General features: G+C 46.7%; 4 protein-coding genes across 4 annotated transcripts in view; 1 reads left to right on the top strand and 3 right to left on the bottom strand.

Moving 5' to 3' along the window:
- Positions 1–56481, bottom strand: part of CFAP299 (cilia and flagella associated protein 299) — a 202595-nt gene extending 146114 nt beyond the window's left edge. The window contains exons 1-2 of the mRNA XM_074147785.1: positions 56389–56481; positions 54775–54899 (exon numbers count right to left, since the gene is read on the bottom strand). Of these exons, the coding sequence (XP_074003886.1) occupies positions 54775–54899; positions 56389–56481 (218 nt within the window). The remainder of the gene's footprint in view (positions 1–54774; positions 54900–56388) is intronic.
- A 5951-nt stretch (positions 56482–62432) lies between these two features.
- FGF5 (fibroblast growth factor 5) lies at positions 62433–69968 on the bottom strand. The gene is made up of 3 exons (XM_074147915.1): positions 69680–69968; positions 67040–67143; positions 62433–62777 (listed from the first exon to the last, which is right to left on the bottom strand). The coding sequence occupies exons 1-3, from the start codon at positions 69966–69968 to the stop codon at positions 62433–62435; spliced, it is 738 nt and encodes a 245-aa protein (XP_074004016.1).
- A 9144-nt stretch (positions 69969–79112) lies between these two features.
- Positions 79113–81509, bottom strand: PRDM8 (PR/SET domain 8). Its single transcript, XM_074148148.1, is given in 4 exon segments — positions 79113–79491; positions 79493–80531; positions 80750–80981; positions 81291–81509. Coding segments are annotated over 4 exon segments (1869 nt in total).
- Positions 81510–111929: 30420 nt separating this feature from the next.
- Positions 111930–219052, top strand: ANTXR2 (ANTXR cell adhesion molecule 2). Its single transcript, XM_074147234.1, has 17 exons — positions 111930–112057; positions 112742–112813; positions 115722–115793; positions 123056–123137; positions 124171–124278; positions 124376–124444; positions 125254–125334; positions 141212–141272; positions 142409–142504; positions 146922–146991; positions 166797–166875; positions 170329–170424; positions 176451–176492; positions 177528–177623; positions 181696–181863; positions 182859–182939; positions 217230–219052. The coding sequence occupies exons 1-17, from the start codon at positions 111930–111932 to the stop codon at positions 217266–217268; spliced, it is 1440 nt and encodes a 479-aa protein (XP_074003335.1). The 3' UTR covers positions 217269–219052.
- The last annotated feature ends 69306 nt before the right edge of the window (positions 219053–288358 follow it).

Below are 288358 nucleotides of genomic sequence, written 5' to 3'. Positions count from 1 at the left end.
TTCTCTGGGCACTCAGGAGAGCAGGCAGCTCCGCTCGGTTACAGAGCCATAGGGTGATTGTCTCAGTGCTGATACCAGGGCAGAGTTTAGATGGACACGTATTCCTTTCTCTACTTGCTGACATTCCTCTAGCTGTTTGTTTTCCTTTCAGCTTCCTTAAATAAACTTTTTGTTTCTGGAAGAATTCTTACCTCTAAATTACTAATATGCTGACTCAGCTTTTACCCATGTGCAATTGTTCGGCTGTGAATCCGATGATCGGGAGATTTCTTTAAATCTAGCAATGGAAAAGGAGACAAAGAGGTCTCTGGAGAGAGCGAGAAAGAAATGAGCTTTAACCCAAACTTAAGTAAACCTTCACTAACATCAGGAAGCGTCTCCTAAGCAAGGCCAGGCTGAGCATTGACCAAGTGTTGTGAACATTTCACAGGACCTTAGTTACTTGCAGATTCCACCTTCCATTGCTCTGAAAAATTTTATTTCTTAGGAGCTTGCTGATGCTTTTATCAAGGCTACTTCCTCTCATAACCATTTCAGTGGAGAAGATTTAAGCTGGCAACACTAAATAATATTATACAAACTGTTGCACCAATTTACTGGTGAATTGATATTTTGTTATTGGTACAATTGCAAAAAAAGAAACCACTAACATATGGAATAAAAAGTAAACACAGTAATGAAACACTGCTGTGTACTGGAAAACCAAAAAGCCTGACCTTTTAATGAAAGCTCCCCCACCTCCTCTTCACTTCCCATTTGCCAAGGAAAGCAAACAGTTTCTAGACCGGGAAAAGTCACTGGCTCAAGTCAAACTTAGGTCCTTGATGCACAGAAACTACCTCGCCAGCACCTAGGGATTTATAAATCTGATATTAAATGTACCAGTGAAGTTGTTAGGAAGTTTATTGTCTGGAGAGCTGGAAGCCATCCCTTTCTCTTGTCTTCTGCTCTTTTTCATATAATAGATTTTTTTTTCAATGTTTCTGCCAAAAATAATACTCCATGAAACTGCAATTACTATGTTTTAGGTATGGGAATTGGGAGGGAATATTGTATCATCATGTTTATGATAGGAAAAAACAAATGAAAAATTCAAATTGGTCATAATAACAGATCTTGATTCTCTTTTTCTTCCTCTCTTCCAACACAAACACTTTCACAGCTATTCTAACTCTCAGCAAAAGGAACTAGCAAGAGCTGGCTGAAACCAAATCCTTTGTAGACAGGTGCCACACAAAATTTCCTACTGACCTCTGTTCCGTGTTTCATAGGTAATGCCCAAACACTTTTGCTGTTTCACTCTTTGGCCTTTCTTTTGTGGACAACTGCTAATACTGGCAAAACAGATAAAGCTGAAGGGTATTTCCATGCCAAGGGTTTGCAGTCACAGCTTCCTTGCAGCACTGCTCAAAACATTAGCTGCAACACCATGGACACGGCCCCTTCCCCAGGGACACTGAGGCCCTGTCACCTCCGCTGAAGGCTGGTGGCTGCGGTGGTGCTGGTGGAGACGCTGGCCCCACGTGCCTCTGGTCTCCGGCCAGTCCCCCACCCTCAGTACCCACCACCCCGTGGCAGGCCGTTGGGGCACAGCCTGGGCACGCCAGCAGAGGATGGGTGGCTCCAAGGAATTAGATGATCTCCGCTGACACCTCACCTTGGCACACAACCCATGCTGAAAATGGCACGTGCCACTGGTTACTCATGTGCTCTGCAGGAAATGACAGGAAATTGTTTGGAATCCACCTTGGTAAGCCAAAATGAGGTTGCAAGGCAATAGCAAAGCCTCTCTTGTCCTAACATGTACGCAGGATCACAGCCCAAGCGTTAGGTGGGAGCGTAACTAACACCAAGGGACAGCGATGAACAGAACATACACTGGCATTTAACCACCAATATTTAACACCCAAAGAAATTACCACTAATGCAGCACGTGATAGCAACAGGTTGAAATGCAACTGCCTAACTACCGAGTCAAGCCCAGACCACAGTGATGCCGAGGTAAGCAAGTTGTTCCCTAGAGAACAGTGTGTTTGTTTGCAAACATCCCTCCAGTTGTTTATCTGAAAAATACCTGACAGGCTGACTTGAAGCTGGATAAAGGCACTGGTGTGTTTCATTATGAGTAGTGTAGAACAAAATAATTTTTAATGGACTTACTAGCTGATGAAAAAGACAGACTATCCAGGGCATCAGAGGAGGAAAAAAAATAAAAAATCGCAGGGGAGCCAGTCAGGAGAGGAGAAAACAGCCAAGGATTAAATCACTCAAACTTTGACTGCTGACTGTAAGCGACGCAGTCACCTGCACTGCCAGTGTCCTGCATTTGAGGGCAGACGGGACCAGCAGTACCTGCGCTGTGCCTAAGGCTCCTCATCCTTCTGGTAACGCAGGATTATCCCCGATTCCTGCACTTATCCTCGTGCCTCACTCAACCTTAGCTGCCTATCACAGACAGAAACCCTTTTCCTTCAGACAGTGTTCTCCATTTCTTGTACAGATTGTAACGAATAAAGGGCGATGCTGGAACCAGCCGACTGCAGGCTCTCTCCACTATTACACCACCAAGTTTTCCAGTGACACTCTTGGGAAAAAAATGCTTTTAAGGTAGTGATATAATTACATTTTTATCAGCACTCTTACACCAGTAAGTGAGAAAACCAAGCACCTTCTGCATGTATCTGACTAAAAGTAAAGCAGTCTGGGGATCTCCTCTCGCTATAGCTCACCCCAGGAGCCCGCCTCCATCCTGACCTAACATATAAAGCCACCACCCCGTTCATCCATGGCTGCTGCAAGATTTCAAACCATGATGCCTGAAGCAGTAACAAACCTTGACAGAATTTGCTTTCAGCTCTCTGCAAACTCTGACAGGACTCTCTTATAACCACTGAAAACGTAACACTGAGAAAGGGCCACTGAGATGTTTATCTGGAAGCCTAAAAGATGTAGGGAAGTCACCTGTGCAAGAGCGTCCTTATCCATTCGTCCTTATCCATTCGTCCTTATCCATCCGTCCTTATCCGTCTCTCTTGGTCCAGGACACCCCTCTGCATTGCCACAGCCGGCAGGTTGGTGGGCACCGTGTCCCCAAGAGCACCAGCAGCACTTGCCAGCCCCCCACTGGAGGGTACACCGTCCCTGGGGTGAACCTCATATGCGTGGACCTTCCACAGGAATTAATAGTGTGAAACACTGTTCTGCAGCGCTTAAAGCATGCATATGTACACACCCCTCCCCAAGCCACATCCCCAAGATAACAGACAAAAGTGGAAACAATAATCAATCAAATTAATTTCCCCTATGTTATCGACTTACATCATGTTTTGCTCAGGATTTTCAAAGATGCACGTGTTTATTATGTGTTTATTATATGAATTGGCCTGTGGTTTTCTTAGGAGTGAAATCATCCTGACAGAGATGAAAGGGGGTGTGTGGGGGTGTCCATTCTGGAGTGGAGCTAGCAGCTGGGGTGGAATTTACCCCTGAGTAAAAGAAGATTCATTTTGAAATGCTGATACTCATGTTAATTAAACAAAAATAAGTTCTATGAAAATATTCATACTTATTACCTCACTGTAGGTATCTATAGCAAGTGTAATTTACAGAAGTAAAAATAAACAACAACAGAAATAACACCGTTATATGGACCTGCACAAAGCGAGGCAAGTAAAGGTAAGCAAACCCCCGGTGTTCTGGGGACTGAAGGCACTCTGAAACACTTCTGTTGGATGACACTGACACAGGCAACTACTTGTAAACTCTTAGCAAGTATACCATTAAAAAGAGACTGAAAAAGAAGTCTAACAGCGGGATATTCCATGCATATAATTTTCTACAATGATAACTGATACAACTATGATTCATTTGGCTAAAATTCCATTTATTTAAATCCAGTGGGATTTGCAATGAAACTACAGGCTCTTACCTAATTGATAATACTTCTGCTATTTTTACTACCTTGCTTCATAACCATTAGCATATGCCATTCTTTTTTTTTTTTTTCCCCAGTATTATGCTGTACTATTATTTTTATTATGAAAGATCTAGGTAACCTTTTCACACAGCTCTAAACTGGATTTATTTTGTGATCCTCTCAGAGACTTACTTGCCTCCAAGAAAAATGACCACAGAAACTGTCACAGTCAATTAATAAGCTAATTTTGTACATTCTTGACAAATCTGCAAGCTATTCCTTAAGCAAAGGTTAAAAATAAACACTCCCAGAGGCTACAGGCTAAAGGAGGCACTTTTAACAGCCATCATTTCTGACCTAACAATAGGTAATAACAGAAAAGCAAGAGCAGAAATCTCACTTTAAGACACCAGCCATCAGCGGGCTGCACGCCTGAAGCAAAATCCATTATTTTGCTTCGGATAATCCAGCCTTTGTTTCAGCCCCTTGCAACTCAGTGATGACTCAAAGACCCAATTACAGGAAGCCCCTCTGGGCCAGCAGAGAGATGTTCCTGATAACAGCAATTGGGAAAATGGAAAGCACTGTGCACAAGAAGATGTTTTCATATCACACGTCTGCCGTGCAGCAGGCTTGTGAGCCCTGAACAAGTGTTACTCATAACATTACATAAGCTGGCTTTAAAACCCTAAATAACACTGCACTTAAAAACAACAAATCCAGTTATCTTTGGGCAACATGCTTGGATTTAAAGCTACAACAGACAACTTAGCAGCATATATTTCTCAAAGTTGCTACAGATTGTTAACCCAGGTTGTTTCTGTTCAAGTGCCCCTGATTTTCAACAAGTGCTGAGCATCCACCATGCAAAAAATCAAAACCCATGGCCCAAGCTATAAAAAAATTTTTGGTCACTTTTAGAAGAATTTAGATTGTCAAGCCTGTTCACAAAATTGCATTTAACACATCCATCTCCATGGCTTCTCAAGGCCAACTTCCACACGGCGTAGCCAAAAAGATAACACAGAGCTGCTAATTTCTTCCAAACAGCACCAGGCATGTCAATCCTCATTATTTCACAAAATGAGTATCTAGAAAGGGGGTTGTGCAGATCACTAGGTTTTCTCTGGACTTGAGCACTGAAACCCTGTGCCGTCTGCGGTCTTCTTTCTGTAATCCATCAACATTGCAAGAAATCTGTCTTACACACTCAAAACGGTCAGAAGACATCAGATCTCCTTTGCACCACATTGAAATAATTTGCTATTTGGAAACTGCTTCTCCACCAAAGTGACAGAAAAAAAAAAATCTGATCTTTTATTATTTGGATAAGTAACCAACATATTTGCTAATGATTTAGCAATAAAATACAGCTCTCGGGACTGTTCCTTCCACCTCCCATGGAGAAGCGTTCAGTGAGTCTGCTTCCCAACATCAGTAGCCTTGTCCATATAAGCAAAACAAGAGACTGCTGACAACACACAACAGAGCTGCAGCCACTCCTATCTTCTCCCCCTTCTTCCCAACATGGTTGGTTATTTTTCCTCTTGGAAAAAGACAAGCCTTCAGATTCCAAAAAAAGTTCACGTTTTCATCCTGAGCCCCTAAGGCAGATGGAAAGTGCAATGGCCTAGTCACCAAGAGGCTTATCTACAGCAGTTGTGACCCAAGGAGACATTGAGATGAGAGAGGCTCAAGCACGGCAAGAAGCTATGACGAAAGCAAGCAAGCCAAAAGCACAACACGAGGAGCTGGACAGCAGCGTGCTGGGACACCAGCAGGAAACGTCCCCCTTGTCTGGAGTTCTCACCCCAGGGGAGGGAGGAAAAAAGGAAAAAAGACCAAAAAGTGATGTCTGTAGCAGTAAACAAAATGGTTCCAGCAGTCAACTGGCACAGTGACACATACCAGCACCGAATCCGTGTGGCTTTAAGGAGTGGGTCGTTGCATCCAAGCTGCCCACTGGGACTTTTCCAGGATCAGGTGAACTCCAGAACTGCAACCGACAGGTCTTTGGGCCAAGGACCAAATTACCAGTACCCAGGATCGATCTAACATTTCCATGATGAGATGACCACATTTCTGAGCCAGCACACAGGCTTTGCATGATGGCCTAGCACAGAGATAACCAGAGACTGGGCCCGAGGGACTATCGCGAGGCACCAGGATACTAACACAAATTTGGGCTGCCACAATGAGCTGAGCCAGACCAAAGCAGAAGGATCTGCTCCCGTTGTCAAAAGGTCTCAGCTCCCCAAAATACACCACAACCCCTCTAATGAGCTGGCATCAGCTCAAAATGCCACGGCTGCTCAGAGAGTCCCAAAGCTGCCTGAAAGCCTTGGCTTCCTATTCAGATACTTTTAGGGACAAGAGTTTATTTGATGAATTCTGGCCTATCCGAACTTCTTCCAAGGGCAGCAGACACGCTGACACTGATAAGTTATGGCAGTCAGCTGGTGGCAAGGAAAAGCTTCTGGAGCTTGTCTAGAAATGCTCAGGACCACTACACAGGGTGGGATGTGTGCCGGAGACTTCTGAAAGAAAATTGTACAGGTATTTGCAATCTGCCAAAGGGGAAAAACACAGACGCCCTCAGCACACGGACTTAAAAGCAAAATACCAGCAAAATAGATTATTTATTTCAGATAGCGGGCTGGATCCTGACCCCATATACAAGTAATTCCATAATATGCTCACATTTTAGGTCTATGAGCAACAAGAGATTTTTCAAGCAGCACATCAGTTAACAGCTAAAGAAAGGAAAAAAAGAGAGGAGAAGAAAAAAAAAAGCAGTTGAGACCTTTTCTGCTGGGAGAGTGGACTGAACAGGAATTGAAAATTGCGAGCTACAACTTGATACAGTTACCACCGCTACTCGAGGCTCACAGCTGCTGCCCAAAGTGTTCCAGAAATTTCTGAAAGTTTTGAGACTGCTGCCAAAGCAAATGCCATGCACTGCAAGGCTCAAGAGTGGATTTCTAGGCAGGATACCTATCATTACAAGGGAACAAGAGCAGCTTGAGGGGTTTTTTGTTAATCTTTTTGTTTAGATCTGAATTCCAAGATACAAAAGAAAAAGCTTTTGGCACAAATTGACTGAAGAAAATATTTCTGTGTGTGTATTTGAGGCAGTAAGGTTTTTCTCAATTATAGTCACTGAGCTATTGCAGAAAGTTTTCGTCCGACTGCCAAAGAATGCTTTGCTTACAGTAAAATAAGACTTTGTATTTTCTCTCCTGCTGATCTATGGAATCACTTCTTTCAGTTAAGGCCACCATGTTCCCAAGGGGTAAAAATCTCATTACCTGAAAAGCACACTGCAGTTGGACCAAGTCAGAATCGTGCACTACAGCTTTGTACAAGCAATTGACCTGTCAAAGCTAACGAACGAGCAGGCATCCCACTCATATGAGAGCCCACAGAAGTTACCTTCCTTGAGATACGAAAGCCACTGAATTCTTCATTGAATTTAAGTTTTCAGGGTGAAGAAAGACTGGTTTTTTCTTTTATACTCCATGATTCCTGAACTGACAGGGTAGGAAGACAAGGTAAACGTCGCTACGGCCGTATTTGAGGAAATACGGATGAATAGTTTTTGAAAACATGTCCACACATACTGGAGAAGATTTTTAGTAGCTAACAGAGAAAGGTGGAGGCTGTGAGTATAATCTTTTAAATAAACTACCAGTGTTCTCTTAAATACGATAATATCTTTACCCTGGGATAATCAACTCTTTAACCTTTGGCACTTGAGTTTATTTAACTCAAGATACAGTAATTATTTCATTAACAAAAAAAAAAAACATGTTGCAACTTAAAATTATTAAAATGCTTTTAGTCTTAACCATGCACACACGGAAGAATGTGAGCTGCACTTATCAGGAGGAGGAAGTGAACCACTTTTTCAGCTCTCACACAGGTACATAGAGACATCATGCATCTCAGTAAAGCTTCATTAACTTCAGCAGAGCTACAGAGCTACACAGATGACAACAGTTGTGGGTCTGGCCCAACATCTTAAATATATAACAATAAAAAAAGAAGACATTAAACTAAAATTCTGTTATTAGGGGTTTACATGCTGCTACATATGTGCTTGCAAGTATAAAATAGTAGTTTTATTATGTTTGATGAAAGGTAGCACAGTACTCAGCTTCCATACAGATCCCCAAACAAGCTCACTGGCAACTGGTTAATCCACAAAACTGAAATTTTGCCAAGAACTAAATCTTGCCCTAATATAACGCCTCATACCTCATCCATCTTACTATGACCATAGTTCTGAATTGCTAAATAGTAGTGAGAAGTGCTCTGTAATTTAGAAAACCTGCAGTATTTTTAAAAAGGAAAATAGAAGTTATAAGCCAAGGTTTTGTAGCATATGGTTTGTGTTTACAGTTCTTCAGCCTTCCTGGGCCCATTTACAAGAACCATAATGAGGGTAAAATGTTTAAGCAGAAAACAAACAAACAAGCATTGCCCAGACAGGCACTGTTCTGCTTTGTTTTACTCTTAGGTTACTCCTTCTTTCAAAACCTAACCTAATACTGGAAATTGCACAATTTTATGATGAAATCAGGGAAATGCATGCTCTGGAGCCATACAAATCCAAACGCAGTCACTGTCTGTTCGTTCATGTAATTTCCATGAGCTTCTCAAGGGCTGGCTGAAAAGGAACGCAGGGTTTCCCCTGTGACAGAGCTACTGGAGGAACCAAAGGAGGAACCCAGTCTGGCCCAGGGCTGCAGAGCCAGAGAGACGCTCTCCCAGCACGACCCAGCTCCCAGGAGCAGTGTCTGCGCACACCAACATCTCCTCCGGGCACCGGGGCACTGCCTGGGGATTTTTAAAAACGGAGAGCGAACTGTCTTACAAAGCCCAAAAAACAGTAGCTGGAAGTAGGATTTGGGGTTAGGAGCTCCAGCTTTAGCTGGGCCCATGAGAGGACAAGTTGAACAATTGCTTTATGCCTTCCCATGCTGAAAAATCAGTTATATATGACAGCTACTTGTAACAGTCTGATTAATTAGCCCTTCAAAGCAGGATACCGATGTGTGCACTGGACCTTGATATTGACAAATAAATAATTCCTGGATTACCTGTCGAAAACAGGCTCAAATCCTGCTCATTACTTTACCAAATACCTGAAAACTGGCAGTCCTCCTATACAGAACAGCATTAGATTATTTTTTCTCTAAGAAAAATAAAGTGAAAATATAGACATTAGCTTGTTATTTTACAGGTGGTTTGGGCTGGAAAGTTTCACACTAGATCTCAATGTATCTTAGAAACTCTCCTTCCCTTTTAAGTTGAAAAACTGTCCACAGAAATCACCTAAATAAAAGACGTAATTTGAAGGCAAAAAAGTAATTTCTTACATCTTGCTGATATAATTGTGTGCAGTTTGTACTTCCTAAACTACTTTTTAAAATTATATCAAAATCAATTCAATTGTTTTGTTTACTTTCATTATGTCATTAGTTATGAGAAAAAGATTAATGATTTTGGAAGCTTCTAAGTAATTCAGTTAGGATTTTTCTTTGAAGAGCTTTTGAAATAAACCTCCTATTTGCTTTTCATAAGCGCTTAAGTGTTTCGGTAATGCACTGCTTTTTTTCCTGTGTATTTTACAGTAAGCTTGAGTTTACCATAAGAGGTAAATATGAAGACTTATTGAGAATCTGGAAAATACAGACAGAAGAGAGAAAAGATTTATTTGATAGTGAAATAATTTTTTTAAACAAGCAATACCACAACTAATGTTGCAAAGTCATATCCATTAATGCATTTAGTTATATGAGAGTTAAGGCCACAGAGATTTGCAAGTATTTTATTTATAAAATGTGTTATAGAGCTAGAAGTGCATGACTACAAAGAGTCTGCATTTCAATTGGAGTTGCTAACATAATTCAAGTTGTGAACCTTGACCCTTGAGTGTGAGTATCGGTTCAGAAAACAGTTCATCAGGTCATAAATAATTGGGAGGGACATTTAATTCTATGAGGAATAATATTAATTACATTCCTTAGAGAAGTACTGTTGCAGATGTTAATATCAGCAAATCAGCTACAGAACACTCCAAATATTTTGAAGGAAATTAAAAAAACCCTGCCTGTTCTAGCATGTACAGTTTGTTTACTTTACGACAGAAGATGGCTTGAAATCAGAACTAAATTAAACCCCCACAAATTCCAGGACCTTACCAAGTTTTGTTAATTTGTCTATAAAATTATGAGCTGGATACAAATTTGGATTTTAATATTGCCCTGATGCCGAACATCAGAGAGTGAGAGTATCCGTTAATGTGTCTGTAGCCCATCTTTACCTTTCACACTCCGCCCTAAGCTTACACTGCAGAAAGGACTGCTTCACAAAAATAGCTTTAACAGTTTCATGTGTCAGCACAAGGGGGTTTGTGCATGCAATTACCCCTCCCCTTTTTTTTCTTTAAATCATGTGGGTTATATTATATCTTGCACAATTAAGAAAAAGCTTTAAGCTTTACAAGAGTAAGATCTCTTAACTGTACAGCATCATTAGATCCATAAATCAAGCTTTATAGATCTAAACAAAAAAAAAAGAATACCGATACTTCCCAATGGCTCCTAACATTTTGATACATTCAGGTATTTTGAAGTGCTGTAGTGACTGCTTAAGAGTATTTAGTTATGCCTAACACTTTGTAATGTGTGCCTTCTTTTCAGCAGCATAAACATTTCACAAACAACATTGATAGCTGTGTATGTTTTGTCCCTCAAGGTTAATTTTTGAGCATTTCTGATTTGAAGAGATTCAGTTGTTTTCAAGACAGGAGTTAGTGAAAAAGACAAAAGCTTTTCTTGGTTGGGGTTTTGCTTATTTAAAACAATCAAAAGTGGAGGGGGTAACACTATCAGAATAATTGCTTTGTACAGTATTCAGCATTCAGATAATTATCACTTTGAGGTGTATTGCACTTACAAGAGTATGAGATGTCCTAGAGTAAGGTTCTCAAAGGGAAGTTCCGGCCTAAGCCCTTTAATCCCTGCAATTTAAGAGAAAATGACAAATATGCAAATATTAAAAAGCTGCACCACAAAAGGAACAGAGAGAGCTCACTGCTGTGAAATGCACGTGTACTCAGCATTTATGTATCTCCAGTGCAAAAAGTGTTGGAAGCATGTCTAGATTGTGCAGACCCATGTATGTGGTCAGAGAGAGGAATCCCTCCCCTCCTAACCTGCTATGGTGTTCAGAAGCTCTGTCTTGTAATTGAACGAGCAAAAAAGAAGCACTTGATATTAATATAGCCACTGAATGATGGACGTGACAATTTGTCATCATTACTGAGAAACTGTTTTCTTCCTATGGACCAGCAAGCGGGAATTTTTGGGTTGGCATTTCCTCAAGGACTAATGACACTAGGTGTGTGCAGGCGAGCAATGTCACGTCTGAGTTACCTTCTTACTGCTCCCACTGGTTGCTCTCCCCCTTAGCACATGCACTTGCACCGTCTGGATGCATCTTATGGTCAAGCCTCACACCAGCATATTTTTTGCAGGGCACAGCAGCAAACCCTCCCCACCGAGGAACCCAGAGCCAGTTCAGCACGGGGTGTTCCCCAGCTCCGTGGGAAGGTGCTTGCGCTAGCCATTCCCCCCAGGTATACAACTGTTCAGGTCACTCCCAGGGGGAGGTCTTACATGAGGAAGCATGAAATGGACTACAGGAGCCAGAACCAGCACAAGGACATTGTCAACCTGGACTGCAATAAGCAGCAGCTCCCGCACAGATAGATGCGATGGGAATGGGTCCACCAGCAAAAACCTCAGCACATCTCGAGGTGAAGAACAGTTCATCTCCCACAACAGCTCCACTAAGTGCCTTTACTGAGCAGGGACTGCCAACTGTATCACGCTCTGCCAAGCCACGCACAATGGTTTTGGGACGACTTCTAGAGATGGTGAAGACCACGTTCTGGCTGAATTATATTTAGACTAAAATTGCAGCAATTTTGTTCTGCATCACATTCTGAAATTTCATGTAATGAGACGTATAAAATAGAAAGCCTGAAAACCATGAAGAAACTACTCAGATTTTTATCCTGAGACTGCTATCAGCAACCCAGCTCAGGAAAGTTTTTGGCTTGAAGTGCATGCTAAATTAACTGCTTTCCTAAAGGGAAACCACACCACTGGAAATGCCATAATGGAACACATGACAGCACACAGCTTTGGTGGGGAAGAACGTAATTCAGTTTCTATTTTGCTCACTTGACCAAAAAGCAGTGCTTCTGGACCAGATTCACTCGCCCTGGCTGAACAACCTTAATTCCCCTCTAAGTGCTCTCTGTTCACTGTTTTTTACACAATGTTTTCTACATAAAACTATTTGGAACTATTAGTCACCATACAAGTGAAAACCATTTCTGAAAAATAAGATAAAAATACAGTTCTGAGATAAATAAGACACTGGATCTAAAGTCTCTTACGTTTTCAGTACTCAAAACATTTTCAAATTCTGAGCAGGAGTTAAAAAAACAACATCAGAAAAGCACAAAACAAGGCAGAAATCCTCTTCCCCCAATATCTTCATTCAGTAACTCAACAAAACTCATCAGTTCTATCTGAAGGCAAAAATCCATGTAGAGTTTTAGCAAGTGTATAGGAATAGCTTTTTCTTCCCACTTTTTGGAAAATGCTACATAAAGAGTAGATAGGCTACATCAGCCAAATCACCTTAATTTGCAGTTTTCTTTAAATAACTCTGACAAACGTGTGGGGCAGGATTTCCCAGTACAAACGCCACAGTGCTGGTTGCCCGGCACACCACACTTTGCCAAACCCTCTGATCCCGTTCTCCAGTACCATTTCTAACAATGTGCCTTGCACAAATGTCACAGCCTCACTCCTGAATAGTTTACTGACTCTCCCCTAGAATATGTTTTTAACACTGACATCATATTTGACACTTTTGAGTCCTCAGGTACTAAGATAGTTTAAGCAAAAACATTCACAGCGAGATAAGAAAGCTAATGGTTTTGTTAAGTATTTCCTTGAAAATTCTGGGAGAATATAATTTTCAACTGTTTAACACACAAAACCAAAATTAAACAAACCAGTTCTGGGAAATCCAACAACATCTATCACTTTTTTTTTTTAATGTGGTTGGACTCGATGATCTCAAAGGTCCCTTCCAACCACTAAGATTCTGTGATTCTGTAAAAGTACATTGGAAGTCGCATTTAGGCTAAGCCTAAATCATTTGTGCCTCCATAGATTAAAAGAAAAAAAATAATTTAAAAATCCCTACCTCTAATAATAAAAGAAGAACAAAGACAGACAAGACAGCATCAACTGCAAATATTTGTGGTAATGTGTCTCTGAAGTTGCCACATTCCAAACCAATTTCAGTGTAAGATTAAAATGTAAGCCCACAAGTAGAATTTTTATCTGAAACTTACAGAAGAAATTACCACAGTAGCCTCAAATGCACCAGAAAGAAAAACACACAATGTCCTGAAACAGAGAAAATAGAGGAAAACTGCTCTGGTCTCTGCTTTACCAACTCCTCCAACAGTAGGTGAGAGTCATCTCAAAATCAGGAGGCTTGTTAAGGGGCAAACGTCTTCACCTGTACCCAACTGGTGACCAGAGACGTGATACAGACTTAATGAACCCAAGTATCACCTTCAGATACTTGGAACAAGAACCACCATTTTAATAACAAATCTAGCATCCTACTTAGCATGGGTAGTAAGAAATTACTCCTAAATACATGTTGATGGTTTATGCAAAGTTCATATATCATTAAGACAGTCAGGCTTGATTTAAATTATGAAAGTTAATTGCATATACATTATTAAGCCCCTAAAGGTCAATTATCCTCGTTAAAAGCTTGTCCACATTAAAATTGCTTCCTTCAGCATTCTAGTCACTGAGATTCAATGCACAGAAGCACATCGATAACTGTTACATATAATATGCTCTACATAAGCATATTGTCATCTACCATTTAGATTGAAGTGAACTTTTATTAAACTTCTTCAATCTGTTCCATACAGTAGCAAATTTACAGAGACTGTCCTATTTCTCAGCAACTGAAGAAGCAGTAACCTCCAAAGGGCATTTTCCACTGTTTCTGTTTACCCTCTTTTTGCCATCTTTCCAGAAGTCTTACGATCACACACAGCTATGTCCTACGTGTAGTCAAGGGGCTAAAAAGTCAAGGCTGACAAGTCAAATAAAGCTGTCAGAGAAGCTAAAAATAAAAGCCTACCCTAGACAGGATGGAGGAGGCTGTGAAGCTTCTGTATTACATTAGCGACAGACACAATCACTGCTTCTATCAGCCAAGTTGCATCCTGTCCTATCACAAAAGGAACTAATTATGATCACTGCTCCAATATCATCAGTCATGCTGCGATTGCAGGGATCCATGAATCTCAGGCATGACAAAAAAGAAAGTCAACTAGGGTCCATGTCTGTAAGTTACAGAGGGGGGTAAAAAACCAAACACAACAAAGCTTTGGCACTTGAGACATCATGAGGATATCAACATATGTATCTTTTCACCAACACTTCTCTGAGCAGGAACTTAGAAGAAAATTCCAGGGCAGGAATTTTATAAATGAAGAGTCATGTGTTAAGAAATACTCCATGAACTGGTTCAAGACCCCCAAACCCGTCAGAGTCGTGGGGGTACACCAAGCAGCTGGCATTTACTTGCAGAATGCTGCTACCCTCCATGTAAGAAGCTGTTCTCACCTTTGTGCAGCACATGGGAGATGACAAAACCCTCTCTTCAGTTCCCTACTGCTAAAAAGAGTCAGGGATTAGGTAATACGAACCATCAGCAACCCCTGGCAGCCAGCAGTGTGGGACCAAAAAACTCTTTTCTCGTATAACTGTATCACTGACGTTTCCAAAAGCAGGCAATTACGGTAAAATCTGCAAAAGCAGGGGTGGTAGCTTCAAGGGTGTTGGCTACTGGAAGTTACAGTTCATCACCTTCACAGAGCAAACATAAGGAACCAAGGGAGAAAAAAACCAAACTGAGTAAGGGCTGGCAAACGTCCTTCTTCAAGAAATGCTTCCTGCAAGTTCAACAACCAAGTCACCACCTTGGAGGAAAGAGAACAGGACTGCCTTTCTGACAGCAGGATTGCCACCTGGGGGCTGGGTAACACTGATGCGATGACGATACCGTTGATGACATGCTTACAAACCAAGCAAGGATAAAGTGACAGCCTCACGAGCAATACTGTGGTGAAATTCAGCATTCCTAAAATGTTTCTGGGACTCGGTGCTGAACATGCCACTGAATGGCCTTTTGTCTCCTCCCTGCCCTCCAAAGGCCAGCTGGGATCGGGTTCAGCTGCACAGCGCATCAAAGCACGGGCCAGGTGCACTGAACGGACACAGCTGGTGCATCTGAAGCAGAACCCAGAGTTCATCAGGAGGAAGGAAACCATCTTCAGCTACATCAGGGCTCTGAGCAACCTGGTCTAGTTGAAGATGTCCCTGCTCATTGCAGCATTGCAGGGTGTTGGACCAGATGGCCTTTAAAGGTCCCTTCCAACCCAAACTATTCCATGATTCTATTCTATGAAATAATTTATATCAGTATCCAAAAAAGCATTAAAGGACTTAACAAAAAAAACACCCTCCCAGGAAGTGAGTGACTTTTATCACACTGCACAAAACATTAGTAACAGGCGTTAAAATGTTAGGGGTTGATGTTAAATAAGGAACCCAAGTCCTAACAATAATTCATAAAAAATTACCATCCTTTCTTGAAAATGAGGACTGAGTAAGCAAACCTCATCTTACAGGTAATTCTCTGCCAGATGTGAGTAAATTCTCCAGTGTTAAGTTCCACAGAAGCTTTACTTCATCATTTAAAAAGGGAATGATGTTATTGACAGTGACAAAAAACTGGTTCACATTTTTCACCACACATAATGAAACTGATTGTCAGCTTGTTGTCCAAAAAAACTATAGAAAATTTACAATATGTTTTCTAAGTTCTTCACAGACAGCAATAAAAGAGCCAAGTGTATCAGCTTCCTTCTATTTCAGCCTACTCCAGCCAAAGGAATTCCCAACAAACCTTTAACTCGGGGAACTCTATTTGCTAGAGAGGACCATCTAGTAGAAAGATGCTGATCATCCAAACACACATAAAACACGTAGCCAGTGACAGCCTGAATGCCTTAAGATTATGAAAGTTTGACAAAATAATTTGCAATTCCCAAAAGCTGCCTCTACTTCCCCTTAACTACTATTAAGGACTTGACTCTGACTTTCATGGAAATTTTACCATTGAACTTGCATAAATCACCCAAGAAGATAAACCTCAATGTTTTTGGGGGGGGGGGGGGTGTGGTTCTGCTATTTTTGCAAGTTAAAGGTTAATGAGTAGCTTCAGCATAAAGCACAGGCCAGCTGCTTTGTGATATCATTCACTCAACTCTTTGGCACAATGAAATACACGTTTCTGATCCAATTTACTCTGCAATTGCTGACAGCTAAAAATTTACTATCTAAATATTTTTACTCCTAAAAAAATTATTAGTACCTCTATCAGAGTATTTGTGCGTATATACTTTAGCCCATATGGTTATAATGTGAAACTCCTTTTGACTACATGGAATGATTACTGAAAGAGATCTAATTTTATCATAAATAAATTAAGTTAGTCATTCTAGATTCTGCCCAGCTGACAGTCAGTTTCATGTTTTGACTGGTAACGCTCGGTGGCTTTGCAAGGCTCAGTTTTTTTAGCAAGGAAGGATTCCACAGCTGATCTTGCATCATTTAACTCCAGACTCCAGGATCTTAATGCTGAATACCCACATGCACAACACACAGTGCCCCATTTTACTAAATAAAGGGTAACACTTGCTAAAGCACTACAAATCAAAACCAAGGTTTAGAAATTATTTTACAATTACAACTATGTCACAGAAAAGAATAAATGTTGTCAAAGTGTGTATTCTGGGTTTAACAACACCTCTGTTCTTACCTGGAAGTACAAACTACCCATCTTTCATCTCAGTGTTTCTATCCAAACCCTGATACCCATCACTGCAACACGTGAATACTTCAGACGTGAGGCTTCTGGGCACCACAGACACTCTGGCAGACCCCGCGGTCTCGGGCTGCCTTGCTGCACTAACAGTTTACTGTTCAACTGCAACTGTAAACTGCCTTACTGTCTCATCCTGTGAAATCCGATTACACCTGAACGCAGGCGTACAGTGCCATCCTAGATATCCTGGAGCATTTAAGAGACACGAAGCTGTGAGATGTGACACAAACCTCCCACAAACTTGAACCTGCCTGGAGCAGCAGCTGGAATCCAGAATCCAGGCAGGGACTACTCCGTCAGTGGAGAGAGTGATGGGAACTTGCTGCATCCAACTTCAAAGCATCGGGCAAAATACTGCCTGAATTCTTCACAGAGCAATCCAAGTATTTGTAGGATAATAACAAATTACCATTTCTTTAACATGTGGGAATTATGCAAAGCTGCTGGAACCCCAGGAAGTTCTGAGCATCCCCGTGGCAGCGAGGAGCTTACAGGTGAGGCAGCACTTTGTCACTAACCGGGAGCAGCCCGGCTGAGTTTGTAAAAAACAACCTTCTCCACTGGCTTCACATTAGAAGCATTCCCTACAATAACTATCAGTACGCAATAACTAAGACAGCCAAGCAGCCACTGAAGACAACAGAGAACCACTGTGGAAGTTAACGGCTGTTATTTCTATGCCAGCAACAAACGTGAGTTCTGCCTACCTGACCGACTCCATGAGCGACACCGTTCCAGGCCCAATGAGAAAGGCACTGAATAGAAAAGGGGCTGATCTTAGGAAATAAGTCATTATTTAATCTTCAGTGATGATCGCTATAGGGGGTGCTAACATTTTTGTAGAACTGCTGTGAAGCACTTACTCTGTGCTTTTTTTAACTCTTGGGAGCCTTTACTTGAAACACGCTCGACAGATCCTTGGCGCTGCAGAGAGGGTCAGGTTTTCCTCGAGACTGGGGGGGGGGGACACACGACGACTTTCCACAAAGCAGGAGGTCCAAGGAGAGCACAGGACCCAGTGCACCAGGAGATCTTGGAGACCAGGTCTCTCCGAAGCCACTGCTCCATGTTCAAGCTGCGTTCCCTCAATGGGGCAAAAGCTGCTAGCGCCCTACTTAACTCTGCCGCTGTTCCAAGCCTTTCACCTCTGCTTTCCGCATTTTTGTGGGCTAAATGTCTACATTTCTTCGGCAGACCACTTTCAATGCTCCCATGTGTACTGTAAACAGAACTGGACAGCTGCAGTATCATTAGCAATTTTCCTGTTTTCTTTAAAGCCACTGTGATCCATTTTCATTTGGTTTTTCAGGAAAATTAAAGGCGGCTTTAAAAAAGAGCTCCAAAACTTGATGCACCTCAATGACCATGTGGGCGGGTTGGCGGGAAAAATAATGGGGGGTAAGGAGGGGGCTCAATTGCTTCCTGTGGTTAAGATATTAAAATCCATTCCAGAAGAGCCTGGCTTGGTACTGTGGGTTTCACTGGTATCTTATTTATGAACATCGGAAATAAACTTGCATGTGTGCCCCACTTTCGGTAGAAAGCACGTGTTAAACAGATGCAACCCGGTTATATTTCCATCAAATACAATTGAAGACGCGTATTGAAGATGCTGCCAGATGCCACAAAAACTAAACAGTTTCCAGAAGAACAGAATTTGCTGTTGCAGTGACAGCACTTTCCAACAAAATAACAGGCTACGCTAACAAACTGAAGGAATTCAGCTCCTCCACAGAGATATTTCTCTTACTCAAGTCATTTATAACTTCTTTTTACAATCAGACGTCCATTTTTTCCAACTAATTTAGGTCAGATATATTAATAATTAGGTATCTACTAAGCCAGATTTAAGGCTTCTTTAAACACTTCCACAAATTCTTTCTTTAAAGAACAGTCAGAAAGAGAACACACTCAAACTCAGATGGTCTGAGATTCACGCTGACTCTGTACTGTGTTCCTGTTACCTGGGCACACACCCACCAGTGTTACTGTCACAGTCCAGTATTTCACATCGGGCCTTATGATGCAATAAACACCTTTATCTTGGCTTTTTTCATTTCTCATTCTTGATCCAACACTGTCTCATTGTTTTGTATGCTGTTCACATCTTTCCTCATTCCTACTACCTGACACCAATGAAAACAGTCAAATATAATGCAATTTGCACTGAAAAGTAAGATTTTTAGCCATTTCTTATAAATACAAACAGAGCAAAATCAACCCTCATTGAAAGGAGCTGGAGAAGACAAAGGTTATTCCTTAATTATAAATGCTTCATGAGATAAAATGCAATGAGATATTAACGAGAGATGTGGAAAAAAAAGTAAAACAAACTTTTTTTGTGGCACTAATTTAAATCCATAGTAGTAATCACATTACTGCAGTGAAAAAAAAAAAAAAAACACCAAACAAAAAACGCCTGCTGCTTGTGAAAAGAAAAAACCCCATTCTTCCATGTTAACCATAACCATAGATGGGTATCTCATCAGGTCCCCACTGTGGTGCTCAGGCAGGGATAAGCCTGACTTAGGGAACCTGGTGTGCAGCAAGGGAGACTCTGCTGGCAGCATCCTCTGAGTGACAGCACCCCTGTCTGCTGGAACCCAGCTTCCTAAACGTGCTGTAAACACCGCTTCGTTCAGGTTTTGACATGGAGGATACAACTGGAGACAAGAATATAACACCACAATACAAGAAAGAGTCATATACCATTACAATGGGCAGATACTGTCATACATATCAGGATTAGCCTTTTGTTCCACATCTTGTAAATATTCGACGACTATTTCAGATTGTAAAAACACCTGGACTGAAGGAGGTAAGTGGTCCTTTATAAGCATATGAGATAGCAGAGGAACTCATTATTAATTACACAACCCCAGTGAGTACTGGATGAGTGCTGAAGGACCCTGATAGCCCCACGCTTCCTCCCTCTGTATAAAACTCACTGACAAGTTAGCCATGGTCAGGAGTATTTCACTGCCAAACGAGGAAGCATGTGCCTCGAAGATGTACTTCAAAGCCTGGTACACGGGTATGGTTGGAATCGCTTATCAAAAAGATGAAGAGGTGATGGAGTTATAAATATCTTCATGTGGAGAGAATACCGGATATTACCAAGCTCATTAATTTAGCAGGGAAGGACCGAGACAAAACCAATGGCTAGCAGCTGAAGCCAGACAAAGCCAAAAGAGTTTCAACAGCACAGCACAACATCTCAATCCAAAGCCACTTACGAATTTAGAGGCAGAATCAGTTGTGTTAGTGCAGTGTATTTAGCTATGTTTTTTAAAAGGTAAACTGACATTTTCCCATAGAAAAAAATCACATTTTCTTCTATGAAGGACAGGGTTCAAATGCACCAAAACAGCAGACAGTTGATCCTCAGAAGACTCAGGCTATTTTTCACCAATAGAGAAAAGAATTCCTGAACTTATCAAGTAGAAAGAGATTCAACTTCTTCAGGCTTAATGAATATGTCATTCATTACAGACATCAGTGTTCAGTTCATACTGCATTTGATAAACAATAACTGAACTCTTTATGAGAAAGACAATTATCACATAACAGCATTGATATTAAGTGACAAATTACTCAGGCTGATGAGTGAATAATAATTATTCTTTTTACTTTGGCAGGTATGAATCCAAATTTATGTTTGTCAGCCTTTAAAATACTAGTACCCTCCAGGCTGTGAATGCAACTGAAAACTTTAAAAAGCAACTTGCTGAATCACTGAAAAAGCAAAATGCATTCCTAATGCAAAAAAAAGGTAAATGCTGAAAATCCATGTGTCCAAACATCCCTCAGTCTTACAGCTTGTCTATAAATCAGTTCTCCCTCACTCTGCTGGAGTGACACATCAGACAGAAGGAAACCATGTATCAAGTCTAATTAAAAAACAAGTTTACTGACAGGAGGTCTACATGAAAATAAACCTGTTTATTTTGTTGCTATTTTGTTTATAATTCTAGCTGAAATGTTTATGCAAAAAAGAAAAAGCTTTCTTAATATATTTTCAGTGGGACTCTTTTTTCCATGCAGAAAGAGCCGCAAAAGGCACATATTTCCTTCAAGATTTCTTTCTTTTTTTTACCTAATTATTTCCTCCTAGTAAAAGAATGGGAAAAAGTTGAAAATTCAAACTAACACTTTATGAAGTGTTATTTTTCACTTTTTAAAAGTAACTTTTCACCTTTAAGTGCTAACCCAAATCTTGAAAGCTAAATGAATACATCTCCCCATGGCACTTGCAGCACAACAACGTGGACTGCTGTTAAAAAAGTAAGACTCCTGTGGCCAAGTCGTGAAGGAAAAGCAGTCACCTCGAGTAACCCAAATTGTCCGTTGGGAAATCCTCACAAACAGGGCACCAGGAGTTGATTGAGGACTTTTCCTAAGTGTGCAAGGGTAAAAATTGAAATCCAAACCTCTGTCACTTGCAAATGCTCAAAGATTTCTTGCAAAATTTAAGATGACGTTTATTTAGATGGCTAATTCAGAACCAAGGAAAGATTTTATCACAACCTGAATGAAAGCAAATAATACAGTCACCTGCTCATATCAGACGACAGCATTGAGGAAGGGAAGAAGAAACACTAGACTGTAAGGGTAACGTAGCTTGTTTGGCGCTCTCACCCTTCTCCTCACTGCAAGCGGTCTCTACCTCCATTTTCTTTGCGTCTCATAGACATAGGTCCCAAAACACTGAATTCAGAAGGAGCCCTCAGAGGAATCCCCAAGGCCTGGCCCATGAGGAGGGGTTTCGGAAGAGCCTGGCACAAGGACAGTGACTGTTACCCCAGGCACCTCAGTCATTATGTGCTGGTGCCTTCTGCCACGGACCGAAGGTCTCACTCCACCTACACGAGCCGTGCATGGACAGAACCTTGTACCAGACGCACCGAGGAACCAGCGTGAAAAGCCTGCAGAGCCCCAAGATGCTGTCTATAATTAAAATAACCTTATCAACATGTTGGCTGTTCCTAGATGTAACGGTCCTTCAAGAAGGACCATTAGAGATTTAAGTCACTTCCCGCACAGAGTGCAGGTTTCGCGTAACGCATACCTTTGCAGGTATCATTCCGCCATTAAAACTGAACTTGGAAAAAGCACATGGAACATCTTAATTCAGCTTTGTACAAAAGTTGTCTATGTGTTATGTTACAGCCTGCTTAGAAAAAACAGGCCAAACCCAATAATACAAACACTTTAAATAAGGTATCAGGTGTTGTGGTCATGAAATAAGACTTCTTGGTAGAGAAGAACTTTTGATCAGAGCTGAAACTTATTAAAAGCAAATGTTAGAATGTGAATAAAAATTTAATATTTTTACATTGCCTTTAAGCTTCTATGAAGGGAAGAGTGAAACCTCTGATAAAGTGAAGCCATTTGGGAGATTACACTGCAACACTGAGTGGCTATAGTTACACACAGTATACTGTATCTCTCCAGTTTTGGAGATTTGCCACCACAAGAATTCAAATCCAAGCCACCTGGCCATAAAGTGCAAAGCTCTTGAAATTCAAATCTTTAATCTTTGTCTCCTAATAAATACAACAGAAATGCTTAAGGAATGTACAACCATCATTTTGTCTCTTATTACTGTGAAATTTTCAGATAAAAGATTTGATTTTCAATGTAACTGGTCTCTTGACTTCCCACAGTCAGCTAGCTACACACACAGTGCGACATAACTGAGGAATGAGGAAGGGACTTATCCAGCAGCTCCCTAGAGCTAAGCAGCAAATGGGAAGATTGACCTTGATGATAAAGACAGTTGTATATCTGACATTATCAGGCATCACACTCAATTCCAACAGGAGACGGGAGCGAGCAGCAAAGGGGCAGATGCTGACCCCTCACTGACTAGTCAGTAACAGGAGGAAAAAGTTTCCTCAGCAAAGGAAAATCCTTCACCTTCTTCAGTGGTCAAATCCTTTGCTGGGCCTATGACTAGCACAAGAAGAAATGAAAGATACTTCTGATGCCTGTGGCCAGCTCAGCAGAAAAAAACCCTGATCCCAAGTTTGTATGAGCTGTAGCAGCGCTCACAGACTCACATCTTCACCAGTAAGTGTGTGTCACACTGGTCTCTCATGGCTGACAAAGTGAAATCGTGCATGTACAGAATATTTCATGGCTATATTGTATCTCATTTTTACTGACAGAGATGACTGAGGGCCAGGAGGTGACAGCAGGACAGGATGTCTGCTGGCCAACCTCTGCCTTCCGAAGCGTAGTGCCTGGTGCTCAGTGGTGCCTCTTCACCCTGTCAGCAGTAGCCATCCTGCTCCCAGTGCAGCAGGAACTTCCCATTCCGGACGTAGGACAGTCACAAATGCATTTTATGACCAACTCCATCCCCAAATAAAGCTCCAAATCCTCATCTTCCCATAGACACATCTCACTAAATCTTGCCCTCTGCCTTGCAAATGGCATCCTCCTCAACCTTTGCCAAAGGAATACAAATTAAAAGAGATCAAGATCCCAGGTCTCAACACTGCACCTCACTACTCTTCTTTATGGCTGCATCTTAGTAATTTGTACTTAGTAAGGGCTTACAGTATTTCTGTCATTCTCATAAACATTCTCAAAAGTTTTCTTATGAAGACAAGGCAACTTCTAGAAGAAAACTGTTCCTTAAGTTATTAAATCTTTAAGTCAAGGGGTAGAACTGTCTTCAGATAGCTTTGTTTGCACGTCATATGCTCTTCTCACGCAGATGGTCGGTCCTAAATGTAATTGCAGTCAGCAACCACCTCCAAGGATTCCAGGTGACCATACCATCAACTTCTGATGCATTACAACATCATCTATGTCATTTTCTTTCAACAAGCGTGCACATCAGAAAGCAGGAGCTGCAGACCAATGACCCACTCAATCTTACATCCTCCTCACAGTTGCATTTCATGCTAGGCCCTATGCTCTAAAACCCTGCCAAAGTCTAACTATAATCCACTCACTGTGCCTCACACCTACTTACTGGTTTGCAGCTTACACTCATTTTTATAGTACTTCTTGATTGTGTCTGAAAGGCTGTAAAGCTAATGATTTCCAACTGCACATTAGTCAATTTTTCAAAAGAGAAAAGAAGGTGATGTCCTCTTCAAAGACGCAATGATAGGAATTTTTGTGGTTTGCTTACTACTAATATATGGATTTCTGCCACAGAAACCAAGGCAATCATAAAATCAAACCACCAGGTAATATTGGGAATTCAGGGGGGGAAAAAAATTATATATCTATATATATAAATTATCATATAGGAAATGCCGTTGAAACACTCTCCCGACCATACGCAACTGCTTCCATTTCACTAACAGTTAATTTGTAAGAGTACTTAATCCTTACAGACACTGGAAATAAAATCCTGGGCTCACGTCTGTTCACAGATATCATAGCTTATAAAAACTCTATATATTTTTCCATACATATGCGGAATTCAAAATGGCAACATTTCTGCTACTACCTTCCTGCTCCTATATGATGAATCATAGTTTTCTGATGATTTTAAACCAAACAGCTACAGTGCCAGAGTTTTCACTTTTCGATTTACATTAATATACAACAGAAGTGTGTTGGTCTTTGTTTTCCAGCTGATGGCCTGCAACAAACTCCAGAACACGATCAGAAATGTTCCTTTGGTGACATCCATTAGATTTTAAGTGAAATTCAAGTTTAGGCTTTTGCAAGGTCCCAAGCAGACTGCCCAATCCTGGGCTTTTTTGCATAAGCTTCTCAGGAAGCTGGTGTTCCTGGGGTTTCTGTGGAGCTTCTGTCTGCAAATGAAATTCATAAAATCTCCCGTTGAACACTGACTGCATCCTCCTCTTCACAGGATCCAGTCTCAGAGGAAAACCCCTTGTGTCCGCATTTATAATTTCATCCTTCTTTGATGAGTTTGCTTTCTCACTACATCACTTCTCCATGACTGTTCCTGACACTCACCTTAGCAGGATCACTTCACTACGCTGGGACATTTCCATACACATTGTCATTGAACTTGCACACTTTTAGTACTACCCCATGTCAATAAAACAATCCTGGGCTAGTCTTACTCCAAAGGAAACCTGCTCAGTGCAGCACAGACATACAGATTTTATGTCTCTCAACTACAGCTGTTTTTCCAACTTCCAGCACAAGCCAGGAACAAATCTACAGCCAGAGGATGTAAGTGAAATCTGCAGATCACACCTCAGCTGCGGTACCTGGTGTAGCCAACTTCAGTGCAAGTCTACCTCAACTGAAAATCCAGCCACCCACACTTAGGACCCAAAATGTTCTCAACTTAGTTGTGCGAAAACCTCTGCAGGACTGTCTGTGAACAGTGGTGGCCACAGCTCCAGAAATCCAGAAAGGATAAAAAGGAAAGAGAGGATGGAGAGGCTCAGACAAGAGAAGAAAAAAAAAACACCATAAAACACACAGACACAACCACAGAACATGGGACAGACTTCACATCGCTTACTTGCTTTGTCTCACCTGCTCAACTCTGAGTTCTTCAAAGCAGCTACCAAATCCTGCTAAATTTTAATACATTATCCAGCCCAGCTGTGATACTAACAGGATGTAAAAATGCACTTAGCAGGAACTTGGAGTTATCAGGCTTAACCAGTTTGTCACGATAAGCTGAGCACCATTTCCAAAGTGAGTGCTGTAACAAAGTCTTGCAGGTATGAACTCACTTATTGCTGCCCCAGGACATCACGCAACAGAAACCACACTTGGCCCGAATTCACCAAAATTGCTATCAGAAGCAACTGTGACAGGCCAGAGAGCATCATCTCTGTCCAAGAAGCAGAGGCAAGAACAGCTCCAGGGCAGGCAGAACAGTGAAAATACAGTTCAGAGAAAGGGTTAATGAAGTGAACAAGATACTTGAACAAACAGGAGCTACTCGATCTTTATGTTTTCTTCAGTTGCTCGCTCTACTGTATCAGCTATTTCAGCTTCAAACAGAACAATTAAAACACATCTGAGAAGCATTACAGAATTCTGGTGCCCCACACAATTATCTCCACAGCAAAATTTGGGGCTAATGTGTTGCAATATGCTATTCAAACACCAAACACTTCCTTTCCTATGATAGAAGATAATCCAGGAATTTAATTTGTGAACTCCCAGGTGGCTGTCTTCCACATTACACATGCCTGAGGGCAATGAATCCTTTAATGCTTTTTGCACCCTCAGGTGAATGTTCCAGACATGTTCCAAAAGGAGCTCCCATTCATGTAACCACATCACACAACAAGAAGCAAGAATTCTTCCTGAAGCCAAACTAAGATTATATTAAGAGTTACCTAAACACATTATTGTTTCAATATTTTACGTGCATTTGGTACTTCCTCAATTTCATCTGAGTATGTCTGAAAAAATAAAATGAGCAAATTCTGCAATCTGCTCCTACAAAAAGGATGCCACTGCAAACAGCGAAGCTGCACTTCAAAAATGCAACAGGACCAACACTTGGTGCCGGAGAAGAGACAGCTCAGTGGAACAAACATCTTGACGCGTAGAAGAGATTTTGTGCCTCTCAGGTCAGCATCGTTTGCGGTACTGTAATAAGCCAGGTCTCATGTAACACCACAAGTGCAGAGGATGCTCTTAGGTTTATCACCTAGCTTTTAAGAAAATCATCAAGTCCAGTCTGGCCTAAAAGTTTTAATATTGGTATAAAAAGAAGCAAAAAGTGAAAAAGCAGCTTGAGCAACGAAGTATACTGAAGTGCAGAGTAATGTTTTCACAAGGGATCAAAAGGTTCCTTAAATCATTAAGGCACACTCAAAGAACCATCAAATGTTAAAAAAGTTGGTGGAAGTAAAAACATCGCAATTTTTAAAATAATCCTTTATAATTGATTGACAGAAGTCCGAGTCATCATTTCACTCCAGAAGCTGAAAACTGGTTCCAGGATTCATTCCTGAAAGCTGTGTCAGGGTCACGCGAGGGGAACGTTTGTGAGGACTACAATAAAAATAATGAGACAGACCTCAGGAAATAATGTGGACACTAAAAAGTAACAAAAATGCTCACTTACTGCAGAAAAAAGGACTGCTTACTAAACTGTCACATCTTTTATTCTCAGGATCTTACTGTACAGCTGGGGGGGAATAAAAAAAATCAAGTAATCAAGTATAATTTGTGATTGCTTTTCTAAAGAGGATGCAAGTAGTTTATAAACTCAAAGAATCTGTTGACTTTGCATGTGACAAGTGCTCAAACCTATACGTTTTTTCCTAGAAAGGGATTTAGGGCCTTTGAAAAAAATCATTTTCCTATTTCAAATTTTATCCGAAGACTAGGCAAGAAGCTTATTTTTACTGACCTGAAAAGATCTTGAACAATGACATCCATAAGAATGAACCTTGCTCTTTGAGTTAGACTAAGCACCAACTACTTTAACAATTGCTGAATTAGTAAATCGAGAAGAAACAGGTCAATTCTAACAAATTATGAACGAGTCATATACAAAACTCATCTTTGTCACGCATGCAAACTGAAATATGACTTTTTCTGTAAAGTTCTGTGGAGAAAATAGACTCATCTTACAAGTCCTTCAGGTGAGAATTACTATGCTCTGTTAAGGCCGCAGGGTGAAACACTTCTTCGGATTGTAAAAGGGAAATAACTAGACTTGCAAAGAGTTTTGCAGATATCGAAAACCCTTTCCCGTAGACGTGTGACTGCAATTAAGCAGCAAAAAGAAGATTCTCTTCCATTTTCCTTATTTAGAGCAATATATCAACCACACCACTCTTCTATAATTCATACAGTCCAACAGCTCATAAAGCCGCAATACCACCATCTGTGTCCTCAGAAAGGATGTTTGCACTATTTTTGGAAACTACACAAGAGCCAAGAGCTGGATCCGTAATAGCTCATTCCATGTAACCATAGGATGACTGGGACACTGTTTTGTGTTCCTGTCCGGACTTTCTGTACCCACAGGAGCTACATTTGGTGGCCACCACAGCATGCGATGATGCTTTTGGCTCTCGGTATTCACATGCAGGCATACGCCTGGCACTGTTCACCAGAAACGAGTTAAGCAGTGGCTGCTTGGTTTGCTGCAGGCTGGTGCAGACTCGCCACCTGCTTAGCAGCTCAGCACATGTGTTTCTGGAATTAAAAAAAAAGAAAAAAATTTAAAAAAAAAAAAAAAATCATTCTCAGTATTGCAAATCTGCCAGAGCCCTTCCTGACACCACAGCAGGATCCAGCTAAGGTTAAGCAAGGATGACCACATACAAGTTCATCTAAAGACTAATTAAATTTCAGGTTGATAAAGAAATCGTTTGCTTCTCTTGAGAGTAAGAGAAACCTAGAAATTTGCAAGACAGAACAGGGAAAACATTACACATGACCATCCTCTGTGTTCTTTTTGCCTGCAGCTTGTCCCTAAGTGGCAATAGTTGGAAAAAATCAAGTGGTTTCCATCTGTGGGTAGACCACAAATACAAATAGACTGGCATTGCTGGCTGGGGCTGCCATAGGAAAGAACCTGAAAATGACCGCTGACAGATGGCTGGCACGGACCCACAGCCCACACAGGCTCCTGCCGACCGGCTGCTAAACTGGCCGTGGCCCTTCCCAGTTTGCTCACATCCATAGTGTGCATGTTGCTGACAGTCCAACTGAGGGGCTGCCTTCTACTGGAACGACAGCCGGTTGCTGCAATGATGAGCTGTGCACCTCAATTCTCCCCCATTCTGCCCAAACATCTGCAGAGACCCCAGACTGCCCACTACACAACACCCTGCAGCAACACCAAATCAGTGCCATGGCAACACGTTCAAGGTCACTTGTGGCACAGTATTTGGGAGGGAAGGGTGCAGATAGATTGTTAAATTCTTAAACCCCTACTCTGTTGGTGACCAAGAAAAAAGCTATGCAGCTGACAGAAGAGCTATACACATCAAATTAATCTTCATATGGTTTGTCTTATCTATCAAGCTCAATGTGGCAGCAACACAAACACAGGAACTAAGAACATGAAAACCTCAGAGCCAGACAGTCAAGTCAAAAAGACAAACATGGGTGTCCTGCCCAAAGACCTTGGAATGCTGAAGGAATAACCCTGACATAATACAAACAGTAAAAATATTGGTTATGGAAGATTAGGATAGATATGGCCATGACTTGTTTTACCTATGGGTAGTTTCTTTTTTCATGTCAGGCAGCCGTGCCTCATCGATGCTAGAGAAACAGGGACTTTTAACCCATGCCTTCCAATCCCCCTTCCCATGGAGTAACAGAGCCTGTGGTGTGGCAGGAGCCAGAGGCAGCTGCATCCTTCAGTCCTCAAGCGAGCTCAAGTGCAGCTTCCTTTCTTCCAGAGCCTCACAGCCTGCTCAGCAACTCAGGACAGTCAGCTCTTCTTTCTTTTCTTTATTTCCCTCTTTTTTTTTTTGACTGATAAGGAGGAAGATTTGACCCATCTGTATTTCTCTTACTGCCTTTTTATAACAGCTTTCAAATTTTATCTTTCTCTCCACATAAACCTGACAAAGGCTGTCGAAAGGCCTTAACAGACAGAAAGTCCCATTCAAAAAGAAGGAAAAGTTTAATGCTAGTCCTAAGGCATGTTTGAGTCCAGGTCATGATTTCAGGAGACAGTTACAACACACTTCCAGTATAAGTGAGTATTCAGGAAGTTAATTTATGTTACCTGCCAAACTGAAAACTCCTTAATGACTAGTTTAACTGTGTTTGTTCACTAGTAAAAACATGGGAAGAGTGATTCTTGCAATGGCTGAAAGCAGACCAAGCAGTCTGTGTGAAGGATGGCTGCAAGGGTGTCAGAGGAAGGAGCGCACCGGCTCTACTCCCCTGCCGCTAACTTAGGACAGGCAAAATGTGCTTTTTATATTCACCTAGAAGGAGGAAGACCAAGGGAGCAGGGGGAAACACTGGTAAAAATTCGTGTTTTCATATACATTCAATATAAATCATTTAATGATCTTTTATCTTAATAGCAGTTTGTTTGCATTCTGTATCTCACTTTCTGAGTGTTCATGAAGAGAAAGAAGAGGCAAGAGGTATGGTCAGGAAAAAAGAAAGTAAGTTAAAGGTCTCTCTTCCACAGACTGCTTTTCATGTAGCTACTACCTGTCAATCAGTGGAATTTAATAAGGACCCATTTCCTCTGGGAGGGGAAACTAATATTTGTGTCTCCTTAATGTTCCGCAACCAATTTTCCCTATATATTAGAAGACTTTCAAAGGCATATTTTAAATACATATATACAGACCTCACACTTGTAACTTGCAAGAACCTGTGGGGCATATTCTACACGCCCTAACCAATTAAAACAACATTAATGAACAGTTGTCAATTTTATTATTGGTATGCACGCATGGATTGTGGTTTATGGGTTTTACTCTGAAGTATTCCAGACTTTCAGCAAATCTGTGTCACTGGATCAAAGTTTTTGGGGTCATCGTGACCCACTGACTGCCCCTGTCCCCACACAGCAAGGGCCAGCTACAACTTGGCAAGCCAGGACGAGGAACACAGCCCTGCTCACCCTGTGGGCAAAAGGGTGACGGAACTCTCTCTGATCCACAAGGATAAGGATCAGGTCTTAGGGAAATGCGGTACCGTTCAGTAAGGAAATACAGCTGAAATGGGCACCAGCTAAGAGCTACAGCCAATCCTCATTTCTTTGCATTGGAAGATAAGGTTATGCAGGCAAAAGCTTGCATCCTTATTAGCTTGAAAAGACAGTCTGCAAATTCAAAAAAAAAAAAAGGATGTGATCCAAAGATCAAAAATAAAAACTGGGAAAACTTGTGGTTTGGGGGTTTTTTTTGTGTCCAGAATGTCAACAGTGACCCTCCCTTTCCCATGGCAGATGTCTCTGACTGGATTCAAATGAAGTCCTGAACCATAAAAACAAGCCATGTTCCACTGATATATTTCGGAATGGATTTCACTAAAAGGAAACTGCACAGAGGAATGGAGAAGAAAAAAGGTGGTCTATTTAGTACACCTGCACTTTGAACAACTATTTTATTTCTCCTTTTGCATCCAGAGTTAGAAGCAGTGGACTATTCTGGTTGCTTTAGTATTTGAACAGAGCTTTGATTAGGTTACAAACATTTAAACCCTATTCCATTAACAGATAGAGATATCTAAGAAAGTACAGGCTTTATTTTACGCAACTGATCTAAAAAAAAAAAAAAAACAACCCCACATTAAGAGCAACACTATTCTTTAATTAGAAAGGCACACAAAATAAGAACCTAGTTCCAGTGAGATTACCGTTGATTTCAGCTGCCTTCATATCACAAGCAAATTGATTCTGACATGACTCTAATACATCTGTGCAAGAGAATTTGTGTGTGTTTTTATGTGTATGATCACTAAGGCCTGAAAATACATGCCAAGCTGGAGGATTAAGCAAATTTTAATGGCCCAGATCTAAGTCCCCAGAAAAGCCCATTTACAAGGTCGAACTGACATGATGTTTACTCCATTCTGCTGTCACTTGTTTTCTTGTTGGCCCTATGAGATGCAGCAGAGAGTAACCAGCTGCATAAACTTTGGAGGTGAAGGGTGAATGTTTTTTATTCATTAGCTCTTTTATCTATGAGTGATTAAAAAGTGGAATAGATAGAAGAAACATCATAACGGGTAATGTCAAAACGAGAGAGAAAAGCTGGACCTAACTGTAATATTGTGACATATTTAAGACAAAGATTAAGAGCCAGTTTGACTCCATCTCCTTGTTTGTTGTGTAAGCTCCTATGGCATAATGGACCTTATTCCTAATGCTGCCACTTTGGTGTGAAAAAAGAGGAATGCTGAAGTAGCTACCTCAACAGGAGAAGGAATCAATGCAGCAGTGCTTACTGTTATAACACCTTTTCAATTTTATTTTACATACAAACAGAATCTTCATTAAAGTTCCTTCATTTCAGTCATCACACCAGCTTTATTCAGCCACAAATACAGTCTATTCCTATCACAAAAAGATTGCATTATGAAGGTACAAAGCTACAGGGAGTCATGAAGAGTGGCTGAGCCTTCAGTATTGGATATGTAACACAGAAAGAACATCCTTGCCTCAAGGAAGACAGATTTCAGTAGTCTTAAATACGAAATCCCTGGAAGCGCTCTGGAAAGTTTTTTCAGTACCAGCAACACTGGCAGTACAGGGTGCATGGGGAAGTGCTGCCCAGTACGGCCCTCGGGAGCCAGTGCTATTCATCTTCCCAGTACACTGAAACTCTCCACACAGAGCTAGGGCAAAATCCAAACCAACCTGGCCAAAAGGCTTTTTTATTACTTTTTTTTTTTATTCTCCAGTTATGTTTCTGAAGATGATGTTTCTCAGTTCACTTACTACACTAATGTAATTGTGAAATAAATATAAAAACAAAACCATAAAGAAACCTGAAGACCTGGGAGTTTTCATCAAGTATTGTTGCATTTCTTGATGCAAAATTAACTGGCACCTTCATGCTATAAGGGAATGTATGCTTGGTCCTGCTTTACTATTACATAGTTTTGCTTTTAACCCACAGATTGATTTGTAAACCTGAGAAAATTGGCATCTTTTCCATATATGTGAATTTCTTTTCCTGTTCAAATATTAACTAATCACTACAGAAATTCTGCACATACTTCCTTTCCCTGTGTGCCCCCAAAGACTCCTGCTTTTCAAGGTAACATACTAGTTCTACACCTTCTGTGTCTAAACCTGTGACTCTCGTTCCACATATCATAATGCAAGGATTACATTTTTTATAAAGGTAACTATAGTACTGTGACATACACTGGGGAGGCAAGGGGAGACAATTCATTATATTACTGTTTTATAGTGACAGGAGTCAGAAACACACTTCCAACTTGCTGGTTTCTACAGGAACTATTCCCTTAGGAGTCAAATCTAATCCTGCATTTTCAAATGTCAAGTCCTACAGCCTGATGAGGCAATGCAGTCTCTGAACACGTCTTATGAGAAGTCACATACATTTATAAAGGCAGCAAGCAAGCTGCAAGCACTAATGCCTCATGGATATGTTTATCAATACTCCCTACTGAAGAAAATTTATCTTCTTGGTCTTACAGACTCCTACACAATCTCACGCTGCAGTCTCTACATCACCCATCTGAGCCTTTCACAGACTCTTCCACAAGCTTCTAAACTTAGAAGCTGGGAAACCCTTTCCTTTTCCCCTTAATTTTGGAATAAAGAGGTGGGTAGGGGGAAGCTGCTGGAGTCTCATATTTTGCCCACACTCCTTTTACATCTTCAGCGATCAGCAAACACCTTCCTGAGGGACAACTGCCTCCTGCAGCCTTTTTTTGCTACTGCACATGAGAACTGTCATCTTATTACAAAAAGCTTTACCTGTCCATTTCCTATCTCCGTGACTGCTTTTGTGCTACTCTTAGCAATAAGCAATATATATTTCACACAGAACTGCCCTGAAGCCTCCTATTAGCTCAACCGCTCGTAGGTGTGCTGGCCTGTCATTCAGGGGCCAGAGTCCTTACCTGCACCGCTAGCCATTTCTGAGATCATTTTCCGAAACAGCACAGGACTGCAGATATCACACACTTGATTCATTGTATACAGTTAAAAAAAAAAAACCAACACACAAAACAAAAGCCTGTGCTATTGCTAAAGACTTCAGCTCACATTAACTCTAAATTTTACCCACAGCTCCATGTGCCATTGCTAGCAAATACCAGTTTCACATATAAGAGCAATTTTTCCACAGTTGTATTCTCTAATGATGTTATTTCTAGACAGAAGACACAACCACCCCAAACCAACAAGCATGTCCTTTCAGCATATCTGGAATAAAGTTTCTCTAACTGCCTGACAACCTCCAACTTGTCAAGTTTCACAATCCTGGGTTATTTTCCTCTGCTGTGTTTTTTCACGACCAAAATAAATCAGTAAGTCACTTTCTGCATACGCCAGTTCCTAGGGACCTTCATGGAAATAGTTTCACACCGCTTGCTTCAAAAGCTACAGGAATAACAGATTTTGCTACTTGCTTCAATTCAGCTCAAGAAAGGACACCTACTACTCTCTTTTCCAGGTATGTATTTGGAGACTGTATGTCCCCATCATCTTTCAGTTTGCTAGCCGAACTGACCACAACATCGTCTTTTTTCTCTACCAACACTTGTGATGTGCTCCAATTTATCCTGCAGCTTGGCTAGTACTCTTTTTTCCCCCTTCTTGAGTTTTTGAGGGCTTTTTTGTTTGTTTGTTTGCTTTTTTTAAGTATCTACCAATGGTCTTTCCTACCCTTGGGACTTGGAAATGTAATTCCTAATGGGAGTCTGCTCTTTCATTAGGAATCCAGAGGCCTAGATAACATTGTGTTTGACGCAGCTGGACTGATATCCTTCTGCAGAAACTGTTCAACAGCTTCTCATGCTCCCCATTCTTATCCAAGTTGGCTTTTTTCAAAAGCTTTGCACCTCTTCAGAATGCAAAACACTTCACATTCATTACCATTTCTGGTAATGACTTGCTCTTTCTCACTTAATTCCATACTTTAAACAAGTAGAGTGTTTCTATTCCTGCAGTAGTCAAAACAGCTGTTTTGTGTTCATGCTCTACCTTGCTTCCCGTCATGAAGAGATCAAGTTCATATTTCAGTTCCCCCAGGTGTTCCCAGCTAGACTTGTTAGTTTCTTCAGGATATTATTCCTTTACTGCTTCTTCCTTACTCTGCAACTGTGGTACTGCTGTACAGTGTTCACTGGCATCCTTAGAGAAGAGCACTATACCAATTTATTAACTGTCTGGAAATGACGACATTGCTGATGCAAAGCTCAGAATACAAGCGAGAGATTCTCAGTGAGATGACCCACTTCACACGTTTCTTTGTTTCTCAGGTCAGATACAATACTTACTTTAGAAAATGAAAAAACTTTTTTTTTTCCCTCTCCCTGCAGAGTTTGATACCATTGTTCTTGTTCAACCTTCAACCACATATCTGTCCAAGCAAGCATCCAAGTAGCATTTTCAGTGTTAAAATTCAAAGAAAAGTAGTTCAAGATGATTCCTACTAGCTCTTTTCTTTTTAGTCCTACTTAAAACATTCAACTCTTTCACATGGTTATTTAAATCAGAATCTTTAAATTAGAAAAGCGATGCTTTCTTTCTATCCAAGAGAAGGAGCTGTCTTCCTCAAAGGACGAAAACAATGGAGAACACTAGCATGACATACCCTGAAAAGTAATTAAAAATATAATTCCATTAATACTTTGTTAGGACACCAAGTTTAAATTCTGTGATTTAGAAAAATGTACCTCTAAGAATATATGACAAAGTTTGTCCTCGCTAATCTCATGCTCTTAGAAATTCATTCATAGCTCTTTTTGTATTAAAAAAGGTTTTAGGAAAGACCAGAATTTACCAGTATCACACCAGGCTTTTCTAATTGCAAATCCATCTGAGAACAAGTCACTTGCAATCCAGGGAAATAGTCCTGTCTACAAACTTTGTCTGAAGTGACTGAATCACAAAAACCCCAGAGCTATCACACTGGAGGTGATGTGAAACATACTTGGCAGAAATCTACTACAAGTGTACTAAGAATTTTATTTTCAAAGAAAACAAAATTCTTAGTACATCTGGCTACATGATTAAAATAAATACATGTATTGACAATCCTTGGGGGAAAGCTTTTTAGGGGAGAAAACAGCAATTTTAGTAGCTCAATTTGATACACCTTCAGAAAAAGCAAAATTATCACAAACTTCGAAGACGACTCCTTATGAAGAATCAGGTCCTCCTATAGTGACACCTAATGCAGCAGTCATTTGAAAAAGAAGAGAAGAAATACTTGTGTTTAAGGCCAGGCTGGATGGGGCTTTGAGCAACCTGGTCTAGTAGGAGGTGTCCCTGCCCATGGCAGGGGGGTTGGAACTGGATTATCTTTAAGGTCCCTTCCAGCTCTAACCATTCTATGATTCTATGAAAAAAACCCCAAGCTTGTAGTGGACAAATAGGACAACATAAATACATAATCGTTTAAAAATCCATCACATCCCAAAAGCGGGAAAACAGTGCAATTATTGTTTGGGGATTTTATGATTACATAAAAATTAAGTAAAAGCTAACTAAACAATCTATTGAATACAGAGCTAAGATTTTACAGGTCTTAGTTTTGGAGGTTTTAATGAAAAATATTTGTTCCCATATTGACACCCACCACAGTTTAAATCAGTACTTATTATTACTCTTATTCACCTCCCACCTCCCATTTTCCACAACTCTTTTCAGGACTTTGCACCTAACGCTATTTTCCTATTGCAGTGATATCGCATCATAACACATTGAGATTTTGGCTTGAACTAATGGTCTCAAGGCAGATTTTATAAGAAACTGTTCTGCTTTTCAGTGCATTAGCCACGACAACATTTTCTCACTAAAATAAATATTTTCCACAGTGAAATGCAGGTGCAAGGGGAAAAGTACAGCACAGAACAGGAATATTTTTCAGGCTAAGGACAAATATAAATCTTTTAAGGTTTAGATCATATTCTAGCACATCAGAAATGCTTTTGGGCTGTGCAACTGAAGATGCTTTATCTCTTTGACAAGCCTGTCTTTGTCATAAAAGTTAGGGCTATAAACCTGCAAACCCAGTCTGTCTGTTTTGGCTCTGCGCTGGCACAGCAGCCACGTACAAACCAAGCTGGCAGGGTGAAATCTCACTGTTTCCCCTCGGAAGGAGAAGGCAGGCTCCTTTCCATGACACAGTGTTGCACCTGTGCAGACAAGGCGCAGATTGTCCTCTCTTTGCACAAACACCCAGACTTCGGGTAGCTCGGTCATAAGCCACCACCAGAGGACATCAGCCTTCTCCCTCGGAAGCTCCAGGGCCATCCTGCACTAACACACAGTCTTGTGCTTCCTCTGAAAACCAACTCCTCTGCCTCATAACACACATCAACAAGCAAGGGCTATGCATTTGGAGATAAGTCAGTTTATAACTCTGAGCTTGTAGGTCCACAAGCCATTTCACCAAGAGACAGATGGAGTTCTCAGAAGTACACAAACTCCCCTTGATACACATCAGTTCACTACGTGTGAGATTTCCATAGACTTTTTTTCTGAAGTCCCACAAGTTTCTGTCTCATTGGGCATTAAGCTGCTTTTAAATCTTAGGGTTCCCACAGCACACAAAGCGAAACTTCACCTTGCCCTCTCCACTCAGACTCAAGATGAACACGAAATCTTCCCACAGCACACCACTCCAGAAGCGAGAAGGACCACAGAAAGAACCTGTCTGCAGCCACTGTGGGTGAGTTAACGTGGCAAACACTGGAAGAAAATAGTTTTGTTCCACTCAAAGGTGGCAGCGCCCTGAGCAACACAGGCAATGTAGCTATACAGCTCTCTGGCTAGAAGTGCTCCAAATGGTATCAGCCACTGCTCCTCAGACACGGCTTTATTATGTCCTACACTACAACACCACAGATTTGTCTGCACAGCAGGATTCATCCATAAGAACTGTCACACTGCTACCCTTGATTATTCCAACTTTAATGCAAACATTGTATTAACCTCCTTGACTTCTTTCTGTATGTAGTTCAGTGACACGACAAATTGTCTAACCACCCTGTATATTTATAAAACAGAGGGCAAAGTTTCAAACAAACCTCCTGGTTTGTCTTTGTGAGTAATACAAAGAGTAACTTTGTGCCCATGAATGAAAAACAGATGCATGGACTGTTGTCAGCTTGTCATGTCTGGCGCTATATTAACATAGCAATCAAAAAATTTGGCCTGAAGCTCTCATTAGAAGAGTGCAAAATCCATTTAACACTGTTTCTAGAAGGCTTCAGTATGGTTATTTAAAGGTGTGGCTCAAATAAAAAGCAAAACCAATGAAGTGCACAGATAAAAAGCTTGGGAGTTGGTTTGGGTTTTTTTTTTCTTTAAAAACACTCAGCTATCTGAAATACGTTTCTGCAATTCAGGTGAGTTCAATCTGCCAGTTTCTCTGGAAAATGAATCAAGTAAGTCTATGTTCTATGATATAAAGAGCAATATATTAAGGAGATGGGACACAGAATATAATTTTCAGAATAGGTTTCAGGCAGAAGATCAGCAAAATTTTAAAACGAAACCAAGAAGTCATTCCAAGTGCTGCTTCAAAATAATTGCTGACCAGAACCTTCAATCACGTAAATGCCAAGTACTAGCGCAGTAATCAACAGCTTAGCTAGCTTAAATCTCCCACACGTAGATCCACTTTTGGTTTGGACTTGAGAGCACTGGAGTACTCGAGGCTGCACTATGAAACCTGTGGAAGCACAGGGCAATGCCCGGCCTCGCCGCAGTACCCTGACCTGTCCAGCTCTGCTGCTGCGCTTCTTCTAGCTAAACAGAAAAAGCAGTTTTAAATCCAAAATACTTTAATTACTTCTAGATAACAGATTTGTAAAAGTAAATTTGATATAAGATCTATTTTGTCATTCAGAAGTATTTAATTAATTTTTAAGAATGCTAAAGGGTCCAATCAAAAGCAAACCTTACTTAATCTATTTGCAAGTAATAACCCTGCACTTTGCCTTCATTCTTCTACACTGACAACGTACGGCTTTGATGCCCTGACTGCAAAATTAGGCAACTCCCTCTAACTTCTGTTGAAATCTTTAACCTTTAATGTGGTAAACCCACTGTGTTTTAATTTTAACTAAAAAAGAAAAAACAAAACTAAAAAAAAAACCTACCCCAAACCAAAACAACAAAAACCTCGCAGGTCAAAAATTATGAAAGATACTCAAAGTCATATGAGGAACGACAATGAACATTTGAAGTTTTAAGCAAATGCCAAATAATCACATGGCTGTTTGCACTGTTTTCCCCCTCTGCACAGAAGCTAGTGATGAATGCCTCGTGGTGGCTCTTCTACACAGCATCTTCCCAAAGACCTGCTCCTGTCACCTCTGCCACTTTCCAGACCTCAGCCACGGACAGACTGGATACCACTGTACCATCACTGCCCTCCCAAACGAAAGCGTTTAAGCCATGACCCACCACCATTCCAAGAACTACAGCTGTAGATTTTTGAGGCTAGCAATGCAAAATGTGGTAGCTAAAGTGTCATCTGCCTTGTACCACTCAGACAAGACCCTCTTCTCTCCAAAAACAGTGACTCAGCATGCAATACTGCTACTTCTCAGACACATACTTAATTTAAGTACTTAATTAACTCGTAAGCACTTAATTAAGTCTGTGGGAGTACTTACAGGGCTTGAAGTCTAATGCTATGATGTGGCACACATACAGTATCTCACTTTGTGTCTACAGAAACCATTATGCTACTATGGAATGTTTTCTTCTAGAAAACCCGCCTGTTACACTAGTTACACATCTGACAAAAATGCAGCAAGTTACCTCAAATCACATTAATTATCTACTTTCTCTCACCACATCCTTAACCTTTTCAGAAAAAGAGAAAAAAAAAAAAAAAGGAGTCTATAGCTGTTGGAGTAGTTCTTGGAAACACAATAAAACAACCTTCCCTTGGAACACAGGAGGGGCGTACCGAGGGCACAGGGCAGCTCCTGCCCAAACCCATACATCGCAGCCCTAAAAAGAGCACAGTGTTCGAACCAGGTAAAAATAGGCAATGCCATCTCCGCCAACGACCGCACATAGCAAGGGGCTGGCACCAGCAGCGAGGTGTGACTCACCACGAGCTTCCCTCTAACACACCCCAGCACAGCCTGGCCAGGCCAGAAACCTTCGGCACCTCCAGTGTTGACATGACTCCAGCCACGCTCACCTGGGGGACCGGTCTCTTTGCACGCAGGGTATTGCTGTGGCTCTGGCCCATCTCCACAACAAGAACTTCCACATGCCAGTCAGCAAGATGCTTGCAAAATAATCAGCTTTAATGCAAGACTTCTGCTCTCTCTTCATTAAGGAGAATTGCATGATCACTACAATTAACACAGCCCCTCAACCTCGCTGCTGTGGAAGCTTATCTGTAAATATCCTTTAAATATCTTCAATACCTGCACCTGGGGTTAACAATCAAGTTGTTTTAAGAATTGTTTGTACCCTTCTGCAATATTTCCCCTAAGCAAGTGATTAATTTATAATGTCTGCTCACTCAGAGCCTCTTCCTTGATTCTTCTCTCTGGCATCCTCTATTTACACGCAGGATCTTTTGTGAGTGCAGGTGTATAAACACAATAGCTTCAATTAATTGCATTGTTGGCTATAGCATGTCTCTGATCAGTGGCTTTTGTGCACCTGCAGTAATAAAATACCAAGAGAGATAATGTACTCAATTTTAATCACATGTTGCTGTGTTACATATTACACTGTTTAAAAACATTTCCTTTACTCCTGAGCTGTTTGTAAAAGGGTGTTACCAATTAAGCACAAATAGCCTGGGGAGTGATATTATAGTTCACGCAATTTGGTTATAGTGACTAAGTGGAGAAAAGCAGTTTGATAGCAGCTGGTATTTTTCTTAAATGGCTAATATAACAGGACATTCTTTCAGGAGCCCCTGCAAGGGGAAGGGACTGGGGTGGTTTAAAAACTCTTGCTGCGTTGTAATGTGATATTATTGTGTAGCCCAAAGTGTTTTATAATTCCATACAGAAGCTGAAATGACAACAATCAGTGTGTGGGGAAAACAAAATTAAAAGGCACATTACTGGCAACATGTTCCCGGAAAAGCAATGAGAAATTTCAGTCCTGCTTCTTTTTATATTCAGGGAGAGTGCCCACACCACTGCGCACAGACACCTAACCTGAAAGAACACGTCAGGGGGAAAGCTACACGCTGGCTGTAAAGGTTTTTCTTCTAAAATACTGCCCCATTTCCACTAAACACTTTTTTCCCCTAAAAACACCAAGTACCTGGACTGAATTTAAGGAGATTTGAGTGTGCGCTAAAGGCCTTCACTGAAAATGAACTACAGAAGGAGAAAAGTGACCCAACCTTTTCACCCAAATGTGACCCAATCTTTTCACACACCCCTACTGCTCCGTTGGCTACTACAGACAGGTACCCTTCCCTTCCTGCAAAAGGCTTCATGTTCTGCACACACCCTTTAGACCGAAGTACACTCTAGAAGCTTTAAGGTTAACTTCGACACAGGGTAGCAAAGCTAACTCAGTTTACCAACAAAGGCTGTAACTTTTTATTATCATCGTTATTTTTAATCAACAACCTAGAACTTACTCCTTTTAAGGGCAGGTAAAGTATGGCCCGTCACATGACTCCATAATATGGAAAATCATCATCTCAAGAGCACAAACACCCCCCCAAACAATGTCTTTTTATTCCTGTCATTTGCGTGGAAACATCACATCATTCATTGACTTCAGTCAGTGCCTGGACCCCATATTAAGGAACTTAAATCTGTAAATACTATCTGTACCTCACGCAATATAGTTAGTTGCACCATCCAGTAGATCTAATGACAACTTGCTCCTTCAGCAAGGGCTAATTGATACGTACGGCAGCCAAGGGTATCTTCAACATTCCTAGCCTTCTCCTTTGGTCTTTCTTTTAGGACTTCAGAAATATTTCTGCTGCTGCCTGCAACTTGGCATTTTTCAGGACTGAATTTCACCAGCCAACTCCATACAGTCTAGTTAAATTCCTCAGAAGTATTTTAACATTCTCAGGAATTAACAGATGTAAATAACATTGATCTGAGCAAGGTCTGAGCCACCATGCTGTTTATCTTTTGCCAAGATGAAAGATTCTTACACCTTTGGCTTTTTTAAGCTGGTTTAATGCATATCAAGACAGTCTCTTACTTTCCTAACCTTGGGGAGAATTACTGTCAAAGGCATGTGGAAAGTTTGAGCGCATTGTGTCAGACCGTTTCTCTTCTTGCCCTCTTAGCAAAGTGTATGAAGAGTGGCAAGAGATTAAGGACACACAACTTGTCCTTTGCCAAAACCATGTTATCATGATTTTCCAGGTGTTTTACTACTTATTCTGTGACCAATTAAACACATGCCTATGTAAACACTCACTAATCTGCAATTCTCTGCCTCTCCCTTAAACTATTCCTAAAAAATGCAATATTTACTACTATTCCCCCATGGAAGCAGGATAGAAGCAGCTTTTAACGATGGATGCCATAAGCTCCATCACTTCATTATGGACTACTCTTGGACTCCGGAGAGTACATGGACTTCATGATACTGCTTGGGAACATTCGTCACTTGTTTCCAGCACGTTTTCCAGTACCATTGCCCATCTTCACTGCCAGAAAAAGAACACATCTTTCCCACTGTAATCTGTAGTGAAACAACAATGGAAAAACATCACCTGACACCTGAAAATCACTAGTTTACGTTGTTATTCAAGGTGTACTCTTCTGTATACTCCATATACTAATAAAACACAGTTTTCATCTTTGCCTTTGATTATTCTCTTTTAAGCTGTAACGGCCTTCCTTTGACATACCAACTACTACAATTAAAGCTTCTATTCACCACCTTCACATGTCCGAATTCGGATGATTCTCCCTATAATGAAAAAAGCCCTCAGACAACAAAATAAGCCAATTTTGCAACCACTTCAAGCCAGAACACTGCAAGAGGCTCCAGCCAAGTCCAGGGTCTTCTCTAGCTGCTACCTGTACTACAGACAATCCCCTGGATCCCCAAGTGAGAGCACAGAGCATTTCCAATTATTCCCCAGGCTTCTCCTCACTTTCAAGCACATTCCAAAGGCAGGTTATTGCAGGTAACCGGAGCAGTAGATTTCTCCTTGGCAAAACAGCTGCTGTGAGGGGAATCCTGCCTTATAAACCTCAGAGTTCTCTGAAGCAGCAACAAACATGGGCATAAAGATGAGCTGGTTGACACAGGCTACGTGGATTTTTGAAAGCTTATGACTGAAGCCTTCTAAGGAAACAAACTGCTAGTGGAGTACACTGAAAGGCCCTTTCTAGGATAACTGTGTCAAAAATTGATCATTTACTTCTACCCTCTTTTTTTTATCTTTTAAACAAAGGGACAACAGTAGGTTGCTGGCTGGAGTTGTGCTGTTAAACCTGGGGAAAAGGGGAGGAGCAATTAGGAGAGAAAGCCTGATGATAATTGGAAATTATTCAGTGTAGGGATGACACTAACAACAAGGTAGAATGACCTCATGAAACTTTGTGGCTGGATAATACAAGGCCAAAGGACAATCAATGCAGAAAAATATAAACAGACGTTTATGGTGGAAAAAAAAATAATTTCTACCTTCACAGATGAAACAATAAGCTTCAAACTGACCATCACCATTCAGGAGAGAGCTCTCTATATTATGATACACAGTCTGGGCTGTTGCATCTACTTCCAAGTCAGTCATGTTTGTTTGTTTTAATTGTTTTCATACAAGTTTTAGATTGTTATTTCAAAGCTAACCTAAAACAAAGAACTGGCTGGCCGCTGCGTACCAGATCCTTAAGAGTCCAAAGAATGTGCAACTCAGCTGTTTACAAATTTATTATCCTGATGTAACATGGACATTCATGCCTCATTGCTTTCCAGTTACCAAACTGAACTGCAATTCAAAAAAATGTACAATTATATCCTGCAAATACCATAACTAAAAAAATATTATGAACACAGAAGAAATAAGCTACAAACGTTTTGGAATTTTAGTAGTCATTAATAGCACAGACAGCTGCTTCTCTTTATTTAGGAAAAAAGGTAGCAAGGAATGTGGCTTTTCTATAGCAATCTTTAGTGACATGATTCAAAGAAAAATGTAAAGTGTTTGGAAATGACAGATTTATTCCCTAAACCCTAAAGACTTAAATCCCTCAATTACCTCCTGTCTTCATTGAAAAGGGCACACTGAGATCCCTGGCCTTTAACACACCACCAGACAGAAACTACCTTTATAACACAATCCTTGCCTGGGTTCAAAAGGAAGAACAACAATAGTGACAAGACAATAGAAAGCAACATGACTAGGCAAAATTCCGTGGAATGTGTGGGGAGGAAGAATCCAGCTGTAACAAACCCCCTCTCCCTTGGCTCGGGAGGAAGCCAATGCTGTTCCACTCTTCAGCAAGAGATGGTAGGTGTGCTAGCGCTCAAAAAGCAGCACATGCCCTGCAAGAGCATTACAGAGAGTCTCTATACAGCACAATTTAAAAAGCAGGGGAAAATCTAGCCCCCAAAGCACTAGAGGAAAATTCTCATGCTGTTCCATGTGGAAAACCACACAAAACTTAAGACCATTAGTGCTCTTAAACCACCTACTACCAGCTCTTGTCTACTACAGCTCAAGGTTCTACATGTCCCAGCTGCTGTTTTCCTGCTTGTTTTTATTCCAAACAGCTTTAACAGCAAGTTTTGTGTTTCATTTTAAAATCGTTCATCGCAGTGCCCTTGTTCTTTCACTGAGCTTAAAGGTAAGAATCCACATGCTGGTGCCAAACCTGATGCTGGCTTAAGAGAAGCTCACACACAGCTAAATCTTGGATAAGCAGACAATTATAATTTGCCTTTTATAAACTAACATACTGAATTCTGTGATGATTCAGATACTTCAGCTGGACTGTAGAGAACAATACTACGTGAAAATAGAGTGTATTTGTGCGGCATGGTGTGTCTTAAGTTCCTACAGAGACTAATACAAATAGTCTCCATTTTGATGTTACTGTATATTTTGGTACACGGATCTTCCACACGCAAACCAGTCCCAGCTGACAGTTCATGCTGTTCCCACGAGCTCCACAATCCTCTACAGGGGTGTAAGCCAGAGAAAAATGTGGCCTTGTTAGCATCCACTCACACACATACGGTTCAAAGAAACACACCAGAGCACCTCGGAGCAGAATCAGATCCTAGAAGATGAACAGGACAAACACACTGCAAAGGTTTGCTGCATTAAGAGATGTTATCTATGTCTGGAAGACACATGAAAATACGATGCAATTCCTCTTCCAGTAGGCAGCACTAACCTACAGACTGAATTCTCAGGTGAGGAAGCTGTTCAGTAGGAAACTGGTGATGCTGGTTACTACTGCTTCACGAGGATGTGCCCCAAGTGGGTGCCAGCTCCCGCACAAGAAGAGTGTAAACACACCGTCAAGCTTTATGCATCAAAACTCAACATGAACCGCTGAGGTCCCTGCTATCCTTAAGCAGACTTGCACTCCAAAGAAATTCAGGGCTTGTGCAGCCAAGACAGCCAGACATTGAAACATTTAAGCAAGTAGGCTTGGCAGATCTTTAGCTTCTGTACATGTACTTATGAAAGCTGCTTCCTTACCACAACAGAGCTCCCGACGAGACCTTTTTCACCACTTGCCATTCACTGTGTTGGAGGTGGCCAGGCAGAAAGTTCTGCCTAGTCCTAAGTGTGGGACTGTGGTTCTCACTTTACTTTGTTGCAGAGAAATATTTCAGCCCAGAACTCCTGTTTTGCAAAAGATTGCAATCCTTGATATACTTCAGAGGAGGAAAGCTGCTTTGTTTTTCCCTTAATACAGAACACCCAAATTTCAGCGCTTTGAAGATGTGTGTTCATATGGCATATTAGTGGGAAGAAGCTGGAAGAAGGTGCAGACGTTTGAGCATCCCTGCCTTAGGCAAAGTTATACCAAAGGGAAATAGATATCAAGTTCTTTTTAAAACATTTCTCTTTTCTAGGTATTTAGCTCACCTTAGGTAGAGTTTGCACTTTTTTAATATCTATCTTGTCCAAAGGAAATCTGAACCAGCAGATTATGAACTGCAGGAATCCACAGGCAAATCCATTTCCCGGACTCTGGTTTCATTTACTTGAAGATTACTAGTTAAACAACAAACCATCACTCTAGAAAGGAAATACTTTTCAGCACCTACTTAAACACATTTCATTTATTTATTCCAAATATTTTCCCCAAACTATCCACAATTTGTAAAAAAAAAAAAAAAAAAAAAAAGCTGAGGACCAATTTATTCTTAAGTAAAGAATGTTGATTATTGCAACACACTTCCAGGTGAAAAAACATTTCTACTAGTGTAACAAATTCACCGCCCAGAGTAGAAAGCTACCCAAACACACCTGGACCTCTTCAAAAAAACATTTAATATCATATTAAGAACATCAAGGACGTAACACTTGGAAACACTTGGAATTATCAAAAACTGCTCTGTTTTTTTCTGTGCTACTTGGGGGACAACTTAGCACACAGTGAACTGAATGGTCCCCAAGATATAAATATATAACGGCTCAAAATTTGTATTAGGTATTTCTTCAGCTACTCAGCTTTTTCAGAAGCCTATATAGTCAAGGCTGCACATCCTTCCTTTTTCTTTCCACGTCGTATTTTGAGTTGCTGAAAAGCACATACATACAATTATTGCTGTGAAATATCAGTCAGAAATCATGTGACCTATCAAATTGTTCTTCACCGTACCACTTAAAAATAAATTTAAAAAACAGAAAAAAAACCAAACCACAAAATAACGAACTTATTGCAGTTCCATCTTAAAATTTTGCCCAGTGACGGATAAAAGACAGAGAAACCTTGTTCTTCCAGTTTTGCGAATTCTAGACTAGACAATTTAAAACAGACAATGTATTGTCCTTGCCTGCAGCCATGGAAGCTTCTCTCCTTCCTTCGGCCTCACCACCTGACTGCTGAAGGACCAAAGGCAGTAAACAACCCAAAACTTTCAGTACTCACATGCTCAGTATTAGTATACCTTAATGTATGTATACCTAAATGTTATGTCTTCAGCCAAACATATCCCTGTAGATGTTTTTGTCTCCCTGCCAAGTTTAGGAAGTTTCACATACATTTCTCACGGCATCTGACTTCATACATCGAACACAACCAGAAGTCTGTCAAGGGAAACAAAGATCCATCATTTTCTTACTTGTGATGACCCAAATGTCTCCTAGGCCACCCTCAAGAAAGGAAGTTTTTGGTTTATCTGTTCAAGAGGTTTATGCTGAAGACCCTACTTGGCCCACCGATTTCCTATGGTATTAGACACGCAAGGGAAATGGTCACTGAACTGATCTCTACAGTCTCAGATTGCCTTCTATGTCTTTTTCATTTGAGTATGTAGCCATCACAAGTTTGGGGAAAGCCCAGAAATACCAACTGGAGCTAATCTAAGTGGCCACTTATGTCTATGGAATCCCCAAGAAGCTTACAGCTGCCTGCCCTATCCCACTCAACTTGGGGCTAATTAAACCAAAGTAAGGATTGTCAATAAAGTGTCAGCAATTATCTATTTCCTCATCAGAACATACAAGGAAAGAAAAAAGTGGCATTATGGTTACATGACCATCTACAGATTTAGAGTTGCTATTCACACAAAAACGAAGACTGGAGGTAGGTGAAAGAGGTTTTATTTTCCTAAAGAGAGACTTAGTTGCTAAGAGCGTGGAAAATGCTAGCCAAGAGACAGGTGTAGGTGGCAAGATATAACAGAAAATGCAGAAAAGTTTTAAATATCAGAAGGGGAAGAGTCCAGGATTATCAGCACCTAGCGCTGATGATACAAATTAGTACAATTTTAAAACTTAACCAACTAATTCACCTCCTAGCATTTTCTACAAAATCACTTTGTGGGTAAGACGCAATTCTCAAGCCCACTCCTTTCTATGGCTGGATCTCAGGAGTTTGAAATCATGACAGAAGCAGAAAGAACTACCAGATCTCTATATCATCAGCAAACTGTCAATGCATCTGTCTTCCAACAAGAGTGGGAGTTGCATTTGTCTCTTCCCTTCATTAGTCTGAGAAAGTGCCACTTCATACTGAACTGTTGAGAAAAATATGCTGCTATTTTAACAGTAGAACAAGGAATAAAAATTCGGAGAGGGGGAAAAACCTGGTCTCAATCCTGCTATTAGGTTTAGGGTCAGGAATGGGTCATCCTCCCCTTCCCACTAAGGTACTGGTTTAAAAGACTCCAAGGGAGGGTGTGGAGACAGAGGAGAGAAACACAGAGAGAACAGGAAGATGTCCAAAAAAGCTATTTTCCTGGGCTAGAAGGGCCACCACAAAACATTCTTACGGCTGTTCCAGTTTGCTCTGTTTACCCAATCTTGAATTACTGAGACATGTGCAAACGTCAAAAAATTCAGCTGAGAGAAGCCTTCCAACATTGGTATCAATCTAAATGTTATCTATACATTATGGGCTTATAAAAAGGGGAAGAAAAGAAAAGTTTTGAGATATTCCTGCCATGGATTTTCTTCCACGTTCTCTAATTCTTACTCATTCTGGTTGAGCCAAAAAGCAGACTGTCAGCCATATGACTCAAGCTGTTTGGCCTCTAGTCCCAGCAAGCACTAAAGGCGCAGAGGCACATTGATATGAAATATAATTAACCATACTTTTTCCATAACATCACAGAAAAAAATTCTATCAGAGCTTAGTAATAGCTCTGGGGGGAGATTTGACAGGGGACAAAACCAGGAGTGGCTCTACTGCATCCGCAGGGACTTGGTTCTTCAAAGCCTCAGAGGAAATTAGCAGGTTAATTCACTGGAAACAGGGCACCCAGCTGCCTTCAGCGCCTTTCAGCATTTCAGCCTAGAAACAAGTAGGTTCACTCCGTATTTTTAATGCTACCTAAAAAGCCACATGTGTTTAGAACGGCTATCCCTCAAATCTAACCTTGGCTGTAAAACACTGGCCCACCCAGCAAACCAAGGGCATCACACACTCCCCACATGCTTCCAACGAAGCAGTCTGATGCACTCGCAACTACAGACTGTACATTTCCCCCTTCTCTCCTCAGCAAGGGTACAGTCCATGCCAAAGTCAAAATTCATTTATGAGCTACAATGAAAAAGGCAGGGACTAAAATCATGCCACTTTCCTCCAAGATCCTTACGTATATTAAGATGTCCCTTCCTACACTCCTTCCAGAATGAACAGATTCATCCCTTCCCGCATCCTCCCTCTGAAGGAGGATCCGTGTAACACTCAGCCACAACCTGATTCATACAAAGAAAGTACTCTCAAAGAAATTTCAACCCACAGGTTACTGTTTAACTGTTGAGAGTCTTCCCTGCAGTCCCAGCAGAGTCCATGAGCCCTGCGCTGGGTACAGAGCCACTCTAGCACAAGAACCAGAGGAGATCTGAAGGAATAATCAAACTGCAAATTCATATCCTAGATACTGAACAAAGGCTTGCTTTCGGCAGATTTCTTTTTTTCTTTCTGTACACAAGAAAAGCCTTTAGACCATATGCACACACATGTGAAAACCCCTAGCCAATTATTTTGTTTTAAAGATGTTGCATTTAACATTATAGACAGATAATTGCTTTGGGATTTGGCATTTCCTGCATCTCCAATCATTGAAATACATTAAAGGAATTAGGCTACCATTAAGTGCAGAGTCCTGAAGTTTAGTTCTTTCCATTATATTTCCATGGGATCACCTGCAATACCAAAATCCAAAGCAATAATTGAAAAACAAAACAAAAAAAAAACCCACCCAACATTCCCTCCCTCACTTTCCATGGTTCTTTTTAGTCACCTGCTTAAGAGCATGTTAAAGAAAACGAGGACAGCCAAAGACCTACTATTGACCCATGTACCAAAACACCTGTTTTCTATATGGTTTGTAAAAGGAATACATTTTAATTAGACCTGATTGCTTTTCTAAGAGAAACATTTGTACACATAAAAACAGGTCCAGTAGACAGAGGTGTTTCTGAGCCCACACCTCCTGGGTAAAGGATCAGAGGAGCAGCAGCAAAAAGATATCAGGTGCCAAAGAGAGACAGGTTCAAGTTAACTGTGCTTGGCAGGACACCCACAGAACATTTGGAAGCAAACTGCTCTGCAACTGGCTCCAGCCTAGAGTTTGTAGAAATGAATTGAGCTCCCCCTTCTGCTTCATTTTCTGCTCCCTCTGGTAAAGGGGCAGTCTGTAAGGTACCTCCCGAATCACGCTATGCAAGAGATAAAAAGGAGAAGATGCTAACACCTGACAAAGGCTTAACCCACGCTCCCAGGGTGGCTGGCACCAGGGTTTCATTCCCTCCTCTGGCTGATGAAACTTAAATCCAGGTTTTCTACCACCCAGGAGCACAGCCCAGCTTTTCCATTTGCTGTTCTGCTCCCAGCCGCATTTGCGCAGAAGAATTATTTCTGGGTTCCTGTCACTCCAAATGCCAGTGCTGGTGGCTTAAGCCACAGAAAATAAGCCCTGGGAGTGATGCTGTATACCCTCCCCTTCTCAGGCACGCATCCTGGCTGACAGGCTAACTCCTCACTCTCATGCTCCTCCTAAGCCAAAAAACCCCAAACCAATGGGTATTTTACACATGAAATGGACCGATTTCAGAGGACAAATATTCAGCACTCCATTGCAGAGCAGCTAGTAGCTGGACATTATTCCTGCATTTCCCATGACACAGTTGTAAATATCCCTGCATAGAGGTAGCTCCGCAGCATTTCTAACCCCTGCCTGAGAGACACAGGCCTGGTACTTTGCGTGGAAGCAGCAGCCCTTCCTCCAGAGGAAAGCCTTAATGGATGGTTCCAGTTCTTTTGTTTGGGGTGGGTTTTTTTCCCCCCCTTATCATAGTCTACTCCTACCAGTAAGCAGTCAGACCGAGACCTCAAGGGCTGTGAATCTTAAGTAGAGGGAGGCCTCTCCTGGTGCCATCAGGTAATGCACCAAACCCCTCAGATACAAGATCCCTACCCGAAGCATCCTCCCTATTGCAGCCACTGCTTCTCTGGGCTGCAGGCTCTAGCGATTCCCTGCACGGGGGGCAGAGACAGCCCACAGCTACAGGAACCGGGCAGTACCAGAGACAACTGTCCAGCGTGGGCATCAGCACAGCAGAAGGAGAAATGGAAGTGATTTACAGCCTCATTGGTGTTGCTTAGTGCTAATTCTTGTGGGTAGGGAATAGTCATGTGCCATTCAGAGGTCACTTCACATCCACGTGAACGCAGTGTAGTTCCCTGACAAGCAGAGGCCACAGTAATCGTACAGTAAAACGTGGGCATCAGTGCTGTAAAGACGTCAGGAAATCCACACAGCCCAGATCCAGGCTTTGAAATACAGAAGCAGTTACAAACCTTTCTGCCTCAGATTGTTCTAAAAGAGGAGCTTAAAGCATCAGAAGGCTGTATTTCCAGCTGAGACAACTGACAGTAAGTTGTTTCCTGTCTTGATGTCAACCAGGGTTTTATTTATTCTGTGCAAGCTCACCTGAAAAAAACACAGCTCTTCTTAAACAACAATACTATGCTAATTACAGGACACTTTTGAGGAATGTGAGATTTTTCCACCTCTGTCACTCTGGACAACAGAAAGACTAAACAATCTTGCACTCATTTAGAGATGACCTAATACCAAAAAACCAAAAATAACTTTATTTCCAATTTTCTTCTGTTAAAGAAAATAAAAAATAACCCTGGACTCAAGCCCCTTCATTTCAGATCCCAAAGAAACACACAGGCATCCTTGTCATAAAGTAGCACAATATGCCATCTGTTCTATCTGCCTCTCAAAGTCTGAGGTTCACTGTTTTTTATTATCCAGTTTCTTTGTTCTTACCAAAAAAAAAAAGCCCAAACCCAACCCTCTGACAGTGCCCCTTTTTTTTGTGGAAAAGCACAAAGTATTTTAAAGGAACTAGTTTTACTTCTATTTACTTTCCCCTATCAATTTTCACTTGACTTCAGATGTGATGCTAAGACCAGAAAAGTTTAAGTGCTTCACAAAGAGAGTTAATAAATGCACTGCCTCCTGCCCACCCAAATCCATTTTCTGCAACATGTACTCAACTTATTTTTACCATTTGTAAAAGAAGTCCTACCAATCCTACCAAGTACATGCCTGAACTGATAATGTTATTTAACTAAGCAAGAGACATTCAGAAGGCAAAGGTAAGGATTCAGAGGAAAACTACACCACCATTCTGGACATTTGCAGGAAAATATTGGCCTTTCTGATCAGAAGCAGCTTTGCAATGTGGTGTAGTATGTAGCTACTCTGAAGCTAATTTTTCAAATATTAGTCAAGGTGAGCCTTCCTAAACATGAAGAACACCACGTAGTTCTTGAGCAAACCCTGATCATTACATTTAAGCAACAACTACAGAAACAGAGAAGTATCCTAAGAGTGACCACCTTCTTTGTGCTCACCTTGGCTACTGCTCTAAATTATCTACTGAATTTTCTCTTGCTGATTTGCTGCTACACAGGAACTATCCTTACAAGTATTTTGTTGCAGCTAAGAGGACACTTCCCAGTTACTAATCTTCGTGTAAGCCTTTACATTTCCAATAAATTACAGGTTTCTGTGATTGTTCTGTGATACAGTTGCAGCAGTAAAAGGCATGGCAGCAGAAGGTTGCCAACTACTACAGCCTGGGTAAATTAAGTGTTTTTGACGACTGACAGACAAACCCTAAAAATAAAACAGGAATTATGGAAGCCTTCAGCAAACACAGCAGCTATGTGTAATAACCCAGTGGCACACCATGGAGCTGAAATGCAACAGAGGCAATACATATTATCACTGTTGGCTTATTTTAGTACTTTTTAGCAACTGGAGCTTGAAGCTGTTGTTGTGCAATACAAATGGTGTAGACCATTTCTTACAGCTTAGTGTGTTTATATCAGTAAGGCACACGGGAAGCATTCTGGCTGTGGGAATCCCACTGCTATGAATATCAGCCACTTGCAGAGATTTCCAAAACCGTTAAACGCAAGTTTGTTTCCCAAAGAGAACACAAGAAGTCACTTACCAGCTAACTCCTCTGTGTTTTGATCCAAATAACCCCTCACTGTATGAACCCCAGCCATGTATCCCAGCTTTGACTTAAAAGACTCCCATTTGTTTTTCTTTGATGGGGGAGATGATTGTGGATGGGAAATAACCTTGTCAACCCTTTTGTAAGGAACAGCAGTGCCACGGCAGTAGGCGCAGGACAGAGAGGAGCATCAAAGCAGAAATCCTGAAGGCACCTGCCTAAGGAGTTTGCTCTCATATGCAAAAATCATCTGGACAGTCAAAATTAATAGTGGCAGTTCCTGAGACCTGTGCAGCCAAGTCCAAATCATGGAAAGTTTTTTCTGCTCAGAGAAAACCACAGATATATTTCTGCAAGCAGACAATTCAGAACCCCTGACAACAGAAACTCCTGACAGACTTTTGAATAATCTGCTCAACCAAACGTAGTTATAATAGGCCCGGTGAGCCAGCCCTGACATCTCCGCCTACAAACTAATGGGAAACTAAACAAAGAATAACCAAATAAAAAAGGACAGTAGGACGGAGTACCCACTCAAGACATCAAGGAGAGAGAACTGCACTGAGAGCTCTGGCTTTAGTTCATTTTCACTCATCTCCGCACACGACATCACTAGAGTAAATAATAATTACCAATGGTTTAGAAACATACCTTACAAGAACACTACAAGATCAACCAGTCAGCCATTTAAGTTCAGTTCTTACTCTCCTGATGTCATCAGCACTGTCACCATCAGCTGCATCTGGCCGCAGAGTATGCCTGGGCATGAGCCGCAGAATGTTACAAGTCTAAACATGAATGAAAGAAATCAATCCTTTTTGTCTTTATGCAAATAATTAAGCCTTTGGTTTTGCAAAACCAGTTTCTCCATATAGTGACATGAACAGTTAATTCTTTAGATAAAAAAAAAAGTCACCTTATGCCTGGAACAGAAGTTTGATATAGGATTGTACATGAAGTATGGCAATAGCTTCACTAGACAGCACACGTTCTCAGCCCACAAATGCTACGAAAGGCATTTGATACATGATGTTAAATTATTAAACGATAGTTTCACCATGGCACAAAAAGGGAAAAGCACCACAGGAGAATAAGACTGCTCAGTAGCTCTACTGTTCACCAACCATGTTGACAAAATAAGTATTGCAATTATTTATCTTCTTGTAGCAAGGCACCAACAGAAGTTCACTATTTCATTTATTGTTCATTTATTTTTCTCAAGAGGCAAAGAAAAGAAGAAACCAGAAAAGTAAACAGCTACATGTTTTAAGATTTGCAGGCTGGTTAAACAGAGTGGAGAAGGTGCAAAAATAAAAAGGTAGGGGGAACCAGCCACAAGATACAACAAAGCTTTATTGCAAAGCACTGAATTCCCAGTGCAGCATGAGTTTTGGTGGAAGTGAATGCTGTAGCTATACAAGCTGTAACAAGCATGAGACAGCAGAAGTGAAAACAAAGCCAAACAAAAGCCTAAAAAAAACCCTGCATAGGCACTGCTTGAACTTCCTTTGTCAGAGACTACTGGAGAATAAACCAGCTCTCCCCTCAAAGGCTTACTAGAAATGGAAGCAAAATAGTCCACCTAAAAGAGCAGTGACCTTGTCACAATATCCAAAGAGACCGTCATCCAGTCTGAGCTATTTATATCTCTTCCCAAGTGCTAGTTCTTGCAGACTTTTGCATGATTTGCTGCAGCTACCCTATGCAATGAGAGAGCACTCCAGGTCTCCCTGGCCCAGGGAAACACTCACAAGGGACCCAGAGGAGCTTGGTCAACTATTGCTGTTGACAAGAAAGGAACTCCAGACTACGTTACTCAATAAACTCAGTCCTCAAAGCCTAACAACTGATCAGCAAAGAAAGGATATTTTCCCTTCTCATACACCAGCCCTTTTCCATCGGTATGTTCCCTGTCTTGTAACCATCAATCCCAGAAGTCCAAAGCATTAGAAAACACACATTTCTTGGCTACAGCTTTGAAAGTATGATCCAGGTATTAAAGTGCATTATTTCATAACCAAGCAGCAGTACTTAGGTGTCCAGAGGGCCCCGGACAGGCAGGCAGACACTTACTTCTGGGGGGATGCCGCTGCTAGCGCTTCCGCCGCTGCCACCTGGGCCTCGAACTCCTCCCGCTGCAGCACATCCCCGGAGCCACAGAAGCCCAGCTCCACCAGCTGCTGTGCCACCTCCTCGCTCTGTGAGGAGAGAACAGGCAGGGAGCCTGGTTAGTGCTGGAACAGCGGGGACACCCCCTGGACTCCCGCCTCCCCCACCACCAGGACCCACCAGAGAAGGTAACTCAGGAGAAGGGAATCTGCACAACACCCCCCAAAACCAGCGGTGCTGGGGAGCCAGGAGTTGCCCCTCAGGAGAGGCTGCAGGCACCAGTAGGCTCTGCCTTGCTCCCATCTAACAAGGGCTCATGATGGAGGAACACCAGAGGAGCTGGAGTACTCGGGGCGGTTAGCGCCACCACAGCCTGAGCAGCAGCAAACAAATCTCAGCAGCTGAAGCCCTACAGTTTCTTGCCCAGCCTCCTATGCCTGCATCACACCTAAACCCCAGAAAAGGGCCTGCACTCCTCTTTTTATACCCCCAGCTGGAAAACAATTCCCCAATTTAAAACAACATCCCTAAAGGAGAGCAGCACTGATGAGTTGAGCTCTGGGGCAGGAGGCTGGGGATGAGATATTTCCTCCAGCTGAAGCTGGGGCACCTGAGGAGCCCTGACAGCCAAAGCACCCCAGGAACACCCCCTGCCACTCCCACCCCACCTGCGCTGCCAGACTCAGTCCTAATTTCTTAAAGCCAAACAGGGATTGCTGCTTTCTGAGAGCAAACTCGTAATCAATACCACCTGCCTTCTAACTGCGAGACAGAAAACCTTTTGTGACCTTCCACCAAGCAACGTGCACTATCATTTTTAGAGGTCAAAATTTCAGCAGTCAGCACCTTTTGAATATCACTGTGATGTGACTTGTTCAACCAGACACATTCCTTGGTATGATTCAGCCTAAAAATTATGCTTTGTAAGCACTGGACACTATCTTCTTCCCAGTTTTGGTTAAGAACCAGGCCAGCACTAGCTCGTAGCTGCTTCTGCACACCAAAGCCAGCCCCACTGTCTTCATCTCACCTCACGCCTCCAGAGAGAGGGGGTGTTTGTTTCTCTGGGTGGATATAAACAGCAAACACTGCAACACAAACAGCTGCTCACGTGAAAGGCGTTCTGGTCCAGACCTGCACTCGGAAGCTGCCTTGTGAGCAGACCCCTGTTTTGGCTGGCCCCACTGCACTTCTCAGGCCCCCCAGAACACCGCCGGCATTTCCCTTCCCTGCTTCACAGCCGCCCCGCTGCTGACTTCATCCCGGGGCGGGGGGTTTGTACACGGCAGCTGTGCCACCTCCCTGCTCGGGGGGCGGCAGGGCGGTTCGTTCCCTGAGGGTGGTGGGTTTCACTAACGAGACCCTCGCACCTAACGGGCACCAGAAGCTTCGCAAGCCCACAACGTGCCTGACTCTCCTCGGGAGCCTCACCTGCCTCCGCGGCCCCTCGGTAGCTGGCGCCTCTCAGAGGACAGGCTCGAGGGCCACCGCGGGAGCTCCCGCGCAGCCTACCCCGCCGCCCTGGGCCGGGCCCTCCCGGGGCGCCCCGGGGGGGTGAGCCGCCCCCCTCCCACTGACCTCCAGGTAGTGCAGGTCCCGCGCCGTCACCTGTGCCTGCAGGTACTCCTCGTAGGAGCCGGGGTGCGGCGGGGCGGGGGCGCCGGCCGCCATCCCCACCCACCGACCGACCGAGGGACCCACCGCCTCGGGGCGGCGGCGGCGCGCGCCAGGCGCAACGGCAGCGCCCGCACGTGCCGACCCCGCCCGCCCAATCAGCGGCCGCGCGCGCGGGGGGAGAGGGGGAGCGGGGAGGGGGCGCTGCTGCGCGCTTCAGTTTTGGGGAGGTTTTGGTTGCTTTGAGGGTTATTTTTTAGGGGCCGAGCGGGCGTGGGGGCGCGGTGACAGTCCCCGGCCCCCCGGGGGGAGGCCGGCCGTGCCCGCACGGGGCCAACATCCGAGTGGGGACAGCAGCCCCCCCTGCACCCCCTTAACCCCCCGGTAACGCAGACACCTGGAAACCGCCACAGGCCCAGCACAGGCCTCACGCACTGAGTTTTTTAAGATATTTCGCCTGATTTTTGTGCACTTGCCCCAGCGCGGGTGGTTTTGCCCCTCCCTCCCCTTCCCCCCCTACCCCTTCCCCCCGCGGGAGCAGCGAGGTCTCCGTGGGGAGCGGGGGACAGGGGGGCGCAGGGTGGGGGGGCGTGAGCCCCAGCATCCCACCATAGAATCACAGAATCACAGAATCTTAGTGGTTGGAAGGGACCTTTGAGATCGTCGAGTCCAACCACATTAAAAAAAAAAAAAAAAAAAAAAAAAAACAAGCAAGCAGCATCCATCAACTAAACCCCACACACAACACCCCACCACAAACCAACAATCCCAGGCACTAGAGCACGCCCTGAAGAGCCACGTCTACACGTTTCTTAAATACCTCCAGGGATGGTGACTCCACCACCTCCCTGGGCAGGCTGTGCCAGTGCCTGACCACTCTCTCAGTAAAGTAATTCTTCCTAATATCTAATCTAAACCTCCCCTGCCCCAACTTCAGACCATTTCCTCTGGTCCTGTCGTTATTCCCTTGGGAGAAGAGGCCAACCCCCGCCTCTCTACAGTTTCCTTTCAGGGAGCTGTAGAGGGCAATGAGGTCTCCCCTCAGCCTCCTCTTCTCCAAACTAAACATGCCCAGTTCCCTCAGCCTCTCCTCATAGGACTTGTTCTCCAGACCCCTCACCAGCTTGGTGGCTCTCCTCTGGACACGCTCCAGCACTTCAATGTCTTTCCTGTAGTGAGGGGCCCAAAACTGAACACAGTACTCGAGGTGAGGCCTCACCAGTGCCGAGTACAGAGGCACGATGACTTCCCTGCTCCTGCTGGCCACGCTATTCCTGATACAGGCCGGGATGCCGTTGGCCTTCTTGGCCACCTGGGCACACTGCTGGCTCATGTTAAGCCGGCTGTCCACTAACACTCCCAGGTCCTTTTCTGCCAGGCAGCTTTCCATCTGGCAGTGCAGGACTCCGGCGAGTATTCCTGGGGTTTTGGAAAGTGATGAACCTCCACAGGGGCTAAAAACGAGATGTGACGGGGAGAGGGGGAATGGGGGGGCCCTTTTTCATGTCAGAATTTTAACAAGTGCACCCAACAACACGGAGCCGGGGCATGGCCGGCGGCTCAGCGTGCTCCCCCCCCGTGCTCCCCGCAGCCCCTTTCCCTGCTCCACGTGGATTCATGCCTCCTTTGAAGGCGGCAGTTGTTTGGAAAGGAATTTGGGAATCCCCTTCATTGGTTTGGTTTCCAGCTTTTTCTCCCTGGCACCACAGTGGTGAGTCGGAGATGGTAGAAGAGAAAGAAGAAAAACCCACAAACCAAAAAAATAACATGCCATGCCAACCCCTAACTTCTCAAACTATTTCAGCCAATGTTTGCCCCACTGGGTGGCAAGTTCAGTTTGGAGGTATTCCCTTGGTGGGGGGGACACACCAACAGTGCGGCTTGTGGTGCCATCAGCCTGGCCTGCCCAGCCAGCTCATGGCGAAGCAAGCTGGCTGGGGCAAAACACCAGCTTTGCAGGGCAAAAAGGAAGTCAGGTGCTCCCGTGAGACTTCACATTTGTTCCAGCACTTGCCGATGTCATGCTTTGAGCAGAGCTTGCAGAGGCACCGTGTCTCTCCCCATGCAGTGCTTTGCCTAATCAACATCTGAGACTTTCTATATCCACAAAGCCTGCAGGAAAAGATGACTCAGAAAGCAAATGGGAGAGGAAAAAAGGGTGAATTTTAGTTATTGGTCCACAATGGCACATTTTCAGAAAGCCGTTTTTTCAGAAAGAATGTGCCATTTTTAGCCTTGCTGATAAAGAGCTCAAAGGCATTGTGCTGGTGTCTTGGAACAATTAACTTCATACATCCGTGTTATCTTCCTGGCTCCCTGGATGCCACTCACTGCCGGGCCTGTACCAGCCCTGTGCCCAGCCTGCTCCCTGATTAAAATTGCCCAAGGGGCTGCTGGTCCCTCACCGAAGGCCACCCAGCCGGGTGATGCACAGCCCTCCTCCCTGCTTGCTTTCAGCAGCCAGACCTCCCGCTGGTCCCCAAACACAGAACCCCTTCTCCAGCATGCCCCCCTGCCCTCAGCACCCCAAAAAGAGGGGTAGGAAAGCTCTCCCACCCCCGCCCTTGATTTTCCCATGTGGCCGTTTCTCTGTGTGCAACAAGATTTAAAGGCAATATAAAGGGCTTTTATGTAAAATAAGTACACAAATCTGCTTAAGAGTCCAGCAATTAGTGCTGTTGAAGCCAAAGTGATAAATCCACTGGGATGAAACCAGAGTGGCTGACAGGATAGTTTATGTCAGCATCAGAGTTCCGAAGCTGGAGCTCTTCTTTTCCCAGACTGTCACAGCAATTTTCCCTCCCCCAAGTTACAGCACCGAGAGTACTCTTGCTCCTGTTGGTTCTGCAGGGGCAATACTCCCACCAGCACGGAAGACTGAGTGCTGCCAACAAGCAGGAAAGAAGAGGAGAAGCTTTATGGTCTTGCATCCTTTCCTGCAGTAAATCCCCACCTGCAGAAGGGCAGGAGGTTTCCCCTCACCTTGAGAGCAGGACCGCAGGATGCTCTGGGCTTCTGCTGCAGGATTTGGGCTACTCATCCTGCCCAGGGAGTAGCTGGCCAGTGCAACATTGCTTCTGCTCCACTGGCAAGAGCAGTAGCCAGAAAGGTTTAAATGCAATCAGCAGCTGTAAATAAAAGTAAGCCAAAACTACTTTTGAAATGCAAGAAACATAACACACTGAAAAAGTTACCTTTATTCCTTAAAAGTCTTTCAAGTTGTCCACAGGCTATTTTTAAATTTAACAGAAATATTTACGCATTTTTTAAAATGCCTTCGGTCTCCTCCTGATAAGCAAACCTGTTTAATTTCCTTGTGGCCAGAGAGGAACAGGAGGAGTTTGTCAGTCCATACCACTTATATTAACTTGTGTTGGGCTCTCTACTGAGGTTGCTAGCGCGCTGCTCTCTGCCGTGGCACAGATCTCTTCACTACCATGGCGTGGCATATTATAGCCCCAGCCTGTGCTTCCCGTGAGCTGTGGGGGTCCTGGCTGCCAGAAACCCCACATGAAACCTCGGTGTTTGGCAGCCACCCTCAACATGCAGAAACGGGGTGCGAGAGAAGAGAGCGCAGGTTTCACCGGACCCCAGAGGCAGGAGGCGCCCAGGCTGTTGCCTCAGCCAAATTTCACCTGACAGCTCTGAAACGTAATAAATGCTCCTCTTCTCCTCAGTGGAAACAGCGAGGGGCGTCAGGATAAGTATGGTTCAACCAGAGCCACAAGCAGGAGGTGACAGCAGTGCTCATCCCCTGCAGGTCAGGGAGACCCCACCGCCGGTAGCACCGCTCCTTCCTGGGGTAAGCCCCAAGGACAACGGCTCCTGTCCCTCCCGGCAGCCCCAGCAGAGCAAGCGGCAGCACTTCCCAGCAGTTGCTATGGCAAACACGGGGTGCTGCCATTGCGGGTCAGTTCAGGACCCAGTTTTTGCCCAGAAACACAAGGATCAAAGCATTGTTTTGTCATACAGGCTAGTTATCGACAAGAATTTTCCTTAAAATAAGATTAAAAAAACACCTTTTCCCTCTGAGAGAAAGCAGGGACCAGCACATTCACTCCTCTCTTACCTGCCCGGGGAGCTCCAGGCACCCACCCCAGGCTGAGGACGGCACCCTCCTATGTGGCTCCTGCACATGTTTTCATTCTATTAGTTCATTTAGGTGGCCCTATGCTTCACTGAGCATTAATTATACCTAATTGTGCCTGGCTGCTGAATGGCAGATAAGCAGCATTACTTGACTTTTGTAAATTTGGGCTGTCTTGCTGGAAACGTCCGTGGAGCACAGCATGCCCATGTTTGGATTGCCGTCCCTTGCTGTGACTCAAGACCAAAAGCAGCCCCAGAGGAGCTGTCGGGAGGTTTGTCTCAGCACACAAGATGTGGAGCACGGCATACAAAGGATGCACATGCACCGATTTTGCCCCCCTCCACCTGCCGCTGGTACCATGCCAGCCAAACCCTCTGACAAATATGCAGAGCGGCTAATTTAGCAACACTCATTTTTCTCCTTTGGGGGAAGAAAAGGAAAAAAAACCACATGGATAGGAGACAGACAAGAGATTACACAACCAGGTTATAAAATGAAACACAATTATACTTTATTCCATCATCCCCATCCATCCCCACACATGGAGCACGCGCCCTTGTGCCAAAGCATTTGCTGCCACGTGGAGCGGGTGCATCCAGACAGGGGCTACCCAGAAGGACAAATGGCAAAGAACCACGATTTCAATGGAAATAACCATTTGTACCATGACCAGATCAGGAGAAAAGACTCGGCAGTGCCACCTGCCCTGGTTATTGCTGCTGGACACTAAGCAGGGCTCAGGGCAAGGGGAGTTTTGCTAGCGCGAGCCCACCTGGGCTCCTATTAAGGCTTAACTGGTGAGGTTCAATGCTACTGTTTTCTGTATGTACGCAACACAGCTAAATGCTGATTAAAAACTCCATACACACAATTACTCCACAGATAACACCACAAGGGAGAAACAATTTGACAGTTGGGGCCGTAAGGCAACCTGGGTGGGAAAAAACACTTCCAAAGGTACGAGTAGCTATAACAGCGTTTATTGCCACATCGCCACGCTCGCTATAAAATAAAACCCTTTCCCCCACCTCTGTAAGTGTATTGTGAATGATAAAATAAATCAGCAGCGCAAATTGTTGGAAGAAACCAGTGGGCACCCGGGGGCCAAGCGCACCCCATCCTGGGGAGCAGGGGTGTGGAGGCGCTCCCCCAGCCACGGGTCTGAGCGCAGGTCCCTTCCTGTGCAAGCAGGAGCGCCACGGGGCCAGGGCAGAGGTATTTTAAACACGGACATCGAAGCCATACTTTGATGGACAGGAGGAGACTCGCTCCTCCAGCTGTCCTGGGAAGAACGGGAGAGAGCACCAGGAGCAGGGCTGCAAACGGCCGCCCTCCTCAAGCCTGCAACCCTTAAAAAAAAAAAAATATATATATATATTATTGCCAACAAAGAGTTTTAAGACCCCTCGCACCACAGATTAGGTGGATGAATTTGTTGGTCTTGGTCTTGTTACAGAAGGGAGGTGCTGGTTTGTAAAAGAAGGGGAAGGGGCAGTCCTGGATATGTGGTGTCTGAGGTATGGTCAAAGGAAAAAAGTGCAGCAAAAAGGAGATGGGAAAAAAAAAAAGGAAAAAAAAAAAGCACTTAATTGGTTGGCTCTGAACATATCTCCTGCATGAAAATGATTGTCAGAAGAGTCACTAGTGAAAATAAGGTAAGAAAATATGTTCGCCGTAGAGGTACCTTTCTGCTTCTTTCACCAACAGAAAATTAACCCCAGGTCCATCAAGCGTTTTCAGCTCACCACAGGAATAGTCTTTGGGAAGACCAAGTTATGTCATCCCAGCGCACGCTTCCGAGGATGCCATTCAGTTTGCAGGGTGAAGAGAAGACCCAAAGCCTCCCTGCATCTGTCCAGGGTCCCCCACAGGGTCACCCCAAAAGCTGCCCAGACACCGGCATCCCTGCCATGGTGCACTACCCAAAGCGAAACTTCAGCTGGTACTTGACAGGGCCAGGGTTTTTCCGAGGCGGGGATGGGGGGACCTTTGGTTTCGGCGGTGGCGGGGGCTTCTTTTCAGGGAGGGTGACGGTGAAGGCGAGCTCAGGGGGCTGTGGCTGCCGAAAGCGGGGTAGGAAGTGCGTGGAGACATGCTGGGGCCGAGCACGGGGGCTGCAGCCCCGCTTGGCTTTGCCCCGCTTGTTGAGTGCCACGTACCACTGCCGTCCCGAGCGGGGGCTGCGGTGCACGGCCGAGGCGTAGGTGTTGTAGCTGTTCTCCTGGAACCGCTCCCGAAAGTGGCAGTCTGCTGTGAACCGGGCCTGCGGGGACAGAGATGGGGGGCACTGTTAGCAAAGGGCTGGTTTTACCCCTCCCCTGCCCAACGATGCTCACTGGGTTTTAAAGTCTCCCAAAAAACAGGTACAAAGGGGCAAGCAGCAACACAGGGCACTTGGGAAACCCACTCCGAGGCCACCGGGCACCCAGCAGTTTGGAAAACCCACAACACAGTGGCTACTTTCAATAGCCACTTGCCACCCAGATTTGGACTTCATTGGAAAAAAGAGGCTTTGTCTGCCCCAGCAGCATCCTCCCCTCCCGCCCCAGCTCTCCTCCTGCCCTTCCCACCAACCAGAGGGAGAAGTGGCTCCACACCCCCAAGCTGCAGCCCCACCAAGGACCCTGGGGTTGAGCCCCCGCTCCATCTCCCTGCCCACCCTCACACCTCTCGCTCGGGCACTGAATCATCACTTAATAATCTGGAAAGGCAATTTGCATGCAGATTTTCATTGCTTCACTGAACATGGCTTCGATTGTATTGGTGGGGTTTTTTTCCTCCTCTTCTTCGTCTCAAATGAACTCGGGGCATTTTGTCCCTTGATAACCTGAAATTACTTGCAGCCCAAGAGCATCGCCTCTTATAAACAAGGTGGCCGCACTGGCTCCTGGACAGCTGGGGGGAAAGGCTTCCCATTGCCCAAGAGGAGAGGCTGAATGCTGCCCATGACAGCTCCTTCTTGTTGTCAGGGAGGAGGAGGGGAAAAAAGCATGCAGAAATACAAAAATAGAGCCGTAACACCCCAGCTATGTACCCACAACCCTGAGACACCCAGCTGCAGCCTCCAGTGACCCCTCTGAAATCCTCCCCTGTGCTTTAATCTGACCATGGACATGGTAGCTGATGCCCAACAGCTCCTCCAGCCACGCACAGGCACCGCAGTCCCGTTGCAAAGACACACTTCAAAACGATTGACATGAAAAGGGATGCTGAGCTCCCCAGCCTCGAAACCCCCAGCAATGGAAAGCAAGACAAAACCCCCAAGCAGTGATTTATAACCACACAGAAGGCCCAGCTGGCTGGGATCCTTTTTAAATTCCTAATTTAACCAGAGAAGTTGAGTCCTACAGTACAAGTAACAGAGTCCTCAGCCTGCCAAGCGTGTTTTCCCTCATAGCACTTTGAATTAAGTCTCCTTTTGCTCTTCACTTGAAAGGAACATCACCTCGATGACTCATTCTTGCTTTCCCTGTCTGTTATGCATCCTCGATGCTGTATCGCCCATGCACGAGTATTCACCCTCCTGAGGCAAGGCTTTGCTGACCCCTCACTGCTTTCTGAAGCCCCAACACTTGCAGTGGTGCTCAGGCGAGACACCCCAGCATCGGCCATTGCATGGGAGATTTAGGACTGACCGAGGCAGCAATGCACACCTGAAAGGGTCCTCAGCACAAATGGCCCCAAAACAGGCCCTGCATTTCCCAGTGGGATCTGGGCAAATAGCAAGAGCAGGTTTTTTTAGTGCAGGAGATGAAGTTGGCTGCCCTGTCCCAGGCATCGAAGCTGGCCGCAGTGGGGGTCCGATACTGAATCCAGCTCCAGCAGGCTTTGCAAGAGCCAATGCGACCAGAAGAAGATGCTTGTGCCCCTGCACATACGTACCCCTGCACAGACGGGTGAGCTTGCTGCTGCTTTGCTCACGGGTAAGCCAAACCAGCATGTCCAATCTGGCGCAGCATTTCTGGGGTAATGTCACCCTCCCCGTCTGGAGCATCACAGGAAAAGTTCCTGTTTAAAGTGGTTCAGGGGAAACGCTCCCTAAGATTTGGAGTAGGGTCCCCTCCAGAGTGGGATTTGGGGACTGGGGCAGGGCTGGGGGGGTGTCCCCAGCCCTGGACACAGGGATGTGGTGGGCTGCTCACAGCGCAGAAGGAAGGGACCTGCAGTCAGCGTTTGCAGACAGCAAATTGCCCTGGAAGCACATCAGCTGCTGCTTTGCCATCCCTCTGACAGGCTTCCCCATGTCCCAGCCCCTCAGCGAGCAACCGCACCGTCTCAGCCTGGGAAAAGGCACTTTTCCCAGCACGGGGCAGGCGGCACGGCCACGGCTCTGGCTGGCTGTCGGGTTTGCTCTGCAGCAGCTCTGGAGACCATCACAGAGAGCAATCCTGAAGTCAAATTTCAAATTTCAGTTCAACAGAGATTTGCCTCAGCGAGGACCATGGCATTCCGTCGACTCGGAACAACTCCTGAGAAAGGAGAATTACCTGAGACCCCCGTGGGCAAACCTCTTCGTGGGGGTTCATGCCGGCCCCTGCCAAGACTGACACCAAACCCCCTCCTGCCCGTTCCATGCTAAAAATGTACGAACAGGGGACTGAGGATTTAACAACGAGGAAAAAGCCATCTGTGCACGCAACTGATAATTGCCGGGATTACTGTCATTTTCTGAAGCTGGTGCCTCTAAAAATGAACCACTTGGTAATTTAATTAAGTTGCCATCAAAAAAAAAAAAAAAAAAAAAAAAAAAGAGGGCTGCTGTAAAGCATCAAGCTGGGATAAAGCCGGGCCCCGAGAGCCGGTTTCGAAGGAGCCTGAATCCCTGCAGGAATGACTTTTATCTGTGGTTCAGCACAAAGTCACCGGCGTGACTCCCATATCAAAGCGCTGCCCTGAGTGACGGGCGCAGGACGCGCTTTGTACTGCTCAAAACTCATTAGGCCATGAAATAACTTTATCCTGCCAAGGCAGGAAAGAACAACAGATGCTGGGTTTGCATTATCGGCCTTATTTAGTCCAGCAATCTTTAGACATTTGGGTCAAGTTTCTACAAATTTGCAGCTTTCATCCGAGTGGGGCATCGTGTGTCCTCACCCCCTGCTCTGACCCGCCTAATTGAGGTCCCTCTCCAGCACTGCCCTTTGTGTGCCGACAATTAACCATACACCAACGAGGTTTGATTTAATTTCTGACTGCGCCAGGGTATAAATCAAGGCTTCAGCTCAAATAAGGGGCCCATTGTATGCCATGAGGGAGGGGAGGCCCTGGAGGGTCCGGGGATCACGCTCTGCCTGCTTCCCTCTCCTCTTCCTTTACCTTCCCACCACTTTCCTCCTGTTATGCCCATTTCCTGCCCCATCTCCATCCCTCACGTTTTCCTCTACGCAGCCATTCCCCCTTTCCCCTAGATGCCATTCCCACTCCTACTTTGTTTCCTAAAATAAGCAACCACATGCTCACCCTTTAAGCATCATTAGGTTTCAAGAGCAACACTCCAATAAGACTCAAGGGAGAGAGAGGCGAGTTCGTAAATCTCACTGGGAGGCAATCTGCGGGCTCAGGCACCACAAGCACATCAGTAACATCCACTCCATGAGCGTGAGGTTTGGCTCACGCCGTGGGGCAGGCAACTGGCTTTTCCCTCTCCCAGGCTACCAGCCCTGAACACTACCCCTGGGAACCACCTTGGGTGACAGGTCATCCAAGGTGCTGCTTTAAAAATGCCCTTCTTTGGGTGTTGCATTTATACACACCTTTAAAACACAAAGACTTTCAGTAACTATTTTCAGTAGTTACTTTCATTTGTTTAAATGATCTCTAGAACTAACAGGAAAAAATCAGGAAGCAGCATCTTGAAGTTGAAAAAGGAAGTTAAATCAACTTAGAGGATTCATTCAATGCAAAAATCCTGGAAAAAGCACAATTAGACCTGCAGGAAACCCCAACCTTCAGGAAAACAGCCTGTAGAAACGGGTTACCTGGATTTTTCCTCTCTAGCTGCCACAATCCCGCACAGGCTGGACCTCCCTTGCCCGACACCCTGCGTGCAGCCGCACACTCCCACCGGGGGACATGTCTCCCCCATGGGCAAACCCAGCCAAAACCGGGGGCCACAGCCCCTTCCCCACGCCTGCAGGCGGGCTCACGGAGCCACGCGTGCCGCTCCCCAGCAGATATTTGGCTAAAACCGTCTGCACGATCTGCTGCAGAAATTGCTAAAAATAAACCACCAATGCTCAAAGAATGAGTCCTTTTGATGCAAATACCCAACTGAAAAAAAAAAAAAAAAAAAAAAAGAAAAAAAGCGCTTTTCTCGGTTAAATGCAGTAAGGAGGGCTATGGGCGCCGGGGGTTTGGCTCCACCTGTCCTCTATCTGTCTGTGCAGTGACGATGCCACCCAGCGCGGAGCCGAAGGGGCTCGGCACAGCGGGGCCCTGCCCGGGAGCATCACTGCTGCGTGCACGTGAAGGTGTCACAAGGCCTTTAATAAACAATAGATACTGATAAGCAGGGGGGTTACTTACACTTGCATGGAGTTTTCCTTTTTTTGACATCGCTAAAAATTTGTTGCTGAAAACTCCTCGTATTCCTACAATCCCCTGAGACACAGCAAATATTTCCAAAATACCTAGGATGACAGAAATCCCAAAATAAATCACAGTTCTTTTCACATCAGTGTGACAAAGAAAATAATAATAAAAAAATCAGTCTCATAGCTTCGCATTTCTTCTCCACACAACCCTGCTCCTTGGCTGCCTGGCTCCTGACAGCATTCCTGCTCCATCCCTCCTCCCCACAGAGGGACCCAAATCGATTCTGGGACGGCAACAAGGTGGTGGGTTTGGTTTTTTTTTCCAAAAGCTGTGTTTTAGAGGACAATTTCTGACTTGGCTGCAACAAAGCAATCTCACCCCTGGGGAATCCCTCTCGAGGGTGGAAAAAGGCCCTTGTACCTACAGCCAGCCTGCTGAGATCAGCCTTGCCCGTCATCCCAAACACACCGGACTCTGGAAATAAAGGTGTCACACACACCATTTGGGGCAAGAAGTACAAGTAATGGTTTCTTAGGCTGCTCTTTGCAGCAGGACTCACCAAGCGGGGCACTACGCAGACCAGACATGAGAAAACAGGCTGGTTTCCCCTCAAACAGGTATTTTCTGAGCAGGATTGGGCTCTGGCCCCCCTGTGGGGCGTGCGTGACCTATAACTTATTTTATAGAAGAGCTTCAACCTCCAAGCATCATTCAGCAACAGCACCGACACGTTTTCCTTCCCCACAGAGCGCGGTGTCGCCCCGAGTAGAGGAAGGGAGGCAGCAGGGGTCAGGAGTCCCCCTGACACCCTGCTGTCAGGGGGGAGCTGGGGTAAGCACCACGTCCCCAGCGTGCCCTTCCCACCCTGGAAGAAAAGCATTGCTACCCCTGGCTGCAGCCCTGGGGTGGCCCTGGGGGGGGTCTCGGTGGCCCCGGCTCCGGAGGAGGGAGCCTGTAAGAGCATCTCACCCGGCCCCAGTGAAGGGCCGTGTGGATTAACGTGCCAAGAGCAAACATGAAGCCGCTGTTAAATCCCCGAGGCCAGGGGATCGGATCACCACTTCCCATGTTTATTTTAAGGAGGAAGCGCATCCCCCAGAGGCACCCGGGTCCCGGCACCAAGGGCCTGGGGGGCGCTTTGAGGGGGGCTGGTGGGCCGCCCCTCCTCACCCCACATGCCCCAGACTGCCAAGAGGCATGGGGCTGTGCAGCCCCACTGCAACAAGGCACATGCCCTCTTCAGCATGCTCCCTGTCCTCCAGGGCACCCCAAAACCCGCTGGCCATGCTGGCTGGGAAACATACTCCTGGTTATTGGGGTGCCCTGGCTCAAGCCCAGTTTCCCAAGGGCCAAAGCTGGCGTTTCCCTGCCAAAAGGTGACTTCTCCCTCACGGGGAATGGCTCCTTGGGGCAGCACCCCAGCACAGCATCCCCCCTGCCACCACTATGTGCCCCCGGCCAGGGCTGGCTCCTCTCCGAAGTACGGAGGTGATGCCGCTGTCACCTTTCTGGGGAGAAAATCTCAGATGAAAGAGGAAGGAACTTCACATAATCCACAACTCTGTGAGACAGCTGTGGCATCAACGGCTGCACATGTCTCACAGGGGAGGCCTTCTCTGCCATGCTGCTGTGAGACAGGATCTGGGAGGCACGGCGCAGGCAGCCCCTCCAAACTCACATCTTCCGACACAGCCCCAGAGTGGAAGCCCCATTTTCCCCTCCATCCCCTTTGCACCCTGGCCACACGCCTGCAGTTCTCCTCAAAACCCCAAGCAGGGTTTCTGGCCCCCAGCATCCCTGCCCACAGGCTGCTCCTTCACAGGGCCACAGCACAGACCAGAGCCCAAATTATTCAGTCCAGGCCAGATGTGGCCATTCTTCTGTGAGCACAGCCAACAGCTCAAGCCACGTGTGCTGCCAGGGTCACCTCAGGCCCAAGCCCTCAGGCTCTTTAAGAGATTTTTCATCCCCGCCTGCCATTTCATTCCCTCTAACAGGATATCACGGCAACTCCGACCCGAAGGATAAGCCATGAGTTAGCACAGCTTTCTCCCAGGGGAACGTCAGCCTCAGTCCTATTTTTAAACTGAATATATCCTATCGCTGTGCTGGAAGAATGAGAATGCAGAGGGAAGGATGGAAAAGTTACACAGGGAAAGGACGGACAAGGGGCGCAAGGGAGAGCCCAGTGCAGCATCCTCCCCCTTGGGTACCCTGGCGAGGTGCAGTGGGGGAGCACAAACCTCATGCCCTCACATCGATCCCTCTGGACTCGCTTCCTCAAAGCTGGCGAACCCCATGGGGTGGCACTTCCCAAAGCGAGCAGGGCAGAGCTCCCTCTGCTCCCCGGGGCAGCATCCCACCCAAGCCCATGGGGAGCAGCATTCCCAGCAACCCCAGCTCCAGCCTCACAGGGCAGCCAGCACCACAAATTCACCCTTCCCGAGCCCACCTGGGCTGCAGCTCACCCCGGGTGAAGGCAGCGGGGAGCAAGGGGCTCCGTCACCCCAGAGGAGACACCTCCAGGGATGGGGATGCCGCAGCCCCGGGAGGGAGTGTCCCGCAGCCCCCCGCTCTGGGGCACGGCCAGACGCCCCCCGGCCCCCCAGATTCCCCCTCCCGGGCACTCACTGAGCGGGCTGGCGTCGTGGGCACCGTCCACCCGTCCGTCGGGGTGCAGCTGGAGGTGGAAGCCGATGCCCACCCGGCAGTACAGCCGGCCCCGCCGCCGCCCCGGGCGGCTCCGCGGGAAGCGGCTCGGCCCCGCCGCCGCCGCCGAGGAGGAGGAAGAGGAGGAGGAGGAAGGCGCGGGGGCGTTGCGGGCCGCCGGGGCCGGCTGTGCCCCGCCGGGCACCTGCTCCCGCCGGGCGCGGGCGGGCAGGGCGAGGAGGAGGAGGAGGAGGAGGAAGGACGGGCTCATGCTGCCGGCGGGAGGGAGGGCGCCGCGCCGCATCCCGCTCCGCCGCCGAGCCCCGGCGGGGGGGACCGGGCACGGGGCGGGGGGGGGGGGGAGACCGGGACGCCCCTCCCCGCCGCCACCGGGGTATTTATAAGCGGGCGGCGGCCCCGCACCTGTGCCCGGCCCCGGCAGCGCCGAGCACCCCCCACACCGCCCCCCCTCCCCCCCCATCCCGCAGCAGATGCTGGGGCTCGGGGGGCGCATAAATCTGGGGAATTAACTTGTCCGCCCCGCCGAGACGGAGGCGCTGGGGCTGCGCCTCGGGTTACCGCCGAGAAATACCTTGTCAGCGGCTTCGCCCGCGGCCGGGCGAGGGGGCTCGGCAGAACCCTTGGGATGGGGAAGGGATTGGGTTGCAGCCCCCCAGGCTGGGGGCGCAGGGGGATGACAGCCGGCAGCTGCACAGCCAGCCCAGCCCCAGCCCCGGGCCAGGGGCACGGGAGTGGATTTGGGGCTGGAGGCAGCACCCTGAGTGGGAAAGACACCTTCCATCCTGCACAGGGTGGCCATGCAGTGCCCATCCCTGGAGAACAGCCCTTGGGGGTCAGGGGCACTCCCAGCACTGCCACCACCACAAATCCCCCGACAGCATCTTGAGGCGTGTGGGGAAGCACTGGCCCTTGTCTATGCATGATATCCCCCACGGCTCCCAGGCAGGGGGGATGGCGGCCCCACGGCCTCCCGCTGCCAGCACGGTAACCCTGACACGTGCCCAGTGCCCTGCCAGCACCGGCGGCTGTATTTCTTCCCAATTACAAAGACAACTGCCACACAGCACCACAGCGCAGGAGGAGACCCTGCAGCGATAGCCCATCCATCACCCCAGCGCGGCACCAAGCGTATTCTGCTTTTTTTGGCTGCTGGGGCTGCTCAAGGCTCCCTGCACATCCCGCAATGCCACCAGGAAAACCTCACTTCCAACATCGGCCAAACTCACCCTGCTCAGCACACAGCCGTGCACATACACACCCTTACCACTCTTGCAAATCCATGTTTTCCCCCCTAAACCCTACCCAGAAAACACCCTGCAGCCATCACCAGGGTCGGCCGGGCTGTGCGCCCAGGGATCGGGTTCCGCAGGAAGGAGGCAGAGCGGGTGGCACGCCAGAGGGTGACCTTCGTCTTCAGAGGAAGCTGAAGGTCGGGAGCACAGGGAGGGACATGTACTTAAGGGCCCATATCCAGCCTGACTGACACCTGGCACAGTCTGGTGTGAAAAGAAATGATCTCACAACAACATTACTGCAATTTTAAACTATTTATCAACACACATATATATACACACACACAGAGATATATGCACACACGTGTTTATATATAAATGTGTATATATAGACAGCCCTATATATAGATACACATACCTGTCAGGATCAGGGCACTCAAAGTCTTGTTTACTTCTTCCAGCTGTAGTGGTTGGCCTGGTAAAATCTGTGACTTCCACTTACCCAGCTCATCTTGTTTATTTAATTGCATGCACACACTGACTCTAAATCCATGAGCAGGGCAAGGACCTAAAGGGAGTATGAACCTCTTCCATGATGTTTGCACTGGGCCTTATATATCAGCACAGCTGAGGCACACGCAAAGGCACAGCCATCTCACTGGAGGAGGATTTCTCCTTTTGCATCTTGCTTTAAAAGCTGCAGCTGCCAAAGGATCAGCCCCTGGGAAATTTCTGTTCTCCATCCAGGTCAAAAAGGCCATAAACCATTTCTGCCACTGTAAGTTTAGGTGAAAGTAAAAACATTTAAAGTCTTCATCGTGGGGGTGACTGGGCATAGCAGCAGCCCAGGAGTGGGAAGGAAGCACATGCAAGTCCCCGGGGGAGATGCTTACCCAAAGCCGCCATGCCCGGAGGTTCACCAGCAAGCACAGCCTCTCAAATTTTGACCCTAGTATCCATCTCCATAGTTTCCACCAGCTTTTCTGGTGCCATGTCACACACGGTTCTGGAACAATTTTCCCCCTTCCCCCAATGAAGAAATCCCCAAAACCCCAAATTCCTGTGGAGTGAGGCCATTGAAAAGGCTACCAAAAAGGTGACACCTGCTGGGTGGGCTTGCCCAAGCTGGTCCTCTAGATCTGCTGTCAGTGGCAACCCTACTGTGCTGTATAGTCACAACCCTTTCTGGGGGGGCACTGTGAGACAGACAAGCCCTTTTGGGTCTCATCCACAGCACTCCCCACTTTTCCCTGCTGTGGGATAGGACATGGATACCCTGCCTGAGATGAGGGCTCCTGCCCATCTGCAGAATACCATCACCCTCCTCTGGGGACTCCCCTGCCCCCATCAGGGCTATAGCCCCAACAGCCACACTAGCCACATACATTGGGAAAGATGTTGTTCTTATGGCACATCACACATTTTCATCCTCACGATGAAACCCTAAGAAAGAAAACTCCCAAACCGTCCTCTCGGCATGAACTACATTCTCGTGGGTTGTTTTCATTTGAACCTATTCATTAACAGAAAGCATTAACTTTAATTTCAAATATGCCAAGTCCCTATGTAGCGTAACTCAGTTAAAAGGAAAAAAAAAAAAAAGATAAGGCTTAAATCTAAATAAATAAGTAGATATAATAGTCCATTTCCTGGAATAATCCAGTATAATTGCCTTTGGCAGTAGCAGCCCTTACATACACACTAGCAGCTTCTGAAGCCTAATGCTCATGTTATGTTACCTAAATTATTCAAGGCTTGGTTACAGAGAAAACTTTTAGCAAATGGAGAGGATAAGTTGGGTTTCAAGTGTAAAATTTCTTGTTTGGAGAGGAGAAGGGCTTTTCTGATCCTCTGCTTGATCTGCTGCATAACACAGGGCCACGGCAGGAACACTCCCCCCTCCAAATGCCAGCCCAGCACTGTTTTAATTGCCCCTCAAAAATATGCAAAGCAAAACGTGACAAGACATAAAACAAACCAGCAGAGCTCTGTTCAGCGAGCTTGCGTGTGAAGCTGCAGCCCTGGCCGTGCCCAAGCTGCTGTCAGCCCTGTGTTTACAGGAACCCCCCCCCTCTGGATCCTGTGGGATGGACGTGTATGGGAATGACGGCCCCGAGCCGAGCCAGGCTACAGCAGCACCCTACCAGTCGGCCTCGCGGGGGAAAGCATGCCAGGCTTTCCACATCACTTGTTCTTTCACTCACAAGGAGGGTTATTTCACCATATAGCAGAGTAATAGCACACTGGATTCAACCTCTCAGGGGACTGAGGAGTGACACCCTGTCCCTGTGCTCATCCCCAGCAGCTCTCTGGGGAAATACAACCCCTGCCACCCCAGAGCCTACAAGAAAGCCTTCACAATGAGGATTTGTGTCCTGAAGGAGACCCACCTGCAGCAGGAGGGGGTTGGCTGCACCCCAGGTCATACTGCTAGGGCAGCCCCATGCATCCCTCCGGGAGGTGTTCCTGCTTTGGGGGGGGGAAGGTGTGAGCCTCAGCTGCCAGAGCAGCTCTGCACCAAGCTGAAAGCAGAATATGTTATTACATGCATTAAATCAGCTTAATTTAATTAAGATAACCCAGGTGCTGTGGGGAACCCAGGTGCTGCTGGGTAACATGCACCCCTTCCCCACGGGCACAGAAGCCAACAGGATACACTGAATGCCATAGGCGGTGGGTACGGGATGGTCCCAGGTGTACCACAGCCCTCGCACACCACCTTGAGCAACTCTCCCACACTTAACCATCAGCACAGGACACACCGGTGCACCCCCAGGCACGTGCAGTCACCCCTGACACTAGTGGAGACCCCCTTAAAAGAAGGCAAACCCACAGCCCTCCCTAAAGCAACGCAGAGGGAATTCTGACGGGCAGCTGGTAAACCCAAGGGGAACCTGCGCCAGAGGCACCGGTGTATTTGCACATCAGTGCACGCCCATACACACCCAGCACCTCCTTTGCACAGCAAGGCCTCTCAGGATCTTTCAGAATGCCCGTGCCCAGGGCTGCAGCACGACCCCAGGGTGGGCAAAGCTCTAAAGCCATCGCTGCAGACAAGGGCTATGCCAAGGCGAGGAAGGGGGGACAGGCAATGCCATGGTCCTGGGGGGCTGTGCCCTCTTCCTGCCTGGGAGACAGGCAGAGGAACTTAACCTTAGCTTAAACCTTGATGGGCACAATGTCCAGCTCTTGCAAAGGAAAATAGGTAAGGAAATAAAAGAAATATTAACAAGTGAAAAAGCACCTCTCTTTAAAAAAAGTCCAAATCAAGCCAGGCATTTTCCAGCATTTTGCAGAACAGCACCATATTTGACAGAAACTTCCCCCATGTGTATTTGTTTCAAACCCACCACCAATACCTTCTGTACGGGGTAAGATCTTTTCCCCCTCCAAATAAAACCTTAGCAGCAGGGTCTGGTTTTGGCTCCAAACTAGAGCTCATATTATTTTCAAAACAAGTAAACTACTTCAGCCTTTTCTCAGATATCCACAACCAGACAACTCAGTTGTAAGAGCAGGGTATTACAATGGAATCTTAATAGCTGCTTTTTCAATTTTAACAGCTTGCCCAATTACAGGTTAACTAGTGATACACACCTTGCAAAGAGGAGCCCAGCCTATTCAGGAGCAGCCGCAGCAAATGGTGTCGCTGACTGGGCAGCAGATCCATCCCTCCAGCACACTGCTTCACATCTTCATGCTTGGCAGAAAATCCAGCAGAGAGATTTTTGGGCAGCCTCTGCAGGCTGTGATGCAGCTTGCGGGCACCACACCGAGCGCTTGCTGTGAGGATGCTCTGGGGAGCTGGGAGGTGGCTGACCCCCACAAAAACCTCGCTCAGACACCTCTGTCCAGACCTAAAACAAAAATCTGGGAAGCAGCTCTGTTCAGCCCGTGCCATGCAGCCGGGGATTCAGCTGCCCGTGTCCAACCAGAAGGGTGATAACCCACAGCTGAACCTACTGCTGCCTGGAGCCAGAGGCAAAGCTCCCACCGGCTTCAGTAGGGGCAGGATCAGGCCCCAGGGCCGGCAGCTGCTCTTGGCTTTGCCCCGGGGATGTGGAGCTGTGGGTCTGCTGCCCGTGGCCGCCTGACCACCGCGTGTTGTATTAAAAGCAAACAGAATACCCTCAAATGGCAGTTTTGCCCATGCATATCACTGACACGTATTAGAATAACCACAATTCAAATCTACTTTCAAATAGTGGCTATTGTGGGTGCAAGCCTGCCCACTACATCCTGGTAACAGCATTAATATCGGCATTTATTGGAATTATTATTATTATTTGCAGTGTGGCCCAGCCACAGACGGAGCAGCCTTACCTTGAGCACTGCAGGGTCTCCCCTGGCAGCACTGGGGCAGGCCGAGGCTGAAGGCTGCCCTTCTTCACTCCCAAGCACACTGACGATGCACCCCACAGGGCAGGTTTCAGAGGCAGAAGCAGCCACATGCTCTGGCATGGGCTCGCAGGGGCAGCTCTCTCCCAAGGAAACACCCGAGTCGTGTCTCAGCGCTGCCTTTTCTGGGCTGTGATGCTGGGAGAGGATCCCGCGCCAGGGAAAGCCACAGCCCAGCCAGGCTCTGCCCTGCCACAGGCGGCAGCGGCTGCTCACACTCGCTGCCACACAGAGATGTAGCACAGCATAGTCAGCCCACAGACAGGGAAAGATAGTGAAAAAAAAAAAAAGAAAGGGGGGGAGATTCCCTTCCTTCCTATATCACATGCAGCAATACTGTTAATTGACAAAACAGCAATATTTGGGTGGTGACACTAACTCTGACCCTAAGCATGGCTCTGGGGAGTGAAGGACCTGCTGTGGCCAAGCCTGCAGCTCCTGTGGCCTGAGGGAAGCTCTCAGCACCCTCCTTCCTACAATGGCCAACTGTAACAGGACCAAGCATGCTGCCCTTGCTATGCCATGTCCTGCTTGTGCCGATAGCATCAGTCGGGGTTTGGGTTTTATTTATCCCTTCTGATCCTGAGATCAGAATTTGCCAAAGTCAAGTCTAGCATCTTAGATTAAATTTCCTGCCCACAAGTCCTGTATGTTTTTGGTGCTTACGTAGAGGAAGAGTGCGAGTTTCATATATCAGTAATGCTGCTGGGTACCGACTACACCCTACGTATGGTGTGTGACGGTATCTTTAAGGTGCAGACAGGGACCCCTTAGCCCAGACAGACCCCCTGCCTGCAGACAGGGGAGAAATGAAAGAGTAAAAAAGCAGGGTGCTGCCAGGGCCGGACAGGGCCCCAGCAGCTCACGCAGCCGCTTGGCCACAAGAGGCCATAAAGTATTTGGACTTACTTTGAGAGAGCTGTACGCGCCGAGGTGCCCCAGACCCCACTGATGTGAGCTGGCTCCTGCAACACTCACCCGTGGGCAAAGCCCAGGGGGCCAGAGGAGGTGAAGCAGCAGCTCCCCAGCCGCACCAGGACCCGAGAACCAGACTGAGTGCACAAAGCCGGGGGGACACGCTCATTTGTCCCTCCTTCCTAAGCCTCTCCGGGCGCCAGGGCGGCGCTGAGCCCCGAGAGCGGTGCCGGGGCCGCTAGAGAAGCGGAGCCGCTCCCGGGAGGAGCCCGAATCACCGCACACCCCCGGGGAAAAGCCCAGGGAGGCCGGCGAGCATCACCCGCTCTCCCCGGCGGCGGCCCCGCTAGATGGCGATGGCCGCCCGCCCCCGGCATCCCTGCTCCCCGCGGGGGTCCGCCCGCCTACCGGCAAAGAGCGTGGTACACGGGCACGCCCGGAGCCCCCAAACGCTCCCCCCCCCCAGCGGGAAGCCGTAGGGCTGTCACCGCCTTTAAGGAAAACTCCCGGGGAGTAATTATGGCCTCGTTCCCGCCATTAATTGCAGGCAGGTGGAGCCACGCCTGTTCCCGGCTGCAGTGCGTGGCAGTCAGGGGGTGCCGGTTTAGCACCTCCTGTGGTTTGGGGGTTATTCGTACAGTCCCGGGGGACGGGCAAATTTGGGCGTTCAAGGGCAAGTGCGCTGATGGAGCGAACAGCATCCGAGGGCAGCTGGGGGAGCGATTCCAGCACAGACTACAACTGCAGGGGGAGAGTAATCAGAACGGAAAACGTATTTATGGGGGGAAAACCTCCGGACGCCGACACCAGTTTCCTATCAGGGCCCCGCCCGTGCCCTTCCGACGTAGGGGAGGGCCGGTGCCGGTCATCATCAGCCTCAGCTCTTCTCAGAAAGAGAGAAGGCGGCTCAAAGCGCGCAGAGTTTTTAAGCGTGTCCTACCCGAAGCTCCAGCCAACTTCCCTCGGAGCCGTGAAAGCTTTTCAGCAGGTCCGCGTGCTTCATGGCAAACTCCAAAACAGAGGCAGCAGATGCTGGTGGTGCCCCGAACCCAGTCTGCACGAAGCCGTGGAACTCCCGAGCCGCGGCTGGGACTCCTGCCTGTCACACCTCCTGCCTTGGGGTGTTCTCCCCAGCCCCACGCCGCCTCGTCCCTGCGTCTCCCGGCCCTCCATCACGCCAGCCTGGGCGTGGGAGTGGGTTTCCTACACACCACCGAGCTGCCGCGTCGCCTCGTGCTCGCCCTTGCACCCAAAAATATGTGGGTCTGACACAAAATGCACCCATTGCAGGCGGTGCCTGTGGGACCGGGCTGTCCCCCCTTGCCCAGGGACGATCCCACTTCCCCGAGCCGTCCTGCGTGTCCCCGGTTGTGGTCCCGTCGCCCTAATAATGCACCAGGGCAGAGGGGACCCACCCCCGTCCCCCCAAGCGCTCCCTGCCCCGGGACACCCCGGGCAGGGGGCTCCTCTGGGCAGCCACCTCAAGCCCTGTGCAACCCCCCGGGGTCTCTGCCCAGGGTCGGTCGGTGCCGGGGCTCCCCCCACCCTGCAAGCCAGGGGCCGGCAGCCCCACGAGGGCCCCGGTAAGGGCAGGGGGCAATGAAGGCTCCTGGCCAGGGTGAGGTGGTGGGTGGCATGGAGCAAAGGTAAAGGTGTGCTGGGGAGCAAGGAGGGGCCCGAGAGGGGCTGGGAAGGAAAAGGGAAAAGGAAAAACGAAAAAAAGGAAAATGGAAAAGGGAAAGGGAAAAAAGGAGAGGGGAAAAGGAAAGGGAAAAGGAAATAGGGAGAAGGAGAAATAGAAATATACGAAAGGTGAAAGAGAGGAAGAGACAGAAAAAGACTAAAAAAAAAGAAAAAAGAACAGACAGAAAGGCAAAAATAAAGAAATGAAAAAACACTAAAAACATGAAGACAAGAGGAAGGGAAGGACAGGATGAAAGAAAGAGAGAAAAATAAAGGTCGAATAAAATGCAAGGCGAAACCAGAGACGAATGAACAGAAGGACGGATGGATGTAAGAGCGGCCGAAGGAAGGAAGGCGAGAAGGGAATAAGAGCAGAGAGGAAACGCGGGGGGGGTCTCCCCTTCCTTTCCCCGGCCCGGCCGGGGTCGCCACTCCCGGCCCCCAGCCGTGGGGCCACCCCGCTCCCCGCCGCCCGCCCCCCGGCATCGATTAACGTCACGGCGCTTTGAAGAAAATAAAGTCATTTATTGTCAAAGCATCCAACATACCCAGATAAACTATAAAGTTTAATAAATCTTTTCGAGAGAGGGCAGGGAAAAAAAAAAACCGAAAAGGAAAGGTAACACGGAACTATCGAGACTTCATTTCACGGGCACCAAGTGACACTCTGTAGTAAAAGGGACGCGGGCGGCGGGGGCCGGGCGTGCGGGAGGCGCCCGGTGCATGCAGGACCCCGGCCCGCCGCCCCCGCCGGCCCCGCCGCGCTCCTCCCCGCCTTTAGCTTTATATCTAAAATAAAAATTTACCCTGACATATAATTATTATTACATCTAAACCATAAGTGCTTAATAATTTAAGTAGAAACGTATGACAAATGCATCAATATGTTGCAATATATGACATTTTAAAAAATGTATTTTTAAGTCATTTTTTTTCCTCCTTCTTTTTGTTTTCCGGTGCTTTTATTCTTTTTTTTTTCTTCCTCCTCCTTTTTTCTTCTTCTTCTTTTTCTTCTCCTCTTCTCCCCTGCTGCCCTCCCCGCCCCTCCCCGGAAAGTGAAAATGCGTGCATCGAAAGGAAAGGAAAAAACGCGGCGGGCGGCGGCTGCCCTCCGCGGGGGGGCGGGCGGGGGTGCGCGGGACGGGCTGGGGGTGGGGGGGTCCCCGCTAGTTGTGCGAGGTCATGTGGCGGGAGAGGTGGTGGCGCTCGCGGAAGGACTCGTTGCAGATAGGGCACTTGAGCTTCTCCTCGCGGCGGCGCTTGACCAGGGGCTCCAGCGCGTACTCCTTCTTGTGGTGGGAGCGCATGTGGTAGACCAGGTCCGAGGTCATGCGGAAGGAGGCGTTGCACTTGGCGCACCAGTTCTGGGCCGGCAGGCACAGCGAGGTGAACGACGGCGGCAGCAGCGTCAGCGCCGACGGCAGCTGCAGCTGCAGCGGCCCCGCCGCCGCCGCCGCCACCGCCGCCGCCGCCGAGCTCTTGGGCCAGAAGGCGGTGGCGTAGAGGAAGGGGCTCTGCTTGGGCAGCCCCCCGCCGCCGCCCCCCCCCCCCGCCGCCGCCGCCGCCGCCCGCCGCCTCCCCGCCGCCGCCCGGCAGCTTGACGGCCAGCGCCTCGGCGGCGTAGAGGCGGGCGGGGGCGGCGGCGCCGTCGGGGCAGGGCTCGCCCAGCCCGCCCAGCTTCTGGCCCAGGACCAGCGGCGGGACGTGGGGGAAGGAGCGGGTGGGCTGGGAGAAGGCGCTTTTCCGCTCCTCCGCCCCGCCGCCCGGTCCGCCGGGGCCGCCCCCTCCGAGCTGCGGCACGCTGGTGAAGGCGCTGCCCCTCGCCGGGCTGCCCCCCTCCAGCCGGGCGGTCAGCGGGCCCCCGGGACCGCCGCGGGGGCACAGCCCCGGTTCCCCGCCGCCCGACCCCGGTGCGGCGGGCGAGGCGCGCTCCTGGCCCTCGTCGGGGCCGCCGCCGTCGGGCTCAGGGCCGCGGGCCGCCTTCTTCACCTCCACGAAGGCGCTGCGCTTGGCCTCCCCCGTCTCCGGGCTGGGGGGCGCGAAGAGGCGGCCGCCCTCCTCCAAGCCGCAGTAGGAGCCGGCCGCCCGGTACTGCTGCTGCGGGGCGCACACCGGCTCCTCCTTGGGGGCGGCGGGCAGCCCCGGCCGCTCCGTCGGGAAGCGGCCCCGCGCCGCAGCCCCCGGACCCCGTTCCTCTTCCTCGGGGTACCGCCGCTTGGCCTTGCCGGCCGCCCCCTCCGGGCCGCCCTCGGGGGGCGCCGGCCGCCCTGGGGACCCGCCGTGGCCGCCGCGGGAGTTTTCCAGCTCCCGCGCCAGGTTGTGGAAGTCCGTGGAGGGCTTGGTGCTGGCGGCGGGGCTGCCCCCGTCGGCCCCGGCGAAGGGGTGGTGGAGCGGCCCGCCGGGCTTGCAGTACTTGCCGGCCTCCTGCTCCTTGCCGGCGCCGTCCTTGCCGCCGGGGGCCTCGGCGGCGGGGCCGGTGTCGGGGCCGTGCAGCCTCTTGGGGCAGCGGAACCGGAGGTGCGCGGCGAAGGGCAGCTCGAACTGGAAGCGCTGGCTGCACTCGGGGCAGGCGAAGGGCGGCGAGCCTGCGGCCGGGGACACGCACAGCCGGGAGGGGACACACAGAGACGGGGACACCGGTCAGCCGGGGCCGGCGACGGGACTCCCCCGGGGGACGAAGGAAAGGAGGCGGGGGAGTCCCGCCGCCGGCCGCCTCCCCCCCACCACCGCGGGCCCGGGATCCCCGCCCCGCCGCTCCCCTCCACCCCCGGGTCCCGCGGGGCTGGGGGCGCGGGGCACCCACCGTTGGTGCGGGCGGGGGCCCGGGCGGGGCTGAGCAGCAGCAGCTCCGTCAGCTCCTTGCCGTACCACACCAGCAGCTCCTCGTCCTTGGCGATGCGGCGCAGGGAGCGGTAGAAGAGCTGCCCGCTCTTGATGTAGGCCTCCAGGTTCTGCTCCTCCCGCTCCCGCGCAGACTGCACCAGCCGCAGCCACATCAGCCCCTCCGACGAGCCGTTGGCTGCCGACGTGTCCACCTGCCAACCCCGCTGTCATTAACGCGCACGGACGGACCGACCGACGGACGGACGGACGGGAGGGGGTCGGGCAGCCGGCAGGAGCGGCGGGGGAGCAGCTCTGCCCTCGCCGGCGGCGGGGCAAAGCATCCCTGCCCGGTGGCGGAAAAGGATCCCGGCCCGGCGGGGAAAAAGTATCCCGGCGGGGGAAAGCATCCCGGCGGCGGGGAAAACGCATCCCGGCCCGGCGGGGCTGCACCCGGGCACCGGCCGTCGGGGCGAGCGGCGGCGGCGGGCCGGCTCCCCGGCTGCGGCGTGAGCGGCTCTTACCCGGAATATGTAGGGGACGGTGCGCTTGTCGGTGGACTTGAGTGCGATGAAGGCGATGCTGTCGTACAGGGACGTGTGGCTCAGGACGCACGGGCCGAAAATGGCATTTTCCGGAATGTCGCAGGTGGTGTAAACGCTGGTGAAAATGTCAGTCAAGCACTGCTGGACCGTCTTGGCGTCCCCGTCCCATATTCCCCTCTGGACGCCGGCGTCCTCCATGCCTGCGGGCGGAGAGAGGGGCAGAGCGGGGACGTTACAGCGCGGCGGGGACCCGCTGCAGCGGGGCGCAGAGATGCGGCCGCCACCCGCCGCGGGAAACAAAATACAATAATTAAAAAAAAAAATATAACAAAAAATTTAAAATTAAATAAAAATAAGAGGCGGGCGAGCACTTTCACGGGTCTGGAAAAAAAATAAGGCGAGGAGCTCCGCGAGCGGGCGGCGAGGTGCGGGGAAGCTGTCGCGATGATTTATTCATCAGCGAGCGCGGCGGGAGCCGGCTTCGGGCAGCGGCCGGGCAGGCGCGGGGCGGCGGGGAAAGCCAGCGGCCGGAGCCGGCCACGGGCGGGAGCCCAACGAAAAGGGGCCGCGGTCCGCGGGCCCCCGCCCGGGGAGGGGAGCGGGGCTGCCGGCGTGTCCCCCCGGGCTCCGGGGCCCCTGCGAGAGAGGCGCCGGGCCGGTCTGCGGGCTGTGACAGAGGAGCAGAGCGAATGGGTTTCAAGTGGCTTGTCATTGTCGCTGATTGCATGTCAGCTCACCTCCCGCTCCGCTCGACAAGAGGGAACGTATGTCTGCTCATTACCATAATCCAGCACTTTCCCTCCGAGACTTTAATTAAAAGCAGCAAGCAGAGGTAATTATTTTTACCTCGACACGCTTATTTATGCAGGAGGGTGAGCCCCGGCTGCCGCGCTGTACGAGGGGACGGATGCGGCGGAGGCGCGGCGAGCAGCGGGACGGCGGCCGCCGGTCTCCCGGGGCCGGGCAGGGCTGCGGGTGCCCCGACCCCTTCCCCCCCGATCCATGCAAGGCTGCTTCCCCCCCCCCCCCCGCCCCATCTGGCATCGAAATCATCCATTCGGGGTGCGCTCGGGAACAAATCCGTGTTTCTCTCGGTGCGCCGGTCGATACCCGAAGCCGCTCGCACCGGGCACGGCCCCACCGAGTCGCCTTTGCCTCCCCCCCCCCCGCTTCTGGGAGACAACCGGGGCTCCGGCGCCCCCGGGAGCTTCGCCCCCCGGAGCGGCGACGGGGGCGGCGGGGGGTCCCAGCCCCCCCGCGGGAACGGGAGCCGCGGGGAGGGCGCGTTCACTGCCTCCCCGCCGCCCTCCCCGTTACGGCGCATCCCTTCCCCGAAGGGATTATTTCGCTAAACGAAACAAACGGCGGCGAGCGGCCCCCGCCAAACTTTCCACCTGCCCTCTCCGGGCCCCGCGCGGCTCCCCACGGCCCCGCATCCCCCCATCTCCCCATGTCCCCCCCGGCCCCGCGGCGTTGCCTCCCCCCGACCGCCCTTTGTCCGGGCCGGGCGGCGCCGGGGCCGCTCCCGGAGCCTCCGCCGCCGGGCACAGCATCCCGGGCAGGGCCTCCGCGCCCCGGCCCCCCGCACGGCCATCCCCCGGCATTGTTCCCTCCTCCGGTCTCCCCCCCGCCGGCGCGGCGCGGCTCCCCTCGGCCCGGCGGCGGAGGCGCTGGGGGATGGCGCGGCTCCTCCGCGGTACTCACCAGGGAAAGTGGGAATATAATCCTGGCCCCGACAAGTGGCACAAAGCCGGGCTCCTGCCTCCGCTGCCCCCGGCGCTATTGTATCAGTGCCGTTCCATGGCCGGGGAGGCGGCGGGCCGGGGCGCGGGTGGCGGCGGGGAGCGGGCGGGCGAGGCGGGGAGGGAGGCGAGCGGTGCAGATGGACCCGATGCAGTGAGTGACTGGCACACAGACACACACTTTTTGTTTGCTGCACATAATCTGCCCAATGACGCGTGACAGCCCACGTCCCCTCCCTTTAACCCCTTCGGGGGCTGCCCGCTCGCTGCCTGCCCGCCCGCACGCCCCTCACCTGGCCCCGCCGCCACCGGGCACCTGCGGGGATGGGGGGGTGGAAGCTGGGGCGGGACGGGCCGCATCCCCCCCACCGACCCGCTCCGCGCGGGTTTGGGGTCCGCCGCTCCGGCCCGGCCTGGCAGGGGGTGCGGGGCGGGGAGCCGGCGGGAGAGGGGAGGGGGGCGACGGCCGCTCCGCCCGGGATCTTCCCTCTCTGCCCTCTCACCTGCCGGGATAAAGACAAGTAGGGATGCGGGAGAAGGGGGGATTAAATGCCCGCCTTGGTCCTCCCCAGACCCGGCCCTTATCGGCTGCCCGAGGCGGGGAAGGCGCCCGGCGGAGCCCCGACGGAGCGGCCGGACCGCGGGAGCGGGCAGTCCGGCGGAGCCTTCCCCGGGAAAGGCGAGGTGCAACCGGGCTGCCTCCGCCCGCCGCAGACCTCGCCTTTCCCGGAGCTCGCAGCCCCGCACACGCGGAGCTCGTGTATTTACGGACACGCAGATTTGGTAAGCAAAAGTACCCGCAGATGCTCTGTGCCAAAATAAGGGTTTTACCGCACGAAAAAATGTTTACCGGCTCCTCCCTTAACGCCGTCATTTCAGACACAAAACAGATTAAAAAAAAAAAATTAAAAATATAATTTAAAGCCCCCTAAACTAAACAAAAGAAGAGACAAAGCGTTTTCCAGAGGCGATCGGAGTGTTGTTTGCAATCAGAGAGTGGGCTGATGTTTGGCTTTCAAATTCACTTATCCTCTACATAATTACGATTTTCCTTGCATTAGGATTAAAGGCTGCATATAATATGCTTTCAACATTTATCTTATTAATTCGACAAAACACAGCGTCTCCTAAAAAGGAGATTGTCATAACATTAAAAATATGTGAGTCTGTAAAAATTTGGATCTCAATTCCTGCTTCAAAGGGGAATTTTTCCCCTTTTCCTGTTTTTTTTTTAATCCATATACATATATATATATATATAAAACCCCACAAACCAAAACAAAAAACCTGCAGCTCTCGCTGTGTCATATAAATTGTCCGAATGATTGTCATTAGTAGGGGGGAAAGAAAACCTACGCGTTATTTTTATTCGCGAGAATTTTAAGGGACACCACGGTACATAAACTATCTGAAATTGCTTCGACATTATCTCAGCTACCGAATTTCCCCGATACTAAAAAGGACCGTAGCGGCATTTATGAGCATTTATTCAGCCTCGGATGCTACCGTAAAAATGAATCCCAGGCAACGGCGTCGCCTCAGCCCCTCAGAACAAGACTTTTATGTCCGCGAACCCTTTCATTTTAAGTTTATGCTTCTGAGACCCACGACCGGGCAGCGCCTGGAGCAAACCCCAGCCCACCCCTGCTCCCCGGAGGAGCCCGGTGCCGGGGCTCCGGGCAGCCCACCGTGCCAAGCGGGCGGCATCCTAGTCCTCGGGCTGGGGAGGCAACCGCTTGCCTGGGCTGAGCGAAAAGCCGCACCAGGATTTTTTTTGGGGGGGAAACGGTGAAGGCGCTCCCGGGCCCGATCTGGCTCCGCCCGGCCCTGCCCGGGGAGGGAGCGCATCCCCGGCTCCAGCTCCGTCCCCAGCCCGGCGAGGTGCCCCGCCAGCCCTGCGGGGCCCTGCGAACTCTGCCTGCCGCCTCCTGAAAACCACACACAAAATACCGCCTTAGATATATGTTTATTCTTCCAGAAAACCTCTCGCGAAAAGCCGAGGGCGACCAGGGCTGAAGAGCTCCAGCCTCCTTCCCACGGAGCCCCAGCAGCTGGCTCCCAACGCCGCCTCCCTCCAGCCCCCCGAAAGAGCAACCCCGGCGCCGCCCCCGCGACGGCACCGGCCCGGTACGGAGGCACCCACCGACAACCGGCTCCTGAGAAACGGGAGTGTCCAGCAGCAGCCGGGGCAGAACCGGGACTGGGGCTCGGAGGGAGCCGGGCAGGCAAGCCCGAGTCCCACGGGCACGAGGGGGCCGACGGCCATCCAGCCTCAGGGAGGGTGGCCCGACCTCTGCCACCCCCTGGCCAGGACCCCGATAGGGAGCTGGGACCCCGATATGGGGATAGGGCAGCTGCAGGGGCAAGGGGCCGGCGGGGTGGTGACACTTGGCCACCAATATCCCTTAACCTCTCAGAGGGAAGTGCCAGTTTTCTGCCCTTGATGAGTTACCATGGGGATGGCTGCAAAGGACGGAGGATCTGCGTCTCCGGGGATGTCGGGGCACCATCCCGGCTGCGCTGGAGGAGCCTTCTCTTTCCTCCCTGGATTTCACCCAGGAAGGCGAGGGGGAAAGGGGACAGGTAAGGCTGCGCAACCTGTGCTCAGAAACACTCCTCCATCCCTTGGGAATTGCTGCCTCAAAGTTGTGACACACGCCAGGCCTGCAGATGTATGATTGCTCCTCTGATGAGACATATACACGGCCGAGAGTCAGCTCACAGGTGACTCCGCCATAAAGTCACGGGAGAAATAAAATCACTGTGAAAATACGCAAGTTCCCAGAAGCGCACAAGCCCAGCCACGATCGTTCAGGCGGTGCCGGGGGACCGCAGGGAGGAGGGACGAAGGGATGCCCAAAGCTGCTTTGCTCCCATCTCTATCCGCCACTGTCAGAGGCAGGGCTGGCCTGAGACCCTTGGTGGGGGGCACATGAGGTGGAACGGAAAAGCGACTCGAAACGAAATGTGGAGCCACAAGCTTTCCCGGTGCCTGAAGAAATGCAGGCAGAATGGTTCCCTTCCCCTGAGACAAACACGGCAGCTAGGCCTCGGTACTGGAAATAAATCAGGGCCTCAGCTGAATGACAAATCTTCCTTCCTGCGTTTGACTGTTACCAGGCTTGTGGACGGTGCCTTCCCTCCAGAGGTCCTGTACCGGGCGCCAGCAGCATCACTGCCACGCTGCAGACCAGCAAACGGCAGCGCAGAGAAGTGGCATTTCTCCCACTGGTAACCCTTCCAAGCAGGCACAGGGATCCTTCTGGGGTGACTCAGCCCCACAACCAGCCCCTCGCCAGGGCTGAGGCACACCAGCAAACCCTGCCTTATCTCTTTTCCAGCTCAACTCCCAAACAAGCCCGCAGTCCCCATCCCTTCCTATTTCTGTTGACCCTTCGGCCGCCCCTCACTGATGCTTGCAACAGTGCCTGGGAATCCCAGGTCAAGTCACCACCACACTACAAAGCTGTAATGCCCTTTTTGCCAGACACAGGCTTTGGCTGTGGTTCACCTCAAAAAGGAGGAAACATTCCTGCTTCCCCAGGAGCCTCAGGCAGCCACAGCGGGACTCGGTGTCCCTTCCCTACCTGTTTTCTCACAACTCAGAGACACCATAAGCACCTCTGCTATTTCTTCAGCCCCTGATGGTGCTCGAACTTCCCCTGTACTTCTTTCTGAGCAAACACAGAAACTCATTAGAAATATTAATTTGTGTATTCACCAATGGGTCACAGAAATGTTTTTTATAACTGATCAGAAAACAGACCACTGAATGTAATATAGGGTGATTGGTTAAATGGTTAATGTATAGCCCCAAATCAATTCTGACTTTCTCTCTCAAAATTATTTTTATCAACCACGGCTTTCTGTTTCTCCTCCTTAGTTGACCTCGTAGGAGCACCAAGGTTTAAAAACCAGAAAGCTTTCACTTAGCTTTAGCTTCTAGCAGCCTGATAGAGGATGTTATTGACTATACAGGACAGGAAAGAGAAAGTAACAAAATATGGAAACCCCTCCAGGACTGAAATCTGCTTCTGCCTCATGTACGTCCTTGAACTTTTCCATCCTTGTGTGCCACCGCCAGCATCCCACGCTGGGGCTGGAGCCCACCCCACTGCATGGCCCTTGGTCATGCCCCAGATTTGGCACGAGAACGTGCAGAATCCGAGACCGGACAAACACCACCCTGTGGCTGGTGGCGAGCACCGAGCCTCCGTGGGGGTGACCGAGGGATTTGCAGAGAGCTATTCTCTGGGGATTTGGTCCCACAGCCCTCAGCCCTGGGGCTGCCCAGCGTGGGGTGCAGTGGAGTTGGGCAGTGCTGGGCTCCCTCTCCTCCGGGAGATCTGGGCTCTGCAGAGTGGCCCAACTGGGGCGTCTCTGGCGGCCACACAGCCTCGGTGTTGTCCCATTTATGAGGGTGTCACTCAAAACTCCCCACCGAGACCCTGGGTGACCGCTGTCTGGGTTACACGTGGACAAGCCTTGGCAGGAGCCGACTGTCCAGCATATTCCTGTCAGGCAGATGATCCACATCAAGGGATGGTCTTTTCCCTCCCTGCGGGGCTGTGAAGGCCTCCGCCACTCCAGTGAGTGACAGTCCCTAAAGTTTGCAGAGGGTTGCTAAACCCTGGCGGGGAGGGGGTTGGGAGAGCAGTGAAAGGACAGACAGACAGAGGGGGAGGGAGGGAAGAAGAGAGAAAAAAAGATGCAGAGGATTTCAGCCCGGCTCTGCTACAGCGACTTGATGTGGGGTGTGTGAAGGAGCCTGAAACTTAAAAAGATTTATTTTCTCTAGTCATAAATCTCATCCCGTTGTTCCTCTGACCAACCAAGCATGATAAAGTCCTTTTCCATAAAGTATTCAGTATTAAAGCCACAAAGCTCACCCAATCAGTAGCCATCTGCTTCTCCCATAACTGCTGCTCCAGAAGCAGGGAAAAGCAGCCAGAAGAGAAAGGGCACCACTGTTACGGCTCCAGGACAAATGAGGAGGCACTGAATAGCAGTCGAAACCTTTAGTTTGCCTTGTATATCTGTATCTATAGAGACAGAGAAAGAAAGGAAGCATTATATTGATACAACAATTGTAAAACAAAAAAAGGAAGAGGCATCTAAAGGGCAATACAGCAGGCATCAGAGGGCCCCACGTAAAAGGGATCCTAACAGATTTATAGAAACCTTTAATTGGTTTTCAATTGAAAGATAAAGAGGTCGAGGAAAGAAACGGGAAGAGCGGCAAAGTGATCTGCGTTACATCCGTGCATCGGCGCCCGGTCTCACGCAACCAGAGCATTTCTTACTTTGGCACAATATCCCCGGTACCGACCCCCCCCAAAGCATCCCGCCCTTGAACTTGACTTTCAGCCGGCTGGGAGGGACCCCCCCGGCCGCTCGGAGCTGAACGCGTCTGCGGGACACGTCCCTGAAGTCACCCGGTGCAGGCAGCAGCCCCGGGACACCGGGTCCAGCCGGCGGCAAGGGCCCGGGGGGGCAGGGCTGCCCCGACGGGTGTTTTGGGGACAGCCCTCCTCCTCCGGGGAGGGAAACTCACCTCTTCCCCCCCCCCCCGTTTCCTTAGCTACAGACATAAAAAGCAACGGTACGGGTGATAGTTACGAGGGGGGTGGAAGCCGTTCCCGAATGAAGCCGCAGAAGCGGGAACAAGGCGGCAGGCGGGTGGGCGACTTGGTCGGGGGGTGCACAAACCCCGGCCGGGCCAGCATCCCCCGGCCCCGCCAGAGCACGGCTCCCCCCCCCCGCCTCTGCCTGTGCCGCCTCCTCCCCCGCACGCACCGCCGGGTAATTAGAGGGTTAACGAGCGAGCGAACTGTTTGGCCGAAAATCCCCACCGCATCACGCCGATGGCCTCGCCCCCCCGCGGGGACATCTCCCCCGGGACCGGGGGGACCCGCACCTCCGGTGCGGCGACAGGGGGATTCGCCACCGCCCGCTCCAATGCCGCTTTTCGGGATGATTCCCGGGATGAGGCGGCGGGGGGCGGCGGGGCGGTCCCGTCTCCCGCCCGCTCCGGGGACCGCTCCCCGGGCGCCGCCGTGGCGGGGAGGCGTTGGGTGGGGGGATGAGGGGGGAAGCCCCGAGGAGTTTGGAGGAGTTTGGGGGCGCCCCGGGGTGCCGGGTGCCCCCTACCCCCCCCTTACGGGTAGCTGCTCCGCAGGGTAAATGCTGCCTTCCCTCCGATGGAGGGCAGGAGAGGAAAGACGAAGCCGGAGATGTTGCCGACGGCCAGATTCAGGTCCCAGGCACCTTCCTGCAGCAGACCCGGCTCCCGGGGGGTGCTCGGACCCCCCATCCCCGCCGGCAGCAGCGCCTGGTCCGGTCCCGGTCACGGCGGGGAGCCGGAGGGCTGGAGGGACCAGCTGGAGCCGGCACTGAAAACACAGGAAAAAAGGGTGGGTTGGTTTTTTTTGTTGCTTTTTTTTTTGGTCCCCTGGCACGTGAGGGAAACCAGCACAAACATGATTTATACACTGATTAAAAACGCGGGTGAGGAGCAGGAGACACCGATGCATCACCCTCCCTCACGCAGATTTTGTTCTTCTCTTGCAAAACCTTGAGCGAGATTGAACCCTGCGCTGAAGGCGTAAGTTGCGCCATGGATTTTCCTAAGCACTATCGTGTCCAGCAGCACTGTATTATGTCAAAAATCTGGCATGGCAGCCAGTGGCACATCTGCTAGGTGTGGATGACATTCATTAGCCAAGGTTCTCTGCTAAACGGCCTGCCAGAGTCTCAGCAGTAATGCCCAATGCCAATCACTCGTCTGCTGCCAGCTCAAAGGCAATCCTGCTGCAAGGATGGCTTCTTTCCATGCTGGCAGGAGAAACAGAGGAAACAATGCATTTAGATGTTTGGGATGTGAGCAAGGTTGCACATGGGAGCGGCAAGCAGATGTAGCAGAAGAGGAGATGAAGTTGTGAAGTGTCATGTAATAATTGCAGCACACGGGAGATGTACCGGCAAGTCGAGGTTTAGGAAGGGAAAGCGTTAACCCCTTGCCGAACCACAGGGCAGACAGCAGTGGATGCTTTTTGAAGGGAAAGGTAATGAGACTAGTCCAGCAAATCACCTGTTTGTGCCCATAATGGATACCCAGCATCTTCAGCATGGTGAGACTGCATGTCAAGACAGCCCAGAAAGCAACTGAGGCCCATGGATGTGTCAGTCACACCTCTTGGCATCCAGGAGCACGGGTTTGAAATCCAACAGTGAAGCATCCAGGGTGGGCTTTGAGAGGCCATTGTAACTGAGTAGTTTGGAGACTTTCTTCCTTGTTTTAGTGGTTTTTTTGGGGGGGGTGGAAATAAACCCAAGCAACTTGGAAGAAGATTCCCCATGTGTCAGCTCTTCTAAACACTGTGAAAGGGGAGGGAGGACAGGTCTACAGCCCCCACCTCTCCGCTTCCTGGGTGCCCTCTCCTGCCCAGCCACCTCAGGCACGACCTGCTGCCTGCCCAGGGGAACCAGCTGCATTGACCTGCTCAATAGCCATCCTGACTCAGGTTGTCCCTCTTTTCCTGAGGTCTACCTGCTGCAATCTGGACAACCTCCCCGCTCGTGACTTAGTGGGCTCAGTGCTGGTTTTGACATTTTGGTTCGCAGCCTAGAAAGGGCAGCTGTGTAACTGGGGCAGGCTGGGCACTCACCGCGCTCTCCTCGGAGTGGTGTGGAGGCCAGAGACGGAGGGAAGGAGTACCTGCTCGGTGCTGCTGCCACCATCTTTCTCCGGGAAGAGGGGCTCTGCTTCCCGCTGCTCATAGGCCCTGTAAAGGTTCTTGTTCCTACAAAGGAAATAAAACATCTTGGGATGAGATGGATGTAAAGATGTTAATCTTCCCCTCTTATTACTTTCATAAAATTACCACCACCTAATGAGGTTTGAATTTGAGCCAGTATTTGGTTTTCAGTGAACCCAGGAAGCAACCTCAAATAGGTACTCAATGAAAGCTTCCCTCATCCCTCTGCCTTCCTTCCTTCCCTCAGCTTCCAGTCCTACTTCTATTTTTTACATCCATTCATTTAAGTAGTAGTTCATGAAATGTGTAAAATGCTACCTACACACAAGAGCATAAAGTCCTTGCCTCACAGATGAATTTATATGACAGTTTCAGTATCTTAAATCTTCCACGACTTTTGCTCATGCTGTGGAAGACCACTGGTAGCTCGCAGGGCCTTTCCTACTTCTTTCAGCCAGTCAAGTAATTATGGGCTTTTCCCCCCAGTGTTGGCCTCTCTACAATTACCCGTGCTATTAAATCTCCACATACACCTTTCGGCAGCCTCCCAACAGCCCCACATCCATGCTTCCACCACCAAGCTAGCACACTGCAGCGTGGTGGTGCCCATCTCTAACATCACGCATGCTCTGCCCAAGGCTTACCGGACAACTCTTCCCATAGCCCCTGGTTGTGGCTTCCCCCATTTCCCCTGCCCAGCCATCTGCGATGCAGGCTCAGCTGTAAGCCCTTGTCCTTTTAGCCTTCTGCTCCCCCCTCCCTGGGAAGTCGCTCAGCTCCGGCTGTTTGGGGTCCAGCCTTATCCTCCTTCTGTTTCTGCACTGGGTTTGTCTCTGTTCTGGTTAGCTGGTGGCCTCAACCAACTAAGTGTCTACAAGTTAGAAGGTATTTCTCCAGTTTCCCACTTTCCATGGTTTAACACTTGCTGTACCACACCAACATGCTTCTGGCACAGGCTGTGTGAATCCTGTAACATACCGTCCTCAGGCACTGTGTGTGTTTAAGAGCAGGAATCAAATCAAGAGGTAGAGATGTGATGCTTCTCCATCCGTTTCCAAACATTATACCTTTGCATAAGTATGTGAGTAATCCCCTCTGATCCTCTGTGGTGCTTAAAGTTAAGCCTATATAAGTGTTCGCAGGGCAGCAGTGTCCAGGCAGAGGAGTGAGAAGAGAGGGCAAGGGGAGAGCAGGGCACTGCTCCCAAGGGGGAAACATCGCCCTACTCTCCTTCCCCCCAGGGAGATGTTTTGCTTCAGCTGCTCCTGGTGCTCCACAGCACCGGCACCCGGCTCCCTTGGGGTTCAGGGTTCACACTGACATCAGCTACGTGAACACAGTAATCATTGGGGCTGTCAGGACAGAAGGGAGAAAATGTATTTTAAAAACTCTTGTCAAAACAAAAGCCTGATTTTATTTTTTAATGCCAGGTTGGACGTGGTGGACATTGTGTTTGAAACCATATTCCATTTTGTTTTCAAGGTGTTTCTCACTTGACTCATTAAAATTGTGTTCATTGTCACTATTTTCAGCCAACTATGTGGGAGAGAACAGAGTTATTGCTACTCTTACAATGAGGACTCTGTGCAGAGAAGCATTCACACACGTGTTTCCTTCACTCTCAAAGGATTTTAAGCATGTTCTTAAATTTAAGCCTAAGTACTTTTTGGAACAGGGAACGTCTCTTAGAACTGGGACTCGATTCAAAATCTGTACGTCCACAGAGCTCTGCCTCTTAACTTTAAGCACTGGAAAAATCTCTGCCTCAGCCGTACAAAACCATGTCACGCTGTTTGATACGTTTCTTGGCACGTGCACATTCTAATTCACGATACTACCGTTTCTTCCCCTTTTTATAGTTTGCTTTTCTTTGGGTGCAACGTATTATGTTTTACTGTATGTACAACTACATACTGCTTGCACAATGTTTTGCATGATCTAATATTCTTTGTTCAAAACTGCAAAAAAATCTAAATAAAGACTATAGTGTGTCGCATCAGTATAGGCATCAGCTAACGTTTTCTACGGCATATGGTACTTCAGAAGCCATATGTACCACTGTTTAGTGATTCTGGCAAAGAGGCACAGAATGGTGAAATCCAACTGCCAGGATTTCTGAAAACAAATATGTAAATGCTCCAGTGCTTTTGTTATTCATAACATACCTCTAACACAGCACATACAATATGCTGTTCATTCTGTAACTAGTATACTACTAAACTATATTTGCTTCAGTTCTCATTTCAGAAGATTTTTCTTCTATGTATGATTCCTCCATCCTTTCTGTCAAAATAATTTTAAATTGCAATTTAGAAAAAGCATTTTTTCTATTTTAAAGGATGCGTTGCGGGGGGGGGGGATTGTGTATCTACACAAGGGTCTCATATCAGAACAAAGACAGACATTATTTCAGCAGTCTGAGAATGCCCGTTACAACTCGTGGAATGAAAATGAGAAAGGAAACCGCCTTTAACAAGATCAGTTGTGCAGAGTGAAGTCTGTTCAACCAGGAATAACCTCCCAGGGAAAACTGGTCGGCTGGCCCTGCTCATGGGCTGATGCAGAGCAAGTAGGACGAAAAATCCTCTGGGAATATCCTCCAGGAAACAATAGTTGTGAAGGAAACAGATGATTTCAGACACGTGGTCAGAGGTAGATGGCAGCTGCCAAACCCTGACCTGGGCTTGGATCGGTCCTGGGAAAGCTGGGGCTCCCTCACCGCCAAGGAACAAAAGAGATGCTCCATGGCAGTGGGTTTCTCCCCAGAAAGGCCAACAGCACCGACACCGGCATCTTCTGTGCAGCAGCTCGGGAAGTCAGAGCACAGGCGTCAGAGCACAAGCATCAGAGCAGCACTGAGCTGCAAGGTCTCTCTCTCATTTGGGTGAGCATCACTTGCCAAGTCCATCCCAGCACTCACATAGAGCATCTGTCCACCAGTAAAGGCCCTTCAGACCCCACCAGTGAAGGCAGGAGCACTCCTTCCAAAGCCAGCGTGGGCAGGTAAACAGGAATCAAGAGGATTCCCATTAACCAGCTCTGGCAGCACCGCTTTTGGTGCCCCTCATCTGCAGAGCGCCTGTCGTCTTCACCTGAGATTTTGCTATATTTGACATTCAGCCTCACTATTCACAACAAACACTTTAAAATTCCCTGTCACCACGATTGCCTCTGTCTTTCGATTTATCAGTGTACATGGAGACTGAAATTATGGGAGTGATCAAACATGTTCGCAAGTTGTTCCGTAGCTCGCTCCCGCCTCGTCTGCAGCAAATCACTGTCACAGCCAGGGCTCGGTACCCCAGCAGCTCCGGGCAACACCAGAGAACCAGGCACACCTCCAGAGAATTAGAGGGGAAAACCAGCAATGCCTCTGGGAAACACTTGCCTTTTCTGTCATTGCTTTTGTTATTGACATTGTTAAAACCAAACAGCAAAACAATGACTCCCCTGCACACCTTTTCAGCAAAACATTGTCACTCTACAAGTTCTTGAAAAATTGTTGCCATCTCCAGACATGACAACATCACTCAAGACACACAGATGCCTTTCTCCCAAGAGACCAAGGGCTGCTTTCCCTTTCTGTGCCAGTCTTGAGCTATCGCATCCCATTTCAGCAAGCGCAACCTCCCTCACTGGGATCTCGCGCTCACCACCATCACTGCTAAAGTTTCTTTCTACGCACATAACAGACCTGTTCATCATCTGAAATCGCCTGTTGAGTCCCTGCTATATTATCCTGAACTGCAAATAGTATGGGTGCCCAAGCAATTCTTTTTTGGTAGGATTTCCCCCCCTTTCCTCCTCTGAAGTTAAAAGAAATACTCTGTTACCAAGCTTAAGCTAGAGCTCTCTGTGCAGCCAGGTCTTTCACCACCAAACCCTCACTTTTTTTCCTGTTCTGCCGCTGAAGAAAACCTTAAAATTAGTCTTTATGTTTTCCTACTTTCAGAGATCCTTAAGCCTGAACCTGTTTTTTTCTATTCTGTTCTAGCCAGCAGGTAAAACTAGCCATGAAAATTTTTGGCTTTGAACATAAGAAGTGCCTGGATTAGAAAAAAAGAGACAATTAGAAAGTGAAAAGTGGCAAAAAGCTCCTAAGAAGCCAAAAATAAAAGAACAAACAAACATACAATCTGGCTATCAAAAAAGCCACATTTTTCCCTTACTGCAGTCAAAGCCAGCAATGCAGCATATTTTGAAAGATAAGAAGTCTACAAGGAGAGGAAAAAATCAACAATCCAATGCAGTCAAAGAGCTAAAGCTACGGACACCCCTGAGAAAACCACAGGAAGAAGCGAGAGGGCTGCGCTGACACAAAAAGCAAAGCTGCTCACACCGTGCCATGGCCTGATAAGACATTGCACTAATCACACAGCCCCACGGTAAGACAAATTGCAAAAGAGAAGGGAGCCAAAAAAAAAGAGCACGTTGATTGAACTGGTTCATGTACACTGGCATTTATGGCAGAGCAAAGGTCAGTCTTGTATTACCTCTTGTGAATCCCTCTTGAATGAGCAGGCCGGTGATTTAACAGGCTAAGAATGAAGATTTATCAACATACCACGGGTTGCTGGCCCTAACTCTTAACCCACTGGCAGAAGCTTTATTTTTTATTAAGGGGGGGCATATATGTAATAGTTGCTTGTGTACTTTAAGAGTAAATGTGATCTCATCCCACAGAGCTTGCTGCTGCCTATCAGACAACAGATTATTTTTTTCTTTAAGCACAAAATTCAGCAGAAAGCTTCCTCACTTGAAACCACCTGAACAGTTAAGGGCATGGAGGGGAGGGTGAGGGGAAAGCTGGAAGGTGTATCATGTAGCTGCTGGCACATCTGCATCGTTTGCTTTATCACTTCTGGGAGCTCAAGATCAGAGGAAACATGAAGAACATGGCAGGTACTCCCTTTCTCCAAGGGCACCCTATTTCTCGAGCCAGGTTGAGCATCGCACAGCCGATGGCAAGACAGATGCCTCCAGAGGGCGATTCAGAGCTCACATCTTCAGTCTTCCTATCACCACCACCAAAGCTGGCCTGTTTTTAAGGGAGAAGAGTCCTTATGTGGGATTATAAACCCATCATCAGACTTGCTCCCTCTCCTAAATCACCATCCCTGACTGCACAGCAACAGTGGCTTAAAATGGAAAGAGCAATCTGAACAGTCCTGTAGTTACAAAAACCATCCTTGCAACTCTTCTACCAACAATTTCCATTGAAGTCCTCATCTCTATGCTTCTGGTCCCTTCATCTGGAGCATTGCCTCTGGCAGTCTGTACGTGAACTCCTGGCTTATTTCCCCCTCCTCTCGTTATTCTTAGGAGGTTCCTACAGACCCTGCTGTATCCAGCATACTTTTGTGCTGCAAGATCCAGCTCAACTTTAAATCCCCCTTAGACCCTGTGCTTTCTTTCAGTGGCAGCTAAGAAAAAAAAAAAGGGGGGGGGGGGGGGGGGGGGCTCTGCATCCTGTTTTTACACTTAAGATCTTGCACACTTCCTACTTGTTTTTACCTTTTTCTGTTCCTGTTGCAAACCAAATTCCCCGTAGTGCTGGATGGGAGCATGGGGGAACTACATTCACACCCCCCCCTTTCCTTCCTGCTGTCTCAGGCAAACCACACAGCCGTCCTCTACTTCCTTCTCCTTTTTGTGAAAGGGGTGAGACCTTTTACCCGGCAGAAGAAACTTCCCTGCCTGTTTGGGGCGCTCACACACCCAAACCCCTTTGGCTGCCTGGGCTGCAGCGAGCACGGCTGGGAGAGGGATTCCCAATGTGTGCTCCTGCAGAAGGAATGAATAATTTCTCTTCTGCAGCTAGTGCCAGCACTTGCTCTTTGCCAGTTGGCAGAGGGTACCGCTTCCTTTTCCGAGGAAGGCTTCACATCCACCTTTCCCCCCACCGAGGGGTGCCCCAGAGGCTGGTGCGAGTCCCTCTGAGCAGCCAGGCGCTGGCAGGAGCTGCGGGCTTGGGGAAGGAGGGGGAATCCAGGGAGGAGGAGATGGTTCCTGCTTCAGGTGCTCCTTTGAGCTGAAGCGGAGCTGCTGGCACATCTCTCCCCCTTACCTGAGAGTTCCCATGGGAACACAGAAGGGCTCTGTAACAGCAAATTTTGGAACAGGCATGCATGTGAAAAACTTCTGATATAATATTTGAGTCCTCAGATGTTCAACCATTTGCACATACTGCGCGAATGCCTTATTTGCATAGGATTTGTATTTGTTGGTATTCACATTTGTAGGAGAAGGCATACATTAGATTAATGTCATCACAGTTTATGGAGATCATCTGTGCCATAGCCCCAGCTCGAGGCTCTGGCTGCCTTCAGTGCTCCATGGCACCCCACAGCCCCTCCTGCCCCCCCAAGAAGGGCCAGGCAGGGCTACCAAGAGCCACAGTGGCTGGCACCAGGCAACAGACCTGGAAACGGCCACACTGAGCCTGGCCCTGGCGGGCTATGTGGTTTATGAGGCTGTGCTAACTTTTCAAAACAGGGAAAATTAGGAGCTACTGGCCAAAATTGCTTAGCCCACATTTCCAAAGGTGAAGTTAATTGAACGATTTGGATTTATTCTCTTATATTTGCTTATATGACCTTATATCACGCTCCTTGCTCACATCTTTTGTGCCTATGTAGGTATGTTCAGCTGTGAAACAGTCTGTCTAGGTGGTCCCTTTCCATCTTGCAACAGCATCCTGCCCTCCATAAAATGGGAAGAGTTATTATTCACTCCCTGGTTTACCACGGCACCTGGGTGCTCTCGTCTGCTAGACAGCTGGAAACTGTCACTAGAGATGCTGTTCTCACAGAAGCGTTGCTAGGCTCAGTCAGATATTGTTTGTAAAGCAGATGGAAAACCTCAGAAGAACAGCACTGCAGCAACAGAAAGCTCATTTTCTGCTAGGAGATTTTTGTTATTGGGCAATGTTTTCATCAGGTGACTTCACATCCTAGCGAGCCCACATGCCAGGACAGTCTAATAATGGTTTTGTTAACCAACTTCCAGTATTGAAACCCTGAAGCTTTACTTCCCACGGCTGTCCGACTGCCCCAGGTCATTTCACAATCACTGAACTCGGCAGTTGCATGGCACAGAGAGCACCCGAGAGCAGCAGAGATCAGGGCTCACCCCTCCAGTGACAGCCAAAGCACTCAGGCTCTGTCCCCTAGACAGCCTTCCTACAGACAACTGCTCTGTGCCTGAGCAACCGCTCACACACCAGCCTCTCATCTCTGCTTTCAAACCCTAGTTGCTCTCCATGGGCAGCATCTGCTGGATTTCCCTCGGAAAACCCACACCCTGAGAGTGACGGCTGGCAGAGCTGCCTGGGGAACGGGATGCTGCGCTTCCCGGTGTGCAAGGACATGGTGGGACCAGCCTTTGGAGGACGCTCAAACAGTCTGAGCAAAACCAGATCATCCTAGTGCCCATTTCGGAGAAATCTGCACAGGTCAGTTAGCAGGAGAGTTTGATTCTCGGTGAAAAGCTGATGGTTTTACCCTGCTCAGTCACAGCCACCACTGTGCACGGTGTTACAACGGACTGAAGGGCTTCACGCTGGTTTTGAGACTCCCACATAGCTGTTCACACTGCAACACTGCTCCTCTTCCTTCTCTCTCAAGCTGTGCGTGACATATATTGAGGATATCCCCCCCAAACACAGTCGTCATCATCATCTGCTGTGTGAGGGAGAGGGGCGGTAACCAGCCAAGAGCCAAATCCTGCACGGGAAATGCGTTTCTGTGAAATCTGTCTCCATCTTGATGATGCAACCAAAAGAAAGTGGGTAACACAAAGGAAGGCTGTACATCTCCAAACCTATCTTTTAATGATTTTACACTTACTCCGGTAACTGGCCAAATAACATCATTTTGGCAGTCATTAGAAGTTCTGCTATTAAGAACACGTGCCACCAACCTACAGTCAAGCCAAGTGCACATTGAGTTGCTCCAGTTTCTCTTCCAGCTCTCCCACCGCACAGCAAAGGTCCCATCCCCACTGCATTCGACGCACAGGGTTACTATGTTATGAATAACTCGCTTAGGATAAAGGCATGCCCAATTTTAACATGTTTTAGCAGACATGATTTGAAATTATGCCCGTTACAAGAGTAATTTCTTGAAAAGGCCTTTCCATATTGGGGTGCTTCAGTCCTATTTCCCAAGTGATTTAAGCACCAAGAAACCTAAATAGAAGCTTCCAAGTGATAAACTAAATCATTAGTTATTTCAGAAATTTTTGTCCCCAAATCTTTTTGTAACTAACATCCTTGTGACAAATTGCCCCCTATTCTTCTTTTTGTTGGTTCCTACTTCTCATCAACATCTGTCACTGTGATTATGATCTCTAATGAGCTTCTAAATTATATCACGGCATTCTGCATTGATGAGCTGCATTCAGTAACTAAGTGTTTCATCCTGCAAGACATGAAACACCTTCTACAAGATGCTGAATGCTCTCAATTCCCACAGCACAAAAGGTGAGGAACTGGCTGTGGTTTGGTGTGTGTTTGGTTTTGGTTGGGTTGTTGTTGGTTTTTTTTTTTTTTTTTTTTTTTTTTTTTAACACATCTTATTCAAGGAAACCTGGGAACTTTAAGAACAAGAGACAGAGATTTGAGCTTACTTGCTTCACACACTGAAAATCTTTACACAAAGATGGGGGGCTTTCTCCTGACACACAGCAGCAGAGAGATGTCTTGCATTACTGTAAGGTGGTGGGACAGTGGAAAAAAGTATGAGACAAGACCCCAGAGAAACTTACCATCATTTTTGTGTTGATTTCAAGTTAAAAATGAAGGCTAGTTTGGGTGATTTACCGAAGCACTCGGGATGCTGCGCTGACTCAGTTCCCTCGTGCTGCCAGGATCCAGCATTATGGTCCACACCTACGCACGTGCACATGCACCCTCCTTCCCTAATGACCACATTGGGAGACTTCAGTATTAGTGAAGCTGGGAAAGTTAATATTAACAAGCAAGGCCTGGTACCTTGGCTATAAGGAACTAGTTTCACAGCTGTGACCACACAGCCCTGCCTACCCCAGCTGGCAATCTCCAGATGACTTGGATCTCTCAGATCCTTCTTCCTGTTGGTTTGTGAGACAAACTGTAGTACAACAGCAGCCCCGCTCAGCTTCCTTACTAAAACTGGCTCCTGACATGTGCATACAGAGTGACATCCCACATTTCTGTCACTTACCCTGTCTGGAAAAGGGGCTACTGTGTGCTCAGCCAGTCCTGTCTTGGGAAAACAAGGAGGAAGACAGCTGTTTGTATGCCCTGGCAGAAAAATCAACTTCCCATGAGGTAGGCAGCAAGGTGAGGGCTCCTTGCTGATGACTCAGCTGTGTCTTTCACTGCTGTTCATCAAGGTTCCTGTGACATGGCTCATGAGAGGAGAGATCGGTAGGGTTTGATTTATAGGACATGATTTACGGGGGTTATTCCTCACTTCCTGTAGATAAGGACGGGCAGAGCTGATAAGCGGCTCCCACATTTCAAGCTGTGCTTTCCTTGCAACTTCTCTCTACGGCCAGCCTTCTGCTTTCTGTCTGCAAAGTGACTTCAAACCTACCAGGATGGCATATGCTGTGCACAGCAAACATGGAATAACCCACTGTGCCACACTGGGTACGGCTGGGCTCCGAGACACCACACTGGAGCGGCTTTGCAGACAGAAATGCTGCAGTGGGACACAAAGTCTGAATTTGTGGCTGCCAGGACCAATGACAAGCTGTATGGTTTCTACCAGTGGCACTCATCCCACTGAGCACAGATCTCTCTTTCGCTGATGCCTAAGCACAAGCTCTGCATCTTCTGATGCAGAAGCAACTCAATCCGTCCAAAATCTGAGACCTACATTTGGCCAGGTGAACTGCGTCTCCATCTTTTCCATCACCCAGGACAACTGACTCACTGTGGATGTTTATCATCTAGGACAAGTCAAGCTCAACAAGATGACGCCCTAAGCCACACTTCAGTCTCCTCTGCATACACATGGGTATGCACGATTCACCTCTCCTAGCCAAACTCGGGATAACTGGCCATCTTTTAACACGGCTTTAGCCTCAGCAAGTGCTCGAGTGCCCGGCAGGTAACAAGATGCTGAAAACCTGTGCAGGGACTGCAGTGCATTGCTGGGTGGGAGAAACACTGCTGGCACAAATTAACTGGGAATGAGTTCCCACAGAAACTGCATTTCTAAGGGCACAGCTGGAAAAAAACCAAGGGGATGACAGTAATCGCAGAGCAGCAGACTGGTCCCAAATGAACCCCGTTCGACTGAAACATCTGCCTGCCCTTGCCCCAGTGACAGCATCCCCCATTTCTTTTCCTCTGTGCGCACCAAGTACCTCTCCAAGCCCACGATGACTCTGACTCACTCCCTGAGGTACAGCTGGTTCCAATGGTCAAGAGCACAAAAGCCTAAATGAGCAATTAGAAAAACAAATAAATGTTACTGAGCAGAGAGAGATGGGACAGCACTGCCAGGGAACTGCTAAGGGGCATATGCACCATAGCTGGTCCATGCCACACAGCATCTTTGCTTGTGCTTAGGTGAGGTGTCTGTGAGTTGTCCAGGTGAACACACTCTGACTCATCGCTGTCTCTGGCTCAGGAAATGAGTTGGCCAGTGAATTAAACCATATCTTATTTGCACATCCTCAGCAGCAACTGAAGTACCTCCCACTCCGAACATGCTTCACAACAGGTATCTTCTGCTATGATGGTCTTGTAACCGAGAGAAAAAAGCTGCTTCCGTGCAGAAACTGAGGAGCACTTCTCAACCAAGTCAGGGGAAATGCAGATGGGTACAAGCAGCGTGAGCCTCCCCTTGCACTGGGAGCCTGCTGACTCTGCTGCCAGAAGAGAGCTGGGCAGGGGCCTGCTGGGGTCCGTACCAGAAGGGATGCTTGTGCCGAGGTGCTGCAGAGCCATCACAGCAGGAGTTCTGCAGAAGGCACAAATCCACACAGTAATTGTGTGCGGGACATCACCAAGGACACACAGGTACAATAACAAAGGTGTCCATCCCCTACAAGGGGCACATTGCTACCAGCGCTACAGAAAAGCCTGGAGAGATCAGTTTTTCTAAACATCACGGGTAGCAAAGGAATAGCAGAAACCAAGTCACCGTCTCACAGACTGAAAGCTGAAAATCAGGCAATCCGGTGCTTTCTGGGTACTATGCAGGAAATCGTGGTGGGTTTCACATTATCAAGTCTTCCCCTGCAATCAGCTTTTGAGCCTTAACCACAAGGTCAGCCGTAGTTTCCAAAAGCACTGGAGAGGCACACTGAGAGGAAAAATCCCTGGTACCATGAGCTATTTTGCTTTTTGTTTAGCTTTGCTGAATAAAACTTTTACTTTATAATGTTCTTTTCAGCCAAGAGACCACAATAATTCAACATTAATACTAAAACGCTGCCACATCAGGATGACAGTTAGCAAACCTAGCTCTTTTCCTGTGACTGCCACTGTATGGCAACCGTAACCCATCCCCAAAACCATTGCTAACTGTGCTGATTCTGGCTGAGATAGAGGTGGCTTCTTCACAGTAGCTGGTATGGGGCTTTGTTTTCGACTTGTGCTGAAAATAACGTTGATAGCAGAGGAACGTTCTAGTTACCGCTGAGCAGTGCCTACACAGTGCCAAAGCCTTTGCTGCTTCTCACCCCACCAGCAAGGAGCCTGGGGGTACAAGGAGCTGGGAGGGGACACAGCCGGGACAGTTGACCCCAACTGACCACAGGGATATTCCATGCCATATGACATCATGCTCAGTGTGTAAACTTGGGGAAGGAGGAAGGTGGGGGGACATTTGGAGTGTGGGCATGTGTCTCCCCAAGTCACCCTTACACCGGTGGAGCCCAGCTTTCCTGGGGATGGCTGAACACCTGCCTGTGATTGGGAAGTGGTGAATGAATTCCTTGTTTTGCTTTGCTTGCATGTGTGGCTTTTGCTCTACCTATTAAACAGTCTTTATCTCAACCCATAAGTTTCCTCACGTTTACTCTTCCAATTCTCTCCCCTGTCCCACCGGGGGTAAATTCAGGGGGCAGCTGCCTGGGCTTAAACCACCACACTAAGTATGCCACCTTCTGCGTCCTGATAAATCGCATCAGCTCTAGGCTTGGTTAACAGAGTTATCTCCAAGACACCAAAACCATGAAACCCTTGCAAAGATGCTTCATCTGCTGATCTCTGGGTGAAGAGACACTACCCTTCCTGTTCATGGTAGATAATTGCATTTACTGCTCTGCCAACACCACTGCTTGAAATGAAATCTGGAATCGCAGACAACACTGCTCCACCTCTATTTACCATAACTATCTAAGCATAGGAAGAAATAAAAGGGTAATCTCTTGAATTACAGAAAACAGGACATGAGTACTGCTCGCTATATAGTACAAGTTTAACTTTTTTTTTCAGGTATTGAGAAATTGAGGAAAGGGTAATGCAGAGTCATGCAAATTTAAATACCAGGCAGTTAAGATACATCACTACTATCTCACTCCTGTCTGAAGGTTGGTACAGTCACACCAATGCACAAGAAATGACTTATCACCCAGGCAGCTGTGGAACTGCTCACACAAACAGGGCGAGTAGGGCTGACGCACACCCATGCTGCCAGCAGGCTCGGCTGGCAAGTAACCTGGCAGGGCTGTGACTCGGCTGGCAAACACTCCCACAAGCTCCCTTCCTGCCCAGCAGTCTCTGACAGCAGACAGAACAAGAAGACAGACTGACTGTGGTAGAAATACCAGTCTATTTAGTAAAATTTGGGTTTTCACCAAGCACATCCTCTAGAAGGTTCGACTGGAGTTTGCATTTTGATTGAAAATTTTTCAGTAACCTGAAATTAAGCAAGGCAGCAAAAGACAGTACTGCAACCCAGTTTACAGTCTGCGTCTCCAAAGCACATCATCTCTTTAGGCTAAAGAGGTAAAATCCCCCAGTAAACCAGGTTGGAAAGTGCCTCAGATGGTCCAACCTCCTGCCCAAAACATGGCAAACACCAAGCCCAGACCAAAGCTCAGGGCTTTCACTAGTCAGGTCCTAAAACTCTTCAAAGGGTGCAGACTGCACCTCTCTGTGTTGCTCTGCCCCAGAGCTCAGCTGGCTTTGTGGCGACAGGGTTTCCCTATGTCCTGCTGCCACCGCCCAGCACGGTGCTACCCTCCCATCCCAGCCTCAGACCAGCCGGTCACCCAGTCCCCGGAGGAACTCCACACCTCGCAGCCACTCCTGCATGTGGAAGGCAATCCCTCTCCCTGACCCTCTCCTGGAGGGCCCAATCCATCCACCAGCACTCCCTCCACCTCTCAGGTACCCACACAGCAACCTGGACCAATGTGGAGGCTCTGCTCCTCCCACACTTGCTGTGCCACGAGGATCTGCTCAAAGCCTTTAAGGCGAGCATCCACCTGAGCTGTTTCATTCCTCCCGAGTCCTCCCTAGCAGACATCACCCTGCCCTGTATGGTCAGCACCCAGAGCCTCACTCTGCGGTGCTTCTCCCCTCCCTCACTCTCAGCGCAGTGGCCAGAAAGCAGAGAAGGAGCCCTTCCCCAGCTGTCAGATGGCACAAGCTGCCCCAGGTTGGAGCCTCCATCCACCTCTCATGGCAGCACCACCTCCACCCATCCCTCCTCCCACGTGCCCTGGCTCTTGCCTGCAGGCAGGTCTCCACAAGACCTCCACAAGAGGTCTGGCATCTCCTCCTCTGCCCCTCTTGGTGGTACACAGCCCCATTCCCACCTCCTCCAGCTCTTTCCTCCATGAGGCTCCTGCAGGACAGACCACAACCACCCCCTGTGTCTTCTTCAGGGCAGCTGGGGCCCCTCTAGAAGTGGGGGCAGCCAGGTACCGGCTGGCCACCGAGCCCCATACAGCCCCACTGCACAGCCCTGATCTGCTGGAAGCAGAATTTCTACCTCTCCCAGCTCTGCAAAACTCCAAACTCTCTCTGTGCTGAGCTGCAGGAGCATGACTCCCTCTGCCCAACAGCAGCATGTCCCCCAGGTGACACCCAGCAAAAGAAAAGAGCCCTCAGGTTTCAGCCTTTATAATCACAGACCACAACCAGGGAACACCCAACAGCTGCTGGGGCTGTAGGTGGCCCCAGAAGTAACCCATAGCCATGGCCCCGGCCTACAGAAAGAAGAACCCACAGGAAAGGATAAATGACCAAATCCCACAAAAGAAGGGAAGAGAAGATTTTAAAAAAAAAAAGTCGATAAAGCACGATGCTTCCTCAAAATGTCACGCAAGAAAGAAGCTGGGAAAAAACCAAGCAACCCACTCTAAAAGCTTCTCCAAAACTTATAAAAGTCCCTATCTGAATAAATAAAATAAATAAATGCTCCACTGGCAAACTCCAAAACTGGGGAACACCTCAAATTATGGATGGAAAGAAAAAGAGGAAAAAGGGGAAAAAAAATCCAAATAAACTGGCAAAAAACATGGAAAGGAATGAGACCACCCTCCAAGAAAGATAGGGGAATCATGAAAAGTTGTTGAAAAAAGCACCAGCGACAATGCCACCAAGGAAAATTCCCCTGCTGAAAAAACACAGCGGAAAATCTCCCCCCCCCAACTAACAGCCTCTCTGAGTGGTGGTCTCTGCCGAGCTGGATTGTCCCCCAGCAGACACTGTCGGTAGCACTCTGTCCTACAAGAGGTAAAGAAAGCTGAGGAACAGACCCAAATCCCAGTGGGCTCTGGTCGGACCATAAATGAGTTATGTTTGGTCAGAGCATGGGCAAGGTGTTTCAGCACGCTGTATTCCAGCACGGGGCCGCAGGCAACTGGCTGCAGGTGGGATGTACCCCTGGCTATTGGGCCGGAAAAAGCTTACATTCCACTGAACTGTACTTTTAAGGAGAAACACAGGACTTGGGCAGCGAGTACAGCTGGTAGGGGAACGAATTTCTCACTCTGCCATGAGTATGCTGGCGATGGGGAAGGGTCCGGACGCTGCTGCTGCTCAGCGCCCAGCCCTTCGTGACTGTCGCTCGACCACGATCGCACGCCGGAAGAGCCTTGCACAGATGACTTCATGAAACAAAATTAAGAGTCATACATAAGAAAGGACATTGCCACAGCTCTGGCGCAATTAGGACCCATCATCATCAAATACAGGAAATTGGCACATCTGCTCTTCAGGCTGTGGATCCAACGGTGGCTCATGCACGCTGTCAGGGGGAGTCCTGCTGCAGCTCACTGTCCTTGCATAAATATTTGTGCAATTTTCCCCAAATAGCCGTATAAGCACTTGTCTTGTCATTTATTCTCCCAATTGTTCTTTTTCCGTTTCTCTCCTAGGCCTAGGAAGACAAAACTGAGTTCCCAGCATAATGTTCTCTTTCTCCTTTCTGGCCCCAAAGAGGTCAGGCGAGGTAGATAAACATTAGTCACTTTTTAACCAGTATAACCCCAAATAGAACAACAGTCACATTTCTGTTTGGATGCGCCCTAGGAGGGGTTCAATCCTTTTCCCCTAGAGTCAGTGATAAAACTGTGGGAAACTGGGGGGCTGCAGGATCACAGCCTGTTTCATACCTGCTTATGTTTTTTTTTTTTCCTCCTCTGTATACTACTCAGAAATGCATTTCCCTTGTTATGGGATGTCCTGCTCTTCAGGGAGAGTTCCTGCCTGCTTCATTCCTCTGCCTCCTCTAGTGGGGCCGGTGTTTCCCGAGAAGACCAAAAAGGGTCACTACAACTCTAGAGTTGTGCTAAGATCCCAGCCTGAGTTATCCCTCAGCGCTGCCCTGCGCCAGCGGCGGCTCCCGAGGCAGGGAGGGACCTCAATGTTTTCTATCGCGCTTTTTTCTGCTCTTCCGGGCAAGATGGATTTATTTTTATTCTGTGAGGGTTTGCACCAGGACAGCCCATCCTTCCTTCTTTGTTTTCATTCCTGCTGCTCATCTGAGCATAGTGGAAACAAACTGCTCTGAAAAAGTGGAAACAAACTGCTCTGTGCCCTGGCAGATAATCACCCCAACAAATAATGGAGCCTTCTCCACCTTTGCCAAGACCAGGAATGAGTACTAATTATCATCCCTGGCTTGTCTGGGCAACTAGTGGTCCGATGTGCACATACTACTGACATCACCCTGTATTCTCACATTTATAGCTTCTCTCATCCAACATACCGCTAATATTTATTATGTTTCCTAATTTTCAGAGGTTTGTGGGGTTATTTTTTCCTGTGTTTTTGTGTGTATTTTTAGTGGGTATTGCAAACTGTTTAATGATGTCGGAAAGGAATGGTTATTCAAGAATTCTGAGCTTGCATAATTCCCAGATTTGTCTAGACAGATACTTTCCATCTGGATGATATATGTAACACCACACTAACATGAGAGTTCCTGTGTTACTTAATGCTATCCTTTTTATTTATTCATTTATACACTGGTTTACAGAATGGGTACAGACCGCGAGGCTACATCTGTAAAGGGAAAAAAGGATTTGTACCACTAATCCTCCAGGAGGCAGCTCCTGAAAAACTACCGCATGTTGTGTTACTTCTGGAGTCACTCTGGTTTCTCTTTCCTTTTGCAAAGCATGAGACTTCCACGTGTTGTTTATATCCTGTGATGGGAGAAGAAAAATATTTTCCTGTGAGCTGCCTTGAGTCAAATTCTGTTTTAAGCTGGAACAGCTCAAGGGTTTCCATGAGCATCACCCCTGTCCACCGGTTCATACAGCTCAGAGCATCTCAAAGCGCTGGCATCGCTGGAGCTGGGAAAAGGACCAGGACACCTTCAGCTTTCCCATTTCACTCTGCTCCTGTTGCGTGTGGCAGAATGACAAATCCGGACCTTAATCAGAAAGTGTATTTAATTAATCAGAACTGCAGCTGCACACACACACACACGTTTAATTTTTCCCAGACAAAATTTTGGCAATCGTTGAGCATCTTGTAGAAAGCAGCCTGTCTCATGGTTGTTGTACAGAGGTATCCTGGACCAGAACTGAGTTTAACCAGCAACAAAGACCTACCAACCCTTTGTAGCCCATAGAGAAGGCAGCCTGTGTGGTTACGGACCCACTGTTTGACTTTGGTTAAGGTAAGCCTGAATGTCCTTTCTCCTCCCTCTGAAGTCACCTCACCCCAGCAACAAAGTACTTCCCACCACCAAGCACCATGAACTCCTGCCTGGTATCTCCATGCCCATCTCTCTCTCATCTGCATCATCACCTCATTGTTTCATGCTCCTGGCCAGCACAGATCCCCATCTGACAGGGGCAGCTCTTTCCAAACACAGTCTCATGTGCTGAAAGTACAATTTCCAACAGCTGGATGACAGGACACGGTCTCCTCCCGGGGCTGGCCCAGGCAGCCTGTTTTGGAACCCCTCAGAAAGCCTGCCCTGTACTGCACGCCTCTGCGGGGAAGGGAGAGGCCGGCACTGCGCAGCACTTCTGAGATGGAATGGGTTATCAGCCTTTGCTTTTCTTGGGTCCCAGGCAAACCACAGGCTGCTCGGCCCTTAATCTTCCGTGTTTTGTGCATCCACAGGGACTGTAAAATACCGCTTAGTTATCCTTTAGCATTGCTAGCTTGAAGACATTAAGAACTTCATGAGCCAGATCTTTGGTTGTCATAAATCACTGTTGGTCCATGGACTTTTGTGAAATTTCCAACTTGCATCATCCTGAGGCTTGGCTTTGCCTTCGGGCCAGCAGGGAGGAGGCATTCTGACATGGATGTGCCGGGTCAGAGCACCATGCCCGCAGGAAACCATCCAAAGATGGCAGGAAACGGGATGAAATGAAAGATCTCCGGCCTTTGACTGTGACTTTCCCAGCTCCTCTTGCAGAGGGGAGAGGCCCAAGATCCCTTTTGGAGCAGCTGATGTGTCTGATTCACCTACATGGCCTGTGAGAGCCACATGATCCTTGTTAGGTCATTATCTTGGTTAAAAACCAATTCTGTCTTGTTTGTGCAGATGCAGCTTTCAGTCACTGGTAGATGAAGATGTGCAGATATGGTACAGCTTAAGATGGAATTCTAACTGCATGTAATTTTAATTTTGTGTATTTATTTCACATACTTTGTTTTGTAAAGCTCTTTTCAGTCCTCCCATTCGAATGTCCTGACAGAGCCACTTCATCTGACTGTTTTATTTGCACTGACAGCAAAAGGAAATGATATAGAAAAAAATAAAATATTGTAACACCAGTGCATATTCAACATTAAATTTTTCCGGGGCTTAATCTATGACACATGCCTGCACACGGGAATGCTGACAGCAATCTGCAATCCTCAAGTCATTCTCCCTATAAGAAATAGCACTTGTTTAAAGTGTTGTTCAGAAGTCCACAGCAGGGAAAACAGAAATAATTTGTTTGATCTCAGAGCGTCAGGACTGTGTTGTGACCCAATTTAACAAGAAAATACTTGAGAATTCTGCGTGGAGTCCTGTCATTCCAACGAGCAATTCAGCATGGGAAACCTGTCTGTTAGCAGTGACAGGGAGAAGATGGATGTTAAAGATATCAACTTTGCCAGCTTACCGCTGGCGTGACTGATGCGGGCTTCTTCTTGTATTTTATCATGCGTGAACAAGAAAGATGTTGACTGAGAGACGGAGGCACAATGAGGATAACAAATATCATTCCCCATTCCATACTGTGTATTTTTCTCACCCACCAATGACGCTCAGGCTGCCTGGATCTCCTGAGCAGTGTGCCAGCCTTTATGACCCCAGTAGAACAGGGATCCCGTTAGGCAGTAAGCCATGCTTTTCCCACAGCCTCATCGCTTCAGTTCTTGCCAGAAACACAAACAGTGTGTTTCTCCTTTAAACTTTTCTTCAGTGACCCCTCTAGAATCAAAGACGCGCCTCGTTTCTCCTCCTGGTGTGGAGGACTACTTGCTGTAAGGCATGGCATTGCGGTTTGGTGGCTGGGGCGCTGGCAAATTGGCATTCTTACTAAATAAATCCCGAGAGGCTCATTGCCCTCCTCTTCGCCTGTGTGCCCCGCGATGCCCATGCCAAGAGAGTTCCTCCCAGGGAGGTTCTGACGCACCCGTACCTCTGTGTAGCGCCAGCAGGACGCATAGCAGCTCTCGTCAAATTAAAAACCGACAGCAGAGCAGTGACCGTTGAAAGGGAAATGTAAATAAGATGGTCAGCCTAAGAAATGAGATCGTTACTGTGAGGAAGAGAAAAAAAAAAGAGCATCTTGGGAACAAATGGTAGGGTTCCAGGTAATATCCTCTATGCAGCCCCATAAAACACTAATTTAATAAAAGCCACAAGGCCATGACAAGCTTACTGCCAGTCACAAACTCATACTCACTCATGAATAATTTATTTGGCAGGTGATGGGGGAAATCACTAATTTCTGGGGGATTTTTGTCTTGGTAAATTGCTCACCCTCTGACCACTTCCATCGCCAGCCAGAACTGTCAGATTCTGGAGGAAACATGTTTTTTTGTCATAAGGCACGGGGCACCTCTGAACTGTGTTTTATCTTTCCACAGTTGGACAGCCTTATTGACTCATTGCTCCTGTGATTGATGTTATGATGGGAGACAGGCTTCTGAGAGCTCTAGCACATTACTTGGCTACTAAAATGTAACTTAACACGTTACAAGAGAGAATCCCGAGTCTGGTCCTAATTTGAAGTCTCCTGAGGTCACTGGTGCTTGAGAGCCTGGCATCACAGCGGCTTCCATGCGTTGAAGCGGGGAATGCAGTCCACTGTAAATTAAAGCTGCTCAAAGTAGATGCTATTAAAACAAAACACTAGGCACACAAGTGGTGAAAAAAAGAATAACGAATTTTATTTCAAGTCCTCTTAGTTGCTTGTCACATAGCACTCGTGGAGAAAACTCCAGAAAGCAAACAAAGAAATAGAGCCTAGACATTTATTTTTAACTTAGGAGATAATTTTGGTTTATGCAGCTTGTCACATGACTAGCATTTTTCTTCACAGAAAATTCACGCATCTTTTTAGCCTTCAGACAGTATTTTAAGATTATTAAGCATCTTTGAACTTCCTGTGAAAATCTGAAACCACAGATGGAAAAATCTGAAAGATAATATTCCTGCAGCATAAAGTGATGCTTTCTTCAGTGCCTCATGTTCGCCGCGAAGGATCCAGCTTGTGCTTCAAACCAAATGTCTGCTCTATATTTAGTTTTGCACAGTCTATTGTAAATCACTACATTTTGGTGGTTACCACGTGCGTGGTCCCGGAGCAACAGTTTGGATCCGTTGCAGCCGGTTTCTAACACAGAAAATGGCTAACGCAGGGCTGCAAGGGGGACGGCAGCAGCTTTGAGCTGGCTGCGGATGGAGAAAAAGGTTCGACACTCAGCACCCCGGCAAAGAACCCCAAGATTTACCAAAAAACATCAAAAGGGACCCCATGAGGCTCCCGACGGAGCCCCTCGGGGGGCGGCTGGCCCTGGCTGTGCCAGACCCGGGGAGGCTCCGGGGAAGGCGGGGCGGGGGAGCCGCTCGCCCTCCCCAAGCCCGAGCAGCTCAGGGAGCCGCGCGGGTTGTTTTAATTACGCGCTTTCATTGTTACCGTGGAATAACACATCCCCCGCGTGTCGCAATCGGCTCGGTGGGCTCTTGCGGGCTTTCAAGCCTTGCGCAAGCCGAGCCGAACCCGGGCCGGGCCGGGCCGGGGACGCTGCCGCTCCCCCGCCGACCGTCCCGCGGGTGGGCCGCGCCACCCCCCCGCTGTCCCCGGCCGCTCCTCGCCGCTGCCCTCCGGAGCGGGGCGGGCCCTGCCGGCCGTGGCGGAGGGCGGGGGGGAGGCAGGCCGGGCCCGGCCGCCGAGGAGGCGCAGCGGGGGGAGCGGCGGCCCCGTCGGGGAGGCGTCCGGGGCGGGGAGCGGGGCGGGGGGCACGGCTCGGGGCGGCGGGGGGCGGGCCGCGCCACACAGGCGCAGAGGGGCGCGCCCGGCCCCGGCCCCCGCCTCAGGCAGCGCCGCTGACGGGCGGGGAGGGCCGGGCCGGGCCGGGCTGGGCTAGCCGCGGCGGCGGGCGAGGGGCGGCCACTTCAGCAGCGCCCGCGCCCGCTCGGCGGCAGGACGGCAGCGCCGGGCCCCCGCGTCCCTCCGCCACCGCCGCCTGCCGCCGCCCCATGGCGGGGCCCGCGCCTCGGGGGCTGCCGGCCCTGCTGCTGCTGTTGCCGCTGCTGCCCGCCGCCGCCCCGGCCCCCGCGGGGCCGTCGTGCCACGGCGCCTTCGATATGTACTTCGTGCTGGACAAGTAAGGGCCGCCGGGGACCGGGACGGGGAGCGAGGGGCCCGGCTTTTGTTCCGGCCGCGCGCGCCCGTCGGGGCCGCCGCGGGGCTGAGGGGGCCGCGCGCGCCGTGCCGGCCGTTAGGGGCTAACGGTCGCCGCGAGCGAAGGGCCGTTACGGGCCAACCGTCGCCGCGGGGGGCTCGCAGGAAGTTTAGATCCGTCGCCGCGGGCCTGGCCGCGATCGGGTGGGATGGATCCCCCCGACCCTCCGTGTCCGTGGAGAGGGTGAAGCCGGCAGAAGGAGGGCTTCGGGGGGGGGTGTGAGGGGTGGCGGGGGGGGCGCGTTCCCTGGGGGGGAACATTTTTGAGGGACACCTCCCCCCCCCTCCGGAGCTGTCGATCACCCTGTTTTTGGGGTGAAGGTGGCGAGCAACAGATCGCCGCAGCCCGGCCTGCCGTCCCGGGGGGCACGGAGCGGTGTGTTCCTCACTACGGGGCGCCGTGTGATGTATGCGTTTCGCCATGCCGTGGGCTTCACAAATCGTGACAGAAATGGCACGCAAGTAGCGCTGAGCCGGGAGTGCTGCTAACTTGAAATATTTCAGAAAGCAAATGGTCCTGTATGGTCTAATTGTTCACCGATTGTCACCCTTCCTTGCCTGGTTTCCTTAAATAAGGCCTACTAATGTGCTTTTGTTTTCTTTCCAGATCTGGGAGTGTAGCGCAGAACTGGCACGAAATATTTGATTTTGTACAGCAGCTGACAGAAAGATTTGTGAGGTGGGTTTTGCTCCTTGTGACATCTGTACTACTGGGATATGCTGAAAAAAGGGCCATGCTTTTATACGCTCAGTAGATGTGTTTCACAAACATGTTAAAGAGTTTGGCTTCTAGTGCTCAAATTGATGAAAAATATTGGAAACTTTTACTTTGTTTTCTCATGTTTGGAATTCAATTAAAAGGTGGCAATATACATCTTTACTTAATCTCTAAAATTACTCTCAGATGTGATTTGACGATTTTTTAAAACCTTTTTTTTTCCAGAAGCCACATGCCTCATTTCTGATAGAGTATTTGTATATTGCTTTTAGAGATCTATGGAAAGAAGACAATCTGAATACATATCTCTATATGTGTAAAAGGAAGGGAGTATCTTTCAAGATCAAACGTACAGGAAGTTTATGCCATGTTAAGGGTGTATTTGTTGTACATACATGTAATCAACTTTGTAACTGGCTAGCAGTATTGTCTGGCAAGTACTGCTGCCACAGAAACGGCTGTTGTAAATACTGGCTAACTGTACAAAGAGCTGAGGATTTTGCTTTTAAAGGAAAACAGGCTAAAACAAAGGGAGCCCCCCCAGCCACTCAGACATAGATGTTGTGGTAGTTTTTGCTAAGGAAAATGAAGTGTAGTGGGCAATTATAATCTTGGCTTGCTAATAAAGGGATGCAATTAGGCTTGCATAATTAAATATTGCTTACCTTCATCTTGTAAAAAGCAAATCTTCTGTAAACCAAGTGGGCGACACAAGCTTTTAAAAGTTATTTTGTAAGCTCTAGAATAAAAAAAAAAAAAGAGCCCGAGGATACCAAAGCAGCACTTCACTTCTTTTTGGTGAGAGGTAAAAAAATACATTTGCCCCACAGAAAGGGTGGGGCTTGTTCAGTGTAAGTCTTTCAGGTCATCATCTTTTACAGCCAAACGACACTCCTTCTTGCAGCAGTTGTTGTGTAGCGGTCTGGCTGCATTATCTGAAATAAAGCTATGGAGTTGGCAAGGTACTGTGCTGAGCTTTCCCACCAAGGGAGGATCAATCATGGTGCAGAGCCAGACAGTCCAACCTGTGAGCATCTTGCTCGGTGCTGAGCGCTCAGCCTTATGTGGGGCAAACCCTTCACAGCATGAGGGCTGCTGGGCTCCTGAGCAAGGACATCCCTAATGGGGCTGGAGCGCCCCTGAAGGATGGTGAGGCTTTGTCCTGCCTTTGGCCTCAGTACAGTTTCAGAATAGGGCATGGAGTTCTTCAACCTTGCCCTTTCTTAGATGGAAAAGAGTAGTTGTGGGAAGAAGGCAAAGAACCAATTTGTAGCAGTTTCCTTCAGTCCTCACCTGAAGAATTGATTCCCGGCAGTGCATCTGCTCTCGGGTTTGACTGTCTGTAACATGCACGTTTGCAGTAATAGCACTGTGTGCTCATGATCTTGGTTCTCAAGGGCCTGCGCCTGGCGGGGCCATCAGGTGCATTCCCATGATCCTCCTCCATCGTCTGAGTGCTGGGAGAGTGGAACAGAAATGGCATGTCTTGTGAAGAGCACAGTTTTGTGGCTGTCCTAAAGAGAAGTTAGGTAAACCATAACGTTGAGGTTATCACGCACTGAGAGTTGCATCGCAAATAGGGAAGTCTCACGTTACTTGGACGAGGCAGGGATTTAATTACCAGAGATGGGGATTGCAAGTACTTGTTTTTTGTTTGGCAACTGCTCATGGCAACTAAGAAGATGGATAATGCCAAGGTTTAGATCACAAAAAATAATTTAGAGCATCTGATTTTTCTAATCAGAGCCTTAACAGATAGACTGCAAGACGGGATCTTAAATCCAAGATCTGTGCAGGTTGTGCAAAGACTTGCCCAGTGCTTATATTTCCATGGTGTCAATAATTTTAAGTTGCATCATTGACATAAGTGAACTGAAAAAGTATGGTCATTCATCTTTACAATGTAGTGTTATGTCTTTACTAATATTAACTTGATTAATATTGATACAGCTATGCAGTGAATTATAAAATTAATGAATATATTGAAATTGTCATGAATGAAATTTAAAAGCAGGTAAGAGAGATGTTGTTACAACTTACCTTCGGAAAGTTACTGTCTTGGGCTTCCAGAGTATCAGTTCTTACACATTTTCCACTGATAGTTAGATGAATTCCTCATAATCTTGTCGGAAGAGACAGGTGGGACTCTTCAAAAAAAGACTGAATTCCTTAATAAAATAAATTCATACAATATTGCTTTTTATGAAGGCATCTCCCTGGATACTTTTGTGAAAGTTGATCTTAAACATCACAACTCTGTTACTGAAACAAAAACATGCTCATTCTGAAAGAGTTTGTTTTGCTCCTCTTTTAGAGATTCATCAGTTGGAGGGCACTGTTTCTTTGACCCTGGTCATTTTATGAACAAAAAGCACAGTTTGAAATTTACATTGTGTCAAGATCAACCTTTAAAAAGGGGAAACTGACTTTTGAATGTGTCCATGTTTAATACCCCGAAGCAAGAGCATACCCTGAGTCTATGACCCTGACTTATTTTGACACCCCTGACCACAAAAATATAAAAGGATGTGTTACCTTCTGTACATTGGTAGATCACAACCTATGAAGTTCACTTTCAGTTGGGTCACGTGAGATCTGAGCTGTTAAGCTCAGCATGTCTTTATCTGGAGTCTAGTCAGGCAAGAAAAAATAATAATTCCGCTACTTCATTCTCAAAGCATCTGAGTAAGGAGAAGATGGGCAGAAATCCATTAATTTCTCTCTCATTCTGGGTTTGTAGTTCAAAAGTACGTTCTTTGGAAGCTGGAGGATAAAGATTATACTAATGAAGCATAAGTGAAATGCTGTGCATCTGTACATTTCATTTGTCTAAAATGTACTTTTTTTTCCTCTTTCCTTTTTCTAAAAGCCCCAAGATGAGATTATCATTTATCGTGTTTTCCACCCAGGCACACGTCATTCTGCCATTAACTGGAGACAGGTTAGTGCGCTGCTTTTTTAATTCTCCCTCTCCCTCCTCCCCGCCAAGGGCTCTTATTAAATCAGAGGAACAGTAACAGATACCAAACAATAACTGATACCTTTAAGTGGTGGCCAGTCATGAAGCCTCCATGCAGAGCTGGATTTAATTTTGTGAACATCTCAATGGATAGCCTAGTAAAAAAGGAAGGAGAAGAATAATGGGAAATAAATTTTCAATGTGGACTCTGCCACTGCTTTGCAGAACAACTGCAAGTAACGTTTTAATCTCTAGATGACTGCAACTTCCTTGGCACAGCAGAAGAAATCATTCTTGCTTTTACTTTTGTAAAACAATGTCTGTAAATAAGCCTTCAGTGTTTTTTCATGCCTTGGTAAAGCATACAATGGTAAATTAATGTTTCCCATAATCATAGAATCATAGAATCATCTGGGCCAGAAGGGACCTTCAAAGGTCATCTAGTCTAACCCCCCCCGCAGTCAGCGGGGACACCCCCAACTAGACCAGGTTGCCCAGGGCCTCGTCAAGCCTTACCTTGAATGTCTCCAGGGAAGGGGCCTCAACCACCTCCCTTGGCAACCTATTCCAGTGCTCCACCACCCTCATGGTAAAGAACTTATTCCTAATGTCTAATCTAAATCTGCTTTTTTCCAGTTTAAAGCCATTACCCCTTGTTCTGTCATTGCCGGCCTTTGTAAACAGACTGTCTCCAGCCTTCCTGTAGGCCCCCCTCAGGTACTGGAAGGCTGCTATTAGGTCTCCCCGGAGCCTCCTCTTCTCCAGCCTGAACAACCCCAGCTCCCTCAGTCTGTCCTCATAGCAGACGGCTCCAACCCCCTGATCGTTTTTGTGGCCCTCCTCTGGACCCTCTCTATCAGGTCCATGTCCTTCTATATTGAGGGCTCCAGACCTGCACACAGTACTCCAGGTGAGGTCTCACCAGAGCAGTGTAAAGTGGCAGAATCACCTCTGTGGATCTGCTGGCAACACATCTCTTGATGCAGCCCAGGATGGGATTGGCCTTCTGGGCTGCAAGTGCACACTGCCTGCTCATGTCCAGCTTTTCATCCATCAGCACCCCCAAGTCCCTTTCCTCAGGGCTGCTTTCTAATACCTCATCCCCTAGTCTGTAGTCTGTATTGATAGCGATACCTCATCCCCTAGTCTGTATTGATAGCGATAATCTCACAGAAGGTAGGTATTTAATTTTGTATTTTCAAATCACGACTTCAAAATCGGTTTTAGACAGTGGAGTTGGTGCCACTGCAAAGGTGTGAGATCTTTCTGGCATAGTGATGGTGTACGGATGTGCCTGAACTCTTCCTTCCGGTCGATGTTTTCAGAAGCAATGAAATTCAGGGCTGCTCACTCTGATTTCTAAAGCAAACAAGGATTAGGAGCTAGGATGGGTCAGGGGAAACAGAAGCAGAAAAACAGGTAGAGAAGAGGTGGTTACAAAATTTACTACCAAAATCACAGGAATTGGAAATCGGTATTGTGGAATCAGTGCTTTCAGCAGAGGACAGTTGTGCTGTCGCCAGAGTCCTTCAGTATCCTTTCAGCCTTGTCAAAACCAACATGACTTCGTCTCTCTCTCCCTTCTGTCCAGAAGCTAACCGCACTGCACAGCTGTTGGGATTTTGAATGTGTGGGTAAGCCACTCTGGAATCATTTTAACAATCATTTTAAATAATACATAATAGCAAGTACAAGACTTACTGAAGAGACCTGTCATTGGCAGCAGACAAATGTGTCACACTACAGAAATGCATCCTGACATCCTAGAAGTAGGATGTTTAAAGACCCAATTATAAGCCCTCCTGTTTTAGCATTTAAAAGAGTGGTCTGACTTGAGAATGGCCAAGTTTTCACTTTCCCCCCACCCGGAACTTGGATACTGCATCTGCTCTCTGCAGGGAGAGACAAGGTCATGAGCCATTTTTCCAGATGGCTTAAGAGAGGTCAGGAGAGGACACTTAAGCCTGTTCCAAGGACTACTGAAGTCAATGAGATCCTTTCTCTCGATTTCAATAGGCCCTTAAATCCCTGTCAGTGGCCTATTCCTTATCAAGCATGCAGAGTCGGCCTGATAGCATACAGACCACTTGGAATGCTTGGCCAGAACTCTGGAACCCCGCCACGGAAACACAAGCGCCTTTTTCATTGCATGGCTGTGGCACTCTGTAAGCCGTAGAAAGAACCACATTTTTTTTTGGAAGCCTCATTTAAAGCATAGGAAGAACCCTTTTGAGTTCTAGTGAGTTCCTTTGTGGGACTTTTCTTTAATGCAAGGTTTGCTGATGCTTTTATGAGTGTGGTAGGGGAAAGGAAATTACTACTGTTATTGTTTAGGAGGAATTAAAAGGAGAATGAAGAAGAAGACATTAGTAACTGTGACCATATGTACATAGGTAAGAGTGGATAGATACAGTTGGAACAGCTGTCCCTTTAAATATTAAAGAAGTCAACAGAGGAAAATGACTTAGGATGCCTAACTCTCATTGTTGCAAACAGAAGATGAGGTTGCTAAGTACAGTGCAGTTTTGGGGATGGGTGTGTATGTGTGTGTGTCTATGAGTTACGGTTTTGGTTTTTTTATGTGCATTTGGGACTTCTAGGGATGTTTTTCCCCTTGCTTACTTGCTAATTCGCAAACGTCAGGAAACCACAATACAATCCCAGCAATTAGTTCAAAGTAGGGAAGTCTTTTTTGTTTTGAAAGCCTTAGGCTTCTAATTGTACAAAGTTTTTGCTGATTTTTACTGCATAATAAAGCTGTGTATATAAAGAAACCCACACCATAGCACCAAAGCCCCCAGATTACCAAATATTTTGTGACTATGAGCAGTGCTATTTGAATATCTATGAAAACAGAAGTCACTGTTAACCACAGTATACACAATGCTATAATAAATACTTAGAATAAAAATAACACCCAGATGGAAAAGACTTCTCACAATGGTTATATCCCATTTTCGAGATACATGTTTCGCCTGTGAAGTTTAGCTGGAAACTATATACTAAGTGGTAAACAAAGATTTATGCATTCACATTTGGGGCTCAGTTTTGCTGTGAGAGAGAGCAACGAGTTGTTTGGAAAAGTGGATAAGCTTACGGATATCATCCAGATGGCAGAATATCTTCTGCATTCTCTTTTGGCCAACTGTGTGCTGGCCAGCAGAATTTCAGGTTTCTGTAAACCTGCTTCTGCAGCATTTGACCAGTGTACGTGGCCAGGACTAGCCCTGCTGACTCTGCTTGGGTGAAAATCCTGTTGAAGCTAAAGAAAGATTACATTAGTTAAGGTGGAAAGATAGGACACTTAAGTACTTGGTACCTGACCAACAGTACCTTACTGTCCTTGTCCGTAGTCTGGTGGAGTTCACTGACTATTCCTTTATTGCACAGAGACATGTAGTCTAACAAGACATTTATGCATTTTGAGCCTCGGTCACATGAGCTGACCCTGTGCTTTGGTTCAAGAAGCTTGCCAAAATAGAGCCATCTGCAGAGACCCTGTTCTGCTGCGTGTATAAAGTACAGCAAAGTCAGCTACTTATGTGTTTTCCGTCCGGAGCCCCTGCAGGAGGCCTAAAGTTTGAAACCCAATTAAAATTGTACTGAGCCCTCTGTAGTATTTGAGAGGTGTAGAAGGCAGGAACCTCCTCCAAATTATGCCCTGGGGGAGACTATGTGCAGGATTTACTTTCACCAGTATGACAGTTCTGTTTGTTAGGGATGTAACAATTTTTGTTAAAGAACACTTCCCCCCCCCCCCCTTTGTTTCACTACCACTTTGTGTGTTTTCTTGTTTATTATACTTCCTTCTTAGCAGCAAAACCAAAGTACCTGTTTTGTTTGCCTTTTTTGTTAGAGATGAAGTACATTGCCTCACAGAAGCATAGCCTCCTTCCTGATGATAAATACATGCTCATTGGGAAGCACAATTTCCCTGCCAGTGCTCATACTCTCAACACACTGAAAAACTATTCAAGATTCCAGCACTTCAGTAGGTAGAATGCAACATGGAAAAGAAAGATAAGATACTATGCCCCATCCAGAAGATCTAAGAACACTAGTACTTAAAACTGCATAGATTCTAACGGAGACTCAGTGCTGGTTGTGGCCCTGTCTACGCAAGGAAACAAGGCGATGCCTTAACAACTGAGCACTTGGCTGCTGACAACACTGTTTTTAGCATTGTGTCAATTAAACTTACTTCAAGAGATAATACTAAACAGTGATGAAAACAGTGTCTGTTGAGTCACCTAGATAAAAGCTTGCTGCTTGGTGCCACAGAGCATGTACAGAGAAACCTCTCCTGTGAACTGGTGATGCCTTGGCGTAACTCAGACTTGGAAAGCACATAGTTATATTTAGACCTGAAAGTACATCTGAACTGCAGAGCATGCTCAGGTAAGGAGAGGTTGCTACGTTTTAGTTTATGTTAAATTGATTTCTTCAGTTGTTTGCCAAGCTGGGCTGCTTTGTAGTCTCTCTTTACTAAATGTTTTCAATTCTAAATTTAGTTCTGCAGTGCCCTGCCTTGGGGAGGCACTGAAAGTTCAAGACAAGCTCAGTGTAAGACTTTGGCCCGTGCAGGGAGCAGTGTTTGTAGATAAGCCTGTAGGTCTCATGGAGTTGGCACAGCCTCCCTGATGACAAACAAGCCCTCTGCAGCTGAGGTGTCCGGAGCTGCTGCCAGGTCCTGCTCCCCGAGACAGAGCACAGTGGAGCTCCCCAGAGAGGTGGGAGCAGTGGGTGCTGCTCAAGCTGCCACCAGAACCGCCCCCCACCTCAGCCAGGCTGTGATTATGCCTGCAGCCCCTTGCTCATGGACTAGCCGAAAAGAACCCACCGAGCAAAATGACAGAGAGCTGGTAGCCATGGTTGTGTTTGCCTGGCTGCTTCTGGAAGAATTATCTGAAGTAGTTACAAATCTTAAAAGAGAGAACAGACAGGGTAGCTATTAAAATTTAGATGTGCCTTTTCTGAAAAACAGAGGGCTGATGCAGCACATATGCTGAATAGAGAAGAGATATTAAATTTGTACTCATTCAGCCCAAACACAGGCTGCAAGTTGCTGATTTTGTTTTGCTTTTTCCACCTCCCTCCCTTGTCTGACTTAAACCATGAAGCCCCTGGCCCTTCAGCCTTTATCATCGTTAGTGAACTGTACCATGGCAGTGTCCAGACACCCAGACTGAGGTCATGGCTCTGTTATTACAGCATGGATGAGGGATAAGGTTTTTAAGCCAGACCTTCTCTGTGGATTTTTGTGGCTACAAAAAATTATTACAGAAACTAGAGAAAGAAGAGTTTTGAGAGTGCTGAAGACCATGAATGAGGGCTTCAGAGTGCTATGACTGGTAGACTAAAGAGAGTCCCCCGTATCAAAATGGTTCAGGGCTCCTGTGCCCTCCAAACTGGCTGTGTGCAAGTTTTAGCGTGACTGAACTAACCTCTCCTGCTGGCCAGTGGGGCTTGTTTGCTGGGGCCCAAAGTCCTGCACCCACATTGGCCTTGGGACGTCCAGACCAGGAGGTGCTTGTACCTGACCAGCTTGGAGCACGGGTGGAGCTTGTTTGCATCTGGCTGGGCCTGTCTCCTACAGATGTGTCCAGAGGGATAGAAAAAAGCTCATGCTGCTGAAGATTTTCCCGGAACCCCTTGTAGGCCTGGAAAAACTAGAGATTTCTGTGCAACCAGGTCGCAAGACATTTTAGATAAATAAAACTGAACTGATTGTACAAAAGCTATTTTTGCAAAATGAAATCTGTTTCAGAAAACTGGGACTTCAGTTGCTGCTTGTTTCTTGGCAGCAGAACACTAACGCCTGTGATGTGCTGCCACTCATTTCTGGCAAGCACTAAGTATGTGGTTTATAATCTGCACTCATACATAATCAGTTTCAAGTTGTTTCTATAGATGCTGAATGTAAAATATTTGGATCAAACAGATTGTATTATCTTACATAACTTGTTCTCTTCCATATATTGGGTGCCACATTATGCTCTTCTCTTAATTCCTCCCCTTCCCCAATTGTATCGGTTGATCCTGTGATTGGGAGCTTATTACAGCTATGGATTGTATGTTGGAACAGAGCTTCTAAACATAGAGGAAGCCCATCAGTGGAACAAATGATTAGTGGGTGGCATTCAGGCAGAGTGGCATATGCATTCTTTCTCATTTGGTTTGCCCTAAGGAAAGCTTTCATGCAGCCTCCAATGTATTTTCCCTCCGTCTCCTCACCCCTGCTGGTTTCCTCCTTGTCACCTATATTTGTTAAAGTGTTCTATATATTCTGGCCCAAATTTTGTCCCTACTTAGTTTTCACTTGTCTTTTCCTAGCACAGCTTTCCATAGGCTTCACTGGAGCTTTACTTGCCTAAGAATTAACAAATTCCAGATCTGATTATTTCAGTAAAGTCTCTCTGCCTTTTTTCCCTCCCCGCTCATACTGATTTCACTGGAAATAATTCCTTTTGTGCTACCTACCAGGTTCCCCAGTCTTACCATCATAGTTAAGTGAGCATCTTGCAATCAAAGATAGATTTGTTTAAAGGCCTATGAGAAATCATGGCACAAATTTATATCATCTTGTTAAATACAAATGAACTGTGACCTGTGTAAGTGTGATGTCTTGCCAAAGGCCACACAGCAAGGTAGTGACAGCCAAAAATTTTAAAAACTGTCCTTAATAATCCTAGTCCCTTTCCCTGGGTGTCTTGCAAATGCTGCATTTGCCTATTGATACTTATTTTTTAACGGAGAAGACTTTAATTGTTGCAATTCTGTCATACCACATTAAATACCTGCATATTGACCTGGAAGATTTCTCTAGAAATAGAACTGCTGTTTTAGGGGATTTCTTTTTTAATTGAAGTGTGATTGGAAGTAAAGTTGGTTTAATTTAGCAAAGTAGACTTAATACAACAGAATTTCCACTGGGCTATTTAATGCTGAAGTTTTGCCACTTTTTTTTTTGCAGTATTTGCTCCGTCTGAAACATTTTACTTGATGCTAGCTCTTTGACTCACTGAGGCATATTGTGTTATTTAGGTCTAAAATATCTGTTACCACAGTGCTGCTTCCGTTGTGAATACAAAATCTGCCTCCACATGGTATCTCAGCTAAATGCTATATTTTACAGATTTTAATTTCAGATCTCCTTTATGACAAACATTAGTTTCTCTATCAATAAACTAACCCCTTGTCCCATCTCAAATCATGCTAACAGTCTTCTACCTTTTTGGTTTCAGAGAGAAAATCAAGAAAGGTCTTAAGGATTTGGAGGAGGTAAAACCAGCAGGTGACACATATATACATGAAGGATTAAAACAGGTAGATTTTACTCATCTCTTGCAGTGAAGATATCCTCTGATCTCACCCTTTGGATAACAACAACCACCTGTAACATACATGGATTGATTGCATGCCCCAGTCTGTTACACTCAAATCTTTCTGGTTTCCTAAGTGGTCCCAAGATTGCCCAGATACTATGCAAACACCATGCAGAAGATTAGCCATCACAGAAAATTGCCATATGGAATTTCTTTGACTCAATCATTTGCAGTAGAGGGCGGTTCTTTGTTGTGAATTTAACAGCTAACACAGCATACCAATTACATGGTAAATAGTTACACGTGGCTTAGTAGGGCTCCAAGTGTAACAGTGCCTTCTAGAGCATGTGCTTATGGAGAGTTTAGTGCACAGATCACCATTTTCAAGACAAATGGTCTTAATTTTGGACTATGGTAATTATTAAGTTCCCAACTGCTTGTATTGTCTTGAGATGTACAGTTAAAGTATACTTTGTGATTGTGCTGAAAGACTCAGGCCTTGAAGATGAGGGATAAATTGAGGATCTGCACTTTCACTGTTAGGGATAGAAACTAAGTTTTTTCCTTTCTGTCTATGGAACCAGGTTTGCAATTGCGATCTGTGGGCTGAAAAGCTAGGCAAACGGAATTTTGTTGCCATTAAAAAAATACTTTAGTTTCAAGCCATTCTTACTATATCTTGGAACTTACTGACTGGCATTTGAAATCTGGGGGGTAGCAAAGGAAACCTTATGGTGGATCTAAAGAGAAGCGAGCTTCACAACTCAGAGAGAATTTGTCCTGAAAGAATCAAGTGTTTCCAAGGGTCGATCAGTTAATGACCCCAGCGCTTCGGAGATGGGCTTACTGGTGACTGGAAAATACTGATGAATGATTTCCTTGTTAGTAGTGAGTTAAAGGGGGGCAGAGGATTGTCACAAGAGATGGGTTTGAAGATGAGGCTGTTATTTCAGATGCTATATTCACTTAGAGGATGCATCTTGGTTAAAAGTTCAGGTGTAATTTTAAGCTGGATAAATATTTTCTGTTTTCAGGCCAACATGCAAATTGCGAATCAAGGAGCTTCAAGATTTTCTAGTATCATCATTGCATTGACAGATGGCAAGCTAGATGGTCAGGTTCCCTTGTACGCAGAGAAAGAGGTGAGCTCTAGGTGAAAATGCATGTTACATTCTGCAGAATTTGGGTGTTGTCTGTTGAGTGAAAAAATGCTTATTCCTCTGTTCTATTCTGGGGCAGGCAAAAAAATCCAGAGAGCTGGGAGCTAGAGTTTACTGTGTTGGCGTCCTTGATTTTGTACAAGAACAGGTAAGAACATTACCGTTTTAGATTACTAGGGAGTACCTTGTCACGGGGTTCTATACAGTTAAGTAATATAGAAGTTAATTTTACTTACATTAGACATCATAATGTCTCCTTTGTCTCAGGAAGCAGACACTCAGATGTGTACGTAGACATAAATAGAATGTGTGGGTGTCACTTCCATTACTGAGAAGACCCCTCGGAAATACCCTTGCTAACTGGTAGCTGCCAGCAGGAAAGGAAAATCCCTTTCATTAAGATGACAACCGGGTTAGGCTACAGGTCGCATCAGAGTAGTTATAGACAAGCTTCAAGCAGCATGTGTAACAGCCTTGGGATAAGAAAAAGAAAGAAGGATCCGTGTCCTTCATTGACTGAAAGCTCTTCTAGAGTTGCTACATCTTAATGAAGGCTGTAGCTACCCTTGTACTGTGAAAGTGACTGAAAGGGAGAAGTATGGAAAAGACTCTTTACTACAGAAGGCACTGCGCTTTAATGGAAGGCAGAACAAACAGGGAAGGTAATTCTGAAACAAGTTACAAAATTGCTGCCAAGATACAGGCCCTAAAAGGTTTACTTAGTGTGGTGGTTTGACAGGATGGCTAGCCACTGTACCATTTATTGCAGTAGGTTGTAGGACGTCCTCCCATTCAGAAAAGTCATAGTTAGGTGCGAGGGAAATAAAAATTTTCCTTCACTTTGCAGAGTTGATGGGAGTTGTTTTTAGACATCCATTTACATTTTAAGGGTGAAAAGCAATGTGTTGAATTTAGTTTGCCAAACGATTCACGTTTGCACGTGTTTTCTCTCCAAAGCTTGAAAAAATTGCTGACACAAAAGAGCAAGTCTTCCCTGTCACTGGAGGATTCCAAGCACTTAAAGGGATAATAAATTCTGTGAGTATCAGGCAATAAGCTTAACATTTCCTCAAGATTACAGCATACTCTCCACTCCCACTTACTTTTCCAGGCAAAATTGGTTCCTAAATCAGTAATGGCAATATATTAAGTTCTCTCCTCCTTCTCTTAAAGATGTAGTTCTGTAAATTTATGTTGCCTGCCACTCCTGCAATTATTCATGCTCAGACCCTGTGTGGAGTTTGAGGACTCCATACAAGTGTGGCAAGTTTTAGGGGGTTTCATTGAGAAATAGCTGCTATAGATCTAGTCTGAAAAAAAGTCTGTTACTGTGGGAGAGTTGAGAACAACTGGTTAAAATCATTAGGAATGAGTGCAATTTAGGAATTGCCCAAATCTTCATACACAGAAAAGCATTCTAAATACATAGTTTAGCTTTGACTTTCACCACTTGTTTTCTCAGTAAGACTTCCAGTGCCTTTTTTTCAGCATGCCATGAGAATCTCCCATTGGTGAGGTGAGGCCATTTAACTGATTACTGTGACTTGCAAGAAAGCAAAGCAAGAGAAGCATTTTGGTTGGGATCAGTGGCTTGACAGTATTTTATCTGTGCATCAAGAAGACACCTTTGGTTGTGGGGACCTAATTTATTTGCCTCATCCTAAACTAAAGGCTTTGTGTTCTATGCAAGGTTAACAGTGCTGCTGCTGCATGTAGGCAGGACAATGGAAAAAAGCTTACTGTCAAAAGTCAAGTCAAAACCAATGATGAAATGCTTTTTCTGAGAGAGACCCCACTATAATCCATTTCCCTTTCCGTCTTTTTTTTTTTTTAATAAAGGATACTACTCACATACAGGATATTATGCAGCCATGAATTTATCACTTCCCTTGAATAGTGTGTTTTTTGTGGAAATTAATGTCATAATGAAACAACTTATTTTTCTTCTTGTTGCTTAAAATAAATGTAATTTCAGAATCTTCCTTGAGCATTCTAAAGAGATATAATTAATCTTTTCATGCAGTGACATTTATTTTCCTGAAAAGGCAGTACACCCCATGTGGTACTTCTTTTTTAAAATCTTACTCTATGCCGTTTTAAAGACTTAACAGAATCAGTTATTCTGCTAGTGTGAAATGATGCAACATTGAAGCCACTAGTGATAGACTTACTTACAAGAGCTGAATGTTTAACCCCGGTTGATTACATTAAGTTTCCAAGGATACTGCATTTCAAAATGTGTATGTCAAGATAGAACTAGATGAAGGGGTAAAGACATTTGCATTGGGAGTTTCCCCTCCAACAAGGGTCACTGACCTGCAGATCGGACGCTTCCAGGGAGTCAGGTTTCTGCACTCTTCTTGCTCTTCGGGGAAGCAGCCCGAGTATGATTCCTTGCGATTTCAGAAGAGCTCAGCTTGAAGAGTCTGTAATTTAAACATGCAGAAGATTGGCATAACTTGTACCTCTGTTCTCAGCCAGGGTATTTTGAGGCAGTCTTTGGCTAGTAGTAGTGCCAGTCTGCCTCTTTTATACCTCCCAGCAGCTTTCAAGCACCTTCACTTTTTTTGTGGACAGAGCAAGGGAAGCTTTTTGGAAGAGATTTGGCAGATGGTGTTTGCATGAGCCTCAATCCAGCTTCTTCTGGCACTTGTGAAAAACCTGAGCGTAAAAATCCCAGATTTGTGCATACCATAGCTGTAGAGCAAGAAAAGATGCACGTAATGGCAACACCTTGTTTGAAGATAACAGCTTAGCGCTGACAGGGACCGTACAAAGCAAACTCCCAGTACAATGTTCTATGGTTCAAATGCATTGTCTGCTCCTTTAAACTGTGACTGAACTCTTGAATTGTTTAGGGCTTTATTTAACAGACTGCAGCTGGAATAGATGTTTCAACACTTGGCTTACTATGTATGGCCATCAGGGCAGTGGAAAATGTTTTTGCTGATAAAAAAAGAAAGAATGAGAAGATCTTTCTGATACAAAACACATCAACTAATTTCAGTCTTACCTGCATCAATCTCATCTTTTGGGATAAGAGATCAAAGAAAACCAGTGAACGCTAGAAGCCTGAATATTGCTTACAGCTTTCTGAAAAGCACTGAATCCAACTGGAGTTTCATTTGGCTGTCAAGGCATTTGAAACTCTCCTTTTCGCTTCTCTAATAAGCACACTAAATATATTTGTTGGAAGCAGTGGGAGAGCAATACCCTGCCACTGTCCCTGTTTCACCACAGAGAGTGAATGGAAGCATCCATAGATAGTTGTGGTTCTTTTGGTTGGCTTTTTTTTTTTTTTAAATGCATGTGTGGTGGCTATATTAACATGATTTTTTGCTAAGCTATAACTCAATTGTCTTTGAAGGGGTTTTGACTGATTGTGACAATTCATTGTCAATGCATTATAAAATTGATAAGCAGATCTAATTGCACATGAAATAGTCACAGTTTTTCTTTTTAGTCACAACTATAAATCCATTTTGGTTTGCAAGTTAGCTAGAGAATACAAGCTCAAAGAGACACTGTCATAAATGGGAAACCTGATTTCAAAACAGATGAAAATGAAATACCCACATCACAAGCATGCAGAAGTATTGCTCAAAGTGTGGTGTCAAAGGTGCAATTGTGAAACCCTCTACGAACATTGTTGAACGCTTCTTGTTCAGGAAAAAATATGTTTACAGAAATGGCAGCGACCCAGCAATGAAAACTCTCAAGCAAAACTGTTCAGTAGGAATGGTTGGAGACCTGCTCAAAGCCTCTGCTACATTTGTCTCTACTGGAATCAGCTGTGAAATTTTTTAGCTTATATGTTGTTATACTTCTAGCAAATTCTGGGAGAGATGAGCAGTTACTCTGCATTTGTTCATTTAAAAAAAACTCTATGATAAAGCTCATCACAGTTATCTGTTAGTACCTGCTTCTGCGGTTGTTTGAGGTCTAAGCAATTATTCCAATTGATTTTCTTTGGACAGATACACAAAATATCTTTAATTGTGGCTGATGATTAACATTCAAGACAGCTGACATCAACATTTAGAGACAGACGTAACTCAGGTGTTGAAAAGCTTGCACTGTGTTTTGACCTTCTTAGTACAGATAAAATCCCAGTGAAGTGATTAAGGATTTAGGCACCACTATGTGTTCTTTTGTGTTTTTGTTGAATAATATCAACTAATAATTCAAAACTCTGTGTAGACTTCTGTGAAGAGGCAACTGTTTTGTGAAGTTTCCAGCTCCTCTGGCATTGCTAATATCTAATTTTACAAAGTAGTAACTCAACAGCATTGTCAGGGTACATAAATCTAAGCAGAAGTCTAGAGCTTAAAATAAAAATGCTGAAGGCAAGTTACTGTGCTATCAGGAACAGTTTACTGATGTAGTTTGGCTGATAATTACATGGAGTATGGCCTTATGAGCAAGCCATAGCAGTGTGAACTTTAAGGGTTTGGGAGTGCACAATTTTATATCGCCATGTGACAGTACTGTACAAGAAAGTGAAACCCATAATTCTTTCCCTCCCTATATATGATTTTTTTGTGTACATGTGTATATCCATTTCCTAAAGAACTGTTGGGAATTTATCATTTACATTGTTAGATCCAAATCAGTCTGCTGTAACCAAAACAGCACCTTCTACCTGGCTTTGGGGGAGCATTGGGGAGGCTGCACAGCTCTTGATACGGGGGTGCTGAGCTGTAAGTATGCAGTCTGTGAGCAAGCTAACTCAAAAGTGCCTCACTTGCATCCAACCAGATACGGTCCTGAACCAGCGCTTTCATTGGGAGAAACCGTGGAAACTTTGTGCTTATTAAATAGCTCAGTCACACTCACAGTTTCCCCAAGGGCTCTGTTTCTGCAAAGTGACTAGAGGCTGTGGGCCTGGCAGGCTCGAGTGCTGGATAATACCTCAGGGAAACTCTTCTCTGTAATGCAAAAACCAGTATTGGTCTCCCTGTCAAGGAAGGCAGCAGAAGATGTTTGTATTGATAGAAGCAGGAAACGTTGCTTTTTTGAACACTGCTCATTTTAACTGTTTGGTCACTTATGAAGTGATGAATGGAGGAATAATGAGATAAAGCAATCAAATGAAGGAGCTGGGAGCCAAGGCATTGCTACCACTTGAATCGAACACAGAGTCTTTAGGCAAGACAGTATCTTTCCTAAGGCTGAAGTTTCTGTAATGTTCCCATAACACTCCGCTGTAAATCATTCTGATGTTTTGTTTCCAATTTTTCCTATGATTTTTTCATGTGTTGCCCGCTTTCATGGCATGTTTCTGTGCATGTGCTTTGCACGGCTCAGCAAATCTGAATCGCTTTTATGTGCCATATACTGAAAAAGAAAAGCAGTGCAAGATCCCTGCTTCCCTTTTCGCCTAAACAAACACAAGTCCTACCGATTTGTGAGTGAAAGTTGTCTGGTTGTGTCTGCAGGCAGAATTGGACAAGGCTCGTTGCTTTAAAAGTTATATTAATGGAACTCACTTTAGTAACGTTATTAGAGTGTGTGACAGTTCTAAGTAGACTTAAACACATTTTTATACTAAAGTGAGTTGGCAGCACTTAGTACAGGAAGTTAAAATATATCTTGTACTTAAAAAACCCCACCAAAACTTATCAGATAAGAATACAGGAACTGATACATGCAGAACTTCAGAGGAAGTAGTCAGTTGGAAAAAAGTTCAGTCTAGAATAATTTTAATTGTTAAAAAATTTCCTGAGAATCATTTATGAGGATTAGAAATAGAATTGTTAAGCTTACTTTTTGTGTATTGATTTTGCAGATGCTCACTTTTTAATTGGTCATTTTATGTGGGAAAACCACCCTTGAGCAACAAAAAAAAATTGATCAAGACATGTAAGCTGAGCAGTTGCATCACCTAGAACATCTTACATTGAAACTAAATTGTCTCCAAGTTGCCTGAGCCGCTCAGGAAAAACCCCGCCCTTAGCACAGAGTTGTAAGTTTGTCCAGGAAAAGTTGCTAATTCATAGATATTATTGCAGCAAACTAAGAGATTGGTTAAGTGTTGAACAGTGCAGGTCTGGAGAGACAGGATGGGGTAGGGCAAGCGGCTCATGGCCTGCGGACAGCCCCTGGGGCTGTACCTGGGCTGCTGCCCTCAGCCCTACACATCTCGGGGCAGGAGCTGTACTGACAGACACGGGGAGAAGCTGTTAGCGTGCCTGGGAGGGGACAGGACAGTGTGGTGGGAAGGGATGATTCTTGGAAGCACAGAGGAATACATACAGCAGTAGTTCTTTTCACAGGTGGAGCTTTTTCGTGTTAACGCCTGCACTGAAACGAGCAGCACCACTTGCTGTGTGGTACCTTACCCCATGTGATGAGATTTCTCAGTACCTACTCAAGTATCCACCTCTTGGTGAAAGGGTAACCTGGGGGAGAGGAGACAGTGTTTGGAGGATGTAAACACCAATGTTGAAATGGAGTTACGTAGAACCATCAAGTGAGTGTACCCAGGAACAGTAAAATTGAGCAAAGAATTAAATGCTTCCAGGGTCCTTTAAAAAAAATAAAAATTCATAAAATACCCAGTGGCAGACTCTTGCTAAAGCGGTATAAGCAGGTAGTATAAAAAACTTACTGCCTAATTGTAAAAACTCCTTCCAGTGAAGCTCTTGTGGATGACAGACAGAAGTCTGCTCCAGTTGTAAAGAACAGCATAATCTCTCCAGCATTCAGATTCATTTGAGCAACAGTGATGGATATCTATCGTATATCTGGGGTTTTCATGTCAGTTAGATGGTTCCTGTATCAATCACTGTGCATGACAACGCATTCCTGCCTTCTAAGTTACACGGATCAGTGAGAGCCAGATCAGCCGGAGCCAGATCAGCGGGGCCAAAGGGCATAAAAAGTACCTGGCAGCGGCACACTCAACAGCTCTCCGTACCTGACAAGTCAGCTCTCGTCTTGGATGTGGCAACAGTCACTGTCACTGCACTTGCACCCCAGTACCTCAACAGAGAGAGGGGCGGCACAGGCCTTTGACAGGGCCTGGTGACAAGCACACTGGTACGCCTTACAGTCTAACGAGGGAGTCAGGAGGGAGAGAGGCAGAGGGAGACAAGTAAGCCACTTGCGTTGGGCAGCGAGTTGGTGCCAGAGGAGGTAAAAGAACCGAGTCCAGAAATGGTAGTCAGTTCAGGTGAGGTAGGCAAGAGCTGTTTCCCGTGAAGAACAATTTTAAACCTTTAAGTTGGTAAAACTTCCTGCAATGACTTTACAAAAACGTGCTCTAGCCTCTCTCTGTGAATCGCTGAGGCCTTCTGCACTAGATGTGCTATCAGCAGCACCTGCTTGGTCTAACCTGGCTTTGCACTGGGGTGATAGTGAGTTATTAAACTCATAGGAGTCAATCAGCATCAACCGCTGGTACTTGCTCTAAGGCAATGGGACAGGTTGGCAGAGTCCATATTCATGGAGAGCAGGAAACTTAACAACTGCACCAGTTAGTGCTCCAAGGTTAGACGTTCTGGTAAATGTGCAGTATCCCTAATGTGAATGGTTACTGAGCCTCTTCTGGCTAAACTGCTTGTGTCTTGGTGGCCAAGATGCAAGCAACTTGGTTATTCAGTAGTAATCAGGGACTACGTTATTTTGAAGTAGTTGATACTTCTGCCCTGAGCCAGGTCAGCTCACTAGAGCTGAAATTCCTATCCAGTCTTACCTTGCTTTGAGTATGCTGAGTCCGCTCCCCTCTTTTTCCTTAAATGATGTCCCTCAGCTGCAGATGAGGGGAGGAGGGTCAGCCAACTGACTGCATGCTGTTAAGATTTTTCAAGAGCAAAATCAGCTTAAACAGTTCATTATCAATTATACATCAACTTAATTGGATCATTTCCTGTAGGAAGAAAATATGCTCAGTTTATGCACTGGGAATCCAGGAAGCGAACTATTAAACATTTAAGGAGGTGGGGGGGAGGAGAAATGCAACAAGTTATCATTAAAAGAATTATTCTGATTAAATCAGTCATCTTCTTTAATCCCCTTGGATGGTCTAATGTTCAAGCTGTACTGAGTGCAAGGTTTAGAACTAACGCTGTGCTGTTTTCCATGTGATTGAGACTGAGTAGATAGTTTTGGGAATTACTGTATGTAGTTGTTAAAAGGAATCAATGGCCTGGAATAGAATGTTTTCTGCGCTACCCTTCGCTGCTGTGCAGCCCTTAATTTGACAGTCTCTGACATATTACGAACCATATAATGTTCTCCAGGAGAACAGAGAGCTTGATAAGCCAGCAACATAACTGACATGGTTCCAGTTCGGGTGAGTGTGCCTGTGCCTTGTGATTTGGATCTGACTTGTCAGCTCTCCCTGCATGGCTATCACTTCTGTTACATAAGGGATGCTGTAAAACTTGCTTAAAGTGAAGCACTCGCAAGTCCAAATGAAATCTCATGTTTCCTTAGTGATAAGTTTCTTCTTTGAGACAGATTTTCCTTACTAATTAAAAAAAAGCCCAAACAACTTTTTTCCTGTTTTGGAAAGTAACAGTTTGTCTTGATTCTTATTTACATTCCTTGATAAGTAATGGGCTTAGGGTTGTTTTTAGTAATTTGGGGGTAAAGGTTCTGATGCTGTTAAGATACGCATCTCTTATGACCCACAGTTTTGTCATCTACATTTGGTTTACTCAGTGACTGCAAATGAGGTACTGCTTAGACATTGTATAATTAGAATATTCTCACTAACCTGACACTGCACCAGGCTTCTCTCTGATGGTTATTTTATGCAAGACCATATGTCTCAGGGATTTATTTTTTTTTCATTTAGATAGGGGACAGGATAGCAACTTCCCCCCTCCTCCCCTTACCCTGGCTCTTTGTCTGAGGCATTGCTGAGCAGTGTCAGGAAGCAGGCTGCAATTGGCAGTGAGCTGTAGTTAAGAGCACAGATGTTTGGCAGCAGATAGAGGTAGATCTCATTAGGTATTAACTGCTGTAGTTCCTTTGCCCTGACTTTGTTGGAGAGAAGCATCAAAATGGTGTTTCCTATGAAAGCATGTGTTTAATTCCAAGTTATCTTGAACTGATTTTCTTTCATGTCATGTGAGGTGGTCCTGTTGCCTCACTGCTTTCTGCACAGATTAGTGCTGGGAAAAAAAGCGGGAAGTGGTACGGCTTGCTTTAACCCAGTAGAGACACATTACGTGAGACTGACCCATAAATATAGTATGGAATTCCATTCTGCATATGGATCCCATGTTTTGGGCTTGGGATTTTTTAATAGTCTTTTTTCACTAAGCTCAGATTATAATGACACGGACCTTGTGACACTGTCTGAAAGAATGGAGAATCTCGCTTTGAAAACAAGCGACCAATTTCAGGGAGTTTAAACACAAGTTGCCCTATGGAGAACCCAGCCTGTCTACAGCCTAAGGTGTGCTGCGAAGGTGCTTCTGACCTAGAGATCCTGAGTGTGATTAAGGTTACTCAAGTATAATCACTGAAATCAAGGGCTCTACTTACATTCCAGACCCATTCCAGGTCTTTATCTTTAAAGCCTAACTCTACTACAATGTAAGGGGGCACAACTCTTACGCAGGTAAAAAAACCCCAAACAACTCATGAAGGAGGGAAAGCTGTAGTGATACCAGCGTATGTACAGCCTATGTTCTTCACCACCCTGATTTCACACGTGTTCACTCTTACATACTGTAAGGTTCAGTGAATTCAGTATGAAAAATACTGACCAATGGATAGTCAGAATTTCATTCTCTAGAACAAAAATAGCAAATGAGTCCATTCCACCAATTAAACACCTCCTGCTTTACTTTCATTTCCTTTTTACTGCCTCAGCAATAGTGAAAAAAAAAAAAGCTTTAAGTTACAGGGGAAAAAAAAAAAGAGGAATAAAGCTTCCAGTAGTACTTCTAAATGACTCACGGAAAAATAAAAACACATGGAAACATGGGTTAAGCACAGTCCTAATTCAGCCAATCAGCACAAGTAAAGAAAAGTAGTTTTAGGAAGTAAAGTAAGCATCTGTGTGAACTCAGCTTTGATAGGTTCTGCCTGACTCACTCCAGCCAGCCAGGCTGCTGGCCCAGCCTACCCTGAAACGGCTAAAGCAAACAACAGAATAACCCTGTTTTCACTACACATCTTTCTGAGCAGCTTCACAGCTCCAAGCTGGGATGAAGCTCAGGAAGGTATTAACTTACCAGAGAAGGGACTCACTCCAGAGCATTGTTCCAGAGGCTCAGACGGCTTCAAGCAGCTCCAACCCAGAACTTTTAGACTCCACTTAGACACACTGCTATGCCCGTATCCCTAAGCAGCTCTGTTCCTGCCTACCACTGAAAGAGCTGCTCCCCAGCCCCAGGCATGGGGTGTTTCTGATCAGCATTTAGTGGGAGCCCAAAGGTGTAGGCAATCCCTAATCAGGAAAAGGCCAACAGAACTTGAGTGTTACAGCTGACAATCAACAGAGGCTTTGCCTGTGCGCACAGATCCAACCGAGACTAGTAATGCTAAGGGTAGTTTGAAATGCACTTATGTTATCAGGGCCCTCAGATGCTGTTTCGTGAGTTAGCTGTAGTGTGTGTGCCCTTTTCCCTTCCTGCCCCGCTTCATTCAGTACATTTTATGGAATGAAGTATCTGTGTTTTGCAATAACAATTACAAGGTTGTAGGTAGCTAACTTGAGCATGTTTACCACTGTATCTTTGTGGAGGGCAGAACTAAAGGAGATGCAGCTCTGTGCTGCTGGTTTCAAGTTTAACTGAGAAAGGCAGTTGGCACAGCATGTGAGGAAAAGCACATCCTCTCTGCGTGTCACACTATGGACACAGCTTATGCAGTTTTAATTATGTTTGCACTTTACCATAGTTCCCAGATCTGCTTTCCTCATGGTTGGTTATATCTTGCTCACTAGGTGTTGTGTTTATAGCATCCCTAGAGAAAATGATGAACCCCACATTTGGAAGGGAGAGAGGAGAGAAAAGGGGGTAGAAACCTACACAGAAAAGCCACTATCTTGAGTTTGCTGTTAGACTAGCATTTAAGGGTTTTTTAGTGCTGTTTTGCCATCTTTCCGAGTTGTGCAGCACACAGTTTGCTGTGAGCCTACACACGACTGGCTGGCGGCATACCAATAGGCAGAGCTCCAGGCGCCAGCCCAGAGTGCAGTGAGCAGCAGCTAATACTGCTATAAGTATATTTTTGCGCACAGAGCATGGAAGTGATTATATTGCACTGTCAGCACGTTTTGCACATGTCTTGCTATACATGAGTGTAGCAAATGATAATTTTTTAAAGGTGAAGATTTTTTTCCTCTTTAAAATTTGGTGCTGGAAATAGTAAGTTAGATACATTTGTCTATTACAGTACATACACTTTTGTTCATGGAACCATTTCGTCTTCCCCTGTAAAGATTCAAGCCAGCCTGATTGGGGATCAAGCCTCCAGTGAGCAATGATGTAAATACAGGGTTGCGTGTTTAGAATTGAACTGTAGGGAGTAAAGGCCACCAGTCCTTAGTTCAAAATTATTAGTGTGCCAAGTCTGATCAAAATGTGGTAATGAGCTCTCTTCCTCCAGCACTTCACTGTTATACTAATCTTTTTACAAGGAAGCAAACACACATCCACAGACCATTTTCCAGTTTCAGAACAGTAGAGTTAAAAATCCTTGTGGTGGTTCAATAAAGAATCCAGCTGTGCTGATGACCTACCCCAAATCCTGAACTCAGGGCACACTTCCGGGGAAGAACAGATGCCGTGCAAGTTATGATTTATGGTTCTGACTGCTGCCAAAAACTTTTGAACTGCATACTGGGGCTAAGCAAAATCAAATGGTGCTGTGAAATAAATTGACACTTAACGTATTTTGTTAATTGTCGATGTACAGTTGGGTTGCTCATGGCTCGTTACTACTGCATTGTTCTCACAATTTCTTGGAACATGAAATTCATTAAAGTGCTGGAAGGGAAAGTTGTTGTTTTAGCCTGCATGTAACACTGTACCGCATGGTACAGCTCTGTTTGGCAGTATGTTCTGAGTGGATGGTAGTCAAAATACTTAAAAGGCTGCAGGAGCCATGCTGCTGCACAGTTTAAACTCCGAGAACTTACAAGAGGCAAAAAGTGAGGGTGAAAAGTGAGTCAGAGCAGAGCTGGGCCCCGTCTGTGCCAAGTCAAAGAGGTACTGGAAGATGCAGAAGGCATGTTTTCCACAGGAAGAAATGTTTGCAGAAAGCACAGGCAAGATCTATGACAAGGCAAAATTTATAAACAGAGGTGAAGTTTGCAAAGACTACAAGCACTAGAGAGTCTTATGCCATCTTGTTATTTGGCTGCATTTTTGCAATTTATTGCAGGGACATCTGCCTTTTCTATGCTAATGTAATTGTTTGCGTAGGTGTATTGTTTCTGCAGCTTAAATCTAACAAAACATGATTTTGTTTTTCAATTCAGACACCTACAGGTCAGAAACTGACAATATTTCTGTAAAACATCTCTAATTGAATTAAATGTTTTATTAATGACTAAAATGCTAAACCACTCATTTAGGAAGTGGGCTGTGAAGTTTATGTGAGGCTTCGGGAACCTTCTAGTGGGAAATGCCTAGAAATCCATGCCACTGATGATAAGGATTGATAAGGATTTTAAGTACTGATTAACAATCAGGTTGTTCAGAAAAAAAATTTTGCTAGGTAGAAAGCAGTCCCAAACTGAAAAGTTGATAAAGTAGATGGTCCTTCTACAACTGTTTTCTGAAAAGATTAAATGTGTACTTGTTTGTGCCTGAGGAAGATTAAACTTACATGGAACACAAAACTCTGTGGCTTATAAGCCTCTGAAAGAGCTTGAGAGATGGAGATAGGTGACAGACAATGCAGGACTTGCAGAGAAAACCTGAACTCCAGTTAGCTGTTCAGGAGCTAAACAGTTCAGTGCTGATTGCTGCACACCTGGCTGTTGCTGAGCTAATAGAAAGGGTTTGACAGCAAGAGTTGAGTACATAGAGACTCCTCTAAAGGACAGAGCCTCCGAGAGCTGTGTTTCTGCAGGGCTGTTGTGGAAAGAAGCAGAATCTAATTTTCTGTGTGGGACATCAAAGCCTTGATCCAGCAAGAGACACCTTTAACTGTAAGCCAGGATCTCATCCCACTGCATTGAACAGAAGATTCATATGCTTAAAGTTACATGTGCAGATAAGGAACGCAATAGCTGGCTCACAGACAGAACTGAGCAATCCAGCAGCTGGTTTATGAGTGACCCTTTTGGAAAAGAAAAGCTTGTTTGCACAAACAGAATCTCAGTATATGTTGGTGAGTTTACACCAAGGGTGAGTTTGCTTTTGAGTGTCCATGGGATTTTTTGGATGCCTTCATCCTGATAACTTCTGCTCTTGAACATGATTAGCTTGCATTACTGAGAAGTGCTACGGAAACTGTACATTAGCCAGACACTTAATAGCTGTAAGATGTGATTTCACCAAGAGCCCCAGAAGCTCTTCTGCTTCAGCTGACCCTCAGAAGCTATGCCGTGTGTTTTTTCAGCACTGAGCATAAGCTGCCTTCATGCAGCTTGTTATCGAGGTAGCTGTTATAATAATTGTTTGTAGAAAACATCATAACAACATTTTTTTTAATCTTTCTTTAATCATTGCTGCTGCAGTATGGCAATGATGTAAAAAATTCTGTATATGGGGGAGCTACAGAACAGAGTTTCCTCAGCAGTCCGTTGTTGAACAAGAGAATGTTCGGGGCCTCCATTTCATGTCTCATTTTCTTTAAGGACAAGAGAGTGACTAGCTTGAAGAGCAGAACTCTACTGCCTTCTCTTTTTCCAGCAGCCACATATGCTTCCTAACAAGCGTTAAAATGGCAAGCCCCCACCTGTGGTTTTGAGGTGATCCTCTCCACTTTGATTAGCCTCTGGGTGGTTCCAGCTGTTTCCCATAGCACAGACTGTCCCAGACTTGGAGGAACCCCATTTCTGAAGCTGTAAGACAACAGGACAGAGGCTGACAGGTTTCCACTCTATTTTGCACTTTGGTTTGTAGGGCGGTGTTTTTTTCTGGGACACTAGCATTCAGGGAGGGGGCTAGGAGGAAAGCTTGGCAAGCCTGGGAGAAGAGAGCCCTATATTTGGTGTGGCACTCTGGAGATGAAATGGATGACATCAACTCTCAATCTCTCCCTGCTTGCTGTTAAACTAAGGCAATTTATAGTCTTATTTGAATTTATGTCAGCAGAGTGTTTAACTACCCTATCCAAAGATGGCCTTATATAGTAATTATTTCAACTTTTCTTGTGGGCAGTAGGTTTCTAAATAATGAAGCAGCAATGCCAGATCATTCTCTGATCATCCTGAACTGGCAAAGAGGGAGTGTAGTACAGATTTTTGTAGAGTTCATTTCAATCTTGCTGACTTTGCAGCCCAGGTTTCCACAGCAAGGTACTTTAAAGTTAGTTTTAAATGTTTAAAAGGGGGCAGAGGAAGGGAGAAGAGGGGTGAAGTTATATGCATGCTTTGGTTTGTACATTGCCATTGTTATGGCCCAGTTTATTCTTAAATCTATAGGTTCTTTTCCTGTTTTATATTGCATTTGGAAATACAGTGCTAGAAAAATCACTATCAGATCCAATGCAATTACAGAATTGCTACTTTCCAAGACAAGACAGATTACATGCCATCATCTTCTCCTCTCCCCATCCCCCAATTCATAATGTGGCCCTGCTTCATCAGACACTGGGCAAATGGGGACAGGATAGGAGTTGGAAAGTTTCTCCCTGTCTATATTGTGCTGCTTTAAAATAAAAAAAAAAAGTGAATTCAGCAGGCTTTGTTACTGCCAGTTGCTAGATCTGCACTTCATATTAAAGGAAGTCTATAGTCTCATTGACTTAAATTGGACTCTTTATGTGACTCATTCTCTTCAGAGGAAAAAAAACCCCGAACAGAACATGTTTTTACAGTAAAGGAATAGAATGCTTTAGTCTTTCTGTATTTTATTTTGCACAAAATATCCCTTCCCCCAATAAACTAAGTAACAGTTCCTCTCTCTACACTGAAATAGGAATCAAAACCTAAGTCCTTTTTTGGAAGTGAGAACCTCAGCTAATATAAACCAGTCAACTTGCACTGAACTTCAAACTACATTCTTTCCAAAGATCTCTATTGCTGTATCTCATCCAAATGTATGCACCTGCAAGGTCTCTATTTTTAAAATACTACTTAATGTTTACAAATGGGTTTTGAAGCACTAAAAGGTAATTCGTGCACAACAGTTTGTGGGGAGACAGGTGATACAGAAAGTGTTAAACAAGGCAGGTTATTCTTTTTCTTGGCATGGTTTTTAGTATGTACAGTGACAAGTATGTTATTGTTTCTGCTGTCTCTGAATATATAGCAACAGAAATCACTAGCAAGTAGACAGTTAAAAAAAAAAAAAGGACTTAAAGAAAGGAAAAAGGAGCTAAGATTAAGACAGAGTTAGCATTTACTGACAGTTAGGCCAGCTCAGGAGCAGGCACAGATTTGGCACATGGAGGCAGAGATGGGACAATAACAGGACTTTCTACTAGGCATGTGATTACAAGGACCTGAACTGATTCCATGTAGTATTATATAGGAATGCCTGCTAAAAATACACCACTTATTACAGGGGTAGCTATATAAAAATATAGTAAAAGTTTTCAGAGAGGAAAATTGAAAAACATTGGGGAAAAAAATAATCACAGAATCTTCATGGTTGGAAGGGATCTTTGAGATTGAGTCCAACTACAAAAAAAACCTCAAAAAACAAAAAACCATGAACAATTACACATTATTATTCACATTATCATGCAAAGATAGAAGGAATTTAAATTGTGGATTGTTTTGTGTGTTTAACCCTCTAAGCTTCAAGAGACTCATTTCCACTGAGTTAGCAGAAATGCCATTACCTGTTTAGAGAATGGCATTTCAGTAATAGGTATTCACATCTCTTTCCTGGACAACAATAACAAGTAGAGCTGGGGCCCTGCTGCAGGACTGAGACCCTAGCAGTGGGAGGAAAGTATGGTCTCATGCTTGGATTAGCAGCAGTTGTAGTCAGACAAGCTTGACCCATTCCTTCTGGAATACGCTGGTTGTGAATGGAAAATGAAGTGGTCTGCAGTAATCAACACTTGGGTACTGTTTACGCCTCTGCTTAAGTGACTGTGGATAACTTGATCACTTCATGTATTTGTAAATGGTAAAATGTGTCTTGGCTGAAACAAAGGGGAGTGTCTGAGACCTAAGTACAAATTGGTCAAAGGTGTCCAGTTCCTCCTTACGTTCCATCCCTTGTATTTCTAAAGTCACCTGTAGGAGTATTGTTTTGTCCCAGCCTCTTGGAAGAATATTCTCTGCCTGGTTGGAAAGGCTGACTGGTACAGCAGTCAAAAAACCTGATGGGACAGAAGGCAGTGTAGTCAAGAGCACCGTGCGTTCTTGCTCTGCTTTACATAGGGCAGGGTGCCAGCACTTGGAATAATGTGCTTGGCTTGACCCACAGATTGTTGGAAGACTGCTTTCGACTGGATTAGATTTTGGATCAGGCTCCTTGTGACTAATTTTTGGCTTAAACGTTAGGATTGGAGTTCATGGAAAATTAGGTTAGGGATCTGGACAGAAATTTCTAGACCAAAATCAAACATCATTATGTTTTAAAGACTGACCCGGATTTAACAAACTAATCCAAGTCTTATGAACTTCTAGTAGACTTGACTGCACAGGCATGCAGAAGTTTTACATGGTTGAGGCAATGTCCTACAAAGCCAGGCTTGTGCAAATCAAACCTGTAGCTGTGCATGTGTATCTACTAGGGACAAGCGTTTGTTTTAAAATAATATTTCTCACTGAAATAGTGCACTGAAACCTATTTATAACTAGTTTCCTCCTTTGCAATAGGTTTTGAAGCAATCCTGCACTGAGATTTTATATTTGGAGCCATCCAGTGTCTGTGTGGGAGGTAAGTTTTTATATAAAATTCTAAAATAATATTCAGTTGTTATAGGACTCTGATTTCCCTGTTTGACCCAAAGGAAAACCACACAGGTCTCTAGAATAAAACATGTCTTATGTCTAGAACATGTCTAGAAACATGTCTAGAATAAAACATGTCAAGTCCTTAAGGAGTTTAAGAAAGATCAGATCCTTCTCTGTTGACTCATTTTTCTCTTCAGAGGAGCTGTCTTCCAGGGCCTACTTCATAACTTAGGTAGTGCGTATGAAAGTTTGAGATGCATTTATCTGCCCCTCTCCCATCAGTCATGCTCTGCACTTCCCCCCGTATTCAAAGCGGTGTTACTTATTCTGTGACACCCACATACTGTTTTACCTATGGACACGGAGCAAAGTTCTGGGAATCATGATAATGAATGTTCATATAAATTCATGACAATATTTCTAGTGCCCTGCCCCAAATCTGTGAAGTGTAAGCAGTAAAGCATTTGACTGCATTTTTGTGATGTTTATTAATTAGAAGAGTTGCACAAAATCTAAAGGGCTTGTCTTCTTTCTGGGTTTTGCAATCCACAGTTTGAGACCTATCAAAATAAGGTAGTTGCAAAACCTTCTTTTGATATTTTTGTAAAAACATGGATTGTCTCAATGAAGTAGTGGCCTCGGTAAATAAGCCATTTTCACTCCTCCTCTGCGAAATTCACAAGTAGTGTGGCCCTTACGCAACTTCCAGAGGAAACAGTACTAAGGAGAAATGTTTTCTTCATCTGGCACTTTAAGTGGGCCCGATCAAGGTTTGGGAGTCTTCTTATGAGACCCAGATTTCCCATTTATCAGAGTATGCACTGAGAAACTCCTTCTTACTGTGCAGCTGAGCCCCAGATCCTGTTGATAGTCAGAATCAACTTCCATTTTAATAGAGCTGCCACAGTGATAGAGATTTGGGAAGAAATCTTTATCTTTCCTGTAGTGACCTAGCTGAAGAATGCAGTAACATGTGTCAATGAAAAAGGAGACCGGAGTAAGTTAGAAGCATTACTGTGTTGCACTTCATTTATTGTGGTCTCTATTGAAATTCTGCTTGCCTAACTTAGTGCAGTGCACTAAAGATTGGTGATTTTGGGTTTTTGCTTTCCTCTCCAGAGGAATTTCAAGTTGTTCTTCGAGGAAGCGGCTTAACCCTTGGTGGGAAAACCGACAGCGTTACTTGTACCTATCAAGTGAACGGAACTACACTTCGTAAGTATTGAAGTTTGAGATGATCTGCCTTTGTATTTCCTAATAAATTATTTATTTTGCTTCTTGTTACCTCATTTAATTAAAATCAAAAGAGAAAAATATCAAAGAGGAGGAAAACAGGAAAATACGGAGGATTAGTAAGAGAATGCAAGTTATTTCACATCTTGCTCAGTGGTTTGGATTTGCTAACAATTGCCACTAGCTGTAAACGGTGACTGCTGTTTGGCAGCCTGGCTGGCTGTGTGAATGAACATGGTGAATGAACATCTGGCTCCTGATGTTCACCTGAGCAGATGTTACCCAATAAAAAAAAAAAGTGAACAGAGTGACCAAGTGCCCCTTAGTGCAAGAAGGCCCGGGCCAAGACACAGGCTCTCATCATGATTTTCCAAGGTGCACTTACCTTGTCTGGAAGCGTCATCTCTGCCATTCTGTCTGGGGTACTAGATGTGGAGCCATCATGCTGTTAGTTTCAGGGGCTTGGCAGGGCCTGGATGCCTGTCCATGACATGGAATGAGTCCTCTTCCTGGAGCTTGTACAACAGCATAGAATAAGGCCAGGTCAGAACAGTTGGTACTATTTTATCCCTGTATTTTGACATGGTTCATCAGCTTAGTGTCCCAAGCAGCACACTCCTTCTGGTCGCACATCTTGCTGCAACCAGATCCCAAGCAGGACTGTAGTTTCCTGACCTGTGGGAAGGAATTCTGCTTCAGACAGAGTGACAGTGGCATCTTTTATAGTCATTTTCCCTGTAGTGTTACCTGGGTTTTTGAGGGGGGCAAGGGGAGTACAGATGGGTGTTGGTTTTCATTTTTTTTTATTAGTACTCACCATTGGCCAGATGTTACAATCCTTAGTTATTCCTTTGTCAAACTAGAGGTACACAGGGGAAATCTGAGTGGAATGCTGCATAAGTTAAAGCTCTAAAAGTAATTGAGAGGTAGTGCAGACTATTATTGTCTTGCTATCTGATAAGTATGCTCATGGAGAATTGAATTTTCAGCAAAATATTCAGGACTTGGTCTTCTCTTGCTCAGTGCATTAACTTGCAGCAGGGCAGATGAAAAGTCATGCCAGAATCTGGATTAGTCTCCATGTGCTGCTCTGTTCCCTGAACTGGCACAAGGTACATGATGGTGGAAAGAATGCCATTAATGGAAACCTCTGCCATTTTTTTTTTTTTATATCCAGAAACTGAAGAGGAGGGCTAGTATAACTACATCCAACTTCTTGCTCTAAACAGTATTCCTTAGAAGCAAGCCAGGCTGGAAAATGACCAAAATGGACCTGTAGAAAAAAAACAACTAATTTTTTCCCTACCTACTGTCTGATTTTTATATTAGCCTGTCTTAAATTCTTACCCAATTGAACATGTGTTTCCAGTACATTTTCTTTCTTACTCTGGATATCATATATACTTGAATGGGCTTGCCAGTCTCTCCTGCCTGTTACATATCTGCAAAAAATTGGAAGAATAAGAGAAGAGCACAGTAGTTCTGGATAAAGGCAACCTGTGTAAATAAATTCTGCTTGTATAAATTTCCTTTCAGTTTCAATTAAAATCGTCACCTTTGTTTCTTTCATTGAACTGTAGCTTGCTTATTTACACTTGTTGCATAAATTAGTGTCACAGAGCTAGAATTTGGAATGCGACAAAATTATTTCTGCAGTTGTCTATTTACTAACATGGTATATCTTTCTTATTTGGAGAAGTGGGAAACAGACTAGTTTAGTTCCAGGTGAATAAAATTAATTTAACACTATCTAGGGGAAACAGTTGAGACATCAGTTACAGGACCTGAATTCTGTTCCTGCTTTGCTTCTGACTTGTTTACCACGAGCAGTCACTTCTCTACACTCCAGTCTGCCCATTTGAGCAATTAAAACAATAGCACATACCTTCTTCACAGGAGTGTTTTCAGACTTGCATCAGTATGGTTATGTTCATGGTGACATTCATACCATTCGGGATCTTCTGATGGAGCGCATTAAGGTACTGGTAGCATTAAGGGCCTACAGAATACGAGATAAAGAAGGATGTAACCATTTTCCATAAGCATCCATAAGCCTCCTCTGTCCTGCTGGTGGGCGCTACCATCATAGTAAAAGTTTTAGCATGATTTAGTAGCAACGCTGGCAGCATACGCCAAATAGGCTTATGGTACTTGGTGGCTGGTAGGTTGCGGTGCTGCGCTGCCAACGATAGCCCCTAGGAAACTGGATTTTTATGTGCTCTGTGCTGCAAGTGTGGGATGAACCCACTGTGGAGAGTGTCCACTGCTGGAAAGGATGGGCAGGAGTCCAGAACACAAGCTGTAAGGAGGGACAGAAAAGGTCAGTTTGGTACATCTACAGGAAAGGAAGAATGGCCAAAGTAATTGTTAAATATGGGCTGCTGCAGGGCTGAAAAGAATAAGCTGGGTGCTCCAAATCCACTGAGAAGAGAACAAGAAGCAACAGCCTTCAAATTCTGCAGCAGATCTAGATCTAGGTATTAGGAGAATGGTTCTCATTGTAAACATTTTTCAGGCCTGGAATAGCTTACCTAGAAAGCCTTTTAACAGCTTAGATGAGTGTCATTGAAGAATGTCTGAAGAACATTGCCTTTCAATAACGTTTTGAAATGTTTTGTGACTCTGGTTTCTGTGTCTTTGATTGTGCAGTCTTTTATAGCAGTATGGCATGTGTATGTCCGCTTTGCCATGGTGAAATAACTATACTTGGACAGGATGAAGCCCCCAAATACTTGCTAGCATCTGATGTGAGAATTTCCAACTAGATCTCTGGGCTGCCTTTTTTTTTTCTTGGCTTCAGGAAAGGGTGTGCTAAAGCCCACAAAGGGAGGGGAATGGCATAGTGATGTATTTATTATACGTTGCAGCATAAAAACACAATCTGCTGCATGGGATCTTGCCAGAGGCCTGCTACAACCCACCCAGGGTCTTGTCTTCAGCAATGGACAACAGCAAATGTTTAGGGAATAGTATAGGAAGGAAACTGGGAAATTTAATGTGATCCTTCCCCTGATACTCAAGCTCATTCTCTGCAGCTCAGTGCTGGGCTCCAAGAGCTTTGTCTCAGAGGAAACAAACAAGAACAGTGGAGCTAGGATGGGCAAAAGGTAGGAAGGGCACTTTGAGCAGTAGCAGGAGGAAGTAGATGGTCCCAAGAAAAGTAAAATTGTTCCTGGCTCATTGCATTCTCCTCCACGAAAAACTGGCCGTCTCTCAGCGGAACCCTCACCATTTGAGGGTATAACAGAGGGTACCTGTGTGAGAATGTACTTTAATGTTAGTTCCCCTTACTGATAGCCTGGGCTCTGCTTTGGGACCAGCCTCAGAGCAAACCCTTATTTTGTCAGTTCCTTTGGTTTTAAAAGATGCATTTGGCAAGTTTCTCCTTTTGCATTTATAAAGAACCATTACCAAATGGTAGAACGGAAACCTGCCAAATGTAGCTGTGGGATAGAAAAATAATCTATGAAACATACCATTAAGACAAAAACATATGGCAATGTGCTAATCCCTCTTCCCCACCTCACAACTAGCCCCGAATCTAGGCCAAGCAGTCAGTGCAGATTATAGCAAATAAGAAAAGCTCATTTATGCTAACAGCTCCTCCTTCAGCTGCCCCTGAACTACTTCTATGCCTGCCTGTTCCCGAAATGCAGGACAGAGTCATCTCCAAGTTTATCTGGCAGATTGTTTATCTGCTCTCACCCCTAATTAGGAAATAGCCCATGCTTGCAGGAGCAGTTCCAGTACAGAAATTAAGTCCTACCACAGGGAAGTCTGGGAGGATGGTTCTGCACACAGGAGCAGAATTTCTCCCAGCTCACCAAAGGCATCAGGGAAAAGAGCTCCCTCCTCTCCTTTTCATAACTCCAGAAAAGGAATGCTGTGCTGGAGATATGCTCTGCAAATAGATGCTTTATGTTTGAGAGATTTGTGAAGAGATTCAAAAGCATGAGAAACACTGGAGCAATAGACACTCCAATCACAACTGATAGATAAGTCTTGAATGCAATGCACAGGGTTGGAGCTAATTAGAAACAAACCATCTTCCAAAAATTAGGAAATCCCTAATAATGTTTTCACTTCTTGCAAAAATAGTCTCAATTCTAGCAAGTTATTTCTCTGGAAGAACATGAGCTGACTTGAGTAAAAGTAAGCAACATAATGCGGGCTCACGCTCACATTTAAAGCCAACTCTTGATTTCTGTGTTCAAGGTGAGGCTTTAGAAAAGCAGCAGCTTTATTCCCTACCTTGGGCCTGCTTTGCTTGCAAGTTCCAGACACAACCAAATAGTAGCCAGCACACCGTGAGAGGGAAGGGACTGTAGAGCGTGTTCACACATCAGCTTCTCATTTAAGCAGCACGGTATATTAAGCTCATGTGATTTGTTTTTTGCAGATGAAAAACCAAAAACAGTGGAATCTGATTTTTTGCTCTGCCCTGCACCAATCCTATACAGAAGCGGCCAGTAAGTACTTGAAACCAATGTCATCCTATGTTTTGCTGGAATTGGACCCATTAGTGCTGATGTGCATCATGAGGGGTTTTGGCTAGAGGCAGTCTTTTGTTGGTTTTACGGGAGGTGGTTTGTTGTTGCATTCTCCCCCCCCCCATTCTTGTGTTATGTCCCTGGTGTGTTTGCCAGCTTTGGAATGGGCTTTAAATAGTCATCTGTGACCAAACCAATTTGGACACTGCCTTAAAAATGAATATTCAGCCAGTTTATTAAACACTGAAAAGGTCTGGCTTGTCATAAGTTTTATGCAGATTAGCTGTTTTAACAGGGCATAATATGCTCTCTTCTGGATAATCTTTAGGCTCATTGTTAAATAGATTACATTATCACTGACACTTACAAGCTATTATTAAAATTATGTGTCAAGATGCGTACCACTGCTCAACATGTAATGATAAAACGAGGCAGTAATTTAACAACAGCAGCAATCTCGTAACAGCACTGTGGCTAAACTGCAGTTCTAGCCTTATTCTAAGCGTCACTGGCCATGGCTGCACATTACTTCTGGCCCTTTGAGAACTAATCCTTCCCTCCTTCTCTCAAATTCAGACATGCCCTAGGCTTTTGAGATCACTTCAACTTCATTGTTCAGATTTGTGAAACTAAGATAATCAGAAGTCAGAAAACTGTATGTCAGATCTCAGCCCTGAGGAGGGCAAAGGCTTTCAGGCCATTGGCTTTCTCCCTGTTTTGCAAGTACTCCTTCTCAGAGTTATTTGGGATGAGGCTAATATTAATCCAGTGGGAAGCACAGCAGTTCCTTACAGCTCTGCATTGTCATTTTTCTGTGGCAATTCTTCACAGTTTAAGAATCGAGCATATTGCATATATGATTTTCAGTAGTTACTTCTCCGAGTTAAGCAACAATCAGCTGCCTCAGTTGTGCTGTAAGACCGATAGCAAAACCCCAAACACACATCTGTTTTGTGTATTAAATAGCAACTGGGAGGAGAACAGTTGGAAAGCAATAGAAGGAAAAAAAAAAAACTTCAGTGATTAACCCCAGTGGAAGAGCAGGGTGAATCACTGCGGAGGAGCTGCATCGCAGCCTCCGCGCAGCAGCCAGAGCTCCCCTCTGGGGAGCGGCAACACAGGGAAAACAAGCAGGGAGCAGAGCAAGGGGCTGAGCTTTTCATGCTGTTACATTTCCCTGACACTCCAGTTGCCTTTTACATAGCTATGTGAAACACTGATCTTGTCCTATGTGCAGCTGGAGTTTGTTAGACCCATGTGCCTTTACATTCAGGTTGAGCTAGGCTGTACGTGGTGATGTACCGATTATACATCAACACCACTGGACCAGACTGTGCTCAGCTAAAACAGGTCAGTACCATGCGCAGCTGTAAGAGAACTAACTTTGCCATCAGAACCATGTAAATTAGTCAGGTTAAGAACCCCTCCTCTCCATGCCAACTATTTCAGTGAAGATACCTTAGAACAGAAAAATGGCAGCAAATTAGGCCCCCAGTATTAAGCACCCCAAGACCTGAAACTGTAAATGCTTTGCCACACACTGGTAGTCTAAGAGTATGTAAACAGCCTATCCTGCCAAATAAATATGAAACACAGGGAATATTTATATAGATTAAAGCATGATGGAAGTTATTTGAACATGCTGCATTTTTTTCTTACTCTCATTTTGCCTGTGAAGCATTATTGAAACAGGCAACTCGCCACATAGTAATGGCAGTATAGATCAAGCACCTAATTAGAGCACATTTCTTCTCAGCAGTGTTTTTAAGAAAGAATGCATGAACAATATGTATGAAGTTGTACAGATTCACAGGAAAAAAATTTTTCAAAGGTTACTGTGTGAAATATACTTCCATAACCTGCTATTTGAAGTAGTTACAGCCTTGGCCCAGAGATAAACAGTTTGCTGTGCAGAAGACTGACAGCTATGAGAGATATTTACATACTTGAACTCTTGACTTTCCATTGGCACAGCTCAGACTATTGCTGGATAACTCCCAGTAATTCCTCATGTAGTGGAGCTAATATTAGTTGCTAGTGTAGCAACAACCAGTCTGCTCTTTTTCTAGTTCACTGTAGTGGAATTAAGAGCAACAGAAGCAAAGTTAGCTTTGTGACTCTGAAACCTGCAGCTTAGTTTCTGGGTAAATGGTAAAGACTCACTTACCAGGTTTCACTGTATTTTTCTAATTGGAGACACTTTTTGTTGACTGATGAATTTGCAGTTTTCACATGCAGAACAATAGAAACCCATGTGGAATAGATAAAATGCCAAAGTACCCGAGATGTTGGGTTGGTAAACCCCTGGTCTCCTGGACTTATGCCATTGTGTATTTCTACTTTCTTTCCAACTGCTGGCTGCATTTAGCTAGGAGCCTCCAAAATGCCAGCTGTAGTTTTAACCAAGCATTCTTTTCAAAGCCTATTTTTTCACAGTACCATGTAGCAGATGGATGCAGTATCCTTAGGTTATGTGGCAACATGACTGGGCTGCTTGTGCCATTTAAAATACCTTCTTGTCGTGCCACTTCTGGAGTGCAAAATTACATAGTCTGCTTACAAAACCAGCTCATTTTATAAAAGCCCTGATTAGCTAACAAATGAGAATTACTTGGGATTTCTACATGAGCAACTTATGCATTGTAAAAAATAATAAGAATACTGAAATAATCCAGAAAGGAAGAGTACTGTGTACACTCTGCAGGAAGAAGATCGGGAGACAAACCCAAGTTGAATTGCTTTGCTTGAGATACCAAGTATATAGTGTAAGGGCAAGTGTGACATTACACCTACGCTGGTTTAGTAAACAGGACTCAGATTCTACTATGCGGACCATTTAAAAGCCATAGATTTTTAGGGTCTTGAGAATATTTGAGAAAATTAGTTCCCCTTTTTAGCTCAGGCTTGAATTCGCTGCCCTGCCACAGCTCCATGGAATCAAACTGATTCAGAGATTTCTTTGACCTCTCCATTACTTTAGATGTTTCTGTAGTCATTGTACTTCGGAAAGAAAACAGAGCCCTTGTCTCTGCAAGACCAGTACAGGAAAAAGCGGTATATTTCTATAAGTCTACATTCTTGTGCTACCTTCACTTTTGTTCTTTTCATTTTGCTGCAAGTTCGAGTACACATTCAGAAAATACAACTGTAGGTTTGACTCCACAAACAGTTGGTTTCTGTTCTTCTAAGCCAGTGGTAAAATCTCCTCCCTCTGCCTTCAACGGAAAGACTATCAGAATAATATACATTTCTCTTACATCCCAAACATTTACAAGCTCTCAACTAAAGTTTAAACTAGCACAACACCACAATATTTTACTGAAATATTTGTAATTAATATTTACTTGTCTACTACTGAACTACCTCAGTTTGTTTGAACTCTAGTTTCTCATTGGATTATTACAGTAAGAGATTCTGGATTTGCTAGTGCCTACTGAAAACATCCAATTTGATCTTGTGAAGATACTTATCTAAGCAAAGCAAGAAAGGTTATACCTAGGCGAGGCAGTGAATTATTCAAAGTGAACCAACAGGCTGAGAAAAAAAGTCATTGTTCTTAAAATAGTTCAGAGAGCTACAAAAGTTTATTTTTTAATGCAGCTGCAGCATTTCTGGCCAGCTTCCACCTCTATACATCCTGCGCTTGAATTCATACAGTGCTTGCTCTAAGATTAGCTCATAAAATGAGATGAGCATTTACCCCTTGGTCCAACAAGACAGATAATCTCACAACTTTAAATACATTGACTAAGCGTATCTGAGCACATATACAAAAAAGTTGGTTATGTGGTTCAAAACACCAAAAAAGGGACAAACAGGTTAAGTGGGATCACTGCTTGAAGGATCCCATGGTTTCCATCTCTCAGTTGAGAGGCTTTGGCACCCTTGTGGTGAATGGCACTTGACTCTACCTATCTGGGAGGTTCCCTGGGACAGAAGTGGGCAGTATCTTTCTCCTTTGGCTTGTAAGCTTAAGCAATAATTAAGGCAAAAAGGACAAATCCAAACATAAACCTGAGTGCAAGTGAAACCTTGCTTGCAGTTACCTTGAATTTGTGATCAGGTGGGATGCAGAGGTGGTGCAGTCTGCACTACTGTTTTTTAATAACCTTACTTGCCCTCTATTCAAATCATGTTGGCTTCAGCTCACATATATCCCTTCCTACATCCTGTCCAACATGAGCAGCTGGTGGCACTTAAAAAGCAAGGATTAAATAGGAATTATTTTTTGTGTGGTAGGAAGGAAAATTACTACACTTGTATTCCCAAATTCTTAGTTGCCTCCAGTTTAAAAGTAGCTGACTTAAGTTTAGTCTCCAGCATGCAGCTCACTTAAAACAAAGCACACAATGCACAAGCTAGTCTGGTAGACATCAGAGCTTTTTTATGGATTGCTAGTGGTAAGAGGTCTTGGCAACACCACAAGTTCTCAAATTTAGTGGTAACTTTAAATGTATTTCCTATCCAGACATTCCAACGAGGAGTTACCAAGTGAAAAACTAACCTTATTGAGTAAGTCTTATAAGAGTGTGAATGTAATTGGAGACTAAATAGCTCACACTCTTACAACTGTAAAAAAAAAAAGTAAGAACTTTTGTCCTAGAAAGAAAATACAGTGGGAGATGGTCTTTAGGAGTAGGCACATTGCTTTATGCTTTACAGCTGCAAATGCTACCTTGAGACATGCTTTTATTTGGCTATTAACCAGATTTCTCACAGGAGGAGCCTGTGTCACTCAAGTCTTTGTTCTTCCTGTTGACAACAGCTGCTTTGCTTGTTTTGCACTCAGTTGTGAATGGGATGGCAGCTCCCAGGGAATTCAGAAACACCAACAGCATTGTGTTGTTTCTGCACTGTCACTGCTTGGGCCTTAACACTTTAATATTTTTCTGTTTCTGGTTTATTGCTGATTTCCTTTTGGTTCTGTCTTACAATTCTGATATTGTCCCTTAGCCCTTTGGAATGAAAAGGTGAGGGAAGAAAGAAGTAACCATCTCCTTAGTTTATGTCACACCTTCAGCCTTTAAGTAACCTGTTTCAGGAGCTAGCTTAACCACCTATTGCATCCATGTGTTCATGCACAAAAGCCTTTTTTTTTGTGTGTGTGTGTGTTCTGTCTCACTTTTGGAAAATCAATTGTTTTTTCCGCAGCAGGAAGTCAGTCCTGTAACGTTTAGTAACACTGTCTGGCTGTTCATGTTTGAGAGTTTACATTACCTGCCCTCTGTCTATTTTTGTTTGAGCTAGTGCTAAAACAAGCTCAATTTCTTTTCTTATTTTTACACCGTTTTTCATATCCTGTGATAGCCTGAATGCAGGCAAGAATTTTCTCTCTCCCTAGCCAAAGTTTCAGTAATATGATTTTAATCTCTGAAGTACAAACTTAGGGCAGAATTAGCAGCTCTGCTTTTTGCTGTGGATCACGTGCAGGGCTGAGAACAATGGGAATTAACCACCAGCTTCAAATGAAACATGGCTTTAAGAGCATCTTTCGATTGGGGCTTAAGGGGAGCCAAGATTCTGTCTTCTGGAGGAGCTTGTAGCTCTGTGCAATTGCAGAAGCAGACTTGTGAATCCAGTGCATTTCTTCCTCTGGGTTTCTGACAACTTAATGTAAAAACAGTTTAAAGTAAAACAGTACTGTGGGAGTCTATTTGAAACATATTCATTGTGGTTTACAGGATGCACCAAGAAGTTCCTGCTCACTACTTTAGGGGCCCTGAACATTCTTTACAGCAGCTATGCAGACTAAAACTAAAACTAGCTAAAAGCCTGGGAATTCATGCCCAAGCTGTCACTGGCACTCTTGCCTTCGGTTTCTGCCTCCCTAGGAAACAATCTCTCAATATAAAAAGGAAGGACATGCTTCCTATTTAATTCTAGGTGCTTTGAGTGAAAGATGTTTCCTTGACAGTAGAACAGTGGTACTTTGGGTCTTGCTTTCTGGTTTTGAAGTGTCGTTTTTATTAATACCAGCACCAGATTTAAGAGGAAGAGCATGGACACATGAAATCAAACACAGTGAAAATGAATGAATTTCTGGCTCCATCCTGCAAATTACCTTGTTTGCTTTGTGGACAGCTGCTCTCATTCCAGAGCAGCTGAAAGGTGTGCTACAAAATAGTTGTCACAGCAGGCTTCTAACAAAGGATCCTAACTCTTCCCCCTCCTGCCCATACTAGGCTAAAGCCAGACCATATTATGCCTTTACTCCATCAACTGCTTCTTGTGGCATGAACCTGGGAGCCAGGAACTTAAAAATCACTATAGAATTGCATCTCCTGGGGAACAAGACCAGCCAGCAATATTTCTGAGTTCATTATGCAGCCAGAATGCCATGCAAGTGCTTGCATCTTCGGGGAGATGTACAATACATGCAGAAGCAGTGAAGCAATCCTTTTTCAAGTTTCACTCGACTATACCAAGAAAAAACTTTTTCCACTGTTAATTCCCTTTTCTTCCCCAACACCTGTAGGTCCTTAAACAAGCCTTCCTGCTCCCTCCCATGTGCCTGCAGTATTAAGAGGCACATAGTTAAGACAATTACCTGGAGCACTGCAGTTATCATTCGTACACACTGATCAGATATCATACATCTATTTTTTACTGCATCTCCTTTATAGGATCTTTACTTTCTCCCTCCTTTTCCTGTGCTCGATAGTGGCTTTAAAGAGGTAAAAGCAGTGTTAAAGAAGTAATGCTTTGTAAGGTGACTGATGTTTAATATGTTTGCCTAATTAACTTCTGGCTAATAATTCTAACCCATTAAGTAGCTAGTTAGTACATATTTCGAATAAACACATCTGGTCCCCACAATGAATGAAGGTTCTGCCTGCATGTGGGTGACAGATGTGACGGTAGTTTCCCCAGTGCTCTCTTTTAAATAATTAACAGCACACTGGTGAAGCAGCCATAGACAGCCAGCCTCAAAGCCAGCTGCATGGTCTCAGAGCTGTGTCTGCGGACATGTGCCTCATCTCGTTAGTCTGCTCCAGCTATTACACTCCCTCTTCTCTAGTATTTTCAGAAGCTACGTGTAGCTCTAGGAAACACTTTTAAATAACTTCGGACTCTTGGCTTCTGGTCTGAAAGGCAGCAGGAGAAGTAGTAATAATATGTCAGGCCACCCAAGGGGCAAATAGTTTTGAATTCACAAGCCTTACAGATTGATCTCTCTTCCCAAACAAAGGGCGTTGGAAACAGTCCTGCCCTGCTGTTTCATTACTTGGTGTTGCTGGGCTAGGTTTGGAAACAACCTTCTTTTGAAGGAAACGTCATCTTGTGGTAGCCTACTTTTTTTATGTGGTCAATAGCTTCTTAGGCTGGAACAGCTGGTAATTCTTATCCATCGCAGAAGTGAGAAAAGCTAAGGTTAGTTACATGCGGAAGAGATCATTCCTTCCAACTCAGCTGTCATTTTGTTTTGCAGATTTTGGCTTTTTGTGGTGGGGCTGTTTAAAGTTATTTTTGTTTTCCTCCAGATGGAGGAAGGAATTATGTCAATAAATTAAGTAAACAGCAGGATATTTTGCAAAAGGCTAATTTGCACAAAAATTACTTCTTAAAAGTGAGATGTGAGTTCTTGTTTACCAAAGGGCAAGGTAAGATTTATTCCTACTTCTGAGGGTCTGTGAACCCTGATCATTCTGTGCCCATACCATAATGGTTAACATGCAGCTGTCATTAGTTCTAGTGATATGGGCTCAGTCTGTGACCTTTGTTTTGTAAGGCATCAACAATAGCACAGCTGCCCCTGCATAGTTGAGATCTCAAACCTGCAATTTGGCAAGAGGAACAGAACAAATTGGATAAATATATATAAACACATTGTGAAGGAAGGGAAAACAGAACAGAATGAACCAGAGCATCATCCTACAACTTGTTTGATAGGGATGATTTAAGTAGGCATATGGTATAGTTAAATGTGCTTTCAAAAACATTGGCCCGATTCTTCAAGCAAATATGAAATAAATATCTAAATAGAGAGCTGATAGAGTATCATTAGTTCTCTCGAAGGAGGCATATGAATGCCTTTGGAAATGTGTGCGAGTGGGGGCTGGGCGTGAATGATAAGCAGATTTACATTCCCACACACAAAGTGTCATTAACTTATTGTTAAGATTACACAGTTGTACTTCCTTCTAACACTGCAAGCATTAAAAAAAAAGCAGGCAATAAGCTAATGTTTAGACCTAACCCAGCACCAGTTTTCACATCTTATTAGTTCAGTGTTGGCATAACAGCCCACCACGGCCACTGTAGTACCTCACACACAGTTCCCATCCAACAGTCACACTGCCTACAATGCGTGTTTTCCAGAACTGGAAATCACTGCTGTGCTCATCCTACATCGCGACCTCTCAGTGCTGTCTTATCTAGTAACTCAGTAACAATGGTACATTAAAATTAGCCTTTGTCTTTCTGCATTCATTTTACCAGATGGAAAGAAAATACAAAGTAGATAAGCTAAGAAACTCTGAATGTGTTATTACAAAGTAAGTCTAAACATATATGTATATGATGCTCTTCATAAGTAATATCAGGTATATCTCCCACATAACCTGTGTGCAAATGCTCAAATATACAAAATCACATGATTTCCAGAGCGTGTAGATAAATATACAAGACAACCTGTTTATTCAGACAAGCCCATAACTTTATCAAGTTCATTAATTTGAGTAGAATCTTTGTTTGTCTGCCTTAAGGAGTATTGAGAAAAGTTGTGTGTAACTTAATTAAGTTTTCTTGTGACATGGAAGTGAGTAGCTGAAAAGCAGATGAAGGAGATAATTGCCGTTGTTTTCTATGGCTATGGCTGGAATCACTGTAACTATTTTTATTTTGCCATTTTTTCCTCCTTGGTGAGAAAGATAAAATTTTGGGAAACATTGGAAGCACGGAGAAGTGCCAAAGAAAGAAAGTTGTATGCAAGCTGCAGATTTGATTTAGAATCATAGAATTGTCTAGGTTGGAAGGGCCCTTTAAGATCTTCAGCCTAACTCTGACAAAAACAAAAAACCCACATCACTAAACCATGTCTCTAACCTCCATGTCAACCCATCTTTTAAATCCCTCCAGGGATGGTGCCTCAACCACTTCCCTGGGCAGCCCATTCCAAGACTTAATAACCCTTGCAGTGTAAACATTTTTGCTAATATCCAATCTGAACCTCCCCTGGCGCAACTTGAGGCCGTTTCCTCTTGTCCCATCGCCTGTTCCTTGGGAGAAGAGGCCGCCCCCCCCCAGCTACACCCTCCTTTCAGGGAGTTGGAGAGAGTGAGGAGGTCTCCCCTCAGCCTCCTTTTCTCCAGGCTGAACACCCCCAGCTCCCTCAGCCTCTCCTCATAAGACTTATTCTCCAGACCCCTCACCAGCTCCGTTGCCCTTCTCTGGGCCCGCTCCAGAGAAAGGATTAGTATTTCATGTGGTGTATTGAACATTTTCTGTTCCCTTTCTAACAAGTTACATTTACCTTCCTTTTGTGGTACTGTTAACTACATAGACTTAGCACAACCTTTGTGACAATTAAAGCAAAAAATTAATTTGGCTCCAGAACTAAATTACTTGTTAATGTAAGGGGCAATGCATGTGATGAGTACTTAGCCACCTGAAGCTTAGGGAACTGGTTTCAGCATTCAAGTGTGGGTTTAAGGACCCCTTTTCAAAATCTCTTCCCCAGGCTATAAACTACATTGCAACTATGTGTTGCTTGAAGAATTATCTTGTCCAGAGAAAGGAGGGGCAATTAAAATTAGGATTCGATAGGATTTCTCAGTTAAGAGACAGCTTGTTGACTAAGATATTTCACATTCTAGGTACTACCAGTCATTACTATAAAAAGGCAAAAGCACAATAAACCCCTATGATTCTTTACCTGTTGGTAATCAGTTATTCAGCTATACCTTAGGAAGCTCTGGATGAAGGAGAACAGGCAGTCGCTGCTGCAGAAGGAGGTACCAGCCATCAGAACAGACACTGGCCTTCCTGGGGCTCATCAGCCTTCCCACAGCGTTTCCACCTTCCCTGGGCAGAGCAGCCACCAAGAGTTCTCTAACACAGGAGAATAAGGAGAACCCACACCCAGAAAAGCAGAAGCAAGGACTGCTTGCCCCCTTTTAACTTCCTGCAGCCCTTCTCAGCCACGTGAGGTCCATGTGCTCACGGATTGGTAGGACTCCATCTCCACATGGGGTTGTTTTCACCTGTTCTCATTCCAGAGCCTCTGTGCTCAGGTGACTGGAATACTTCTCCATCAGAGATGTTCTCATGGCTAATTAGGCCCATTGATTTGATATTAACATCATCCTTCAATGTAATCAGCTGTTTTTCCCCAGTAGAACTGGGTAAAGAGAATTGATGTGAATCGGATCCTCTGCCACCCGGACTAATTCTTTTATTTCCCTGAGATTTAGCATTTATTTTCAGCACCAGCACTTAAGATTTTTTTATCCTATGCAGGCATTTTGTTCCAACAAAAATAAAAAGCATATGGTTACCAATCCCTGGTTATTCACATGGTACAATCTGCCTCCTCCAAAATAGCTAGAGAAATAGACTCAGGTAGGGGGAAACCAGAAATATGGCTGGATTAGGCTTAATGTCTGTTATAAATATTAACATCTGAAAATATTTTAGAAATACATTTAGTTTGACACAATTAGATTATAATGGGAACTATTCACAGATGGAAACATCCTCAATGAATTGTATAGGCTAACTGGCTCCTAAGACATATGGATCTGATGTTAAGATCAGTAGTAATTTCTAATGCAGTCCTTCACGTTCCTCAATAGGGCACACAGTGTTCCCAGAGCATTAAGAAAGAGTGCGTGAGCAGAACTAAGTGCTTAATATTATGCAGTGGACATAGTATCCTGAGCTGAATTAATAGACTAATTTAATGTAATAATGACATTTCATACCCTGTTACTGCAGGTTCCCATGATTCCATGAGATCAGAGCTAATTCATCACTGGCTTCCAGTTCTTTCAAATTCACTAGCATTTCCCAGCAGTGAAATACTTGTGTATCTCTGCACTTCTGTCCATTGCCCATGGAAAGCCATCCCCAAACAGACAGTGTATTGAACACTCTGCTGAGAAAGCTAGGTAATTCTAGGGTAACAAGAGGGGATCCTAAGAGAACTGTAATTTGTATTTAACTTAGTGCTAAGCTATGCCGGGGGGTGGGGTGGGTGGAGAGTTTATACTAATTCTTTACCCAAACTCCAACATTTGGCAGGTGAGGTTTGTACCCCTGCTCCAAGGGAACTTGCTGTGTCCTTATGCAGCTGGGGCTTATTGAGCTAGGAGGAGCAACACAACCAGAAATACCTTCCTCTGTGGCTTTGTGTTGTCTTCTCCTGCTGCAGGGATGTGTCCGGGAACACAGAGTCAGATTTGTGGTCCTGGACCCTTTGTTAATCGAGAACAGGGGAAAGGCTACTTTGTGCTCTGGTTGGTGAGAATGTGTGGGTAAATATTAGGTGTATCCGCAGCAAATAGTAGCCAACAATTTCAGACTCAGGTTGGTTCAAATGAAACTCCTGTGTCTATACAATATTGGAGCTGACCCCAGTGAGACCCCATCCCCTGTTGCTCAGAATCCCACGCTGTCTCCCCTGCCCCAGAGCTGAGTGTTAGCTGTGTCTCCCCGTGTGCACCACTGCCCCGCTCCTCACCCTTCAGGCAGAGAGTGAGGGCTGGCATGGCAGTGGCTGCCTCGCCTGGCTCTTAAAATCTCAGTCTGCCTCCTGAGGTGAGGTTGGCATTGTCTGACAGTGGCGCTTTTCCTGCAAACTCTAAGCCACGCAATACTTGCACTGAATGACACCTCGTATTTGCTCCAGTGGTGAATCATAGAATCATAGAATGGTTAGAGTTGGAAGGACCTTAAAGATCATCGAGTTCCAACCCCCCTGCCCTGGGCAGGGACACCTCCACTAGAGCAGGTTGCTCCAAGCCCCATCCAGCCTGGCCTTGAACACTTCCAGGGATGGGGCATCCACAGCTTCCCTGGGCAACCTGGGCCAAGGTCTCACCACCCTCACAGCAAAGAATTTCTTCCTAATATCTAGTCTGAATCTCCCCTCTTCCAATTTTAAACCGTTACCCCTTGTCCTGTCACTACATTTCCTGACAGAGAGTCCCTCGCCGGCTCTCCTGTAGGCTCCCTTCAGATGTTGGAAGGCTGCTAGAATATTTCTGTGCTAAAAACTTGAGCATGGCATTGTCAGTCACAGTGTGTTCCAATTTCTCCATCCTTCAGGTGACCATCCAAATAGAGTGTGGTCACAGTGCCACCCCTTTGTGCTGCCAGACTGCTGTGTAGGGGATGGTAAATTACATGGGGGTAAAGTGACAGGCACGCAAGAGATTATACTTCAGTCGGTAGTTCCACCAAACCCTTCTCCCACCACTGCTGCTGATTTTCCAGGGTGTGATTTCTGTATTCACATACTTATGTATGCAAACACACACAGATTCATATGTATGTGTAGATATATTTAGCACACATATACACATACATACATTGTGTAATAAAGCTATATATTAAACCATGGAGGTAGGTTTTTTTAAGGGAAAGCACCCCTTTAAATACATAGATGTGGTTTTTTTCCTTCCTACTATGTACAGCATTTTTGCTATTTTAAGGCTGGCACTTGATTCTAAAATACCTTTGTCACCATAATTTTAATAACTTTTTGAGCAGTTGCCAGTTTAATTTTCAGTGCGTGAAAATTGGAGGTAAATTATTTATTACTTCCAACAAATGTCTTTCACAATTTTATTTAATTTTTTCATCTTTTTTAATGGGTCATAAAATGGCAGTCTTTTATTGGGTACTCATAAAGTAAGGAGCAAATGAATACTTTGCAAATAGGTTACTGTGGATTGAAATGTCAGCTATATTTCACGGGGTGTGAAATTCTTTAGACCAGAGCTGTAGTGACATATGGCAGTGGGCCACGTTCCTCTTCTGTAACAATAAAACAGCAGTGGACATAAAGGAAAGAAAGAACTGCAATTGTTGGGGCTTCTCAAGTTATAAGTTTTTGGTAAATTATTTAGTAGGCCGGCCAGTGGGTCATGACTGATGCAGTTTAAAGTTGCAGAAGTCTTGTGCTTTGGTCATAAATAAGAGCATTTTCTAAAAGCTCTTTTCAGACCAGGTTTTCCACGATTGATTCCCATCCAAAAAGTCATACTTCACAGACTAAATACAGGAAAATCCCTTCCACATTGAGCAAAGGCTATGACCTGTAAATAAAAACCACAGTTTTCGTATTACAGTGAAATAGCTTTAGAAACTGGAAAATTGCACATTAGACCTGTGGTACATAAAAAGCCATAGAGTGTGTGAGTAGCTGCATGGCATGTTAATTACACATGGTTAATAGCTCAAGTTTGCCAGCTCTTTGACTGTGCTTTACTCCAGTGCTGTGTCAGAAGTGATCAGAGGACGGGAATGAGCATCCTGGCTAAAAGCTGTCCAAAGGTGCTGGGTTTGGGCACTGCTGTGCTGTTGCAGGACAGCATGAAGGGCAGCACTGGCCTTTCCCTAGAGGCTTCTGCCCATGGCTGTGTTTCTCCAGCTGGGCATAGAGAAGCTGGTGGACCCCATGTGTTTTAGGTGTAGCTGCCAAGAAGGCCAGGTATTTGTGCCTGACGTGAATGAGCCTTGATTATTGGCACCTCTGACTGTTGCCCTGAGGGTCTTCTTCCCCTTCCCCCTGCAGGGATGTAGCTTCACCCACGCAGAATGTGTCCCACTGCAGAGGGGAGGGTTCAGCTGGAGGACATCTTCCTGGGTTGCTACAGCAACATCAACATTGACACTTCCTCATTCTTTGTGGGTTTTCGTCGGGGTTGACCTGAGGAGACTCTATTCCGCAGCAGCTTTCAAGAGCTCAGCACTTGATTTTGTTCTGTGCTGGTACAATGCTAGTACTAATCTAAGCTTTCCCTGCAGAAGTAGGGTTGTGTCAGAAGGTCTGTTGGAGCTGAGGGACAGCCTGCCCTGGCATGCATGGTGGTGCTGGTTGGGTGCGAGCAGGTTCACAGAGACTCAGCGCAGACAGGGCTCAAACGTGGGCCTCATGCCAGCATGGCCCTTCTTGGGGGCTGGGGTGGGACACGGAGACCTTTTCTCTTTTCTCTTCTCTTCTCTTCTCTTCTCTTCTCTTCTCTTCTCTTCTCTTCTCTTCTCTTCTCTTCTCTTCTCTTCTCTTCTCTTCTCTTCTCTTCTCTTCTCTTCTCTTCTCCTCTCTTCTCTTCTCCTCTCTTCTCTCTTCTCTTCTCTTCTCTTCTCTTGCTGGCTCTACCTGCCGCAGCAGCAGGGGAGGCAATTTTCTTTAGTCTTGGAAAAGCAATTAAGATACTATGAGCATAGTCATGTAAATCTAATAATTGCTGGGAGATCTGGCCATACAGACTTATAAAATCAGGCACTTGGTGTCCATGGAGACATTTCTGATCACCTCCACCAGGAGACTGACCAAAATCTGTGCTGCTTCTGCCCTCGTGAGCTAAACCTGTCATGAAAAATCACTGCAGTCTCATAACCCTTTAAATTGTATTCCTCCAGTCTACAGAAAAAAAGTATCAGCATCAGCAGAGGCCCAACAATTTAGAAGTGTTGTTACCTGGTGGCATAGGCTGGTTCGGCTAGGAGCTGATTGGAGCTTTACTGAAGGAACCTGACACAAAATACTGACAATTGCCAGTGGGAAATGAAGGTGCCCAAAAAATAGAATCACTGCTGAATGTCATTTTATTTTCAAAATATTTTCAGTTTATGCAGAGTGCTGAGCTAAAAGTCTCACACATGTGGACAGTTATACATAAACACTGTATGTATTTATGTATATGTCCTTCTCTCGGCTGGTTGTGAATGAGTGAGTAGAAGAAATAGGGCACATAGCTTTTGGAACTCCGAATTTGAAGAGGTAGTTTATTTGACTCAGAAGTACACATAGCCCATCAAACAGGTGGATGCTAAAGAAATGGAAAAAATGCGTTTCTTATACCCTACAGACATGACAATTTCAGGAAAGAAGTGGTTTTATATGTTGACAGGTTCATCCTTTTGAAGATGAGATAATTATCTGTATGAGTTCACTCTGTGGCTTCCAGACCTGAGCGAGTATGATAACTCCTGTGAAGCTCTCACAGGGCTCATCCCTGCAGCTGTGTGTGGGAAGGGAGGGTGATAGGGAGGCGGGCTGTCCTCCTGCTCTGTATCTGCGCCAGAGCTGATGTGCTCACTGAGCCTGCTGCTGGGGATAGCTGTCAGACCGGCTGTCAGACAGCTAAAGGGTGGGGGGACGCGAAGCTCGCCAGCGGGGAGGTGGTACGTGGCACCAGGGACTGGAATCGTGCTGCTAATGCAGTGCCTGGGCTGGAGCCCAGCTCTTGTTAGACACATGTGCCATCGGTGCCCTGTTCCGCAGCCCTCTGCCCTGCCAGAACGGTGATGGAAGGGTGCTGTGCACAGGGATCAGACCCATAGACCTCACTGGCAGCAGAGCTCAGTCCCAGAGAGTGACAGGGGCTTGCTCAGTGGCACCTCCTGAAAATATGGGTAAGCTCCCCGCTTCAGTAACTGTCTGTAATAACTGGTCTGAGCAGACGTTGCAGTAGGATTCTGTTCAGCTAATGGCAAGTGTCTTCCTGGGGGTTTTTGCTGGACTGAGATTTTTGTGCCGCTTCTGAAGCAGCTCTGTTTGCACCAACTCAACGCACTCTAATAGGATTTGTTTAGTTGTCATTCACCTGGTGCCCGAGGGTGGCTGTGTTCTGAAGCCGCACACCTTAACAGTGCTGGAGTTGTGTCCTGGTGACCCTGCCTGCTCCACACACCACCCCTCTGGGACTTGGGCAGGTCGTGTAAGAGAATAGATTACAGACATCCCTACTCATCCTAAATAGCAGAAGTGTGGTGGCTACAGAACACAGCTAGGAAAAGACTAGTACAGATGTTCCATATGAAGGCAAGAGAGAACCGACCCTCTAAATTTAAGAAAATAGGTATTGCAGCAGGAGTGTGTGGTTTGCTGCACGACAGGGAAGGTAGAAGAAAAAAGGGTGACTTCAAGCTTTAATGTATAAGAGAAACGGAGTGAGAAGTTTAACAGGATCGACAGGTAAGTCTTCAAAGCTGGTCTTTTTCTAGGGAAGCCAAGAAAGCCCAGCATCAAAGTCGCAGGAATTCCTAAAGTATGCTGTCTCTCTCACACACTGAAACAGTTAGTGTGAAATGCAGTATTTCAGCAAGTTCAAGTATCGACATTCAGGATAAGCCAGGAGGGGCCCCTAGATTTTTTGCTGCCAAGTATCGGGGCGGGGAGGGGGCGGCCTGGAGGTTTGAGTGTAGGAGGCATTGCTGCAAAAGTAGTAATTTGTTTTCCAAAGAGCTAAGGGGTATGTGGAAGTTGACTTTAATGAAGATTGGTATGAAGTAATTTATATTATCATTTTAGTCGGCTTAGCAGTTTTTTTGTGTAGGCTTTCTTACACAGGCGAATGAAACTAAACACAAGTAGCAGTTAAAGGTACTGTTATAGAGTGAGAACGTGCCTCAACAGTACCCTGCTTCTCTTCTGAAGTCTCAAATGTGTTTTGTTTCCTAGTTGCTCAGCTGAAAAGCGTGTGAGCCCAAGTATATGACAGTTCAGATAGTGCCTGCTCCTGCTGGCAATGGTAGCCAGCCACCGATGCATCCTCCTGTTCAACCACGTAGGTTTGGGACTGGTAGTAGCACATCGTGTAAATCAACAAACTGCCAGAGGGTATAAAACATTGTGAAATGATGTTAGAAAATATTCCTGACTGATGAGAACACACACGGGTCAGAAGGGAGGATGATACTGCCAGGCAGCAAAGGGAATTGATTGAATAGCAGAAAAAACCCCATAGGAAATCAAGGATTTGCATTTACTCTTTTTAAAAAAAAAAAAAAGAAAAAAGGAAAAAAGGGAGCATCTGAAAGCATTTTGGAAATTCGACCCCAGTAGTTGGCAGCAACTGGAGTCAGATGTTACTGGCCAAATCCAGCAGTTCTTCACTAGTGCACAGGCAGAATTATTTTTGATCTCAGCGGGAGTTTTGCCCAACAAGAGACTTCAGAAATGGTTCCAACTAAAGATAAAAGAGCTCAGGAAAACCTACAATGTATTTAGATACAGTTAAAATATGATCGGAAATAGTCAATGCAGGAGGTATATAAGGATCTAGATTCTTAGAGAATGTGATACGTTAATTTAAAAATCAAAATTACTTGTACTACATTTGGATTTAGAGCAGTTGGAAGGGTTCTCACTGTGCTAGCAGGCTTTGAACCAAGCAGTATAATCCCAGTTACAGCATCAGCCAGTGGGAAGGCACCCACTGCTACTTAGGAAAGTTCAGAAAAGTAGAAAGGCTTGAACAGCTTTAATGTTCGGGAAACACGACCACAATGAATGCCCTTTCTTGGGCGCAACCAAGTTCAAAACTTGGTGCAGAGCCTGGGCCGTGTTTCTCTAAGTCATGTTTTAAAAAGACAGGGCTAATGGGGGAAAATGAAACATGTAAGAGATTAATCCTTCTTCTTTGAATTTGTACTTAACTGAAAAGTTGTCATCCAAAATACTTGTATGTGATTCTTCACTATTTATGGACTGAATTCAGTTACTCCCAACTGGAGATACTCCATGATTCCATGATTCAGTTACACCTGTACAGTCGCAGTTAGTGCGGTGGTATCACCAGGGTGCAAAAGGACACTAGGGAGAGTCAACTTAGTGTCACTGGACTGTGACAGGTTCATGCCTTGGACAGAAAAACGCTTCCTGTGCTGTGTTTATGAGGTGCAAATCTCCAAAAGGTTTAAGAGATTAAAGACACCCATTTCTTCGGGGGCACCTGTCAGGATCTGGGCTGTGTTTCAAGAGCACAGCGTGTACCCAGGTCCTGCTCCAAGCAGGAGAAGGCATGGCCTGAATCCTCTCGCACTGCAGTCGGTAGGATGCTTTGCCAGTCAGATGCGAGAATAATTGTCCTGCTGACATTTCCCACAGCATTTCTCACCAGAGTGGCAAAGCAAAATGTTGAAAATAAAATTAAAAAGCATCATGTTAAAAAAATTCATCACTGACAGCAGTTTTGGTATAGTTTACTTTATTTAGTGTGTTGGGAGGGAATTAATTTTTTATTTTTATCTGTTCTGGTTCACTTATTCCAGTAATAATTAGAAGTAAATGAGAGTTATTCTTTCTGTTAGATCAATTATTCATAACACAGATCATTTAAAAATTAGTTTAGTGGAAGCAACTTACTTCATTTTTGCTAAAACTGAAAAAGAAATTAGCCAAATTAGTTAAAATAGCTTTGAACTCCATATTGACTAAGGCATTTGTGCCAGAATAAAAATTCATGACATATAAGAACAGTATAAATGATTAATCATTTTAGTTCATGGATATCTATATTTTTATTTAATTACATCTATGCATAATATAAACCGTCTGAATCTTGGGAATCCAAGCCAGAGAAGCTGAAGAGTCTTCTTATGTTTAACATTCACCATGTGGTGTTTTCTTCTAGGGTTAATTTGTAAAATGTAAACCACATACTATTTGTATGCAGTGATTATGTACTATTTATAGAAAGTCTTGACCATTTATAATTATCCAACATTTTTATCCATAATGTCTGCATATGACTAAAGAGATGTTTATAGAACAGACAAAACAATGCTACTTTTACAGTTTAACTTCAATTTATGTAAAACTTTTTTGGAGTATTCTATGCTACATGGAACAGAGAAGGGATATTCTCTACTCAGACAGCTCTCTATTGAGAAGACTAAGATCATAGAATCATAGAATGGTTAGAGTTGGAAGGACCTTAAAGATCATCGAGTTCCAACCCCCCTGCCCTGGGCAGGGACACCTCCACTAGAGCAGGTTGCTCAAACCCCCATCCAGCCTGGCCTTAAACACTTCCAGGGATGGGGCATCCACAGCTTCTCTGGGCAACCTGTTCCAGTGTCTCACCACCCTCACAGGAAAGAATTTCCTCCTAATATCTAGTCTGAATCTCCCCTCTTCCAATTTAAAACCATTACCCCTTGTCCTGTCGCTACAGTTCCTGACAAAGAGTCCCTCTCCGGCTCTCCTGGAGGCTCCCTTCAGATATTGGAAGGCTGCTGTGAGGTCTCCCCGGAGCCTTCTCTTCTCCAGGCTGAACAACCCCAGCTCCCTCAGCCTGTCTTCACAGGGGAGGTGCTCCATCCCTCTGATCATCTTTGTGGCCCTCCGCTGGGCCCCTTCCAACAGGTCCATGTCCTTCCTGTGTTGAGGACTCCAAAGCTGGACACAGTATTCCAGGTGGGGTCTCACGAGCGCAGAGAGATTATTTCCACATAGTAATCAACACCATACGCATGGGAGACTGCGCTGTTCATTTTAAGCAGCATAAATTGAGGAAAAGAAAGCTCAGTCTGAAATGACCAAAAACTGGTTTCTGAAAGCCACAAGGTCCAACCCTGTAGCAGCTAAGTATCTTGATCACTTAAAAGTTGTCAGAGGCTTCTAGAAACAATAACACAAAGAAATCATGTTGGTTTTGCGATTTCTGTGAAGTCATTTCTGACGTTTGGTGCAGCTCAGAGCCCCGACTCCATCTTCCTCTCGTGGCACTCTCTGCTGAACAGTCTGTACCTGCAGGTGCCTCCAGAGCACCGACACGCTTTTATTGACTGGGTTATGGCTGCTGATATGTTTTTTTCCTCTTTCTTTCCAGAACTCTGGAAGTTTTGGTGAGTTTGAATGAAGGGCAGTCTTTCATGTCCAGCTCATTAACAATCACCGCTTCAGAGTGTGTAAGTAAATGGCTAACATCCTTCACTGTAAGATCCTGAAACCTCTCTGTGCAGAGAAGTGCAGCACGTGGCGAGTCCCGGTAGATGTCTGGAATGCACAGATCCACCTCACTGAAAAATACACCTGTGCAGACACATGCAGAATAGACAGAATTTAATGATACATGATTTCTTAATATGTAGATACATACACACACATATATATGTATGTCCTAACATACACACACATATATATATGTCCTAAGTAGCTTTGTCTGTATTTTGAGACATGCTTAGAATCTGTTTTATAGCACCACTACATGCGACAAAGAGTTTTATGCTGTTCTGAATTCCCTGATGAAGTGTGTGTGTGGGGGGGTTACAGACAAGATTTTTTTCTGCAGTTATATGAAACAAATCCCTTAATTCTTCCCATTAAGGTGGCAAACAGCTTTATTTTAGGAAGATCTTTTTTTGCAGGATTCTACTTAAGTGAAGTATTGCCACATGTATCATCCGAAACTTCCTAATAGCCCACAAAAGCCATCCCTTATGTGGCAGGCTTGGAGATTGCCCTTTGTTTTGTGACATGGGCTCTGCTACAGGCGTTTCTCCCTCCGCTGCTGCTGCCTGTCCTGCTGGCTGCCTCGGGGCTGCTGGTGTAGACCTTATGCAGGACTATATGGAAAGCCCTGGAATTCTCCTCTCCCAGGTCACCTCGGCTGGCTCTGCCTGACATGCTAGCAGTGTCTGTGTGTTCCTTGGCTATGCAGGGCTTCTTTTTTATATAGCTCATGAATTGTATTTTGCTAAATGTATCACAACAAATTACTTGAGCACAGTGTGCAGCTGTGGCTTTCAAAATATTGGGACACTTCCCTGCCATTAGGGACCTGCTTGCTATAAACTGAATCATGTCCCAAGAGCCAGGTGTGCCACAGTCACCCAGGGTCCCACTCCAGCCCAGTCCCACCCAGCAGATGGGTGGGAGCAGGCAGCACCTTGGCTCCAGCCTGTGTATGGTAGGTGGTTACAGCCCTACAGCAGGATACCAATGCTGCGCGACCTCAGGTACCCAACTGTGGTGCTTGAATAAGGGGTGCAGGCTTTCAGCCCTGTTAATTAGAGGAGAGTCTTTGTCAAACACAGGCTGGAGTACCTCAGGTAAGCCTAGGGTTAAGGTAGTGTGAACATCCTGCTGTGTTTCTATCAGAGGCTTACAGAAAAGAGAAAACCAGCTTCTAGCTTAAACCACATACTTAGCAGTCAGTGACTTTTCCAACTTAACATATAAAATTTCTAATCTCCCATTTCTGCTCTCCATTAATTTCTTCTCCCTTCTGTATTATGTAGGCATGGGCAGTTAAAATTTTTGCAATTAGACACAAGACCACTATGTAGGGATGGAGGTTTTGAAAACGTGCTGTGCATGGATACCGTGTTTCTTCAAATTTGTCTTAATTTAAAGTGTGACTTAGCACAGCTTTCCTGTCAGGCATAGAAGCATACAGAACAGTGCCTTCTGAGCATCAGCATGTATTTTTCCAACATTTCTTTTACGGCTCATAGGTAATTGACTTAAAAGAGCAAAAATGACACTTCTATTCATGTAAAAACTAAATACTTGGCTAACTGTAGAAATCAGAGTCATCTCAGTTCAGCCCCAGTTTCATGAAGAAAGCTTGAATAAATCGAGAGCTGAAGAGACACATTCCCCAAATCATGTTTCTGTGTTTCAGGGCCTCTATCATTGGGAAGCATTTCAGTCTCACACCAAAGCGCGCTGAGCACAGCACGGTAACGCAGGGACAGTGCAGTCACACTGCAGACAGTGCAGGAGGATGCTGGAGACTAACAGCAGACTGCTTTTCTTTTAGCTTAGTCCTTTCAGAGAAAGCAGCACATGTTAACTCTGTCCCTGTGTCCCCTTAAAAACTGCTAAGATTGCACACATAGGTAAAAACAAAGCACTGATGCAAAGCAAATCACACCAGATTGCTGGGTAGGGCTGTCTTCCCTCTGCTGTACTCGAACAGTGCTTCTCTGTGGTCAGAAGTTGTCACTAACAGGAAACAGAACGAGTACAGATGTGTATTGACAGGAAAAACTGTTGTACTTCTGATCATCCTTTTTTTTTTTTCTTTTTTTTTCCCTTTCATACATGTTGCAGCAGAGATGGCTCCATACAAGGAGAACTGCTGTTTCCATAGTAGCAGATGGGCAACTGCAAGAAATGGGTCACTGCTAGAATTGTTCCACTAATTGTGATAGCTGAGCAGCTAATGGCTACTCGGTATATGAGAGTTACAAGTTACAGCCTCCCCCAGCACACGCAGATTGCTGCAGTGAAAACAAACAAAAACCAGGCCGCATCGAGGCTCAGAGGCACGCATCCTACCTGTTTCTCGTAAATGCATATGCCTCACTGCACCTATAGGTGCATTTGCAATGCTGTATCTCCAGTACAGCTTGTCTCACTTTGACAGCATTACTTACGCTTTACTCCAGCCTCAGTGATTCCCTGGGTTTCCGTCCCTTCCATTCTCCCTGTCCGAAATCTCAATAACTTCTGTTCTCATAAGGTCACTGTGGCGTTTTTCTCAGTATTGCTCTAAACCAGCACAGCAGCACAAAAGATCAAGTGCAAGAATAAAAGCACCTACAGGATGTGGGTTTGAGGTGGTGGGAGATTAATTTCTTCATTAAAAGCAGTATTGCTGGAAGCAGCAACACTTGTTCAGAATTTCTAGGGATGGTGGCTTCAGGTTCAAATAGCAGAAGTGCAGGGATTTAGTGTGCTATAGTCTGTGAATGCCCCACATGTGGGGGTGATAAGCACAAGCACTTTATATATGTATTGTTAATAGAGATTCCTTAAAATCCCACCCAGCCACAGATCTGTACAGACCTGTGTCCTCATGGGAGGAGAAAGGCACCCCTCATCCACAGGCTTAGAAGGAGACTTCCCCTGTTTGTGTCCAACAGCTCATTTCTTAGCAGTCAATGTACTCTTTTCTTCAGGTTGGGCCTCGTTCTTATTTCAAGCACATCAGTTTTACATCAAAATGAACCCACTGACTGCAGCAGAATAAGCAGGGAATTCCCCCAGAATATGTAGGGAACGAGAAACATGAACAGCATCTTACCACCTCCTCCCTCATTTCAGTGTTGATACATCATTCACTGTGATAGGCAGCTCCCACTGAAGCATCCCAGCTTTCCTTCTATATAACTCATGGAACTGAGAAGCCTTCCAATGGAGGGTGTGACCGCACTTGTGCCGAATTCGGCTGAGACCCCCTTCCTCATCCTTTGCGAGGAATTTCTCCATTGGGAACAACAGGATCCAATAGATGGGAACAATTTGTTTGGGATCTGTATCGGTCAGTAGGAGGTTGGTTTGGGGTGAGTGGGGAAACCAGGCAGCAGTTATTTGCAACATCCACTGATGCTGTCTTTCTGCTTTCTCCGCAGTCGAGTGGAGTAGGGGCGCTTATCGCTGTTCTTGTGCTGCTGCTGTTGGCGGCACTCGGTCTGCTCTGGTGGTTCTGGCCCCTCTGCTGCAAAGTGGTGAGTAAAGACTTACTGGAAAAAGTCACCGAGTCTGTGACTCATGATTATAACTCATACCGTGTTGGGAAACACAGATACCATAGGAAACAGGTTGAGTAACAGGAGAGCTACATGTGACGTAAGTCATCTGTAGAGGGAATTTTCTTTCATTCGTGACATGCAACAAATGGAAGATGAGACCAGCTCCAGCAGCGTGGACTGCACTCTCAGCAGTGCTTCTGGCATTCTGAGACCTGCATGCTTAGGAACTGGCAGCAGCTTGCTGGTGTGCTGCTCATTGGCTTTCTACTGAGCGAGCACGTGTGATATTTCTGTGAAATCGTTGATAAAAGCCTTCTCTATTATTTGAAAGTTGTTGGCCATAATGGCATGCAGATGTTATCCTGAAATCCAGGACAATTTTAAAAGTACTATCAGTAAAATTGGTATTTGTAGTCCATTATGGGCTCTCAAGTTGGAAATCCCTTAGTGTCTTGATAATCCCTTGGACACATTGCATCTCTTTTCATCTGAGCGCACTATTTATCCTTCTAGCAGCACTCAGCAGGGCTGTGGCACTAACACTTCTTCCATCTCCTTGTGTGTTGGGGTTTCTAAATTGGTGAAGTTTGTTACTCATCCAGCTCAACAACAGCGCTGAGGATTCGGGAAGTGGAGATGGTTTCCAGGCTGTTAGTGTATTCCCTGTCTTGTCTCGGGCCTGTGGAACCCGGGGCAGCAGAGGAACTGCCCTTCTCGCCTGACTGTGCCCAAGCCCACGTAACCAGAAGTGTTTCTGTAGTCCCTCAGGCCCCAGGATGTCCTAGGGCAAGAGGTCCTCAGCCACCATCTGCATCTTGTGGTCTGGGGTTGCTGAGGCAAGAACTACGAGCTCTTCTCTAATAAGACTCTTCTCTCTCATTCTCCACAGTCCCATCAGAAATCCAGGGAGGTCGTCTGTTAGTCATTTTCCTTCAACTTTATTTTATATCATGAGACTTCCTGTGGAAAAGGAAAAGCTTCCTGTTTTCTTATTTTAAAATAATTGGCTAACCTTGATTCGTAGACTGTCTTCTCACTTCTTGGTTTCTACGCTTGCTGCCCGTAGAAGGCAGCTCCAGTGAGGCACTTCATGTAGAGCTGTCACTTGGGGCAAGCTGAGAGGAGGTGGAGGACATGAAGGAAATAATATTGCAGCAGACTTATGCTGGTAGAAAAGCAAACATTTTTTGTTTCAAAGTATAGTTATTTTAAAAATATGCATGTAAAATATGATTTAAATCCTTAAGTGAAGCCAAGTAACTTTTTTTTCAGTGTCTCAGCTAATTGCAGACATACTTTGGAGCGAGCTGTTTCACTACTTGTTCATAGCTGTTGAGACAGATCATCATATCCTTTCTCAAGAGCTGCTTTTCTGAAAGCAGCTTATTTTCTTTTGTCCTTTTCCTGACTTCGCAAGTTTTTCTTTATGTTTTTTTTCAAGACAAACACACTTCAAGTTGAGTGGTATCAGGAAACCTTATGTTCCTTCAGTTTGTCAGAGCTCTCAGAACAAGTTACCTCACTAAAACTCTGGTTTTTGTCACCAGCTGAATATGACTGTCAGAACATAATTCTGCATCTCTAATTTACCTTAGCCCAGAATCAGTCTTTTACAGTTGGAAGTGCAGTTGGTCACATCATACTCAGTTGCTCATGCAGTTTTAATAATTTGCCAAGCGGATGAGTTCTTTTTCAGCATCGGGTTTACAGGTATGAAAAAAATCAACATACTGTTCCCATTGGTCAGTGCAGTAAAGCTTCAGATACTATGCATTTTCCTCTCATTACAGTAAAGCATGATTGCAGTCTCTCAGTACCTTAAGAGCAGGAAATCTCTTTCCAGTGATTACAATCAATAAGGTCCTTTCTGGATGTTTTTAATGTCAAAGTCCTACATCAAGAAAAAGTCGAATATATAGTTCTATAGTATTAATTTCCAGCCCTTTTGGTACGTATGCCAGTATAATACATTAAAATATTAGCTGCACCAGCCTATGGCTGTTGTAAGTGAAAGGAGTTAGGTTTACATTACAGGCATACATCAGTGCACCGTGCAGAGCTGAGGAGGGATACCTGAGCTAGGACCCAATTAGCTAAAACAGATGCCCTTTGTAATGAATTGCAGAGCAAAGACATTGCCTTGAGTGCCAAAGGTGCACCATGGCGTTAAGGCAGGGTTGTGCCTGGGAGCTACATCTCCACCTGCAGCTGGACCAAGAGCTGCACCGAGCTGTGAGAAATTGTCCCTTGGTTCTCATTTACCTTGTGCTTAAGTCTGTTCCTCCCTGATGTTTATTTTGAGGGATAGTAACGTACTCTGCACATCTTTTCTGGATATCATGTTTGGTAGAGGAGTAATTGGCTATTTCTAGGGAAGTCTTGGCTGTAGACTGGCATCTTACTACTAAGAAGGAGCCTGACTTCAGTGGGAGCAATAAAACCACAACACTTTAAATGTTAGTGCCCTCTGTTGTTTCCTCCCACCTCTCATGGATATTATTTCTTTCCTGAAAAAGCAAAGGTAATTTTAGGACTCATTGCTACAATAATGAGTTCCCAAACCACATACCGTTGCATAGAACCTATCACCAAATTCTGACCCTTCTTTCTTTTCGTTTGGCTGTCCTCAGATCATTCCTTATACTGTGCCTCCATTCTTTTTCCTCTCTCCCGCACCCAAGGTTGCCACATTACACGTTATTGCCACTTGTGGCTGTGTCATTTTGGGCTGTGGTGCCACTGTCCTTCACAAGAGCGGCAGCATACTAGGGGACCTCCTCTTCCCTGACACTGAGTCTGCTCCACTGGAGGCTGGAGCGCCTGGTCTCATGGGACAAAGAACAGGAGCAAGGAAGAATGGAGCAGCCCTCAAACCACACTCCAGAGTTAGATGGACGAGAGAGAGAGGCAAAAGGTGTTGGGGACAGAACAGAACGAGCGTCTGGAGTCACGTGAGCGCATCATCCCGACCGCCTGCAAGCAGAGCGGTGAGCTTCAGGTGGCTCCTGCAGCTTCAGGTGGTTGGGGCACTCCATCCTTGCTAGGTGACAGCGCTCCTGGCTACGAGGTCCATATTCACTTACAGATTGGGGCAGGGGGACTCCTTTTTTGCTTTTCTTCCTCCCTCCACCCCCTTTTTTAAAAGCAGTTCACTGTTGACAGTTCTTTCACTCTTCCCTCAATATCAGAACATATGATCGCATCAAGCTGGCTTCAGGCTCTGGTGCTGACATTTCCTAATGCCCACATCACGCGAACATTTGAAAAGTGTTAATGAGCAGATCAAAGGGACTGTTGCCTGAAGCAACTAACTTTTTTTCTTTCTTTTTTTTTTTGGTAAGAAATCGGCTCTCCTCCAAACTCAAGTCTTCATCCTTTGCAACTAAATAAATAAGATGCAGCCTTGTCTGGGATGATGATAATAAAACAAAACAAAACAAGATTAGGAAGTAATCCATCTCTACATGCGGTTAATAAGACAGCAGGATTATTCAGAGTCTCCTGTATTGAAACAATCTGAATCTTAAGTTCAGGAAAAGTTAATTTGAGATATGATCTTCAGTATGTGCAGTTTCATGCTGCATTTGCACTGTTTTCTGCCAAAGGTGCATGGGTTCCTTGGATTTCTCTTTTTAAAAAATGGGTTTCTACTGATTTCACTTGAAATATCACACAAGACTGAAAATAATCTTTGTGTGTGTGCGTGCGTGAGAGAGAGTGTGAGTGTGAGGAGCCTGTGGAAACATAAGGATGCAGGCATTTACATTCCACTTCTGTCAGCAGGGGTGAGTATCTGCTACTCAAAGCAGATTATTTTCTCACACCACTGTCACATTTAAAACAAGCTTCATTTTCTGAAGCTAGTAGAAATAGCAGCTAATTAATGTATTGGTTAGCTTTAAATTGAGTTTACCCTACATCTTCAGGGAGTTTAGCAGCTGGCATAGGATTAGATCCTTTGCTGAGGGAGTCAAACAAAAACTGTCATTGACTTGTGACTTTTGAAGCCCACTGAGGTTCAAAAAGTAGTGTTTTTCTTGATTTACTGAGGTAGAAATTTTGATTCTGTATATAGGAATATAGATATATATTAGGAATATATATATAGGAGTATCAATAGGCATAGGGCTCAAGTGAACTTTAGTGTACATCACAAAGAAGTTTACTATGCAGAGATGTCTTTGCTCAGGAGAGATTGCAAGACCTAAGACTTGTAGAACTACAGAAAGTGGAGTAATGATACCGTTTAATATGTATTTATATAAATCCGTAACCTAGCTAGGCCTTTCCCCCCTGTACAGCTTGCAGTTTTGGCAGCAAACTACATTTTTTAGAGATAATCATTAGAGACAGGCAAAAGGAAAACAGGAACGGGGATTAAGTAAGATAAGGTGACCCTTAATATATTGAAAGTACTGTTTTACTATTTCCAGTCTTTTAATTGCTTTCAGTGAGAATGAAATATCTTCATGCCTTTGAAAATCTTGCTCAGCATCCAAGTATCTCTCAGAATCTGTCCCATGATCCCTCTGTGTTGTTGTTTTTTGTAATGACGCGCGGAAACAAACCTTAGTTAGGGCAGTAATTCCAAAGATTTACAGAAAAGTAATTTCTGGCATGTTTTTGCAACGTTATAGCAGCAAAGGGATGTCTGGTAACAATCCATAGTTGACATTCCAATCCACTTGAAGTACTCTGAGCTTGCTTGATGAACAGTTCAGGATCTTAAACCTGGAGGGCTGTGGAAAAATGTTTCCAAGGGTGCCATAATAATTTCTCTTATTTGATAGAATTCCTGTATCCATTGCTTGTTTAGGCAGTAACTAGTAACTACCTTTGTGGAACGGTGACTTGAAGTGTATACCAAGAAGGAAAACTCTTGATTATCGGTCAAGAAAAATACGTTTCTTTTATGTATGATGCTATACATTATTTATAGGTACAGAAAGAGTAAATGAAAGTACTATAAGGAATAGCAAGTAGTGAATAAAATAAGACCTATTTCAATCAAGGTACGTAATCCTGTATTAGGAGATGTAGACGTTTGTCATCACGGGCAGTTTTGGTTATACTAAGGCATAGCAGAAACAGACTCCTTTATATTCATGGGGTATTTTTTAGTCATTTGTATACAATATTCAAGCACAAAAAATGACTTGGTATCACTGAAGTACCTCTTTTTAGCTTACAAACCTGCATTTCTTGTGGAAGAACAGCCGTGCATTCAGTTTTCATCTTAGCCATTTATGAGGGTCGCTGCCTTCCTCTTCCCCTCCCTTTACTGTTCAGTGGATTCCCATCAGTACCAAGGAACTCCCTGAGATTTACAACGTGTATGTGAGAAAGGGAACAGGAAGAAACTGTAGGCAGAGGTTTAAATATAGGTGTTAGTGAATTATCCTAAGAGCGGGCCTTATCCAGAACCAGTTTAAGAGCCCTGTGAATGTAACTTCAGTGCAGGCACTGAACAGTCAAGGAGCTACATACTTAGATTATTAGATCTGAAATGTGAGATCTGTGGAAATGATCTGGACATCTAGAGGTGAAGCCTGAGCTACCAGAAGGCATTTCACACTTGTCATTGGGCCAGAAATTATCCAGCAGCATGGCACAAGGAAGCAGGCATCTTGGCCCAAGATTATGCAAGACCTCCCATAGACCTTGGGATGCTTTTCCTCCCGGGCTTGCTAATTAACTCCATAGGGTTTCATCACTGGCTATTACTTAGAATGACTGAGTCTTATCCGGTCAGGAAGCAAAGTGGCAGACACGTCTGCCCAAAGAGTGTCTGCCAGTCAATTGATGTTATTTTCTATTAGACGGATGGTGTTAATTTCCAGAAGGCCTTGATAATCGATACCCGAGGGACTTGGCAGCAGCAGTTGCCAGTTTGCAAGCAGATGTGGGGGGCTCAGATGGAAACAGTTCACTTAAAATTTTCTGTTGGCTTTTGGATGCTGCCAGTGCAATTCCTTATGCTTTTATATGTTTGGCTCTTTCAGGTCATCAAAGATCCCCCTCCGCCTCCAACAGCTCCCAAAGAGGTAGGGTACGATGGTGCTCCGCTCATGGCACTGGTTACACAATGCCACTCCTCTGCGCTTTCCTTGTTCTGTGAACCCGGCTCTTTGTCCCAGCTGCTGGGGAGAAGGAGCTGTCCCATGGGAAGCCTTCAGTTGAGAGCAGGATGGCCAAAGTCCAAATCTCTGTTCTGTCTCAGTCGTCTCAGCGTGGCATGAATTAAGCCCAAATCCACAGAAATACTTAGGGGCTTTATCCCAAGACAGCTGAATATTATTTTTCCCATTCTGCAGCAAAAGCAGAAAGACTGAGTAGCTCTTGTATAACAGCCTAAAGATTCATGTTTGACTGAAACAGCATTTTCCCACAGCTTCGGCATTCCAGACACTGAAGAACCCTTATAAGGGAATTTCTCTCCCTCTTATGGGTAAGAATGCACTAGAGGATCTTCTGGTGTCTTCAGTATTTTTGCCCCTTGGTCTTGATTGAACCAATTGCTCGAGCACACTCGTGTACTCTGACAGTTAAGCCCACGATAAGGCACACTTCATGGAGCTGAGGCTGCGAGTTTGACAAAGGTTGGCTTAGGAAACTGCGATCGGCTGTTTAACCTTTATCTGCAGATCTGCTGAACACCGTCTGCTGAATCCAAATGAGGAAGGGCTGATGATCTGGCTCTTTAAAGGCATTGTATTTTCTGTAGAAGACGCCACTGCAAATTCCTTTCTTTGTGTGTGTTTTATTTTTATTAGTGGAAAGGAAAAGGATGAGGCAAATAAATGATTGTCAGTAGAATCCACAGATTTCTCATTTGGACTTCCCTAATGGTTGCCACCAATGCTTATCCCATGCAAAACATTAAAAATATGTCCAAACATGACCAGATTTTGTTTGGAAATTGGTAAACACTTGGTACCTAAGTACCTGATCTTTCACACCTAACATGGGAAAACTCACTCCCTGTGAACTCTAGTGAAATATACTAAAAAGACACTTAGTGTGTGTGTGTGTGGGAAAAGTATCTTTTTAAAGTAAATGTTATTTGAATTTATTGACAGGAAGAAGAACAAGAGCCCTTGCCTACCAAGAAATGGCCCACGGTGGATGCTTCCTACTACGGTGGACGAGGAGTTGGAGGAATTAAAAGGATGGAGGTTTGTATGATACAGAGATGCCAATTCACTAAAACACAAGCTCTCTGAGGCTGGAAATGGTGGAAACAAAGACTTTTAAAGTCTTCTGAAAACACAAGGGCATAATGTGTGCTTCCTTCCCAGTGACATAAGCCTTGTAAAAATTTTTTACTGTATCGAACAATTTTGACCTTGGCTATGAAAGAACAGCTTTCAGTAGTTCCATTTAACTGGAACTTTAAATAGCTGCCTAAAGACATGCTCTTTCCATCAAGCTAATGAGAAAGAGAGAGTGAGAGCCTTTTCTGAATGTTTTGGAAGAAATTACAGTGAAACATAAGTCCTCCAACTGCGGGCCAGCCAAATGCGCTGACAATGGTGACGCTAAGGAGAGGCCTGATCCCAAAGGAACTCATGGCGACAACAGTGCCTGTCTTTGAAGAGACACGATAGCATCATGTTAATTAAAACAGAATGAAAAGCGTGCATCCTTATGGGCACGTCCTTATGTCAGATTTTGTAGTCACGTCAGCCTTTATGGAATTTGCAAAACAGTTTGCTGCAGTTTTTAACTTCAGTCTTGGAAACTGTCTCTGTCTGAAATACCCACCTAGGCCATATTGATGTATCTTGATAAAACTTTAAAGGTGTTGGCCTAAGAATCAGCTTTGCTTGAGTCCTTTTTAAATGCAGCAGTAGAACATGCAAGTTTAAAGCCGTGTTGCTTATATGTGCTTCCCTCAGCAGTTCAGAATTGCTAATTTAGAAGAGCTTCAGATTTTAGAAAAAGAAAACAGTTTGTGCAGTGTTTTTCAAAGGCAAACTAGAAAATACTTTCCAACATAAAGAAAGACAAGCCTTGTTTTCTGACGGGAGCCATGATGAGCCTCCAAGAGGAGATCCAGGAGGGGTTCCAAGGTTTAATCATTACAGTTTGTACACGGGCTCTTGCACAATGAAACAGAAAGCCGATCGATATCTCATGAACACAGGTAACAACAGTGCCGTAAGGAAATGCATGTTCATCGCATGGCAAAGATAAAGTATTTCCTCTTCAAAGAATAGAGCAGAAAGTAATAATTAGGTTAGAAAACTTTTTTATCTGTGCTAGGAATTTTGTGCAGGACTAAGTGCTAAAGATGCAAACCAAATGAGATTGCTGACAACACCATCACGGGCTCTTGAAAGGCACCTTGTTCCGTGGAGCTGTGTCTCTCTCTTTCCCTGGCAGCTGAGAGTACTAACAAAATTCGGGGTTGGGCGCCACGTTGTAAATGCCTCAGCGTTTGAATGTGGAGCTGTAAGAGTGGGTTCTGCTCGGACATAGTGGTGCCACACCTCATACCTCTCCCTGGCTTGTTTGGGGAATCAGGGCAGAGCAAGTGTGGAAAGGAGAGAGGAAACAAAACCAGTCTAACCTGATGATGAAGGTGAACCAGCCAGAGGGAGGTTATTCCTTACCTGACAGTTAAACGTGGTTTCTGTGCTGTGGCCAATGAAAAACTTGCTGGACTAGTCATTACATTTCTGCCCTGTTTTCAGTTCACGTGTTAATGCAGTTGTCTACTTTTTGTTGCTTCTCTGTGCTCTATTCTTCTGCCATTCTTCCGGCAACTTGATTCTTCTGGCAGCTTCCTTGCATAGAGCAAAGGAGAAAATGAACATCTTACTTCTCTTTGCTTATATATATATTCCCTTTTGGGGCAGTTAAATGTTCACTCCTGCCTTCCTCACCAGCTTCAGCCCTCTGTGACAGTCTAGAGTGATTTAGCCAGTGTTGTTCACTCTTCCTTGATCCGTCTTTGGCATTGCTTTAAAGTTTTACGATGTCATTTCCAGACCCCGCCCACTACAGGCAGTAAGTTTTTATGTCAAAGTTGTGTTGTTTGACTCCACAAATTCTGGTTTCTCCTGGGTGAAGTCGCTTTAATCTGAAGGAGAAGGTCATTTTATCAGTATGGAATCCACTATCTATCTCTAAATGGTTTTAACAGTGTTTAAAATACATTTTAACAGCCTCATAAAAAACACTGTAAAAGTACCATTGATCACAGTGAAAGATACAGATGCATTTTAATGACTCAGCAGGGCCTACTTGGACATGAAAGCCTGTTCTAATATTGTAGGGAGAGGCTTTCCCAGTGAGAAAAAAAATCACTAAGCAAGTCAAACAGTAAAGTTCAATATAACAGAAAGCTTCAAAACAATCCCCCTCCTAAGAAACGACGGTCTGTGTTTTACCAAGGTGAGTTACTAGTATTAAAGACCAAACTAAGCTCTGTCGTACTTCGTTGCTCTCATTATCTGCATTGAGATTGCAGCAGTAAAAAACACTTGGTGGTGGTGATAAAATGACAAGATTTTCCTCCAAGGTATTTAATTTTTCAGAAGGGGGCTAGCCTCTATTTCGCCTACGTGTTTTACTCAATTTCCGTATCCACACATTCTACATAGGGCGCTGATGAGAATGCAGGAGTCAGGCTGCTCCCTTCTCCCATCCTATGGCAGAGTTATCCCCGCACATCATAGAGTGTCCCCAGCAAGACCTGGAGCGGTTTTCTCCCTCCTCCAGGTAGCAGAAGACCAGGGCATGCCCTTTTCCTGGTGTGCGCTTTTGCAGTGGGAGAGTTGTTGCATCCCACTGCTTTTCTGCCTGCTTTTCAAGCACCTAAATTGGCAGGTAGCAAGACGGAACTGACATGTACCTACCGAGCAGTGTGCAGCAATGCTCTTAATTCTTTCCCTGGGGGGGAAGGTCAGTCTTCTCTGATTTTTCTTGGATTCTTCTCTTTTCATGACTGGCATCTCCAGTCAGGAGGTCCCTGAAAAAAACAAGTATGTTGGTGGAGGCCTGCAGTAACGGTTAGCTGTGTTCCAGTAACAGTGTCGTGACTCATCAGCGTGCCACATTTACTCAAGATGTAATGTCAGAATTTAATTTCCTGGGTTTAGGTGGATCAGGTCCTCCTTACAGGCCAGATTGTAGCAGATGGCATAATTTAGAAAGTCTTGCACTGAAAACAATCCAGGCCAGTTTTACTAAGAACTTTAAAGCTCCAGCCATACTTTTAGATGCTCTTTTCGGATGATAAAGTAACAGTCTTGCCTAGGTTTGTTGTCTTGTCTAGGTTTGTCTCTTTGTACAGTGCAGCAAACGTCCTTGCTCAAACTGCTGCACGGTGCTTCCAGTACGAGATGAAATAAAACTGCTGTAGCAGCACAAATCATTTCTCTTAGAAGGAAGGACTTTTCCTGTATTTCCTCTTTACAGCATAGTTAGTACAACCTTTTATGGAAGTGGAAATCTGTGATTGTCTCGCCAACAGCAATAATCCAGGTTTTTCTCTTTGAACCCTTTGTATATATTTTATATACTTGTGGCAGTGATAAAATACACACTGCTACATGTTCTACATTTACTTATTATGCTGGTTAGACTGCTTCATCTGTGTTTGCTCCAGTACATGTCTTCTTGCAGAACTACTTGAAAACCTGAGCAGTTTCAAGGAGCTTCTGCTAAAACTTCCTCAGGTGTCACCTTCTGTCTAAATTGGGGTTCTCTACAAACACGCTGTGTTAGGAAATCTGGGGTGACAAACATCTAGGCTTTCATCAGTGCCAGATTAAGGTCTGGTATTTTAGGATAAGTCAGAACTGGAAATAATATTTTTACATTGTTAATAAGAGAAGATTTCCAGATTTCCTGTCTCCTGTACAGCCTGTATGATTTTCACTGAATTTCACTGAATTTTTTAGAGTTGGAAGGGACGTTAAAGATCATCTAGTCCAACTCCCCTGCCGAAGCAGGATTGCCCAGAGCATGTTAGAGCATGTTACTCAGGACTGCAGAGTAGAATTTTCTCCCAGTATTTCTCTTGACTTTTCACTACTGAGAGACTCATGTTTACAAATGTATTTAACTAAGAATGCTTGTCATCAAAAACGAAGAGGGAATATTTTCCTCATTCCCTCCCCTCTTGTTTATACAGAACTTTTCTCAAGTTTAAACTTTTTTAGCTACTTCTGTTGTTTGCAGCAGTGTCCTTGTCCTTTGCATACAGTGCATTTACATCTGAACTCTGGCTTTGTTTAGGTTCGCTGGGGCGATAAAGGATCCACAGAAGAAGGGGCTAGGTTAGAAAAAGCAAAAAATGCTGTGGTGAAACTCCCAGAAGAACCAGAAGAACCTTTTCATCCTAAACCACATAAACCAAAGCCTACCTCACCAGCCATTCAGGAGAAGTGGTACACGCCAATTAAGGTAATCTTTTTATTGTCAATTTTGTATTGAAGGCTGGATTTTGCCTGCCTTACCAGTCTTACACATGCTGAACTGTACATTATTTTTCAGGCATTCCATTCAAGTGTAGTGCACTATTCTCAAACTGAACACCTACTCAGGATAAATAGCAGGAGCAGTTTATAGCCCTAAATGCAGTACTTCATCATTACTGCCACATTCTGCTATCCTTCCCCAAAAGGGACATATCATAGAGCAAGAATACTAAAATCTACAGGGGCTTTATTGGTATTTGGTCTATCCCTATGTATATCTAATTAAGCCTAAAATGATACAGTTTATACTAAGTTTTAAACATACATACGATTACCAACCAAGAAAAGCAAAAAATTATATAAAACAATATATGCAAAAAGTCTGATAAACAAGTGAAACATAATAAATGCCATAAAATAAAGACATTTACATAAATAAAGACACTCACAGCTGTGCAGGGTGGAATGCTCCTGACAGGCACCCGCGCTGCTGTGCCTGTTGTGCACTCGCCCTGTGCGGGAGGTACCGCGCAGCACCCACTGGCTGTGTACCACGTGCCCAGAGGTCCCAGGCTTCCTGACAGCCAGGAGCTTGCTGCACATGTGCTGTAAAAACAAACACGTTTATGTGGGAGAAATCCCAGAGGGACGTGTGGCAGTTCAGCCCAAAATTCTGGCAAATAGACATATTACCTCTAGATTGCTCAGAAGCAGACGTGGGTTGGGTCACAGCTGCTCTGCTCCCAGTGGAGGTGAGTGCGGTACCTGGCATTCGCTGACGGGAGCGAGCAGCACCACAGCTCTCTGGTGGGGGGACACAGCCCAGGCATACGCTTCGCTTGTCCAGCTGTAGGGAACTGATGCTCCATTCTGCCAGAACATCTCTCCATGGCTCTCCGTGGACAGTAACTCGGCAGGCGTGGTGTGCTCTCTCTTGACCGATTTTATTGTACTGAAAGTGCTTCTGCTCTGTCGCCGCAGGGTCGCCTCGATGCGCTGTGGGCACTGTTAAGAAGACAGTACGACCGAGTCTCATTGATGCGACCGCAGCAGGGAGATGAGGTTTGTGCATGCGCGTGTATCCGCTGTGGTCAGCAAAGGAGGGGCCTTAATTACCTGACCTTAACCAAAGCAAGCTCTGCAGCCAAAAGGGTGCCACAATGGGAAAAAAAATGTGTTGGGGAAACAAAGTGCATTGGAAGATGCATCACGCCAGCCAGCAAGGTTGCAGAAACACATATCTCCAGAAAACAGAATTAAGGATTCTGTATTTTGTGTGTGTTCAGCTGGAAAACAAAAACATAGCACACACTTGATGGAATGTAAACTCTAGGTAACAAATACCCAAATCTTTCTTATAACCAGCTATTTGTAAGAGTAGAGTCTGGCGCTCAGAATACCAAAACCACATCAAATTTAAGTGACCACCAGTAACTTTCGTGCAAGTTGCTTCATGTAGCTTTACACTTCCATGCCAAAGGTAACTTTCACAGAAAAAAAGGTGAGGAAACTCCTTTCTCCATCAGGCCTTTCTTCAAGTACACTCATGGCCCATGAACAAGTGGCCTCTGCTAGAGAGACTCTCAGAAACTGGCCCCAGATGGGTGTGACAGACCAGATTCTCTCAGACCACAAAATGGTAGTGTGTGAGAACACTGTTTTTGCAACATACACCGCAAAGGTGACATAAAAGAATTAGAGGGATTAAAGGGGGAGGGAGTTACCTTTGAGAGAATGAAAAGTAATCGGTATTCAGGTTATTTTCCTGGGATGAAGTCTGGTACTGTTCTAAAGGAAGGAAAGATGAGATTTAATTAAAACAAGGAAAAGTGTTGGAAGCATGACAAAGTGCAATGGTGGAAACAGGGAGCACAGTCAGATACTAGTGTCATCATTCCAGTTGTCCCATTGACAGGTTATTTACTGTTTGCGTGAATGATGCATCTTACATGTAGCAGAATTAACAATAACAAATCTATATACAAAATATACAGTACAATACAGTTTAACAGGTAAATTCAATGTAAATAGGAACGTAGAAGACATGGTGCCTGAACAGGCTAAAAAATTGTCAGTCAGGCCCTGTTTTGAGGATTTCTGACCATAAAGATGGGTAGTTACTGTAAAACTTGCCTGCCAGGGAAGGCTTTGCTGAGCCATTGTGAAGTCAGGCATCTGCCTTCTCTGGACTTGACAGGAAGACACTGACCAACATCTTGGTTTATGGAAAACAGAGAAGCACCCCACTAAACCTTCAGTATCCCCACTGAAAAAGGAGTAGAATTGTACTGGTGAATAAAATCTAAACCACTGGTTGTTAAGGTGTGACCTGTGACACTGTAGGACTGCAATTTCCATCTGGCATGTTATTTTATATCTTGGGGAAAAATATTACATCTTTTTAGTTGTTCATAACTTGCGATGTCGAGATGTCAGGCTGTACCCGACGGGTCTAAGCCGGTGCAGGGATGAGCCGGCACGTGTGCGTGCAGCGAGACAGGGGTGCCCGTACTTAGTGTTACGCTAAGCAGCAGCCACACGCTTGTTTTGCTTTGTCTTCTTTCTTGTATTGTTTAAGAACTTGGTAGTTCCCATTTGTAGAAGAATTCACTGCTGAATTCAAGTCCTTGATCAAGTACTTGAAATTTAGGCATGAAGTATCAAAGCCGAGCGAGCTTTTTCTTCCGTCCCTCTCTCCTCTCCCCTCCGCCAGGCAGTGCCGAGGGTGGCCCGGCCTGGGGCTGCACGCTGCAGCCCAGCAGCTTTGATGGTGGATGGGAGTCCTGGGAGTGATGAATTTTTCAGGCGGCGGGGGTGAGGCGGGAGGCTGTACAGGTGTGAGCTGGCAGGTTGGTGCCGACATCTGCTGCGGGCCGGGCGCGGGCAGCCTGCAGCGGGGCGGCTGCGCAGGCGGCAGATGCACCCGCAGCCGCAGAACAGGCCCGGTCTCACATTTGCCGCCTGGGGGCTGAAACACTAAAGGTAGAGTGGGGGTGGACACAGCTGCGCTCCCGAACACGCCTCGGGCACAAATAAAGAGATCTAATGTAGTTTGACTCTGTTGTGGTGGGGAGATGAGGACAGAGAGCCACTTCAGAGACAACTTAGCGCTGCAACATCTGCCGCCAAGTTTCCAGGGAGTGACAGGGGACAGCAGGTACAGATCGAAGTCCCCACATAAACAGCCTCCGTTAAGCCCTGAACTCTTTTGAAGGGCTCCCATCAAACATCGTGGAGTCCGCAGCAGGAGATTTTGTTTTCAAAGCCATGTTTTGTTTTCTGCACTAACAAGATAATTTATAAATGATGCATTACCCTGTGTTCATACTCCTATTTATACTTTCTTTCCTTTTTCTGTTAAAGGGGCAATGAAGAATGAACCACGGTGGTTTTGGGGTACTTTGATAAATTAGTTGACTGTCCGAGGGTTTTAGCCGAGGGTATGGCGCCGTTCAGCCCGCAGCGTTGGGCTCGGCCAGGGCGCAGAGCTGAATGCGCCTACAGCGGTGACCGTAAGGAGGAGGGAGTTAAAAGCACCTCTTGTTCTTAAATGTTTTCTGCCAATATTCCTGTGCTGGCAGCATGGGGATAATGCCTATTAAGAAAGGAAAAGTCAATCTTTTCTGTGTGGAGTAGAATTTGCTACAGCTGTCAGATACCTTTCTCTGCCACCCTAAAGAGCGTTACAGTTCTCCCCCTGTACTAAAAGAAGACATTTCACTTGGCAGGGCAGTTTTTGTTAGTAACTGTTGGTTTCATTGGGCATGATTCAAAAGGGGAAAAAACAAATTTGTTTTATTAATTCCTAAAAACATCCCTTTTATGGAGTGGACTGCAGTAAAAGCAGCTACATTTGCTCCCTCCCTGGCTGAGGAGAGGGCAGTGCGTGTCCCACCGGCCACAGCCCCCGGCCCGGGCACAGCCCTTGCCAGCCCTGCTGGTGCCCAGTGCCCGTCACCCAGCTCCCGAGTGCCCCGCTGCCCCCCAGCCGCAGCAAGGAGAAAGCTGGCAGGTTCCTCGGGTCGCAGGTCTCCGGGAGAGACCTGACAGCTTCCACTGTCTTGGGCCTCCAGATTTATGAACTAGTCCCGCACCCCTAACCAGATTAGTTCCCTTTCCATTAACCGCCGAAAGCGGGGCAGCTGTCCGAGCGGCTGGCTGCAAATTCCACAGTGTCTGCTGTGCTAATCGCCAGGCTTTTCAGATGAAGGAGGCAGCAGATAACAGGATTAAAGTTTCACGACCCAGGGTTTTCACAGCCCGAGACGCGGGCGTAGGGGGATAGAGAATGACTTCTGTCATTAATCTTAATTGATTGCCAAGAGGTTTTAATCTGGGTTATTAATTAGGAAGGTCCTTAACACACTGTCTACGTATCAACATCAGATGCTCTTTTGGGACTTTTGGGACATATGGCCTATCCTATATTTACATTCACACAATTTACACATACATAAATTTCTGTATGAAGAAATTCTTATATGTATATACGCATACAAATAGCTGTAGAAGCATTTGCATGCACAAAGGCATCACACACTCTTTGGCAAAATGCGATGAAAATGAACCACGTTGAACAAAGGTTAAATTTCCACACAATAAACATGTATTCCTCTATGTTGATAAAAGTATATTAACTTATTTCAACTATATATGCCATTTATCTAGATTATCTTTCAAATGGAAATCTTTGATTTGCAGAGTTAAGTCATGTTTAACTGAAGTGCAGCAACGTCTGTGTGTGCCTCTGGCCATTCAGAAGCATGCAGATTCCAAACAGAAACATTACCATTTTTATCTTTCACAGTTCTGATGAGTTAGCGTTCAGGCCTTCACTTTTCCTGTTTTTAAGCAAGTTCCTGTTGGACAGACAGAATGGATAGAGGTGCAACTGCCCATAGCTGCAGCTATGTAACTACCTGATAAATCCCAGTAATGCTGCTTCAGTGTTTACCAGTACTGTGTGCAGGAAGAAATATTAAACTAGGCAAGAAAAGGCTGTGACAGAGTCCTGGCATTTGAGTTTTGTGCAGATTCAAACTACGCTACAAATTTCTGCAGTCTGTCCTTTCTTTCTTTACACAATTAATCCCATGTATGGAAATGGAGTTGGGTCTGAGGAGCTCTTGTGTTTTAAGTTCTCTGTGAGCGACAGCAGAAGATTCCTGGTTCTTGCCAGGCTGTGCCGTGTCCTGCTTTCCAAAGCAAAATGCAAACATTGTAAGAACACAACCATTTAGTTACTCAGAAGCCAAAAAGTCTGCTCTTAGAGCGTTCACAACAAGTAAGAATGGTTTGATATACTTCAGACTAGAGAGAAGGGTGTAATTGCTGTTTTTTAGGAAGAGAAAAAAAAAGGCCTATAATCACGCAGGACTTACTGATGACCAAGTCCAAGAATTTCCCATTTTTCCCTGGGAAATGGAGATCGATCACTCGGCTCACCTAAAATGAGACTGTAGAAAGCAGCTGTAGTGCTGTAGGGACCTCCATCAATGGGGAAGCACACAGAACAATCTGGAAGCCCTTTCCTCATGTCCTCCTTGGAATTGTGTTGCCTCTTGAAACCGTTACACACAACTCTCACCCATTTTCTGCACATCATCTCTTCCACCTTGTCACAAATTTGAAGTCCAAGGATGAAATGACTTTAATGACCGTGGTTCCTTGACATAGCTCTACACCTGCCTTTTCCCTATGAGTCACAGATAAAGAAGAGGAACTAAAATAATCTGAAACCACGTTGTAGGCCAAACACCAAGAGTAGATGAGAAACCCTCCAACTGCTCACGCACAGTCAGCAAAGAATTTCCTTTTAACTGTGTATCCACACCCCTGAGAGTTTGCTTTTTGACAACACTGTAATGAAGAGATTTAATTTGGAGCAAAGATAATGCATTAGTCATTTAAGCTCCCATAGATTATTAGAAATGGTATAGTTTAACAGAGATGGGATTCTCCGTAGCTATAGATGCGAAAGGTCTCAGCGTTCTTCAACAGTGGTCTGGCATGGTTTAGAAGATTCAGACTGTGATTTCACTGCAATTTGGAGGAGATTGTACAAATACTTTATATTAGATAAATAGAGACGGGTGATGATGGAAGTCAACTGACCAGGATCTAGAGAGCCTCTGGGATGGGAAACTTGGTGACAGAATAAGGTGAAAAGAAATTAGGTAGTTTTCCTTTGACTTCACTGGGCTCTAATTCTCTAACCAACAGGAAAGTCTTGTGAAAGCATCTTGAAAAGACTATTTTTAGAAAGTGAGAGTTGATGTATCACCTAGAAGGTGTTAGTGTCACCTGCAGGTAGCTGTGGCAGCCCAGACCTCGAGGAGGTTTACTCACTTAGGATGGGTTTATTGTAAGCTTGTGCTAAATTGTAGCTAATTGAGTTCAGAGTATGCTCAAATATGCCCACCCAGGTACTCGTACTGCCGCAAGAGTCTCTAAAGCCTGAAAGCAGTTGCACATGTTAATAATTTCATGCATGCAAATTTTCTCATTAGCTTTAATACAACATTATCAAAAAGAAGGCGGGGTGAGGGAGCTGTTCCATTATCTTGACATTGATTGCATAGCTCTTGCAGAATCAAGGAAGGAAAAAGAAGATAAAAAGTAGGGAAGGACTACAGCACATGTGCTGCTGAATGTGACAAGCGTATGTTAGAGGCGGACAGTGGGGAGAAAAAGAAGAAAAATGATCAAAAATTATATTTTTTGCTTCTGATCTTTATATAGTATTCCCATAATTCAAAATTATTTTTGTTCTGAAATCAATTTTTGCATGTCTAAGTCCATTATGAACTATAGATCCATAAAGAATTAACAAAAAACCCTAAACGTTTTAGTCATTAGCATTTAAAAATCACTGAGTCTTCCCAAGCCATACTATTTTCTGAACAACCCAGCTGCGGTATCTCTATGGAGTGCCTTCAAGTAACAGGCGCCTATCATCTTCGTCTGTTTGTACGCTTTGTCTGAAGGGGAAATTGCTACCAGTAAAAGAAGTGACTGTGCCATACATTGTCAAAGCCCATTAGACTTTAAGGTTCAGGCTGACATCCGTCCATAAATTAGAACGCCTCCATACATTTGAGTTTTGTCCCTCAACAGTGTGACGTAATGGCACGCCCTCAGCCTTAACATTTAATTTTAATATTGAATGTGCTGCTTTTTGATGGCTTGTGTCATAGCCTTCATGTAATTTAAATACAGTCTTAAAAAAAGTTAATTCAATTACAAGTAATGGAGTTATTAATGCTGCTTCGTGTCACTAAGTATATATGAATGCATATGATTCTGTTCCTTTCAAGTCACTCTGAAATGAATTTTGCAATGACTGTGGGGGACAAACGCTAAATGAAAATCCATCACTGAAGTTTAAATGCACGAAGCTCACGTCTCTCCAGCAGGTCTGTGGGACAGCTAGCAGAGGATACATAACCGCTTTACTCGAGGGTGTGGGGTTCCTCATTCATAGATGAAGATTATTTTATTTTTGTTAGGCAGTTCTATCTCTGTGCTCTGTCTTTATTACTTAGTCTAGCAATCCAAACCCTGCAATTCAAATCTGTTTGCTCAAATTAAAAAGGATTAGATTTTCTTGGAATTCATTATCACTTTTTTCCACTGGAAACAACAGAGATTCTTTAATGGTCTGAAATATAAATTTCCTTGCTGGATGCAAAATATTACTGTCTGATGAGAGAGGGTAAATGCAGGTGGAAAGTACACGGTAGCTTGTAGCACATTTTATATCTTTCTGTGCCGAAGTAGATGGATGATATTTTATTTTACATTATAGTACAACATAAAACCTGCTAAAATTTGGAATGGTTGTAAAATGATGGACAGGTATGAGTATGATTCCAGAAGAAAGCTGATTATTTAGGGCTGAAAATTTTCAGAAGAGCCTGAGGGCTCTTTGGATGTTACTCAGTTCTGTGGAAGGACCTTCCCAGCAAATCCAAGCACAGCCCAGCGTTACAGACTGTAGCAGGTCTCTAAATGACATAGAAATCCTGGGTGTTGCCACTAGATTACCACTGCTCAGCCCAGGAGAGAGATGTCACGTTTTGGGGCACATCCTTGTGTCAGGGCTGCTTCCTCCTCTCTCCCAGTGCTGCCCTGGAGCCAGCAGGGGCTGCTCCGCCTGCCCTCCCCGCCGGTGGGCTTTGGGTGGCTATCTGAGACCTGGGGCATCCATCCCCTGAGCCACAACCAGTCGCAGCTCATGTATTTCATTTCATTAATAAAATAACAACATCCATAGACAAAGGCTTCTGCCCGCTAACAGCCAGTTTGAATCTTGGGCAGTTGCTGGGAATGCCCTTTTGTTTGTGGGGTCATTCTCATAGCGACACCCAGGGCCAGGCCTGAGGACCCATCTGCCAGGCGTTAGAACAGAGAGCCCTTCCTTTGGTACCACCACATGGAGGTACCCCGAGCAGCTAATGAACTCCAGGGGGCATTTTATTAAGATTATGATGACAACTAAGATTTTTTCCTCTGATCAACATTTATAACAGAAAGAAAAGAAACGTGTGTAAAGGAACAGGAGAACATAATGGATCAGGTTTCCTTTGGATCTAGTATTCTGTGAATTCTAGGGATTCTAGATCTAGGTTCTCAAATCACATTGCTTTGAAACTGGAGATCACCTGAAAAGGCCAGTTTGGCAGCAGCGAAACGACCAGCAGAAGGAAACACAGTAACTGTGTGCTCCGGAGAACTTCTGGGTTAGGATCTCTCTCCCCAGCTGTGGTTCACCATCCGTCCTGCTGCACTCAGAGACACCTTCCCGGGCAACCCAACACTCGTGACGCTGTTGCCTGTACGTGAACCTGTACGTGCAGCAGCGACAGCAACAGGAGATATTTCTATTGTCCTATTTGCAGCAGATTATATCATGTGTTAGGATGACATAACCCTCTCAGAGCGGTGGTGAGATCCCCTGAAGCAGACAAAGTTTGAGTAGCATTTCAGCTTGTACAAATTATATGAATTTTTGAAGTAAAAAACACAGTACTTCTAAAAAGTAGTTCTATGATTTTATAGTGTTTTTTAAAAAAAGGATGAGGGCGGAGAATGTATCTTCACTCCTTAGCTAGTAAGTTCTCTGAAACAAGCCTTATTCTCAGACTTCTAACACTTTCACTTACAGATACTCCTTCAGAGGAATTAACATAGTGTTAAAAAGGAGAAGTAACTGCTTTATTTTAAGGGTTACTTCTTTCTTATTCAGGATGCTTAATACATTGAGCAGTATGGAAGAGTAACTACTCATACTACAATCATTATAATAATTATATCACCTGAAGATTAAAAAAAATGCTGCAGAAGGAGAAAAAAGTTCTGAGTTTTACAATATTGCATTTCAAGGATTAGAAAGGGGGAAAAATATCTAAACAGGCAAATGTTTAGAGGGAACTGGGCATGTTTAGTTTGGAGAAGAGGAGGCTGAGGGGGGACCTCATTGCCCTCTACAACTCCCTGAAAGGAGGGTGTAGAGAGGTGGGTGTTGGCCTCTTCTCCCAAGGGAAAAATGGCAGGACCAGAGGAAATGGTCTGAAGTTGGGGCAGGGGAGGTTTAGATTAGATATTAGGAAGAATTACTTTACTGAGAGAGTGGTCAGGCACTGGAACAGCCTGCCCAGGGAGGTGGTGGAGTCGCCATCCCTGGAGGTATTTAAGGAGTGTGTAGATGTGGCACTTCAGGGCATGCTCTAGTGCCCGAGGTTATGGGGTTGGGTTTTGTTGGTGTATTTGGGGTTTTTTTGTGTGTATGGTTGGACTTGATGATCTCAAAGGTCCCTTCTAACCCTTCTGTAATTCTGTGATTCTGCTTAGATATATAACAGTCAAAATGATCCTCACACGCCCCATCTCCCTCATTTAGTCCCTGGTACGTGGGAAGGTGAAGTACTTTGGTGGGGTTTGCCCTTTAGCGAGTAGCAGGAGGGCAGTGAACTCAGGAAGACGGTTCACAGGACTGCTGGCAGACAGGACTCTGGCACAATGCATTTGCAGTTTAATTTCAATAGGCTGTTAAGCTATTAGACACATTAGGCATATCCACCGCTGCTGGCAAAACCCGTCATGTCTTCGACTCTGCCCCTGAGTGTTCCCCGGGCCCTGGTGGGACTGACCCCCAGGCTCTGCCCTTCAGTCCTCCCTTCCTTCCCTTAACGGCAAGTGCGGGTTTGTGTGTGCCCACCTGTGTCTGTGGAAACATTCAGCTACAAATAGCCAGCTTTTTCCTTTCTGAACTTTTACGATCATTCAGTGAATGCGTAACTTTGCAATTCTGGTCTTCTTGCTGTCCTTTAACCAGACAGAATTAACTGCTGTCGCTCATCTAGAGCTTTTTTGCATTACTGGCTCAAAAGCCATTTCAAAGCTCCCACTCTCCCACAGTGGTCTGTCTCCAGCAGGGGTATAATCTAGTGCTGGTTCTCGCTTTCGGCTGCCAGGCCAAGAAAACACCATGTTTTCTGCCTTCCCCGTTTCTGAGGTTCCCCTTTGTACCACGCGCAGGGACTCCTGCCATCCTGCAGACACCTCTGCAGAGCATGGCAGTAACAGGCTGCTGTAACGCTGCGCGGGTGAGGGACTGCTGAAGCACTGACTGTGAAGCCGTGATGTTTTTATTAAGTCATGAAAAGGCTAAGAAATGGGTTGTAGTGTGTTGAACAGGCACATGGAAAATGCAACTCAATTTTCCTGATCTGAGAATCGGGCACCTCACTCGAATGCCCTAGGCTCAGGTTTTAAAATCCAGGTTGAAAACCTTTAGCAGAAGTGAACAGAAATGAAGCCAAACACTTTTATCACCCAAGCAGTATTAACGGAAAAGGCTAAAGCTTTCCAGCTTCACCTTCCAGCTCCCACATTGTTCCTCTGACAACGCTAATTCTCGCACTGATCCTTGCCAGTGAGTGGCTGGACAATTAGGCCCCAAGTGGATGGTGACATTGACAACATTCTCAGATAAGATGCTTCCATAAAGAAAATGCTGTCCCTGAATAGTGACAGTGTTTTTTTAAATTGCATTTTTTTCTTTGGAATCAACCTAGCTGCAGTTTCAATCACACACTGTCAGCTGAATCACAAATCACAGTTGGCTGGGTTTTCCCCCCTTGTTGAAAGAAAGAAAAAAGAAGTCACAGCAGAAAGAGAAAAAAATAGCTAAATAAAAGCCAAGGATGGCCCGATGCCAGAGATGCTGGGAACTACCAGTTCCTCCTCTCTTACCGTACCCCCTGATGACTCCACTTCAATTTCCTCAAAAACAAGGAGTTCCACAAGAGAGAACTCAGCACAGCCTGGTTCTCTAGGGACTGGTACCTTGATACCACACCAGCGTGGATACCAAGCCAGTGCCACAGCTTGTCCTTCCAAGGAAACACCACACCACCTTTTCCTGGCCACATCTTCCATGGCGCTCACAGGCAGCGTGACGTCTGTCAAACCTCTGCTTCATCATAAGATGTCACCGCATGGGACCATCTCCTCCCTCTCGGCAGGAGGACCACGCTGAAGCGGGGACCCGGCGGGAGGTCCCAGCCCCAGCCCCACCAGCGTGGGGCGAGGGCCGGAACGGCACTGGGACCATGACACCCACCTCCCCTGGCAGGGACATTTCACCTGGTGCCACCCCGCAGCCTCGCTGGAGGACGGGGCGGAAACACCCGGGTGGCTTCAGAGGAAGCGTGGCTGTTTTAGCTAAGTGTGCAATTGCATTTTCAACATAATTAGGTGCCTAATTGTGCGCCTAGGCCTAGCTGATGTATTTGCACGTGTATCTAATTATGATTTATCTAAAAGCTCTCTGGCCATAATGCTTTGCTCTCCTATCTAACAGAGGCATTCGTAAAAGTGAGAGATGAGATTGAGTGGTTGCTTTTCCCTAGCTTTTATTTTAAACTGAATTCCTATTTATCTTGGGTTTTTTTGCACAATGCAAGCTGACTGAGCAATGGGAAAACTCCAAACAGCAGTATTCCTGGAAGACAAGCATAGTGCTGCACAACCAGCTGTGAAAAAAAGAAGAATTCCAGGGAAAAGGCCAGGGTGAGGTTAATAAATGAAATTTCCATGCAAGGCTTCCAAACAATGCTGATGTTGGACTTCTCCAGTGGTGCGGATGTCATGCAGTAAGAACTTGTACCAGCAATCACCAAGGTCAAAAGGGATCTTCTTTCAGCAAATGTTGAACAGGAGTCGCAAAGACAGCAGCTTTTGTTGTGAAACACAGAATGTCACCAACGCAGTACATCTGAGCATCACAGCCATGCAGTCTGTGAGCGATGCAACCACTTAAAATTTTCCCAGTCTTTTCAAACAGCAGCTGTGAAAGGTTACAGTGATGGGTTTTGTTCATTAGCTGTAAACCTCATTGAATAAGGCAAAACAAAAAAAAACCCCAAAGATTTTTCCTTTAAATTACATTTCCTTTTACTTAGATAAATTCTCCGTGTTGTCTCTTAGGATTATTCAGCTGCCTTTTAACTCAAAACCGGCTTAACTCGAACACCATCAGGTTCTCAGGACGAGCTACACAGCACACAGTCAGACCTCTTAATATAAACAGCACTGTGGAAATGTCTATTACTCTCCTTAAGTGAACCACTTTTTAACGTACAGCATCCAATCACTCTTTACAGTGTATGATGTCAAAAACACTTACTGCACAAGCAGAGATCTGTGTTTCTTTTGCCACAGACAATAAATCTTTAGTGTCTTCTCTTGATACGCATCACTCCACTTGATCTCAGGAGGCACCATACGTCTCTCTTTCCCTCTGCCTTTTCTAACAAGGTCACTTTCCAGTGATGAAACAACTTTTCCAGAAGGTGTAGCGTTCAATAATTAATACCTACTGATAATAGCTTCCCAAAGCAGTGCTTTAAAACCGTAATGCAGGCTCGTCGCAAACTTACAGTATGAAGAACCCTTAAAATAGCTTTGACTAGCACTTCTGAAAGTATCAGCCTCAAAAACTTAAAACACATATGACTAAACTCACGGCTGATACAAACAGATCCGTATCCACCTGTGCCACACAGGGAACCCCTGCGCTCCCTCCCACAGGTTGATTCAAACGTGGAAAGAAAGGATTTCTGCAGATTCTGGAGGAGAGGTTGCCTTGGCCTCACTGCCGTCCGTTTCCCCCCACTTGCAGTGACTAGGCCATACAGCCCAGAAGAGTTTGCGTTTCATTCCTATGTTCACAACCAGTATGAAAAGCTAAGGAAAGCCATTATTTAGCCTAGGAAAAAATCCAACGTTTCACATTTTCCCAGTTTTTCGCCTGCATTTCCAAAGAATGCCTCCATGTTCCAAAAACCCACTGCAAAGTCTAACAGTTCTTCTAGTTCTCATTAGCACTAGAGTTAGGAATTGTAATTGTATTTGAGAGCGCCAGTTTTTCTGCACTTTGACCCAGATTTTGTAGGTGTATACATAGGGTTACCCAAATTAGAGAAGCATCTGGAATAAATACTTAAGCTTTTGTTGGCTAGGTAGAGAAATGGTTGGACTTGCAGTAGAACACTTGGCCTGCTTTCGGTACCAGAACTACTGAGCACCGCCGCTGGGCACGACGTGCGGGAGAGCAGCAGGGCTGGGACTGGCCCCAGCAGCGCTCTGTGGGACCACCAGAAAGCTGGAGGGAGAGCAGCGCTCGTGTGGTCCAGCGCGCCTGGGACTCCTTCGGGACACGGCTGCAGCCTGGCAGCACCCGGTGCCAATCCGGGTGCAACGGGGGTGTCGCTTCCCGGTGCAGCGGGACTGTGCCGTCCCGGCACGGGGGGAGCCGGATGGTTAAACCATCCCCTGCGATGTCTGAGCTAACGAATGTGTCCGTTCTTACTGGCAGCTCCCCAGCTCTGCTTGCACGCAGCTGCGAAGCGTCTCGCAAAGCCCCCCCAAGGCTGCTGTGTTTGGTGCACGCTGGTACGTGTTGCCTTTAGAGCACCGTACGCCACCAGGAGAAGCTCACGTTCACTTCTGAGACAAGGTGCCAGTACAGCTGGCTGCTCAATGCCTTACAGAATTCATGCACATAGTACAGACCCATTACCTGCTCTTTCTTCCTTATTTCCCCCAAACAAAAGCTGGCCTCTTCCTCCTCCCATCCCTTGGCACGTGTCAGCCTCGGAGCAGCCAGCCCAGCGGAGGCAGAAGGGCAGGAGCCAGGAGGAGGTGGCTTTCACAGACCCTACCTTGGTGTGCCCAGGAGGGGACATGGGTCCCCACCCTGGGAGCACAGCTACCACAGCTACCACCGCATCCTGCCCGAGGGGCTCAGAACATGTCCTTCTCTCCTCTCCAGGATTCCTCGTCATTTGTTATCTCTATTATAGAGGAAGAATAGGCACCGAATTTTCTTATTGTCATGATCAAGTCTGCAGTGATTTATTCCTATAGTCTGTAACTGAATTAAAATCTTAATTAAGCCTATGCCACTTTTTTCTTCTTTTTAATTAGATATAGCCAAATCACTTGTCTGTGAGAAGTAAGAAAAAGATAAAGAGCACAAAGATTTTTTTTCTGATCTGTACTTGTAGTATTGAAGTTTTAGCGCGAATATCTTCTCAAAGAGATCTCAGAGGGTTTGTTTTCTTTTTTATTCTCCCGAAAACTGTAAGCCTGCTGTGCAGTTATATCCTATGGCTTCTACCCAGGGAATTCTTGATAAAGATTGGGTCGTGTCCCACTGAGCTGGACAGTGCCGGTGATCTGTACCTCAGGTGGAGAACACGCACAGGCAGAAATGTCACAGCAAAGGCTTTCCCTTCACAATGTCTGTCAGTGGCAGAGAGCTATCAGAGTGAAAAAAAGCTGTGCTTAAGAAAGACCGATGAACCAGTCCTGTACAGGGGGAGTTGCTATACTGGGCAGAGGAGTAACACAGTGCCAGTGCCCTTTCTTCACACAGACAGACACCTCCTTCCTCGCTTGCCCTCAGAACCTGCCCAGACCCCAGGGCATATTCCTGGGGAGGAGAAAACGGCCAGAGACCACCCTAACGCCAGAAGCTTCATTCACCAGAAGTTTAAGCCAGGGAGCGTGGACAAGCGCAGCTACAACTGCATATTGGATTTAGGTCCCGATAAGAAGGAGGAGTCACACGCACACAAAGTACCATCCCGGCTACTCTGACTTTAAAAGCTTGCCCCGCCGTGGTGTGGCTCTCAGGGAGGGGGTCAGCAGCCAGCGGAAAAGCCAACAGCCCTTTTCCAGCTGAACACATCGCCCACCATCAGCCTTCTACTGAGCTTCTCATCGGGCTCTTAACAGAGTAAAGATAACGCACCAAAGAGAGTGCTGTTGTGCAGGAAACCTCAATAATTCATGTAAATATTTTTCTTGAGTGTTTCCTGGTGTTAATTTCACACCTGGCTTCTACAGTTCTTATTTACTTTACTAAGACACCAGGAGATGACACATTGCAGCGATGGGTTTTTGATGCCTGTAATAAACACTGCTTCCATCTAAAACAATAAATCATAGTGCAGTGGAGAGTTAGTGGCTGATTTGGCCCTGGTACCCTACAGATGTCTGTCCTGGCTTTGCAGTGGAAAGGCTGAGCTGAGCCGCAACTCCCCGTGCTGCCCCTGAAAGCATCACTTCTCCTTCCTGCCCATGTCTCACCCGCAGCAAACGTTAAACCATCTCAGAGTTTTCCCCAAGCAAATTACAAGTGTGTACCAAGCTCTCCTAAAATATCAAATGCTGCCATCAGTGAAGTGTAAATCCCTAACTTTTAGCAGTGAAGGGATTTTTCTTTGGTCTTGTTTCAACATTACCCGTTCATTTTAGTCTTAACCAGCCTCTTCAAAGGCTACAATTTGTGGAAAAAGTGTGAGCTAGCTCTTTCTGGGGAGACTATGGTTGAGTGAACGTACTGATCTGCAGGGTGGAACCTTTCCTGACTTCCAGCCTTCCAAGTTCCGGATTCAGCCAAAGCTTTTTATCTGCTGTGTTGTGTGGGGTAGGATTTCAATCCAAGTTAAATTCCGACGTTTTCTCTGTAATGCAACTTCATAATTCCTATTTGTTGCAAAAGCCAACTTCTGCAGTTCCCTTAGTGTTTGTAAAATACGTTATTAATGAAGCCTTTATCAATGAGTCTTAGGAAGAAACCCTCAAACCTCCTAAGTGGCGCGTTCCATGTCTTGCCCCGTGGAAACATGGGGCATTCCTTTTGCTTGAATCGGCTGTTTACCGAGAAGCCTTTTTTAAAAAAGCCTGTGTCTTGTAGTCATAATGAAAACCACTTCTTTCCACATTAACCTCATCATTTGAGTTTAATCTGTGCTATCCTTCGGGAGAGGAGCTCTGGCATGTGATGGTTTAATGTCCAAGTGGCAGAGTTTCGAAGAGGCGAGCCCATCCCTGGTCTGACAGCTCGCTCCAGTTAGGGCTGACACGCTGTCCCTCGCTCATCCTCTCTGCAGAGGTTTGCGGCACGTACGCTCCGTCCCAGACCTCTGCGCTGCCTTCCCATCTCGGGGAAGGGAGTGATGCTGGTCCAGCTCCAGCCTGATGCTCTATCGGCGTGTGGGCTCCGTGGGCACACACTATCCACAGGCGTGCCTGGAAGAGATGCAGAATGTGCCTCCACTCGCAGATCTGGCTGTTTCACTGCAGCAGGACTGAGACTTTCAAAGGGGCTTAGGGGATGGGAAGCCTTTCAGTGGGACTTGGAGACTTCAAGTTCCTCTCTAAATCTCTTGCTTAACATTTGCGTGTTGACATTTTCTGCTTAAGGGGCCTTTTGGCATCTTTTGCATTAATTTATAATGCTGTGATAGTTGGGTTGCAAGAGCTGCAGGAAGACTGTTTATTTTAAAAAGACTTTGCTTTGAAATCAGATTTGATTCAATACAGAGATTGACCACGTTCCCACTTCTCATGTCAGTTTTTGTTTGGGGGAGGGATTTGCTGGTTTGGTTTGGGTTTTTGTTTCGTTTTGATAGATTTTACAGATGTACTTCCTAACTGAATTTTCCTGTATCTTTACATTTCACATGTTTTAATGAAGTGTTATGTGACACTGACAATATCTTGTACACCTCTCTGTGTCACGGTGTCTTAATTTTAACGGGATCAATCAAGGAAAAAACCCGCTTCATTGATGGCAGCTTCTGTTCTGTTTGGCTGCAGTACTTTGTTCCTACTGTTCTCAGAGCCTACACCTTTAGAGATGATGGGAGCAGAACCCCATGGCTGTTAATTTGCCCATTACAGCAATTAAGATGATATTCTGGGGCTCAGCTGCAATCAGAGCTGTGTGGTTCCCACCCAGGACGGAATGACACCGCAGTGCGCTTTCTTACTCGGCCTTCAGTAGCAGTCGTGGGTCTTGAATTGTTTGCACTTGTATGTGATATAATTCACCAATCGAGACACCTCAGCTGCTCTGCAAAGGTATCACCAGAAGCAAGGATTTTTAGACAAGCAACACGGGGCTTAATAGGGCTGTTTATTTCAGTAAGGCCTTACGTATGCAAATGATAGACTGGCTTGATTAAATTCTATTACAACTGGTGCAAGACCCCTTATCAACATGCCTAGGTCATTTTAAAATTTAAAAAATCATTTAGCTTAAATCAGCCCTTTACTAACTGCAGCTAAATATATGTAAGCCCTTTTAAGGTGGTTCACAAAGCTATCTTTAACTACACTTGTTTGAAAATATAATTTGAAATATGCAACTAATTACAGCAATTAAACCTATATTTTATTTTTGCAAGAGAATTTTTATTTATAAATTTATAATTTAACAGTGTAGGCTTTTGTTCTATTATGGTTTCAACCAGAAATAGCTGTCATCTTCATCAGATAGGATTTAAAAAAGGCAGCAATCTACCCGTATTATAATTAAATTCATGCTTAAGTATGTGTGTGTCTCCAGCTTTAGAAGGTAATTGTGCACACCTCATTGCTTTTTACTTCTAAATGTTGCTGTGGTCATTTACCAGGTAATTTCAGAGACAAGTTCTAAATTACCAGTGATTTCATCAAGTTTAAAATATTCATACCTAGCTAGAGGATGACTGGGCATTTCCTCCTCCCCTCCCAAACAGCAAATTAAACATTCATGAAAAAGATGTAAAACAATGGGGGGAAAAAAGTACATACTTTGAAGCGCTTTCAGGCAGCAAATTTTCACAGTTTACTCTGCTGTATAATAAACAAGGCGTCACCATAGCAACAGCCACATAACTTCATTTTTATACGACAAATAACAAACCCCATTTCCTTTCCTAAATTCACCAATTAGATTTATCACAGGATTTTTAAATCTTACCTCGATTTAAACATACTGTACCATTTCCCTACTCGTAAACAAGGATCTTTTTGTGGTGATTGTTAATTTTCTTTTTACCAATTAAAAAAAAAATCAATGCCTTAGGCAGCAATCTTGAAATAGACTATGAGGATGATTATCATTTCCTTCAAATCCCTTTAAACTTTTTTCTCCTCCTCCTGTTGACATTTCCAAGTGTCTTTTTGTGCAGGGAGAGAGGAGCAAGCTCAGAGCTGAGCCTGACCTGGCGATGCACCAAGGGGTCTGAGGAGAAGCCCCCGGCTCTCCCCAGGCTCTTATCAGCCCCCCTCCAGCCTTCTCCTCCTCTCGGAGCGAAGGAGCTGCAGGGACAGGGGAGCTGGCTCAGGGCATGGACGTGGCTGGATGCAGATGCTGATCTGGCTCATGATGAAGTTGTTGTCCTCATCCCCCATCCATCCCCCAACCACAGGCTGAGCTAATGTCAAGTAATATATAAACCAGCATATGTAAAATAAGGAGTAGCACATTGCTTCATACTTCAGTGCTGCAGAAAGGATCACCGTCTCGCTATGGCTGAGCTCTGGCTGTGCCCGACAGACGCCCGTCCAGCTGTGCCCTGCTGTGCCCTTACTGGGGAAGCGACAGCGACTCCCCGGTGGGAAACCCTGTGCCATCCCCAACAGGGAGAAAGGGAGAAGCTCTGGTAGGTCAGAAGCCGGGAACTGATGGGGATGTCAGAGACTGGCCATTTTTCATTTGTATCAGTGCAGTTCTTCAGCGGGGCCAGTTATCCCAGTGTTATCCCAGTATTCAAAGGCCAATTCCCAAATGAATCGGAGGGGTTCCTTCCTTAACTACAAAACTAACAGCTCGATCGGCACCTCTACACGGCACTGTATAGCTCTGAGCTATCACAAGACTTCTGTGTGCTGCAAATGAAGAACCAGATGCTCACTCTCTCCGCAGCTCTTAAAAGTTAGTTTCACATTCTGAAATTGTCCTCAAGGGTGTTCCCCCCCCCCCCCCCCCGTGTTAAAAAAAATACAAAAAACCAGAAGCTCTTGATAATGAAGCAAACATATTTTTGTGGTGTGGGCTATTTTTTTCAGTCTGCTGCTAGTTTTTAAATATAAAGTATAGCATATGTTTAACACAGAACATATGGAAAGAAAGAAAAAGCAAATCTTGAATTCCAAATATCATATTCTTAGTAGAAAAGATTCCACAGTGTGAAAGTGGTCATTCAGAACAAAACAAAAAAAATGTACTTATTATATATAAATATTTATAAAACTACCTCTAGCTCTTCTCATATGTCCTAATGCAAATCTGAAGTAAGAGTGTTCAGGATGGCACAAAGTGTAAACAGAATGCCAGAAAGCAGTTTTGGGGCATAGATGGGCTCAGCGTGTCCCTAAGAGCACGTCTGAAAAACTGACCTTCATGCCATAGAGCAAGAGCAGCCACTGCTGCTTTTATAGCTCCGGTGCCACCCGCGGCCGTGCTCCCCCGGGAGGTGCTCTGCAGGCACGGGCTGGACATTGCTCCCCGCTTCCCGCAGGGCCGGTGTCCCCCGGGTGGGCGAGAGCCCCAGGCACCACCGGCGTGGGTGGGAGCTGCTGGGAAGAGCCTGCTGCTGCAGACCACACAACGGCGGCAGCAAAAGGCAGCCCCTGCAAACTCTGATTATGCCATCAGTTTAACTACCAATTGCCTTCACCAAAGAGTGTCCCACCAGGACACCCACCCCTCGGACACAAAGCAGCCGAGCAGCAGGCAGTGGCGCTGGAGGCAGGCCCCTGAAGGAGGCAGACACGCTGTGTACGTGTAACCACGAGCTCGACTCTACAATGTCAGATCTCAATAAAAATACACTATCAATGGCCTGTGCATCAAACTGCACAAGTAAAACTACTGATTCTCCAACATCTGTTCTTCCTGAGAGGGTCTACTGTACGGTCACCCCGATTTGAGGGAACGCTTGTGTTAGAAGTAGGAGAGGTTTCCATCAGCTTTGGCACTGTCCAGCCAAACACAAAGGTGAGCCCCGTGGAGTAGAGCATGTGGTTCCTCAGCCTCGGTGGGAACCGTGCTCAGCTCAGAGGTGGCTGCTCAGCCCCTCTGCCAGACGCTTGGTGCTCGTTCCTAGTGTAGGGTAGGCTGGGTAAGGCACATTAGTTTTCTTGACAGACTGTAAGAAGGGAAGGAGTAAAGCTGTGGCCTGTACAAAATGCTCTGATTTCTCAGGAACCCTTGAAGAAGGTTACTATGCTGCTGTTTATCAGCGCTCTCTGACTTTCACCAGGGAGCACTTCTCATTTACCAGGACAAACAAGAGAACAGACATTTAAAAACCAGTAACAGAAGAAAATCTTCACTTCTTCCTTTATTTATAGGAAAGAAACCATAAGAGTCTATTTCACGTCTATGTTTTTTTGACCAACAGATGCCTCTGAATAGAAAGCAAAATGATAAACCCAGCATGGTGACATCTGCATTCCTATATGCAACCAATATTGTAAATAACCTTCAATAAAAGGCATCACTCAGTCCAAACTCTCTCTGACCAAACTGAAACAAGACGCAATGGAAAAAGACCATCACCAATCCACAACTGTCCCTCTGACTGCAGTAGTTTTTCCTCTTAAGTCCTGCCAGTTTGTCTTTCCTTTAGAACACGAGGGTAGGGAGAATTTATTTGAATGCCATGACAGGATGAAGCAGCTCTTACTTAGAGATAAAGACTCAGAAAGGACACAGCAGATTCCTCAGCGGTTGCAGTGGGGGACATCAGTGCAGGTGTGTGCTCACCAGGGTCTTCCTCCCCGAGACCCGTGAGTGCCAGCAGCGAGCGTACAGCTCTGGGCACCATCCTGCTGTCTCTCTGCCTCCTTCCCCCCCTTTCTTTTTCTTTCTCTTTCTTTTTTTTCAGTGCACTTCCAGATAAATGCCAGTCATTTGGCCAGGGCTAACTCACAGAAGGTACAGCAGGCACAGATGGTACTAATGCATAAATGTAATCTAGCAAAAGGATGCCAACACCAACCCAGAAAAGGTTCCAAATAACTGCAGCGCACTTACAGGAATACAGTGATTGGCAAGGTGAAAGCTGAGATTTGCAAGAGCTTACTGTTCCCAAATCAACAATAGAAATTCTACAACAAATGAGCATATTTATTTATTAATTTATAAAATTCACTTAATACCAAGATCTCTGGGCATATGTATAATAAAGCCTCACCAAAACCCAAACTCATTTTACAATTTGTACTGATCACAGTAAAAGAAGGGAGAAAGTGAAAGGTGGAAACTGAGAAACAGAACAAAATCCAGCACCGTGTCCCCATTCCCCTGTTTCTCAGGAGAGCCCCTAAGAGGAACGTCGGGCAGTGCAGAGGTGCTTGGGAGTCAAGTGATCTCGACAGTGTCTGGGCAGCAACAGAAGCAAATCCCATGCGGGTAGCTCTGTAGCCCATGAACACCCTACCCTTCCTCAGGACTTGGAGCAGGAAAAGACCCATCCCACACCCTTTTTCCAGTAGTACTGGCAATAGACACTTAGAAAGAACTTACAGGGAAGAGAACAGATGCAGTTTGACTGCGTCCCCGTGGGACACTGCTCCCAGCTTCTGGAGAACATGAGCATCTCCACTAAGCACATCTGCAGCAGTGTTTTCCAGTGAGGAAAAACCATTTCAGAGAATACAGACTTCACCGCACATACCCCAGTCCACAAGGAGGGAACAGAGCGCAACTGCTGCAGGACTCGAGCAGTGTCTGCAGCGCACACATCCGAGAGGCTGCCAGCACCACTTGTGATGGGCCAACTGCTTGGTAGTCCTGAAAAGGAGCCCGTGATAGACACCACACTGTCATAATACAATCTGAGGACCAGCCTCTGATCTTACTTCCATGAGCTTTACGCTGCTGACTTTAAAGAACATAGTCCTGATTTTCGGCAAAACACCTGAGATGAGGAGCCAGTACTGGTGGCACTAGCACATCAAGGGAATGGTTAGCAAAGGCCTGGTGAGCAGACAGTGAGGAGGGCACTGCGAGCTGTCAAGATAATCCAGGACAAAAGCCTTCCTAAATTACAGACCTCTGGCAAACAATTACTACAGACACCCTGCATGTGTGCTGCCCTCCCTGCCTGGAATAGCTTCTGGTACGAGGAGAACTCTTTACATTCCTTTTGTCCTGCACGGGCTACTGGCTGATCCTCTCCTTCCATCCAGAGCTCTGGGATTCAGAGGCTGCTCTGACCCGTGTCTGCTACAAGCAGCTACAGCTCACCAGAGCACCGCGTCTCTTCTGGGGTCTGTGATGTCCTCGTAAGAGATGAAGCTTTAATTTTCTGTGCCAGGAAGCCAGACGTGCAGCCCTCACTTGTAAGTTTGTGTTCCTGGACAGAGGCACCAGCTCCTAATTCAAATTCCAGACAGATGTGGAAATACGTTTTGGCATTTCACCTTTGTCCCATGTATTAGCATCAGAAACCATCCCTCGTTACCGTAACGGACGAGTTACAGCAAGCTCTTCTCCTGTGTTCTGTGGGGATGGTGGGTCAATGGCCAGGGCTTCAACCAGCAGTAATGCTAGCAACAATAGCAATAAATTAGCAGCGTTTGAAATATGCCTGACACGCAATTAATAGACGTCTTTGCAAACTGAGAGCAAGGCAGACCGACAGAGATGTGTATGAACATAAATCAGAGAGCTTCATAGACTCTCCTCTCGCATAATCCAGAAGGTCTAAATCAGATATAGAGCAGGCCACAGGAGAAAATATATTCTGCGGTCATTTTAATGATGGTGTGGCATGAAGGTTTGGCCTTCAGGAAGGATTTAGGCCTTGGTCCAAGGCAGAGAATTCTAGAGCCGCCGCTTTGAACACTGCTCTGAACAGAGAAGGGGTTTTTTTTGGGAGGTGAGATGTCCAAATATCTGTGAAGTTTATGATTACTAAACCACTTGAATTAAAACAAAAGCCTGATGGTGTGCTGTGGGGGTTTGTCTGCAGGAAGGAGAGGGGACTGGTCGCCGTGCGCTCGTTGTAGCGGGGAATCCAACGCGGGTCGAGGGGTGAGGAGACAGCCTGGCATCCGCATTCTTCACTGGCGGTGGGCAGCGTCATTAACGCTGAACTCACTATTGCTGCGAAGGATCCAGCTATCGGGTAGTGCTGTGGAGGCTCGGGCTGGTGAGGTGACAGCTGGATGACAGTGGCATCTAGAGGGCTGCGAGGCGCAGTGTGTGTGCCGGCTCCACGGAGCTCCCCCTGCACCCTCCCGCCCTGCCAGGAGCTTCCCAGTCCCCTCCACAGAGAAGCCACTTCAGCCCATCTACATCTTCAAATTCACATTTTCCCACAGAATTTCTTACGTGGAATTTTTTCCTCATAATCATTGTGTGACAATTATTTTAAAATAATTTACATAGCGTCATGTAATCAGGGTGACTTCTCTCTTTACAACTAATTATCATTTTCCAGTCAGATACTGCAAAATTGAATTGGCCAGGTTTTGGGTGGGGTATGAATGCTGTGTTATTGCTGTTACAAGCTGAGAACACGACCCCTGGATGACTTACGGACTTTACAGCTGTAGAGCATCTGCTTCTTAAATATATGAGCCGTTTGAAGACAACAACATCTCTTCAGAAAAGCCCAGGTTAGAGCAGTCCATCAGGAAGAGGAGACTGGGGAGAAGGAGGTTTTAGGAGAAGCCTGAAGGGGACTTCCCTGAGTTGAGGTGATGATGGAGGAGAAAAGGAGTTTGAAGAGTTCTTCTGGCAGTTATGGTTTATCTGCTGTTACCTCTGATTTCAGAGAAAGATAAATTGCATTCTTCTCACTTTGAGTAGTTGCACAGAGGGGAGGAAGTAAGAATAATGGAGATACTTGACTTTCGCTTTAGAGATGCCATCTTTAGGAACTATAGATTTCTGATATTCTTTGCCTTTTTAGATGAAAAAGACCCCAAAGCAGCAGGTTTTGATCCTTGTTGGTTTTAGTGGGCTTAAAATTGGGCACTCTGTCTGATTTTACAAGGCTTGCAATGTGATGCATCTAGTAGCATATTCTGTTTTCTTCCTAAAAAAGCTGTAGGGGACTGGAGGAGTCACTTAGGATGCTAACAGGAGGAAAGCATTTGGCACTGAAGATCAGGCCTGCTGTCAGTTTGGCTGGAGCCCTCCTGTAACGTCAACAGGATCCCCAGCAATACTTACTCCTGACAAGGATTCCTCCCTTGGAGTTTTAGAGGAGTTCAAGGAACCAAAATCTTCCGCGCGCCCACCCCGCCGCAGGGACAAGGAATCAAGGAGGAGCTCTTGAAGCTTGCCCTGGAAAGGAACGTTCCCGTCCTGTCCCTCCAGCGTGTCATGGGAGGAGAGGGAGCACTCCCAGTGATGGCTCAGCCAGACACTGGGATGAGGGGAGAAGTGTCCTGGTTATCCTGCCCACGTGCGCCCGCAAGCCCGGCCCTGGGTGAGGTGTGCGCTGGGAGGGCGGCCAGGACAGAGATCACTTTCCCTCTGGCAGCAAGAACAAGCATGGTCTGCCTTCCAAGGCGTAATTAGAGCTGAAGGAGAAAGGCCCTCCATTGGCAGGCGGCTGCAATGGGAAAACAAGAACATGTCCTTCAGGAAAGAAGGGTCAAACCTTCCCAGGCCATGGTGCATTTCCACGGAGGCAGAAGCGCTGCTGGTGAGGGAGGCTTTGCTGCCGAGGGGTCAGATGGAGAGAGGCTGGGGCCCTCCCTCCAAAGAATCCGTGCTAGAAAAACAGGGACTCTCCAGGCCATTTCCACATCCTTTCCTTTTGCATAAGCAATGCTTGTCTTGTAACAGGAAAACAACAAACTCCTGCCCTCTAGAGACAGGAGACCTCCAGCTCTGCTGAATAAAATATTTGCCACAACCTCCTTTTGAAGCAGATGCTACAAATGCATACAGTTTTATTCCCCCCTAAGGCCCACACAGCCGGCTCGGCAGCTCGTCGCGCTCGCTTCTCCCAGACCTGGAAGGCCAACTCGCAGGAGAGGCAGCTTGTCACAACCGCTCTTCTTCAAGGCAGTAGTTTATTTGGAGAACTGCTGAATAAAGCAGTCACAGAAAACTTGGCAAAGGAAGATAAATCCCTCCCTTCTTCATTACCAAAACCTGTCTAGGCAGGATGGCAGCCATTCCCTTCCACATCAATCGGTGGAAGTTACTTGGAATTTCAAAGGTGGGAAAACAGCGCTGAGGGTCCAGCTCCGTGTCTTTGCTCTCAGGTACCGGGCGTCCTGGCAGAAGCGCTCCTGTCGGTGCCAGGCAGCACACTGAGCTGCACAGTCCCTTCGGTCCTGGCTTTCACAAGGTTACACCACTGGTAAATACGTACTTTGAAGATTTCATTTGCTGTAGCAACTGTGCCGAAATGTCCATATGTCCAGTTATAAAATAAGCGTTATTAGTGGGGTGAAAAGCTGTTCTTAATAGCATTTCCTCAAAGCCGCCAGTGTACTAAAAATACTACAGATAATAGCCCTTGACTCCTCGCTGCAGCGCACCGAGTGTTTTCATTTACATCGAGGCACAGTTGTAGGAAGCAGGTACCAAGCCCCACCAGATGACATAATCAGCATTTTATAACGCATGATGGCTCTGCACCAGCCCAAGTTTGCTCCAAACATTCAGCAAACCATGTCCACACAAGATTTACCAAACACACGGCTCAATCACAAGCACTTGGGAAAAACCAATGAACCAGAACTTAGCAAATTTGTTCAACAATAGTGAACTGCTGAACTGGGACTCCATCAGATAAAACACATACATGGGGTTAGGATACCTGCAGGGCTTCTCTCCACAAATTAATACTTACTCCATATTTATATTAAGGTGAAAGTTTGAGGCAGATGGCTACAACTAAGCTGCATGCTTTCCTGCAAGAAATACCTTGTCTGACACAGCAGCTACAGACTCTTGGCCACCCATTACACATTTTGTATTTCTAGACAGCATCTTTAAAATACCTATTTTGAACTTATTACAGGCAGTTTTGTTTTGTAGGCCTATACTCTAAAATACAGTATATATTTGATGCGGAAAGACGGGAACTAGCTTTTAAAAGGAATTAGTCCTGTCCTCCTTTTTTGCACTTGACGCCACGTTCCTGTTACTTGCCTACAAGTAGAGCAGGACCAAGGGCTGGAAGGTGGCTGTGGAGGCAGACTTGGGTCCCGAATCATCGCACTGGCACACTTTCCTCAAAGCAGTCATGTTTTGAGGCAGCTGCTGCCAGATTTCACTGTGAAACTGCTATTCTTGAAATTCAGATGATGTAACTTCTGAAAGCTGACTACAGGACCGCTAGATCGCTTGGGAGGATCATGAGGTTCATGCACACATGCTAAGGAGGCTACATTACATAAATATGAAGAAAATAAACAAGTTATACGCAATTCTGCTTATCTCAAAATCTGGCAAAATTGCTAGAGTGAAAAAAAAATCCTTCTTAGGATAAAAATATATAGTGCCATTCATCTGTAGTTTGTTTTTTTTATTATGTGGTTGTTGCTTTAGGAGGATTTTGAGCCCATCCGTTGTTGTTCTTGGGGTTCAGAGCTTAGCTCATCTCTGTTGGTGACGCTTCAGCCATGAATTAAGTAATTTTGGGGAGAAAGTCCCCCTGGGCAGCCCTAGAAACGATCCTGATGTTTGCATCAGTAGTGATGGGTTCTGTAGCAATAACGCCAGTTCAAGATCATTCCTCTAAGAGATTCATTGCTGATTTATTCTGTGAAAAATGGTACTTCCAGCAGCGTATAGCACTGCAAGTCATCTTTTCCCAGGTGCTAAACACACCATGCACCACAGCATGGTTCAGGGATGTCGACTGGGACTTACTCGCTCTTTGTGGGGCTGCCCAGTGGCCCTGTGCTGGGATGGTGCTGGGTGAGCAATGAAACCTGCTGTGGGTGGGCTTCTGTGGGCAGGAACGGACATACGCAAGGTCAGGAAACTATGACAACTTAAAATGGTTTTGCTTTATATGAAATAAACATGCTGGTAGCAAGGCACATCTGGAGGGATGAGGCTTGAGCGCTAAGAGCTTGGCGGAGCACACAGGTTTCTGTCGGCAGAACTGTAAAGCCAATTCCAAATTCTTACCATGTTGTGAGCTCCTCGGGTCTCTGTGACGAGGGCTGACCTGATCGCCAGGGACTGAGAGCCAGTGTGAGAGAGAGAGGAGTCAGTTTATATCTCTGAATGCTGCTCAGAGCTGCACAGGACATGGGTGGGTTAGTAACCCCTTTCCAAAGTAAACATATAAATCAGCTATCTTTAAAAATATATATATAAACTTAACTTCAGTTGTATGCTCCAGCTTGTCAACGGATATTTATGAGGTGAGTGTAATATTATAACGGTTATAGCAGTGAAATACATCCTGAGCAGGGGAGCTAGTAAAGAAGCGCAGGGATGTTAATGCCACTAGAATTTTAATGCCCAGGAGATGGGGGCAAGGTGACACGAGCTCTAGTTAATGTTGCTTTTGCTGGCTACAGCGGGGGGAGATCACTGGTGGCCCTTTCTGAAGGCTGTAAGAGGAGGGTTTGGCCTTCGAGGCCCATGCAGCCGTGTGGGCAGAAGCTGCCGTCTTGTTCCCTGGGCTGGGTGGTACCAGGCTCTGCCGAGGGGGAGCACTGGGATTTCTCAGTCAGGAAACAGCCACCGCTGTTCAGATCTTGCTACAGGACTTCGAGGAAGGTGCTGGCATCTCAGCACCTCGTTTGAATCCCTGCCGGTTTTATTCCTTTTAAAGGCCTTTTTATTGTCAGAGCTGAGTGTGTGCAGGTCAGGAGCACGCGTAGGAGTTCATTATCCCCGGTAAGCTCTGTCCTGGGAGTTAATGATTCTGAAGAGGTTTGGAAAGCAGGAAATTGCCTGTTCCCTTGCATTAGCGAAGAAGAAAAGGTTTACACAGTCCTGTCCTTTACTGAAAGTGCTACAGGGAAGAACCTGACACTCTCAACTTTGATTCCTTAGAGAGAGGCAAAGTGCAGGCTGGGCCACAGGGAAAGAAATAGAATCAGGTAAACCAGGTTCTCGTCTGCTGATCCAGACCGGAGCAGCAGGCTCGGCAGAGGCGTGCAGAGCTGTCACGAGAAGACAGCTTTCTGGGGAACCACAAAGCAGGAATGCACCGACCACGGATGAAAGATGCTCTGATAACGCTGTGGAGACAGGGCCAACATAAATGACATCGCTAAATATGTATCTCGGGAGTGACGTTATTCCAAACCCCTCTCCTTCCTCATGGCTGTGCGGGCACTGATCAATAGGGCTGGAGGGCACAGAGCTCACAAGTGCCGTATAAATGACAAATCCCAAAAGGGTATGTATGTTCTCTTTATGGGGACACTGCAGCTGGAGGTAGAAGCACACGATTCGCAGCTTCTCCCGGTATGTCGGTGACAGACAGAGGAGGATCTTGATCCTCCAAGGCCAGAATGAGCCAATCTTTTACGGTAAAGATATATTTTAAGTATATTGTAGGTTGTATATTATAATACAACTGTTCTGGACAAAACAGAGCTGTAAGTGCTTGTCTGGCAAGTGCATGTGTTCTTATCAGCCCTAAGCTGGATACTGAACAGTTCGGCAGCATACAGGGAACCTTTTCCTATAGTACAGTTACTTGGCATGTTGGAGAAATTCAGTCATAGCCAAGGGCAGGGTACGGGTGAGCAACGAAGTACTTGAGACCAGATGGCGCAGCATAGGCTGAGTGGCTGGGTATCGTATCATCCCATCCCATCCCATCCCATCCCATCCCATCCCATCCCATCCCATCCCATCCACACCCTCCTCGGTTTTACAGACCTCTTCACCGGCCCTTTCGGAATTACTGAAGGATACTACAAGGGGGGCCAAATACACCAGAACAAACAGTAGCCAGAGACCTTGGGTTGAAAGGGAGTAGGCTAAAAGCCAATGACTACCAGCAGCAGCCAGCTACTTAAATGCTGAGTGGATGATTTGAAGTCCAGTTGCGAGTTGAGGATATTCTGTCCCTTCAACTTTCTGTGTCACACTCCCTTACAGTCCATAGCCACCCTGAGCCTGTCAGCTCAGCAGCGTTTGGAGGAAGGCCAAAGGAGATCACATCTCACCAGGACCCTTGTGACAGCATCCACAAATTGACGCTGGGTTCAAGGTTTTATATAGAGAGCCTGACTTCCTTTAACTGCACCCTTCTAGGCAATTACACATCACAATAAAAGAGAGCAAACGAGAAAACTTAAAGCGTATATTATCCAACCCATGATTAAATATGCATTTTGGAAAAGTCCTTGCCATGGAGCAAGGCCCTTAGGTTCAGAAGGTATTTATGAGTAAAGTATTTCACACGTGAGTATGCAAAGCCCATCAGAAAGGAAGAGTTCTACTGCAGGTTTCAGTGCGGGAGCTCTCGCTGGTCCCCACCGAGACACCAGCAACAGAGCCCAGCTATCCCTACCTGTGCATTCGTCTCTCCTTTGCGTGTATGGCATATACTAAAGAAGATGCTTCTCAAAAAGGTCTAGGCACTCCAGATGGTACTTAACAACAGAAGAAGTTATACTCTAACACAATGCAAGGCAGTCAAGCTCTCCCCAGCCAAGCAGGCAGCTCCCACCTAATGCCATGGTGTGGGAAAGGGAGGGTGAGGAGCTTTCCCAGCCCATGGGGGAAGACCTCAGTAGGGACTTCTGCGTTCACCTCCACAAACACAACACCTACAGCTCCCGCGGTGGCCAGTTATCATCCCGCCACTCGTTTTAAATTACTATTAGACTTTTGCTGCCTTTCAGCTATTTCAGTTTGGAAACATCTAGCAAAATCTCTTAGTCACCTGCAGGAGAGCGCTCACTCCCAGCCCTGCACGTTTTTAAACTCTCTTTGCTGAGCAGTGTGTCTCCTGGCTGTGTTACGCGAGGGCAGGGGAAAAACCCACCTCAATAGACAGTTTTAAATGGCTGACCAGGACATAAAGTTTTATGTTTGCCCCTTGTAACCCAAAGAGCAGAAAGTCTGTAGTTCTGTTTGAAAAAAAACACAGCAGAGGAGCAAAATGTGATTTACTCTTCAGATGAGCCAGGACCCACAGGGTGACTATCTGTAGCTTTGAGCAGGGAGGGCCAGCTTAAAAACCCTTGCCCTAGATCTCTTTCCTCTCTTTTTTTTGTTTTGTTTTGTTTGTTTTTTTTGTTAAATCCCTGCCACGGTCTCCTGCAGTACCTGCGGTGCATCTTCGAGAGTTAAGGGTGGCATGTTTTTTTTTCCTGTTGAATCTGGCACATGGAGACAACTCCCATATTCCACACAAGGATCACAGAATGCTTGCATAACTCATTTTTTAATTAGTCTAGTCCTAAACCACTAATTCAGTTCCATTTTATACTGACTACATGTTGATATTGTTAAGGTTTATGATCCAGTGATTTACAAGGCACGATACATCTGATTTCAAATTGGTTGTATTGATTGTTAAATGGAGTACGGGGACATGAGTGTAACATTAACTCACCAAACTGGTGGATCATGGCAGCGCTGCTGGGATGGTAATTCACTGGGGTAATTAGTTACATAGAACAAGCATGTTTTAATTGTGAAGGCCAAAAATAGACTGATGAGTCTACTCCTTGGTAAACAGTGCTTCTATTTAAGTAAACACTCCTTTTTTGTAAAGTTCAGATTAATCAGAAGAAAATTTTAGTGTTCTGTTTCTAAAAGCTGGGCTTAATGATGAAATGGATATCACTATATAGGAAGTTTTGAATTCATTTAGAGGAAGGATTTACACAGGTATGCGTCTTGTTCTGAAACCCACCTTGCACAGAGACAGTGATGTGGGTTACATCACACACAAACCGGTTCTTGAGACGATGAAAACCTGCAGTTCGTATTGGTTTGATCTGGAGTGATACATCCTTAACAACTGAAAACGAGTCCTTTATCTTCTGCCTACTTCGGTTTGCCCATCTAGAATGCGAATGGTTTAAAATCTCACTTAAACTACTTACAGTGTATTTGTTACTATCTATTGCTGTCTGACACTGCCGGTGCTCTGATAGCTGCTGTGTCGCAGGTGCCTTGAGACTCCCCAGGTCCCGGTGTTCTCTCTGCCCGTGGGAGGCGTTACGGGACCAGGGGTCTGGCCAAGCAGCGCCTTCTTTTTCCCCTCCCTCCCCATGAGACCTGGAGGAAGGAGGTTGGGGGCAGAGACAATGGGAGATGAGGGGAACCATCATGGAAATTGCTCATTTAAGGATCTCCTCCGTCCCTGCTGTGTCTGGAACCACTTGTCCTGGAAGGAAAAACCCTCTAAGCCAGCGTTTAGGGGAAAGAGTTATGTCCATGAAATGAACCATAGCAAACAGACCAAGAGAGGTTACTGATATACACATATCTGGTTCTGCTAAGAAATAATAATATTAAAGGTATATATGGTAATTGTGCCAGTTAGACTTGAATTGTAAGGATGGCGAGAGCTCAAGCCCTTTACATTGGCTTGAAAGCTACTTCTTCATGCATTTCATGTGTAGGTATTGTGAAACCAGGCACCTTGTCACATCCCATTACCTGAACGTAAAAGCTGGTCTCTCCTATGCCAGCGTGCAGTATTTGCTGTTCCATTAATGACAGTACTGTGTTCCTGACCTTCTTGTTAATTAGCACTTTCAGTGCATTTTCCAACATCCTGATTTCAGCTCTGTCCTCTGTGAGCATCACATTGTGCACAAAAAATGGCTTCTTATATGGAAGGCTTTGTTTTCATTTTAAGTCCCTCATCCTCCAGCTTTCTTAAATAGGAAAAGGTAGCCCGAGTTGCCAGTACATACACTCACACAAGTTACACCATTCTCTGATCATACATCAGATATATAGGCACTAATTTAATGCCTACGGGTAGGTTCAGAGTGGAAGTGACTCTGCCTCAGGTAAAAACGCAGAAAGAAGTATCACAGGAACGTCTTCCAAAAACCTTCTAACCCTTACTAGAGGCAGAGAGTGAAGACATGTTTAGAACAAAACAGAAAGTCTTTTTCTGAATTCTTATGAAATTCTTATGAATTCTTACCTGTGTAACTCCTCAGGTAACATCTCTACGTTTTATTTTAAGGCTTCACAATTTCCAGATTTATTTTGGAACAGGTTTAGGTTCCCTTTCCTCCTCTGTTTCCCCTTATGTTGTTCATCTACCACCCATGGTCAGCCTTTAGCAGACGATGGATGCCAGGGCAGCCTGGCCGCGGGGACAGCTGGGACCCAGCAGCGGTTCAGCTGTCCCTGGGGTGCCGTGCGCGGGAACGGGGGGACACCTGCCTTCCTGCGACCTGCAGGGTCCCCGCCGCCGCAGAGGTGGAGACCCGTGACGTCTTTGGCAACAAGGTGGAAGTTCTCCCTCATTTTCCATACACGCTCTTCAGCTGGAGATGCTTCCTGTGGCCAGAGAGCACCGTCTGCCCTAGAACTAAGTTTGCCCCTTTAATGACATTTGTTATGTAGTTCATTAATGCCATTCTCAAGAGCTAAAAGGACCCTCAGCCCCTCTTAATGCATGGCACTTACTGACTTCATAGAACCATAGGACCATAGAATTGTCTGGGTTGGAAGGGACCTGTAAGATCATCTAATCCAATCACCAACCTAACTCTGGTAAAACCCATCACTAAACCATGTCTCTAAGCACCATGTCAACCCATCTTCTGAACACCTCCAGGGATGGTGCCTCAACCACTTCCCTGAGCAGCCCATTCCAGTGCTTAATAACCCTTTCAGTGTAAAAATTTTTCCTAATATCCATCCTAAATCTCTGACCTCGGAGAACTGATTTCTGATTCCAGTGATTATTACAGACATCAGGTAAAGCACGGAGCCACTAAAATGCCTTCTAAATGCAAACCAAATGCAAACACCAAAATGAATAGTCACATCATTTGCCAAAAATTCTTATAAATTCATGCATTGGTACCTATCTTCAAAGAACAGTGAGAAAGCTACAAACAAAAGCAGGAATTTTATATCAATGGGTAAATTGTAATATTAATTACATCAGCTAGGATCTACGGCGATTTCCCCGTTACCTGCTTTCTGCTCATGTTTTGCGGTGTTATTTTTCCACTGTGGCATTAACAGGGATGCAAACATCCGTGCTGCCAGCGCTCATTTAACATCAGCTCTGTCCTCAGAGTTGCACAGCACTTACGGATTTTGTGCTCCGGAAGTACTCTGCTTCTACCACCGAATTAATTTTGATATGTTTCATTAAAAAAACCAACAACAAACAAAAGCAGCAAATGGAATGGCACATGAAGATGCCGAGGACTGTTATACTTTGCCTTTAAAGGAATCTGTGTGCTCCTGGCTGGTCTCTCTGCATCTCTTGTGCATGTATAATACTGAGGGTGGCAGCTAGGAGTTACTGCAATTACTGCACCCACCCATTCACCAGGTTTATATTTATTACACAGCTGACAGAGGCAGAATCATTAGAAAAGCATTAGGAGAGAAAATCCCTTGATGAGAGCACTGCCCCTTTCATGCCAGCCAAGACTTGCTCGAGCAATGCCAAGTAACTGTGCACCATCACCCTCCCCGTTAACCTGTAAGACATTCAGATCAAAATAAAGAAATGAAAGGAATATGAAATTCAGCCCTAATTTCATCTGGTGATGCCATCATCTCTTAAGAAGAGAGCAGTAATTTTTCCCCCAACCACACATGTTTAAAAAGAAATCAGGGTTCAAAGCATAAGCCCTGCTGCCTGTTCCCAGACTGCAGTCTACCTGGCACCGCCTTTACGGGTCTCTGAGAAACTGCTTCACAGTCTCGGCAGTTTCAAAGTCCTCAGGTAGGAATTGAAGGAGGCAGAAGAAAGAAAACAGGCTGAGCTTTTTTCCTTTTGAAGAGGTTTCCCATAAAGTCCCTCTAGTGAGACCCACATCCTCTTGTGCCTTCAGAGCTCTCCCCCACCGTCCGGGGACGCCACCGGGACCGGCTCCCGCAGAAGCCCCCGCAGGGACGGGGTGTTTTGGGGCCACTCCAGGGTGTTTGTCACTAGAACCTCATGCCAAAACCTGCCATTTGCTAATCGCACCGCGCGCCTTTGCAAACTAGGACTTAATACTCCCACCGCCTTCCTCGGAGAACCCCTGTCTCCGGATGGAGAAGCCCGAGCACAGGCTCGACACAAGCTGGCTTCTTCCATGGCAGCAAGGAAGGGCATCGCTGCTCTGCCCAGGAGAGCTGTTCTGTTGAGAGTACACCCTAGTTCAAAACCCCATCACCAGCTTGGAGTTTGGGCATTTAAATAAGCTCCGAGAAGTGACTGGCAATTTTTAGTGCTTATCCCAGATTAATAAAAAAGGGTCCCGATTTTTGCTAGTGGATTTTTTTCATTCAGCTACACCAAAATCTGTCAAGATTAATCTGGGCCCATTTGTGGGAGAATGGTATTTACTCTGGTGTGACACCAAGAGAAACCACTTTTCCTTTTGGTGCACAGCGACTTTACAGCAATAAGAACAGAGTTTATAAATGCAGAGCTCAAGTTATTGCTAATAAAATACAGTTTCAAATCAGTAGCAGCTCCGCTAACGAACAGTCACGTTTCTCTGTGCTGCGCTGCGTGAGGATTTGGCTGGGGAGAGATCTTGGGGGAGGGTCCATCTTCGCTGGGATCTTCCCTTCCCATGGTTAGATTGGTTTGAGTTTGCTCACTGCGGTTGCCGAGAATTTGTAAATCATCCTCAAAAAAGACCTGAGAGTGTTCAAAATGTGTCTTCTGTGTCATCGCTCCTTCCCTAACATCATAAATCTGTAAGTCAAATGCAGTGCCTCACTCTGGGTAATTTCCATTAGTTCTTAAAAGGTTTTTCATGGGTATGTTATTTTCACAAACATCTGAATTTAAATTACAGCCGCCTTCTAGCATCTAATATTCAGCCTTCGAAAGTCTTGGCTGCATTTATTACTCCGCCAATAAGAGCTTCTCTCTTTTCCCCCCTCAGGGCCGATGCATCAACTTCACCCGAGTTCAGTCTCAGTAGCGGAGGAGAAGCGGATGCCAGGAGGAAAGACAGCCCCATTGCCACTTTTCAACCAAGCAGAGAGAACCGAGCGCTTCCTCGCATTTCTTGGCTCGTCCTCAAGCCTGAACTCAGAAGGTTTCTGCGTCCCCGGAGCCGGCGTGGCCGTGCCCGGCACCGGAGAGAGCAGAGCACGGGCTCACCTGCCTGTGCTCTCCTGCAACACCAAAGGGAGAACACAGACACCAAAGATGATCACGTTTTTCTATTTTTGTTACTTTACGTTTTTTTAAGGACTACAGATTCTCAGGACGTAATGTGCTTTTAGCGGAGATGCAGAGTTCCTCGGATGCGGCGACGGCACGTGTTATTTAAGCAGGGACTACTCGCTGGGGGCGGAGGGGAGCGGTTCCCACCAGGCTCAGCCAGCGCGGGAGCCGCGTGCCTTACAGCCATGTCAGATCACAAACCCTCGCCAGGCTCCCTTCGCATCCTGCCTTACGGGAACCTTCTGACTGGAAATCTTGTCATTCTAACACTGAAAAGTGCACACGCATGACAAAATGTAGACAGGATGCCTCAAGGTATGGGTAGCAAGACTTTGCCCTTTAGTTTCTGAAGACACCTTTCTTTCATTATGCACCCAGGACAGGAAGAAAATTAATAGAGCGTTATTCCACGGGAAGACAGCCTGTAACCAGAGATCTTGAGCGGAGTTTGAGGGACTGATGCTTCAAGACCTTGACACTCTGGCTGGTGGTTTTTTCCCCCTTCCTGCATTCAGAGTTCAGTAGCGCATAAAACATCATCATCTATAAACATACCTAGCAGTTGTAGGCTTATGTATTTTTTTTTTTTTTAGATTAAAAAAAGCAGTAGCCACTAAGCTGGTATCTCAGGGTTTTTTTCCCCCCCAAATCTCCAAGGGCTCTTCAGCGTCACAAGCCAGCAACTCTCTTTGCATGAGAATTTCGAAGTTTAATTAATATAATTAAAGGCAACAGCAAGCAGCAGCCTGTGAAGATTTTGCTCATCTTTTTTATGCCTTTTGACATTGAATGACCTATTACTGTATGTGCATTACTCGGTTTGAGGGGGCACCGAGCATTGGTTAAGATCCAGCAGTGGAAAAAGACCTCCTTCCATCAATTTAGAAATTAAATATAGGGGAGCGCCGGCTATCACAAAACATTGACAATGTATGTATTATAATTTTTTAGAAAAACCAGTGTCGTGTCACGTCGACGATGCCAAATTATGTTAGCGTGAGCGGAAACACTGTGGGGGAGGAAGGAGGGAGCAGCTGAAGAAAAAGGCTCAAATGATCCAGTCACTTTCGATACTGTACTTCAGATGCAAAATGGATATTCGAGTCGAAACCTGACAAAGCGCGCCCGCTTTGATGGGAACTGGTATAGACAATGACCAGTGGCTGGGTCAGTGGGATGTCTCTCTGCGAGCAGGGAGGCTTATCAAATGACACTAAAAATAAGTTCAACAACCATCACGTTGGAGGGGAAAAGGCGAACATTTCACATTTGGTGGGCATGAATGTGCGCAAGATGGAAAGAGCAATGCGAAGCATCCTGGTCTAATTATCTCCTTTGTGCTCTTCATTGAAATTGCAAGGGACATAAATAATTCTCTTGGTCGATGTCCAAATTCGTGGCACTGCCCAAAGAAGCCTTTACATATATCCACTTGCTTACATCTTTTGCTTGAGTTTATTTATGTCACTGGTAGCCTCATCATCAACAGCCATGTGTGCAACATTAGACTATAAATAAAATTATTATCTAAGTTTCAGTGATCATTTCCTCCTTCTTCTCCTCCCCCCTGGTCCCCCGTCCTCTTCACAACTTATGCCTTCCTTCTCCAGCGGCACGGTCGCCCTCGGGACTGGCTGCCAAGGCAGCCCACCTTGCCGTGGCCCAGCCAGCCTCCCTCAGGCTGCTCCCGGCAACTCGTGCGGGACCTTGCGCTGGGCACCTACACGGGACGAGCCAGTGCCCACAGAGATGGCTTCTCCCTTCTGCACCTCGTGAAAGCGCAGCTTCTGCACCCCCGGCCCTTGGCAGGGGACAATTTAGCCCAGTTGCCTACAAAAGGCTGCTTTTATCCACAAAGCCCAACCACCAAGTCTTGGGCTTATTTCAAGCCACCAATTAAACCGCCATGTGCTCTCCAGCTTAGCTCAAGATGAAGAATAAAACTAGGTGGGTTTGCTGGGACACAGGTGAGGTTTGGTACCACTCCTCGGGACATGGAGGCGGTACAGACAGGACACTGATCCCAAAAGACACCAAGTTAAAATTAGCTCTGTCCTGTTTTGCATACTTTTCCTCCATTTTTAATGTAAACGCAACACTTTTGAGATGTGGCTGGAGTTGCTGGCTTGCATTTTGAGCAGTGTGTTGTATAACAGGAAAACATGCAGATGAAGAGGATTTTTCCCTCACGTGTATCTGCTGTCTCTCAAAGAATATTTGTAACAAATAGAGCCACAGAAATCCACTAATAATCTTCTGTCCTCTCTAGCTGTCTATCCATATTCATTAAAAACCGTAGAATGTGCAATTTTTCACAGAGTGGCTGATACCAAGCAAAAACGTATTTCAGGTATCTACATTGATTTTCCCTTCTAATTGGCATGATACTGCAGTATGTTACACTTTTCATTTAGCTGAAGACAATACCCTAAGAGTTCCATTATTATACAGCGTGGAGTACCTGTCACAAATAATTTGGGGGGCAAGAGGTATAGAGTAATAGTACTTTAAAATCCACTGATTCAAAATGACACAGAGTAAGATTTCCTTGGCACAAGAGCTCAAAATGCTTGAGAAAACCACTATCAGGAGGGTTAATAGAGCACGTCCCTCGCACGGTTTCAAACCTTGAGTAACTCCTTACAAAAAGCCCAATTCCTGGTAACACTGCTGGTATCTATTTTAGCCTGCATAAGAAACATAAGTCTCTTGAGAAATTAAATGAGCACAAGAGTGATCCAGAAATGTTCTACTTACAAGTGTGTATCAGCCCCGCAGTCTGAAACGGTTCTTTAACAAGACGCCTGCTTTTATTTCAGTATCTTATTTCCATGTCAAAAAGATCCTCAAAATACAGATGACACCACAACTACAGGCACTGAGCAGTGTGACCCTTCTGGTGTTGAACTAGTTTAGGAAACCCCTGATCTCTCAGAAAACGATGGGAGAAAGAGCATCTGAGAGGACTTTCCTTCCCTGGGAAGGGGCAGGTTTCCAGGAAGAGGTGCTGCGGGTCCCTGTCCCATACGGCGAGCGGTGGAGGGAGGCACCACGGCCCTTCCCGGCGAGGGGACCCTGCGGTCGGTCCATGGGACACCGGGATGTCTCTAGAGACTGTCCCTGAAAATCAGAACACGCCTGAGGCTTTGTGTTGTAAGCATGAAGAATAACACAGAGCAAATAAAAGAATAATTCCTACAAACTCCTGCTGCATTCACAAATGCCTGGAGAGGTAACAATAAGAACAATTTGCTCCCGAGTGTGTGCTATTTCACCGAGCTGCAAACACCCCGTGTTGCACAGACACCCAGCACTCGGGCGCTGAGCACTCGCTGCTCTCGTTACAGCGGTGCTGCAGCCCTGCCCCGACACACGCCTGGCTCCCACGGAGCGGGGCATCGGCAGCGGGAGACAGAGTCATTTCGGGGAAACGGGAACCAATTCTGGGGGACACGAAATAAAGCCTGAACGGACTTGGCCCAGCTGCCCCCAGCTGCACTGGAGCCTGCTCCTGCTGCGGCACAAGCGAGCAGGAGGAACCCGCGGGGTTAGGGAAAGGGAAAGTCGCTTTCATGGTCGTTATGCTCAATTCCCCAGTAAACCTGGATGTCTGCAAACCTCGTGCGCAGGCAAGCCCTTGAAATAAAATGGGGCTGCAGGAGACATAAGAAGCATTCTATAATAATCTCTCAATTTTTAAAAGGTTTATTGATGCTTCTTTTACTTGATCTTGCTGAGAAACAGAACATACGAGCGTATCACCAGCAAGAAAAGCACATCGGTGAAAATGTTTTTTTCTTTTCTAAAGAGCAATGTACGAAACGCACAGAAATACCACCAGGCAGTCCTTGAGGAGCTCCCGTTATGACCCAGACAAAGCAGGATTTAAAGGAACAGGAAATGTTATTGTGGACGTTAGAATACCCTAAATTATATTACATTTAGGATACGTTAGGATACCCTAAATTATATTATCATACAAGGCTGTTTTTATTTTATACATTTTGATAACTGCAGAAATTAATTGACTGGAGTTAATATGAAATAAAAATTAAAATGAATTTTTCAGTGTTCCCTTTCAGTTGTTTTTTAATTTAACAAGAACTAGAGCTTTCATCAAACATTAATCTGCTGGGCTTAAACCGGAGGAGACGGGTCAGGCTGATCTAAGGTGAAAGGGAAGGGAATTTTCTCCAGTGCCACGATGCAGGTTCATTCCGAGTCACCAGCGCTGCCTGAGAGCCCGGGCTGGCCAGGATAAATTCCTGCTGGTGTTTTTCCTGCAGGAAATCACTGTGCCGCATCTCTCCTCTTCTGACCGTACTTAACGCGACATCACAACTCTGCGTTTTACACCCTGGTGTTTCCTTAATGCCCTCTCCATAAAACGTTCTAACGTGCCCGCGTTGGGGGTGCAACGCCAGCTGTGTGTGGTGGTTTGTTGTTTTTTTTAAAGGCAAAAGATAACATTATTTTTTTCACCGTCTCAGTAAACGGCTCCTCATGCAAGTCATGTTTACATCCCCTCCCCGTGAATACACGGTTATCCAGCCTCCTCAAAATCCGTGGTGACACGAGACTGCACTGCTCATTGTTTTCACTTTTAAGCACGTCCTTACAATTCAAATCATGTTGATGTACTTAAGGAAAAAAAAAAAAGGTGACAGCCACAAGTAGGGTTGGTTTTACCTTTTGCTTTTCCTCCCTGCGCACGGAAAGGGACCGGGGAGTTTTGTGTTCTCTCAGTTTAGACAAAACATCCCTTCCCAGCTGCGCGAGAACCCTCTCTTTTATTCGTCACAGTTCAGGCTGCAGGGAAGGGTGAAGGAACCCGCTGCTATCCATTAGGCTTTTTTCCAGGTGGGAAAAATACACATTTTATCCTGTGGTTATTGACTGCTGCCTCATGACTGAAATAACACTGCTCTGCACCACAAGAGTTTTCTTTTTTCTAGCTCACTGGGAAGCAGCCAAGGTGCCATCACCGTCTGTCTTTAGATCTGAGCTCCTGGAAGTTCTCGCTCACAAGAGGTGGCTCCGAGGAGAGTTTCAGAAGCTCGACCTGCATCGCAGGGGCGGGAGGTTCTCTCTTTGTCTGCAGCAAAGAGGGGAGGATCCAGCCCGAGGAGCCCAGTTTGAAACTGGTACCAGTGCAGTGGCAAACTCGGGTGTCGGGAGGAGGCAAAGTGCACCGAGGAGACGTTAAAGCAGGTAGAAACGTCCTGATCAGGAACCTCAGAGATCACAGTAGGCAAGCGAAGCAAATGATACATTTGCTAATGAGCATCTTCTAGATACCTCTTGTGCCGTTACAAAATTACTTCATGTCAAAATTTCTAGTAAGAGCCTTATTAGACCTGGCATGTACTATTTTATTTCACAAATCTGTTTTGCATTGGCTCAATTAAAATTGTTATATATTTTTGGGTCTTGTGTAGGTGCCATCTGTTTAACAGTACAAGTGGGTCCTGTGATGCACTTGTAAATTTTCTGCTGCAATAATTTTTTTAATATAATGAGGGACTTTGGATACAAGAAATGCCTATACTCAGTGATTTTTTTATTTTTTGGCAGTCAACTTAGAATGATTCTTACCATGTTAGAAGGATGGCTCCACATCCTACGGAAAAGCAAACGGCTGATCTACATGTTTGCACCAAAGTCATATCATTTAATTCACACTTATTTTTTTCATTTGCTTGTTCTGCCTTATTTTTCAAATGAGCTTATTCTCCCAAGCTGCAATCCATGGGACTTTCTCAGCTGTTTTCCTATGGCTGTACCTGGACCAGGTGTTGAAGCCGAGCCTCCACCCAAGCAGCAGCGAAGCACAAGGGTTGGCAGGAGCGGCCCCGTCTGCCCTAGGGATGGGGTCTCTGATGTGGGAGCCCCCAAGACCCCCGCGAGAGGCTCCCGGTGCCCAGCTGCAGGGGCTGGAGCTCACCCACCGCCCGGGTCTCCCACCCGGCATCCCTGGAGCCGACTGAAACTAACTACACACACCTCTCATTAATGTCATTGGGAACAAATGCACCTTTTTGAGGCACAAATCCAATCTGCACAGAAACAGTCTGATGTGCTCTGCTGCAGAGCACAACCTGGGGACAAATCTCCTGGGAAAGAGAACTAAAAATTTTTCTCATACTTGGCGGGGGGGTGGTGTTATGATTTTTTGCTCTTGCTATAATATCACAAGCACTGAAATGCTGTTCCTAAAACAATGAATTACAACAAAGACCCAAGCACCACCCATTAGTTAGTTTTCCTTTAAAAAAATGTAGTCTCAAATTCTTCTGCTAAATTCTCCACCATGCTGTAGGAGAAAAGTATCTGCAATGGCAACAATTCCGCAGCTGATTTTGACGTTCTCAGTTTTGCTCTACAGTCAAGAGACGGATGCCAGATCTAAGCACACCATTTCTATATGTAGAACTGTTTTTTCCCGTGTCGTGGATCAAGCAGCACCCAGAAAAGCGTTCAGCTCCCTGCCGTGCTGCTTGGGACGCTCAGCAGGACGGTCGCCTCGGCGGTCACCAGCCTCCAGAGAGGGAGCTGGCCTGTTACAGACCCTTCAGACGGGCTGTAGCACCATGGCCACCTTAGGCGATGCTCATTTTTGCCTCTCACGTTCCCTGAGTGCTCACTGAGCCTTGATTCACTTAAATTTGGCAAACCCCTTTGTTCACCCCCAGCTGACGGCCGGCTGAGGACGCACCGAGGACTTCCCTAACATGGCACGTCTCCTAAGATATCTTTAGAGACATGGATGCACCTGAAGGACACTTCTTATCTCTTTCTGGATTTTACTTACAAGGCTGGAATCAGCTGTGGAGAGATTCCTCCTTGACTGAATCGCTTGCTTTAGCATTTACTCTATACCTCAGAAGCCAAGGACCACCCTGGCCCTGGCCAGCTGTCCGAGCACCAGCGACAGCCCCTACTCCCCTGGAGCATCTACCGATGGCGCAGGGAGACCTTTTATTTACTGGGCAGCCGGACACCGCAGCAAGGAACCCCACACACCAGCGCGGCAGCACTTCACGCAGCAGCGCAAGACGCCTTCACTCCTTCCAAAACCCTCTCCCCATCATCCACGCGCTCAGCCATTCCCCAGTTCTCAGGGCAGCTGCTCAGGGTGTTGTCAACACCCGAAATATATTGTGTCTATTGACAGAGCTGCAAAATCCTGATTAAATTATGTGCTTTAGCCAACCTGTGTAGGGAAAATTAATTGAACTGCAAAACTGATGGGTTCAGTGTTACCTTGTTGGAATGGGGAGGCTGGGCTATGTAATGCTCGATCTCCCTTTATTTGATTAAGCAAATTAGGAAACAACAGTGTGAAATGCATTATTGTACTAATATGATGTCCAAAATGTGAATCTCATTAGAGCTCTGGCCCCGAGGCTTTTTATTTGGTTTCTCTGTAAGCTGAGGAAGAGCAAGTAGGCCAGAAACATATATTTTTCAAATTACAGTGGAAATGCCCAATAATAAACATCATATTCTGTACAGGCTTTAATCACTTGAACATCTCCTCACAAAAAGCATTTCTAAGCTTCTAGAGAAATTCAGTGCAAGATGTACAGAAATGGAGGCGACACCGTAGGCAGAGGAGGTGGGAGCCAGAGGGTGTTATCGACTGACCCACGTTCACTGAAAGCTGCCTTGGGGAGAAGCAGCTCGATGGGGTGAGCGCCCTGGGGGAGTGGGGACCCTGGGGCTCCCCAACGGGACGGCTGAACAGTCGGAGAGGTGATCTGCAGAGCTCACCTTGGCAAAGGCGCAGGTTATGGTTACCTGGGGAGAAAGGATGAAGAAAGCAGCAGGGATGAGGGCCCACCCAGGACCCCCGCGACACCCCTCTCTTCTAGCAAAGGCTGGAATTCAAGGTCAAGCCATAACGCTGGGGGAGAACAAACATATGGTGTAAAAGTAAAACAACACTACATTTCATCTGTAAAAGGGCTTTATGAGAAGAGCCGGTTCAGATAGAAGTTGGTAAAGGGTCACTTCACAATATAGCCCTCTCAAATTGCAGTTCAAACTCGGAATTAATTATCCTTTCACTGTCTTGGGTTTTCTTTTCTTCTTTGCTTCACATTAACTGCAGCTGAAATTATTTTAAAGCAATGATCTTGAACGTCATGTCCTTCAGCTGGCCCTGAAAATCCATTTTCTATGGAAAGCCTCCTTTCTTTTCCAAGATTTCTGTTAGTGTATGAAGCTCATCAAGGCTCTGGTTCTCTAGGGGTGTCAGATGCTCGAATAATACCCAGGTGTCTGCCTGTTGGACCAGCTCCAAGGTACTTTATTAGCATGAAGAGGCCAATTTGAAAGCAGTTTAACTCCTTCGGTGTCCAGGGCTCAGGCGAGTGTGCCCTGCAGCAGCAGCAGGACCCTGCGCGTGTGCGCAGCTACAAATACCAACTTGAGTCATCAAGTTGTGAGATAGAAACAGAACATCAAGGGCAACAGGCACAGGCTGCGACACGCCAGTCTGACAAAAGAGGGTTTTTTTCATGCAGTGATACCTATAAAAAAGTATCTTTAAGGCCAGAACCGCTCATAAGTCCCACACTTGCAGAAACGCCGCTGTTCCCCCTCTGTTAACTCTGGGCACCGCAGAGAAGCGAGGGGGCTTTTCCCACCACAGCTGCATTTCGGGGAGCTATTGGCACACTTTGGCTGCTCTCAGCCGGCGGTTAGCTACGGCTGTCGGGGGAAGGAGAGGCTCTCCGGGCCGCGGTGCTGGCTCCCGACGCTGGTGCCAGGGCTGCGAGTGGCTGTAGGGCTCCCAGCACACGTGGGGCACGCTGCCACCGTACCCAGCCACCGTACCCTGCCGCACCACGACACGCCACAGGGGACGTCACTTGCTCAGCGTGAGGGGCATGTTCACTCCCTATTTCACCTTCCTATTCTGCGTGGTGTTCCAACCACGCAGGGTGGGAAGGGAGAAAACATCCCATTTTAAACCATTGCATAGGGGATGGTCCCGATCCAAACTGAGCTCTACAGAAAGAGAGTGAAAGCAGGTTCCTGAGCTGACTTGAGGCTGGGAAACCCGCCTCTCTCCCTGCACCTACGGGAATGCTATTCTTCTGCCTTTTCTCGTGAAAAGCTGTTTGATTTTTGCCTGGTGCCGGGTTTCCCGTGGCACCGCTCGAGGCTCAAGGATGCACGGCGGGGCCGCAGCACAAGCTGCAGGGAGGTAACGCTCCGACCCTCTCTGCCCCCGGCCTCCGGAGCTGCCCCCAGGCTGTTGCCGTGACTCCCCCACGGCCGAGGCCAGGCGGACAGAACGAGCGAGGCCAAGACAGAGCCCACAGGCTGCACCTTCCCCTTCCCGTCGGCCCCACTCCCTACAGGTCCTCCCAGAGCAAGCTGGGGGGCTCCGGGGAGCCGCACGGCGCAGAGATGGCCCCTTCCCTTCTCCACCCCAACAATCTGTTAGTGGGTGTTGGTGAAAAACTGCTTCAGACAGGATTCTCAGAAGCTCTTCACCAAAGCTTAACGCTGCAGCTTGGAAATAAACAGGACTTTATCACTGACATCAGCCCACAGCCGATCCGGTGCCAAGAGCTCTTGAAAATTCCTCCCCACGAGCTCCGTAGTTTTCAGAAGCAGAAACGATCCTGTGGCACAGGGACCAGCTAAAATTTGGTGCGGGGGGCTGTTTCTCAGGAGGGTCACCGCAGGCGCCGGCCAAGGGGCTTGCCCAAGGTGTGGCCATGGGGGACGTGGGGACACGGCCCCCCGAGGCAGCACGGAACCATCCAGCCCTGATGTCCCTCAGGCTGGGAGGGGTTTCACAGGTGATTCACAAACTCCGCTGCCGCAGGGGCGATGCTGCCGCGGAGAGGAGCCTCTGGCGCTGCCCCTGGCTGCTGAGCAGTGCCACGCTTCCCCGCGGCTGGGGCACGCTCTCGGCCCGGGCAGAACCCGTGGTCCTGGGACGAAATACGCGGGAGAAAGCGGCGCCAAACAGAGGGAAGGGAGAGCAGGCTCAGCTGTGGGTGGCTGAGATTGTGCAACCCGCGGCTGACGGGAGAGCTGGCCACCGCCGGTGCCTCGGTGTCACCGAACACTGCCTTTTCCTGTTTACATTCTCCAGAGAATAAAACCAACAACACATAAGGAAAATAATGAAACACTGAATTCTGGGGTCTCACAGTGATCTGCAGGCACCTAAGCTGTCCCTAGAGACATACTTTTCCTAAAATACGCCCCACATATCCACAGCCTCCCTGTTAAACAGGCCTCCTGATTTTTTTAACTTCTAAATGAACTGCTGGAGATTCAACCCACAGGCTTAACAGCTCCTGTGGCCTGAAGGAACACGGGCATGTGCTCATGTATTTCGAATGATGATAGCCCATGTTCAGTTCCTCTGCTGTTGGATTTTATTTTCCTTCTGTTTTGTTCAGGGCTGCATTCCTAAACATCTCTGCCTCCAGCCCGTTTCCTATGAACCCGGGCGAGAGGCGCTTTGTCACCATGCTCAGCTGCCCCCCCCCCGCCTTTGGCAGCTCAGTACCGGGGCAGAGATGTCCCTCAAGTCACGGGCTTCCCACTCGCTTCCCATTCTGCCATGCACGTCAGCAAAACCCTCCTACATCCTTAATCCTCTTAGGGCAGGAGAGCATCATTTCTTCTGCAGGGTGTGACCTGCCACACACTAAACCCCAAACCCAAGGAAGAGCTCCCATCGCTAAGGGCAGGAGGGGTCACTGTACCCCGAGGGGTCAGAGTGAAGGTGACACCAGAGGGATGCCCCGTTGTGGGGCTGAGCAGAGACCCCATGTTACCAGTGCCCCCCCAGACTTGCTGCCTTATGGAGGTTGTCCTCGCAGAACTGCAACTGCTGCTGCTCTCCCTTCCTCTACAGTTCCCACATGCCATGACTCTACCACTTCGGGATTTGTTCCCTGGGGACATGAAGCCCTGGGTACCGGCTCCAGCATGCTGTCCCACCACAACACAGCTCCCCAGGCAGAGCCGGCCGGAGGGAGACACACTGGGTGCAGCAGGATGAACCACACCTCATGGGACTGCTTTTACTTGCTCTGTTGATGTGCACAACAGAGACAACTGTAAATAACACTGTTCCCTGCCTTTCTTCTCCATATCCACTTTTCTTCTCTATCATCTAATTTCTTATTATTATGAGTTGGCTTCACTGAGCCAATTGGAAAATTTTCCCTAGAACTGTGGACGACACCGTCAACCGTCAAGTATCTAAAGGGTGGGTTGAAGGAGGAGGGAGACAGACTCTTTTCAGTGGTTCCCAGTGAGAGGACGAGGGGCAACGGGCACAAGCTGGAACATAGGAGGTTCCACTCAAATATGAGAAGAAACTTCTTCCCGGTGAGGGTGCCAGAGCCCTGGAACAGGCTGCCCAGGGAGGGTGTGGAGTCCCCTTCTTTGGAGATGTTCAAGACCCGCCTGGATGCAGTCCTGAGTAACATGCTCTGACATGCTCTGGGCAATCCTGCTTCGGCAGGGGAGTTGGACTAGATGATCTTTATGGTCCCTTCCAACTCTAAAAAATTCAGTGAAATTCAGTGAAACACCTCTGGGCTCTTTTAACCTCCATCTCCTCCAATAAACGCCCAAGGGAACGACTGAGGTACCACTGTTTCCTCAGGAATAAACAGGGAGGACCGACCAGAGTATCTCGCACACCACTGTGTGGCAACTTGAATGCTGACCACTCGTGACGACTGGTTTCCTGACCTCAAGAGAGACAACAGTTTCATCATAGAAAAGCCCCCAAGAAGGGCCTTTGCCCGAGGAGACCCGCCAGGGGAAGACGGGGCCGTGTCCCCGATCAATCCCAGCACACACGGAATCACAGCAAAGCAACAGAGCATGTGAAGATACTGTCAACACACACTTAAAATAAGACCTGTGAGCAGATGCCCCTGCTTTCTAGGGACTACAGAGAACTGGAGCTCCTTGCTTCACCAGTTTGCTTCAGAAGCAGAAGAACGCGAAGGGACCATCAGTCCCACAGCAGAGAGCATGTCCATGGGGACCCTGCACCCCTGCTCCAAGGCTGGCTCCTCAGGCACTTGCCACAAAACGGGTGAATCGGAAGGGGGTCTCGTATTCAGCTGGAAAATGCCATTAATGAACGTGCCACACCCGTCTGTTCCCCGTTGCCAGCACAACTGACGAACCCAGGGAACTAGTCCTCCTCTTTACAAGCCACACAGCAGCAACTACAACTCAGAGCACCTTCCCTGCGCCATCGGACCTGCTGCAAAGGTGTCCCCAACAGCCCTCTCACAGGCATCTACCACCCATCACTGCTGATGCCTGACACAGAGATCCCCGTTACCTTCTAACCAGACAGCCCGGCTACAGCGAGACGTGGCTACTCTGCTTCCCCCAAACACCATGGAACAAGACAGTGCCATCTACAGAGTCAGAGAAGGTGGACAGAGGTGATGACAAGTGCTCTGGCAGGAGGAGAACGAGCTCAGGGACCGCTCCACCACCTCTCATCCTCCCCGTTACACAGACTGGTTATTATTAAGACCGCCCAAAAATACCGCCACAGCACTAACGGTTCAAACCAAACATCCGTGTAGCCCAGCCTCCTGTCACAGGGACACAGGGCACACAAATACAAGTGGTGACAACAGTGCCAGCGTCTGTATTCTCCCTGCATCCTCTCCCAGGCCACAGTCAGCAGCTCGGGGATGCCCTGACCCAGAGATGGGATTTTTTTATATCTTGCTGCTGAGATCACATGCTTTCGATCCCACCCTTTAATACGAGATATTTTCTTTAATTTCCAGAGTGCAGAATTGGACTATACCAAACAAAAAAATAAAAATTACAATCCCTAGCCTTAAAAAAATCAGTTTCTACTTAAAAAAAAAAGCTTCTTTTAAAGTGCACGGTGTATTACTTCAAAGATTGCAGCAAAGAGCCAAAAACCTGAGCCACCAAGAAAGCTAAGATTTGAAAAAATACAACCCCAAAGACACTGTTTAAAGTTTTAAAATCCCAAGGTTTAAGCTATTTATAAGCTGTTTGAGGCCCTGTTACCAAGGGGCTGGCAGCACGGAGCTTTCCTAGGAGGAACTGGAATTTCTTCCCCAACCACTGAGCAGCTGGGGGCAGGGATCGCTCAGGGTGGGTGTTGAGCACCCCGGTCCCCCCCCGACCCTCAAGTTCTCCTCCCCTTCTGCAGCGCCAATGTCTCCCACGTCCTTTCCTCTGCACACAGAGCCCCGCCAGCCGCGCTGGCAATGCACTTGCTATTACTTAAATAGATTTATCAATGTGTTTTCTCTTTGTGGTTAGAAACCACAAATTCTGTAGAATGAATTCCTCGGGACTTGTGTAAACTATTCTGTGTATCCCCTTGCAGCGCAGAGGGAAAGTGAGCGTGGGGACCGATGGCAGCTGGGGGTCATTCCACTCCCTGGGAAATACTTTTGATTGCTACAATCAGTTTTTAAGGAGGACAAGGTGGCCACAGCACATCGTAAATCCTAGCCAAGCTCTGTAACTATTTTTCCTGCCTGCGAAAAAATAGGTCAGAAAATTGAGTGCTTTGTTTCGGCTTCTCCCCGGTGTTTCCCAGGGAGTCAGGCAGCCATTCCCTCGCAGCGGGGCACGCAGCACGGGAACAGGCTGCACCCTGCTCCCTGACCCACGCCAGGGTTGACTATCCCCACATCAGCATGTAAAACACCACTGTGCAGGCAGCAACCCGGGCACCGAAGCGCTGCCACAGCTGCTCTCCCTGCGGCTGCCGAGCCACGGTGCCGAGGGACTGCATGTGGCTGCCCAGCGCACCCTCGCTGGTGTCTGCGATGCCCAGAGGAATCCTCAGTTCAGGACCTCCTCACGCTACCTCTGCTCCTGCCCCGATGCCCCTGTGCTCACACCAGGTTCCTGTGTCCTGCAGGAAAACCCCAGGAGATGCAGGGACAGGGCCGAGGCCCCCGGCCTCAGCCCTTCGAGGGGAGGCCGGTATGTGCCAGAGTATTCTGCATTCTGTGTACAAACGGACCACAGGAGCTCCCCACGTTCCTCTGAACCGAGCTTTATGGTAATTCTCTCTAAAGCTACAAACATACGGGCTGCAGGACTTCTCTGAAACCAGCCACTAACTTTTCTGTATCTGTAACTAAATCAAACCAGCTGATGGACTGGCTTTGCTACTTCAAATAATTTCCTCTGAACAGGCCCTCTGATAACCACCAGAAGTTCCTATTTTTTTAATTTTACAGGGCGGTACTATCTGACACAACGTTTGTGCTCAATCCAGCCCATGTACGTCAGCTGGAAGATTTTTACTCATTTCTTTGATTGCTGAACTTTGCTTTCAAAGCTTTAGGAGTGCTGAGGTTAAAGGCTCTCTCTACAAAGAGAAACACACCATTTCTGCTTCTTCTGATGCATAAAAATGGTATAAAACCTGTTTTCTCAAGCCATTTTGTTTTCTTTACATGAAAAAACCTTTTTTTTCCTTTTACAGCTGCTGGAGAAATAGGCGAAGTTCAGCTATTATGTGTAACAGGAGAGTAAACGCCAGCATCTGAGAAAGTAAGCACGGTGTTGTCTGACCAGGCAATAACAATTTTAGTCTTTGAGATCTAACTTCTCTGTTTTATAAAAACTGTAAACTCTTCGGTGCAAACTCATCACTTCAAATCCCTGTGAAAAGGCTCATCCCTTTCTCGATGGATGGAAGTTTCCTTGCAGCTCTGGGTGCTTCCAGGGGAAGGTCGGCCACGGCAGAAGAGCGGTTCCTTCCCGTCACTGCGCCCTGCACAGCCCCTGCTCTTCACAATTAAACACTTGCCACTGACTACCTCCTTAACCACCCTTTGTGATGAGAAGCAGCCGCAAACACACTGAACGAGACCGGTGTCGGAAGGCAGCACCTCACCCCGCTGGGCAGAGGTGAGGTCCGACCTGTGCCCAACCGGCCCCAGTGCAGGAGAGGGGTCGCTCGGAGCAGCCACGTGCTCTGCTCCGCTCCCCACGCTGCCAACCAGCTGACAGGGAAGGACACGTAAACCCTCGCCTGGGAGATGACTTGCTCCTTTGATGTCACAGCTACGGGCCACGTCTGTGCAACCAAAGAGAGCATTTTACCTTGCCAAAGCATTACATAGTGCGGGGAGGCTGGTAACGCAGAACCAGGGAAGAGCTGGCAAACGTGAGGTTTCCTGTAGCTGGGCTCTCAAACATCTTGAGGAAAGATGGATTTTGGGAAGAGCAAGAGGAAGTTCAAGGCCTCTGCAGAACAGGGTTCCAGAGCCCACAGCAGCTGCAAGGGGAGGAGAGGCTCCGCATCCCAGCTGAAGGGTAAGACCCGGAGAGATGAATTAAATGCCAAGGAAAAGTGCTCTCAACGTTGCCGCAGCTTTTTACCTAACAAAGCCACCTCCATCTCTCACGTCCCCTGCAGGTCCCCAGCGATGCCCCAGTTCTGATGCAGGGCCAAGACGGGGCAGATGCCTCCTGGGGAGCCTCAGCTGAGCCCTCGGACACCCCCAGCCCCGCTGGCACCTTCCAGCACTGCTGTGGCGCTGCTGACGGCAGCTGAAACCGCTCGCAGTGGTGCTCATCTTCCTGCCAGGCAAAGAGGTTTACTTGACCAGGACCTGGAAATCTTCCTGATGAGCTGCCCAGACAAAGCCAATGGTGAGTGAATTCACCCTGGGTGGTGTCTTTCAGCTCTTGCAGAAGAGCTGGAAACCAAGCAGGGATGTCCGCTGCCATCACCTAACAGGGTCAGGCCCACCGAGCTGCCCCAGATCAGGCCTTTTTCTCCCAAAGCAGCCCAAACTTCTCCCTCTTCTAGGGATGAGGCTGTGCCCTCTGGCATAAGCCACATCTAGAGGAACTTCTTCTCCTGTACGGAGATGATGAGAACTTTTAAAAGTGGCCGATGTGATGCTGGGTATGTCCCTCACCCCAGTGTTGTGTTGGGGGTGACTGGTGGCATCACTTGACCGCCTTCTCCTCTGGCCCCAAAAGCACTCCCAGGGTCAGCATTAAGCAACAAAATGTTTGCAGGACAATGGGACTCCCCTTTTATTTATATTTGTTTCCTGTTACGTAGCTGCTTCAACCAGCATCTGAAATTTAAACAGGACTAGCTTAAAAGGTAAACATTTCTCATAGCTTTCTCATCAACTATATTAAATACAGTCATAAAAAAAAGCCCCACAATATTTTCTGTATTTGCTGAAGGATGACGTCCTCCTTGCCTTAAGCGTGTGCCAGATTACTCATAAACCTGGACCATATGCCACTGCAATTTACTGATGGGCCCAAGCTGTTTTGGTAGATACAAAATCCGAGGGGATTAAGGAGGCTCGATCCACGCTGAAAACAGAGCAACAGTGGTGGGGCAGCTGCTTGCTCTCTTTGCTCACTCTCAATTTAGGTCAGTAGCCAACAGCCCGGCCCAAGGCGATGCTGGAGAGCGGGGCCATGCTCGGCCACACCAGAGACCAGCCCCAGCCGCAGGCATCGGCTCCTGTCGGGATGCTTGTCCTTCGTGGGGACCCAGTGTCCAGCCCGGGCTCTGTGGCCAGGAGAGTACACAGGAGCAGATGAAATGGCCCTGGACTCTCAAATTCAGAGTCAGGCTGCCAGACCCAGCTGAAGAACCCTCAAATCAAAGCAAAAAAAGGGGTTGCTTCCCCCACTTCTGTTTGCCTTCCTGTGTGAATACATGAATCACAGCTGCACGGCTGACACTCACACGAAATATCAAATCACATAAATGATCTTCTGATCCAAGAAAAGCCTATTTAATACCTAGCAGCACACATAATTCAGTTGGAGAAAGCAACTGCATATTAAACAACTTCTTCGCTAGATCCCTGGAACCTCTTTCCCCTTCACGTTATCTTAAATTTCTTCTTTCCTAGGTAAAAAGACAAGCACCGCCATCACCTTGAAGAAAGGCGTTGCAAATCATCAGGGCGTAACAAAGAACTGCAGAGGGTACGACAGGGAATGGGGGTCGGAGGGGCTGAGAGCAAACACCCCACATTTCTCCGTATCAGTGAGAAGCACTTGGCGTCTCAGCAGACCACGGCTGCGGTGCGTGAAGCATCAAACCCAAATCACGTGAACCTCCTTTTCAGAATATTCCTCCTCTGGGTGCAATTTGGGATTGTAACTTCTCGTCTCTCTGAAGATGCTCATGATCAACCCAGCCCAACTGAATTTCCCAGCCATCTAGAGCTCGCGGGCTGCTTCATTAACACAGCAGCTTTCCACCCCTGAAAGGAAGAGCTGCACCCAAGGATTTCACCACTGGCCACAATAAGTAGGTTAGAGTCCAGCCATTATTACTTTTAAGTAAAAGTTCACAATTTTAACCTCACGTGCTTCATCTTGACAGCTGAAACGCATAAAGAAGCTCTATCTGCCAGGGTCCAGAGGTAGGTGGGACAGTCTGATAGCAGAAGCTTGGCTGGCGAAACCTGTGCTCCAAGTTCTGGAGAAGGGTGAGGCAGCGGCAGGTGTCCAGCTGGATCACTTGGCTGCTCCCTCTCCTTCCAGAGCTGTGCCTTTGCTCTCCGAGCCCGAGGTGGAGGGGGGACCAGCACACCGACCCCTCCGAACCCCCGTCAGATGTGGCCTCTGCTCACGCCAGTGAAGCTTCACTCCCTTCAGAGGTACGGCTCCTCCTGGCACCAGGACCTGAGGCCATGCTGCTCCGCATCCCATCTGCTGTCACAAACTTGGCCCTGAGACTTCGCTGATGTTGAAATCCTTTTGTGTCAGCCTGGCAAAGCGGAGACTCTGCACAGCCTTGTGAGAACGAGCCCCGAGCGTCCGCCACGGGCTGCCAGGAGGCCAGGACGCTCCAGTCTGATTGGAAGGGTATTTACTAGTTCTTTTGCCTATTTTACAGACTTGTCCTCCTCAAGTTTCCCTGTCATTGCTGTGTCCCGGAGTGACCCTGCAGCACGCTCCCCTCCTGGGCCAGGGGGGCTGAGATGGAATTCGGTCACTCCCCGGGCCCCGTGCCCAGATGTGCAATGCAGATGGGGTTTGCAGAAAGGGACGACGTCTGGCTGATGATAATTGTTTACAACTTTTATTAAACCCATTTTCCTTCTCTAATTATTATAATAGTTCCAGAAAACATCGCCTGTGAACTTTAAATGTTTTATGATTGTGTGTTTTAATGAAAGCTGTGGAATTATCCTGTGCTCGGTGCCACATGGCCCCACAAAGCAATGCAGTTGCTAAATAATTTTTAAAAATTTATAGTTTGCAAGATATATTTCCCATCTGTGGCAATACAGTAGCTCCCAAATGCATTAAATTTCACGACATTAACAACACCTCTTAAAAACAATTGGCTTAACTCCACAGGATGGTTTTATAATGACCCGAGAAGTGCATTATAATGTATACACATGTTGAAGATTAACATCGTTGAGATCAAATGCTACCAAAGCGAATAAACTCCACGTCCAAAACAAGTGCTTTTATACTTCGAAGTAATGCATTGCTGTTCAAAGTGTTAATCCCATTAATACAGAGAGAAAGAAGTTCCTTTTGGCTCTTTGCAAGAGCTCAGCCCAACAACCGAAGCTATGACAACCACAAAAACCTGTGGAGTTTCAAGTGCAGTATCTACAAAATGATTAATCCCTGGGGTGAGATTAGTAGTGACTCTTCCTTCCCTTCTCTCCCCAGAGACGTTCTCTGTTACGAGGCAAAAATACACAAACTGTGCCCAACTTAAAAAATTGATTTTGGGATGTAAGCCAGACCAGATGGTTAGGAAAGCTAAATACCGTTGATTTATTTCTTACCCTTTACGAAGCAATATTAGAGACAATGGACCTTATCAGAACAAATGAGAATAAACATGGGGATGCAGACTCAATAGAGAATTAACAACCAAAGCTACCAGATTCTATTATGCTATGATTAATTCTGAATTTGTGGAAGTATTATCAGCAGCAAACGTCTAGCTGTATCTAATGAAACCAGTGCCAAACTAGACAACCTCTCAGTTAGTGCTCTTCAATTTGCAAGATACTTCAGCGGGAAAAAAGTGCAGAAGATGCCAGGCTTCGTGCTGTAAAGTCAGCTGGAAAATTCCCTTAGAATCATAGAATTGCCTGGGTTGGAAGGGACCTTTCAGGTCATCTAGTCCAGCCATCAACCCAACACTGACAAAAAACACCACTAACCCATGTCCCTTAGCACCACATCTGCCCGGATTTTAAATACCTCCGGGGATGGTGACTCCACCACTGCCCTGGGCAGCCTCTTCCCTTAAACACCAACTGCACGTGAACCCCAAGAAACCAACCAAAAAGCCCAGATGACGCACACCACCACGAGCTGAAAGTCCTTGAGGAATGTCACCAGGCAAAGCTCAGAGATGCAGCCCAAGGCTGTCACCCTTCCTTGCCGGTTCCCTCTGAAACGAGTGAGTAGCCTTCAGCCCCCCGCTTCCTATTAACCGTCCCATGGGGCCAAGGAGACAACAGCACCAGGGACCATCCTTCTTTCCTCCACACCCGCTATGACTTCCCATGGCTCCTAGTTCTGCCCCAGATGGTAGGATGGCCTTGGTCACAGAACCAGCAAGCCATTCTCATATGGGGAAGCAGGGGTACCAAAACATGCCTGTCCTCTGCCCCGTGCCCCTTGGTTCCCCATTCACATCCCCACCACCTCCCCACCGGTGCTGCCTCACAGCCGTGTCCCCACCACAGAGCTCCCTCCCTCCGGCAGAGACAAGAGGTGCGAGACACTATTTACTGCTTACGGCTGCCGGGTACTCCTTGTAAACAGGTTATATTAATTACTTAACAAATGTTTACCGCTGTCCTATATCACCCTCAGGTTCAACCGTCTCTGCAGAGAGAACATTCTGCGCTGGTTAACTGCTGCTGGCAACAGGAGGAAATGGACTTTCTGATGAAAATGTTTAAGGCCTGTTATTTGTGAGATGCAGCTGAGATGGGACGTAATGAATTTAGCCCTGTTTCGCTTCATTTACCATAGCTAACGCATACAATAAAAGTTTAGTTTATACTCTGGTGCTGCCATGCATGAATATCTCATTATAACTGCAAAGACTTTTTATTTTTATTGGGACCTGTAACAGCATTGTGCTATGTTAATTACCAGCCTTGGAATACAAGTGCAGCGAGGTTCGTTCCCTTCCTTCCTTCCTCCTCCATGGGCACAACAAAAACCAGGGGGGCTGCAGTCGGGCCAGTATTTAAGCGGGCGTGTTGTATTAGATTATGGCTGCAGTGAAAAGGGAAGATGGGAGGAAGTCACCCTGGCCTTGGCATGCAGCCTCATTGGTGCCACCTCCAGCATCTCCCATGCTGAGGGACATCCCACTGTGGGTGCCAGAGGCATCTCCAGCCACCCCTGTGCCATCCTCGCTGCTCCCTTCCCCTCCCGGCACGTGGGTCCAGACCAGCACTTCTGCCATGTGCACTGGCGTAGACCCACCACTCCATGAAGAGCCGCCATGAAGAGCGCACCACACAGACTCAGCTGCCCCAGCGTCTTCTCACTGCCTTTCCACCGCCTGGAGCATGGTTTCTGTTGTGGCAAGGAACTTGTATTAGAGTCCATTTGTTTGATGGAAGAACAGGCGGCTGCTGCCCCACGTGGCTTGGGCAGGGTCTCACCACGTGCCGGGACATCCATGTGCAATGCACTTGATGAGGGTATGGGCTTTTGGAGAAAAGGGAAGGAGGACAGGGCTAGCAGGTCAGCAACTGAGCAAAGACGGTCACCATAAGTTCGGAAATAGAATCCGATCTATTTTAGGACATCCTGGTCTGCTGAACATCCTGGCTACCAGGAAAGCCAGGCTGCTCTGGCCCCATATGCCAGACTCATCAGTGGTGAGACCACAAAGGTGACGTCACGTCCTAAAATGTGGCTAGCAGACCAAAATCCCAGCACGTTATCATATCCTGCCTTTCAGAGAAGTGGTTTCTTATGACACTTGACCATTTTGAGGAATAGGCACCTTTGGTGGTGCTAGAAAAGCCACATGTCACTGCCTCGATGATGGTTTCTGAGGGAGGCTGGGTTTTTTCTTAGGACCTTGCTGAAAGCTGGGATTGGTTTCACCTTCATCCCCAGAGATGCAGGGAAAGCAGCTGTTTTCCACCTCTGTGCAAGAGGACTTCTTTGAACACAGGTCATCTGCCTGTAGCTTCAACATGGTCATATTTCCCAGCTCCTCCATAATGTCCCTAAAGCAGAGCCAAAAGAGAAAGGAGCAGCTGGAAGGAGGTGGAGGACATTTAAGGAGTCCTTGCAAAGGGTACAAACTTTTTAACTTCTGAAAAGCTGAAGGCTCACTAGAAAAGGGACACAGGAAAGAAATCCAAATGCAGAGAAGGACAGAGCCAGCATATGTAGTGAAATGCCAGTACATGGAAGATCCAGATACTTATTAGGTAACGTAATCCTCCAACCCAGATGTCTTTTACAAAACTGAATCCTTAAAAACACTTGGTGTCTTTTTTTCCTTTCATGAACATTCATGTTTTGGAAAACTCCAGGCTGGAAGTAGCTCAAACTGTCAATGCTCCCCAGGCTGTGGTGAGTCACATGCAGTGACCTTTCGGAAACCCTCCGCAGAATCGAGCAACCCGCTGCAATCACAACAGTAGAAAACATGTAAACTCTTCTATTTTAGGGGCTCCCATGACTCTCGGATCTGACGCAAACAGGTGCAATGCTCCTGGCAGCAGTGACTTTTAGCACAAAACGCCAGTTTTCCAGATCCGTGTCCACAAGAGAAACAGCTGAGCAGTGGATTGTCCTGTGCTCTCTTCGGCCATTGTCCAGGGTCCTGCCTCTCCAGGCATACAAAATTCATCCCTTTTATCCCCGACAGGTTCATGCAAAGGTTCCCTCGGTGTCCCGGTTACCTCTGTTCATGTGCCACAGTGTTTTAGGGCTCAGATACTGTGGGCCACAGCGCCTTGACCTTCTGAATTATGGGTCTTACTGAACTGCTCGCTCTGCATAAGGACTCAATGATGCTGCTGAAGCTCAAGTCCATGTGCTCACCTAGCCACAAATAAACTAGAAAAATGTGAAGGAACTGATGGCTCAGTGGTAACGGAGTGAGCAGGCTGCCAGCTGGATGTGGAGAGAAAAGAAAGCGAAACCTTCTCTCCCTCTGAAGACGCACCAGCGCCAGGCTGGATGGGGATGGCTGGCAGGCCATGGGCCACCATGGGGCAGCGGTGGGGCAGGCGCTCCCCCTGGGACACGAAGGACTTGGAAACAGCTCACAGTCTCAGCATCTGGGGCCACGACTTGTGGGAGCCACGAGTTTGGTCACGCTGGCGAGAGGAGCCTCCCAGCCTGCAGGCTCCGAGCCAGGCTGAGAGCTGGGGCTCTTCATGTCTCAGAGCAACGGGAGGACACGGGGCTGTGTCCCGAGCCAGCAGGCAGCGGAAGGTCTTTGCCAAGAGTGCTGGGATGGGAGCCTTGATAAAACTTATTTCTCAGCTCTGGACAGCAAAATAGGAACATACTGCACTGCTTCTCAAACTCTCTCAGCCTTTTTACTGCTCTTCTGTCCGTTACTACCACTGCGACTTGTGACTGAGTTGCATTGCTATTCACACTTCATTTTCTCCACTTTGGCTCCTTTAATAGGTCTCTCCCAAAAGCTGAGCAAGGTCTGAACTGCCATTAGGCTCTGCCCGACCTCTTCCTTCCTCCTTCACCTTCAGCTCCTTTCATCAGAAGGGCTTTCTCATCTTCTCAGCTCCTGCATGGTCTTGGCCCTGGTCTCAGCTACAGGCCCCGTGTGGGGCGGTACGGCCAAAATGCACCTACCACCCCCATTTCCATGGGGCAGGCTGCTCCCAGAGCAGCGCCTGGCAGAACTGGGGCACCCAGGGTGATCCAGGAGATTGTCCTGGTCAGCATCTGTGAAGGGCTGCATTAGCTGTGGCAGAACAAAAGCTTTGGGAAACTCCGTTTGCACTGGAGAGGAAAGACAACCCCTCAGAGCCTCCTTGAGCAGAGACTGGTCAGTAGAAGAGCATTACCTTGAAGTACTGCACTACTCACTGCAACAGCTTGGCCCCTGCAGCACCTCATGACTTGTAGTTTAATGTAACTTCACCTTTCCAGTGCTTCCAGCTCGGTGTTGGCTGGTTAACAAGCCTAAACGACTTCCTTTATTGCTTACCCAGGCCAGCCAGGGAATTTTCCTGAGATTTCTCCAGTTTTTCTGGACTTGTAGTTTGGCTCCAAGTTCATATTGACCTGTGGCTACAGCAACGAGTTTGCAGCCAGATCTTTGATCTACCAGAAAGCCAGGCAGCCCCCTACGCGTACATTCTGCATGTGGTTTTATGCAGCAGTTACTTCATCTGGGGTCAGCTCTCATTTACACTCCAAAACTTCCCTTCAGACCCACATTTTGCAGCTTGTAGCATACGAATAACTTGAGATGGGACACAAACACCTGCTTTTGTGATCTGTGGTCAGGAAAGCTCAGGAGATGTGGAGCTGGCAATATATGCCTTTGGCACAACTGCAGAAAACTGGTGGTTCAGAAGTTCAGGTTTTTTGACTTCAAAGGGAACAGTTTGCACAGCTCTTACAATATTTGGCTGTCTGTACCACCTCCGAAGCCTGGTGCCACAGCTGAGGGACGGAGCCAGCAGCCTGCCAGCGGGAGACCTTCCTCTCCTCCCAGCTCGGAAAACCAAACGGAGCAACCCCTTCTCCAGAGGCAGCTGTGGCCGTGGAAAACGGGAAACCAGAACTTCTTGCAGCATCTGCTGGTAAGTGACGATCTGAAGTGGTGCAGCAGAAAGGTCCTGTCTAAAGGGCACAGGCAAGTCTCCTGGGGAAGGGTTCATGGCCTGCTCCTCCCAAATCCCAGCTCCTCCTGCTCCAGAGCGCTCTCCCCTCCGCCCCCCTGCCACAGGGGTGGGATGGATGGGACACGTGCCGGGAGAGGAGACCGTTACACACATCTGACTCTGGGTCCGTGGTTTTCTTTGGCCCTGAAAACCCGCTGATGCTTAGGCTCATCCTTTCCAAGAGTTTGTGCAATAAGAGCTGCCCTTGGAAAACCGACAGCACGACTGCAAGCAAAAGGCGAGCACTGAACTCAAACCTGAGCTCTGGCGCAACAAGAAAAAAACCCCAACTTCAGATAAAAACACAGAGGTCACATTTTAGTGCCCACTGGGCAAACAAACATCCTGAGGGCCTCCTGCATGGGCTCAGCAAAGCCACGGAGTCACGCTACACCAGCCAGAAAAACAGAAGTCACTATGGCAGTGCCTTACCCCTAGGTTACAAGCTGTTCTAGTTTGTGGAACTCGCCAACTTATAATAAAGCCCTGCCTTTACTTACAAAAGGTGTTCAAGACGCGCTCAGAACAAAGAAGAAATGAAAATAATGCTGGCTGCGGTCCCGGAGTCCGAGAGCTCCTGGCTGGGATGCTGTGTCACACATCACTGTGCTTCAAAGAGGTGTTCTCCAGCTTCCCTTTTATAAAGATTTTATCTAAGCAATTCTTTTCCCTAAGTAGATTTAGATATCAAAACAAATAAAATAAACGCAGCTCTGCTGTAGGCTTTCAAAGGTTCCCTGATAACTGTGGCAACTGATGTAGAGTTGGTATTCCTCTTAAAAAATACCATTTTTGATTTCTGCTTACATGATTAGGTCCTCAAGCACAGATACATTCAATCACCACCTTGGAGTACATCATAAATCTCTGCTCAGTATTAGAGTAATAACAACAGAAAAGAACCTAAAATACTTCAGGCAAAATATTGGCTTTTGCTGTGCTTTGAGTAATGTTTCTCCTACAGAGAGTTTGTTGGTTTACCTGAGGGCACAGGGACAGCAGCGAGTTCCTCTCAGGCAAACTGGGCTGTGAGGTGGTACCCGTCAGCGCCATGGGACGGGGTGCCCAGGTACCCTGTAACCTGTCCCCTCCGGGCTCCTCCGCCACCACAGCGCTCTCCTCTTCCCCAGCTTGCTTTGAGATCCCATGCCCTAACATCACTTTCAAAATTGAGCCGGTTAAATTGCTGGAAATGTCTGTGTGGGTGAATGGAAATCAATCTCACTCCAGTTTATGTCAAATATAGCTTAAATCACCGAGGGATCAGATTAAGTTACATCAGTACAAGACAGGTTTAAAATAAGCGTCCACAAGAGTTTCTCCACCAGTGCAGTGGAAGAGATTAAAACAAGTTTATACCAGCACTACTTTGTCTGAATCACACGTTTCTGCCACTGATACTCCTTCTGCAAAAGCTCATGGCTGAGAACAGGAACTGAGGGGCAAGCTCAGGGTTTGGCTCCATCGAGAGGCAACTGTGCCAGGAGCTGCCCTGTACCCGGGATCCCTGTCTCACAGTTCTCTCTCCTCAACCCCTTACCCCAGTCGCGAGTTTAGGGCCGATTCCCACTTCAGGTACTGCTCCCCCCTCGCCCCACACAGCCGGTGCTTCTAGATAACGGCCTGAGAAAGTGGCTCAAGCCCTAAACGCAACTCACGTCTGGATTGAATTGCTGACCTCTCAGTCTTCATGGCTCCAGGTTATCTGCTACAGGACACAAAACTTGCTTCTCTGGGGCTGGGAAGCTCAAAATTTATTCACAATGGAAAATGGCTCAGCAAATAAAACCGATGCTGGAGTGAAGCGCTGGAGGCTTATGGCACGTGAAGGACAGTGCTTGTGCCCCACGTGCTCAGCTCTTGGACAAATACAGCAGGTGGCAAAGTACTGAAATACTCTTCTCCTGCTTCTTTTAAAATTGAATTATGACCATAGCAGTGCATGTTGCAATAGCACAAGGGATAATGGCTTTAAACTAAAAGAGGGAAGATTTTGACTAGATATAAGGAAGACACTTTTTTACAATGAGGGTGGCGGGACCCTGGCCCAGGTTGCCCAGAGAAGCTGTGGCTGCCCCATCCCTGGAGGGGTTCAAGGCCAGGTTGGAGGGGGCTTGGAGCAACCTGGTCTGGTGGGAGGTGTCCCTGCCCAGGGCAGGGGGTGGGACTGGGTGTTCTTTAAGGTCCCTTCCAACCTAAACTATTCAACAATCCTATGATTCTCTGATCATCTGGTGAAAGTACAAATCCAAATTACATACAGCATTATATTGCACTGACTAAATAATACAGTGCCTGCTCCTTAAGCTCAGCTCAACCCTGTGGTCAGGCAAAGAAATGACACAGCTCCAAAATGGCTCTACAAGTGTAAATGCCAACTCCTGCTTCCATGGGCCCGTGCCGGGCAAAAAGGAGTTCCATGCAAGAGCTCCCTCCAGGCAGAAACCAGGAGGCAAACTCACCAACGGCAGGGAAAGAAGAAAAGGCTTTCGAGAAAAGGACAGAAGTATAAAATCTTCCTGTGCAGAGTGTTCTCACATGATACAGAGAGCACCCAGGTGTAGCTTTTATGAGGGCGATATAGCGCTGGATGTGGTCCTGGCTGGCTGGTTAAGTTCATTTCCTTTCCTTTCAGGTGACAAGAAGGTGTTTTGAACAGCGCGAACAAAATAGTTTTTCTCCAAATAAACACTCATCTGTTTCCAGCCTCATTTCTATTCCTACGCATGTGGTACCAAGAAAATACATATTTAAAATACTGCTATAGCAGAGTTCACCGGGGGATGGCTTACCCCAATGCTAAAAATAATTTTTCTTAGCTCATGACCAAGCTTTTTACCGTTGCAAGATGAACTTTGACTCTGTGTTTTCTAGCCCAGTGCCTTTGGGGGAGCTGGGGTGGCAGCAGCCAGTGCCGTTCCTGCTCAGCCGCTCTACCTCGACTCCGCTTCTGCATCTGCGCTGCTCACGGAGAAACAAGCCCCCGTGCCCGAGAGCCAGAGCAGCTCCGGCTGGGAACAGCCCTGACGCGAGGCCAGCCTGCCAAGAGAAGACGTGCACTGAGAAAACACCCACGGAAGGGAGCTGATCCCAGCCAGCTCCGCAGCTTTTCACACCACGCTCCGCGCCCCTGATTTCCTCTTGTGTTTTGCTGCAGGTGCAAATGTGACTCTTCGCAACCGGGGCTCGGCCACAGCGAGACACACGGGACCGCATGGCTGACGGCGGGGGAACAGGGATGTGGTGTCTCCCCGCTAAGGGAAACGAGATGTCGCTGGAGTCCGTGTGAGGCCTCTGGGCAGGTGAAGTGAAGAAAGCAGCAGCACAGACCATGAAGGTAGTGGGAACAACAGAACTGGGGGACGTGGTCACATACCCAACGTCCAGCCAAGTGACCCTTCAGCACAGACGACCGCCTGGAAAACACAACCCCACTGGGCCGTGTGATGCTAAAAGCAGGTGTATCTGCAAGGGAAGGGCCTTACCTCCTGCCAAAGCTCCGTTCAGGAACCCAAACTGGTTTCCAGTTTCCCACTGCAGCTTTAGCTATGTTTTTATAATAAGGTATCTCACCATGCTGCTTCTCTCTATTCTATTATTGACCAGGCAACTCAGTTTCACACCCCAGTTGCTCTACAATCATTTAACGACAACACTCCCCCCCTCAGAGACAAGAGTAGAAATGCTCTACAGAACTGCAGCACAGGAGAGAGCCGTCAGGGAAAGGGTGAGGAAAGCAGCCTTCCAACATCTGAAGGGAGCCTCCAGGAGAGCCGGAGAGGGACTCTCTGTCAGGAGGTGCAGTGACAGGACAAGGGGTAATGGTTTTAAATTGGAAGAGGGGAGATTCAGACTAGATATTAGGAAGAAATTCTTTACTGTGAGGGTGGTGAGACCTTGGCCCAGGTTGCCCAGAGAAGCTGTGGATGCCCCATCCCTGGAAGTGTTCAAGGCCAGACTGGATGGGGCTTTGAGCAACCTGCTCTAGTGGAGGTGTCCCTGCCCAGGGCAGGGGGGTTGGAACTCGGTGATCTTTAGTGTCCAATTAATAGTGAAAAATAGAATCTCTGCAGCAGCTTACCTTAGTGAATCTTCCAGGAGAATAGAATCATAGAATCATAGAATGGTTAGAGTTGGAAGGGACCTTAAAGTGGAACACTGCACTCTCAAGCTTGCTTTTACACTATGCTTCTAACAAGCTCACACATATTACAAGATGTGTGTAACAGCACAAAAAACGTAGGTTAAAGGTGGGGGAAGAAGATGGCAATTGAGGCAAATATTTGATTCTTCTCTACTTTAAGTTCAGGAATAGTCACAGACACACAACCAGATGAAAAAACACCCCAAAACCTCCAGCCAGAAAGTCAATGCTGCCCTCTTCTCTATCATACTCCCAGATCACAGCATCCTGCAAAACCCGCTTTTGTGCCCAGGGAGGACGATGCTCATTTATTTGCAGTTACTGCTAACGTGAGAATGAAGGAATATGTGAAAGAGGGGGGGACTGGACAATAAAAACTGAGCCCTGTGCTTTGAAGGTAGTAAGAGCTGAGTTTAAACTGATCCCCTGCAGCAGAGAATCGAGTGGCTGCGAGCTTTCCTGTGGAGCGATCCTGCCCCATGCGGGTGCTGCTCAACGAGAGGGAAGATGAAGGCTTTATCTTTTCAAGACAAGCAGCAGCATTTCCTACGGTACCCACGCCTGGCCATCACTATTCTGAGATGTCTTCAGCCTCGTGCCTAGTCCCCAAATTGGTATGTGCTTACAATGAGGTACCTGCCTTGGTGAACTTGCCCTGGAAGCAGGGGAACTGGCTTCGTTAGGTCTCAGGTGATGAGACGTGCCTGGAGGAGGCTGTTTAAGCCCCACCACGTTGCTCTAGCTACCTCTGTGCGACAGCCGAGCTCTGCTGGCCCGGGCACATCACCAGTGGATCCCCAAGCAGCCCTCACAGCGCCGGCCATGTCCGAGGTGTGATGAGCAGAAGCGACAGCCCTGCAGAGAGCCACAGGTTTCTCAAGTGGTACTTCACACCCCAACAAATACAAACGCTTCCAGCTCTGGGGCTCAGGAGGCGAACGTGTAGGAGAGTGAGTCAGGACACCATGACGACCATGTTCATACTTGCTCCTTATGACTTCTGGAGAGCACGCTGAAGCAGACTGGTCCCCTCGTGTCACCAACTGTCCTGTTACCACCCCTGAGCAATCAATAGATCAGGTCTGTGACATTGACGGCTCTCCTTTGGCTGCAGAGTCCCCTCCAAGGAGGAAGCGGTGTGAAACGGTGGGGGATGCTGACAGCATGACGCCGGAGCCAGCCAAGAGGCCGGGGCGGCGGGAGATGGAGTTGGATGGAGGGCAGACGAAGGCCCAGGCGCCGCGCACGCATGGCCGGTGATCTGTGGGGTTCAGGCTGTCAGCTCCTCAAGGTCCACGGACTTGGCAGGCACCGCTCCCGGCCCCTTCTGTGCAGACAGGAAGGTAGGTGCCAAAAACCCTCGCCGTCCTGGACGGGTTTCAGATGGCGAGGGGAAGGCAAGGAGCTGGACTGCACCACAGCTTGTGAGCCACCGGGATTGTCTTCCGAGAATTCAGTCCGAATATCAGAATATCAGCTTACTCTATAGGAAGGAACTTGCTTATTAAAGTAGCATCAAGTGTATAACCTCTTTCCAGCCACGTGACAGTGATTTTTTCAACCAGCAGCCGGTAAGAGCATAAAATGAGGGTTTTTTTCAGTGCCCTGCACTCGTGCTCTGGGCAATGCTGAGCTCATGTGAAACCTGTCCTTTGCTGTCTGTGCCGCGGGAAGGGCAGGGTGGCGCAGAGTGTGCGGAGGCTGCACAGGCAGCAGGGTTGACATTAGGCTGCTCAGTTATAGACTTTATTTTTCTTCTTTTAAACTTTTCAAATTCTGAATGTAAAGAAACCCCAAAGGAACCTCCAAGTACCTTAACCAAAAACTGCATTTTCCTGCAACTCAATGTTTTCGTAACGAGAGACAGCTGAGCTTTTCTCCCCTCAAAGATTGTAAATTCCAACTTAGAAGTGATGATGCTTACAGCCTTTTAGCCGTTTTCCTTTAATGGGACAGCTCTGAATGTGAACAGAAATTATCAAGAAGCCAGGCTGTCTTTTATAAATACTATTGCAAGACAGTTAGGCTTTGGTAGTCTGAGAAGTCATTTGAAGGTCATCTATAATTCCTAAATAAATATAACCAAATGAAAAAATTAGATATAATTCCACTTTGTAATGTGGAGTTCAAAAGATAAGTATCATTTGTGTTCTGATGAAATATACATCCATCCATTAACTACATATCATCCATCTCATAAGCTTTGGGGTACAGTGGCTCTCACAGGTTCCCAGGTTTGTGGCTTTGGCTTTTTTTCGCTCCCCTCATTGGATGTAATAAAAGGTTTTACCACTACATACAGCTCTGCATGGATTGCACTTGGCTCTGCCCTAACAGGAAGGTACATTTTCCTATTTCTGACATACCTCACAGGAAAACTATTCTATGTATGTTCCGAAGGTGGCAAAACCATTACCTCTATCTGACAAAACACAGCCACAGGGCTCCTCAGTGAATAAATCTGCATTTCTTACCGCCTTCCCCTGCTCTGAGCGGGAGAGGATGGGAGCCTGGGGTGCAGAGCCAACCCCTGGGCCAGTTCCCTCTCTACCTGCGAGGAGGTGCCCCCCGTGCCGGGGGACAGGGCCAGGAACGGCTGGTATCGGGGCCACCACCATCCATGGGGCACATCTGGTGCCCACAGGACTACATGGCTTCAATTTTTAATGTCCGCGATAATTTCAACACGGAATGAAAGCCAGCGGTTTCCATGAAGCCGAAACATCCGTCCACTGCTCGGCAATTCCTTTGCGTTTGGTAGAGAAAAAGTGCAAAGTGCAGGTTCTGGCTAAAAACCTCGCAAAGAGAAACAACTCAAACTTTACATGGGCTTTTCCTACATGCTGGACAGAAGGTAGGAGCGAAGAATCAGAAAGGCTTTAGCGGTCTCCTGACTAAGAGACCCAGAGGAAAGGGCAAGAAGGGAGATGCTATTACAGGCTGCGAGTCTGGGTGACAAAAAGTCAGTAACAGGGAACTCTGCAGTCGGACAGAGACTTAGGTCTGTGGGGCACACAGGCTAAAGATGGTGAATGCTGGAAATCAAGGCAGGTAAAAGGAGAATACTGAATCTTGAGCAAAGAACAAGAAGAATGAATATCTGCTGGAGTGAATAAATGCAGCAAGGCACAGACAAGGACGAGGTCTAGGAAGCACGGAGAAAATTCCCCCTCGCTACCGACACAGAGAGCACCCCTGCAGCGATGGCAACACAAGCAGAGAGCTATCGTGAGCTGTCTAAACCCAAGGAGAAGGGGAGTTTGAGGTACGTACAGCAATGTTACCCGCGCTGTGAGGCACCGGCGAGCCAACGCAGCCCAGAACGGAGGGAACTATCACAGGTGTCATTTATTGAAACTACAGGGCACCTCCAGCAAACACACACAACCCTCGCCACCCAAACGCACAGGCATTTATTTTCTGTACTGTACAGTGCCTTGCACTTTTAATTGCATTTCTTCTTGGCTTTGGCATCACCAACTGCTACTCCATTTGACAGCTTTGCCTAACAATAGGCTGTACACAAATGTGCTAATTTCACAGGGTTTTAAGAAAAAAAAAAAAAAATCAAACCCACACTCACTGTAACGTCAGCTCAAACGGACATGAACCCAGCATCCTCTCCCCCACGGCCATGGCAAAGCCACTCGTACGTCTCAGCAGTCACCAACCAGTCACGTATCTCAGCAGTGCCCCTCGGAAACTGCGGGAGAACCCCTGTTCTCTGGAGGGGAACATAAGGCTCTTAAAGACCCTACATCCTAATTAAGTGGTTTGCTAGGATAACGCCCGAGAGGGGACAAGGCACACTCATCGCTTGTTTCCAGTTTAAGCAACAGGCTCTGTGACAAAGAATCTTTTTCACTGCAAATGTCAAGCCGGAGGAAGCTGTTCCCATCATTAGAGACTCTATTCTAAACCCCCTCACATGCAGGATGAGGGCCGCTGGCTGCGGGAAGCACGCTGGGCTCCTTAGAACAACATGGACCGCTCAGGGAAGGTTATCGCCAACGTTATTGCCATCCAGATATAAATATGTACATGGACTATCATTTTCGTGTAACAAACGGTAAAAGCTATCCCGGTGACAGTGAGGCAGTGATGGAGAAAGGGTGACTTTATCACCTACCTATGACTATGTTTCCCAAGCAACCTTCTCACCAATCCGGAGCCCTGCGTGATCATTAGTTCCTGCACATGGCAGCAATGAAATTGTCCCTTAAAGTAAATCATTCAAGGATTTTTATAATCTGAAATAAAATTTTCTAATATTTTTTTCCTAAGTTTTCCAGGTTTAAGGTTTTAATCTTTTATTATTTATTGTGCGGCAGTTGTGAAGGGCATGATGAGAAGCCCTGCGTAAATAGTTGTCATTGGAGGATCGGGGCGTGACAATCCTGCATTTAACAAATTAATGATTTCTTTTCTTTTTCTTATTGCTTCCATGTTCTGTCTGAGGGTGGTCAAATATGACAAAAAAAAAAAAGTAAGAGTAAAACAAAACAAACTAAAGCTGCACTTTGGCTTGTGTGTGTTTTCCTACCTTGCAGCTGAAGTTGCTGATAAATTTTCTTTAGAAATGGTACTGAAGGAGGAGAATGGCATATATATTTTCTTTTCTTCCTTCACACTCAGAGCATCAAATTCAAAAGGCGACAATTTTCTGTCGTTTGAGATGCAGAGTATTCCTCTATTTTTGTACTCTCTGGGATTTATCACTCGTTTTAACTGCTACAAACTCAATTTAACCTTTGCTATCTTTACCTCTGGTCATTTTTTTTATCCCCCCCGAGCCTGAATTACATGCTAATCATAGCAAAATACTGGACATTCTCTTAACCGTGGGCTTAAAAATAATCCTCTTTCAATAGGAAAAGACATAAAGTATCTCATTAGACCAATAGCACTACCAGGCACAATCCATCCTGGAGCATAAAAAAATTTATGCTACGCGTCATTTCTTTCTACCTAAATTCTCTGACACCTGGAACTCGGAGATGGAAGGTTTTGGTGCGAGTCCATTGCTGAAGTGACAGTCGTACAGCTCCAAGGCTTCACCCTGCTCAAATCAGCAGCAAGGCTTGGGTAGGAGTAAGGTCCAGGCTGCCTAGAGAGGTCTTCTCCTAAGCTACGGAAGCTCCTGACTGCTGTATTAAGGGTACGATTAAAAGATATCAAATCAGGCCCTTCATTTCTGTGTACCACAATTTTTTTTCTTCACGTACCCCTGCTTGTCCAGTGTTTCCCACAAGACGTGCCGAATCCCCAAGGGCTGTGACCGGGTTCCAGCAGAGCCTCCACAGACCTCTCCTCAGCCCGTGACCAGCATCCACCCACCTGGGCGAGCACCAGCGCCCGGCTGTCACTGGGCACTGCCCTTCTCCTGACCACAGACCCACTGTAGTGTCGCAGAGCCATGGCTTATGGTGGCTGCGATGAGAAATGCTGGTGCGGAAAGAGAGCAGGAGCAGACGGACTGCTTTCTGCAGAGGAAGCTCCAGGAGGGGACGGAGAGAACCTCCACGCTCGTGGCCAGGGGAAGCGCCCAGAGGTACAGGAGGGTGTGGAGAACAAATCCCAGCCCCACAGATGTTGCTTGCTCACCCAGCACCACAGAGGACCGAGGTTCTCCTTACTACACCCACTTGTACTTGGTTTCAAAAAGCAACTATAATACATTTGGGGCTCAATCACATAAAAAAAAAAAAAAAAAAATTACAGTAGCAACCTGCTTCTCAGAAGCAGCTCCCAGGACTAAGAACCCAACGCACAGTGGCTTCTAAATCCTTCCCAACAAACCCCCATCCTCCAACGAAGGCAGCTGAGGCTCCTCCTCGCGCTTCACTGTCCTACGTCCTTCACGTCTTTTTTATCTGCTTGACTGTATGTCCTACATTAGGACCAAACCCATACAGGAGTAAGGACATATAATTCATCCCAAATGATCAAGGATAATTATATGCTTAAAGAGCAATATGCAGAGGTTCTCCTACAGATAATTAAGGAGAAAACTCACAGTTCACCCATGTGGGAAGTTAGCCAGGAAGTGCAGACATACTTTGGGAATTCATCCATTATTTATAATCTGCAGTGTCTTGTCAAAAACCCTAAATGAAAAGTTAAAGCTTTAACACATTCTTTAGCATACTGCTGGGCCATCACCTCCCATTAGTTTTTAAGTAACACTCCCATTGGGCCAGATTCATCAGAAGGTTTCCTGGCACCTGCTTGAACTCCCTGGCCCCGGCGCAGGGCAGGCTCCAGGTGGCTCCAGGCCGGCCACCGTCACCGTCCCCACCCTGGGACTCCCCCAGATGTGTGTGGACGTGGCTCCACATCCTGCTGAGAGTTCCATTTTCCCTTTGCCTTACAAACCTAAGATAACACCAGGGTGCCATTTCCACTGCAGAGGGATCCCACTGTATTTCAATTAAAAATAGCTCATCTGTAGACCCATTTTTTTTCCTGGACACCCCTACACTTCCATTCACAGCTGAGGCACAAAACCCAATTAGTTATTAATTGAGGCACGTTAAAATTCATTAACTCTGCTTGTGAAGCTTAAGCTATAATTAACTGTCTTCTCAGGCTTTTGTTCTTTAATCTCCAGGTAGAAGGTCCCATTGTTAATAAGAAAGATAAGGCGCAGTCCTACCCTCTCTCCTGTGGGGAGATGGCTTAGTTCTGGTGGGGACAATGTGACATTAACCCCAGCGGGGACTTCACGTGTTAAGTGTTGTCCTGTTGGCTACTGACTGCCCTGTGCCAGGGGTGAACTGCAGCATATTTGGAACGAATGGGAGCATAAAAAAACCTGACGAAAATATTTTGAAAAAGGTCATTTTCAACAAGCTCAGTGTCCCGCTACAGGACACGTTCAGCAGTCTCATTACTACATCACATCTCTGCCTCTGCAGAAATTTTCATTTTAAAGAGCTACTAAAAAAGCAGCTCAAGGCAAATTCTTGTTTCACATATGGAGCAGCATGGAGCCAACCTTTATTTTAAAGCAAAACGAATGCAGAAATTAACTTACATGTCAAGTTCCCAGGCTTAACATGGCAGCGCTCGCTCTGGCATTTACATTTCTGCTCCATCTCTGCTCGCTCTATGGGTGCCCAGAAGAACGCAGCTGAAATCTAACCTACATAAAAACTGGCTCTTCCCAAATGGAGCTGCTTTGGGGTGGAATTCCAGGAGCAGTTCAGCGGACATGACTCCCTGCTTCTGGTATGAATTGCCCAAAGTGCCGCCAGCCCCGGAGCCCCACGGCGTGTGTGGGGCGAGCAGGGGGACAGCCTTCAGGTCCCCACCCTCCCGTGGAGACTCGCGATGCCCACAGGCCGTTTGTCCCCCGGAGCCGGGGACAGCCATGGACGGCGGGTCCGATGGGGAAGGGAGGGAGCCGGGGCTCTGTTTCCACTCCTTCCCCCCCACTTCTGCAATGTGCCAGCCTACACATTGGAGCTGGCACAGCGGGGAGGCAGCCGGTGCCAGGAAACGAGTCTGGTGCAGATTATTTCCCTGCTGGAGCAGTGAGGGAGCCGCGGAGCCGCCGGGAGCCGCAATATGGTTGGTAACCCCGTTCCTGCCGCAGCGCAGCCCCGGTGGCCGCTGGCAGGGACCGGACCCTCTGCAGCCCCCGGCACCGAGGGCAGCCCGACCCACACCACTGCAGGGGTACAGCTGATTTCTCAGGCTCTAGCAACACTTTTAGGGTGGTATGAATATTTTTATGAGCTCTTCCAGTGGCACGTGCGTTCCAGGTACCCATCTGGAGACATCTGGGGAAGAAGCATTCCACAGCCAGAAGAAGCAGTGGAGGAAAATGAAACTGGAAATCAGAGAACAGTCAAAACACAATCCAATTTTTGCAGTACCCTGTGTGTGTGCTATGATTTGCCATATTCCGCTTCACAGAACCCACGGACACTTTGAGCCCATCCAGAGATGTGACCTGCACCCCTCAGATGGCACCAACCGCTGCAAACCTGCATTTGAGGTTGTGCATCTCCAAGGACATTACTCCACGGAGCCAGCTCCCTCAGACACACTTATCGGTACAATCCTCCCTTCCCTGCTCTCTCCAGGGCTGACCAGTCCCTGCCATGGATCTGTGGATCCACGGGAGGACAGGACGTTGTCTCCAGAGGAGAAAAGCCCAAGCGACAGCCTCGGAGCCCGTGGAAGCGCCACTTGGACCGAGTCAGTGTGGGGTGGTGCCTGCTCACCCAGCAACCGAGCCAGCAGCAGCACCGATGGATTCGTTTCTCCATGCTGAGGAGATGGGGAAAGCAAACAAGGCTTTTGTGAAAGCCCAGAAAAAAAATTGCAGCGACCTTGCACAATTTTTCACATGGCTCCGTATCAATCACGCACGTCCCGTCCTCATAAGCCGGAAAAGTAGCTCTAATACTAATATTGATGATGCTGTCAAGCCTTCACAATAGGCCCTGACAGCACCGTGTGAGCCCGAGATACAACAGTTCGGGCAATCAATAGCTTGAGAAAAGTCTCCTGAGGAAACCACCGCTCACTACAGGTACAGAAGAGCCCGCGAAAAGCTTTTCCTAATCTTGTAAGGATTAACGCTTCAGGCGGATACCTGCCTCACACTGCCAGGAAGATGCTTATTTCCACAAGAGAAGACCAAAAGAATTAAGCGCCGTTTCTGCCAGGGAGCACCTGGGATTGACGCGCTGGCAACTCTGCTGTGAGAAGAGCTGAGCAGAAAGCAGAGCATGAGACCATCAGATTGCACCCCCACCTTCAGTTCGGGAACACGCGGAGACTCTGCTGGCCCTCACGTGGGGCTGTGAGCGAGCATCGCCTCATCTGGAAGCCCATCTCTGCTCTAAATCCAGGTGGCCTCATTACTCCATCAAAATATTAATAGCCATGTTATAAGATTAACATTTGTTTTGCCAAGAGCAATGAATAATGCAAACAGCACCGCCTAAAATCATTATTATTTTATTTAGATCAGAGGCTGAGAGCCACCCTCTGATCCTGTGCCAGAACTGAAAGAAAATGAAGTGCATTTAGAGCTGGTGAAAGGTAATGGATACAAAGGCACAGAGAATGAACTGCTTCATTTGTCACCAAAATACAGGAAGTCAACAGCGGCACCACGTTCCCCAGACCACACCTGCCAAATACACCATTTTTATCTTTCATGTCACCTCCGGAGCCCGTGTTCTGCGGAAGCTGAGGAATGCTTGTTTCTAGAAGGAAGAAGTTTTCTGGTTTGCCTCTTTCTGAAAGCAGTGACCCAAAAACTCTATCATTAGTAACAATAATTAAAAGGTGCCATAAGAGGGAGTGTATGGATGATTGCCACTAAAAGGAACATTCTCATTAATTTATTACAGATTTTTAACTTGGCTTCATTAGGACACGTCTGTTGAAGGCCATTTAGGACTCTGGGGATACTCCTGTGCTTCAGGGTCCCTCGGTGCTGTCGGGAAGAAGGCAGGCAAGGAAGATGCGCCGCCGGGCGTACAGCTTTGCCCAGGCAGCCAGGGACATTGTCATTTTGTCAGTCTTCTAGCCAAGAAAAAACACCCTCTTGAAATCAGGGACCTGATTGACTGTGCAGCCATTCCAACAGCATCTTTCTGACAGTTCCAGTCTCACAAACACACCAGCGTGGCCCCGAAAAAGAGCAACACGAGGCCATCTCAACAGCGACCTTCTTTCCATGGCGTCTGGGCACCTCACTCATTTAAACACTTTTGGAGAATCACAGAATGGTTTGGGTGGGAAGGGACCTCAAAGCCCACCCAGTGCCACCCCCTGCCCTGGGCAGGGACACCTCCCACCAGACCAGGTTGCTCCAAGCCCCCTCCAACCTGGCCTTGAACCCCTCCAGGGATGGGGCAGCAAAACTGGCTTCACTCAATGTTTTTCACAAAAACACCCGAAGTTTGCTGTTAAACATCGCTTTTTAACTGGGACACAGAAGAGACACAGCAGCCCTACAAATAAATGATAACTAATGATGAGCACTTGGGAGAAGTTCCCTGGTTAGACAATACCCATAAAGCAGAGTTAACTAATAATTAACAAACCCAGTAGATAGTAAGTGTGCAGCCATCTCTAATGGAGCAGAAGACAGGGAAATATTAAGGAAGTACTAACAGCTGGCCTGTTAATACTCTGAGAGCCAATTCATAAGACACAAATGGGAAGGCAGAATTGTAATTAAAGTCTATTTTAAGATAAACAGAAAAACCCCTTCATGAATCATATCTTCTATATACGTGTACTTGGCAACTACTGGCCTACCCGATCCCCCTGGTTGCCCCCAGATTGCCATCTGTCCTTGCCCAGGACAGATCCAGGGGCTCACCAAGGAAGGCCCCGGGCACACCGCTGGGCTGCGGTGAGGGGGTTTCAGCGGGAGGGCACCCCCAGTGAAGAGGAACCGGCCCTCGGGACGCCCCCGTGCACAGGGCAGCTTCTCAGCGGCATGGGCTGTGCCCCCCACGCCGAGCAGAGCAGTCACACCAGCATCCCCCCCAGCCCCGCAGAGACCACCAACTGCCTGAGGGACCACCGGAGCGCACGGCCAGGGCTTGGGAGCCAGAGGCACGGCCACGTCCTGTCAGAGACATGGGCCACCACTGCAGGCATCCCAGGCCACTTCCAGCCTCCTGCCGCCGCCAGAGGAATCAGCCTTAGGAAACAACCTCCTAGTCCTATCAAGTTAGAAAAAATAATTCCATAAAAGCACAGTTTTAAACTAAGTTGTTCTTGCTTACTATGAACTTTCAGGAACACTCTGAGGCCTGTGCCTCAAAGGAAGAAGTCTGTGATTCTTTTTTATTTGACAAAGCACACAATCTGTGAATTGCCTCAGCTCTCATTTTCATGAGCAGCAGGCTTTGTTCCTACGTACACTTTTCTTCTCATCGCAGTCAGAAAGGAAAGGCTCAGGTCTCTCATCAGATACCATCCGGAGTGAGTTATCAGGGTTAAATCCATCCTGGATGGTAAAAGCAAATTAATCTAGGCTGATAAAGCACGAGCCTCTAGTTGCCAGGAATCCGCTAAAGCCCCAATCTGCAGAGATTTATTCCTGCACTTCATGTGAGGAGCAGAGCCAGGCTCCCTCCCTCCCGCACAGCCTCACTGCCTGCCTCTGCAGGGCGACTTCCTCAACCGAAACGCAAATAAAGCATTTGCTACCTGCTGCTAACACTTAACACACACCTAAGAAGATTATACAGCAAGGAGTCTTTAATTAAAGTCACATCTAATGTATGCATTTGTATTCACCAAAGTGAAGGCACCACCAATCTCTCCAGGGAGCGCGAATCACCAACGTGTCGAAGAGCAAAGCAAAGGGAGGGAACAGTCACGTTCTAGATTACTGACCTCTAGAATATTCTGCTTCACCCAGAAACTATTTTTTTGCATGATTCTTTTCATGCCCAAAGAGTTTTTCATTATCAGACCAAAAATGTTGGGTTAGTCAGAAAGGCAGGACAAAGCTTTGAGGCGAGAGACGATCTCTCCAGCCGTGGTGTAACCGTGTGCCCGGCGCACTCGCCACCAGCCCCATGGGGCGAGTCCCGGCCACGTTCCCGAGGCGCCTATGGAAGGGTGTCGGAGGAGCAGGATGTACCTGCTCACAGAGCTGACCCTAGCAAATACACGGAGCCCAGGACACCTGACTTGAAGCACAGGCTAAATATATTTGTGGCAGAGGAGCCACCGCACCGGCCCCGCCAAGAGCCACCAGCCCACCAAGGAAGCCACCGGCCCACTGAGGAAGCCACAGCCGCCAGCCTGGGCTTCTGGCAAACAGCTCTGGCAATTGGACACCTGTAGCTCCAGGACCAGGGAAAGAAATTCATGTTTTATGGCTAGGATCTAAAGCAAATTTTATTGGAAGCTTTTATGTTTGTAGGTTTGAGTAGTTTTTATAGAGAGGAGTTCTGAAAACTGCCATAAAATTTTGCCTCGGGGGTTATGATTACATTTGTATCTTTCCCAAACTTATATAAATAAAGACGACAGTTTTTACTGTAGAAGCTTAAAAGGTTAGAGTGGTATTTGGTCTGTGATGAACCTTTTATAGATATGATGTTGTAAGAATTTATTTTTAAAAATCAATAAAAAAAATACAACTTTACATTTCTTGATAAAGCAATGTTGATTAGAAAAAGAGCTGTCGAAGAGGTGATGGCAACGCTAGTGGCTTCCCTCCTGCTAAAATAACGCTTTATGACATTTTTGTTCACTGGAAACTAGCAATTAATTTCCATTCTATCAGAGAAGAAACCTTATTTCTAAGGACCATGCTTCGTGGTGTCCTGATATTTGATGTGAGACTCACCTCGCACCTGATTTTGGTGGTGAGCTGATATGAGGGACTGGCACCTCATACAATTACACCTTTATAATTATGCTCTGTGCTTCTGTAAAGAGGAAACGAGAAACGATACCTGTTTTTTATGTAGCACACACCAGGCTAAAAACACAGAAGGACTCCACACCTTTGGCCCCATTACAGTTGTGTTTTTTACCAAGAGCTCGGTTTACCAAAAGGCTACAACCCATCTGGTGTGGGGTCAGAGTTCCTCCTGTGTCACAAGATGCTCCGTTCCTGACAGGAGACTCTCATCCAAAGGGAAGAAGTCAAGAGCTGCAGAGCTCGATGCCTCCCTGGTCCCCCTGAGAAGCCACCAGGTTCTGCTGGTTTCTGCTGTCCCCCCCCTTCTCTCGCCCCCTGTCCCCACGCGCCCATCACCGGTTCCTCTCCAACCTTCAGCAGCCGCAGGAACGCAAAAGCAAATACTCCCAGTTCCAGGAGCACTTTGTACTGGTTAAAGGGGGCACTGCAGCTCATCTCAGGGGAGCGAGAGAAACACAGCGGCGGGGTCTTCATCAGGATTAATACACTTATTTTGCAAACACGGAACAGATTGTTTGTAAAGTGAACACTTGAACACTGGAAACGAGGACTACTGAACCTGCTCGCTCTCCTCAACCACAACCCCGTTAGGATTTTAAATTTCAATAAAAAGCAGTGATAATCTTATTTACTGCAGACAGGATGACTAATTAGTGAGGAAAACTCCCTCAAAGCGCTGAGCGTAAGTGGTGTGTGGCACAGTGCTGGCACCAGCACACCCTCCCCATCCCAGTGCCACGGGAAACTGCCCGGGACAGCACATGGAATAAACCCCGCGCGAGGCCCCGTGAAGTTACTTGGTCTTGACCCTGCATCTTTTGCCCACAGATATGTTAACAGAAAACAAATCGGGCACCTTCACTCGAAAATGACACACATTAAGACAAGTATTCACAACGACTTAGTGCTCTGCATAATTGGCAACAGACACAAAGTAAAATGAAAATTAGAGTATACAAAAGGAAACAGAACATCTAAAGCACGTGGTGAGGCAGGAAAAATACTGCTTTATTTTATTATTTTTTTATCTCCCCTCTCTTACCTTAATATCCTGAGTCGAATGCTGCTCAAAACAGGATCACATGCATCGTCTGGCCATTGGAAAATGTGGATTTCACAGAATGCCGTTTGGAACCGCAATATTTGTGTGTGTTTGCAGTACTTCATTCAGGGTTAATGTGTTTTTTAACAATCACCCTTTCACCTGACACAGAGCTCCCTGGTAAGTGAGATGCGAGTGTCTCTTACCTTTCGGTCCCCACTCCTGCTGTGCCCGAGGACTGTCCCTCCTGTGCGGTGGCCGTCCCTCGGCTGTGCTGGGTCACCGGAGGTACAGCTGTACCGGGGCTTCCAATGTAGAGAAGACAGTGGTCCATGAGGCACTGCCACAGCCCTGAAAAATAAACGTGCAGGGTTGACCCAAGGCACAGTAAAATGCTCAAACATTCCACGATCCGGAATTTGCCATTCTATGAGAAATATAACTGGGCTTTAACCTTTGGTACTAGTTAGAATAATACATTTGAGCCATTGCAGGCAGCACGGACACTCTCTTTTCAGTGCTCCAGTAGTGTCCCTCCTTTTGCCACCACCTCTCTGTTCCTTACACCTCCTGTTCTCAGTGGAAGCCCTCGGAAGGCCGAGCCCATCCACCGCCGGGTCTCTGCGGTGCCGGCTCTCAGCAGCCCCCAGGCTCTACGATAATGCAGCTGATAAATAACAGGACTGGTTACGACCCGTGCCTGGCTTCCAAGCAATTAATTAACATTCACATTCTACAAAACACTTCAGCATATGCCCAAGCCCTACTGATACCTAAATTAAACATTTGCTGAAGCACTTGGTCAAACAATAAAGATTCCCCGAAAGCTTTATTTAGTTGCAAACACAGAGATAGTAATAGATATCAATAGAGAAAGCGAGGGGAGAGGTACCCCTCGTACCAGCACACAGCCACCTGGAGAACCAGTTACTTCACAGCAATTAAAAATTAAGACACTTTAAAATAGCAAATTCATTATTATTTTTTCCTCTTTCCCTCAGGATGAACCCGGGTCTTACTGCAGCTGGGACACCCACATCTGGTTAAACCCCTGCTGCCTGGGTAAGCGAGAGGCTGCAGGCACCCACAGCAGCTTCCTCCTTACGCGGGGGCTCCTTTCCTCCTCCTGATGCCAGGATTTACCTCAAACAAGACATTCTTCTTGTTTCTAAACCTTATGTTTATCCAGTCAAACAGCCACAGCAGCACGGGCACTGAGGCTGACAATCACCGCACCCGAAGCGAGTGATGAAAAGCAAAGGTTGGCATCTAAAAGCTCATGAGTATTAATGTGACTGAAAATTATTGGCATCAAGTACTACCCGGGGAGTGAGCGATACATATTTTTGTGAAGAACCTCACCAGTCTTCAGTATTTGTGGGTGAAGGAATGTTTAAATCATCATGTAATTTATTTGTTACGAATTGTCTCCTTAGGTCTGGCTGCGGTTACTAAAACAAGACCTTGTTGTTTGAGTACAAGGCTTAAAAACGTCACTGACAACGACACGAAGTTTCATCCCAGGGCAAAATAACAGGAAAATCTGAGCACCCCACCGACGAAGCCTTCAGAGAGATCGAAGCAAGGGGATTTGGGCCGTGGTCCCTGGGGCTGTCACCTTGACCCATGGCACTTTGCCACACACACGTCTGTGGCAGGAGAAGTCCTTTCAGTTGGTCCCCACCCGAGGGCTCCCGCTCCGTCTGCACCCCTACGACTGGTGGGGACACTGCCTTGCCCTTGACACCAACGCTCCAGGCTCAAAGCTTTGCCGAAGCTGATGATCAGCTATTCCGGCGAACTCCTGCAGGTACCCCCAGCAGCATATTTTACATATACTGACTGGGCTCAAAGGGCTGCAGCAGCTAAATACTGCCCAGGGGTAAGCAGAGATTCAGGGAGCGCGGAACGTGGCCGGCAGCTGGAGGCTGAAGGCAAGATGCACGATCAAAGGAGCTTTTGTTACCCGGGGCCATTCTGCTGCCGCCGCCTCCAGGGACGGCTGCTGTTTATTGTCCTTAAAGCCTTCCTCGGCTGCTGAGGACTCTCTGTGCTCAGGGGCTTGGTGTAAGAACCCCACACATCTGCAGGGAAACCCTCCACGGCGGCAGCCTTGAGGCGGCACAGCCATGGGCTGGAGCTGCTGCCCGGGACCTGGTACCGGAGCTGGAGCCCACGGAGGTCCAGACCCCGCGGCAGGTCTGAATCACCTCTCTGAGACCCAGCCGCCACAGACACGCCATGGAAGGACAGTGGGCACGGCAGGGTGGGCACGGGTCAAACCTGGGGTGGGGGTTCCATGGCACTCAGCAGGGCAGGAGGGAGGGATGCCCATGGTGGCCAGCTGCCCCGTATCCTGGCTACTGACAACACCTCTGGGCTCCAGCCACACAAAGAGCTCCCCGGGACAGGAATGATGTGGCCATTGGGCTTATTTTTAAGGACTTGAGACATCTCCCACTCCCCAATACATGACTCAACGTGCACACCAGTGCAGTCATTTTATACATCATTTTTCACTGGTCAAATACAGAATTACTCCCTATCACATTGGCCAAAAGGTCTTCTAGGGAGGCTACCCAAACCTTCCCAATTCAATTACGTAGGTCACAATTCTGGAGCACTAGCCTGTTCTTCTTCCTGAAAATTTCCCCACCTGGAGCAGAGGAAGCTGTGGACCCTTAGAAGGGCAAATCTTAACGCTGGCGAGCACACTTTGATACTGATGGCGTATTCTCTCCGTTTATGACACATTTTAATAAAGCCTGACTGTCAAAGCAGCCAGTGACCTTCATAACCCAGCAGGCATCTCCCATGGCGTTGCTGGCAAACACCAAACCTCCCCAGGTACTCTCCGTGGCAGAGAACAGACCGGCCTGTTGTTGCGGGTGCACTACAGGCACCGTGTCCCCGGCCAGCAAAACAGGCTTAAAACACTCGTCTTGTGCCGTGTGAGCAGAATCCCAAGCCCAGATCCCACAGCAGTCAGCCAGCAGCTCGGGATGAGGGGCCCGTTTCCAGACCTACTCCCGGGGAGCACGGGCTCCAAACGGAGCGCGGAGGCTGCAGCCTCGGCACCAGCCCGCTCCAGTGGCCCTTCCCACCACAGCTCCAGAGGCCAAACCAGAGACCGGCAGCCATAAGGCACCAACACAGGCACTCGGGTAACATCAGCCTCGTCTCTCGCTATGCCAGCGGAAGAGTCCGTGCTTCACATGGGAAGGAAATAGAGGAATGTCCTGGAGGAGTCCAGGGTTCCAAGGAGACCCCAAACACCCCTTTGCTCCTTACCACCACCCCTGCTTCACTTCAGAGTTGTGTTCCTCCTCATCATCAGACACGAGAAGCACACACCGAGGGTACGGAACGGCTTCGGGGGCACAACCCTGCGGCACAGCCCCCTCCAGACGCAGGAGAGGGTTATGGTTTCCATCCCACGGGCTCTCGTGGGGCCTGGGCAGGACGTGGTGCCTCCCACCCGCCTCCATCAGGGACCCTCCGGGTCTCGCTCTCTCACACGGGCTGCACAGACAAGATGATGAAAGCTTCGGGGAGGAATTTTTGCCAGCGTGTGTCTTTCTACTGTTGTTACCGGTTGGCATCTCCGAAGAGCAAGGAGAGGGTGCCAAGTTTATTACTACCCAAGTTTTATAATTTACAACCTGCAGAACCCAAGGCTGAAAACACGGCAATTTTGCAGGGTAATTCTGGGAAGTAACCATCCTGCAGCACCAATTATTGAAACCACTAGCACACATTAAAGCTATAAAGATTAAAAATATAGCACACTTGTCATTAAATATGAATGAAATCATGTAATATGTATTATATAGCAGCGCGATGGCCAGCCGCCCGCGCTCCAGCACAGCCCTGCGGAGGAACCGCAAACCCCCCGTCCCCCATCAGCGCACATTTTGTCAGAGCCGGGGAACGAGTTTGTCGTGCAAAATAAACACAGATGTTGGGAGCACTGACTGGAGCCCGCGGGCGATGGCGAGGGGGAGACAGCGCTTTAGGAAGAGGTGCCTCTCGGTGCAAGCCCCGGGCTGTGCACAGCCCGCACCGCAGCACCGGCCGGGGCCGGCCGGGGCATTTAAAGGACGTGTCCTGGTGTTGGTTTTAATTTGCTTTGCTGCTCGTTGTATGTTTTCCTCAATAGTCTCTCTTGAACCACATTCAAATGGCTCCCCGTGCTGACGTGCCTGGCACACGTGCTTTGGTGACACAGGCGCTCTTTGGCTCCTCCGCTCCCCGGCACAGAGAGGCTGGGGTTTATTAGCACCTCTGGCCTCGCTCTGCTTTTTTATTACAATTGTTTCCCTCTTTTCCCTCATTCTCCTCCCCAGAGAAATGAATCATTTTGAAATGAATCAAGTCGTGCTGCACAGAGGAACATCTTTCAGTTTAACTACGGCGTGCAACTCCCTGCAACACCACTCAGGTACATGTTCCCCCGCACAAACCTGTGCAAACACACACACACCAGCACCACTCTGCTTAAAGCCCAGTTTCAGTATTCCTCTAGATAAAAGTACAGTCAGTGTTTCCAGGATATTTATCTTGACTAGGAAAAAATATCAACTGGAGCTATGGAAAAAAAAGTTAGGATTCTGCCTTTAAATAACATTTTTTAAACAAGCCTCCGTAGTTGTAACGAGCAATAAAATTGGCTGACTTGGGCTTTGAACTTGAAATATTTAGCCCTGTGGAAGAAAGCTGGTCAGGCTACAAGACATTTTAAGCGGAGATCCTGTTTCTCAGCTTTCTGCCTCCATTCTTAGCACGGCAATGACACCCAAAGGTGGCGTTCCTGTGACACACTATGAGAACAGGACATGGGAAAGGGAGAGGCTTTTGGACAGGGCAGTAACAAGGACCATGGTAGAAGGACCCTCCTCCCAGCAAGGATTCTTCTGATCAGCTTTCTGTGATCCCATAGAAAAAGCTCCTCGGCTCAATAACCCAGTAAACGACACATTTTTGACTTCACAGCATGACTATGGGCCTGTTTCCCCGGAATTCATGGATTTTATGAATTCAAAGATGTGACGCTGGCGTCTGTACCAGCTCCAACACCGGTACCCAGTTCTCGCCCGGCACTTTGTGTTACGAGCGCAGCCTTCTCTCTGAGCCCAGGGCACTGCTCTCCCCGCACCGACGCAGCACAGCTCAGACACAACTCCACACACCATTGTCACCGAAACCACCGCTGTGGAGGCTCAGAAGCACGTTTAAATGTTTCTCAAACACCAAGTCACTCTGGATGCTGATGCACCAGCAGGTGAAAGCACAAGCTCAAATCCCACCCATTGGTCATTTCACCTCCCCAAGCCAAAGGCAGGCTTTTTCCTCCAAAATTCAAAACACACCGAAACCAGTCCATGGCCAAGGGGTTGATCCTGCTGGAGAATGAACGAGATGATGCTCCTCCCCGACCTTCCCTCCCTGTTTACAACCTGCTGAGAGCAGTCCCTTGACAAGGAGGAATCCGGATATCGACTGCGTGCCAAGTGCATCTCCGTGCCTGTTTAAAAGCTCATCAAACACTATGTGTAGACCATAACAGGTAAAACCACAGCTCTTCCCTCCCCAACACTTCACACCTGTAAGTTTTGCAACGTGCTCTCCTTGTGGCCATTCTCTCCCCTCGGCTTCTCCCCTCTGCAAAAAGAAAGATGAAACTGTCCCCCCTTGTTCCCGTGTGCAGTACAGCCCTTAACCCCATGGCATACATCCCCTCAGAAACTTATTTTTTGTATCAATACTTGAAATATCGAAGTCAATACTCAGGATACGCCATGCTTAGCCCTCTAACCCCTCCTCCCATCAAGAAATAATGCAGATATTCATTACTATATTGTCTTACACTAAGGAAAGCATCTCCTGAAGACTCTCAGTTTCTCATCTCCAAGAGCCTGAAGCTCTTCTGTCCTTTCCCTTCCCTTGCCCTCAGCACAGTGTCAGGTGCTGGGCTCCTCACTGACCAGGAGCTGGTGCACGTTTGTGTCTTCTGCTCCTGCCTCCAGCCACAGAGCATGGGAAGGGACCCAACAACCCCATCTGCCCCAGCCTGACTCGACACAATCAAAACTGGTAGCCAAGTTTCCATGCTCTTCTAACTCACTGCGAGACACCTGCAAAGAACTGTAGAGAAAATGGGATTTTGGTGTACCACAAGGAGAAAACGGTTCCTTGATTAGACCTGGAGGTACTTGCTCATCAAAAGTGACTACATACTTGATTTAGAGCATACGGATATACAAAACAGTCAATAAAATTATTCCAAAATTAAGCTAAGACCATCCTGCACTGAAGATGCTCTTCAGTAATTGGGATCAAAGCATTAACTTCAAAAACCAATTGAGAAAATCCACAACCCTACTGAACTGCAAGAGGGCAACAAACCACCTACTGTTGATCCCACCTGAGTAACCCAAACTGAGCTTGAATTCCCAGTATATTGAGAAATGAATTTGCATAAAATCAGCCACAGATGGTGGAAGGAGAAACAAAGAAAAGCTCACTGGGTAACTTCAAAACCACAAAGGGGTGCAGGGAACGTGTGATACTCGCAAAGATTTGCTAGGAATAGAACAAGAGGTTAAATTTGTCAAGTAAATTACTCACAGAACACTCTCCTCCCAGCCCTAGTTAGCAGTAGTGAGCCTGAGACAACGGGTAATTCATTACCCACGCATCTCTGTCTGAGCAGGGTAACACAAGTCATTTGGCGTCTGTAGGCCTAATTAGGTGTCATTAAATGGACTGATGCTCCTTTTCCTGCAGCATGACCGAGAAGGCAATTTGTTTGTGCGATGCAGTTGCAGAGGTGGAGGAAGCGTTAAAATCTGCTTCAGCTTTGCATGAGGTGACTCCAACTGGGACTGCAGCAAACCTGGGGTGGGAGCAAGGGGGGCACAACATGAGGGGGGGCTTTTGGTCCCCACACCCCTCCCGTGAAGCGTGCACCATTTGCTGTCGAAAGCACCTCCTGCTCCTGTTTGCAGGTAACTGCTGTTTTTTACCGAATATTTCAACTGGAGCCCCGGAGCTGAAACAACACAGTGATTTGAAGCTGCTCCAATACATGAACTCTGCTCTGATAAATATATTCTGCTAAATCCACAGCCTGTTTGGGGATGTACCCTAAAACACATACAACCAAATATGTTTGCTATATCCGAACCCCTATCCTGTTTGCTTTTCTTTGTACTTTAAACTGAATATTTACCAATGCAGCAGAACAACGGATGCTGTTGTCTCAAGCAGGTACTTTTTCTATGGGGTGATGTAAACGTTTTAGGTACCATCTAGGGACATTTACCAGCCAGACCCAGTTTTGGTTCTGGATAAAGGAAGGTCCTGTGAAGATGCTTCGATAAAGTGCTAAAGGTGCAGAGCGATACAAGTTCACAGAATTACCACCAGCTAAAGCTCCACATCAGATCCACGCACGCACCCGGTGATCCCACTGAACCTCACCAGGAATGTTCCAGAACAGCTTGCTCTCGCCCGGCTGAGCGTACGTGCCCACACAGGGCTTACAGATCGCGTCCACACCGTTATTGCATCAGGGCAGCAGCCTCCCAACCTCTCCAGCGCAGAAGCTGCTTGCACAGAGCCACGGCACCACAGGGACGGTCTCTGAACAGCATCCGCCACCCCGGAGCCCCACTGGCACTGTGCGCCGCACCGGGCACTGTCTGTTCCACAAACCAGTCTGGAACAGCAACCCAGCATCACTGATGTCGAAATACTGAAAAAGGTGGTAAAAGCCCTATGGGCTACACTTCAGACTTCTGTATTATTGAGAGAGATTTCCTGTACTCACGTATAACCAACGGGACTCGCCCTGTGCTGGCCTCTCAATGCTTTAACGCTATCACAAATGGTAATAACAACCTTCAACCATCTTTGGAGACTGCCTTTGGAATCTGTGTCTTTCAGTAACAGGTTGGTGGTGACAGCATTTCTGGTTTGGAAGGCAGCCACGGTTTGTTAAACTGAAGGTAGGTACCAGTGCAAAAGTTGGAAGCTTTATCTACCTTACTCCAGAATTTACAGATCCCAGGTTCCCAAGTAGAGAAAAGCCTCAGCCTTGCCTGGCAGCTCATGGAGCAGAAGCCCCCTCCGGTGCCTGGTGCTGCAGGACCTTGCTGTCAGCCCATTCAAAGTGACAAAACTCAGGTCTCCCCTTAAAACACGCTCCCGGTTCGCAGACCAGAGCTGTGCTTACTGGGGCAGGACAGGAGCAAAGTCACACACACCGAGATTTTGGCCCACACCATCTAAGCACAGAAATTCAGCCAGGTCACTGGCACCACGAGGAACCCAACTCACCACAAACAACCTGCAGCGAACCCAGGCAGCTCCTCTCCAAGTACCAAGGAGTAAGTCCCAGTTTCCTCACCCAAGTTCTATGAGCTCAAAGGATGCTTCTGCCTGGGGCTTCAGAAGAACCTAAGCCAGTATAAAACCAACAGCGACCTGCAGCTGTACGGTAGGGCTTGCATCCTATGCAGATGCTTTTAATACGCTACTGCAGGCAAAGAGCACTTTCCTCAAGACTGTTCTTGTTTCGCTGCCTTCAGCCTACTTCTGAACCACTAGGAGCCTGGGAGAACAGGAGAGAGCTACAAAGCCACTCAGGGCTCAGAGGAGAAGCCTCAGGAAAGCTTACTTGGTGTTTCTCACGTTATGGGAACATCACAATACTCACTGACACGATCGGGTGGAAGGTTTAAAATAGACAGAGCAAGTTGGGAATGGCAGAAAGGAAACAGATTCAGAGGGCAACTGGGCAAACCCCGAGAAGAAGGGCAGAGGGGCTCCAGGGACACAGGATGACTGCCAGCTCAGGGACACCGCGCCGGTCACAGAGCGCTGAATGCTGGAGGGGAGGGAGTGAGGGGGCACCCCAGCATCAAGGAGTCACATCTATAAGTCCATAAAGCTTTAACTCAGCCAAGCTGTGACAGTCTTTTCTGAGGCTGCTGCCAAGTAAAATACTGTCTGTACTGTTTTGACTGAAGTCAGCAGTGAAATTGTTACTGCTATACCTTCATTTACCAATACAAGAAAAAGCAAACCCAAACATTTTCTTACAGAAAACCTGTGTTTATGTTTATGTTTTCATCAAGACACTATTTCAAACATGACCCTGCTAGAAATAATAACCAACAGCCCTTAAAATATACTTAGGGCAAAATCTAAGGGGGTGGAAAGACAAGGGAAGGAATTCAGTTCATGTGTCTGCAAAGGAAACTACATTAAGTTCTTACATGAAATCTTTCCTTTCTAATTTACCTCTACCGAGCCATATAAAGTGAGATGTGTTCTCTTAGACAGGAAGGTACAGAGCATCTTACAGACTGCCTGATCAGTAAAGCAGCTACATTCCTACTACGCTTCCTTACACGCTAAAACAATTTTCTCTTGAACCAGAACTGCCCCAGATGATGCTACCACATGAAAAGCCTGTAGGGTGGCTGCAGACTGCACTTGTCCTATCACCCTCCTGGTTACTTGCCTACAGCATATTTGTGGTGGTGGTGATTATTCCTTAAATAGTTAGGGGTTCAAGCAAGGCTCTGTAAATGTATTCAAACCTTTTGGTCCAACAGGAGCTACAACTGCTCTGGGTCTCTACACCTGGACCATCCTCCAAAGGGTGTCACTGCTGCTGTGACATTTGCCATTTGCTGCTCACACTGACACTGCTGCAGATACAAACAAGGTAAAAACACTACACACGTCTCAATTTGTCTGTTTTCTGCCAATACGCTATTGGACACAACCCCATCCTTATATTTTCTATATGTTCCCGCCCTACCCAAGGGCACAGGACAGAACTGCTCATTGCTGTCTAGTTCCTTGGTTCAGAGTTTGTGTTTGGTGCATTGCTGCTTCCTTTATTTACTGAACCTTTACTTAAAACCTCTCAGGATTTGCAGCTTGGAGCTTTCCAAGACGCTCTTTGCAGTGGTGCCTCCAAACAAAACCCCATCCCACCCACTGGAATGGGCAGGGGGTCACATTAGCCCTGTTTCTGTAGAGGGAGATCTGGAGGCAAAGGGGTGTTAGAATGAAAATGCCCATTACTTTTAAGTACCCAATCTGAGATGCCAAAACCTCTCCATTTTTTATACAGCACATCCTAAATTCTGAGCCCAGCTCCCCTCAAATTCTGACAGCATCTCACATTCCTGCGGAGCACTCCCCCCCGGCAGGGAGAGGGACAAGACAGCGCTGGCACGAACACCGTTCCGAGTGCGGGAACTGAATGCGGTTCCTGGGGAACCCTCTCCTCCCCGTGAAGACACTGTTTGTTCCCCACGTGACAGTCCCCTGACGCACCCACTGCCCAGCTTTCACAAGCACGGTCCCTCCCAAGGGCCCCTTCGTGCCCCCACCACGAGAAGCTGCTCCCGGGCACCCACAGAGGGCTCTGCAAACAGCACCACGTCAGCAGGACCTGCGAGATCAAACGCCAGCAGCTTGGGTATCCGCCTTTCTGGTATTTTTAACCTGTTTAACTTTGCAAGGAAAACCCTTCCAATGAGGACCACGAGTTATATAAAATGTGAAATATAGATATATTGTTAAAGGATATTCAGTTATCATTGCTGTCTCTCCTTTCTCTATTATGGTTGGTATTATTTAGCCGAGAAGGAAAATCTCCCTATACAAGCATTTTCTAGGCTGTTCCAAAGGCTGGAGCAAGTCTCACTTTATTAATTCACTACTAATTATAAGGCATGAAGTAATAGACGGACTACGCACTGCTCCCTCCAGCTCTTCTCAGACACCAGCGTGGCTTGGGCTCACGCTTTTGTCGCAAGGATGGAAGATGGTTTTTGTTAAATTCTGGCCTTTGTGGTCAGGAAAATCTTGGCATTTGTCTTTCCTGGGGGCTGGCAGCGCCCTGACACGCAGTCACCCCGGTCAAGTACAGACCCGGGGACGGCTGCGCCCCCTCCTCTGACGTAATCAAGGCTCTGCCATAGAAATCCTGCAATGCTTGATTATCCACCATTTTCTCCTCGAATCATGCCCCGGCCACGCTCTGCACGTGCCTGCACGGGCAATGAGCTTCACCAGGCCAGATTCTCAGCTGGGGCCTTCCTCGGTTAATAACCCGGGCTCTGGCGAGCTGCTTTACACCAGCTGCTAATGGGGCTCCTTGGTCTCTGCTTTTAATTGCCAGCTGAACATAATCTTACAGATGTGTACTTTGGACTCTCTTCTGCTAATCCCTTTAGCTTTGCAGTGGCCGATGGAAGGGGCAGAGGCAGGAATTGTTTGCCTGTCGTGTCCGAGGGGGGGCAGCCATCACGTCCCACCCACTTGCTCGGGTACCAGGCGAGGGAGGACGTCCCCTGTCCCGCTCCTCAGGACAGCCGGACACAAAGCCCCAGCCACTGATTCCAGGAGGCGTAAGACAGTTCCCATTTTCTCCTTGCAGAGGAAATTGCAGCCAACAGCTTGGTTTCTCGCCAGAACCATACATATGGATAAAATGGGGTCACCTCCCGTTCCCAGGAATTCAACAATCATGGCCAGCTGTTTCAGCTGGACCGGTACCAGTGCGCGAGGCACCGGCCAGGACGCTGCTGCATCTCTCTTAAGCTACGGAAGAGACAGAAAGGGTAAAGGGGGAAAAAAAAGCAGAATGGGATCATAATATTATTTCTGGTCTTTCGCAGCACTGTCAAGCAGAGAAATCTGGAACCCACAGTGTTAACAAGTATAAGCTGCTTCGACAAGGGAATATATACTGTTAAATCTTGGGAGTTATTTAAAATGCCAGTGAGTATAATAGCAGTGCTCTGAAATAACCATTTCATCTGCCTACATTACTCTAAAATTAATGAATAATGAAGCGATGCCCTTCACATTCTCTTCCCTTTCCATTCCAAGATATATTGATCAGATGACATTTATTTAAGTTTGGGATAATGTATTAATTTCAAGATAATTATTCAATATACTTTTGTCACTGTTGATATGCTTCAATGTCATACAGGGGCCAGGGGATGAATAAACTGTTATCTGACATTGCTGGACAGGGTGCTAGAAATAAATGCAATTTTTCTCCTTGAGAATCACTGTCTTAGTTTTTCCTTTTCTCTGTCCCCCCTTCGGTGGGGGGAGCGTCAGAAAGGCATTCTGATGGAGCAGAGCCAGGCGAGACGCTTGGGGGGGGGCGGCGGGAGAGACAGCACTGCAGGATGAACTGCTCTTTCCTTGTCACCGGGGTCAGCCTGATGCTTAGCAGAGCTGACAGAGCCCATCCTTAGTGGATGCCACTGCAATATTAACACTCATTTGGAGCAGATGTGGCTAAAAGCATGAAACATTGAACAAACAGCTGCCACGGATCCAGTGCCATTGCAGGAGCACTTATGTTCTATTAATGCGGTGCGTTCCCGGGGCCGGGAGGGCAGCCCTTACTCCCCTCCCCGGGTTGGCAGATGGGTCACGGCTGCGACGCAGAGATCCTTCTGCAGCACGGGGGATGCTCTGCTCAGCGCCCGCCGGCCCCTCGCGCCACTCCCACCGCCCCCTTCACACAGACTGATTTCTACACAGAAAGGATAACTTATTTTTTTTTAATCTTCAGTCTTTACGCGGTCCTCCTCATATCACCGCAGGAGACAGACAGCAAAATGGGACGGTAAGGAGACAAAGATCCCAGCTCAGCTTTGGGAGATCTCCCGTGTAAATCTGGAGTAAATCTGTTGACCCACATGGACATTTCTGGTGTGACTGAGGGAAAAAATCTGAGCCATCAGGTGTGGGGAGGAGACTGAAAATACGAAAACCAGCCTGAATAAGCAACTGGAGAAAGAAGAAATGTGTAGCAAGCAAGGCATAAGATTCTGTTACCTTAGATTTTAGCTGAACGCTAAGAATTCACACCAAAAGACTGGGAGCACATCTCTGGATCCCAAACAAACAGACCATTGACAGAGCTCTCAGTGCAAGTTCTCCGAAGCCAGAAGGAACGCAGGTGAGAGCACATTCGCAGGTAATGAAAAAGACTCACAACCAAGAAAAAGTGCTGGGGGAAAAAAAAGCCAAAAAAACCCCAGCATGGCCAAGTAAAGGCGATGGGACCATGTCAGCATCCCCGAGGGCTAAGGAGACCGCTGACAACAGCAGCTTGAGAGTTGTGCCTCCATAAGCAGCTCTTACCGAGGTAAATACCCTGTAATCAATGGGACGGGTCCCCCCCAACAGTGAGAGTTTGAGGGACACGAGGATGAGGGAGTTGGACTGGAACTCATCCCTCTTGTTGTGTGCCTGCCCCCCTGGGCAGCATCCCCAGGGAGCTGAGCTCACTCTACAGAGGTAAACACTATTAATTTATCATTAATTAACACAAAGCACCATTAACCAGGAGTCCTATTTGAAAAGGAAAAAGAGTATCTGGTTTTGTTCTATTTCAGAACTAAACTCCTGAAGAGGGCCAAAAGCAGCGAGAGCAAAGCCAGCAGGAGGCACGAGTAAACCTGTAACTTAAGTACTATTTCAATGGAACACGTCACCAAGAGGGCAGCAAACAGGACACAGAGCGAGGGCCCTCACCGCTGCCACCTCTTCCTCTCCGCTTCCCCCACCTCGCTTCCTGTCACCAACAAGGCTGTTCGACAGGATGGCGTTGTGATATGCGTGGAAAGGACATTTCCCATGCCTGCGGGTTCCCAGCAGCTTCACTGAGAGACCTTTGTCATGGCTGCTATTTCACACGAAGTCAGACGCCCCATTTTCCACCCAGAACCAGGTACTTGTGACCCAGAGGCCGGAGCAGGCCCTGCGACCGGCCAGGGGAGCTGCAGGGACACGGCACACAGCGACACGATGCTGACCGTCCCGTCGGGGCCGTACATCACCCTTGGCTCCGAGTCCATGCCGTTGGCCAGCTGACAGGGATTTCCACTCTCCTCTCGCTGGCCCGAGTTCACGGTCAGGTGTCAAACCCTGCCCTTTGCTTTTATTTCCCCTTGATGCCTGCATTTGTGTAATCCACCATAGTAACAAAAAAGCCCCCAAAACAGTGAAGAAATGATCAATAATACAGGTGAAAATCTTCTGTTGTGGAGTGAAGCGAGATGCCGTGGGAGCAGAAACGGGGCTGTGGCAGAGCAGGTTACGCTGGCACAACACAGGAGCATCTCCTCCCTCCCTCAGCATCACCAGGGGATACACCAGCAGCATAATGAAGTGTCATCGCCATCATTAGTGACATGACGGACTGTCCTACATTAATTCACCTGATGGTCAGGTCTGCCCTCTGCTCGGCTCCTTCCACCTCTCAAGCACGCTCCTAATCCTCAGACTTCAAGGAGCACAGTCCATAAATCAAACTGTCAGCAGTTCCTCTTCAAAATGAGCAAAATCGCGTGCTTAACTTCCCTTTCCTGTGTCTGTCATCATTCTGCCTAGTAAATCAGGAGCTGATATCTATTTGTTATCTCCCTGACAGAACGGAGATGACTCAGCGTCAGCAACTCCCCAGAAGATCCGGAATCCATCCCAGTGACAACTCCTGCCTTTCCCATTGCCTTTCCACCAATTCGCATGGCTCAGAAAGCTGTATTCCCCCACTCCTGTGCCTGTTTCTCAGTTCTTACGTGTTCAAAGCTGATACATAACAGCCAGGCAAGGAGGAGGCTAAGAAGTTTCTCCAGGTCTCTCCGTCTCTTCATATTGCATGGCAAGACCTGGACCACCCAAGCCCACCACAAAACCAGCATCTCTAAAAGGCCCTGCTGAATCACAGGGCACGTCACCAGGATGGATTTGGAATTCAGTGTTGTTGTGTAACAGGAATAAGCCACAACCCACTCCCAGGATGCACGCTAGCCTATATTCCTTGCAAGAGATGCTCTGAAATTATTTTGGGAGGTAATTGCAAAGTGCCAGTGTGATTTAGCAAGTCAATGAGAGTTGTATTTTTAATTCACAAAAAGCTTTTGCAAATGTCACTGTGTATATATATGGTTAATTTAAAAATATATCGGACAGCCCCAGAAATACATTTATGTTCTACGCCTATGATTCACAAACCATCCCGAGGAAAAGGCCAGGAAATTTGCTTCCCATTTATACCACATTTCCATAGGAAACAGACACCTGCTCCTCCAGGCTCCTGCAGACGTTGCTGCATTTGTTTCTAGTCTCAGTGACCCACACTGACATTACAAGTCACTGCACCAGCCTCTGTGCCTGACAGCGCTCTTCTTCTAATTGGGCTTAAGTGAATTCTGCGCCTCTTGTAACGTGGCGCGAGATACTACAATTAACACACACACAGTTAAGCCATCAGGCCCTTTTGAATCTCAAGACCCTGGGTCAAGGCTTACATGGATGGGAAACGTGAACACAGCACTTGGTCTTCACCCCACACTTTTCTTCCTCTTGAAATAACACACTGATGTCTTTATCCAGCCACGCAAGGTAACAGAGACACTGATTCACATCCGCTGACCTGTGCGGAGGAGCTTCACCCCGGCAGCCCCTGGAACCTCCATCTTCCAAATAACCCAACTATGGCCATGGCTTGACAGCCAGTGGTGACAAACACAGCAGCTAAGCCAGGCTGGAAGAACGAAGACCAGGACTGACTTACTTGTCCTGTGCATCGAGCAGAGACACCCGGAGCAGCAGAAGGTGTTTTAGTGGCAGATAGTCACCTCTTTGCAGCAAGTTCTCAACTACAGCCCCCTTTTCTTCCTTTCCAATCCCATAGGGAACCTGGGCCAACTTTTTTGCAGTTGGCTTCAGGTTAAACAGGCAGCTTCTTTCATGCATTCCTCTTCAGTGTTTCATTACAAAAGAGAAATAGAAAACCACCCCCAAACCTGTAACACCCCAGCCCAAGCCCGCAGTCAAGAGTATGGCTTTCATATTTGTTTCTTTCAGGGGTTTGTCTTCAGCCTTTGAATAAAGGGAAGAAAATCTGTATGACAAGCAAGGTTATTCTGATTGCATCTGACAGCTTTAAAGTGCACCTTTTTCTCCTCAAGAGACTTTGATCCTCTGGCTAACAGGACTTGTAGCTGCAGAAAATTACCTTGTCATCTGCACCGCAGTGTTACAGGCGGGTATTGACAGTGCAAAGTGTCAGTAACCGATGCACAGACCAGCAAGGCTAAATAATTAATAATGCAAACCAGCTCCCTTTCCCCTCTCACCCAGCAGAGACGGTCCAAGCCGGGGGCTCGCGAGGATGCTGTGGAGGCAGCTCCCTTGTCTCTGCAATCCCAGCACTCACTAAAAAGCCAAACAGGGACAAACCCAAGGCCACCAATAACGAGCAGAGACCCACAGAAGGGTGCATGGAACCTGCAGAAGTTTGCCAGCTGCTGTATTCACCAGCAGGGCACAGAAGCAGCACCCGTCCTTTCACTGTGAAGGGAGGGTAAATCAAAGAGACTCCCCCAGCAAAAGGTCAGCGACTGATCCACCGAGCGTGGCACGGTATATCGCTTACTCCACCTTGGAATCACACGTGGAGGCACAGGGGAGAAACAGACAGAAAATCTATCCTGGTAGAAATAACACCTCTGGCTACTGGCTATGAAAAGTGCATTTCTAAAAGCCATTTGATGACTGAGCTGCGGCAGGGAAGGCAGTGAAGAGCTGAGCCCCCTGAAGGGTGACGGTACCAAGTGAAGCGGACGGGTGAGGGGAAAGGGATGACGTTTCTGTATGTGGTTGTTTGCAGCTTCACAGCAATGCCCAGCTCCCTTTAACGCCCAGTGGAGCGTCTCCATTGAGTGGCTCACACTCTCCAACTGCTGCACAAAAAAGGATGTAGAGAAAAGCGAAAAGGCAAAATTTTTAGCAGATCATTTTCCTAGTTCCCCTCACTCCTACGGTGCCCTTCAGACTTACAGGCTGGCTGCCTCCTCTTTCCCTGTTTAGCACGACGGGAATAAGCCACCTGGTTTGCCCAGTTTGCTGGAATTCACCTGAAATTTTCTGCTGGAGAAATGGCACTGTAAGCCTTAGATGAGCCTACCCTCTCTCCACCTCCTGTTTGAATGACAAAGCGCAGTCTGTGCTTGCTCAGGTCCGTGCTGAGGAACCCGTGGTCGCCCTTTGCTCCTTCTGCCTTTATCAGAAGTTTATTCTATTCTACACACTCCCGGCACATTTCAGATCAAACGCAAATATCAAAGCCAAAGCAATTTGCATCTATCAGCTGTAATCAAGCTCACTGGCAAGGCGGCTGCAGCATCCTGGGCTTCACCTGCCCTGTGAGTTCAAAGGCTACAGCAATAACCATTAGCATATTTCCACAGACAGGGCAGGCAAATGAGCGAATATTTAAACAGTGCCAAAATATCACAACGCTCCTCCTCTGCCTCAGAATTGGATTTGTCAGTTCTTAAATTGTGTGCATTTTCAAGCAACGCAGCTTACTGTCTGAAAAGCCATCACACAGTCCCCACTTCTATAGCAAATTGCTTCATAAATGTTAAGTTAAAGGATAACGTTACATTTCCCATTGCAATTAGGCAGTGCCTCCTGACAGACAGAAATAATGTGTTCCATATATAGTTCATTATTTACCAGGGAGGAAGCTGGAAAGATTCGTGCTTTTGTGAGCAATTGGATACAAATAAAACCTGGGCCAACCGCAGAATGCTTCAGCTCCGCCGTTCACCGGGAGGCTCCTCGCCGGTACCACATTCCAGCGGGGATGAGGGAAGGATGAGCCAGACTATTTCCCCTGAGACCACGTACCTGTAACGCATTTGTACCTGCACTCTCAGAGAAAAAGGAAAAGCAGAACGAAGAGAAGCAAATAAATGTCTATCAGGAGTCACCAACACGTGTCACACGATGGAGTCACCTTGGAAGCGTTGAGATGTCACCTTGAGGCCAGGACACGCTGTTCAGGGGGCTCTGGGCTCCCCATTCTCCAGGAGAGAGTGGTTGCTGGTTTAGTACCAAGACAAAGCCGGAACCCAGCCAGCCTGGAAGCTTCCTTATCATGGCGGGTTTATCAGAAGCCACTTAATAAACAATGCATGACAGAGACCCAGCAGAACCCTTGCGAGCCTGCGTTCACTCCACAGGTCTCGCTGTGGTACCTCAGGCTGAAGGCAACACAGTAAAAACAAGGGAGAACATCACGCCTCTAACTCAGAACACACTAAATAGCAAGAGCACACCCCAGCAGTCGAAAGGACCCCACCGGAGCAAGTTCAGGTCGTGTCTTCACTTCTACACCTGATCGGTTGCAACAAACATGAAATTTAGCAAGTTTTGGGACGTACCGCCAACGAGTTAAAAACCAGTAGCAGTTTCATCCACTTCCTGGGACACACTCACTGAGAGATTATGGGGAGACATAAAATAGCTGAAAACGTTTAATGCCGCTGTTCTTCCACCTACCCAGGGCGGACCCCCCTGAGCTGCGTCCCCACAGCCGTAGGCGCCCCGAGAAGAGCCCCGGACCCGACCCACGGGGCGGCTGGTGCCGGCTGCGGGGGACTGGAGGGCGGGAGGCGGTAACAGGCTACGACTGTTTGTCAACCAGAAATCGGGGAGGAATTCCTTATGCTGTTACTCTGGGGTATAACTGAGAACTCTTTCAAGGAAAATCCAGGTGATAATAGGCAAGTTTGTGGTCCATGCTGGAAAACTGTGTTTTATTTTTAGTTTCACTGAGGTCAGGAAGAGAAGAATCGCTTACAAGATTTCAGCCCCAGTTTGCATTATTTAGTGTGGTTTAACTTTTTTTTTTTTGTTATCCAGACAAGGCACCAAAGCACTTAACTCCAGAATAACAACACTTTCAATAGAAAAGGTTCAAAGTTTCACAACTACCTAAATACCTCTGTCCTGACAGAAAACGTTCCCTCACAACTCCTCAGCAGGAAAACAAGCTTTCAGCTTATTTCAGCCCTGCTTTTAATTGTGAGGACTGAGAAGCAGCAGGGAGAACAGAAGCTGCAGAGCTGGCCTAAAGCTGACCGGCCACCGCACGCAGGGTCTGGCCACCTTCGCCACTTCTCCCACCACACGCGTCTTATCGCAGCTGCTGTTGTGTGGTCAGAGAGAAATCCAACCAAACCAGACACATTCGAGGTGGCACGAGGGACTCGGCGCAAGCACAAGTGGAGCAACTTCAGCTCTTCCTCCCACCCTCACCCTCCGTCCCAGCAGATATTACCGTAACGTATTCAAACTGCCCAAGGGATTCAACAATCCCATCCTGACCAATTTCCAACCCTACTCAGCATTCTAACCTGTTCCCGCTTTTTTCCTGAAAAGGTCATTGCTTCTATTTTTGCCATTTTAACAGGGGTTATTTAGTAGAGAGTTTCCAATTTCTCAGCAATGGCTGTGACGCTGCAGGACCTGACTCTACACCAGCAGGAGACGGCAGCAAAGACCCTGCCAGCCCCGTGAAGCAGGATCACACCCTCCATCACAGTTCACCAGGAGCAGGGATGGTATCTAAGCCTTGCACATGCTGACATCTAAGTTTTTAAGTGAGGTAACCCTGATTAGATCTGACTGGGATCCAACTTAATTTCTCAAGCAGGCTGTGATCTTTATTTACCTGGATGCGGAGCCTCTACTGTCAGGTGGAATAACTCTGCACCGGGCTTCTCCGAGTCACCCAGTGGAGGGGCAAGTGTGAGGGGATGCCTGGGGAGGCAAGCGACAGCCACGAGGAGCAGCTCCATCAACCAGCCTAGGGCTGAGCACGGGCAGTTACCACCCTGCACCCTGGAACTGCCTTTAGTTACAGTCTCTACACACAGATTATCGAGGGGTGAAGCAGGTCTCAGATTTGACCAGCACCCTACCAGCAAACTGATTCTGGGGGTCAACAGGGATAACTGACTGAAACACGGGTTCATCGTTCAGCTCCTGCTCCTGTCAAAGGCTCACGGACATGAAGCTAATCCCGGTCACCCAGGATGTGGGGTTCCCCCGCGAAACGACAGGGGTGAGAAGCATCCTCTCTCCCCACACTGCGTGCTTTCTTTTGAGATGGGAAATCCCCTCGGCCAAGGAACGCGCTCGGTCAGTGTTTATAGACAGCACAGCTTTGGCATCCAGGGTATGACTCGGGACATCAAGCACTGCCACAGCAATAAAGCACGCAAACCAGCAACTCAGAGGAACACAAGAAAGGTGTTTTCCACACTGTCTAGTTCTGCTTGAGATAGTATTACAAATAGTGTAAAAACCTCCAGAGTATGAAAAGCAACTATAATGATTTTTGTGGAGAAGAGAAATAGGACAAGAGAGAAGGAACTGGAATGTTAAAATTTAGGGACCGTTCTTTTCCTTCTAGCCATTTTTATATATGAAATCATTTCCCAGCAATAGAAACTTGCATTTATTTCATAAAAGTAAAACCCACAACTTACTATATTTATTTAGAAGGAAAGCCATCAAAATGATGTAAAGGGGATCAGGCCTTATCGTAAGGAAAAAGTCCTCAAGCTCACTATCTTGGTGGCTCAGCTAGAAAAACCCAATATACTGCTAAGTATTTACAGGAGTGCCCCCACAACCGCCCCCACAACGGCTCCCGTGCCCATGGCCTGCCCCCACAAACACTCCCGGCAGCGTCAGGGGGGCCACTCGCAAGAGGAAAGGGCTCCACGAGGCCAGTTCCAGCATTTAAACTCTCTTTTCCATGTTGTGCTGCCAGCCATCGGGCTCCTTTTGGTAAGAAAACCCCAGGAATCTCCAATTACAACCCAACAATAGCCAATGCAAACTAGTGGAACTTCTGGACACCCTTTGCATCCCTAAATGTCCTATCTGCTGTAATAAAAGGCAATTCATCAGAGTTCATGTAGAGCCGAGAGGCAGGAATACCTCTAACTGCTCCAACGGGGGCCGTGGAGGAGCATTTCATTCATAAACTAAGGCTGCCGATTTTAATTACCGGAGCATATAGATTATTCAATAGTGCTCACAAAGGACCTCCTTTAGCCGTCCCCATGTCCCAGGAGACAGAGCTGGTACTTGGGTGGGCTGTTCTTCAGCAGAAGGAGAAAATGTCAGTAACATAACGTGAAGTGTGAATAGCTTTGAGGGAGGTTTGTTTGAAGGAGGGGGCAGGAATTGGCCAGCAGTAGGTCGATGCTCCGCACCCACACCCCAGCACAGAAACGCCTCTGGAAGAACCTCGGGAGAAGCCACCTGCCCTCCTTCACACAGAGGAGCCACGGCAGCCAGGCATCCCCGCTGCAATGCCCTGTGCCACACTGCCGAGATCCACAGTCCCAGCTGAAAACTCCTTGGTGCTGCTGCTGTTCCCTTTTCAAACCCCCGTGGCACCAGGGAACAGACTCCCTGGGGGTTTCCTGCTGCTCTGGGCATCTTTGTGAGATCTAACACAGCAGCCAAACCAAGGCAGCAGCTTCGCTCTGCCGCCGGCTCAGACCCCGTTTGAGCAGGGAGACACCCATGGATCCAACTTCCAGGAATCTCCGGGGGCTGACCCGGCCCGCGCTGGGCACCCAGGCAGGAACGCTGGGTGGGAGGCGCCAGAGGCTCCCGAGAGCCACATCCCATCCCGCACCGTGCAGAGGGCGACGGGAGGCAGCTCCCAGAAATGCTTGTCAGGGCTGGATGCAGAGAAAATGTAACGAACAAAAGGTCAAGCCACTCCAGCATGCCATCATGATCAGACACGCGCAAAGGCGGGGGAAATAATGATGGAGACGTACAATTTGGCTGTGCATAAAGGGCTGATCCCTATTTTCTCTCTGCATCACGTTCTCATCAGGCTAAGCATCACTCCTGTCTGCTTCTGCTAGCCAATTTTTACGGAAGCGTTAATCTCTTCAGAGTTATTTCTGTGGGCTTTTTCCCCCCAGAGTTCTTTCTACTTCCAGAAGAGAGATTGAGCAAAGTGTGATAAAAAGTGTTGAAGTGTTGCCTGAACAAAGGTGAAGTCAAAGCAAGGAAGAAGGGTAGGCACTTGCCAACATAATTTGTGCAGGTTGCAGAGAGGAATTCAACGATCCTTCGCAAGGGCATAAGCAGAATCGAGTGTGTGTGGATTGGGTTTTCTTTTTGCTTTTCTAAGGAACCCCCTGTTTAAAAACAAAAGCAAGACTGTTAAGCCTGCCTCCAGCCCCGCGAAGCCAGTGAAAGCCCACCCCCAGCTTCAGAGCAAACAGCACTCCAATGGTGAGCACCACCGGGAGCTCCAGGCGTTCTCCTGGGGAGGAGGGGGCTCTGGCCGGACGACAAAAGGCCCTGTCACCACTGAGAGCACGCAGAAAGCCGTGTCAGGTCCAGGAGCCTTTGTTCACCTTTGACTTGACACCACACCACTTTATCAGGCTACACGAGGTCTCTTCTCACGCAAGCAGAGGACATTCAGCCCCTGCCCAGATGGACACTGGAAAAGCCCTTCTCCCGTGTGTGAACCAGGTCATTCCCCCCAATTTTGGTACAGTTTTCCATGTACCAAAACCAGCAATTGCCCAGCCACAGCCCAAACTTGTCCCCAACCCCTGGCTTTCAGGCAAGCAGGGGTGAAGAGCACTCTGTGCACAGAGAAACAGGCCCCTGTTCCCCTTCTCCAGCCTATTCCACCACTTACACCATATTCCACACACTTATCACTGTAAAAATTCCTACCGAAAACTAGGATGCACGTGTGGCACCTGGACAAAGGAAGCAGAGGGAAAAGGACATTAATACGCCCGCACAGAGCATAACTTCTAACTCCCTTTTTGCCTTTGTCATCATGGCCAAAATGTATATGACCATGACATGTACAATTCGGAAGGCAACAGCAAGGTGTGCCAGAACCTCGCTGAAGGCCCTCAGGACTGTTCCACACACAGACAGTAAACCTTTGGGGCTCAGACTCTGACCTGGCCATTTCCTCCCCCTCCTGACACCCTGCTCCACCCCACTACCTAATATTCCAAAATACTCCCTATTTTGGGGAGGCCAGAGAAAACATCTGCTACCTGCCAAGGTGTTCTTCCACAGCCAGGAGATTCTTGTAGGAGATAAAACAACCCATTTGGGGGAGACAGGATGAGACACACCTTTCACAGGGAAGAAGCAAGGGCACCTAAGGGTTTGATCCTTCATCCTTCAAGGGCTCCAAGACACCTGTGTGGAGCAGAAGATGGGGAACACACACATGGAAGAGGCTCTGCTGGGTGCACCAGAAGACGCACGAGCCTGGTGCTGCGTATCCGATGATGGTCAGCAGCAGACGCCCGAGGAAGACTACAAGAACTCTGCACGAATGCAGAGCAAGACCCTCTTGTGAGTATTCCCCGACACCCCACAAAAAGTGCTCAAAGGGGAGAATTCCTAGGAATTGGGCCCCCGGGAGTTCATCTCGCAGACACCAGGTTCCCCAAGCCGGGGTGCCTATGGTCACAGGCAGTGGCAAGGCAACAGTCTTGCTTTGGTTTGGTCTGGTCCTACCTGGCTGCCTACGGCCCTGTGAGGAGCTGGGCTTTATTATTACCCTGCCCTATAGGATGAAGGTTTTGCAGCCCCACCGAAAGAGCAGATCTTTTCCTGGGTGACCCGGGGGGGTGAGCAGGGAAAAGTGACAGGCAGGCACGATTTTATGTGATAAATAATCAGTTGTGCGCTGTGTGTGATTCTTGTTAAAATCCAGCATTGGAACGGCTCCCGAATCGCACTGCTACCACCTCCACCAATCTCTTTTGCATCTCATTGGCATTTGAGAACGTTAATTGACTCATTATTTCAATTCATATTCAGGGAAGGAAGTTGATTAAGGCAGGCAGATGCAGAATCTCCAGACACATTTGTAGCCGCGCTGTTGTCCCGGCAGTTTACCCGAGTTATTAGAATACTTAGGAAGTAACAGCCAGGAGAACGGGGACCCAGCCCCGGGAAAGGGGGGTCCCTTGCAGAATGTGTCTTTAACCCACAAGGAACACAGCCTTGTCCTTCATCAGGCCTCTTCCTGCCAGAGCCCCAGCAGAACAGCAGCTCTGCCTGAGCGCTAACACAGACCGCTCCGACGCAGCAGGGACTCCCAGGAACCCGCTCACTGCTGCCTGTCCTTGGGCTTGGCTGAGGAGAGCCGTCGACAGACACTCTCTGCCACTATCTCTTTAACTAATATCTCATCCTCACCCTCTTTGTAACAGCACAGGCTCTGCTACCTTCCAGACAATGGCTCTATGTCAGCGTAAACAGGGCACAAATCTGCAGCCTACGTTTTTGCAGATGTTTCTAGCAGAACTGCACGAAACACACAGGGAGGAATCAAGAACAAAGATCTTCTCTGGACATTGTCAAATCCCTACATATTGTGGTTGGGTATAAAATGCACGGGCTCTTCTTGGGCCCACGAGCAGCCATACCCACTCACAGTCCATGAAACAATTGAAATTATTTTGTCTCTTCTTACAGAAGGAACTGCACTTTCAGTAAAGGTCTGGCCCAGAGAAAGGAAAAAAATGTACAATATAGCAGCCGCTTTTCACCTGACTCTCTGTGAGCCTTTCAGCAGCGTCTGGTGGTGACCACACCAGAATTTCTATTGTGCCACCTCCTCGACCCAAACTAACTCCAACAGCAGGATCTGTTTCAAGAAAGCTCCTGCTGATGTGCACAAGTGAGGCCGGGGGGGCGAGCGGCAGGGCAGCATCACGGGTCCTGCTAAGAGCCCCGCTCCTCGCTACCAGTCTCTGCCTTCAGGTGCACAAACGCCAACGTGAAGGAGGAAAGTACCCCTTATGGAAGTGTATTAGGAGTGACACAGCAGACAATAACGGCTCCTCTGGAGCTGTTATGATCTGTCATGTAAATACATAATTAAGGACTTGTTAAAATGCAGATTATGTAAATATATATTAAGGGTCTTCTTAAAATGCAGATTATTGACCCACTGGAACTGAATGACTCCTCTGGAGCTGTTCCTAAACACATATTTACATTTTGAAGCACATACTACCAACCCAAAACTCGAGTAGCTTCTCCTTTGGTGACCTTTCAAACTGCCTGTAAGCGTATCTACATGGAAAAGAGACACTTATAAAAAATCTTCTGGACAATTGCCATCTACGTACAAGAGAGGCTCCTCAGCAGAGAGGGTCTTTTCTAAAACCACAAGCCAGTTGCTCAGTGCCTCACTCCAGCTGATGCTTCCTCGAGTTCGAAAACTCCGGATACACACACATGTACACGCGTACATTTCTCTCTAACACAACGAAAAGCAGCAGCTCAGCAGCAGGGACTCCGGCCAGCCGTCCCTGCTTTAAAGTCATGGGATGCTAACAAAGACAATATCTAGTAAGATTAAGAATAGTCTCTAAACCCAAACAGCCTCCGGGCAACAACCAGCATCTCTCCGTCTCTTACCAAGCTCCACACGTGTCTCTGCATCGCGGATATTTTTGCTGCTGTCCCAGAAGCGCATGCCCTGAGCCGGAGCGGCTGCAGGTGTGTCTCCAGGAACAGGCTGGGCTGGTACAGATTGGTGTATCTCGCTAAATCAGAGAGCCTGGTGCAAGTAAAACTAAAGCACTGCCCTCTAAGCTTTTCAGAGCAGCGCTGTGCTCCTCGGCTGAGCAGATGCCTGGGGTCACGCAGCAGACCCGGCTGTCGGCAGAGGAGAAATCGGAAATATCCGATGGTTTAGGGACAGTGACCAGCCCTGGAACAGAGACACCAGCAACACTAGACAGGGCAACTCCTTCTGCAGGGAGCTCCACGCAGAACCACCTCCTGCCCCACAACAGCTCCACCTCATGGCTCGGCTTTGTCCAGGGGCAACGCACAGCTTCCCACAAGGAAAATGGAACGGGCAAATAAACCAACGGCATTGGTTCTCCCCAAGTCCTGACATTTTTTCACAACCCATGAATTTGGAAGAACATGGCAGTTACTGGGTAGAACTACGAAACAAGACACTGGGAACAGTTTTTTGGTTGGTTCCCTCCCCCCAGGCCCCTGCGAGGAGCACTATCAAATTAACACAGCTAAATCACCTTGCACCCGCTGAGGTCTTGGCCCATTGACTACATCAGCGGGAGCACTTGTGGGTACGCGTTACCCCGCACTCCGGGTGGATGAGACAACTCCACCAAGGACTCTGCTTACTTAAGACACTACTCTTCCATGGCTTATAAAGAGAACAGGCTAACTCTATCGAAAGGTAGCATTAAAAAAAAAAGACAAATACAAGCTAACAATTATTCTAAAATCCAGACTGCACATGGAGCCATTTCAGAACCTGAGAGATGCACAGAATTTCCATGGAAACTTAACCACTCAAAATGTAACACACACTTGTTAAACCAGAAGTCGTCAAAATCTGCCAAGGTAGATTTTGCCCACCAGAAGGGAGTTTAGCACTGAAAAAAACAAGTTTTTTTTTCCCCTCTATGGTTCAGAGAATGCATTAACCCATAGGGCTGGTTAACCTTTACACACAGAAGCAGCTCAGTTTCCCTCCCTAAGAACAATCATGTCTCTAAACGCTCACCGATAACAGGAGAACACAAGCTGGTTTGTACTGGTGTCTCTTGAAAATAGAGTGCTGACAACATTCCTCCAGAGAAATACACACTCAGGGCTCTGTTCTCAAATAATCACTTTTCAGTTGTATTTAACAGAATCTTTGACACCTGAGGAGAGATGGGGCAGATTTTTAAAGGTAAGAAAAGCCCGGGTTTCAGTTGAAGAGCTTTATGCTAGATCAGATCTTCCTTCCTGCCCTGACAGAAATAGCTCTTTTGGCATGAAACACGTAGGACTGCCTAAAAAGTATAGTTATATGTGCCTTGGAAAAGGGGACAGGCATCTGGCCCAAAATGGTAAGGAACAAGCCATCTACCTGATTCTGCTCAGTATTCTGGAGGTGCTCGACTTGTAATACCTTTCCCTGCTGACAGCTGAGCTCTGTCTTGTAGCCCACCTTGTTCCGCTCTGGTAACACGCCGCACAGCTGATTCTCACTCTCACACCCACTTCTCTCCTCTCCTCTTTTCCCCCCAATTTCTCTGATCATACGGATTACAAAGCGCTCACAACCTCGAGTGCAGAAGTCCACAGTGCACACACATTTCTGTTCCACTTGCTCGGAGTTTATGGACCTCCAATCAGTTTGTAAACCACATCATTTGCCATTAACATCACCAGATTTCAAACCCAGAGAGCTACGGGGATCGGATCACTACACGCTTTTAAATAACATTTTACATGTCTTTAGAAGCAAAAGCATAGGTTCTCTGTGCCAGACAAAGCTGGGGAAACATCTCCAGGATGTTCCAACTCTTACTAGGCACTTCAATCTATTTCTCAGCTCTGCAGACAGGGTTTAAATGCCCTTTTTCCTGCAGCAATTGGGCACCACGAGACAGAGCTATCAGAGTCACCCGCCACTCAGGTTGTTTGAATGACCCCGGCGCAGGAGTGGCTGTGCCACCGCACGCTGCACATTTCACAGCTCGCTCTACCTTCTGTGCTGCAGCACCTGCTCCAAGCAGAACGTCACAGCGTGGAACCCAGAAACGCTCCCGGGTGCCCCCGCTCCCCTCCCCGCCACTCCGTGCCACCCCACGGGGTCCCCCGGGCCAGCGGCAGCGCGTTTGGGGGTCCCCAGGAGCTGCCACTGAGAAGGCTGGGGGACACAGCCACGGTGGGAGCCAACTTGAACCCGCGCCAAATTGGACAGCACAAAACACGGTTACAGCTCAGGCAAGACAGCCGTATGTGAGAGACAGCACGGCTATCGCCCCCCCGCCGGGGGCACCGGGGACCACCGGCCACCGCCGGCTCCAGCAGCCCCAGGGAGAAAGCTGTGGAAGCCCTTCTCTCTCCTGGGATCCTGCAGGGGTTACGAGAGGGTGTTCATGGAGAAACACTGCAGGCTCCAGCGGTGGGGTTTTACTGCTGAGACGCGGCTGAAACAGCAGAGAGGTACAGAGTGTTCAACTACACGGGGCAGCAGCGGGGAGAATAAAGTCAAGAGGATGCTTGGAAGGTTCAGATAAACTTCATCTGGTAGCTGAACCAGGAACTCGCTACAGGAGAGCTGGAGAGGGACTCTTTGTCAGGAAATGTAGTGACAGGACAAGGGGTAACGGTTTTAAATTGGAAGAGGGGAGATTCAGACTAGATATTAGGAAGAAATTCTTTCCTGTGAGGGTGGTGAGAGCCTGGCCCAGGTTGCCCAGGGAAGCTGTGGCTGCCCCATCCCTGGAGGGGTTCAAGGCCAGGCTGGATGGGGCTTGGAGCAACCTGCTCTAGTGGAGGTGTCCCTGCCCAGGGCAGGGGGGCTGGAACTCGATGATCTTTAAGGTCCCTTCCAACTCTAACCTTTCTACGATTCTATGATTTTCCCCCAGAAGTTGATAGTTGTATATTGAACAAACACAGGAACGAGCTGCTCTTATGAGTAATGGACACGGTGTCGGTGCTGACCGCTTGAAAACCCGACTGCAGCTTTAGGGAAAAGGTGGGTTTTTTCAGACCTCCCCAGCTTTGCCCCATGCTATTTCAGGCGGCTCGCCTGGCTGGTCAGAAACATTCCGAGGGAAGAGTTTCCTGTCACACAGCGACAACTCGTCAAAATGGAAACGTTCAGCATGTTTTGACAATATATCACTTTTCGAAATGACAAAGGAACTTCTGATAAAGTGAATCCGCTTCATTGTGACTTTCATTTTGATTTTCCCTGTTGAAATGAGGTTTTCATGTGAATGTTTTATATTTCCATATGAAAACACAGTACAAAGAGAACAAAGCATTTTGATTGACTGGGAATTTTTTTGCAGAAAAGAGAACACTAGAGGCTGCAGTAATTGTTTTGTGAGGCTCTGGTTCAGAGATGAAAGGTCACCATTTTCTCTGTGATGTTTAGAACACAATCTAGACTTGACTCCGGGTATTAATTACAGCGTGAGTGGCTCTGGAAACCCCATGCTGCTGGTGATAATGTTGTGTGGAAGCGTGGGTGACACCAAACCCGACTTGCCCGCTACCCCCATCTCTAGCACAAGAACCACCCTCCTGCACCCCAAGAAGCATTTGGACCCCAAAAGGTGAGGCCGTGGCAACACACTCATCTGAATTTGTGCTGCTTTTGTGTCCCGCAACCGCCTTCCCAGCGGCAGAACCGGCCGGTTGAGGGGTCTCCCCGGGCGGCTGCTCTCAGCGGGGGGGACACAGAGGTGTCCCTGCTCGCGGGGCCGAGGCTGCTGCTCCCGAGGGGACTCCCAGGACCCGACCCCGTACCCCGTGGCATCTGCTGCCCCGGGCTTGTGCTGGGCACAGCGCAGGAGCCTCGCTGCACGGGGACTGCAAGCAGGCACAGGCACGGGAGAGG

The sequence above is a fragment of the Numenius arquata genome, chromosome 5 (genome assembly GCF_964106895.1).
Source record: "Numenius arquata chromosome 5, bNumArq3.hap1.1, whole genome shotgun sequence".
Lineage (NCBI taxonomy): Eukaryota > Metazoa > Chordata > Aves > Charadriiformes > Scolopacidae > Numenius > Numenius arquata.
The sequence above is the reverse complement of the archived record's forward strand: the minus strand, read 5'-3'. Positions and strand labels throughout refer to the sequence as shown.

Coding starts and splice junctions, on each gene's coding strand:
- ANTXR2 (XM_074147234.1), top strand. CDS start 111,930: ATGGCGGGGCCCGCGCCTCGGGGGCTGCCGGCCCTGCTGCTGCTGTTG. Junction 142,505..146,921: donor AGTGAACGGAACTACACTTC/GTAAGTATTGAA, acceptor TGTTTTTTGCAG/ATGAAAAACCAAAAACAGTG. Junction 146,992..166,796: donor ATCCTATACAGAAGCGGCCA/GTAAGTACTTGA, acceptor CTTTCTTTCCAG/AACTCTGGAAGTTTTGGTGA.
- FGF5 (XM_074147915.1), bottom strand. CDS start 69,968: ATGAGCCCGTCCTTCCTCCTCCTCCTCCTCCTCCTCGCCCTGCCCGCC. Junction 67,144..69,679: donor CCACGACGCCAGCCCGCTCA/GTGAGTGCCCGG, acceptor CTGTCATCCTAG/GTATTTTGGAAATATTTGCT. Junction 62,778..67,039: donor AAGGAAAACTCCATGCAAGT/GTAAGTAACCCC, acceptor CTGTCCCCGCAG/GCCCGGTTCACAGCAGACTG.